General features: G+C 42.7%; 3 protein-coding genes across 3 annotated transcripts; 1 reads left to right on the top strand and 2 right to left on the bottom strand.

The window, feature by feature from the left end:
* Window positions 1–9,532: 9,532 nt before the first annotated feature.
* LOC117361893 (disintegrin and metalloproteinase domain-containing protein 18-like) lies at window positions 9,533–57,547 on the bottom strand. The gene is made up of 8 exons (XM_033947456.1): window positions 57,378–57,547; window positions 54,174–54,247; window positions 43,104–43,165; window positions 42,869–42,947; window positions 32,826–32,902; window positions 24,421–24,583; window positions 17,043–17,105; window positions 9,533–9,786 (listed from the first exon to the last, which is right to left on the bottom strand). The coding sequence occupies exons 1-8, from the start codon at window positions 57,511–57,513 to the stop codon at window positions 9,610–9,612; spliced, it is 831 nt and encodes a 276-aa protein (XP_033803347.1). The 5' UTR covers window positions 57,514–57,547; the 3' UTR covers window positions 9,533–9,609.
* An 8,766-nt stretch (window positions 57,548–66,313) lies between these two features.
* ADAM9 (ADAM metallopeptidase domain 9) lies at window positions 66,314–221,930 on the bottom strand. Its single transcript, XM_033948056.1, has 22 exons — window positions 221,630–221,930; window positions 210,371–210,468; window positions 206,875–206,939; window positions 205,682–205,760; window positions 191,659–191,735; window positions 188,120–188,309; window positions 183,580–183,645; window positions 182,483–182,554; window positions 180,363–180,532; window positions 164,734–164,815; window positions 150,802–150,935; window positions 141,724–141,895; window positions 141,426–141,518; window positions 140,678–140,873; window positions 130,028–130,133; window positions 125,888–126,071; window positions 123,907–123,987; window positions 107,830–107,935; window positions 97,362–97,500; window positions 92,054–92,138; window positions 81,737–81,804; window positions 66,314–67,752 (listed from the first exon to the last, which is right to left on the bottom strand). Exons 1-22 carry the CDS (start codon window positions 221,706–221,708, stop codon window positions 67,677–67,679), a joined length of 2,418 nt encoding a protein of 805 aa, XP_033803947.1. The 5' UTR covers window positions 221,709–221,930; the 3' UTR covers window positions 66,314–67,676.
* Window positions 221,931–236,614: 14,684 nt separating this feature from the next.
* On the top strand, window positions 236,615–255,369 carry TM2D2 (TM2 domain containing 2). The gene is made up of 4 exons (XM_033947622.1): window positions 236,615–237,070; window positions 238,627–238,714; window positions 248,405–248,520; window positions 254,889–255,369. Exons 1-4 carry the CDS (start codon window positions 236,808–236,810, stop codon window positions 255,100–255,102), a joined length of 681 nt encoding a protein of 226 aa, XP_033803513.1. The 5' UTR covers window positions 236,615–236,807; the 3' UTR covers window positions 255,103–255,369.
* The last annotated feature ends 9,932 nt before the right edge of the window (window positions 255,370–265,301 follow it).

The raw sequence follows: 265,301 nt of genomic DNA on the forward strand, positions 1-265,301 counted from the left end.
GTAGTGTTGCTAGTAGTGTTTCCGTGCTGTGGTGAGATCTAAATCCTGATTGAGAGGAATGAAGTATATTATGGTCAACTAGGTAGTTGGTGAGGTATTGAGCCACAAGTCCTTCAATCAGTTTGACATATAATGGGATCGAAGCGATAGGTCTATAGTTGGTAGGAGCGTCTATAGGGCCTTTTTGATCTTTCAGTAGGGGTGTGATTATGATCTCTCCAAGATCTTGTGGGAATTGACCTTCTATGAGTGTGCTTTGAATCCATTGCATGAGGTTGGTTTTGAATTTAAGGGAGGCATTTGTAAGCAGATACGATGGGCAGTAGTTCAAGTCGCATGAGGTGTGGCTGTATTTTTTGTATAGTCGGTTCAGATCAGGCCATTGTAGGGTTGGGAATGTGGTCCATGTTCTGTCTGCAGATATGGCTTCTTCCGTTGCGGGGGTTATTATCTCGTAGAGTTTGGTAGTTGAGTTGTTGAAGGTAGTTCTGATTGTAGTGATCTTGTGTTTGAAATGGTCTGCTAGTTGAGAAGCTGTTGGTGGTTTATTGCCTTGAGTGGCAAGGAATGGGTTTGTGTCCGTAAGTTTTTTTACTAAGTTGAAGAGTGTTTTTGTGTCAGAGGTGTTTGTGCCAATTAGTTTAGAGTAGTATGTTTTGCCCTTTTCCTTAAGTTTGATGTTATATAGTTTGATTTGGGTTCTCCAAGCGGATTTGGTTTGATCATTTTTCTTTTTTCTCCAAGATCTTTCAAGTTGTCTGCAATGCCTTTTTTGTAGGAGGAGTTCGGAGTCGAACCACTTGTCTGAGGATCTGCAGGTTCTATGTTTGGTTTTTTTCAGGGGCTAACTCGTTCAAGGTTGTTTCACTTAGGGTGCGCCAGTGATTTACGAAGTCAGTTGGGTCGATGGGGCGATTACAGGGTCCACTTTATCCCAGAATGTGGCAGGTTCAATTTTCTGTCTAGATTTGAAGGTTGTTTTTTGTGGCTTGGGTTTTGTGTTATTTTGAGGCCAGTTGATGGTGAAAGTGTATTTGTGGTGGTCTGACCAAAGAGAGGGATCAAAGACTATACCAAAATATAAATAAATACCAATATCGGTAGAAATACAAATTATAAAAAAATTGGTATTATAAATGATGTTCTCTCCGTAGATGACCCTGGGGGTGATACCAAAGGTAAGAAGAAAAAATATATTTACCCTAATAAAAAATAACGAATAATGAAAAATACAATCAACAAAATAAATCAAAAGAAACAGTCAGTACGGGCCCTGTACCCTCGTTTCAACCAATCTTCAGTCATTCTTCTAATTTTTTTGCTCCCTCCTGAAGAGGAAATTGAAACAGGACCTGTCGAGTGAGCAGAATGAATGAGACAAACGAGTGAGATATCCGAGTGAGCGGAATGTGTGAGCAAAACAGAGCGAAAAGCTGAATGGACATTTTTTGAACAGCTCTTTTGATCTAGACTCAAGTACTACGGCAAACGCACTGATAATTTTACTTTTCAACGAGCACTTTTCATGTGAGCGGGATTGACATAGTAGAGGCATTATAGAGCCCTCATTGGTGAATATTGAACTTTGAACCTCGAACCTCGAACTTTGAATTTCATCTCGTCTTGAATTTGCCGAGCTAAGTACTTTTTACTGCTTTTCACTGGTTTCTACTTTGTATCACATTTTTTAGTTTTTCCATTGACAGGCACATTGGATTTTCGGTATACAGACTGAGGACATTTCTTAGCTTCACATACTTGTTTTTTGATGTTTTGACGATTTTGAGTCACTTCTTATATTGTGATTATTTTATATTTTTTTTCACATTTTGTGTTTTTGTAAGTAAGGTTTCAGGGAGACATTCTTTGAAATGATTTTCTCTTCTGATGTCTACACCTGGGGATGATAGTGTTTCTATTTAAATAATTACTTTCTATTTATTTATACGTTTTATATTTCAAAAGAACAAATATGATGTACGGGGCAGAGTTTATTTAGATTCATTTCTAAGTGTTTGTCACTGCATAAACACTGCCCGGGGCCATTGGTTGAAACGAGGGTACAGGGCCCGTACTGACTGTTTCTTTTGATTTATTTTGTTGATTGTATTTTTCATTATTCGTTATTTTTTATTAGGGTAAATATATTTTTTCTTCTTACCTTTGGTATCACCCCCAGGGTCATCTACGGAGAGAACATCATTTATAATACCAATTTTTTTACAAAGAGAGGGATGCCAGGTACCATTGGTGATATGAATTTTTGAGGTGTGGATGTTATGAGACGTGAATGCTGCTATATCAAGTTGGTGGCCTTTTTCGTGCGTGGGTTCAGGATTGAGGATCTGGTAGGATAGGGCGTCGAGGTATGAGAGTATATCGTCTACTTGTTTGGATGTGTGGTCCTCGAGGTGGAGATTGATGTCTCCTAGGAGCAAATTGTATGTGGAGGTCGTTTCATCTCGGCTTCCATTTTTTCATCGGTAGCTTCGGTTTGCCCAGGTGGACGATAGTACAGGCCCAATTTTATCTTGGGCCCTTTCCTTCCTGGTATTTTAACCCATAGCGATTCCAATTTGTTGGTTGTCGCTGCTGTGTCTACTCTGGTCGAGTGTATGCTTTCTTTTATGTATGGGGCTATTCCTCCTCCTTTCTGACATGACCTGTCCTCGCGACAGTTTGTACCCCAGCAGTGCTATGTCCCATTTATTTTCTTCATTCCACCATGTTTCTGTGCATATGCATGCATCAAAGTCATTATTGCAGATATTTATGCAAGTATGTTCTATTACACAGTACAGCTTCCTCCAATTGCAAGCTTATATAGAATACTAGTATTTAAGTGGGTAAGTGCACACACAGTGCTGCTCTATAAATGACACATGCAATTTAGTTAGTATGTAAATGTAAAGAGGGTGCTCACAGGGAAGTAGCATGGGTAGGACCAATATTTACACGTGTGACTTATTGTTTTCACACTAAAATGCCACATTAAAGTGTGTGCATTTATGCCTACTATTGACATGGTGCAAGTGGGAGCTAATATGGCATTTTGGTGTCCAGATGCCATTATAGAATTAGCACTCATGACACTGCAACTAGATATCCAGGCATCCAGTTATAGAACTGTCTTCTATAGGTTTTACCCTACCGCATGCTCCACGCTCTTCCAAAGTGGGTTAAGCCTTGGGCCCCACTGCTCTCTACATACAGTTGCAACAGAATCATTCATTCCTTGGATACAGACATTGTGAGTCAGCACTCATTTAGTCCTTGTAATGACTCTGAAGCTCCCCATGCCAAAAAGCTGAAAGAAAAGGAGATAGGGCTGCCACAGGGACTGAATGCCTATGCTCATGAATTCATTAAAGTAATGAGGTATAGCAAAGAGGCACATCACAGTGCAAGTTCAGGAGAGGGGGTGCAATAACAGGATAATAGCAATGAGGATTACAAGGGTTGTGCCAGGCAACAAATTTTGATGCCAATAAGGGCAGCAGAAAGCATGCCTTGTGCTAGTATTATCAACAAAATGTTCAAAGTTTCATGGAATGAAAAGCAGTATTACTTGAAGGCAAATGTGATTACCATTGATTCTAGGCCAAGTCTTTGATATGATGGTTAGAGGAGAAAGCACAGTTACTTACTGTAACAGTTGTTATCCAGGGACAGCAGGCAGATATTCCCACACATGGGTGACGTCACCGACGGAGCCCCGCAGCGGACAGCCTCGAAAGCAAACTTGCTTGAAGATCTCGAACTTTCGAGCACTGCACCGCGCCTGCGCGCGTGCCTTCCCGCCCGAACTAGGGGGCGCATCTCCTGAGAGGATCCTCAGTTCAGATACCTAGCCAAGAAGCCAACCAGGGGAGGTGGGAGGGTTGTGGGAATATCTGTCTGCTGTCCCTGGATAACAACTGTTACGGTAAGTAACTGTGCTTTATCCCAGGACAAGCAGGCAGCATATTCCCACACATGGGTGACCTCCAAGCTAAATAGAAAGGGATGGAGGGAAGTTGGCATATTACGAAAAAAGATTTTGCAAAACAGATTGGCCAAAATGGCCATCCCTCCTGGATAAGGTATCCAGACAATAATGAGAGGTGAAAGTATGAACCGAGGACCAAGTGGCAGCCTTGCAGATTTCCTCAATAGGAGTTGATCGGAGGAAAGCTACAGACGCCGCCATAGCTCTAACTTTGTGGCCCGTCACTCGACCTTGCAAGGAAAGACCAGCCTGAGCATAGCAGAATGAAATGCAAGCAGCCATCCAGTTGGAGATTGTGCGTTTTGATATAGGACGTCCCAACCTGTTCAGATCAAAAGATATGAAAAGTTGAGGAGATGTTCTGTGAAGTTGAGTGCGTTGAAGGTAGAAAGCCAAAGCACGTTTACAGTCCAATGTATGAAGAGCCGCCTCTCCTGGATGAGAATGAGGCTTTGGAAAAAATACAGGCAGAACAATAGACTGATTGATATGAAATTCTGAAACAACTTTAGGTAAGAATTTAGGATGAGTACGTAGAACAACCTTGTCATGGTGAAAAACTGTGAAAGGTGGATCAGCCACTAGCGCTTGTAACTCACTGACACGTCGAGCAGAAGTGAGGGCGATCAGGAAAACAGTTTTCCAAGTGAGATACTTGAGATGAGCTTTGTCAAGTGGTTCAAAAGGAGATTTCATAAGTTGAGCTAAAACAACATTGAGGTCCCAAACCACAGGAGGTGGTTTAATAGGAGGATGGAGATTGAGAAGTCCTTTCATAAAACGAGAAATCATAGGATGTGCAGAAAGGGATTTTCCATCCAAAGGCTGATGAAAAGCAGCTATAGCACTAAGGTGGACTCGGATAGATGTAGTCTGAAGTCCAGATTGTGATAAATGAAGTAAATAGTCCAGAATTGATGTCAAGGAAGCAGATCTGGGAAGTAAATTACGTGTAGAACACCAAGCAGAGAATCTTGTCCACTTTTGACCATAACATTGTCTAGTTGATGGTTTTCTGGAAGCAAGTAAAATATCTTGAACAGACGGAGAAAATTGAGAAAAGTCTGTTATATAGAAAGGTACCAAGCTGTCAAATGTAGAGACTGTAGATTGGGATGAAGCAAAGATCCTTGATTCTGCGTGAGTAGAGAAGGAAATATTGGAAGAAGTAGAGGCTCCCTGGTGCTGAGTTGAAGTAGAAGGGAGAACCAAGGTTGCCTGGGCCACCGAGGAGCTATCAGAATCATGGTGGCCCGGTCTGATTTCAACTTGACTAGAGTCTTGAGAATCAGAGGAAACGGAGGAAAAGCATAAAGGAATTGATTCCTCCAGTCCAGTAGAAACGCATCCGCTTCGAGACGCTGAGGAGTATAGATGCGGGAGCAAAATTGAGGCAGTTTGAAGTTGAGAGGTGACGCAAACAGATCTATCTGTGGAGTCCCCCAACGAGCAAAAATTTGGCGAAGAGTAGGAGAATTGATTGTCCATTCGTGAGGTTGTAGAAGACGACTCAATTTGTCCGCCAAACAATTTTGTTGACCCTGAATATAAACCGCTCTGAGGAAGATGTTGTGAAGAATCGCCCAATGCCACAATTTCAGAGCTTCTTGACAGAGGGAGTGAGATCCCGTCCCTCCCTGTTTGTTGACATAATACATGGCTACTTGGTTGTCGGTACGTACTAGAATCACCATGTCGTGAAGTAGATGCTGAAAAGCTTTGAGAGCATAGAATATCGCTCTGAGTTCCAACAGATTTATAGGACACCGCCGGTCCGCTTGGGTCCAGAGCCCTTGAGTGCAAAGACCGTCCACATGAGCTCCCCATGCATACATTGATGAGTCGGTTGTGAGGACCTTCTGATGAGGAAGAGGATAAAACAGTAAACCTCTTGAAAGATTCAAAGAGAGCATCCACCAGCGGAGAGACTTCTTTAATGAAGGCGTGATGGAAATTAGTCGAGTTGGTGGATCCACTGATTGTTGCCATTGAGATGCCAGTGTCCATTGAGGAATGCGAAGGTGAAGTCTGGCAAAAGGAACCACATGAACTGTAGAAGCCATGTGACCAAGCAGAACCATCATTTTCCTTGCTGGAACAGAGGAAAGTTGGCAGAATTGTTGAGACAATTGAAGGAGTGCATCCTGACGTGGTTGTGGAAGATATGCTCTCAGATTGATAGTGTCCAGAGTAGCTCCTATGAACTGGAGGGACTGAGAAGGAGTCAGCTGAGATTTGGGAAAATTGATGTGAAATCCCAAACTTTGCAGAAAAAGAATAGTCTGTTGGGTCGCTGCAATAACCTCTGAAAAAGAGGGAGCCTTGATGAGCCAGTCGTCTAGGTATGGAAATACTTGAAGACCCTGGTTGCGAAGAGCTGCAGCTACAACCACTAGGCATTTGGTGAAAACTCTGGGGGAAGAAGCCAGTCCGAAGGGGAGAACTCTGTACTGAAGATGAAGATTTCCTACCTGGAATCTGAGATACTTGCGAAAGTCTGGATGAATAGGGATATGAGTATAGGCCTCTTTGAGATCGAGAGAGCACATCCAATCCCCTTGATCCATCAAGGAATATAGAGTTGGCAGAGTGAGCATTCGAAATTTCTCTTTGACTAGATATTTGTTGAGAGCTCTGAGATCCAAAATCGGTCGCAAATCCCCCGTCTTTTTGGGAACTAGAAAATAACGGGAATAAAATCCCAAGTTCCTTTGTGGAAGAGGAACTTCCTCCACTGCTCGCAGAAGGGGAAAATGCGACTGATTTGAAAGACACTCTCTTGGATGGCGATCTGGAGGTGCCTGAAGGAGTCGAAGAGAGTATCCCTCTCGTATGATGGTAAGTACCCAGAGGTCTGAAGTAATGAGTTCCCATTGGTGATAAAAAGTGGACAGGCGACCTCCTATGGGGAGAGGAGAATTTGGAAACAGAGAAATTTGAATGCTCAGGTCGAGATTGTCAAAAAGACTGAGCAGGCTTGGTGGCAGCAGGAGTCTGAGATTTTTGTTGCCTTTGTTGTGGAGGAGGCCGGCGAGCAGGAGGTCTAGAAAAAGCAGGAGTTGTTTTCTGCGGATAGCGACGTGGAGTTTGTTTGAAACCTCTAGTTGGTACAGGTTTAGGTTTTGGACGAATGAGGGAAGCAAAAGAGCGCTCATGTTCTGAAAGACGCTTTGTAGCTGCCTCAATAGAGTCATCGAATAATTCATTTCCTTGACAAGGAAGATTAGCCAATCTATCTTGAAGGTTAGGATCCATGTCCACTATCCGTAACCATGCTAATCTACGCATGGCTACTGCAAATGCCGACACTCTAGACGAGAGTTCAAAGGCATCATAGGAAGCTTGTAGCATGAAAAGTCTCAACTGAGAAAGAGTCTTAAGGATATTTTTAAATTCTGATAGGCGATTGGTAGAGATGTCCGGGTAAAATGAAGATAAAATCTTTAAAAAATGGTTGAAGTAGGACGTAAATATGTAATTATAATTAAGAACTCTATTTGCCATCATAGAGTTCTGGTATAAACGACGTCCAAACTTATCCATGGTACGGCCTTCCCTACCAGGAGGAACCGAAGCATAGATTTTGGAGGGATGTGCTTTCTTCAATGATGATTCTACAACTAGAGATTGATGAGAAAGTTGAGACTTTTCATACCCTTTACAGGGGACCGTTCTATAACGAGATTCTAATTTGGATGGGATAGCAGTGATAGAATAAGGAGTTTCCATATTGCGAGTGAAGGTCTGCTGTAGAACAGGAGTCATAGGTAATCTGAGTGACTCTTTTGGAGGATGGGGAAGCTCCATATCCGCTAAGTACTCAGGAGTATATTTTGAGTCTGAATGAAGGTCTATCTTGAGAGCTTGGCCCATGTCAAAGATAAATTTGGCAAAAGAAACTGATTTTGGATCAGATGTTTCCTCAGGAGAACCACTGCGTGATTTATGTTGAACTGAATAGGATGGAGAAGCCTCTCTAGAATATGGTGAAAGGTCTGATTCCAAACGCAGAGTGACCGAAGAAGCTGCACTGTGAGTTGGAGTAAGAGAATGCTTTCTTTTCAAACTCCTGGAAGGAGAAGTAGCAGGTGTACGAGTTACAGAATGAGTCGAGGTATGTGTAGGACTGTCTCGACGGACTGGCTTCGACGGTGTTCTGGATCGAGAAGGGCTTCGAGTCGAGGCTCGTCGAGATCCATGCTTCGACTTTGACTTCGAAGAACAAGGTAAAGAAGCCTCGGTATCCAAATTCGAAGACTCCCTCCGAAGCTTAGAAGGAACAGGTCTTGAATGCTTCGATCGATGCTTCGGAGGAGGTGAGCCCGGAGAAGACTCTGATGAAGAAATGTTCTTCGGTGTCCGGGATCAGCCTCGGGAGACTGGAAGCTCTGGTTGAGTGACAGGCTGATCAGTCCGAGGCAAGGTCGAGGACGGGACCAATTGAGCTACTAAGGAGGAAATCTGAGTTGTGAGTATAGATTTCAACATGTCCTCTAGCATCGGCACCGAGACAGAAAATTCTGACCTCGTAGGTGCAGCACTACGCTCCGAAGAGGGCGACCTCGAAGGTGAGTATTCCCTTATCTTGGAGGTACGCTTCGAAGGTGGACGTGCCGAGGACTCTGGTGGCTTCTTGGATACGGCACCTGAAAGGGAACTCGGAGACTTACCCCCCGTAGAAGACTTCGTGGATGGCGTCGTCTTCGAGGCAACCGAGGCAGAATAGGTCGAGGCCTTCGAGACCGAAACTCCAGCCGGAGTCTGGGTCGAGGCCTTCGAGACCACAGGTGTCGAGGTCGTCGGAGTCGAAGCCTTCGAGACCGGAGCAGCCGCTACGGTCGAGGCCGGATCCGAAGATTGCTCCATGCCAAAAAGTTGAAAAAATTGAGCACAACGTCGTCGAAAGGCCTGTGGAGTAAGGGTGAAGCAGCGATGACAATCTTCTGGAGAATGAGAAGAACCCAGGCACTGTAAACAACGGCAGTGGGGATCGGTGACAGAAATCACCCGATTACACTGTCGACAACGTTTAAACCCGGTAAGAGGCCGGGACATGGAAAAAATAAAGTCCGTGTCGAACGAAGGAGCCTAGGCCTAGGCCCAAAGTTCGACGGCCGAACAAAAAAAGAAAAACAATATATATATATATTTTTTTTTTAATTTTTATGAAAAGAAAAAGAAAGGAATAAAAAAACAAGCACAGCGACCGACTTTAAGAAAGAAACAGCCGCGGTGATGAGAAGGCAATTGCTGCAGAGAAAGAGAACGTGTCTTCTTGTCTCCGCGGAATTAAATGAACTGAGGATCCTCTCAGGAGATGCGCCCCCTAGTTCGGTCGGGAAGGCACGCGCGCAGGCGCGGTGCAGTGCTCGAAAGTTCGAGATCTTCAAGCAAGTTTGCTTTCGAGGCTGTCCGCTGCGGGGCTCCGTCGGTGACGTCACCCATGTGTGGGAATATGCTGCCTGCTTGTCCTGGGATAATAATTCTCTTTTATTGACTTCCTGTACAGCAATCCATTAGAACTTAGTAGAAAGACATGCCCTGCAATATTTCCCATCCAGGTACCCCCTATCGGAGCATCCCCAAATTGGCAATAACCTCTCAGTACCAAAACCAAAATATTAAGTCAAGTCATTTAAAATCAAACTTGTGGCTCTATATGGCAACGAGCAAAGGTATGGATCCCAGACTTGAAGAAAAGTTCTTTTACATTGAGCAGACAAACAAGCTTCTTGTGCTTCAAAGAGCAGCAATCGATGAAGTTGGTTTCGCCAGTGCCAGAATCCTGGTGGAGAATCCTGCAACCAAAACTGCATTATACATTTGTGTCCTACCATACAAGTTTTCTGAAATAACAAACTTCTACCCTCCCATACACTCCAAAAGAAGCAGCCTTACCAAACAAAACCCCCAGGAGAGAAGATGACATCAGGTTGCTCCACAAGCCTCCCAAATAGCACAAAATTTTATCCCAAAAAGATTTAATCAAGGAGCAATGCCAGAGTGCATGGGAGGCAGAATTGGCACATTTATTGCAGGTAGAAGAAGCAGTCAATCCTGAGTGGAATGCCTGCACTTGAGTAAAGTATGCTCTGTGTAGGATTCTATAAGCACATTCTCTCCAAAATGAACTGGTTATACATAGTGTGACCATATGGCTCCAGAAAAAGGACGGATTGAGACATCCGGGTTTTACTTCCATTGAAAGCAACCAAGATGTCTCAATCTGTTCTCCTTACTTCCATTGCTTTCAATGGAAGTAAAACCCGGATGTCTCAATCCGTCCCCTTTTTTCTGGAGCCATATGGTCACACTAGTTATACAGGAGGGTATACGCAAAATGGCTTGACAAATATTGTCTTATAATGGCACTCCTAAATCAGAACTCCACTTTGTTACCAGATCTGCATAGGATTTAAAGGGCAAAAATGACCCAAATAATCTTATGTAGGTGGAAAACAGACAACAGAATCCCAGCATCTCCTGTAAATAGTTAATGCAATTTCTTTGCAATCTCAGTAAATAAACCATCAGTTCGCAAGGTGGCCAGTCAGTAGGCTAATTGAAGGTAACCATAGAAATCTCCCGGCCCCACCACCAGATTATTAGTAAGCTCTTGATGGGTCAAAAGAGAGCCTTCCCCATCTAGGACCTGAGCCAAGGAGTACATGCCTTGAGTGCCCCAACTCCGAAAAACTGCAGAGGTGGTGCCCAGGGGAAAGGCAATAAATCAGTGGCTGTTGGATTATAATGAAGATTCTTCAACAGCCGGCGCCATCCCAATCTCAAGGGGTTAAGCAATGAGCTGACATGGGCTAATACAGGTAGTTTAGAATGGAGGGCATGGAGCAAACAGATCAACTGTAAGGGCTGAAAAAGACAGAGAAGCAAGAACCAAGAGAAAGCCTAGCGAGAGGGGGAGGGTTTTTAACCTGCATTTATAAGTCTACTTGTTCTAAAAATAGCATTTATTGTTGTTAAGTACATATTTTCCAGCATCTTTCTCTGCCATATTTAGTACAATGGCCCTTAATTGATAAGGAAGGTGTGACACTCTTACCAGAATGCTAGATGTAATCAGTCTGTCTGACATCTATTTATTCAATTTTCTATACCATTCTCCCAAGGGCGCTCAAAACGGTTTACATTAATTTATTCAGGTACTCAAGATTTTTCCCTATCTGTCCCGGCTCATAATCTAACTAATGTACCTGGGGCAATGGGGGGATTAAGTGGCTTGCCCAGGGTCACAAGGAGCAGTGTGGGTTTGAACCCACAACCCCAAGGAAAAGCGGGAGGGGAGATATAATAGAGACGTTTAAATACCTATGTAATGTAAATGCACATGCGTCAAGTCTCTTTAATTTGAAAGGAAGCTCTGGAATGAGAGGGCATAGGATGAAGTTAAGAGGTGATAGGCTCCAGAGTAATCTAAGTAATCTAATATTACGTAGAAATGAATAAAAGCAGTAAAATGCTGGCTAATTACCTTAAGAGAAAAAGAGTTAAAGTACAGATCCCGACGATAAAAACCTCTACTGGACAACTTCTTTCTTCTCATTCTTCTATTTCGGCGGCTTTTCATTCTTTCTACTCTCAACTCTATTCCTCAGATACCCCTGATCAATCGGATATTATTAATCAATTTTTGACTTCTTTGAACTCTACTAAACTTACCGTATCGGATTGTGAATCTCTACAAAGATCATTTGACGTTTCTGAAATAGTGCTATCTATAAAACATCTCTCTTCTGGGAAATCACCTGGCCTAGATGGGCTTACGGTAGAGTTCTACAAAACCTTCCAACAAAAACTATCCCCTATACTCACGTCTCTATTTAATTCTCTTAATCCCCAGAGGATCTCCAACAGTCACTTTTTAGATGCTGTTATCACAGTTATCCCTAAACCCAACAAAGACCCCCAGCAAATCCCCAATTATAGACCTATATCACTTTTAAATGTTGACTACAAAATCTTTGCTACAATCCTCTCTTCTAGGCTGCAACATCATATTAGTAAAATTATTTCCCCACATCAGGTTGGTTTTATGCCAGGCAGACTCATTACTGATAATTCTCGCCTGTTTTTTCATTTAAATTCCATCGCTAACTCTTCTCATGAACCTTGTATAGCTCTTTCTTTAGATGCTGAAAAAGCATTTGATAGAGTAGAGTGGTCTCACTTATTTCAAACAATGCAATGGTTTGGTTTTCCTCCTAAATTCTTAGAATATGTTAAAATCCTTTATTCTAATCCTAGAGCCTCTGTTATTACAAACAACATACTGTCGCCTTTTTTTACCCTACAGCGAGGTACTCGTCAAGGATGTCCCCTCTCTCCATATCTTTTCAATTTGGCCCTCGAACCCCTTCTTTTAGCCATTAACTCTCATAAAGATATCTCCGGTATCCTGCTTAATAAAACAGAATATAAACTTTCAGCATATGCTGATGATGTCTTACTATATCTCACCCAACCAGACAAATCCCTACCTGCTCTCTTTAATCTAATTCAGGTCTTCTCTTCATTTTCTGGTTACAAAATCAATAAGCAGAAGACGGAAGTACTACCTCTTAACAAGTATTCACGTCCTGAATTGATCCAATCATTTGACCTTCTTTGGTCTCCATCACATATAAAATATTTGGGAATTAACCTCTATACATCCCTTCCTGCTACTATTAAACATAATAGTGATAATCTCATAGCTATTCTTAAATCATTAATACAATCTTGGCATCCCCTTCACCTTTCCTGGTGGGGTAGGATAGAGACAATCAAGATGGTAGTAGCACCTAAAGTTAACTTCGTACTCAGCATGATCCCCCACATATTCTCGCCTCACTTTTACAAACTGATTGATAAACACATAAATACCTTTATATGGAATAACAAACCGCCTAAAATAGCTCTTAAAAAACTTAAAGCTCCAAAGACCAAAGCAGGGGTTTTTCTTCCAGATTTTCTAACTTATCATAAGGCATTTATAGTACAACAGACCACCCACTGGTTTTCCACCTCGAATGCTTACGTCCCCCTATGGCTCCAACTTGAACGTGCTCTCTACCCGGCATATCTGACGTTGGCCCCGCTATTAACTTCTGATGCTTTACTTTCATCTGTAAACCCCATCATATCCCAATCTGTTACCTGTCTCCTTGAATTCGATGAGCTATTAGAAATACCCGTCAGAACTTCAGCATATATCTCCATTTGGTATAACTCGTCTTTTCTAATAAATAAAAAACCAATAATCTGGCCTCAATGGTCCAGACTTGGGATACAATACTTGATAGACATCTGTACCCCCTCTCTACAACTTTTGACCTTCTCGGAGTTGCAAGCCAAATTCGCCCTTCCGGCCTCATCGTTCTATCAATGGCTTCAACTCACCTCCATGATAAAAAAATCTAAAGTCTTACAGCTGAAAATCTTAAGAACCCCTACTATACTTACGCTGTTTCCCAAACTCCTAGTAATAGGCCATGTTGCTTCACATCTCTATAAAATACTTCTGAACTCCCGAACTGATGTTCATATCCCCGTACAAAACTCTTGGGAATTAGATTTAAATTGCCATTTACAAGATAAACAATGGGAAGTTTTTTGGTCTAAAACTATCCGAACTATTCCATCTGCTAACTCTATGCAATCCATGTTCTTTCTACATCACAAAGCCACTTGGACGCCTCAAAAACTACACGTCTCAGGTCTGCTGCCTGCTAACAAATGCTGGAACTGTAAATTGCATCCAGGTACTTTACTGCATATGCTTGTGGAATGCCCCTGCTTACAAAACTTCTGGACGGATGTCTGGTCAATTATTCAAAAAATTTTTAATTTTACTTTCAATTTTTCTCCTACAGTGGTCATATTGAAATCTGAGACTCCTTTGCTCGACTTAACTGCACCACATTATGCCTTATTTAACACGCTTCTCATTGTTGCTCTGCGACTCATATTATCTAACTGGAAATCGTTTGATTCCTTAAACGTGCACTTTTGGTACCAATCTGTCCTACTACAACACAAGCGTGAAATGCTGATCTCTGCTGCTATTCCCCTGAACGCTAAAGTCCATATTAAATGGGCTAAGTTCACCGAATACCTGAATTCTCTCTAATGCCTTACCGCTCATAAGTTAATGCCTAACGTCTTTTATATCTTATATCTCTCTTTCCAACTTCTTCCTCTCTCTCTTTCTGGCCTCTGGGGGACTCTCTCTTCTCTTTCTCACCCCTTGTTGCTTTCTTACTTACCTTTCGCCCTCCGTCATCACCCTTCTTTTTCTTTCTTTTCCCTCTTCTCTCCTGACTTTTTTTTTCTTTCCTTGAATATCTTCCCGCTACTTATCACAACACCATAGAATATTTTTACCTCTGATTATATGTATCTAACGATTTTCTGTTGTGCTTGAATAATTGTTTTTACTCATTTATTGTTCCACGATTATGGTATTGATATTGATTGTTTGTTTCTCTCCTTTTTTTGTATTTTGATAAAATTTTCAATAAATTTTCAAGAGAAAAAAAAAAAAAAAAGGAAATACTTTTTTACAGAAAGGGTGGTAGATGCATGGAACAGTCTCCCAGAAGAGGTGGTGGAGATGGAGACTATGTCTGAATTCAAAAGGGCCTGGGATAGGCATGTGAGATCTCTCACAGAGAGAAAGAGATAATGGTTACTGCAGATGGGTAGATTAGATGGGTCATTTGGCCTTTATCTGCCATCATGTTTCTATGTTCCATTCAAGTACTTGTAGTTAACATATCTTCTTGATAAATCCAGGCTGACTGGATACTTAAGACATGTATATTCTGGGCAGTGGCTTTTAGGGTCTATCTGCATTAACATTCCAGAGTCAGAATGTTTAGTATAATATCCCAGAGACCTTTGCTGACCCTCTGGTTAGGCCCATTTCATACACTGACAAGAGGCATTCAGTAATGTAAGGTGAAACTAGCAAATAAAATACATGGAAAATAAAGTTAATAGAGGAAAGCATAAAACATACGCAGCTAATACAAGCAGAAAATAAACTTATATATTATGTTATGTTAAAAATGCATACAATACACACCAAAAGACATGTGAAAAGAAAATCAAAAGATAGCTTCTTTGCGGAAAACAAAGAACTGATGGTCTGTGAGCTAGCAGAAGGTGGGAAGGCACATGCACAGTATGAACAGTAGTGCTGCCCAATTTGCGACTCGAATCGATTCACCGATTCTCTTTGGATGAATAGATTCGAATAGATTTGCTTTTACAAATAAACAAACTCACCGATTCGTCGGCCCCCCTTGCTAGAGACCTGTTCCGGCTTTCCCTTTGCCGCTGGAGTCCTTCCATATAATGTAACTTCCGGTTTTGTGAAACCAGAAGTTACATCAGAAGCAAGGACTTCGGCAAAGGGAGCACCGAGCAAACCTCTGCATGCAGATCAGCGGTAGCAAGGTGATTTTTAATTGATTGGCTGGCTCTCTCCTTCCCGGCCGGAAGTATTTCTCCTCTCCTCCCTGGCCAAAGCAGTGGTAGTGAATGAGATTCACTACCCTGCCACTACTCTGGGCATCTTCTCTCCATTCGGCTACCCAAGCGAAAACAGGAAGTTTTCACTGAGGGCGGGCCACAGTGGAGAGAAGATGCAAGGAGTGGTGGCAAGAGAACTCTGTGGATCGCTAAATCACTATCGCCACCGGCAACATGTTTTTAACATCAAAATAAAGGTAGATGGGGAGAGGGAAGATGGACTTGGGGGAATTGGTGGACTGGAAAGGGAGAGATGGGGAGAAGATTGATAGGAGAGATGAACTTGGTGAAGGAGGGGAGATTGACTTGGGGGATGGGGAGAAATGGACTTGGGGGAGTTGGTGGACTGAAGAGGGAGAGATGGGGAGAAGATGGATGGGATAAAAGAACTTGGTGGAGGGGGAAGATGGACTTTGGAGGAAATAATGTAAAGGGGAGATGGGGGAGGGAGAGGGGAGATGGGGGAGGGATGGAAGAAATAATGGATCTAAAAACAGAGGAGAGGGAGTGAGATGGTAGACAATGGGATTTAGGGAGGGAAGGAACAGAAAGGGAGAGAAGATGGACACAAGGGATGGTGTCGAGGGAGGGGGATAGAGATACTGGATAGGAGGGTAGTTGGAAAAAGAAAGGGAGAGCTGGTGGACCCTGGAGTGGTAGGGAAAGAGGGAAAGATGCTGGATGAAAGGGTAGTTGAGAAAAGGAGAGATGGTGGATCTGGGAATGGTGGGGTCCATCGCTGCAGCTACAGGAATAGAGACAAAAAAAAAAAAAGGAAAGATGCAAGACCTCTGGGGGAGGGAAGGGAAATGGAAAGATGGTTACCACGGAGAAAGAAGAAAACGACAAATGGGCAAGAGACCCTGGCAAGCGAGTTATCAGAAGATGTTTGTTGCAGAACCTGGGACCAATATGATTTGAATAATGACCAATAACAAAAGGTAGAAAAAATAATTTTATTTTCTCTTTTGTGATTACAATATGTCAGATTTGAAATGTGTATTCTGCCAGAGCTGGTATTAGACCACGTACATGAGCTAGTATTTAACAGAGAGGAAAAGTCTTTTTTGTTTACACCACAGCGCCAGTGTGGATAGGAGAGGGCAAAGCGGGTGAAGAGGCTATAAAATAAACCCATCAGGATGTTTGAAAAAAGAACACCCAATTAGGCAGGAAAATCGAAATGAAATATTTTGTCCTGAATCGGGCAGCACTAATGGACAGTCTTTTGATTTCTTAAAGTGACAGTTCACTTTACAGTCTGTACTGGGTTTCATGGATGACGCCACCCACATGTGAGAACATGCTGCCTGCTTGCCCTGGGATAAATTTTATCCCTTGAATGTAACACACTTGTTGAAACCTTGTTAATTCTACAAGTTACACCAAGTAAATATTTGGGGTTAGGGTAAATAATGTATTTTTCCTTTTCATGCTACACCTTGCTTGACTTTATTTCCCTTCACAAGCCTTACCCCAGGCTTACTATCTTGAATGCTCACGCCCATGCTGTTACACATACCAACTCTTTTGTCGCAACTACATATAGTTCCACATATCGACGTTCCTGAATGGGTTTTCTTGCCTGGAAAAGAAAGTCTACATTTAAAATGATGATCAGTTTTTACATATCACATTTAGCTTGTAGTTCAAGCAACAAAACTATGGTTTTCACATTCTGCTAATTAAAATACACAAATAGTGGCACAACCACATGAAGAAAAAAAAGTCACTGGCCCTTGCCTTCCATTGAACTGGTGCTATAACTAGGTCTATGCATGCAGGCTCCAGAGGTGGCAGAAGACATTGTAGGAGGACTTGGAGCAGCAGCTCAGATAAAAGTAGGACTCAGGGATAATGTCCCTCTCTATGGCTGTTTAAATGGTTCACCTACAGCCATACAATGTTTCATAAGCAGTGCTTTATACTTTCAATAAGAATGAAAAATAACAAAGTATTTAAGGATAAGAGACCAAATTCTTGACTGCAGAAGTCTCCATACCACTTGCTCGGTACTTAGTGGAAGACCTTTTTTGCAGCAATAACAGCCATTGCCAACTGTGGTTAATACAGTGGGTGACTACTTTAATTTTTTCTGATATATAATTTATTTTTTTCTCATATCACTCTCTGGCACACAGAAGAACCAGTGTGCATGCAGACTGATTGGGAGATGTATAATATCTGCTCTGCAAGGCAAAGGCACTGGACATTGAAGGGAACAAGATTAGATAAACAGGTCCTTCAGATAGGCCTCTAGAACAGTGGTTCCCAATCCTGTCCTGGAGGACAACCAGCCAGCCAAGTTTTCGGGATAGCCTTAATAAATATGCACGAGAGAAATCTGCATATAATGGAGGTGACAGGCATGCAAATCTGCCCTATGCATATTCATTAGGGCTATCTACCTGAATACCTGACTGGTTGGTGGTTCTCCAGAACAGGGTTGGGAACCACTGCTCTAGAGAATGCTAATAAACAGGCACTTTAATCTTGTCTGTTATTTGAAGCATGTCTCTTTGAATCTTTCTCTAATAACTCTATATAATTGCTAGAATAAATAATTACTGTACTCTTATCTACGGCTAAACAGCAACTTTGCTAAGGGGCCCCTCCTCTCTGCCTCCTACTGTTCATGTCAATTCTGTTTCTGAGCTTCCTTTCATTCCTTTTTTCATCTTTGATAAGACCAGGTCAGGGAGCGTACAGGGTGACTCACATGACCTGAAGGGATATGCATAGCCATCAGCCCCTGCCCATAAATCATAACCCTCCAATTAAAAGTTTTGTTAGTAACATTAGAAATGGCACAATCCAAAGCTTGGCTAAGCACATGAAAGAGCAGAACAAAGGAAGATTTATGGTTTCACCTTAGCTACATGAAAGGTATTTGAGCAGTACATAGACTAAACTGCGTGAGACAATCGCGCACGGACAATGCTGAGCAGACAATCACGTGCAAGATGTCAGCATGCTGGATTGACACACTTCGTCCAGGCTTCGTCCAAGGCAAGACAAATCATGGGCTGCATACGAAGGGGTTTCGTCAGTCGTAAGGCGGAAGTCATTATGCCATTGTATAGATCCATGGTGAGGCCCCACCTGGAATACTGTGTGCAATTCTGGAGGCCGCATTATCGCAAGGATGTGCTGAGACTGGAGTCGGTGCAAAGAATGGCCACCCGGATGGTCTCGGGACTCAAGGATCTACCATACGAAAAACGGCTTGACAAATTACAGCTATACTCGCTCGAGGAGCGCAGAGAGAGGGGGGACATGATCGAGACGTTCAAGTATCTTACGGGCCGCATCGAGGCAGAGGAAGATATCTTCTTTTTCAAGGGTCCCACGACAACAAGAGGGCATCCGTTGAAAATCAGGGGCGGGAAACTACGAGGTGACACCAGGAAATTCTTTTTCACTGAAAGAGTGGTTGATCGCTGGAATAGTCTTCCACTACAGGTGATTGAGGCCAGCAGCGTGCCTGATTTTAAGGCCAAATGGGATCGGCACATGGGATCTATTCACAGGGCAAAGGTAGGGGAGGGACATTAAGGTGGGCAGACTAGATGGGCCGTGGGCCCTTATCTGCCGTCTATTTCTATGTTTCTATTTTAAAGCACTCTAAGAGTGTGTGTGGGGGAACCACCCCACTTTACTTAGAACTGTTGGCGCTCCCATTAGAGGGGAGGGTGTTGGGGGGAACCCCCCATTATAGAGGAAACAGCCTTTTCCCCTCTTTTTTAGGGAAAAATTACAACAGGAGTGCCAACAGTTCTAAGTAAAGTAGGGGTTCCCCCCCAGCGCCCCTCGGAGTGCTTTAAAATAGTGTTTCAATCCAGCACACTGACATCCTGTGCGCGATTGTCTTGCGTGGTTTTGACTCGTCACCATTTGAGCTAATGAATATGCATTTTCCTACAGAAAACTATAAAAACTGAGCTCCTAATCCCAGAAAAAGGGGGTCTTACACTCTCTGACACACATTTCTGTTTTGGGAGGGCAATGCCTCCCCAGGAGAATGCCTCAAAAAATACTTCTGACAGACAAATCTGTCTTTGTCTGTCTCTTATGTCTGATATTGTGAGCTTATTGGGCCCGATTCCGTTTAGGACGCCGGTCTCAGTGGATGCCTACGAAGTGACTAAGAACTGCATACCAGTGTCCTATGCAGAATCGCGTCTGCCCTAATGAATAGACACCTAGCCCCCCGATTCTCTAACCAGCACTCTGAAACTGCAAGCTCAGCTGATTGGGGGGAGGGAATACCCCTGAAATGATCAGCTGAGGATCCCCACCCCCAAAATCGTCATGAGGGATGCCCACTCCCTCCTGCCTAATACTGCCCAACACCCCATCACTGGCGATTGGCAGGAGGGATGCCCACTCCAACCTGGGATGCACCGGTGAGGGGCCTAAGACCCTGATTGGCCCAGATGCCTAAGGTGTCAGTAGTTGGGGGTTTAGGAGGACTGGTAGCAGGAGGGACTGGGCATCCCTCCTGCCAATTGCCAATAGGGGAGTGTCAGGAGTTTAAGGGTCAGCAGCAAGAGGAAGTGGGCATCCCTCCTGTAACCCATGTACTGACTAAATGTATCTTTATGGTAACCCACCTGTATCCCATACACTGACAAAATGCACCTTTTGCATTTTGCAAGTATTGTAACCCACTTGCATCCTATGTACTGACAAAATATACCTTTACTGTAACCCACTTGTATCCCATGTACTGACAAAATGAATCTTTAATGTAAACCACTTGCATCCCATGTACTGACTAAACGTATCTTTATTGTAAACCGTTTCTATCCCATGTACTGTCAAATGTATCTTTATTGTAAACCGCTTCAAACTTCACGGTATAGCGGTATATAAGAAATAAATTATTATTATTATTATTATTACTCGCCAGTGGGAGGGTATCAGGGGATTGAAGGCTGTCAGCAGAAGGGAGTGGGCATCCCTCTTTCCAATCGCTGATCCGGGGTGTCGGGTGGTGTTAGGCAGGAGAGAGTGGGCATCCTTTCAGGTATGGGGGTCCTTTACCATAGCCGGCTCAGTTGATTGTGACAGGGGTATTCCCCCCCCCAATCAGTTGAGCTGGCAAGACTCTCTGAAGCTGCAGCTTCAGGGAATCCTGCCAGGCTCAGCTGTTCGTGGATTCCCATGCCGCGATCAGGTCAGCCAGCCACATCTACTTTTAAGATTTGAAATGTAGGCTAGAATTTTGCAGGGGGCGCTAGTGAGCCACGCAGCTAATGGTGGCATAGAACCTCAGCTACCCAGAATAAAAGAAAGAAATGACAGAGAAGAGAATTGCAGTGAATTATATCTGTTGTGAAGGTGAAAATACCTGAGAAGATCATAGCTTAGCAGATCCCTAAGCTATTATATCAGATGTGAGGAAGAAAGACATTGGTGGAAGCTGCTGTGACTCAATGGGTAAAAGCCCTGTTCCCATCTTCCAAAAATAAAAGCCCAGAGAGTTATTTAGCAGATCGCATTAAGGACATCCAAACTGTGCCTAAGTTTCGTCCATCAAACTTAGGTCTATCTGAAGCCCAAACTAAGCTCAAAAGTAGACCTGGCTTTCAATTGCCTACAATGTAGGCATGATGTAGACATCCTAGGTCACTCAGCGTTATGTAAATTAATCAAAGGACGTCTATATTGAAGCCTTTCCCAAACCACTTTTTCTGTTAGGCACAAGTTTCCCGTTGGACGTCCACTAAATTATGGATCCACCTACAAGTTTCAAGTTTATTAGCATTTTTTGAATCGCCTATCAAAATATCTAGGCGATGTACACTCTAAAAGCCACAGATAGTGGTTTCACATATATTTTTGACAGGCTAACGTCTACATCCTTTCGACACCTAAGTGGCAACTAACGCTTGTTAAGGCTCTTAAATGGCTCATTATCCACTTAGTTTGGACGTTTCAAGTTTCAAGTTTATTAAAATTTTTGATTAATCGCTTTGTCTTTTTTCAAAGCGATGAACATACATATATATAAATAGAATTAGTTAAAATTACAATATTAAAAACAAAAATTAAAACATTAATTATACATGACCGTAAAAATAAATGTAAAAGAGACAAAAAACATGACACGACATGAGTATAGGGAAAAAAGGGATAAGAACTACAAAATATAATTAAAAGAAGGTTGGGTAAAAACATAAAGTAGGAATTTATTTTCTTTAAATATTGAATCATTGTGTTCCAGATTATAAGTTATTAATCAAAAGCATCTTTGAAAAGTAACGTTTTTAAATTAATCTTGAATTTATCAATATCATGATCTTTTCTTAGGTAGATTGGCAAGGAGTTCCACATTTGTGGAGCAGTAACAGAAAAGATAAATTGTCTTCTAGTATTTATAATTTTAAGAGATGGAATTGTCAGTAAATGTTGTTCGTTAGATCGCAATACTCTATTTGTGGAATAGGGAATCAGTGTTTTATAGATAAAAGCAGGAGTTTTAAAAAACATTGCTTTAAAAGTCAGTAGACATATTTTATATGATATTCTATGGGTTACTGGAAGCCAGTGGGCGTTCTTAAGAAGCGGCGTTACGTGATCAAATTTTTTTTTTTTTGTTATTAATTTTATGGCAGTATTTTGTATTATTTGTAACCGTCTTATTTCATTTTGTGCAATTCCCTTAAAAAGTGCATTGCAATAATCCATTTTGGAAATTATTAATGAATGTATAAGAATATTTAATGATTTAGGACAAAGATATTGTGACAAGGAGCGAATTTGGTGGAGTCTATAGAATGAAGATTTGACAATACTGCCTATATGCTCATGAAAGGTTAATTTACTGTCAAATATAACTCCTAGGATTTTAATACTATTGACTACTTGTAAAGGAATATTTTTTATTGTGATGGGTGCACTGATTTTAGGAGTCTATGTCCCGCTCAGCGTTATGCATTGTGACAGTGCCAGGGGTAAGCCTAGCATTGGCAACCGGGCTCCCGCCCCAGGCACAAATATTAGCACTCTTTGGAGGACCACTCTGGAATAAGCACAGCAGAGAAAAATGAAAGGAAAAAAAAAAATCCTTCAACCAATAATTGGTCTGTATGTGTTGTCAACTGGCCTTAATTTATCCTGCTGTGAAAGTTTCACTTGGGCTCTGAGCACGTTCTACCTGTCAGCTCCACCCCTTTCCTTAACCCTTGCTGGGTCAGATTGCCTGACCAGAGGTTTAACCGGAGAATTAACAGATGGTTTATAAAAGGAATTATAGAGGCTTGGAACAGGTATTCTGTTCTTCTCTGCCATCCCTTCTCTGTTCTGCCCTGCCTGTCTGATCTTAACACTCTGTTCTGACCTGCCTGTGGGATCTTAGCACTGGGAACAGAGTTAATGGGCAGCTTCCTTGGCTAAGGAAAAGGCACATTTGCTTTAGTGGTAGGGTTTAAAGCAGATTTTGAACCAGTGACAGAAGCTTCCCTGTCACAGCGTGATTTAGGCGCCCTTTATAGAATCAGGGCCTAATTGATTAGCAAGGTGTTAGCATGTGGGCCCATAGGGCCAGATTCTCCAAAAGGCGCCTATGTCAGCAGCTACTTACAAAAGTGGCACTGATTGCGTATCAATCACACAACAGTGCTGTTTAGAGAATCAGGGCTATGTGAAAGTTGGGCGCCGGAAATGTAGGCCAAGGTTTTAAAAGGCCTTCATTTCCAGTGCCTACCTTTCAGAAGAATCGCGTTTACAGAGGCACCTAAGGCCACTTCCAGTGTCAACCATGCCTACCTTGGCTGTAGGCGCTGCAAGCTGCCCCTCAGTTGGCACAATGGTGCTGTTTTTGGATGTGTCTACGAGGGCCTCCATTATTGTAACGGTGTTTTAATTGTTTTTTAATTTGCTAAGTCAATGATTGTGCCAACAACCAAATAAAACAATTAACTTAGGCGGCAGTAGAGCACCTAACACTACCTAACTTATGGCACCGTTTAGAGAATTTGGGTCTTACTGCCTATAAAGTAGGTGTTGGTAAGGGCTCACATGATAAGTATAATTTCATTGAAACAAAATTAATATACTATATCTTCCACCCATATACAGCTGTCTAAACTCTTCTACCCCTAACTTATACTATAGGTGGGAAAAATAGCCTCAGAATAGAATGACTACATTGTTATATATTTGCATAGCAGTTCATTCATATTTTCAATCAAAGGCTATACCACTTCCCCCCTCATTTTATTTTAACTTTTTTAAAAATATTTTTTATCTTTTTAACTTTTTAATTTTTAACTTATCCACTTTCTTCTTCTTTCTAAAATATTTATTGAGGTGTTTTAGAAAGAAGAAATGAAGAAAGTGGATAAGTTAAAAATTAAAAAGATAAAAAATATTTTTTTAAAAAGTTAAAATGAAATGAGGGGGGAGGTGGTATAGCCTATGATTGAAAATATGAATGAACTGCTATGCAAATATATAACAATGTAGTCATTCTATTCTGAGGCTATTTTTCCCACCTATAGTATAAATTAGGGGTAGAAGAGCTTAGACAGCTGTATATGGGTAGAAGATATAGTATATTAATTTTGTTTCAATGAAATTATACTTATAGTGTAAAATACACTGAAAATATATTAATTTTTAGTAACTTTGTTTAATGGCCATGTGCCCATGGAGAGATCAGCACATGGCCATTAATTAGGAAAATGGGAAAGTCGGCCATTTTATGGTTGCAGCACAGGAAAGCTACATGTAAGTGGCATGCTAAGGCCATTTTTGTCATGGCTTTAGTAAAAGAACCCCATAACATGCAATATATTTTTTTAAAAGGTATATTTCTATACATTTAAAATAAAATAAAATGCTAACAGCCTTGTAACTTTCTTATGAAGAAGATTTACAAAAACAATACTTACTTGTGTAAATTCTATTTGTTGATTGACTCCTTCAGTATCATTTTCTGCCAAAACTGAAAAGTCCTTATATACATCATCCATTTTATACATGAGATGTTCAAATCCCGGAGAAGATTCCAGTGGCTCAATTATGTAGCTGTCATTCATTAACTCCACTAATCCTCTACCAAAATAGATGACATAACAGTAAGGGATGCTAATTACAAAAATTAATTAAAAAAAAAAGATCACTGCTCAGTAAGATTTCAGATGTACCAGATTAGCTGACCGAGAAGTAACAGGCAACTATTTATCTGATATTTGCTTTTGACTCCATGGTTGAGGTAGCATTCTTAAACAGGACTAAAGGCAAGCAGGGTTTCAAAGTAATATTATACAATTTTAAATAAACTGTTAATGTAGCTCCTACCTACACAACCAGTAGCTTATATGATGGTGTACAATCCAGGCCATACATATAACTTTCAATGGAGCTGCTTTAATTGAACCAAAAAATATGAAGTTAGAGCAGAGCATTATGAACTACTTAACCATACTAAGAGCTGGATGCACTGCATTGTCCAGTCGTTGCTAAACAGTTTGGCTGGTTTAGCAATGACCTAATTTTCCGACCCAATGCTCCAAATGTCTCACCGCGTGGTTTTCCATGCATTCGTTCATTCTCTGACTCTGCCATGCAAATGACCTCATTAGTATTAAAATGAGGTGATTAAAATTAGAATGAGCCATCCAATCAATGGGTTAACATCACAAAGGCATGCATTAAATTTAGTGACAACTAATAAAGACCTCAAAAAACCAATAGGTCTAAAGGGGCCTTAAGCGTCTGAGTCAATCAAGGCCTTAGGCCCCCTGCCGGGTGCATCCTGGGATACACTGGGAGGGACATTAGGCCCCTCCTTGTGCATCCCAGGATGTACCAGGAAGGGGAAGGCCCACCATTTTGGAGAGATGGGCCTGCATGCAGAAGGGACTGGGCATCCCTCCTGCTGTCTTTTTCTTCTTTATGGAACAATGGAATGTTTTGTCATCAATTATATTAGATAAAATAGTCCCACTTCAAAGAAGGAATAAAAAAATGGGTAATCAATACAACAGTGTTAAGTAGTTCTCAACAGAATTATTAGCCTTAAAAAGAGAGTGCAGAGGGCTGACTGAGCCTGCCAGCGATTTCTTCCAGTCAGGCACCCCTGCAGCCACCACCCGGCACTTGCCGACTCGGAGAGGAGGTCCTCTCTCCCTTTAAAAGAACTGGTGAGCCGCGGAGAAGAAGAGGGCTGACTGAGCCTGCCAGCGATTTCTTCCAGTCAGGCACCCCTGCAGCCACCACCCGGCACTTGCCGACTCGGAGAGGAGGTCCTCTCTCCCTTTAAAAGAACTGGTGAGCCGCGGAGAAGAAGAGGGCTGACTGAGCCTGCCAGCGATTTCTTCCAGTCAGGCACCCCTGCAGCCACCACCCGGCACTTGCCGACTCGGAGAGGAGGTCCTCTCTCCCTTTAAAAGAACTGGTGAGCCGCGGAGAAGAAGAGGGCTGACTGAGCCTGCCAGCGATTTCTTCCAGTCAGGCACCCCTGCAGCCACCACCCGGCACTTGCCGACTCGGAGAGGAGGTCCTCTCTCCCTTTAAAAGAACTGGTGAGCCGCGGAGAAGAAGAGGGCTGACTGAGCCTGCCAGCGATTTCTTCCAGTCAGGCACCCCTGCAGCCACCACCCGGCACTTGCCGACTCGGAGAGGAGGTCCTCTCTCCCTTTAAAAGAACTGGTGAGCCGCGGAAAAGAAGAGGGCTGACTGAGCCTGCCAGCGATTTCTTCCAGTTAGGCACCCCTGCAGCCACCACCCGGCACTTGCCGACTCGGAGAGGAGGTCCTCTCTCCCTTTAAAAGAACTGGTGAGCCGCGGAGAAGAAGAGGGCTGACTGAGCCTGCCAGCGATTTCTTCCAGTCAGGCACCCCTGCAGCCACCACCCGGCACTTGCCGACTCGGAGAGGAGGTCCTCTCTCCCTTTAAAAGAACTGGTGAGCCGCGGAGAAGAAGAGGGCTGACTGAGCCTGCCAGCGATTTCTTCCAGTCAGGCACCCCTGCAGCCACCACCCGGCACTTGCCGACTCGGAGAGGAGGTCCTCTCTCCCTTTAAAAGAACTGGTGAGCCGCGGAACGCGGCCCGCGGATGCGTGCCTAAGGCCGCGTGTTCGAAGGGGCGTGGTCAAAGGGGCAGGTTCTGCCCCTTTGAAGCCCCTTCGAAGCCACGAGGAGCGAGGAGTAAATAAAGGGAATTACCATGGGAAAACGGAAAGCTAAGATCATATCTTCTTCCCTGAATGTGATTGGACCGATGGATCGTCATTTTTCCGTTTCAACTGTGACTCCTACTGAAGGTAGGCTTGAAATTCGATCCCAATCTGCTTCTATCTCTTCTGGCGAACCCACGCCTCCACCTCAGCCTCTTACACAATTAAGGGAGAAGGTAGACTCTGTATCCATATTAGGGTCAGATTCAGCCTCTCCATTACCTTTAGAACTGGATTCTAAAAATGTATTTGAGGGTGAACAATCCTTTACGGTATCTCCTGTCTCAATGCCTATTGGTCCTATTTCTAGGCCCGAGATAGGTAATAAACAGATTACGTTGCAAGATGTCTGGACTGTAGTAAATAGAATTGAGAACTCTTTACAGGGCACTGTAGTTCAACTTTGTCAGTTTTCCTCAGAAATTACAAAGAAAGTAGCTGAACATGATTCTCAATTGGCAAATATGGGGAAGAAATTGGATAAAGTAGAAACATCTGTTGTTGCAATGCAATCATGTGTTGTATCTCATGTCAAGGATAATACTATATTACATCTTCAGTTGGAAAAAATGGAAAATGGTATGAGATCTAGAAACCTTAGGTTTTTGAATTTTCCTATTTCCCATTATCTCTCTCCTTTGGAATTACTAAAAATGTATTTTAAAGATATACTTTCCTATACAGGTTTAGAAAAATTCACTCCAGATAATCTTTATTATTTACCTACTGGTATTAAAAAGATATCAGAAGAAGGGGGGGAAGATCAATTAGTATCACCTGATAGTTTAAACATTTCCCAATTTCTTGAATCATCAAAAGATTATATAGCCAAAAGAGCAACATTACTAGTCACTTTTATGACTGAAATTGAGAAACAAGATATACTTAAATTGTATTTTCTGAACAAAAATGCTCTGTTCTGTGGTCAACAGATAAATATCTTTCCAGATGTCTCTAGACAGACACAATATAGGAGGAAGCAATTCCTGCAACTCAAGGATAAAACCTTGGGTGTAGGTGCATCATTCTTTCTTAAGTTCCCCTGTAAATGTTTAGTGACTTTTCAGAATACTAAATATATATTTTTAGATCCAGCTCATTTAGAGAATTTTCTTATAGATAAACCTAAATTAGATATACTACCGGTTACTAATGCAGAAGCTGAGAAGGAATGAATATATAGAGATTTATTGCCTGGTGTTATAGTTTATTGATTGATGTTTAGTTTCTTATATTACTTTCTGGAGGATAAAAACTGTGACAGGATTTGTCAACCCTCAATAATGTGGGCTTGTTTATGTTTATATTTTAATTTGAATTATTTTCTTCATATCTTGTATTTTTTTTTCTTGAGTTTGTTATGATGTAACAATAAAATTTATAAATAATAAAAAAAAAAAGAGAGTGCAGAAAATTAGAAAAAAGATGGAGAAAACATCAAACTGATGACTTAAAATCTTTATGGAGAAAAAAGATTTCCTTCTACAAAAAGCTACTAGCTGATTCAAGAAAGGATTATAATTCTAAACTTATTGGGATAGATGCTAGTGACACAAAAAATTTATTTGAACTAGTAAAGGAATTAACTAACACTACTAATATAATTAATATTCTCATGGATAAACCACCATCAGTTCAACAACTAGCACACTACCGTATTTTCACGCATATAACGCGCGCGTTATACGCGTTTTTACCTACCGCGCATACCCCTCGCGCGTTATACAAAATTTTTTTTACATAGTTCCCACCCCGCCCGACGCCCGACCCCGAACGACCGCTCGCACGCGCTCCCACCCGCACCCGCATCCACGATCGGAGCAAGAGGGAGCCCAAGCCCTCTTGCCCGGCCGACTCCCCAACTCCCCGACAATATCGGGCCAGGAGGGAGCCCAAACCCTCCTGGCCACGGCGACCCCCTACCCCCACCCCGCACTACATTACGGGCAGGAGGGATCCCAGGCCCTCCTGCCCTCGACGCAAACCCCCCTCCCTCCAACGACCGCCCCCCCCAAGAACCTCCGACCGCCTCCCCAGCCGACCCGCGACCCCCCTGGCCGACCCCCACGACACCCCCACCCCCCTTCCCCGTACCTTTGGTAGTTGGCCGGACAGACGGGAGCCAAACCCGCCTGTCCGGCAGGCAGCCAACGACGGAATGAGGCCGGATTGGCCCATCCGTCCCAAAGCTCCGCCTACTGGTGGGGCCTAAGGCGCGTGGACCAATCAGAATAGGCCCTGGAGCCTTAGGTCCCACCTGGGGGCGCGGTCTGAGGCACATGGGCCCAACCCGACCATGTGGGTGACGAGGTGACGAGGTGACTGGGTGACGAGGAAGCTGGATGTTGGTGAGTCCCTGGACATCGTCTACCTGGATTTCAGCAAAGCATTTGATAGCGTGCCACACCGCAGGTTGCTGAACAAGATGAGTTCTTTAGGTTTGGGGGACACTTTAACCAAATGGGTTGGGAACTGGCTTGGAGGTAGGCTTCAGAGGGTGATGGTGAATGGCACTCCCTCCGAGATGTCGGAGGTGATAAGTGGAGTGCCACAGGGCTCCGTCCTGGGCCCGATCTTGTTCAACATCTATATAAGAGACCTGACAGAAGGGCTTCGAGGTAAAATAACATTGTTTGCCGATGATGCCAAACTGTGCAATGTAGTGAGCAAAAGCACAACAGACAAAAAAGCAATGACTGACGATATGGTGCATGACTTACTTCTGCTGGAGCACTGGTCTAGGTCCTGGCAACTCAGTTTCAATGCCAAAAAATGCAAAGTCATGCACCTGGGAAGCCAGAATCCATGCAAGATCTACACCCTAAATGGCGAGATCCTGACAAGAACTGTAGCAGAAAGAGACTTAGGAGTGATTGTCAGGGAAGACATGAAGTTGGCAAACCAAGTGGAGCAAGCTTCATCCAAAGCAAGGCAAATCATAGGTTGCATACGCAGGAGTTTCGTCAGCCGTAAACCTGAAGTCATTATGCCACTGTATAGATCCATGGTGAGACCGCACCTGGAGTACTGTGTGCAATTCTGGAGGCCGCATTACCGCAAGGATGTGCTGAGACTGGAGTCGGTCCAGAGGATGGCCACCAGGATGGTCTCGGGACTCAGGGAGCTCCCGTACGAGGAGCGGTTGGGGAATTTGCAGCTCTACTCACTCGATGAGCGTCGAGAGAGGGGAGATATGATCGAGACATTCAAATATCTCACGGGCCGCATCAAGGTGGAAGAAGACATCTTCTTCTTCAAGGGTCCCGCGGCAACAAGAGGGCATTCGTGGAAAATCAGGGGCAGAAAACTGCACAGTGACACTAGGAAGTTCTTCTTCACTGAAAGGGTGGTTGATCGCTGGAATAGTCTTCCACTTCAGGTTATTGAGGCCACCAGTGTGGCGGATTTTAAGGCCAGATGGGATAGATATGTGGGATCTATCCACAAAGATAGATAGCGAGGATCACTGGGGTGGGCAGACTTGATGGGCCGTAGCCCTTATCTGCCGTCTATTTCTATGTTTCTATGTTTCTATGTGCCTCAGGCGGGACCTAAGGCTCCAGGGCCTATTCTGATTGGCCTACGCGCCTTAGGCCCAACCAGTAGGCGGAGCTTTGGGACGGATGGGCCAATCCGGCCTCATTCCGTCGTTGGCTGCCTGCCGGACAGGCGGGTTTGGCTCCCGTCTGTCCCAACTACACAAAGGTACGGGGAAGGCGGGTGGGGGTGTCGTGGGGGTCGGCCAGGGGGGGTCGCGGGTCAGCTGGGGGGGCGGTCGGAGGTTCTTGGGGGGGGTGGTCGTTGGAGGGAGGGGGGTTTGCGTCGAGGGCAGGAGGGCCTGGGATCCCTCCTGCCCGTAATGTAGTGCGGGGTGGGGGTAGGGGGTCGCCGTGGCCAGGAGGGTTTGGGCTCCCTTCTGGCCCGATATTGTCGGGAAGTCGGCGGTCCTTCAGGGTGGGGGTGCGAGTGGTCCTGCCGGGGGGGGGCAGGGCAGGGCGGGCGAAAGGAGAGTCGGGACAGCGCACGGAGAGGCGGGGCAGTGCACGGAAAGTCAGGGCGGGTGAACGGAGAGGCGGGACAGCGCACGGAGAGTCGGGGAGGGCGAAAGGAGAGTCGGGGTGGCCAGAGGAGAGTCGGGGCGGGCGAAAGGACAGTCGGGCAGCATGCGCGGTATACCCGTGAGCGCGGTATACAAAAGTTTTTGTACATAAAATCGTGGTTTCTGCACGCTATACCCGTGTGCGCGTTTTACACGGGTGCGCGTTATCTGCGTGAAAATACGGTACTTTAAAATTAAGGTTCAAGATATTAAAAATCAATTTCTACCACAATGTAACTCCACACAAGTGTTCTATAATAAAGATCTAAAAGTTATCAGAGGAGACCTTTACTGGACTAAATTTGACAAAATTAAGTGGGATGACTATCAAATTTTATGATAAATATATTAATTCTTATTGTTATTTAGAGATATGGCCAGTTCTTCGCCTAAAAGCTGGATTCTGATAAATATATTAATTTTTATTGTTATTTAGAGATATGGCCAGGAGAAGCCAGTCCTTCGCCTAAAAGCTGGATTCTGTAACCGGTGTCTGTCAAAAAGAACACCGGTTACAGAATCCCCCCCCCCCTCCCCAGCAACGATCGCGGCAGGAGAGATGGCTCATCTCCCCTGCTGCGATCCACCCCCCACCCCTGATCGTATTGGGCAGGAGATAGCCCAAGCCCTCCTGCCCGAAGAACCCCCACCCTCCCCTAAACAATCAGGTCAGGAGGGAGCCCAATCCCTGCCACCCCGGCAAAACCCCCTACCCCCCGACACCCACTAAGATACAGGCAGGAGGGATCCCCCAGGCCCTCCTGCTCTTGATGCAACCCCCCCCGCTCAGCCACTCCTGAAGCCCGAGACCCCCCCACCTGCCAACCCCCCACCCCGACACCCCCTCATACCTTAACAACGTTGGCCGGACAGACAGGTCCCAAGCCGCCATCCTCGGGGGAGATGCTCTGCCGCAATCCTCACCCCGAAGTGCCGCAGTTCAGAGAGGTAGGCGATCACAATCACGGCAGGAGAGATGAGCCATCTCTCCTGCCGTGACCGTTGTGGTAGGGGGTAGGCAGGTTGCTGAGACCGCTGAGCTGATCGTGGCAGCCGTGATCAGCTTAGCGGTCCCTTTTTCGGCACTTATACCTATTTTGACTTGGTCTAAGTCAAAACGTATAAGTGTCGACTAGGCAACCTGCCTAAACCTTTGGTTATACTTGCTGTACGGCTATGTCTAGGTCGGCCCACCTCCCGTCCTTTCCCCACCTCTAAAAACGCCTCCTTTCGTTCTATGCGTTTAGAGGCAGAGGAAAGGCCTAAACTGGGTTTTAGATACATCTAAAACCAGCTTTGGTTATGGGTATTTGGATAATCAGGCTTTTTGATCATCCCAAGTACCCATTTAGGTTACTTTTTAGACGTTTTTTTGTTTTGATTATGAACCCCTAAGAGTTTAGTGAAATTTTGAGTAAAAATTTATGCAATTAGCTCTAGTGAATTTTCAAAGAAGCCAATTTATGAGTATAACTCTCAAAGTTAGAAACATAAATCCTTTGAATATCTCATCCCACATATGCAGGAGTTTATATTTATCATTATAAGGCATGGGAAACTTTGTAAGAAAGTGGAAGTCAACATAAAGCTCTCTTTCAGTTGTTTTTTTCAATTCAATCTATTATTTAAAATAATTCTATCTACAACTTTATGTTGTATATAGATAATTCATTTTAAGCATATGGCTCACCAAAAAGAGAAATATTACTAGTTTCGGAACAAGCACTGATTTCTTAGACAAAATTGCAAGCCCAAACCTATCTTTGTATTTGGTATCATTTTAAAGCCGACAACAAAAAATCAACCTTCTACATGTTGCAGAAATAGTGGTATAAAGCTGTAAGATGTATTGTTTGAGTGACTTTACAAAGTTTACATTAAATATTTACTGAAAGTAGGGAATCTGGGCAAGCAAAAAGAATGAAAAAAACACTTGCCGATTAGTCCTACTTGAGTACACTAAATGTAGCTAGGAAACTAAATTGCAAAATGACTGAACATAAATTAATATAAATACCTAATTCCAGAACATGTTCTGAGTGTCACAACTGAACTGGGTATATCTATAATATATCCTTGATAATAGCAATCATTCTGAAAAATAAAGGAGGAGAAATAAAGAGAAATTAGGTTTTACCTGATAGTGTTTTCTTTTCTTTAGTTGTGCCAGACCACTCCAAAAACCTGTGGGTCTTGTGTCCATCAACCAGCAGAGAAGATGGAGAATACAAACTTGTGAGCTCTGCCCTGCAGCTTATAAAGGCAATGTGCAACTGTACCAATTCAATATTTTGTTAGCAAAGCAGTAGAATTTCCCTTAAAGCTCTAAAAAATAGTTTAACATTTCATCTTTCTTAATTCCTTAACAACTAATATACTCGTAACAAGGAAAAATATAAACTCAAATAGGACAAGCCTCAATTCAAAACAGAAAAGAACTGGTACCAATAATTCTCTTCATAGCTGAAAAGAAACAAAGATGAGAAGTGGACTTAGATTAAAGGAAAGAAAAATAGCAGGTAAGACCTAATTTCTCCTTTAGCTTCAGCACCAGACTAGTCCAAAAACTTATCAGACTTATCAAAACAGTTCTAAAGTTGGGAGGGATTGAGACACCCCTGTTGGGAGAACAGAAGCCTGAAATGAAACATTTTTTTTTTAAATTCCATAATCTTCTACATCAAACACTCACTTAACAGCGGCACACATTCATGCTCTGCTCCTGCAAAGATGGATGTTAGTCCCATAACTTCCATCTTTTAATGACACCTCACTTGCAGTGTTAAACAGAAACTCTTTTGATTTAAAGTAGGTAAACCGACCCCAAGAAAATTTTAAAGTGGCTAAGGTTTATTTTATCTCTGGACAGGCACTAAACATCAGTTGGGAGATTTTTTAAACTGGATTAATGTCTGTCATCCTAACATCAATTTTACTTTGGTCAAACATGTGACAGAAATTACCTTTTTGGGCATCTTTATTAGGAAGACGAAGGACACCTTTTTACCTCAGTATTCAAGAAAAGTACAGAAAGAAACAAATTTTTAGGTTTTGGAAGCTGCCATCTGATGGCTTTAAGAAAAAGCCAACCTTTTTCTCAGTTTGCAAGGTATAGAAGAATTTGTTCGGATGTTCATGCATTTATAATCCAATCTAAAGATCTGAAGCTTCTATTACTACTACTACTTATCACTTATATAGTGCTGAAATACATACACAGTGCTGTATATTCTGACATTTATAGACAGTCCCTGCTCAGAAGAGCTTACACTCTAACTTGGACAGACAGACATGACATAGAGGGTAGGGGATGCAGAACCCAAGGTGAGACAAGTTAGGAGTCAAAAGCACTCTCAAAGAGGTGAGCTTTTAAACGGGCCTTGAACACTGCCAGAGACAGAGCCCGCTGTACGGATTTGGGCAGCTTGTTCCAAGCATATGGTGTAGCAAGGCAGAAGGGATAAGAACATAACAATTGCCGCTGCTGGGTCAGACCAGTGGTCCATTGTGCCCAGCAGTCCACTCACGCGGCGACCCTCTGGTCAAAGACCAGCGCCCTGAGACTAGCCCTACCTGCTTATGCTCTGGTTCAGCAGGAACTTGTCCAACTTTGTCTTAAATCTCTGGAGGGTGTTTTCCCCTATGACAGACTCCGGAAGAGCGTTCCAGTTTTCTTCCACTCTCTGGGTGAAGAACTTCCTTACGTTTGTATGGAATCTGTCCCCTTTCAATTTTAGAAAGTACCCTCTCGTTCTCCCTACCTTGGAGAGGGTGAACAACCTGTCCTTATCTACTAAAGTCTATTCCCTTCAGTACCTTGAATGTTTCGATCATGTCTCCTCTCAATCTCCTCTGTTCAAGGGATGGAGTCTGGAGTTGGCAGTTGAAGAGAAGGGCACAGATAGGAAGGACTTACCAGCTGAGTGGAGCTTCATGGGGTGGGGGGGAGGGGAAATCATAGGGGGATTTAAGTGAAGAGAGATAGTGAGGGGCAGCTGTGTGAGAGCATTTGTAGATCAGTGAGAAGAGTTTGAATTGTATTAGGAAACGGTTGGGAAGCCAATGAAGTGACTTTAGGAGAGAAGTAACGTGAGTAAAGCTGCTGTTTGAAACAAAACCAAATAAAGAATAAGAATGGATTCCTACATGTGTGTTAAGATATAGTGCTGGAATAGAAAAGGTTAAACAAACATTGGAATGTTGTACAATTACAGAGGATTTTTGCAAGTAAAGCTTTTAGAGTAGGATATAGCCATTTACCCAACCTTAAATTTTGCCCTTCAGACTTCAAATAGCAAGGCACAGTTCTGTGAAAGTAAGCATTCCTAATGTGGAAGGTATAAAACATGTGAATACACATTGAATTGAGTGAGCAATTTATATAACCAACTAGTCTTTAAGCCCGTTACATTAACAGGTGTTAGAATAGATGTGTCTGTCTGTTTTTCTTTCTTTCTCTCTCTCCTTGGCCGCTGTCTGTCTTTCTGTCTCTCTCTCTCCTCGGCTGTCCACCACCACCACCCCTTGCCTGCTCCCCCTGTCCAGCAGTAGCGCTTTCTTTCTGTCTCTCTCCTTGGCCACTGTCTGTCTGTCTCTTTCTTTCTGTCTCTCTTTTTCTCATTGGCCCCTGTGTCTGTCTGTCTTTCTTTCATTCTGTCTCTCTCCTTGGCCACTGTCTGTCTTTCTTTCATTCTGTCTCTCTCCTTGGCCGCTGTCTGTCTGTCTTTCTGTCTCTCTCCCTCCTTGGCCGCTTTCTGTCTGTCTGTCTTTCTTTCTTTCTGTCTGTCTCTCTGGCCCCCCCTGTCTGTTTGTCATTCTTTCTGTCTGTGTCTCTCCCTGGCCCCTTGTTTGTCTTTCTCTCTCCCTGGCCCCCTGCCTGCCTGTCTCTCTCTGTTGCCCCATGCCTGCCTGTCTCTCCATGGCCCCCTTCTGTCTCCCCCCTCCAGAACAAACCAAGATTGCTTCCTGCCCCCAGCACACCTCTCCCCCCAAAGCAGCCCCCTTTCCCTCTCCCCCTACACTTCCCAGTGCAGCAGTAGTAGCTGGACGCCTCACAGCACCCGCACCCTGTCCGTCTCGTCCAGGCTGAAGGACACCCTCCTGCCGTTGCTCTCGGCGGTCAACCCTCCTGCCGTTTTTCTCGCCACCACCTATCTCCACCACCACACTGCAGGAAACAAACCGTCAGTCAAAGCGCCGCATGTGCCGCAAATGGAACACGGCCACGGAGGCACAAATTACGGAGGCAGGGATCATGCTGTTATAAGTGCGCATGCGTGCTTAGGGGCTCATAATCGAAAGAGAAAAACGTCCAAAAACCGGCCTAAGTCGGCACTTGGACGAACATTGTCAAAATACGAAAGAAAAAAAATTTGGACGTATTTTTTGAAAATGTGTCCTAAGCTATTTTTTGACTTTAGACAACTTGAGACTAGGATGAAAACGGACTTAGACGTTCCTTTTGATTATATCCCTCTTAGGGTTTTATTATATAGGATGACTGACCAGACATACAAACTTAAACATGTGACTAATTTTGTAGTTTACATTATTCTTTGTCCTTGCTTGAAGTTATAAGTGGGACAGACTTCATGCTCCTTCAAGACATATTTAGGAGAACAATGGAGTAGTATAGTACATAATAAAATTGAAGAACTAGTTATTCAACATTGTACAAAAGAAAAGTATGTATTCCTCTGCAATGGGGTGGTGATCGGAGAACAAGAATGGATTTACCATCTGGATTCAGAGGGATTGATCACCAAGACTGAGGGTTGTGATTTCTTTTGAGGTTTTTTTGTTTCTGATATGTTATTTTTAAAACAAAGAGACAAAATTGTGGCGGCGTGCTATCAGCTTGTCAGCTACACTCCACCGTACCTTGCTATTCCTTAGCTCTTACCTTTTGGAAGAAGAATGTTTTTCTCTTCCTCTTCATTGATGCCTCACACCAAACGCAAGGGATTTCTCCGGACTGATCCCCCCTTGCCCGGTCAAGTTTCGATGGAGCGTTTTCTCACCAGCTCTCCGGCCAGTTTTGAAGGGAGTAAGAGCCCAGCAGTGACTCTGTTGGAGGGAGCCTCTGGAGCTATGGGATTCGAGTTCTCACTCTCCCTTCTGGCTATCCGTTTGCCACCTAAGCCGACGCTAGAGGATGTCGAGAACGTGGGCCCAGCGGTCCTTCTCAGTCCAGCGGCCTCACACAGTAGGGAGCTCGACACCGCTCTGAGCGCTGAGTTATCAACAAGTCCCGGAGCGGAGGACACCCGCTCGACTAAGGTGACATTGGACAGCATTTGGCGGGTACTCCAGAAGCTTGAAGATGCGTCTACAAAATCTGCCGATGGTATCAGTAAAATAGTGAGTAAATTGGATGACCTTTCTACCTCGGTAAATAATATGCAAATTGAAACTTCAGGCAAATTTGACCAAATTAATAAAGAAATTGCCGCAGTTCAACAATCGACTGGAAGTTTGATTAAAGATAGACTTTTCTTTTTAAAGAAGATTGGAAAAATGGAAAATCATAGTAGGAGACTTAATCTTAGAGTTATAAATTTTCCTAAGTCTTTGTCTATTACTCCACTTGATATGTTTAAAAAGTATCTTATTGAGAATTTGAAATTTCCTCTTGAATTTGAAATTTCCTCCTATAAACAAAGTATTCTATCTTCCAAGAAAAGTTGAATCTTCTTTACTGGACAAACGAAATGATGGACCTCATTCTATGGATTTAAATAATCTAACTGATATATTGGAAACCACTCAAGAAAATATTGAATATCGTGGTACATTAATATTGTCCTTAGTATTCAAACAAGATCTAAATGCTATAATGAGAACCTTCTTCCGACACTCTCAGGACCTGTTTTGGGGCCAGAGAATCTGGATTTTTCCTGATGTGACAAAATCTACACAAGATTGAAGGAAGTTTTTTCTTGCTATGCAAGAGGAAGTAAAGAGTCTGGGGGCAACTTTTTTGCTTAGCTATCCTTGCAAATGTTTGATAAGATACACCGGAATTAAATATATCTTTTATACGCCTGAACATCTTTGTAGCTTTCTGGATACTAAGAAAATGCTGTAAAGGGTAGCAGTAATTAATGACTGGAAGTTTAATGTAAGTTAAGCCATTTCTTTTATTATATTGGTTATTGTTTCCTATTAATGAGCTCTCCCTATCTCTAAAATTTTGTCTCTCTCTGTACAATTGAGGTCTTCTTAAGAGTTGAAAAATTTCTTTTGAATGTTTTCAATTTAAAAATTTAAATACTGGAAGGATTTTCCTTGATTATTATGTTAATATTGGAACTTATTGTGTGTTATTATTGAATACTCTGATTTGCTGTAACAAGTGGATACTTGTGATATTGTTTGAAAAAGGATAAATAAATTAAAAAAAAATATTTTTAACAGCACTTATTTGATATAATAAATATAGCCTGCATCATTGTATGTGTCTGCAGTTTTCCTTGTTTTGCAAGAAAGTATACAATAAGAAACCCCAATCTCAAAAATCCCACCCCCACCCACCTCCACACCCCTATCCCTTGCCCTCACAACAAAATCAAACATTCCAAGAGAGAAGTAGCAACAATAAAGGCCAACAAAAAGGAATGCAGGAAAACCTGGTGCATACACAAGAAAGGGAAAACAGCAGCACAAAAACAAGAAAGAGCAAGTATCCCAACCCACTGAATGGAGGAGGTCAGACCCAGACCAAAGTGAAATCAAACCATTCAGGGCCCTGGACTCTGATGAGCCCCAAAAGACAATACAGAGGACCTCCCCCCTCCCCCCCCCAAAGTCCTCACCCCCCAAATAAAAAACACCCAGAAGCGCAAACCAAAATAAACAGATAGACAAACAGGAAGTAAAATTTAAGAAAGAAAAAGAGAGAGAAAAAAAAAAGGAAGGGGCCAAGCAGAGGAAAGGCCACCCTGGGGCTGCCAACCCCACCCCGCTCAAGGCAGACTATACCGGCAAGGTATTAAGAATCAAACTACAGGTTCTATGCGACAAAGAATAGATGTAAAGTCCCCAGATCCATAGAAAAAAAACTTAGATTGGCGCAGAGAATGATGCATCCGACCCCTTCTGGAACCCTTTTTAAAAACTGGCATTACATAGAAACATGAAGGTAAATAAAGGCTAAATGGTCCATCTATTTTCCTCTCCCTAAGAGATCCCACATTCCTGTCCCAAGCTTTCTTGAACTCAGATAGTCTGTCTTCACCACCTCTCGGATACTATTCCAAGTATCTACCGCCTTTCTGTAAAAAAAATATTTCCTTAGATTACATCTGAGCCTATCATCTCTTAACTTCATCCTATGCCCTCTTATTCCAGAGCTTCCTTTCAAATGAGAGATTTGCCTCATGCACATTTATGCCACATAGGTAGGTCTCTCATATCTCCCCTCTCCTGTCTTTCCTCCAAAGTATACATTCTGACATCTTTAAGTCTGTCCCCATACATCTTATGATGAAAACCACCAACCATTTTAGTAGCCTTCCTCTGATCCGACTCATCCTGTTTATATCTTTTTGAAGGTGCAGTCTCCAGAATTGCACACAATATTCTAAACAAGGTCTCACCAGAGGCACCAATATCTGCTTTTTCCTACTGGCCATACCTCTCCCTATTCACCTCAGCATCCTTCTAGTTTTTGCCATCACCTTTTCAACCTTTAGATTAGAGAATGACATGGGGAAAAAAATTTATCACCGTTCCCACCCTGTCTTTTCCCCGTCCCTACGAGCTCAGTCCACGTCCCTGCCCCATCCCCGCAAGCTCATTCCCCGTCCCCATCCCGCAAGCTCGGTCTCCGTCCCTGCCCTGCAAACTGTCAGATCCCATCCACAAAAGCCTCGAATAGTTATGATTTTATACTGAACTTATTTTATTAAAGTATAAAAAGCGAGAATATTCTGTACAATTGTCATTTTATAAACACAAATAATACAGAGTAAGGATCAACAAAACCCCTGTCTCCTCTCCCTTTCACAAATATCCCTTCCACTATTGTGAAAACAAACCAAATTACTACAGAATGCTACATAGAAAAATCGAGCTAACAGAATACTTCAGTCACACATGGCAGGAATAGTGTTAGGGGAGTGCAACTAGGGCAACTGCCCCCTGCTCAGAGAGAGAGCCTTAAGCCAGCTGGAAGCTAAAGAAGCAAAGCCTGGGCTTTGCAGTCTCCAGTTATGTCTAACACCAGCTCTAGTAGGATACATATTTCAAATCTGAAATATTCTAATCACAAAATATAAAATAAATTTATTTTTTTATACCTTTTGTTGTCTGGTAATTTTATTTTCCATTGGTCTCAGGCTTTGGTTTAGGTTCCTTCTGTCTTCATCGTGGCATGGCTGGCTCCTGAAGGTAAAATAGGTGCAAGAGGAGCTGGGGAGGAGATGCCGAGTTTGACACGGGTGCAATTTTTTTACCACAGGAGCAAGACTTTTCACCGCTCCCATGAGGTGGTAAAAGGTCTTGTCCCCATTCCCGCGGGGCAGTGAAAGGTCTTGTCCCCATTCCCGCGGGGCAGTGAAAGGTCTTGTCTCCATTACCACGGGGAAGTGAAAGGTCTTGTTTCCATTCTTGCAGATTTACTGCGGTGACCACGGTTTACCACCATAAACAGTCCCCGTCATTCTCTACTTTAGATCATCACATGCTATAATACACTCAAGTATCACTCCTCTTCTGTGCATAAAAGTTTTTCACCCTAAACTGTACTGTTCCCTTAGGTTTTTGCATCCATCTCCAAATCCTCAACTTCCCCCTCCTCCTGAAGAGGAAAGGAGAGGCTGGAGTCAGAAGGAGTGTCCCCTCCATCCAAGGGTATTACCCTATGCCACTTAGCTGCCTGTGCATCTACCTGAGGCTGATCTATAACTACTTGAGCAGCAGCAGCTCCCCCACCACTTGCCCCTTGCTGTGCAAGTTGAGAGCTCTGCAACAGAAAGGCTTTGTGCAAGAGAACAACGAATTCAGGTGAAAACGGCATGGCCTTCCCTCCTGCCTCACTGCCGACAGCCCGCCCAGCATAGACACTGCCCCCACTAACGAGGAAAGCCCGATGTCATTCGAGCTTCCCCCAACCTCCGACGCGTTCTGTGCTGCACTTGGCAACGCTGAGATCAAGGGTGAGCGGGGCCACGCGTCTTTTGCGTGGGAAATGTCTGTGTCCTCCAGCACCATATTGGCTTCCTCCCCTGCAAAGTCTGCACAGCCGGCCGAACAAAAACCCGATGGTGTTCTGTGCTTCCCACAGCGTGAACACCTGACTGCTTCTGCCGCCATAATTCACAACCCAGACACAATCTGACCGCAGCGAACGGCTAAACAAGAAAGCCCAAAATAATACAATCAACGCTAGCAGCCCCGAAGAAATTCAACACTCTGCTTACCCGACCGTACTCAAAACTTCTGGTAGCACTGGTAGTTGCAGTCTGTATATTGAAAGTATATCACCGCTACCCAAAAGCTAATCTCTGGTGTTTTGTTTTGGGTTTTTTTCAATGGGAAAGAAGAAAAAACCAGAGATTCAGTTACACCTCAAGTTCTCTGAGGGGAAGGTGGGGCAGGGACCTGGAGGGGGGGGCCAGGTGTAACCCCCAAAGTCAGCATCACTCAGCCAGACACCCCTATCTCACTGAACATCAGCCTCAACAGAAGAAACACAGGGCAAAACACAGCAAAAAGCCACGGCTTGAGGCACCCAGAAGTTTGTGGATGTTGCCGTGATGACATAAAGCATGTGTGTGACATCATCACGTTGACATCCGCGCATGTGCAGAGGCCCTCCAGATGGGGCCTGGGATGCCAGTAGGGGTGCCAGCAGGGAAGAGGGCCGGAGAGAAGGAGAGGCACTGGCACCAACTGATTGCCTACAGCAGTGTTTCTCAGCTACAAGCTAAGTACCCCCTAAGTCTAACAAATATCAACTGAGTACCCCAACCACAGACCTCCCTAGGCCCACCCAAGCTCTGTCCCAGGTCCCATACCCTTTACTAATTGTAATGCAATTTTTTCCATTCATTTTTCATATACACACAATATACACAGCAGATATCAATTCTCAAAACTGACGCATTTCAATCACTATATTGAAAATAAAATCATTTTACCTACCAGCGATCCTCTGCAGACTGATGCAATTAGCTTTAAACGTGAGACCGGGAGGCCAGGGGGAAAGCCAGAGGACGCTAGAGAGAAGGCGGAAACATGCAGGCCTTTGGTGAATCAAGCAGCGCTGGTGCTGTACTGCGTAGGGAAGTCAGCTGGCAGGCGCCTCTCTTCCTCCTCGGTGTGCCGCAGCACACTTGGAATCTCAGGAGGCACACTAGTGTGCTGCGGTACACAGTTTGAGATACACTGCGTTACATCCAAGAGGGGCACCTGTAATCAGTTTCTATATCTCGACCTGCTGGTAGATGTGTACTATCCCACTAGTCTCTGGATTCATCTGCTGCTTTTGCTAAGGAATATATGCACAATGTATGTCTCTACCTGTAACCTATTCTGAGCTCAGTGGGGAGGACTGGATATAAAATGAACCAAAAAAATAAATATATGTCAGTGGATTTCCATACTAGTAACTGTCTCAAAGGGTCCCCACTGCGAGGATCATAGGTCCTGGAAACTGCTTTAAACTTTCAAATTAATTTATAAATTAAATCATTTGCAAGTTTTTATTTCATCAGGAAGTAAAAATCTACCCTAAATTTAACTCACTCAGTTTGATCAGAAACATTTCTATATGCAACTCATTTTATGTGTTATCATCTCCACTGGACTAAGATTAGAGCAATAGTTCACTTCCTACCTAGCACAGAAGTTTTGGGCGCTGTAACCCTTCTTGTATCAGAAAGTAAATTAGTTCACACAGTATCTGCACTAAACCCAAAGTAAACCATTAAACTAAGGAGGGCACAGTTTTCTACCTAAGCTCCCTAACAAAATTAATTTCATGTTTAGTTCAGCAATTATTTTAATTCTCTGCTTGGAATGATACAAAAAAACTGAGAACTCTATATTAAAACTTACTGTAATAAGTGGTTTACTAGACTGTCGCTCTCCTTCTTGTGAGTATGTGCTAACTGTGAAGCCACGTGGTAATAACTCTCTGGAAAAAAAAAAAAAAAAACACCACCTAAATTAACACTAAACGTAGCTAAACAACTGAGATATATGCTATTTTTTTCTAGATAACTATAAAGTGTATTTTAATTGTAGTGGTATCAAAATTATGGAATATACTATAGGAATTTCAGATACTTACTGCTTCTCAAGGTGAACAATGCGATCTTTCCCATCTATCCTAATGGCATATAACATTGAGCCCTAAACCATCCAGACAGAGAAAGGGAATCAGTGTAGTGCTTGGTATTTTAAAACTATAGTATTGTAGCATAGTTATCTAATGTATTCAGAGCTGGTATATTTTAAATAAACTCACTTATAATTTTTTAAAATAATAGTGAAAAATTGTCAGGTTCTTAAGACATTAAACATTTAGGGGTTCTTTTACTTAAGCTGTGGTAAGAACTAATGCATGTTTACTTCAGGTTAAAAAGGCACTAGTGTAGGACACGCTCAGGTATCCAAAAGTAATTTTGAAATTGGCAAACACTTCCCACACATTAAAAAATACTTTTTATTTTTTAGTACAGAGGCATATTTGGAGGCAGAGACTAGGCATGCGCTGCGCTGATCAGATAGCACAGGTAAATTGCCACATGCTGACCAATTAGTGCGGGGTTAGTGTGGGAACCTTTACCGTCTATAAAATAGGTAATGGCAAGGGCTCCCACACTAATTGGGAAATTAGCGCATGGCTATTAATTCAGAAAATAAAAAATGTGGCCATTTTACAGCTGTGTTCAAAGTGGCTTCAGTGCATGGGAAACCCAAGCGCTAATATTAGCACAGGCCACTCTTTAGTGCAGTTTATTAAAAAGGTTCCTTTGTATTAAGATATATATATATATATATATATATATATATATATATATATATATATATATATATATATACACATATATATATATACATACATACATACATACATACACACACATACTACACTAAACTAAACTAAACCTTAGGTTTGTATACCACATCATCTCTACATTCGCAAAGCTCGACACGGTTAACAGGAGTTAGGGTAGAAAGGAACTCCAGAGGAGGGAAGGATGAAGAGGAAATTTAAAGGACTAGAATAATCAGAGAGAGAGGAAGAGTTAATTTTTTGAGAATAACCAGGTTTTCAGATGTTTATGGAAGAGTTGGAGGGAGCTCAGATTCCTAAGAGGGGAGGTAAGGTTGTTCCAGAGCTCAGTGATTCTAAAAGGGAGGGAGGAACCTAGTTTTCCTACAAGGGAGATGCCTTTTATAATAATAATAATAATAATAATTTTATTCTTATATACCGCCATACCCATCGAGTTCTAGGCGGTTCACAACAATTACATTAGGATCCGCATTGACATGCCGATTTACAAACAATGTATTGGATTTACAACACCTTCCGCCTAACATGGCTGAAGAAGCGGAAGTGGGAAGGAGAGAAGGAGGAAAGCGGTCAATGGAGGGGGGGGGGGCAGGGCCGAATGGGCCGATTTTCCACAATTTATTGGATTTGCAACAACTTTAGCCGAACTTGGCTGATGAAGAAGGGGGCGGAAGCCAGTGATCAATAAAGGGGGGGAAATGGGTCGAACGTGTGGCCGGGTGATTCCGGAGAGGGGGCGTTATGGGGCTTGTTTGTTGAATAGATAAGTTTTGAGTGTTTTTCTGAAGTCGAGGTAAGTGGGAGCCTCGAGAATCATTTGGGCGATCCATGGGTTCATCTTGGCTGCTTGGAAGGCGAAGGTTTTGTCTAGGAATCTTTTAAGATGACAGAGCTTTAGCGAGGGATAGGCGAACAGTTGAATTCTGCGGGATTTCTTGATGGTGCAGTAAAGGTTAAAGAGGGGATTGATGTATCTTGGCGAGAGGCCATTTACCGATTTGTAACAGAAGCATGCGAATTTGAAGAGCATTCTGGATTCAAAAGGCAGCCAGTGAAGTTGGTGGTAGAAAGGGGTGATATGTTCCCATTTCTTTAGGCCATAGATGAGGCGAACGGCAGTGTTCTGGATCACTTTTAGTCTTCTGGTAGTTTTCTTCATGGAGTTCAGGTAAATAATATTACAATAGTCTAGAATGCTGAGAATGGAAGATTGCACTAGAAGGCGGAACGAGGAGTCATTGAAGTATTTTTTTATGGTGCGGAGTTTCCAGAGTACCGCGAAGCATTTCCTGACGCTGAGGTCGGTGTGAGTTTCTAAGGATAAATGTCTGTCCAGCGTAACACCCAGGATTTTTACTGTGTTTTCAAGGGGGAAAGGCCTTCCTTTCAGTAGGATTGTGGTGTCCTTAATTTTGTCGTTGGGGGAGGCCAGAAAAAATTTTGTTTTGTCGGAATTTAGTTTCAGCCTGAAAGCTAGCATCCAGAGCTCAATCTGGTTGAGTATGTTTGTAATGTATTCGAGTGTTTCTGGTGAGAGACTGGTAAGAGGGATAACTAATGTGATATCATCTGCATAGATGAAAAATTTGAGCTTGAGGGTGTGTAGAAGGTTACCTAGGGAGGCTAGGTAGATATTGAACAGGGTGGGGGATAGAGGGGAGCCCTGCGGGACACCGCAGGCGTTTTCCCAGCTGTATGAGAAAGCGTTGTTCTGGTGTACTTTGTAGGATCTATTTTTTAGGAACCCCTGAAACCAATTGAGGACCTGATCAGAGATACCAATGTGTGACAGACATTCAAGGAGAATGGTGTGGTCGACCAGGTCGAAGGCACTGCTTAGGTCTAGTTGTATAATCATTGCACTAGAACCCTGACTAAAGAGCGTGTGGAGATGGTCAAGAAGGGTGGCTAAGATGGTTTCGGTGCTGTGTTCCGTGCGAAAGCCAGATTGATAGTCGCTTAGGATGTTGAATTTTTCTAGGTATGTGGAGAGTTCTGCCTTTACTACCCCTTCTGCTATTTTGGTGAATAGGGGGATGCTTGCGATCGGTCTGTAGTTGGATGGGGAGGTTGGTGATTCTTTTGCATTTTTTAAAATGGGGATAATCATGATATGACCTTGCTCTGGTGGGAAGCTTCCTGTGGATAATAGGGAGTTAACCCATGTCATCATGTTTGCTTTGAAGTGGCTCGGGGCTGCTTTCATGATGTTTGGTGGGCATGTGTCCAATTTGCAGAAGGAGTGGTTGTATTTATTATAATAGGTATTAAAGGCTTTCCAGTCAATTGTTGAGAATTGTTTCCAGCTAAGGTTTGTTCTGGATCCTGGGTCTGGTTTAGTTATACCCGGGTCTGAGTTAGGTGTATTAAAGTCTGGGAGGATTGGGAACTGTTCTAGGGAATTGGTCCTGGTAAGTAAAGTTGATCTTAATCTTTGGATCTTGTTGTTGAAGAAGTCTGCAAGGGAGTTGGCAGTGAGAGTGGATTCTTCATAGATATTCGTGAGGGTATTGATGTTGTAAAGGTCGTTGACCAATTTAAATAGGTTACTGCTGTTGGTCTTAATGTTACCTATTTTGTGAGAGTAAAAATTTTTTCTTTTTTCGTTTATGAGGTTCTTGTACTTTTTTAGTTTATGTCTCCAGGTTAGTCTGTGTTCTTGGGTTCCTGATTTTTGCCAAGCTCTTTCTGCTTTTCTGAGCTCTTTCTTTACTAGCAGCAGTTCTGAGTCAAACCAGCCTTCGTGATTTGTAGTTCTTGTTCTGCGAATCTTGATGGGGGCAATTTCGTTTAGTATGTTAGTGCTGTCCTCAATCCAGGAGGTCATGAGGTTCTCCGTTACTTCGGTTTGCTTGGTGTTTGTTTCGAAGCGGGACCAGAATTCCACTGGGTCAATCTTTCCTCTGGTAGTGTGTGTTTTGATGGTTCTAGTTTTGCTGTTTTTGGGGGGTTTAAGTTGGCATCCTATTGAGAAGGTGCATAGATGGTGATCTGACCAGAGAGAGTCTGACCAACTGTCTTGTTTCCAGTAAAATGTGGGGATGGCCTGTTCCTTGGAAGAGAAAGTTACTAGGTCTAGTTGGTGACCTTTTTGGTGGGTTTTGATAGGGGGTTGTTTGGCAAAGCCTAGTTGGGTGAGCAGAAACCAAAAGTCTGCGATTTCTGGTTGGTCCGTTTGCTCAAGATGGATGTTAATGTCCCCGCATAGCAGATTGTAAGGGCTTGTTAAAGAGTTAGTTAGTAGGGATTCCGCGAAGTCCTCTTTGGTTAGGGACCATTTTTTTGGAGGAATGTAAAATAGCGTGATGGTAAGCGAGGCGGGTAATGATTTTGAGGTTAGGGAGATGGTTAGAATTTCTGCGTTTGGTGAGGAGGTTGTGTTGAGAGTGGTACAGTTTAGATGGTCTTGGTAGATTATAGCTAGTCCTCCTCCTTTTCCCCATGTTCTTGCTAGTGAGAGAATCTTGAATCCTGAGGGTAGACAATCTTTAATGATGATATCTTTCTCTGATTGCAGCCAGGTTTCCGTGAGAAGGAAAAAGTCGGGGTTAGTTTCAGTCAGCCAATCTCTGATTAGTATCGCTTTGTTTCGCATTGATCTGATATTTAGGTAGGCGCCATATAGGAGCTGGTGGTTGGCATGGTCGATTGGTGGGACGTGGGAGTAAGTGAGTTTTCTTAGTGATCTTGGTTTGTTGGGGCGAGACTTGGTCGGTTTGTGGGGGTGAGTGTGGGTTGGGGGAGGGTGGGAGATTGGGTGGTCTTGTGTGGTATGGTGCATGTAGATAGGGGGTTTAGGTTTAATCGATCGGTGTAGGGTGATGTGTATGGGGATGGGAGCTGTGTTAGAGTGGTCTGCATTGCAGTATCTAGTGGTGAGCAGGTAGAGTAAGAGTAGTGCTGTGCATTGGTGTGAGCTTGGACGTGCCATGGTGTGGAGCTGGGGCTGCAGTGGTTGTGTCTTGGGAGCTTGTCTGGGGGGTGTTGTGGGCTATATATCGGTGGGTCGTGGCACCGTGACTGTTTGGAGCAGTGTTTCTCTTGGCTTTTGCTCGGTTGGTCTGGCTTAATGCCAAGAAGTATGAGATAGTTAGGTGGGGGCAGACTTTGCAGGCCAGGAGTAGAATGTTACAATCAAATAGAGCAGTATAATGTCTTACCTTACAATAAGTTATCTATATAGTATCGGACAGTAGAAAGAGGTAAATTACAGAAAAGTACAGTAACCTACAGTAGGAAGTGGTAAATTACAGTCAAATAGAGCAGTATAATGTCTTATCTTACAATAAATTGTCTATTTAGTATCAGACCGTAGAAAGTGGTAAATTCTAGAAAAGTACAGTAACCTACAGTAGGAAGTGGTAAGTTACCGAATAATAAAGTATCATACAGTGAAGTCTTGGGTCGTCACTGTGGGTGGCTGGGTTGTGGTTTGTCTTGGGTGGCTCTGGGTTCTTGTGTCGGAGCCCCCCTGTGCGGGTGCCTCTCGCAGGTGCTTCGCACAGGCGCACGTCAAAGGCGAATGGCTGCACGCCGTTGGTGCTTCAATTTTTAAGGCGTCGGGGCTCCTGTAGCGTCGGGAGGGGGGCGGAGCAGTGCTCCCACGCTCCTCTCCAGCTGGATCGCATGAGGCTGGCTGCCCTCTCAACACCGAGCGGCGGCTGGAACAAAAAGGCCGCGCTCCGGTGGTGCTTCAATTTTTAAGGCATCGGGGCTCCTGTAGCGTCGGGAGGGGGGCAGAGCAGTGCTCCCACGCTCCTCTCCTGCTGGATCGCACGAGGCTGGCTGCCCTCTCAACACCGAGCGGCGGCTGGAACAAAGAGGCCGCGCTCCGGTGGTGCTTCAATTTTTAAGGCGTCGGGGCTCCTGTAGCGTCGGGAGGGGGGCGGAGCAGTGCTCCCACGCTCCTCTCCTGCTGGATCGCACGAGGCTGGCTGCCCTCTCAACACCGAGCGGCGGCTGGAACAAAAAGAGAGGGAAAGGAGAGTTTCAGTTTTTGGGTGGATCTGGTGGAATTGGGGTTAGAGGAATTCCAAGAAAGAGGAATAAAGGGGGGGGGAGGATGCCGTGTAGGATCTTGAAAGTAAGGCAGGCACATTTGAAGTGGACTCTGGAGATTATCGGAAGCCAGTGGAGCTTGGACAAAAGCGTTGAGACGTGTTCGAATTAGCTTTTTGCGAAGATAAGCTTAGCAGCGGCATTCTGAATCCATTGGAATCTTTGAAGGTTTTTCTTTGTTAGGCTTAGGTAGATAGAGTTGCAATAGTCCAGTCTGGAAAGGATGGTGGATTGGACAAGGACGGCAAAGTGTTTTTGATGGAAACAGGTTCTCACTTTCTTCAGCATGTGAAGGCTGAAGAAACATTTTTTTATTAGGGAGTTGAGGTGATCATTGAAGGAAAGTGTAGAGTAAATGATGACTCCCAGGATTTTACTTGAGCATTCAAGATGCAGAGTGGGGCCAGAGGACAGAGGGATGGAGGTGGGCAGTTGGTCCAATTTTGGGCCGAGCCAGAGAAGTTTTGTTTTGGATTCGTTCAGTTTCTTCTGCAGTGTAGGCCCAGGATTGAAGGTTCGATATACATGAGGATATGTTCGTAGAGAGGTTGGTGAGGTTCCGGTCAGTCTCAAGGAGGACAAAGATGTCATCTGCGTAAGTGTAAAGTGTTTCAAGGGGGGAGAGGTGGAGGAGTTTAAGGGAGGACATATAAATGTTGAAAAGAATAGGGAAGAGAGGTGAGCCTTGTGGGACTCCACAGATCGGGTTCCAGGGGGAGGAAGAAGTGCCCTTCATGTTGGAGCGTAAGAACTTCGAGAACCAGTCAAGGACTGTGGAGTTAATGCCTATCTCGGTGAGTTGGTAAAGTAGGATATCATGATGGACGACATCAAAAGCTGCAGAGAGGTCGAATTGAAGGAGGACGGTGAACTTGTTGCGAGAATGAAGATGCTGAACTTTTGTGATTAAGGAGGTCAGAAGGGATTCGGTGCTAAAGTTGGGACGGTATTGGTAGGGTAGCAGAATGGTGAATTTTTCAAGGTAGGAAGATAGTTGAGTGGATATGATGGATTCTAGCATCTTGGTAAGGAGAGGAATGTTTGCTATTGGATGGTAGCTGGATGGTGTAGAGGGGTCTAGATCAGGTTTTTTCAGTAGTGGGGTTAAGGAGCTATGGCCCATTTCTGGGGAGAATAGACCCGAATGGAGGGCGGAGTTTATGAGAATGGTAAGAAATGAGATGGCCTGAGGGGGAGTGTTCTCATAAAGGTAGGTGGGGAATGGATCCAAGGTACAATTGCAGGATTTCAATTTGAGGCAGAGATTATGGACCAGGGATTCAGAAACAAGTTCGAAGGAAGGCCAGGATCTGTCAGCTGGGATAGTTTAGGAGTCTGTAAGGATAGGGTTGGGGTCGATTGGAATCGGAGATTTGTAGGCGATTGTAGGAGGGAAGGAGCGCCTCAAGGTGGAGACCTTGTCGCTGAAGAACTTTGCCAGAGAATCGGCTGAGGGGGAGGAGGGAAGGTTGGAGGCAGAGTGGGCAGACTTGATGCGCTGTAGCCCTTTTCTGCCATCATCATTGGAGGTTAAGGAACGCCAGATGTTAAATAATGTGCTACTCTGGTTGTTGGATTTGGAGATTTTGTCACCGTAGAAGTTTTTCCTTGCTTTTTTTAGAACAGTATTGTAGAATTTAATATTGACCCTCCAGGAGTGTCTGTCTGTAGGGGATTTAGATTTTTTTCCATTTTTGTTCCAGAGCTCGGCATTTCTGTTTCAGTTCTCTGTGGAATGAGAGGTACCAAGGGAATAGGAGATGGTTTCAGTGGAGAGAGGGGCGAGGGAAAGGAAGGTGGACTCGGAGAGGGTGACCCAGTTTTGCCAGTTTGTTTCTGGTTCTGCAGGTTTAGGGATGGGGGAGAATTTGTCAAGAAAATTGGTCCAGAACAGATTGTTCAAGATTTTTTTGCAGAAGGTAATAGAATTTGAGGTGCGGGATGGGGGCCCAAAATGTGACATGAAGATTGGGAGACAGAAAGCCCCTAGGAAGTGATCGGACCAGGGAACGATTTCCCAGCGAATGTCAGTGGTTGAGGTTTTGTGAGTAGTGAGATCCAGAAAACTGATGAGGTCTAGTGTGTGGCCTTTTTCGTGGGTAGGGGAGAGAGTGGGAGGGGGAAAGCCTAAAGAGGAAAGGAAGCTATTAAATTCGGATTTGTCCTTGCTGGTGACATCGTCAAGGTGGAGATTGATGTCTCTGATGATCAGTAATCTTTGAAATTTGAGGAAGGTGTTTGTTATGGTTTCAAAGACGAGTTCGGAGGAATTGTTCCAAGGGGTAGGTGGCCAGTATAGGAGCAGGATATCCAGTGGATGAAGGTGGTATTCATTGTTAACTGAGGCTAGCATGTATTCTAATGAGGAGAGGCTGCCCTTTTCAAGGAGCTGGACATCGAAGAATGATTTGAAAAGGAGAGCCAGGCCGCCTCCTTTTCGGTTAGTTCTGGGAGAGAAGTGGCCTTGGTAGCCGTGGGAGCAAAGTTCGTTTTGAGTAAATTGGTCATCTTTTGTGATCCAAGATTCTGTGATGAATAGGAATCTGGGGTCTGAATCCTCGAGTAGGTCCTTCAAGATTTGAATCTTATTACAAGCGGATCTGGCATTGCAATAAAGTGTCGAGACTGGGGTGAGAGAATCAGAGGCAGGGTCGGAGAAAGTGGAAGTGGGGACAGGCTTTAGGGAGGCATGGTTGGCTTTACGAGGGTTTTTATAGCATGGGTGGTGTTTGGGGCGTATCAGCGTGGGAATTCTGAGGCCAGGGCAGGTACTGCGGGCATTTGCAGGGTCGAGGAGGTTGGGGGAAGGGGGTGTCAGGCAGGGGGAGAGTTTGAGAGAAGAGCAGAGTAGGAGAAGAAGGAGCCAAGAAGGTGGCTTCATGATGAGAGTTGGGGGACCTATGGGCTAGACGGGCCTGTTTGGGGCGTGTGAGAGGTTAAGGATAGAGGAGTGGCTGGATAATGACGTACTAGGTATCAGCACAGACGATATTAGAAAAAAAATAGTAGAGCGTTTCTAAATTTGGAAAAATTCTGAAATTGATCTAGTGGAAGGGGAGTGAAGATATTTCGGCTATTGATTCAGTGCTCAAATTAGCATAGACTGTTAGATACAATAGGCATTTAAGAATCGACAACAGTTAAGAATTTAAGAATCGACAACAGTTATCAAATATTAAGAAAAACAGCAAGCATTTAACAGACTATAAGCATCAACAAGTATTTAGCACAATTTTTGTTTGCTTTTGCCTATTATATATATATATATTTTTTTTTTTTGAGAGCTAGTAATTATACTTTACAGTTGAGTGAATTTTTTTTGAGAGCTAGTAATTATACTTTACAGTTGAACGAATTCACGATAATACTTAACAATTGGAAAAGTTTTCCCTGCTGGCTCAAGGGATGGGCGGAGCAGTGTTCCTACGCTCTTCTCCTCTCTGGATGCCTCTGTGTTCCCAGCAGCCCGTAGGTATCGGTGTGGGGGCTGAGAAATGGCTGTGTGCCTCAGGAATCACATACATACACACATATACACACTCATACATACATACACACACAAACACTTTTATTTAAGATTTAAATGATTTTTTGTACTCTTTTCCATGATTACTGGTTAGGGCTTTCAACAAGTTTTACAGAATATGGTGCTATCAAAACTGGATTACTGCGATGGCTTGTACCCTGGGTACAGGTGCTGCAGGTTGTCCAAAATTCTGCTGCTTATATACTTATGGGAGTATCATGTTTTGATCCCATTACCCCTATCTTGAAGAAATTGCATTGGCTTCTAGTGCAATTTCGTGTTCATTATAAGATTCTGAAATTGGCTCAACAGGATGTTTATGGTAAACTCCCCAGTTATTTTAGTGAAATTTTACAGATTTATAAGCCAGAGCATATATTGAGATCTGAGAAACATATGCTGTTGGATGCTAGTTAGAATAAAGGGTAATGTGCATTATGTGAATACAGAAAAACTCTCTGTCCTGCTAATCCAATTTTATGGAATGGTATTCTTGGAAACTTGCGTTTCTGTGAGAATGTGCTTTGTTTCAGGAAATCTTTATGTCCAGGCATTTTACTGAAGTAAGGGTTGATTGAATCTAGGAAGACCTGTGTATTAAATCAATCTTAAAGATGTTCTGTTAATTTTATTGATGTAACTGATGGTTTTTGAATTTTGTATTCTGTATTTTTCGCTCCATTAAGACACACTTTTTTCCTACTCAAAAGTGGGTAGAAATCTCAGTGTGTCTTATGTAGCAAAGGTACAAAAAAATTTACCCCCCCCCCCGGATACCATTTAAAAACACCCCTCCCGCCGCTGCACCTTTTTAAAACACCCCGCCTGCTGCACCGCCGCACGCCCACTGTACCTTTGTAAAACACCCCACACCCTGCATGCCCACCGACGCACCTTTTTAAAACTCCAACCCTGCCGGCCCGCCCCTCCGTGGTACCTTGTTACAAATAACCTGGTGGTCCAGCGTGATCCCTTCCTCGCTAGCTGTCTCCTCCTATTTCCCAGCCAGTGGCGTAGAGGTCAGAAGCAAAGCTTTCCGCGCTCCCACGTGGGCCTGCGCTGCTTTCTGAATGGCTGCAATCAGTTCTTGCGGGATTCAAGAGAACTGATCGCAGCCATTCAGAAAGCAGCGCGGGCCCAAGCGTGAGCACAGAAAGCTTCGCTCCTGATCTTCATGCTGCTGGCTGGGAAATAAGAAGAGACAGCTAGCGAGAGAGGAAAGGATTTTAAAAGGTACCATGGATGGGGAGAAGTTTAAAATACCAAAACAGCTGTCTATGTAGGGATTTTAAAAGGTACCGGGGGTGGGGGGCTGTTTAAAATACCAAGATAGCCATCTAGGGAGGGAGGGAGGGATTTTTAAAGGTATGGGGGGGAGGGTTATGATTTAAAAAGGTACTGGGGGTACATAGGGGGTATGGGGGCCTGCCTGCCTGCCTGTCACTAGGCCACTAGGCCAGCCTGCCTGTCACTATACCTGCCTGCCCTCTACCCTGTCCCTGCCTACCACTAGCCCACCAGAGGGGAGACAGGGTACAGAGCCTGGCAGGGAGGAGGGACAAGGTGCAGAGCCTGACAAGGAATATGGTGTTGGGTACAGAGCCTGGCAGAGAGAATTTGGTTCAGAATGTTTTTTTTATTGTAAGATGCCAAGTTTTTAGGTGGATAATAAATGTTTTAAATGAATGAATGAACGAATTTTGAAAAATACTATTTTTAAAATTATGCATATAAATTCCAACCAAATGACATACCTTATCTTCATTTACTTTTGAAATTATCTTCTTTGGAATTATAATTACATACGAATTCAGAGATGATCTAAAATCTAATGAAAAGCACCTTGTGAGCTATATTGAATAACAATATTAATTAACAATACATAAAATACCACAAATACTTCTCACTCTGAGAAAACATACTCAAGAACATCACTCACAATCAAGCAGAGTTCATCAGCACTGGTACACAAGTAATTTAGGATTGGGTTGAGCTTAATTTCTCTCTACAATCACTTAAGCCACTCTTAACCTAAAAGCTGGAAAATCGATTTACAATTGTGAAAACAATACCTGACAGAAGAAGCTACCACAGTTTCATCCCACTCAACAAGAGTGAGCTCAAAATTGGCATAATATCTGCAGACGATGCAGCAACAACAGTAATTAATAGTGAAAAAAAAGTGTGGTCAATGTGTAACAGGTGTTATCCAGGGTCTCAGATTGCTATTTGAAATCCATCTTGGAACTTTCTCAAGAAAATGCAGCTATATTGGTAAACTTTATGCAACCAAAAGGTCCTGAATAAGCTTTTCATCATTAGAAAGTGCAAGAAAAATCCTTTCTTTTATGCCAGTTTTATTTTACATCTCCCAAGCTATCCATAACACAGATAATGGCAAAAATTACAAATTCTGAACAATTGTCATCAGCAACATCTTTGCATTAGTGCTGCCCGATTAACAATTCAAATCGGTTCACCAATTCATTTCGGATGAATTGATCTGAATCGATTTAAAACAAACAAAAAAATTTGGCTTCCCGATTCGGACCCTCCCCCCTCGCCCCCTAAAGCAGGAGCAGCAGCGCTGTTCTTGCTGGCTGGCCGCTGCTGCACCTGCTTTAGAGGGCGAGGAGGGAGGGTCAGTAGGGAAGTGCTGCTGTCCGGCTTCCCCCATGGCGTCCGGTTTCCCTCCCCCCCTGGTGTCCGGTTTCCTACCCTGGCCTCCTCACACCGTTTACCCTATAGGTGCAGCCTGCAGAGAAGATCGCGGTTATAGCGTCTTTGCAAACTGCTTTGAGCTGTTTTCTCTGCTGCGGTCCCGCCCCTCCTCTGACGTCAGAGGCAGGATTGCGGCGGAGGAAACAGCTCAAAGCAGTTTGCAAAGACGCCATAACTACGATCTTCTCTGCAGGCTGCACCTATAATGTAAACGGTGCGGGGAGGCCAGGGGGAACACAGAGGCCTTACTGGGGGGGGGGTACACAGTCCTTCAGAGTGGGGGGTGGGACAGGCCTTCAGGGGGACAGGCCTTGGGGGGGTGCAGGCCTTCAAGGGGAGGTGCAGGTCTTTAAGGGGGGGAACAGGCCTTCAAGGGGGGGTGCAGACCTTCAACAGGGGAACAGGCCTTTAAGGGGGGGCAGGCCTTCATAGGGGGGACAGGTCAGGGATGGAGGCACAGGCCTTCAGGGGGGACAGGCCTTTAAGGGGGGGGAACAAGCCTTCAAGGAAGCGAGGACAGACCTTCAAGGGGGGGAAAGGCCTTCAAAGGGGAGACAGGCCAGGGATGGTGGCATAGGCCTTTAGGTGGGACAGACAGGCCTTCAGGGGGGAGAGGCCTTTAAGGGGAAGTGCGGGTCTTCGGGGGGACAGACCTTCAGAGGAGGGGGGCCCTAGTGTAGAAGTACACGGAGGGAGGGAGGGAAGGGGGTTTCAAAGAGATGGGCATATGCCGAACTTTGGGGGGGGGAAGAAATAATGGGTCTAAAAATAGAGGCGAGGGAGAGAGATGATGGACAATGGGATTTAGGGAGGGAAGGAACAGAAAGGGAGAGAAGTTGGACACAAGGGTTGGTGTACTGTGGAGGGGGGATAGAGATACTGGATAGGAGGGTAGTTGGGAAAAGAAAGGGAGAGATGGTGGACCCTGGGGTGGTGGGGAAGGAGGGAGAGATGCTGGATGAAAGGGTAGTTAAGAAAAGGTGGATCTGGGAAGGGAGATGAAAAAAAGGAAAGATGCCAGACCTCCGGGGAGGGAAGGGAAATGAAAGGGGAGGACAGAGATGGCAGATGGATGGTTAGCACAGAGAAAGAAGAAAGAAGGAGACCCTGGCAAGCAAGTTATCAGAAGACAACCAGAGCCTGAGACCAACGAGATTTGAATAATGACCAGACAAGAAAAGGTAGAAAAACTAATTTTATTTTCTGTTTTGTGATTACAATATGTTAGATTTGAAATGTGTATCCTGCCAGAGCTGGTGTTAGACCGCAAACGTGAGATAGGATTTAACAGAGAGAGGAAAAGTCTTTTTTGTTTGTTTATTTTGTTTACACTACAGCGCCAGTGTGGTTAGGAGAAGGCAAAGAGGGTGAAGAGGCTATAAAATAAACCCACCAGGATGTTGAAAAAACACCCAATTGGGCAGGAAAATCGAATCGAATCGAAAAACTAATTTAATAGTCTGAATTGATTCAAAAATTTTTTTCCTGAATCGGGCAGCACTATTTTGCATACAGGTTTATTTTAACAAACATCATGAACAACTTCATCAATTCAAGAGTTATGTAAAGTTCAGCTTTAAAAGCTGTGTAAAGTTAAAAAATATTTTTCTTTCTCTCTCTTGTTCAGATGGTACTGATGACCAGTTGCAGTCAGATTCAGAACATCAACAGTCATGAGCATATGGATAACAGGTGCCCACTACCCAGCACTCATCTTTGTGGCTTGGCCAAGAAAATGATCATTCAGGACTTAAATCTGAACACTTTTGAATAACTCTCACTGACTTTAAAACTTATCATTAACAACTGGAAAGATAATTCACATTTATCATTACACATGTGGTGGAACTGGATTTTGATGTACAAAAAAATATGAGGACAACTTTTCTTATAACTCTCCAAATTACTCAAAAAATGGAAGTTTCCAAACTGTTTTCTTTCATAACTCAGGAACAAATTTATTTTATTAAAATTTTTGTGTGTGTGCCTTATTACATACAAGCATGTATACATTTCTTGTTCTTTTTATGCTCATGTTTATAAATATTTTGAATTGTAACAATTTAACATTTCAATAAATATTTGGGGGAAAAAATTACCACTCTCAGTTGGGAGATTTGCAAATCCCTTCTTTTAGACTGGACCGTGCCTTGTTTACCTAAAGCAGTGATCCTGAACTGACAAGAAATTACCACCACTTAGCCTCCAAGCAGAAATATACCATCATAGTCACTCACTCTTTGCAGCACTAGCGAATGTCTTCCCTGGGAATATAAAATCACAGAGCCCCCAGTTGAAGAAGAGAGTGTAAGAGCAGACTCCACTGGTCACCACCAGGAAGAGGAGGAGGAAGAAACGACCAAGATGTCCCATCCTCTTCTTCTCCTTCCCAGAGAAGTACACTACTATGACGCCCGCAGAATTGAACTAACTGAAATTCCCACCGCCGCCCGCTAGGCGCCAGAAGTCTTCAGCGCACAGACACGCCCGGCGGTTAAGCACGCTCTCGGGTTCCTGCTGCACGAGCTCACGTCCAAAGGCTGAACGTAAGATCCAGCGATACTGCAAACGCCAATGAACGGTCGTCCAAAATTTTTAATGCATCATTAACAAATCTACAAAAGATTGTTTCTGTTCTACCATTAGCTCTAAATCCTGCTTGTTTAGGGTGTAGACCATTGCGAGTTGGCCGAGAACAGCTTGTTCCGATATCTTAAGACAGACATTTGAAATAGGTCGATGATTTTCCGTATTTGACATCTCAGATTTACCAGATTTAAGAATGGCTGGGATGTGTGTGTTTCCAAAGTGTTGGTAACACCCCTTGTTCCAAAACACTGTAAAATAAAAGAAAAAAGACAATGTTTGTCTATACTGAGCCAAAGTTTTGGTATTGGGTCATGCAATTTGCAAAAACTGGTACTGTTAATGTTGCTTAATATCTTAGATAATTGAATAAGAGAACAAGGTTCAAATTTACTAAGTTTTGATTGTAATTGTAGGATCTGAGACTCCCTAAGAGAATCAGTATCATTATTCTATGAAAGAGACAATCTCAACGCTGTAATTTTTGGCTCAAAGAAATGCGCTAAAGTAGCAGTTGTAGGCATGGGACTAGATTGGCCATTGTCTTATTAAACTAAAGAATGATAACGTTTAAATAGTTGCTTTGGTTTATTCTCACAAGTAGTCATAGCCTTATTAAAATATTCACATTTGGCCTTTTTTAGTTGTTTTAATTTTATTATTAATTCTAATGTTTCCTGACTGTCATTATACTGTGAAAAAGGGCAACAAATTTTCACATAACTAGTGCCCTCTAAGTGGGGTGACTCAAGGTTCCCCACTCTCTTCTTCATTATTTAATATATTCATGCAATCTTTAGGCACTATTCTGGATCAAGCCAGGATTCAACATTGCATACAGTAATATTGCCAGTATCTTCTTCCTGAGTGAAGTTTGAGGAGGGTTACATTCATCAGTGCATCAAGAAATAATGTATTTACAACAAACATGGTATACATCCATTTATATAGTTGCCACACTCAATGTGATAATGATGGTAGGTCAGTCATGAATGGCACAGAGGTCAAAGTGATTAGTGTAACAATTTGACAAAGTACCATCAGTTTTTGTGGTCAATGTAAAGGAGATAGATCTTATCACAGGAGAAATATCTAGGGTTAGCAAGCCTGTGGCAAGTTCTAGGGTATTTAATACTGGACCATGCAAGGCAAAGCAGCCAAGGAAGAAAGGAATTACTTCCTTTCAAACCTATTCATAAGAACATAAGCAGTGCCTCCGCCGGGTCAGACCATAGGTCCATCCTGCAGTCCGCTCCCGCGGCGGCCCAAACAGGTCACGACCTGTCTGAATCACCAGAAGGGGCCCCCTTGCCACCTTGGTTTCCTATTGAGTCCTATCTTCCCATCGAAGTCCTAAGATGCTACTAGTCCACAGAGAAAGCCTCAGGGATCATTTACAAAATTAGAAAGCACTCTGTAAGTGGAGTAAGGAGAATGCCCCAGTATACAAGTCAGCAGACGATTTCTTTCAAGACAGCCAGCACTAGAGAGCTTCAGCCACACCTGGTAGGCCAGTTAAACAGGTATTTTATTTATTTTTAATATATCTATGTACCACTTATAACCTAAGTGGTTTACATTCAGGTACTCAAGCATTTTTCCCTGTCTGTCCTGGTGGGCTCACAATCTATCTAACGTACCTGAGGCAATGGACTAAGTGACAAGGAGCAGCATGGGATTTGAACCCACAACCTCAGGGTGCTGAGGCTGTATCTCTAACCACTGTGTCACACACACCCTGAGAGGAGCTGCTCAGAACACTTGGTGAAGGGGAAAGCAGGCAGGAGGCCAGTCCCAATGCCCAGAGCAAGCCAGATCTGGAGGCTTGGTGAATCTAAGGGCTACTTGGATCCTGGTATAAGCTGTCCTGAGGAAACCCCAGAAGACTATATTTCCACCTGTTCAGGGGTGGATAATGGAGCTTATGAGGGAACCCATGAAATTTGAGAGTAATTATGGGAGCCTATGCTTAACTTGACTCTGTATATCTAACATTACTTTACAAATGTAAATCCATAATTTGTTTGCCGTTGCTTTATGTACATCAACCTTGTTACCCGTTCTGAGCTTGTTGGGGAGGATGGGATATAAAACTAACCAAATAAATGAATAAAATGTGATTTGGAATCCAAGAGAGAGCAGTGATTTTGAGCTGATAATGTGGGTAATATGCTGACTAAAAGCTAGAGCTGTGTTTTAGAGAATATAGCTGGCTGAAGAGTTATAATGTACATGTCAGAGTAGGATGCCAGAGTTCACAGTGTAGTGAGCTGATAATTACAAAACTCAAGCCATTGCTAGCTCAGGGCTGAGCACCTTTTAGGTGGGGGATGGGATTAAACTGTTTTCCTAAAGCTATAGTCCTACAGTCAAGCTGCAAGTGAGGATAGTTGGACTGTGGCTATACCTTGTGGTGTTTGGACTGTGCTAAAAGTCACTGTGGATTATTTGGATAACTTCAGTAGTCAAACAAAGAAAGGCAAGGGTGGTGTCTTTCCAAACGGTCCTAGATCTCTTATTAATTGTTTGCAATTGATTCAAAATTCAGCTCTAAGATTGGTTGCAGACCTCAATCATATTTTCTCTTGGCCATTTCTTATCCAAGCTGCAGAGTCCTAACCTTTTTGGCCTTTCCTCACATGAGAAGAGCACCATCCTTTTTATTATTTTGGTCGTTTTTCTTTGAACTTTTTCTAATTCTGCTACAACAATACAAACTTGTTTAAAACACAGGAGATAGGCAAATTCAAAGTTACTATTCTAATAGTAGGTCGCCTTGGTCCATGGACCACACCACCTGTCATCCTCTTGAAAAAAGCCCTAGTGAAGAGGCAGGTCTTCAAAGACAATCTACTATAAATCAATGTATGACTGCTTTGAACAAATATATCCAGGTAGAGAATTTGATAGATGAGGAGCAATACAGTAAAATGCAATGACAAGTTGATTCAAGATATGAACAATGAAGAGGGAACTGCAAGGCACTGTTGGAAAAAGAGCAAAAGTGGAAAGATCAGGAAGATCATGGTCTGATTCAAGTGGAAATCTAAAACAAACTTTGAAATGTTCAGATGGAATTGCTATGTACGATGAGCAGGAGAAAGGCTTGAAGTTCACTAATAACATCTGGCTGATGTATTAGCTACCAAGAATAACGTTATCCAAGGAGCAAGTCTGTTAGAAGGTATGGACATAGGTTTGAAGGTAATGAGGTATAAATTGTTTAAAATAATGTTTAAGTTTAAATCATGTGTTTGAACATGTAGATGAAAATATGTAGTGAGATGGACTTTCTATCCCTATTCAAGTGATAGGCTGCAATGGCACTCAAATGAATCTGGACAGGGGTAGTCTGTAATCTGAAGTTGGGAGATCCAAGTTACTGTAAGAATATAGGAGCAGGTAATACAGCCAAATGTCAGCCAAATGTCCCATTATATGACTCCCTGACAGACATTTAGTTGCCAAAAGCACCTCCTTAATGGTAAAAGATATAGGAAGAGCAGAAACCAGACATGAAAGCTCCCAGAGTGACTTGAGATTGGGATTAAGGGTGGAGATGAATCATGGAGACAAATCCTGCTGAGAGATGAGGCTGGAATGGGGATGGAGATGAAAGTCTTGTGTGGTTAATGTCTCAGCCAGGAAAACCAGATTTGGTTAACTACCTGGTTACACAGACAAACAGATGGACAAAAGAAATTTAGGCAGTGTCGTAAAAATTCAACCATGTTTTTCAGCAGAACCCTTCTATTCCCCATGCCCCCTAAAAAAACAGAGAAAAATACTTTAAAAAAATCATCTTTATTTGATTATTATATGGGATTTTTATTTTACAAATAATTTTTTAAAAAAAGAAAAACAAGCTGTTTTGTAAACTATTTTAACAAAGTGGTATTTGTGATTTCTGCGATCCTGTGCATCATGAACAGAAGAAAAAAAAAAAAAAAAGATTAATCTACAATTTTCACAATAAAGTGCAAATTGTCAAATTAGAACAATGCTAAACTCCAAAGTAAAAAAAAAGGATAATATGCAAAATCATATTTAGAGGTGATATGTGATTTTTCTAATGTAAAATCAGTAGTCTTTATTTATGTTTTGTAAAAGTTAGCACATAATTCTTTGACATGCTAGGTAAAAATGTATGCAAGTAAGCTAGAATAAAAAGGCACGTTCTTTTATAATTTCTAATATTTTTTAAACTGTACTTATTCACAGATTTAAATAAAATGAACAGGCCTTTTCCTGTACAAATTCACAATTTGTTACCTTATCTTTATTCTTACAATGAATAGAAAGCTGCAGCTGGCCTAATTAGAAAATCTAAAACCCATGACAGTGAAGGAGGCAAGAAGCTTAGCTTATAAAGTAGGAATTCCAACAATACATCATTCAGTAGAAATAATGCCAGTGAATTTCTTCTTTAAAGCAGTAATTATTTCAGGTACATTTATGACATGACTATAGATGAATTATATAAGTACATATACAGATACAAAAAAGTAAAACATGAGTAACAGACACACAAACAGCTATGCAAATGCTGAAGAGATGAATATTAGGAAGGTTTCTTATCTTAGTCCCAAAGGCCCAGATTTTATAAATGGTGCCGTGATCGACAACCACCCACAAAAATGGTGCCGATTGCATGTCAAAGATAACGCCATTTATAGATCACAGCTATGTCACAGATAGGCACTGGAAATGTAAGCCAGAATTTTCAAGGTGCGTATCTGTGACAAGAATCGCAACTACGTAAGTGCCTACCAACACCTAAGGATACTTCTGACATTAATCATGCATATTTTACCCTTAGGCGCCGGTAGGTGCCTCCATAGTCGTAGTTCCAAATGCTGTTTATGGAGGCGCTGTATTTTTTAAATGACATTTTAATTGCTTTTACACGATGCAATCAATTATCACATTGATTAAAGACAATTAAACCAATTAAGTTAGGCAGCGGTAGGGCAGCTACCACCACCTAACTTTTGGTGGGTGTTGTAAAATCTGGCCCAAAGTGCTTGGGTTATTTGCTGCTGTCAGCATCCACCAGAAGCCAAAGGACGTTTTCTTCACAGTCAGTTTATGGCCCATTTGTTTTTAAATTTTGTGATTCAGCCAGATGGATACCTTCACTCGATCAACCAATAGCCCATATTAATCTGAGCATGAACATTCATCTTTAAAGGATTCTTATGACACTGCAGCACTGGCCTATGAATTAAACAGAAATCAGAACTTTGTAAAATCCCTTTTTGTCTTTTTTTTCACATGGATTCCATATTTTTTCTGACAGAACAAAAAAAGTGGAAAATCACTAAACTATGTGTATAGCCCTCAATGTCGACTGCCCCAACTCTGTTGGTTAGGCTGAAAACTTTTCAGCGGCCCCTCGTATTTAAGTCCTGAATTTCTATTCTGCTTGTCCAACAACAATAGCTCAAGGTAGCTTACAATTAACAAAGAAATTGTACAATAAAATAAGTTATTTTTAAAACAGCCAAATTCTTAACATACAGTAAACTATGTAATTAGTTTGTTGCCATTAGTCAAGTGGTAGAGACTTTCACATCGCTAAAGCAGTTCCATCTAAACTTCATTATTTTGGAAGATTTCAATCTAAAATTTATTAACCGTAGGGAGTGTAGCTCTATATAGATCACTGAATGCTTTGGTATGGAACATACCAAGTTACCCAACACTGAATCCATTTGACAAAGCTGCAGTAGTGATTCCCCTGCACCAAAGTCCATTCAATTCCTATGAGCTTCAGTGTATGTGCCATGGTAAAATTGCTATCACGGCTTTGTAAAAGGGGCCCTAGGATAGAACATAGCAAGTTACCCAAGCAGGAGCATAGCCAAAACTTGAAATTTGGGGAGACGCAGAGATGAGGTGGGGGGTAGAAGCATTTTCTCTCAGTCACCCCCCTCCAGTTGAATCATACTTTTGCTGGCAAGGATGTGTAAGCATCCTACCAGCCCCAGATTCTTTCCTAAAGCCCCTGCATCATAGGCAGGGGCTTTAGGAAAGAATCTTTGGCTGGTAGGGCAGCGAGAAAGCCAGAAGAGTGCATAAGCTGAGAATGCTTGGAAGTGCCATCAGTGGCTGGAGAATCCTGCTGTCTTCTTGCTGCTCAGGCAGCACAGGTAGGGGCTCCAGCAAAGAATTTCTTCAGTTGGCGGGGCTCGAGAATCCCTGCCAGCCAGGCATTGGATGTTGCCATTTTGGAGGGGACCTATGCCCAGGCTTCTGAGGTATCCCCTATGGCTATACCCTGCACCTGAGTATTCAGTTAATTCAGAGCCAAACCATGAACATTGTTATAATGATCCCTTCTGTTTTCTGTACACAAGTCACTTCACTTCTATCTGTCAAAGGGCTTTCTTCTTTTTGGCTCCTTGCCTGTGGAACTCTTCCCATTCACCTTCATGCTGAATTCTATTACCCTAAATTTAAAAATGGACTCAAAACTCATCTTTTTATTCAGGTCTTTTCAAGTTAGATTGCCTCTTGGGACTTAGCAGCAGACAGGATTCTAGTAACTTGATTCCTTTCCTTTTTAAGATTTCTAGCTCCTTTCACTTTTTCCTCTCTAGTTTAATGTTGTAAACTACTTCAATTGTTCTCCATTTGAAAGGCAGTATACTAAGAGCCAAATAAACATAATACCTCAAACTTTAAATTGAATCCTAGCTTTAATAGGTAACCGATGAAGAGTGTGCATAAGAAAGCCAGTATCAAAAACTATACAAAAACCCAAGGGGCTCATTTTCAAAAAAGATAGATATCCAAAAGATAGCATAAACTGGCACTTGGATGTCTTGCTAGAATGTTGAGGGATGGCCTGCCTAGGAGACTTAAATAAAGTCTCTAAGGATATCTCGACAAACATAAGCTGGAGGCTGGATCAATACATAAGTCCTTTGGAGCAGCATTCTGTTGGAATTACGTCCCGCCTAGGAACCCAGTTTCAGCATATAAACAAATGCCTTCTTTAGGGGACACAAAACAATAATCATTCATCAAAACATAGTACTGAATAAAATTTCTTGCAAAACAAAACACTTAATAAAACCAAACCTTAAACATATGCATAAACATTCAAAAGAATATATATATATATATATATCATAAGAACAGCCATATGAACCAAAAAACCCTTATTTTTGAAATAAATTACTAGGGTGTATTGACATCTTACTTGCCTTTCCTTTGCTGTTTTTGTATATTCCAAGGCAAGATTTCTTCTTTTCTCTTTTTGCACTGCCTTATTTAGAAGTTAAGATGTCATTTCAACCTTGGAATAATGTCCTTAGTTTCACTGAGGAACATTTACAGAAACTATTTTATGTGAACCGGAGACAATTACAACACCTTCTATAGAAGGCCAAAGGATAGAACTTATCCAGCTTAAAAAGAATGTTCTGCACGCGCACATACATAAGGCACATTGTTTGTCTGCCTTTATTATAGTCACATGAATTTTCTGTTAATGTATGGCACTTTATTTTCTATTTACTCGTATTTACATAACTTCTTTTAGCACATTGATTTTATGCATGTCCTCTACACGCTCTACTCCCTTGGTTCCTTGAAGTTGTGTTTTATGGCTCACAATCAGTTCCCATTTACACCGCCTTTGTAGCTCACTGTCAGAATTATTTGACATTCCCTATTACTTAGATCTCTTATGGTTTTTATTATGCTTTATGCACCTTGTCTTCTTTTTATTCATCATTCTTTATAATTTTCTTATTTTTTATGATTTTATTTATATTACACATAGTTTTAGCTGATTTCTGTCTTACGTTTTTATCATGTTTTATTTTATAAGAACATAAGAAGTTGCCTCTGCTGGGTCAGACCCGAGGTTCATCGTGCCCAGCAGTCCGCACCCGCGGCGGCCCATCAGGCCCATGATCTGTAATGTGATCCTTCTCTAATCCCTTTTATATGTATGATTATTAATATATGATTTGTTTTTTGGTTCATATGGCTGTTCTTATGATATATTGTCTATATGATATATATATATTCTTTTGTATGTTTATGCATATGTTGTTTAAGGTTTTATTGAGTATTTGTTTTGCGAGGCATTTTATTCAGTACTTTGTTTTGAATGATTTTTGTTTGTGTTCCCTGAAGAAGGCATTTGCTTATATGCCAAAACTGGGTTCCTAGTCGGGACGTAGATCTAACAGGACACCACTCCAAAGGACTTATTCACCGTGGGCCTCATCTGGGGCAGCCTCCTTGGAGCAGCTGGGGCACGGGCAGTGTGTCTGGGAGGGAATGCATGGATGGGAGAACATCTCAGGGGAGGAGACATAGGCATCCTGGGACTGTCGGCCAAGTCTCTTCCCTGAAGAAGCCCTTTCTGGAAACGTCAATCGCTCCTCCTAAACTTACTTGCTCCACTTCATCATGCTTCTATTCCTTTCTCTCCTCTCTTCTACCTTCCAAAGTATTTAGATCAATGCTGTCTTGTTAAAATGTTTATTTTATTTTTATTTTTCCTCTAACTCTACTTTTCACTTCTCTATTACCCTCCAGGTACTTTAGTTAGATTGTGAGCCTTCGGGACAGTAAGGGAATTTTTCAAGTACCTTTCTTATTTCTAATCTTAATGTATATTTTCTGTAAACCGCTTAGAACCTAACGGATGTAGCGGTATATAAGAAATAAATTACATTACATTACATTACTTATGTATTGATCCAGCCTCCAGCTTATGTTTGTTGAGATATCCTTAGAAACTTTATTTGTGACTGTTTGTATTGTCACTTATTGTTGAAATAAATTACCAGGGTGTACCGACATCTTACTTGTGTTTCCTTTTGCTGTTTTTGTATATTCCAAGGCAAGGTTCCTTCTTTTCTCTTTTTGCCCTGCCTAAGAGACTACCATGGCAGGAACTACCATTTTTGATTTTCATGCACTATATATAATGCAACCATTTTTATAGCCATTTTTAACTATTATAAGTACTGTACAGAATAAAAGATGCTAAGTGTTCAGAGATTCTAGTTTCATTGAATACAATACAAATCTCTTTTCTTAGGTCCATTGTTGTGTTTTGCTTCCAGTGCTGCTTAAATAATAAGCACCAGCTTTCTAATTTATTTCTTAGGGGTCCTTTTATGAAGATGCGGTAGGGGATTAACGCGCGGAATACCGCACATTAAACCACCTGCTGTGCTAGTCGCTAACGCCTCCATTGATGAGGCATTAGTTTTTTGGCTTGCCGCAGGGGTTAGCACGTGATGAAATGTCCGACGCGCTAACCCCCGTAGCGCGCCTTGATAAAAGGAGCCCTTACTATTTAACTGCTATGGACTTTCACAAGCCCTATAATAACAGCATTTAAACAGATGTGTCATTTCTGCATGAGAGAAAGAGACAGGGAGAGATACTCCCGATGATTCTTGCATTCACAACACAAGGTTTAACACAGGGAACAGTGGTGGGGGTGTAAAACACAAACAGCCATGTTTCACAAGTCAGTACATTCTAAGCCCAGGACTTTCAGCTGTGGTCTTTGGCCTGGTTGGAGTTTGAAAGTTGCACATCTTAATTTTCCACTCTCTAAATTTCAGGCTTAAGGCACTGCATTCCTTTGGCAGAGGTATTTCATTATTTTAATGTTTTTCAAACACACCTTGCTGTTGCTTTTTCTTTCATCCCAAAGCTGCAGTAAAAGAAATTTGATCGTCACCGAGCATGTCAGGGAACATGAGCACTGAGGAGATAAATGGATGGGTCTGCTTAGCTCTGAGATTGAGATTATGGTCCAGATTCTGAAAGCATGGCAGTTCGACAATGTCTTTTTATCATGACTTTCCTTTAAAACAATGGAGTTCTTTTCCAACATTTTGTGTTTTATTTGTACTCCACTTTGATGGGTTTCCTTAAGTGGATAATTAAATAAAGTGAACCTTGGAAGACTATACTGGAGGAGGTGGTGCCTGTCGTGAAGGGATAAGATTCCCTGGAGGCTGTTTTGGATGTGGAAAAGGTGGCCTACAAAACAAGAGAAACAGTTTTATGACAGACTTCAGCAAAGTAAAACACAGTAGCCTGAACTCACACAGTAAGAATACTTGGATGGTTAAACTAACGCTGCAGTAGTATCTTATACTGAAGTTGGATTTTACATGAAAAATTAAATTCATCTCTCAAGTGAAACTGTTCTTAAACACTTTGCAATTCACAAGCAAAAATAACATTCCCTTTGCACACCAAAAACCAGGGACAGGCTAAATTTATGCAAATGACCATAACAAATTTATACTTTTAGATTCCTTTTCTGTCAACTAGGATAATAAAGTAGGCTTATTTGTAAAATAAAGTCTCTGAGAACAGGCTATACGTCCTCACTCCTGGTGATGCCATCTGACAGAGCCCCAAGCCAACAAACAGTGGAGATGTTTAAAGAAGACAAGTGAGCTGATATGTTTCATGACTATACTTTATTCACTCAATGACTCTTTAAATGACTCGGCATGTACATGTTTTGGCCCAACTGGCCTGCATCAGGAGGAGTCTATAAACCATGGAGATAGAAATATAATTAATAAAAACATACATACATAGTCATATGAACACAAACAAAACAACAAATATGATTTTAAAACATTGTTAAAAAAACTTGAAAAAAAATCAAATGAATCAATTTTAATGAACAAAACATTTATATCTTATTAAAAAGGGGTTAAAAATCAATGAATGAACCCAATGAATAAAAACATTGAATGAAGCATATGTAACAAAAAGCTACATCTTAAAAAACATATAATGAAAAGCATCATCAAAACGTACTGGGAAGAGAAAGTACATATAGAAGCTATACGCGAACAATCAAATTATGCAAAGTTCAAAATAAAGAAACAAATATGCAATGACCATGTTATAGCCACAAAGGCCTATTTACGTGTCACATAAAAGTACAAAAGTGAAGACAAAAATAATCTATTTGACCACTCCAATCATATACAATGATAAACATTCAAATATCATTGTGCAAATCTGTGACCATCACATTATATCTGGATAGTAAGACCCGTGGATATAGTTTGTAAAGCTATAGGAAGCAAGTAAGAAAGAATACACTCAGTCAGTCATATGTAGAAACCCATACCATAGCATACTCAAGACCCTTAAGGAAATGCTTGTACTATCAGCTTTGTCAGACTCCTGCAGTGACGTGAGAGGTCCATCTGGGCACATTCCTTGTGGACATTGCACTGTATATCAACATAGCTTGACCATCACAAGCTATAAACATCCTGTGATAGGGGGTTGACATTGAATTGAGAAACTACAGTGATTGCAAGTACCATCATCTATGCCATAATATGTACTTGCAAAAATTTGTATACTGGTAAGACAAAAAGAATAGTTAAAACAGGATAATTGAATATAGGAGTTGCATCAGCAGAAATATCCAGTCTGCCCCTATTGTTCCACATTGGTATGAAAAGGACCATACTATTGATGATCTGCGGTTTTTTGTTTTGAAGGTGATCAAAATGAGGTGAAGAGGTGGTGACTGATGAAATTCTAACTCAAAGAAGAACAGCAGTTCATACACAAGTTCAACATAGAAATATCTAATGGTCTAAATATGGAACTGAACTTAAGACCATTTAGATGGTGATTATGATTCCATATAACTGGGTTTTAGACTGATCATAAAGCTGATTTGGAATGATTTCATTGTAAAAGATGTATGGTCATTAATACACTAAAGGAATGTCAAATGGCCTTATATAAAAATATATGATGTCTTCACAATACATACCTATATGTGTCCATAATAGTATATGTGCTTAGTGTCACATTACCTTGGCTCATATATAGATGGTGGCAGCGTACCTTTAACTTTCACATGGTCCTCCATTTATTTAAGTATCATGGAGTTTAATGATCTTGCACATGTTTGTGAAACACCCAACTAATAAAACCCGTAGACAAACAATATTAAGTACAAACTAGTCTTTAAGCCCGTTACATTAATAGATGCTAGAATAGATGTGTAGCATTTATTTCTTTCTCTCTACCTCCCGCTGTCTTTCTTTGTTTCTCTCTCCCTTTCCCCTATCTTTCTTTCTTTGTTTCTTTCTCTCCCTGCCCCCTCTATCTTTCTCTCCCTGCCCTCTTTCTTTCTGTCTCTCTCCCTGCCCCGTCTTTCTTTCTTTCTGTCTCCCTGCCCCCTGTCTGTCTGTAAGTCTTTCTTTCTTTCTTCAGTGGCAGTGCTGTAAACAGGCTGGGCCCCGACAGGGCCTTTCCTCTACTGCATCCGAAGTGATGCAGCAGAGGAAAGGCCCTGCCAGGGCTTGCCGCGAACAGCCCATTTACAGCACTGCCACTGCTGCTTTGGGTAAGGAATGGGGAGTTGGCAGGTCAGGGCTGCTGCCATTGCCCTGAAACACTTCCCTGCTCAGCAGTTCCACTGAGCTGAGACGCCCTTCCCTGCTCGGCGGATCCTGCTGCTACTGTGTTGAGATGCTTCCCTTGCTCGGCGGTTCTATTCTACTGTGCATATGGAGGCACAGAGTTTCAAGTACACATGCGTGGCTAGGGTTTTATTAGCACCGCGCAAGCACTGAAAACCGCCCCCGCACACGCACCGCTGCTACCATATCTTTGCTTACTCTGCCACAGAGCTACGGATCATGGAGGCAGGGATCATGGAGGTAGGAGTGCACATGCACGCTTAGGGTTTTATTATTATTGATGATTATATATTAGATGTCATCCTTATAATGTTTGGTTCTGTTCAGTCTTCTGGTTTTCATCTTTTAAATGTATTTCATTGACATATTTTATGATATTGTGTTTTATTTTCATATCATTTGTCCATTGGTTATGAGCCTTTCTTAGGTGTTTGTAGTACAGGATACATGTTATCCATATTAAATGCATTTGAAGTGCCCATTTCATGTGGAATGTCTGTTGTGCACCATTTACACACAATCAGATGCACTGTATGTCTGGTTATCAGTTTGACTCCTGATGTTTTTTTGTTTGTTTTTTCAAGGCCCTCATGTATGTGATTTGTCACTGTGTTTCGATATAGCATTTACATATCTTTGGAGACATTAAAAACAGTTTGGGGCGCACTATGTTGAAAAGCATTTTTTGTGGTCACTCATGCTCTCTGTACATCATGTATTTTAGATGTGATTCGCTTCTATTGTCTCCTCCACTTTGTTGCCGTCACATTAACGTATAAAGACATTGCGTCCAGAAGAGCCATGTTTTTAAAGAAATTCTCTCATGACTGCAGCTGATTCAAGTTTCCAGTCACTCTACTGGAGGTTAGTAAAGCTTTGTTTGTGACTTTTTAAAGTTGTTTAATGCTGTTTTATGTTGTTTTCTCATCTACTATTCATTGCGGTAGTGAAATTACACCATGCAACATTTATGCCTCACAAACAACGCGTTTGCTTCAACAGGTTGAATTGTGTACAACTTTCTTGCGCTGTTTAAACAAATATATATTTACACCATGCAGCATTTATACCTCACACACAACACACTTATTTTAATAGGTTGACTTGTGTATGTCTTTATTGCACTGTTTAAATATAACAGTATGTTTATATATCCACATATTATACTATGCCCCTTATCTTATTATAGGTGCAATTTTTATTTGCATTCATAGGTGTTCTGCTCATGCTATACGGCTTTTTTGTATTATACAAAAAAAAAAAAAAAGGTCATAAATCTACATGAACTTAATCAGCCTTTTCTTTTAGCACTTGTAAACTTTAATTTTATATTGTAGCTTTTAATATATGATTAAACGGGTGTTTTAATCTCATTTTAACAGGTCATGTTACAGGCAGGGGGTGTAAAATGTGCTTTGTAGAGCAATTTCAGTTTTTGAGGTACATTCACGAGGCATGTTGCAGTACATGACGTCAGCCCATACGTGGTCCTCTTGCTTATTTTGCTGACTGACTGCCCATTATTTTAGATTATAACTGCTCGTCGCATGGTTTCCTTTACATTTTATTTTTTGAAAGGCATTTATGAAGCTTCATTTTTTTATTAATACTCGGTGAGCTACAATTTTATTGTAAGTTCCTATGGGAAGTCCCAACTAGGATCCTGGTTTTGGCAGAACACTGCCTTCATCAGGGGACATATCAAACTGGTAACAGGATATTACAGTGGTTACCGATAGACCAAATAGCCAACTACTGGCCCATTGCCTCTATTCCACTCTATGTCAAAATAATAGAAGGACTAGTTGCCAAATTCCTCTCCAATTACCTAGAAAACCAAAACATACTCCATCCCACGCAATCCGGCTTCAGAAACAACTTCAGCACAGAAACACTCCTTGGACACAGCCAGACAACATCTCAGCACAGGAAAAAAATGATGCTCATACAACTAGACCTGGTGGACCATAACATACTATTAAAAATCCTAGATACAATAGGTATCACAGATAAAGTATAATCATGGTTTGAAGGATTCCTTAAATCAAGAACCTACAGAGTAAAATCAGACAAAGAAAAATCTGAACCTTGGTCAAACCCCTGCGGAGTTCCCCAAGGATCCCCTCTACCCCTGACTCTCTTCAATCTCTATACAGCCTCCCTCAGCTCACACCTGGACAAACAAGGCATAACCTCCTACAGCTATGCAGATGACATTACCATTCTCATACCCTTCGATCAACCAAAACTCTACATGACAAACACAATACACCAAACACTAATATCAGTAGCAACCTGGATGAAAGATCACAAACTGAAATTGAACTCAGATAAAACTAAATTCATCCTCCTAGAAAACAACAAAATACCAACCATAACCAACATTGAAATCAACGCAATCAACTACCCCTTACAAGCTACCCTAAAATTACTAGGAATAACAATCGACAGATGCTGCACCATGCAACTGCAAATCAATAAAGCAATACAAAAATCATTCTCAGCTATGAGAAACTTAAGACAAGTTCGGAAATTCTTCGAGAAAACACAATTCCAGCTCATAGTTCAGTCCCTAATACTAGGCCTACTGTAACATCGGCTATCTCCCCTGCCCCACAACTATAACAAAACAAATACAAACTATCCAAAACACAGCGCTAAGACTCATCTACTCACTGAAGAAACATGACCACATTACAGAAGCATATCTCAAATCGCATTGTCTTCCAATCCCAGCATGAATACAATTTAAATTCTACTGTCTACTATTTAAGACTTTATACGGAGACAGTCCAAACTACCTGAATAACCGCCTCATCCACAACGCATCAACCAGATATAGGAAAAACTCGTATCCCATTCTCATACCCCCCCCCCCCAATTAAGGAGGTCAAACGGAAAAAACTATATGATGGCCTCCTAGCCACTCAAGCAGCCAAACTAAACAACCAAATCGCCAATCTACTGATGGCATCCCTAGATTACAAAACTTTTAGAAAAGAAATAAAGACCATACTCTTCAAAAAATCCCTGAAAAAAGAAATAACACAGCAAGTTTCAAACACCACCTCTCACTAAAGCCAACTAACCCAAACAAATAACCATACTCTTCAAAAAATCCCTGAAAAAAGAAATAACACAGCAAGTTTCAAACACCACCTCTCACTAAAGCCAACTAACCCAAACAAATAACCATACTCATTTCCTACTCTCTTTGAAAATGACCAAATTTCTTTTTTTTTTTTTTTTAAGTTCTTGTTGTAATACTTCCTTGATAATTCTTTTGTAATCCACCTTGAACTGCAAAGTAATGGCGGAATAGAAATCCCTAATGTAATGTAATATCTCTATTTCAGGTAGTCTTGAATAGACTTTTTGGAATATACTGAAAGAAGTACTGACAGCCAAACTTCAAGGAACTCGGTGAGAACCGAAACCAGGATCCTAGTTGGGATTTCCCATAGAACTTACAATAAAATCTCTTGTGTTGTATTGTGACATTGGCTTTACTTCTCTTTTGTTTAGCATTTACAGTATAGATATAACATACAGACTTAGTGGACATAGGGTGGTTTAAATTGCAGCATTTTCCATATAGATATAGCATAATAGAGGCAAAATAGCTTTTGCTTTGTAGGTGTGCATCATTGAAGTATAGTAATTTTTGATCCGGTGGGTATCACAGATATGTTTTACTGGGAATGAGGTTGGATTTAAGAATATAGTACAATTTGATTTTGTTTGGAGTGATTTGAAGTTTGGTAGTAGATGGGGAAAGTTCAGTAAGGAACTATTAGACCAATTGGCACCATACCAAACATACAAAAAGAAAGAAAGAGTACTAAATGAATGGTTTGATTCAGAACTATTAGCCTGCAAACAGGAACTAAGAAAACTGGAGAGAATCTGGAAAAAAATAAACAAAGAAAAAGACAAGACAAACTGGAAACAAAAAATGAAAATATACAAAACTCTGATCAAAGCAAAACGCACAAAACACTATGCACAGAAAATAGGTACATCAAAAATAAATAGTAAAGATCTGTTCAAACTAGTAAAAACGATAACAGACATCTCAAATCCTGAAAAAAGACAACGAAAGCCCCTCATCTGCTCAAACCCTAGCCAATTTCTTTTTTTTTTTTTTTTAATTCTTTATTTATTTGATTATTCATTACAATACCTTAGTAACAAACATTCATGAATGAATACAAAAAAAAAAAGTGCAAATGCAAATTCCATATAAGGAACTACAAAATAACATTAGGAAATCAGTCAACCATATCCTAGTCCACATTATCGCTGGTCGCCAGTGTTTAAACTAAAACATCAAATCAAATCTATCTGTCTACTTTCCAGGAACAGGCAAATGGCTTTTATAAATATTTTACATCATCCTCCAAAAGTAAAATCAGTATTAGAAATTAAACTTTCAACAAAGGTTTCTCTTTAATAAAATCTTCCAACTGGACTGGATCAAAAAACATATATCACTTTCATACGAAATCAGGCATTTGCATGGAAATTTCAAAAAGAAAGTAGCTCCAACTGCCAAAACCTTAGGCTTTAGCTGAAGGAACTGTTTCCTTTTAAACTGAGTTTGTCTAGAGACATCTGGGAAAATTATCACCCGTTGACCACAAAACATCTCTTGTTTTTTCAGGAAATATAATTTTAAAACATCTTGTTTTTCAAGCTCTGTCTTAAAGGTCACGAGAAGAGTTGCTCATTTATCAATTATGTCTTTAGATGATTCCAAAAACTGTGATACATTCAAACTATCAGGTAACACTATTCTATCCATTCCACCTTCATCAACCTTTTCCTTGGAGTCTCTTGAGATGTAATATAAATTATCAACCTCAAAGGTCTCCACTTTAGCATAATGTAATATCTCCTTCAAATACATTCTCAAGAGCTCCATCGGGGAAAGGTAATGTGTGATTGGAAAATTTAACAAGCAAAGATTTTTAACTCTGATAGAATTTTCCATTTTTTCTAATTTAGCATGTATCATCATATTATCCTTTATATTGGAAACAGCACTGGCTTGTAGAGTACCTACTGCCTGTTCTAACTTTTCAACCTTCACATCTGTTTCTCCAATTTTAATATCTTGTTCTTTAATTTTCACAGTTACATCAGATGAAAATTGACACAAGTTCAAAACGGTTTTCTGTAATGATGACTCTATTCTATACTAGCCAATTTCTTTAAAAATAAAATCACAGACCTAAGAACAACAATACCCACACCCAAAACCAACACAGACTTCTACTTCGGACCCCATGATCAAGAACCCAGAGCAAACATGCTCTGGGACCACTTCAAGATTCCAAACTGGCATCAATTCCTAACCCTATTCAACAAATACACAAAGTCAAACTGCCTACTGGACGAATGTCCATCTAAAATCATGGAAGTTGCTCCACCAGACTTTAAAAAGGAACTATTCTCTTGGCTCACAACTACTTTTACAAATGGCATACTAAACGAGGACATGGGTCACATACTGATCACACCTATCCCCAAAGATCAGACAAATTCAATAGCCCTGACATCCAATTACAGACCCATTGCAAGCATCCCCCTATTCACTAAGCTTCAGGAAGGATTGGTCAACCTGGAACTAGTGAACTATCTAGACAAATTCAACATCCTTAATGAACATCAATCAGGATTCAGAAAAGGATACAGCACAGAAACAGTTATAGCTTCCATCCTAAACCACCTATTCAGCAAAGGTAAAAGTGCCCTGATTTTGCAATTTGACCTTAGCAGTGTGTTCGATCTAGTAGACCACGAAACTATGCTACTATGCCTAGATGCAATGGGTCTCTCAGGAAAGGTAAAGAAATGGTTCCAGGAATTCCTAATCAACAGATCATGCCGAGTAGTCAGCAAAGGGAAGTACTCTAAACCATGGAAAAACCCCTCAGGGGTTCCCCAAGGCTCCCCACTATCACCCACATTATTCAATATCTACATCTCATCCTTAGGCCATCTATTAAAAAAGTTAAGCGTAAACCACTATATATATACATATGCAGATGACATATCCATCCTGATCCCCTTAAATGACATAACAAACGAAACAACAACCAACCTTTCTTACATAATGACCGAAATTGAAAAATGGACAACCAACTTCAAACTGAAACTAAACACAGAAAAAACAAAAATCTTCTTGGCAAGCCCCAGGGACAAAATTACCAGAACATCATTAAAATTAAACGGCCACGACTAACAAATCTCCAAAACCATAAAAATATTGGGTATCATACTGGACACACACCTAACCATGGTAGACCACAAACTTAGTGATGAAGAAATGCTTTTGTACACTCTGGAAACTAAGGGCCATCAAAAAAATACTTCGATACCGTGTTCTTTAGGCTACTGGTGCAGTCTCTGATCCTATCAACGCTAGACTACTGTAACATTGTTTACCTAGGTATCCCAAAAAAAAACAGTACAAAAATTAAAAATAGTGCAAAACACAGCAGTTTGTCTGATCTTCGGATTAAGGAAAAACGACCACATCAGCCCTTACTACAAAAAGTTGCACTGACTGCCAATAGAGGCGTGCATTTTGTTCAAATTTGCCTGCATTTGTTTCAAGCAGGTCTGGGGTCTAGCACCTTCCTACCTACTACCACACTTCATATTTCACAACCCCTTAAGACCAACCAGAAACCGAAACATATTCACTTACCCAAAAATCACAGGCTGCAAATACAAATCCTTTCTGGACAGGACTTTCAAGTTCCAAGCAGGCAGACAGCAGTCCTGGCTGGACAACTACATAAGCAGAGCCAGTTTAACCTACGGCGCATTCTGAAAGTCAATTATAACCATTCTATTTGAGAAATTCATCTCCTAAACAGAAGCCTCTCTCTTCTTCGATGTAATTTCGCTGTTCCTTTACCTATTTCTCATGTAACCCTCTCTTCTTACACCCTGTATTTCGCTGATTGTCTAGCCTTCTTAGAATGTGAACCACCTAGAAGTCTTTCGACTATGGTGGTATAGAAGAATAAAGTTTATTATTATTATTATGCTTGCAGTGAGTTTTTTCAAGTTCTTTTTAACAATGTTTTAAAATCATATTTGTATTTTTGCTTGTGTTAATATGAATATGTATGAACATTTTTTGTTAATTATATTTTTATCTCCATGGTTTACAGACTCCTGATGCAGGCTGGTTGGGCCGAAACATGTACATGTCGAGTCATTTAAAGAGTCAGAGTGAATAAAGTATAGTTGTAAAAGATATCAGCTCACCTTTCTGTTTTGGACATCTCCACTGTTTGTTGGCTTGCCGCTGACTCGTGGGGGTGATTTTTCTGTTCTGTACGATCTGACAGAGCCCAGCATGGTAATTACAAAGCTTTCCAGCTGTACTACTGCATGCATGCAGGACTTCAAACTGGCATCATTGCTACAACTCTTCTAAAGCATGATAAAGAAGTTAGAATGAAAGAGAAACAATTCCTACTGGGAATAGGCAGGGGCAATAGAGATTTCTACCCCCCTTTCCTTGGAAAATTGTTACAAGCATCTTTACTTTCTTTATTACAAGCAGGATATAATATCTTCACAAAAGGCAATAAAATTGTTTTTTTGTGAGCAACAAGCCTTCTGCAACTTCTATGCACCCTCTCTTTTTTTTGGAAACAAAACCTGAAAGGAAAAATGAAGAGCTCAAAAAGGCATTAGAATGAGATTCTAAATCTCAAAGAGATCCTTCAAAAGGTACTGACCAATTCTACTGTTACATCAGAATCCCTTTCCCAGCAATGAAATGCGAATGTGCAGATTGCAGCCCATGTGGCAGGTTTGCAGATCTCTATGAAGGCTGACCTTAGGGATAATTAATGATGCCTATCTGTAACATTATGACATTTGATATGCCCTTCCAGGATCAAGCCTGTCTGGACATAACTATAGAAATACAGGGACTCATTTTCAAAGCACTTAGACACACAAAGTACCATAATCTACTAGCTATTTGGACAATTGTGCCTGATGTCAGCAGCCCCGGGTTTGCAGCAATAAAATAAAAAGATGGATGGATTTTCTAAGGCGTTTAGTCCACTCCAAATAATAGACTAAGGCTCTTTTACAATCCAATATATTCACGGCACATTCACCTACCATTATAGGTATGTGCCATGGAGAAAAAATTAGAAAGGCAACTGAACTCGCACAATATCATCATAACACTGAGCAACAGATTGGTTAAAGTGGCAGTTCAACACTATCTTGGGATGGGTGCATATAATCACCTTATTGCTGAAAACATCCAACATTCCTACACTAGGTTCCCTCCTCTAAAGGAAATGAAATGGTCTCAGCCACAAAACTGACAAAGAACTAAGTGCTTTAGGAGAGACTGTCTCTTTTCACAGGGGGAGGGGGGATGAGGGAAAGTGATAGAACCCTTCCTGTATAGACAGACCTGCTAATAACAGTGATTAAAGACTTACAGACACCTAATCAATGTAGTAATAACATGAAATTCTGAAGGTCTGGCAAGCTGGCAAGGCCTGCGTTAGAACTTCCTTTGCTTGCTGGATTCCACCAGAGGACATAATTTGAGGTTGAGGGGTGATAGATTCAAGAGCGATGTTAGGAAATTCTACTTTACGGAGAGGGTGGTGGATGCCTGGAATGCGCTCCCGAGAGAGGTGGTGGAGAAGAAAACGGTGACGGAGTTCAAAGAAGCATGGGATGAACACAGAGGATCTAGAATCAGAAAATAATATTAAATATTGAACTAAGGCCAGTACTTGGCAGACTTGCACAGTCTGTATATGGCCGTTTGGGGGAGGATGGGCTGGAGAGGGCTTCAATGGCTGGGAGGGTGTAGATGGGCTGGAGGTTTTGACGGAGATTTCGTCAGTTGGAACCCAAGCACAGTACCGGGTAGAGCTTTGGATTCTTGCCCAGAAATAGCTAAGAAGAAAAAATTTAAATTGAATCAGGTTGGGCAGACTGGATGGACCATTCGGGTCTTTATCTGCCGTCATCTACTATGTTACGAGATTTCAATGTTGAACAATGTTGTCTTTTTGTGGATTATACCAAGTTTTGTAATAGGGTAGAAACCCTAAAGGGTGCAGATAACATGAGGCAGGATCTAGTGAAACTTGAAGAATGGTCCAGTAATTGGCAACTAAAATTTAATGCTAAAAAATACAGGGTCATGCACTTGACCTACAAAAATCCAGGAGAACAGTATAGTATAGGAGACAAAGTATCTCTGTGTACGAAAGAAGAGAGGTTCTTGAGGGTGATTGAATCTTATGATCTCAGGGTGGCAATACAGGTAGAAAAAGCAATGATCAAAGCCAGGAAGATACTTGGGTGTATACGGAGAGGAATGGCCAGTAGGATAAGGGAGGTGATAGTGTCATTATATAAGTCTCTGGTGAGGCCTGATTTGGAATACTGTATGCAATTCTGGAGACTGCACCATCAAAAATATATAAATAGGATGGACTCGGTCCCGAGGGCTACTACAAAAATGGTTAGTGGTGTTTGTCATAAAGCTTATGGGGAAAGACTTAGAGACCTTAGATTATGGTTATGTAAAAAAAAAAAAAAAAAAAAAAAGAGCAATTCAGGCAATTCTTAAAACATGTCTGTGCATGAGTTCCACTGTTGAGTTTTGATAACAGAGAGGGATGCTGTGTGATACTGTTTTTATGTTTGTCTGTTGAAGAATTATGTATGTTTAGTTGTAACCCACTTAGGTGTTAGCTGGGAAAGACATTTTTAAAATAGTCTGGAAGAAAGAGGGAGAGAGGGGACATGAGAGACATTTAAATATCTCTGTGGCATTAATGTTCAGAAGGTGAGTCTTTTTCAAATGAAGGAAAACTCTGGAAGGAGAGGGCATAGGATGAAGTTAAGCGGTGATAGGCTAAAGAGTAATCTAAGGAAATACTTCTTTACAGAAAGGGTAGTAGATGTGTGCAATAATCTCTTGGTTGAGGTGGTAGAGACAAAGACTATGTCTGAATTCAAGAAAGCATGGGACAGGCATTTGGGATCTCTTAGGGAGATGAGGAGATAATGGATGCTGCAGATAGGCAGACTGGATGGGCCATTTGGCCTTTATCTGCTGTCATGTTTCTATGTTTAAATGCTTTAAGGAAGCTTCTTCTGACAATGCATTTAATATGGATGTCTGAGTGGCTGGCATTGACTCCAATATCTCAGCACTGATATCATGTTTCTAGAAAGGGCTAAATTCTCTAAGATTGGCTTGATGCCTGTCTACATCAGTGTTGATGTAGTTAGTGCCTAGTCAAGAAACCAGTGAATGATACTCTTGAATGTCTCCTTAATTCTGTGGTCTATTTCCTCCATAAACTGTGTTCATGCCAGCTGTGATGGACTGCAGTAGGTGAGGAGTTATCTTTATGGGACACTTGAGGCTGACTGTTAGCTGAACCATGGGGCAAAGGTGGCTTTAGAAGCTCTGGAAGATGAATGGCCATCCTGTGGGAATGCTTCAAGGGAGTGGGACAGCTCATTTAATTCTTCTCCTAGCAATATTCCCCAACAAAGATTATTGTTGATGCTATTTCTTATCATGGCATGTTCTCCTTCAGTGCCAGAACTATCCCACTGGAATCCTTTGATGTATGAGGATGCAAATTCTATAAGGATCAGTCTCAAAGACCTCCAACAATGACCAGCTCTGAAAAGGACTAATGTCTTCTCAATGCTATTACATCCTCAGTGTTTGGTGCAGCTCTGCAGTCTTTTTGGATCAATGCCTCCAATGCTAGAACACCTGGGCCAGTCTCGGGGGAGCTAAACAACTTTGTCCCTTTGGCATAATTTTTGACAAGTAACACAAAGAGATCTTGTGGTCAAGCTCGACATCACAGACGTTATCTCAGCAAAACCAAACTACTCAGTACATGATGTGGCTGCACAAAAAAAATAATTTTAAATGATCAAAAATTCTATTTAAAGAAACTAAGAGGGTTGAAAAGAAGAGGAAATGTGACAAATTGACAACACAACAAAGAAAAATCTCACAAAATAGCTCTGAACACTCTTCAGAAAACAGAACCTAGAGTGGCCCTTCATGTTAAGCTGCACACATGCACATTAGGGTGCTCTCAAAAACTCTAAACTCCAAGAAGTTTGATTACATGCTCCATCCTGGGATATCACATATCTATGAGGGCAAAAATATCATTATTGTCCTCAGAAAAACCTCACTTGTGTCCTTCTGGAGGAGCAACCTAGTGGTTAGTGCAGCAGCCTGAGAATCTAGAGAGATGGGTTTGATTTCCACTGCAGCTCCTTGTGTGTCTGAGCAAATCACTTAACTTTTCATTGCCTCAAATACAAAATAAGTATCTGTATATAATATGTAAACTGCTTTGATTGTAACCACAGAAAGGTGGCATATCAAGTGTCCCCCCCCACCTCGAGACAGAACTAGGATAATCTAATCATAGCTCTTTCCCATCTTGCTAACAGGTCCCAAGTGGAACAAATATCCATGTGGCTCATTTACACACCTGGAAGGTATCTGCGAAGACTGTTGAACTGTGTACGTTGGCACTGGGTACCGGTTTGGCTGTACAGTCTGTTTAAAAAAAAGGAAGGAAACACACGCATGCATTAGGAAACCCATATACTTCCTACATAAGAACAGATTAAGACCAGTTCAAGTAATGGGAACTTTTCTCTATTAATCTACAACATACAGTCTTATTTGGTGAGTGCAGAAAAGAGGTAGTACTCGACACACTGTATATTTAATAGGGCTGCATTTTGGGCTTAATATTCCCCCAAGTGATAATTACACATGAAAGAGGACACAAAATAAAAGAAAAAAAAATAATATTCATTAGGTACAAATCATTAAAATTTTACCATGTTATCCAGTAATAATCCTCTATAATAAAACCCTAAGCGCACATGCACACTTAGGGTTTTGTGATCCCTGCCACTGTGCCGAATTCGATTTCTGGCATGTGGGGCAGCTTGCAACGGCGATTTCAGCGGTGGTTTGACTCCTGCACTGCCAGGATGCCTCTTCCCACTCCCTGACCAGCAAACGCAGCAGCCGCAGGGCATTTGCTAGTCCGGCCAACTTCAATAATGCAAAGTGGGCCGCCTAGCAAAAGCCCCAAGGCTGCCTGGGCTAGCAGACGCTGGACAGGGGAAGCAAGGAAAGGAGAAGGCCTACTGCTGGACAGGGGGATCAGGTAAGAGGCGCTGCTGGACAGGGGGGGGGGAGATAAAAGGAAGTGAGAAGGCCTACTTCTGGACAGGGGGAGCAGGGAAGAGGTGCTGCTGGACAGGGGGGAGGTAAAAGGAAGGGAAAAGGTCTACTGCTGGACAGGGGGAGCAGGGAAGAGGTGCTGCTGGACGGGGGAGGGTAAAAGAAAAGGAGAAGGCCTACTGCTGGACAGGGGGAGCAGGGAAAGAGGTATTGCTGTACAGAGGGAGCAGGGAAGAGATGCTGCTGGACAGGGGGAGGTAAAACGAAGGGAGAAGGGCTGCTGCTGGACAGGGGGAGCAGGGAAGGGGTGTTACTGGACAGGGGGAGCAGGCAAGGGGTGGTGGTGGACAGCCGATGAAAGAGAGAGGCAAAAAGAAACAGACAGACAGAAAGCGGCCAAGGAGAGAGAGAAAAACAGACACACACAAACATCTATTCTAGCACCTGTTAATGTAACGGGTTTAAAGACTAGTGTCCATATATTTTTACAAGCAGATTGTTTACACAGATCTGTATAAACTGCAAATTTCAATAAATATGGAATAATATTTAAAACATTTAGGATTCAATTATAGGCAGGAAATGTTTCCAGAAAATAACACTTATTCTGAAGGCCAATGGCAGAAGCAGATACCAGATTTAGAAATTCAGTTACTGCTTTGCCAGAAGTACACCGAGTAGGGTAAAGTCCACAATCACTGCATCCATATTCATAAACACATTCCACTGGTTATCAACAGTTGAGCGAGGTGTTAAACTGATAACTCACTGTCACAGGCATCACCACAGACCCAGTGCAGCATGAGGCTTTATTGCAAGGAGTTGAACAGCATCACAGGCTTTATCCTATCTCAAGAAGACATTGAATGCTTGAGTATTTGGAAAGTCATTGGTAGATGACAACACCAAAGTGTATGTGTTTAGGTATTAGCGAAGTACAGTGGTGCCTCGCATAAAGAACGCCTCGCACAGCGAACGCTGCACACAACGAACTTCATGTCATGATTCATACAACGAACTTCGTTTCACACAACGAAGTCGCCCGAGCTTCCACGATCGCTGCCGATGTATTGCATCCTTCCGCGCAGGCACTGCAGGCAGTCGTTAGTCACTGCGCTTAACGCGTTTCACATAATGAACTTTTCGCATAACAAACTTGCTCCTGGAACGAATTAAGTTCGTTGTGTGAGGCACCACTGTATGTTAAATTTCCCTTTATTTTCCACAATTAAGTGCAGATTGTAAGATTCCAGCAGGGTTTTCTAGTAAACCTGGTCCATACTAAAAAACACACACACACAGAGGGGAAATTTCGATAGGATCTATAAGTCTGAGATTGGATGATTTGGGCATGACGTTCACAAACCCAGCAGAAAAAATTTCCATTTTCAAAACTGAAAATGACCTATGTATAGGTTTTGGTCCTTAGGACGTCTATCTTTTTTGGCCATTTTCAAAAATAAAAACATCCACATGAAAAACACACAAAATCAAGTTTTATAGACATACCCAACTACCTTTTCTGATCGCAGCAAAGGAATTCCCATCAGCTGAGCTGGTTTCAGGGATTTCTGCCTGCTCTGCTGATGGGGATTCAACTGCCAGATTCAGCTAAGCCATGGAGTCCGAAACCTCTCCCCCATACATCCCCCAACATTCCCGGAGCCCCCACCCCCCTCCCGCATCATTTCTGGCCCCGTTCATCCCCGGACTCTCCCTGACATCCCTCAACATTTCTGGACTACCTCTCCCATACCCCCAGACCCCCCCCCCCAATACCTTCCAAAGACAAATCGGCAGGAAGGAAGCCCATTCCCTCCTGCCTACAGAGCCATGGTGCTGAAAATAATGGGCCTTTCCCCTCTCAATGCATCTTAGGATACAGGGGGAGGGGCCTAAGGCAATTTTGAGCCAATCAGGGCCTTAGTGCCCTCTCAGTGCATCCCAAGATGCACACGGCCCTGTAGGCAAGAGGGAATGGGCTTCCCTCCTGCCGATTTGTCTTTGGAAGGTATGGAGGGTCTGGGTATGTGGAAACCCCGTTTCCACCCCGTCTCCGCGAGCTTGGTCCTCGCAAACCATCTGATCCCATCCGCACAAGCCTCAGTTATGATTTTATACTGAATGTATTTTATTAAAGTATAAAAAGAAACAATATTCTGTACAATTGTCATTTTATAAATACAAATAATACAGAGCAAGAATCAACAAAACCCCTGTCTCCCCTCCCCTTCACATATATCCCCTCTACTATCAAGAAAACTGAATAAGCCAAATTATTACAGAATGCTACACAGAAATATCATGCTAACAGAATACCGCATAGCAGGAATAGGGTTAGGGGAGTGCAACTAGGGCAACTGCCCCCCTGGTCAGAGAGAGCCCTAAGCCACTGCCTGGACTTTGCAGTCCCCAGTTATGTCTAATACCAGCTATAGCAGGATATATATTTCAAATCTGATATATTCTAATCACAAAATAGAAATAAAATTATTTGTTTCTACCTTTTGTTGTGTCTGGTTTCTGCTTTCATCTTCTTTTCACTCTCTTCCTTCCAGCGTCTGCCCTCTCTTTCTCTTCAATCCAGCATCTGCCCCTTCCATCTACTGTCTGACCTCTCCCCCTTCCATATTGTATTTGTCTTCTTTCTATGCCCTCTCCCCTTTCCATCCAGCCTGTGCCCCCTCTGTCCTTTTTACATGATTCATTCCAGCTTCACTGCTCTCTTCATTTTTATCTCTCCTACACCAGATCTAGCATCTTTGTCCCTCTAAATTTCTCTGCTGACCCCCCTTCCCATCTCATTCCTGTCTCTCCCCTTCCACTCCTCTAATCTTCCTTCCAACTGTTTCCTTCCTTTTATTCTTCTCCCTTCCCTCCTCCCCCTGTCCAGCAGTAACTCTCTTCCCTTCACTTTCCCTCCTCCCCTCCCAGCAGCATGTCTCCTTCTCCCTCCCTCCAAGTCCAGTAGCAGCTGTCCCTTTTTTCCTCTTGCCCAACAGTTTCCCAGACTCCTTTCCCTCCCAGCAGCATCTCTCCTTATCCCTCTCCAGGACCAGTAGCAGCTGTCCCTTTTTCCCCTTACCCAGCAGCTTCCCAGACTCCTTTCCCTCCTCCCCTCCCAGCAGCAACTCTCCTTATCCCTCTCCAGGTCCAGTAGCAGTTGTCCCTTTTTCCCCTTGCCCAGCAGCTTCCCAGACTCTTTTCCATCCTCCCCTCCCAGCAGCATCTCTCTTTATCCTCTCCAGGTCCAGTAGCAGCTGTCCCTTTTTCCCCTTGCCCAGCATCTTCCCAAACTCCTTTCCCTCCTTCCCTCCCAGCAGCATCTCTCCTTTTCCCTCTCCAGGTCCAGTAGCAGCTGTCCCTTTTTCCCCTTACCCAGCAGCTTCCCAGACTCCTTTCCTTCCTCCCCTCCCAGCAGCATCTCTCCTTATCCCTCTCCAGGTCCAGTAGCAGCTGTCCCTTTTTCCCCTTGCCGAGCAGCTTCCCAGACTCCTTTCCCTCCTCCCCTCCCAGCAGCATCTCTCCTTATCCCTCTCCAGGTCCAGTAGCATCTGTCCCTTTTTTCCCTTGCCCAGCAGCTTCCCAGAGTCCTTTCCCTCCTCCCCTCCCAGCAGCATCTCTCCTTATCCCTCTCCAGGTCCAGTAGTAGCTGTCCCCCTTTTTTTTTTTTTTTTTTTTACCATGCCCAGCAGCTTCCCAGCCTCAAACAGTGGCTTTTTCCCCTCCCAGCGGCTCTCCTTACTTGCCAACGCAGCGATTCAGGAAGGCAGCCTCGGGTCCTTTGTTGGGTCGCACCGCCTCTGAGGAAAGCGGAAGTTGCATCATCAGAGGCGGCCGCGACTCAGCAAAAGCGCCAAGGCTGCCTTCCTGAATCGCTGCGCTGGTAAGTAAGGAGAGCTGCCGGGAGGAGAAAAAGCACACTGTCTGAGGCTCCCCATTATCTCTCCGGCCCTGCGCGGAGTAAGCTCATTGATCTTGCCGGTCCTGTGCGGACCGGCAGGAAATTGAAGATGTTGATCTCGCCGGTCCTGCGCGGACTGGCAGGAATTTTCTGCGGATCGGCAGTTGAAAAACTGTGATATAGAGCATCCACAATGTAATCTAGTTCTTCTAGCAAAAATTGGGGCTATTCGTCTGCCTCCTCAGAGGACTTCTGGCACAGCTGTGTGCCATGAAGGATACAGTCACTGTCTCTTTCAGTTTTAATGCAGAAACTTCAAACAGCTGTTTGAGGACCAAGTCTATCCTGTGGTCCTGCATGTCTTTAAGGACCACCCCTCTCTTTCAATGGGCAGGGAGGTGCACCTGGTGACCTGCACCACCAAAGAATCTACCTTAGGCTGTACCAAAAAGCCTGAAAGTTTGGAGCCAGTGGATAAATGCTTTAAAAACAGAACTTCTTTGGATCCACAAAGAGCACTGCACCTAAACTCATCCCTTTCTTTTCTGGGATGCCACTGCAAAAGATCAAGCACGTAGCTTAAGTATACTTCTAGACACAAACCTCTCACTCTCCTGCCATATCTCCCAGGTAGTCTCCTCTTTGTTCTACTACATCTGGCAGCTCCAGAAAATAAGGCACTACTTCTCCGAACCCGACTTCACCCAACATCTCTATGCCTTCGTCCAATCCTGCAATGCATTATTCAATGGTCTGACAGCAAAATATCTTCAGCGCCTACAACACGTACAAAACACAGCAATTAGACTCCTAAAGAACCTCCATGCTCGCAACCCTGGCTCACAAGCACTATCATTAGCCCACTAGATACCATCACCAAGCGTCTTTAAGAGCCTAATAATAGCATACAAGTCCTTCCATTTATACATCATGGTGCCCAGCTAGATAAGGGCAAGCTTCCTCCATACATCCCAAACAGACCACTCCGCTCTCAGGAGGAAACACATCTTCAAATATCCCCCTGGCTGTGCCCTCCAACTCCAGAATGCCAGATGCCTTTGCTATTCCCATTTCCTACCAAGATAATGGAATCAACTACCTTCTCACATCAGATTCCTAGATGGACTTCTGAGCTTTAGGAAAGCAATAACGACTTACCTCTTCCCATAAATCTCATTATCTAGTGTCCTTTTAGTACATCTCTCAGTATTATTTTTTTAGTCATTGTGATGAACTAACAGATCTACTCTATGTATGTTAACTTAGATAATAAACTGGTTGTTAACCTAAGATGACCAAGCAGTATGCTAAACTTGACTCTCTATGTATACCAACCTAAGATGATCAAATTATACACGTGTCTGACTTTACATTATATATGTTAACCTGTAACCCGTTCTGAGCTTGTTTGGGAGTATGGGATATAAAACAAACAAAATAAATAAATATAATCTGGTCATAGTCCTGGACACTCTAAGGGGACTTTCCAGGGAATCCCACTGCTCCATAAGCATCGCAGTGATGACCAGATGGGAGGGAAAACAGTCTGACTAGGGTTTAGTACTGCTCATGATCCTTGGTACCCCATAAAGGCATCAAACATTAGCAGGACAAATTCAGGGGTGAACTCCAGCTGAGGGAACTTAGACTGTTCTAGCATGGCAACTTCTCTAGCATGGCAACTTCTCACTCCCATGGCCCTATACTGTCTGAGGGTGTAGAGGGGAATTTTCCAGGTAAACATCCTCCTGGTTCTCAGAGGTCTTCAGGTGGTCAGAGGGAGCTGCACTCTCAGTATCCTCGCGTGCCCCGTGGCATGCGGCACATGGATGCTCCCCAGGTGCCCTTCGAGCACAATTATGGCATGATATTATAGTCAAATGTTCTCTATCCACTGTCTAGTAATAGTGACACCAAATCATTATAACTCTAATATGGTTTCTGTGTTATACTCTTCTGTTTAATGGAAAAAAGCTTCTGTAGCAAAAGCATCATCCAGTGTATGTGATGACTCACAGTGCCCCTAATGTAATCATCGGCAAAAACCACCTACCTCCCTGTTTATCTAAAAATGTATTAATTTACTTAAACTTTTTTTGTTTTTTTTATATATCCTTTATGTCTATTATTCCAAAATGCTATTCGTTATATCTGTCTTCTCATATATGAGTTCATTCACTTCTGTGCTTTACTAGATTTGGTTGCACTCAAATACGAGAAAAACTGTCAGAATACAGATAATCCCAAAAATATTGTACTTATCTTAAATGCTGCATTTTCTTTAGCAGTCCAACCCGTAGTTTCAATTGTCTTTATTCTATTATCTCCTGTGATTTTTTCCACAATTATTATTTTATTTATTTATAAGATTTCAAAATATAATCCAAGCATAACATCTTGTACAGAAAGTGTGATCAAGACATCATAATATTAAATTTACTTTCAATCCTGAAAAAATAACTCATAACTTGTAACAAGAAAAAAAAGTCAACTTAGCTAAATCACACCCCATTCCTCAAACTAGAATCCAAAACTTAAAGAAAAGAGTAGTTTAAATCAATATATTCAAAGAAAAGAAAATCACATAGCTGCTGCTGAAAAGAGAGCTAATTATTACTTAGGTGCAGTTGTTTCTTCGTTCTCAAGACACTTAAGGGAGAGGAAACTAATCAAATGAGACAGGTCTACAAAGATGTATTTTAGAGCGATATCTAATAACACATTTGCAGGGGTATCTAAGAAAGAAAAGACCCCCTGAGTCACCCCAGGTTTCAACATTATAAATTCTCATCTTCTTTTCTGAGTCTCACTCGAGACATTAGGAAATATCTGAATATGGAACCCCAGGAAGTCCTTAGATCTATTTTGGAAGAAAAGTTTAAGGATCCAATCCTTGTCTGAAGCTAAAGCTACAGTCAATAAGAGAGTGGCTGGATTAGCCACTTCTCTATCTGATTGTTCCAATAAAGCGGAGACATCCATTGGACCTTCCTGCAGGTTTTCGTCATCTTCTTTCTTTTGAGGATCTTGAGATTTGGTAGGAAGGTAGTAAACCCTTGTGAGAGGAGGCAGAGAATTTTCGGGTACTTTAAGAATTTCCACAAAATAGCGCTTTATCATATCTCCAGGGGAAATTGATGAGATCTTGGGAAAATTAATTAACCGTAGATTGTTAACCCGACTATTATTCTCAAGAGCTTCCAATTTTCTCCTCATAATTAAATTATCTTTAACAAGTAGATCTTGATTATGTTTGATGGTTGTTAACTCATTTTTCTGAGTATCAGATTTTAACAGTCATATCCTGTTTTAAAGAGTTAATCTCTTCTTTCAGTTTTTTCATTTCTTTGTACAAATATATTATCTGGGGATTAAGGGAATTTCCCAAATTCGCCACCAAGTCCCAAAGGGCGTCTAATGCCTTCAGGGGGTTTAACAGCAGAAAAAGGAATTGCTTGTGCAATTAGACACTTTTCTTCCAATTGGTTTACCTCCTTGAAGCCTTGTTCCTCCATAGCTTGAGTTGTCCTGGCCGCGGGTTCGTTCAGGAGGAGTAAATCACTCCGAGAAGTTCCAACCGGCTAACCCTCCGATACACTGGCCTCTCGAGATGAGAATACTTACTCTTTGGGTGTACTCATCTCACGGTGAGCTAGCTCCCAAAAGCAACAGCTGTAGAGGTGGCGTCCTTACATCGGGGCTCAAGGTAACATCCAGCCTAAGGGTATTCACCACGGCACTACTCTCTGCCGGCATCCCCAGCGGGTGACTCCCCGACGATACTTGCTCTCGTTGGAGACATCTGAGGAAGTCATCTATAGTAACCAAAGGGGTTTCTGGGTGCCGGGAGGCAACACTGACGCTTCTCCCCCTTCTTTTCGTCATAACCACAAAAGGCAAAGGAGACAATCAGAGACGTCTACACTGCAGTCAGGTAGTGGCAGCCATCATGGATCCCATTTTTTCATAATTATAATGATGTCAGCCACTTCTCTTTCACCTTTTATTTCATTTTTAAATAAACAGGGAGGGAGGTGGTTTTTGCCGATGATTACATTAGGAGCACTGTAAGTCATCAGACAACCAGACAGACACCGGATGGTACCTTTGCTCCAGATCTGAGGCTTTTTTCCACTATTAAATGGAAGAATATAAACCAGAAACCATATTAGATTTATAATGATTTGGTGTTGCTATTACTAGACAGTGGATAGAGAGAGTGTTTTTCGTTATCTTAAATATTTACAGCACTGTTCATGAATCTAGATAAATTTGCATATTGCATCATAGTCAAATGACCAGAGGAGTCCATCTTCCTTGTTTTTAAAACAATACAAGAAGTTTCTGAGGCAAACAGAGGCTTTTAAAATTGGCCCAATGAATCCAAGATGGCCACTGCAGCTGCACATGGGTGCCAAAAACAGCCCCAAACAACTAAATCAAAGAACAAAAGATTCGGGAAAGGATTTTTAGAGGTGGACAACCTGTTATCTTGCCTCAGAAACCTCAAAAAGAAGTTTTAGAGCCCCATAAAGATTAATGGGAAGTACTCATTATGTTGCACATGCTGTGCCCTTCTTAGCTCCACAGCAGGCTGGAAATGGTGGAGACTTCACTGCCTCACACAAGTTAAAAAAAAAAAAAAAAAAATTAAGTGCCAAAAAATCAAAAGGCCACTGCTTGTTTCTTCTGGCTGTAACTCAGACTGGGTTAGAGCCTGAAACCCTGGAATCCCACAGTCCTTATCTTCTTCATGAGGCACCAGATAAAGCCCTCCGAACCAACACTGGCACCAAACAGCCTGCACTCAAGCCCCAAACTTCTTTAGCATATAAGTGGCAAGCAATGCTTCAAGGGGAACGGTCCCCAAGCTACAACAGAGTTACAGCAGGCTAGCCAAGTAGGTGCCCTGCAAAAAGCAGACTACACTTGCATATGTTTGTGTCTTCACCAAGGCAGAGCTGACCCAGGATTGCTGAGTACCTCTAAAGCACCAAAAGCCTCAAAGTGTTCAGAATAAAAACCGAAAATAACAAATCCAAAGTGCACAGTAGAGCACAAGACACTTTCAATTCACATGTAGAGGTTTGAACTGAGGAAGGCAGAGCTGGAGCACAGGAAGAGTCAAAAATGTAGATAAGGACTTCTACACCAAAACTTGCAAGTAAAGAAATACAAATACATTGGTCAAGATTCATATGCCTTTTGTACTAGAAACAGGTTAGGTTCCAGCAGTGCATGCTGCACCTCAAAACCGCAGAAAGTGAACATTGGAATCTACTGGAAAAACAGGGTTAGGTTCCTGCAAGGGACAGCACTTGAAGTAACTATAATTCATTCTCTGGATGCTTGGGGGCGAGGTGAAAGCAAAATCAAAAAAGCAGGGAGGTTTTAAGCACCGCAGATAAGCAAAATTATGCATTGCAAACACACAAATAATAAGAACAGACTATATTTATCTGTAGACCCTGCTGGCTTTCTATAAAACTATCCACACTAGAGTATTGCTTAAAAAAAACAAAAGTCCCTTCAACTCAATCAATGCTACCCTTTTTCTGCCTCTTCCCGCACATATGCCTGTCTCTCTCGCTTTTCAGTAGAATCGTTTATCATGGAAAGGATTTTCAAATTTAGAACATCTTAAAAAAATGTTATTTTTATCTCTTATACAAACAATTTAAAAGGGCATGAAAAAATCCCTACCACATCTCTTGAAGTTCTGCTGGTCGTATTCATGTGTGCAGTGGGTGACAGGCTAGCTGGGCGTGGCTGGTTCTGTCTGTCCTGTCTGAAATAAAATTGTGTCACTTGAATTTTCTTATATTATGGTCTAGCATGAATAGCTCAATAAATCATCAAAAAGAACCAGAGAAACTGGTGTGATCACATGCTGCCACACTAGACAAAAATATCACTGTGTTCCATTTTTCATCTACCTGCATGACCCATTCATCACACTCTCTCTCTCTCTTTGGTGCACAACAGCTAGAACAGGAATCACCTGGACCTAAGATCTGCTATTAACTGCCACTGGGAAAAATGGCCTATTGTGAACTATTCAGGCTGAACTACCAGAATGATACTATAATCTACCAGCTTTCCACTTGCTATCTCCAAACACATATACACTGATCCTCTATATCTATAAACTTGCATGAAAAGTTGTGCGCACAAGTTGAAGAAAAACATCAGCTGTGTTTAACTTAATACCATATTAGCTGCTGATTGGCATTAATAACCCATTATTGGCTCTAGTTGGTCTCGTTGTCTTTTTTTGTCGAAGATCTTAGAAAAACTAGTATTAGAACAGAAGTGGGATTTTATTGATACGAGGTATTTTAGATATCAGTTTGGATTTCTGTTTAAGCATAATACTGAAACTTTATTAATTTCTGTTTTGGATAATATTCGTCCTGGGTTTGACATTGGCATAGACTGATAGCAAAGATAGAAATTTCAGCTGTGTTCAATACAGTGAATCATAATCTATTGTTGTTGTGATTGAAAGCTTTGGTGATTTCAGGTTCAGATCGATGGTTTGAATCATTTTTGAATGAAAGGCAATTTCAAGTCAGATTGAATTCTGATGCTTCTGCATGGACAGGTACTATTCTTGGAATACCCCAAAGTTTATAGTTTTCTGCACTACTGTTTATATTTATCCTGCCCCACTGTGAAAAGTACTTGCCTATTTAGGAGTTACCGGTAATTACAGATTATACTCTGACAAGAAGCATTACAGCATTATATTTTTGATGATATTCAGGGGGGGGTTCCCTCCAAATAAAGAACAAATTATTGACACTGCAGTTTCTTAGGGTATGTCTTAATACTATTAAATCCTGGTTAAGTGCCAATAAATTTTGTCTAAATACTAGTAAAACTCAAATTCATTTTTTTGTAAGCAAAGTTTAATTCAGATTTCCCATGTACATGTAAACTTTTGATGGTCATGACATTCCTATTTTTAGTGAGATGAAATACTTGGGAGTTATTTTAAATAGAAACATAGAAAATGACGGCAGAAAAGGGCCATAGCCCATCAAGTCTGCCCACTCCAACAACCCTCCCCAATCTACACTCTATCAATTGTCCCCAAGCTGCCCTCCTCTATGCAACCCTCGTAGGGATCCGACGTGGGCATCCCATTTATTCTTAAAATCTTGTATGCTGCTGGCTACGATCACCTGCTCCGGGAGCTCGTTCCAATGGTCCACCACTCTTTCAGTGAAGAAGTACTTCCTGGTATCCCCATGAAACTTCCCCCCCTGATTTTCAGCGGATGTCCCCTTGTGGACGAGGGTCCTTTTAGAAGGAAAACGTCGTCTTCCACCTCTATGCGACCAGTGATGTACTTAAATCATATCTCCCCTCTCCCTACGTTCTTCGAGAGAGTATAGCCGCAACTTGTGCAGCCTGTCTTCATACGATACTGTTCTCACAATGAAGCCCTACCAAAAGAATGTAGGATATTTTTTTTAACTAAAGTTTTTATAGATATTTACGTGATTTCTTGGCTTCTGAGAATTTTCACGTAGTGGTACAAGCATGTGTGTTCTGTTTGACTACTACAGTGCTTTGTTTTGAGGCCTATCGAAAAAATCTCTTTGTGCTTTGCAGATAAAAAGTTGCACTGCTGCATACTGTGCTATCAGGTTGTCCTTGTTTTGTACAATTTCACCCACATTAAAACAATACATTTCTCAATGGGTAGCCAATGTAATTATTTTTAAAATTTTGATGCTGGTTTTTAAGGTTTTAAAAGATAAATCTCCTGATTGTTTTGCAAATCTGTTTAAGATTTCTGCTCTTTCATGGGCACTGAAGTCATAGCGTCAGAATTTATTGAAGTGCCATGTTTTTGTCATGTGAGGTTGGACGATTATTATTTAGAGATGCCATCGACTCATGTTCAAGTCCTAGCAACTTGATGAATTATAGATCTAAAAGGAGATTGGTTTTGTGCTAGTCTGGTAAGGTCTTGCAGTGTCATCCCCACGGTTGTTTTCAACATGTCCATCTATCTGATTGCAGGTTACCCATTTTGCCTGGCTCCTTCGATCTTCCCAAACAAGATGTCCTTCTCCAATGATCTTTCTCTTCTGACAGTGTGATCAAAATCAGACAGTCTTAACTTCATCATTTGGGTTTTGAGTCACATAGCCAGTTTGATCTCATCCAGAATCGATTTGTAAGTTATTCTGGCAGTCCATACATTCTTAAAATCCTTCACCAGCAACAAATTTCAAATTGTCAATCTTCTTTCTGTCTTGTTTCCATAATGTCCAGTTTTTGCATCCATAATTGACCACTGAGAAAATGAGTGCATGGACAAGTCTGATCTTCGTTTGGAAAGTGGTATTTACTTGCCTTTGAATACTTTGCCGAAAACCTTCATTGAAGAATGACCCAGTGCTATTCTGCACTGTATTTCTTCCCTGCTAGTTGCTTCTTTGTTTACTAAAGAACCCAGGAGATAGAATAGAAATTGTAAAAGATTTCAATCTCCTTCAAGATCAAAATCTTCATCATTTTCCATGTACATGATCTTTGTCTTGTTTATATTCAATTCTAATCCCATGTTATAACTTTCGGCTTTGTCTTTTCTCAGTAGATAAAGCATGTCTTCTTTGCTGCTGGTGATGAGTGTTGTATCATCTGCATAGCGCAGGTTGTTTATATTTCATCCACCAACTTTGAAACCAATGCTCTCTTCTTCCAAATTTGCTTTTCTAAAAATGGCTTTGCTGTAAAGGTTGAATAAGTAAGGTGACAAGATGCATCCTTGCCCAATGCCACGTTTTACTGGAAACCAAACAGTGTTGCTATATTCTGTTCTCACTGCAATTTCTTAATTTTGTAAGTATCTTTATCAGCTGAGTTATGTATTTGGGTATACTCATTTGTGCTAAGAGTTCCCCATAGTTTATAATGATCCACACAGTCAAAAGTTTTACTGTAGTCAATGAAGCAAAAGTATAAGGGCTTTTGGTATTCTTTGTTTTCCAATATCCATCTAACATTGGCAATACTATTTCTCATTCCTCAACCTTTTCTGAAACCAGCCTGAACTTTGGGTAGTTCTTGCTCAATGTATAGCTGTTGTATTATTTTCAGCAATATTTTGCTGGTGTGTACTTTTTATAGTCCTTGGCATCGCCTTTCTTCGGTATAGGTATGAACAGTGATCTTCTCCAATCAGTTGGCCATGTTTTTTCCTTCCAAATCTGTTGACACAGTCAAGTGAGGGCCATAGCAGCACCTTCTGAGCCTTTGATTAATTCAGTTGGCATACCGTCAATACCAGGTGATTTGGTTTTTGATAAAGCTTTAATTGCTTTTAAAATATCTGGTTCTTCTTCGGCATCAGTTTCCTGTTCAATTTCCTCAATGTTATCCTCATTGTCTTTTTTGTATAGATATTCATTATATTCTTTCCATCTCTTTTTAATGATTTCTGGATAATTCAATATCATTCCATTGGTGTCTTAGCATCCCCAATCGAGACTGGAATTTCTGCTGCAATCTTTTAATCTCCTGATACACTAATCTGATTTATCCATTTTCATGTTCCGATTCAAATTTTCTGACAAATATCCTTTAGATATCGTTTTGTCTTGCTGAACTTGACGCTGAAACACTCAGTTCATTTGTGATACTTCTTCTCTATCACCGGAAAGTTTTGCTTGTCTTCTTTGTTCTGCTACTTTTCTGGTTTCTTCTAAGATACAAGGCAATTTTCTTGGTTTTCTCTCTCTTTTGGAGTGTTTTTCTTTTAGCTTTAACACTAATTATGATTTTGATGTCATTCCATAACACTTCAGGTTCTCTATCTCTGGTATCAAGACAGACAAATCTGTTTTCTAATTTTATTCAAAAGTCTGATGGAATATTTTCAATGTGATATTTTGGAAGGTCTCTAAGATCTTCTTTTTTGGGAAGCTATACTTTGGTCTTGCATGTCAAAAGCTCATAGAAGTACACCTGAAGATGCAGTGGTAGGAAAACAATGAATAGGAGAAAGAAATGAAGCTGGTGATAACTTAGTATAGTTTTGAAAAACGAACCAACTGTCAATCATGAATATGCATTTCCAACACCACAAACATCACCAGTACATGTGGACCTCTCCAAATGGCATGTATCGAAATCAAATTGACTACATCTGCATAGGACAGTTTTGACTGCAAAAACTAAACCAGGAGCCGACTGTGGAAGCGACTATGAGCTTTTGACATGCAAGACCAAAGTATAGCTTCCCAAAGAAGAAGATCTTAGAGACCTTCCAAAATATCACATTGAAAATATTCCATCAGACTTTTGAATAAAACTAGAAAACAGATTTGTCTGTCTTGATACCAGAGATAGAGAACCTGAAGTGTTATAGAATGACATCAAAATCATAATTAGTGATGAAGCTAAAAGAAAAACACTCCAAAAGAGAGAGAAAACCAAAATCCAGGGCATGTAACTGCAAGGAAAGTGTGGACCTCAGAGGGGTATGGGTGGTTTCCCGGGTGTGTCTAACACTTATGCATACAGGTTATAGAATACTAGTATTCATGCCCCTGTCTATTTTTAGGTGCTAACATTTACACTAGTCATTGAGGTAACATAAGTGCTCATGCCTAAAGTTAGGTGAATAAATGCAGACTTATGCAAATATTCAAAATGAGAATTACATATGCAATTGAATTTATAAAATCCACACTTAGCATGCATCATCCCAGTGATTGTTGCTGTTGGCCAAGTCTCACCGCATTTGGGTAGATAGGACCAAAGTTTCAGCCATCATGCTATGGCTTTCTTCAGGGTATATTGAAGATGGCCACAGCATGATGGCTGAAACGTCAGTTCTACTTACCAGATGCAGCGACACCCAGACAACAGCAACAATCATGACACCAGCTACAGAAGCCTAAGAAAACCATCATCCCAGTGTCTAACTTTAGGCAGTTCATAGAGAATTATCCATTAAATGTGAATGAAAATTATGTAGAATATATCATACTCGAAAGACTGTGATTTTTTCTTTCTGCAAAATCGCCTCTTCAGTTCATTTCTCTTGAAAAACATAAAGGCAAGCACAAGAAGAGGAATGATAAGGAAGAAGAAGACCAGGAGTCCATCTCTCAGTGAGGTATCCTTGTCTAAGGGAATAAACACAATGAATGTTAGTCAAAAGTGGCCAGCTTGATGGCTCCATGACAGCTTTTGCTTCTAGTGCCAGTACTGGGGGTGTGTGTGTGGGGAGGGGGTACATGAAATAAAATACTTATTACTCAGCTCAGAAGGACATAATTGGCGAGGTGATGAAGGCATTCCCAAATCCAAATTTCCAAGTATGCGGAATGAACTTTTCAAGTCCTTTCATTAGTTTTCATAAAACTCTGTTTGGAAGCCTCTGTAAGCTCAGAAAATTTCTGTACATGAAAGCGTTCACATACAGCTGTCTTTCCCTCTGAGGATACTATTAGAGACAGTCAATTCTGCAGTTTAAATGCTTTGCATATTCTAGACAGAAAATCACCAACCCAATTTTAACCTCAAAAATATTGTATCTGAAATTAATTTTAGTAATCTGAGGATGGTTAATCTTAGACAAGCATCATCTTCTGACTAAACTATTCACCTATATGAAATTAAAGAACTACACTATAAAATGAAAACTTTCATATAACAAAATGTTGGTTACACCAGCCTTTTTATTCAGTGAAAACTTCTAAATGATTCTATTGAAAACTGACTTTGCAGACTGATACAATGTGCCACATTGGGTCAAAACATAGTTCATCATGCTCAACATTAGCCATTCCAAGACACAAGTATCCAGCAGGATCCCAAGAAAATACAACCCACTAATTGATATATTCAACCAACATTACTTTTTTTTCTATTCCCTATGAAGAATGCAAAAAGAGAAGTTCAAGAAATTACACTGTTTCTGATCCACCTGGACTGTTCGATGGTCATGTCTGGCCCATGTATATTAAACATAAGAAGATAATGGAAGATCTCAGTGTTGATGTGGTGCAATTAGATTGAACAAAATCTAGAAGAAGAACTGCTTAATACAGTATATGGAGACATCCAGAATAAGCTTGATGAACTGCTGAAAATAAAGATTTAAGTGCCAGACTTCAGCTTCTCTTCTACAAAAAGATGTGGAGAGGGGGTAATTTTGTTTTGTTTTCCTTTGATTGTGGATAATTGTCGGGAGGGGGATATTTTATGTTTTCTTAAGTTTAATGGCAGTTGATGGGGGTGTGGGAGGGAGGGGTATTTGATCTGAATTTATCTCTGATAGACTATTAAGTGATGTTAAAGTATAAAATGATTGTATCTTATGTTACACTTATTGTAAGTTTTAAAATGAATAAAGATAAAAAAAAAAAAAATCGATCCCAAAAAAAAATAGATTCATTCCTCGCTGTTTATACCCAGAGATAAGGAGTGACTTTCCCAACACTTTATATATAGCCTAAAATGATTTGATGACTTTCAAGGACCTTATCTAAATCATTTTTAAATTCATCTACTCCAACTGCCTTGACCACATTTTCCAAAAACAAATTCCACAACTTAATTTTGCAGAATTCAGAAATACTTTCTCCAATTTGTTTTAAATGTGTTACCTATTGATTTCATGGAGTGCCCACTCATCTTATTACCATTTGAAATAGCAATCTTTCTCTATTTACCACCTGTGATTCCCCTCTTGAGTTCCCATCTGGCCATCTCTTGCATGGAAGTTTTCCAGGCCTTCAAATCTGGCGAACATTTATTCATACACACACACACAAAACCTTTTTCTTTGCTAACAACAGAGCAATACAAATATTTATTTTATGAATATTGCTACTTGTAAGTCGCCTAGTAATAGGCGGTTGAGAAATTTGTTAAATAAATAATAAATAAATATAAATTTGCAATACTCAGGAGAGAGACCCTGTTCTTCCAAATCCCTATCATGTCTCACCACCAACACTTCATAAGACTATTGAATAGAAACCTGCAAAACCCAGGATACTAGTACCAGTACCCCATTCTAGTATGCTCAAAGCAAAAGGCACCCAAGGAGCATATTTACCAGTGTGCCTTTCATACATTTATATTTCACACATTCCTCTGAGTTCCACAGCTCTGCCCTGACCCCTGGTCATGTAGGTACAGTATCAAATTTTAAACTGTAGTTCCTGTAGATGGACATTTCTAGAAACTTTGGCTGCATTGTGAAAATAATCTTGCATAAGTAAAGAGTTAAACTCCTCTCCCATATCTATGACCCAGTGGGATGCCGTCTTCTAGATAATATTCTGTTCTTTCCTCTTGAACCATCCTATACCAGATTGAGATGGAGTTTAAAGAAATAGAGAGATGCAAAATGAACAGGTGTATTCCTCAGGATCTCGGTTCTGTTTTCCCTGAAAAAAGTGTCTTAATTAAAGTGAAAAAATGCAAAATGGGTATTTCTCAATCTTTAACTCATCAAATGTTGGGAAATTTTCCTGACCTGTGGCTATGCAATGACCCAGACATTTATCTTATCCCCATTGTTCAACATGTCTCCTAGTATGGCACACTCATGGCCTGAGGTCTGGATTATTTCTAACTGAAGAGAACGTCCAATTCTCACTGCCCTCACCTATAGTGACTCTTCACCATCTCTATGCTTTGCGTATCAGGGTGAGCCATATATCATCACCTTCCTTTCCATGTATGCAGAGACAGACATGCCAAACAATCAGAGGTGTGTCCAAGCATTAATTAATTTCTCTGGTGCAAACTTGGTATGTTTTGAATACAACTCATGCATCCATCTCATCAGAGTGACAACATTATACAGTATGAGATCTGAGAGCCTTCAATAATAATCTCATAATTGGGTAAAACTGCTAATTTGACCACTATTTCTGAGAAAAGACTTATATTGGGGGCATATATATTGCACAAAGCTACCTTATGACCCTGCAGTTCTCCCGCAAATACCACAAAACATCCTTGGGGATCCTGAATGAGTTTGTGATTATTAAAGGCCACGCTCCCTTATGAATCAGTATCACTAGTTCCCGCTGTCTTGAATTATAGAAAGAATATGCCAATTCACCTACCCAGTCTTTGAGGAGTTTTTGTGCTCTCCCACACATGTCTCTAGTATGAATGCTATATCTACTTGTTTCATTTTAAGTCAGTCAGCAACTTTGTTCTTTTTATTGGGGAATTCAGACCTGTCACATTCAGCATTAAGAACTTTAAATTAGCCAGTTCCCTTACTTTGTATGCTGGAAAAAAAAAGTGACATTTGAGCAATAGGATAGGAGGAGCGTACTACAAGGGGAAGACAAAATGGAGCAAGACGAAGGAAAGGAACAAAAGGAGGACAATAGGAACGTACCACAAGGGGATGACAAGAGAGACAATAGTCAGGAGTCAGCAGGACAGGAAGGGGACAGAAAGAAAAATAAAACTCAAGGGAAAATAACAAGGAAGAAAAAATGCCAAGACTTAAACTGCATGTACACTAATGCAAGAAGCCTAAAGAACAAAATGGGGAAACTAGAAGTCATGGCAAAAGATGAGAACCTAGACATCATCGCAATCAAGGAAACATGGTGGAGCAAGGAAAACAAATGGGACATAGTACTGCCAGGGTACAATCTCTACCAAAGAGACAGGACATATCAGAAAGGAGGAGGAGTAGCACTTTACATAAAGGACACTATTCACTCGACCGGAGTGGACGCAGCAGCGACAAATGACCAACTGGAATCACTATGGGTTAAAATACCAGGAAGAAAGGGGGCTGAGATAAAGATGGGACTGTACTACCACCCACTTGGGCAAACTGAAGCAAAGGATACAGAACTGGGAGCCGAGTTGAGGCGGAAATGTAAAAACGCAAACACCGTAGTTATGGGGGATTTCAACTATCTCGGGATAGACTGGAGTCTTGGAGTTTCAAAATGTACAAAGGAAACAGAGTTCCTGGAGGCTGTACAGGACTGCTTCATGGAACAGCTTGTCAAGGAACCAAGAGGGACTGTTATTCTGGATTTAATCCTCAACGGGCTGAAGGGATCGGCCAAGGAAGTGGAAATAGTGGGACCATTAGGAAACAGTGATCACAACATGATCCAGTTCAAAGTGGAAATAGGAATGCCAAAGGGGAAGAGAACCATTGCAACAACGTTTAACTTCAAGATAGGGAACTATGATGCCATGAGACAAATGGTGAAGAAGAATCTCAGGAACAGCTCCAGGAAAGCACAGACGGTGGAGCAAGCCTGGTCCTTATTCAAGGACACGGTAAATGAGGCGCAAATCCTGTATATACCCAGATTTAGAAAAGGGTGCAAAAAGAATCAAGCAAAAGACCCGGCGTGGATAACCAATGAAGTTAAGAATGTGATAGGAAACAAGAAAAAATCATTCCGAAAGTGGAAAAAGGATAAAACCGAGGAAAATTGGAAAGAGCACAGGAAGCATCAAAAAGAATGTCACCGCGTGGTAAGAAAAGCAAAAAAAGAATATGAAGAGAGACTTGCCAGGGAGGCATGAAATTTTAAACCATTCTTTCGATATGTGAAAAGAAAACAGCCAGCGAGGGATGAGGTGGGACCTCTGGATGAGGGAGACAGGAAGGGAGTGGTGAAGGAGGAAGAAGAGGTGGCAGACAGACTAAACACGTTCTTCTCGTCTGTCTTCACAAAAGAGGACACATCCAACATGCCAGAACTGGAAAAAAAATCTTCAAGGGGGATCAAGAGGGAAAATTATCATGCATGGAGGTAAGCCTCGAAGACGTACTCAAACAGATAGATAGATTAAAAGCTGACAAATCCCCGGGCCCAGACAGAATCCACCCGAGAATATGAAAGAGCTACTGCAGCAGATTTGCAACCTATCCTTGAAAACAGGAGTAATCCCGGAGGACTGGAGGATAGCAAATGTTACACCTATCTTCAAAAAAGGATCGAGAGGCGACTCAGGGAACTACAGACTGGTGAGTTTGACCTCAGATCCAGGGAAGATGGTCGAATCATTGATCAATGACAGTATCAATGAGCATATAAACAAAAATAATCTGATGAGAACAAGCCAGCATGGTTTCTGTAAAGGAAGATCATGCCAAACGAACCTACTGCTCTTCTTTGAGGGGATAAGCGATCAATTGGACAAAGGTAACCCGGTAGACATTGTATATATGGACTTCCAAAAAGCCTTTGACAAGGTACCCCATGAGCGCCTACTAAGGAAAGTGGAACCACGGGGTGGAAGGGGACGTGCACAGATGGATCAGAAATTGGCTGGCAGATAGGAAACAGAGGGTAGGAGTAAAGGGACACTACTCTGACTGGAAAGGAGTCACGAGTGGCATCCCGCAGGGGTCAGTGCTGGGACCGCTGCTGTTCAATATATTCATCAGTGACCTTGAATCAGGGACGAAATGCGAAGTTATAAAATTCGCGGACGACACAAAACTCTCCAGTAGGATTAGAACTGTTGAAGAATGTAAAGAACCACAAAGGGACATGAACAAACTGAGTAAATGGGCAAACAAATGGCAGATAAGCTTCAATGTAGAGAAATGTAAAGTCTTGCACATAGGGAAAGTAAACCCGATGTACAACTACATGATGGGGGGGATGGTACTGGGGGAAGGTAACCTAGAAAAGGACTTTGTGGTTTTGGTGGATAAAACAATGAAGCCGGCGGCACAATGCGCAGCGGCTTCAAAGGTGAACAGAATGTTGGGCATTATCAAAAAAGTTATCGCGATCAGAACAAAGGAAGTTATCCTGCCACTGTATCAGGCGATGGTGCGCCGGCATCTGGAGTACTGCGTCCAATATTGGTCGCCGTACCTTAAGAAGGATATGGCGATACTCGAGAGGGTCCAGAGAAGAGCAACAAGGATGATAAAAGGCATGGAAAACCTTTCATATGCTGGAAGGCTAGAGAAACTGGGGCTCTTCTCCCTGGAAAAGCGGAGTCTTAGAGGGGACATGATAGAGACTTATAAGATCATGAAAGACATAGAGAAGATGGAGAGGGACAGATTCTTTAGACTAGCGGGGACAACAAAAACAAGAGGGCATTCAGAAAAATTGAAAGGAGACAGATTCAGAACGAATGCTAGGAAGTTCTTCTTCACGCAGAGGGTGGTGGACACCTGGAATGCGCTTCCAGAAGAGGTGATAGGACAGAGTACAATATTGGGTTTCAAAAAGGGATTGGATGATTTCCTGAAGGAGAAGGAGATTGAAGGGTATAGATAGAGGGTTACTATACAGGATATTAAATGATTAGGGAACAAAAGATTTAGGTAAAGGATCACTTACAGGTCATGGACATGGGGGGGCCGCCGCGGGAGCGGACTGCTGGGTACGATGGACCCCTGGTGTGACCCGGCAGAGGCAATGCTTATGTGCTTATAATACGTTGGTCACCCTGTCAGGCCTCCCAGCTGGACCCCAGGAAGTGATAATACTGTCTGGGCCATTGGGGCTTACCCCCTTCCCCATCCCTCCCCCTCCTTCTCATACTCTCTTCATCCATACTCCACACCCTACATGGCCAAAGTGAAAATAATGATGGATCAGGGATCTAAACTGTGCGACATAGTGGAAGACTTGAAGACCTATATGCAGGGACTATCTTGAGCTTCTAGTGGCAGCAGACTTGAGAATCAGCAAGAATGCATCTTGGGTCTGAGTCAGACTGGCATATTTCATTTTGCTGTTTCAAAGGCCTCAGGAACAATCCTACAATACCAGTTGCAGTGTGATTCTGTGTGATCCTGTGCTGATTGAATCACATAGGCGCAGCATATTGCTAAATTTATATAACTAATAGTCTTTAAGCGTGTGCTAGAATAGATGTGTATGTGTCTTTTTTTTCTTTGTCTCTCTCTTCTTGGACGTTGTCTGTCTGCCTATTTTCCTTTCTGTCTGTCTCTCTGGCCCCCTGTCTGTCTGTCAGTCCCCTTTCCCTCTCCCCCCCTGTTGTGTTATGCCTGCCTGCTCCATGATCCCCTTCTGTTCCCCCACCTCCCAGAGCAAAGCATGATTGCTGTCTGCCCCACAGCACACCCCTCCCCCCTTTCCCTCTCCCCCTGACGTGGCGTGCCATGCCTGCCTGCTCTATGGCCCCCTTATATTCCCCCCTCCCAGAGCAAAGCATTATTGCTTTCTGGCCCACAGCACACCCCTCCCCCCAAAGTAGCCCCCTTTCCCTCTCTCCCTGGCCCCCTACCTGCCTGTATTGCTCCCTCTTCTGGCCCAACCGCATGAACCGCCGCTGCTGCTCCTCTTCAAAGCAGCCTGCTGAGGATCACTGGCCAGCTGTAGCGAACCTCACAGGCCGCTTTCCACCTCGGTAGCACATTCCCTCTAAACAGAAGGGCTTAGTGGGCTTAGTGAATCTAGCCCTAAGTGTCTTGTGTACATAAATTATAGAACAGCACTCCAGTACTTACACGAGTGCTAGTATTCTATAACATATAGAGCCATGCAAATGTTTTGCATCACCTCCGAGTAATACATTGTTCCGTCTTCCTTGCTGGATCACAGCAATATTTCTGATGCCTACTGCTGCATATTATATACTGACGTGTTCAGAATTTTATGCTTTATCACCCTGCACATTTTAAATTGATTTAGGACTTCTGATTTAAGACTTGTAGCACATAAACTCCAGAATGTTGAAAAATGTTGCTATTTTGTAAATGGATTACATTAGCTATTTCAATATGTACTAAGTTTATCTGTATTTTAATTGTTACCCCCTTCAAGAGGAGGTAGCCCTGAAAAGGGCTGGTTGTTTTCTGCTATTCTAATAACATAATGGCCAGCCTTTGTTCTTGATAACAAGCTTGCAGCGTTGAGGCATGGAGTGAATCAATTTTCGAAATTCATCTGGCTGTACAACATGGTGTCAAGCATTAATCAGTGCTTCATTCAACTTGACCTTTCTTTTGGGGTGTTTTCTGAACACCTTGACAGCAAGATTATTCCACAAATTCTCAATTGGATTGAGATCTGGTGACTGCCCTGGCCATTCCAGTCGCTGATTATGGCTCAATGTCATCCACTTTGTCATCATCTTTGCCTGATGACAGGGTGCATTGTCATCCTGGAAGTGGAAGTCACCCTGGAAGAGACTCCTTGCAGACAGAACTATTACGTTTTGCAAAGCGGAGAGATACTTGGCACCGTTTCATCATGCTATCAATCACCTGAAAGCATCCAATGCCATTGGCTGACATACAGCACCAGACCATGATTTTTGTTGGATGCTTTACAGTCAAGTCCAGGCACTGTGGTTTGAAAGCCTCATTCTTAAATTGTCTTACAAACGTGTTGCACTGGTCTCCTAACACACAGAAAGTACTCTCATCGCTGAAGAGAACATTTTCCTACACCTCTGGAGTCCATATGCTGTACTTTGTGGTCCATTCAACCCGTTGCTTTCTTTGCATCGCCGTTACCAACTGCTTCTTTCTTGCTCTACAGCCATATAGGCCAAACTTCAGGCACCACTGACGTACTGTTGAGGCACATACGTTCACTGAACACATTTTCTGCCACTTGGCTGACAATTCTGGTGATGTGAGTTTGCGATCTGCCACTGAGATCCGGCGAACAACCCTTTCCTCTCGCACAGTGGATTTGCGTGGTCTTCCACTTTGAGTCCTGTCAGTCACATTTCCTGTATCTTTTTTCTTACTGAGCAAGCGTATGTATGACTGTACTTTGATTGCACTTCATCCTGGCTACAATTTGCCGGCTTGAATAGCCTTCTTCATTAAGTATAACCACTGTCACACATTCTTCTTTTGAAAGATTTCTAACTTTTCCCATGTTGCGATTATGCTGTCACTGGAGTAGCAGACAGTTATGAAAACTGATTTTCCCTCTTTGCCATATATGCGCATGAATGCTGCGCTGTGATTGGTTCCTCAAAACAAACGTCATTGGTTGAAAACGGAGTGATCTGATTGGACAGTTTCAATCCGGTTTTAACACAAAATATCAACATGTTTGACATTCCGCAGTTTATGCGTTACAAGTCTTAAATCTGAAGTCCTAAATAAATTTAAAATGTGCAGGGTGATAGAGCATAAAATTCAGAACACATCAGTATATAATATGCAACTGTACGCGTCAGAAATATTGCTGTGATCCAGTAAGAAAGACAGAACAATGTATTACTTGGAGGCGATGCAAAACTTTTGCACGGCTCTGTATGTGCACAAATGACACCTAACTTTTAAGTGACCTCTTAGAATTAGAAGGGGGTTTATCCTCTGAAACGGAACCCCGAACTCAAAGAGTGTGCAGATTTATTGAAATACAGCATCTGATATACTATCTAAGATAAGCACTACACTTTTGCTTTGAAATTTTCCAGCTGCTTTTTGATGACTTCGGTCACAATTACACAACTATTAATGGCATAAGCTCTTGACAATGAACACTGATTTATCGCATTTAATATAGGTCTGTAATGGTGGAAGAATTTTGAATTTCATTCACTTTAAATTATGCGTTTTTAGGCACCATTTTTGATTAGTAGTGCTTCTACACAGTTAATTCACATTTTTTTGAGAGATCCTAGGATGTTTCACAAGCGAATACAGTACTCTGTTGGGTTTACTAAGTGCCAGCTCCAGTTTAGGGGTTGTCCCCATCTGTGAATTGTGAATACTGACGACTCTCACGTCACACAATAATTTTATTACCAATTTTTCAACCATTTCATTTCCTACTTGTGTCATGAAAAAAATACAATAGTTTATATTTTATTTATAGAATTAGGGAGTGCATGATTTACAAAAATATTCACTGAATGTAAAATCAGTAAGGTAACTGAAGGTAAAATCAAAGGTAGGATGAAGCATGGGACCCTCAAACAAAAGAATATTATGCTGCTCCTGGGGAGGGGAGAGAGAAGGGGAATGCTAGGCTGGGGGAAGGGGTTTGCGAGAAGGGAAGAGAGGAACAACTGATAGATTGCAGGGGGCAACGACACTCTAGCACTAACTCTGAACTTTTCCCATTACAATGTGCCTCAGCTACTCCGAGTCTTCACCATCAAAGCATATTTCTGGAATGTGTATCTGTTATATCACCTTCAGTAAAGATCAAAGCAAAACATTCATTTAAGTTTTCTACTAGGACTTTCTTTCCTGGGTGCCCCCCCCCCTTAGTCATATAATGGGATTATCAATATCTCAAAGATAGAAGAACAGACCTTCTGTATCCTCAAACTTCATATGCATCACCATCTTTACAGAACACTACACCACTATAGGCATATTTTCAGACAGAACCATTCAAACAAAAAGTAGAATATAGTGTCTTATGGTGTACCAGAGTGTTTTCCAGGATTTTCCTGCAGCTTTACTGCGACAGGAATGTCAAGTGGAAGATATCAAGAGTCCTATCCCACCCCTGAAATCCCTATTTAGTACTTGCCATTGTATGTGGGTCCACTGTCAGTGCTGCCTCCATAACCTTTGCTTTCACAATTAGGAGGGGCCCAGCTGCTGTCACAGTGACAGTTTTTGTTACTGTTGCAAACCTGTAAGTTTAGAAGAAAATATGTCTATATTTATGCACAACATGCCGCCAATCTAATCTATGGACCACAAGATGGATTTTCCCTAGGATAGGATAGCAGGAAACTCTGCAATCGTTTACAGAAATGCTCTATAATAGTATTGACATTTATAGCCATTCAAACAGAATTTATGAAATATGTTAGTTTAATTAAATGTGCACATATACAAAAGTGCTGGGTAGACAGCAGTACTGTAGTAGAGAGAATAGGCCCTGTAAATTATAGGGTGAAAGATGAAAAGAAGCACCTGCAGACTTATCATATTAATCTCCTTAAGCCTTGGAAGGATAGGGAAATGTTAGCCTTGGTTGCTCAGCGGTGCCAAGAGGACGATTTAGGCCCACAGATAGCTGATCTGGGTCGGGAAGAGAAGGTTAACATAGGTACAGAGCTCATCCCTCCCTGTTTGTTGATGTAGTACATTGCAACTTGATTGTTTGTGCAAATGAGTAGTACTTGAGGAAAGAGAAGATGTTGAAAAGCCTTGAGGGCATAAAATATCGCTTGGAGTTCCAGGAAATTGATGTGGTGTTTCTTTTCCTGGGCAGTCCAAAACCCCTGAGTTTGGAATTCGTTCAAGTGAGCTCCCCAGGCATAAGGGGATGCATCTGTGGTGATCACGAAATGATGAGGAGGTAGATGGAACAGTAGACCTCTGGATAGATTTGAAGATGTCAACCACCAAAGAAGCGACTGTCGAAGAGACGAGGTCACAGATATGTGTTGAGAGCAAGGATCCGTCGCTTGTGACCACTGGGTCGCTAGGGTCCATTGAGGAGTACGCAGGTGGAGACGTGCGAAGGGGGTGACATGTACTGTCGAAGCCATGTGCCCCAAGAGCACCATCAGGTGATTCGCAGAGATGGTAACCTGTTGAAGCACCTGCCGACAGAGATGAAGGATGGTCTGAAGGCAGTTGGATGGAAGAAACGCCCTCATCAGAACAGTGTCCAGAATGGCTCCAATGAATTGAAGTCGCTGGGTTGGAATGAGGTGCGACTTGGGTAGATTGATTTCGAAACCCAACAGTTGAAGGAAGTGAATGGTCTGGTTGGTGGCAAGCAGAACCGCCTGAGAAGAATGAGCCTTGATCAGCCAGTCGTCCAAGTAAGGGAAGACTTGAAAATTGTGAGAGCGGAGATAGGCCGCTACCACAATCAGACACTTGGTGAATATCCTGGCCAGACCGAAGGGTAGTACCTTGTACTGATAATGATTTTGATTGATGAGAAAGCGCAGATATTGCCTGGACGTCGGATGGATAGGAATATGTGTGTAAGCCTCTTTTAGATCGAGGGAGCATAGCCAGTCGCCCTGAGAGAGAAGAGGGTAGAGGGTGGCAAGAGAGAGCATTTTGAACTTCTCCACCTTGTTACACTGATTCGTCTCCTTCAGATCCTCAGACACTATCACCCAAAGGTCTGTTTCCCCCTTCCATGCAAATAAGCACAGTTATTTACCGTAACAGGTGTTATCCAGGGACAGCAGGCAGATATTCTTGATGGGTGACGGCACCGACGGAGCCCCGCTACGGACAATTTTAGAGTGATTGCACTCTAAGAACTTAGAAAGTTCTAGTTAGGCCGCACCGCGCGTGCGCCTTCCCGCCCGACGAAGGCGCGCGGTCCCCAGTTAGTATAAGCCAGCTAAGAAGCCAACCCAGGGAGGTGGGAGGAACGCAAGAATATCTGCCTGCTGTCCCTGGATAACACCTGTTACGGTAAGTAACTGTGCTTTATCCCAGGACAAGCAGGCAGCATATTCTTAACGCATGGGTGACCTCCAAGCTAACAAAAAGAGGGATGGAGGGAAGGTTGGCCATTAGGAAAATAAATTTTGTAAAACAGATTGGCCGAAGTGTCCATCCCATCTGGAGAATGCATCCAGACAATAGTGAGATGTAAATGTATGAACTGAGGACCAAGTAGCAGCTTTGCAGATTTCCTCAATAGGAGTGGAACAGAGGAAAGCTACAGATGCTGCCATCGCTCGGACTCTATGGGCCGTGACAGAACCTTCCAGTGTCAGTCCGGTCTGAGCATAACAGAAAGAAATGCACGCTGCCAGCCAATTAGACAACGTACGTTTAGAAACAGGATGTCCTAATTTATTTGGATCAAAGGACAGAAAGAGTTGAGGGAATGATCTGTGGGGCTTAGTACGGTCTAAATAGTAAGCTAAAGCCCGTTTACAGTCCAAAGTATGCAAAGCCTGTTCTCCAGAATGAGAGTGAGGCTACAGCCGTTTTTCCCTTCATGCCCCCTTCACCGGGTTTTAAAAAGTGTCAGCGGTGTGCACACCCTATTTCCTTATCCGACCCGCACAAGTGGTGCCTTCAGTGTTTGGGTCCGGACCATAGGGCAGAAACGTGCACCCGCTGTAGTTCTCTTCAAAAGAGAACTTTGAAGAATCGCCAAAATTCAACAGCGGATTCTTTTCGGTGCCGCTATGGAAGTTCCACCGGCATCGGCTCCAGCGACTTCCTCCAAATCGACACCGGTAGTTTCGACACCGTAAGATGTATCTTCGGTGTCGCACCTTGCAGGTAAGCCGGCTAAGAAGCCATCCCCTACTGTTCTTGGCCCGCCAGTCGAACATGCAGTGAGCCAAGTCCTGCAGACTGCGCGCCGGCCCCGCAAACGCTCCACTCCCATAGAAGTCACTGCCTCTTCATCGGCATCGACTTCGCCTGAGCGCCGAGCTGCACCGCAGGTACCGAGCAAGAAAAAAGCGGTACCGGTGCCATCGGGACCGTCCCTGGATGAGCGTATAGCCTCCATCCTCCAGGTCCAGCTTCAGGAGCAATTACAACACCTGCTCCCGGCTCTGCTGACTCCGAACCTTCCGGTGTCGGTACCTACTGAGCCTACGGTACCGATCGTCGACCAGCCTATTTTGTCGGTATCGACGTTATCGGCACCGCTTAAATCTGCCTCTTCCATGTCGATGCCTGTTTTATCGGCAGAGCCAAAGTCTCTTCGACGTACTGCTCACTCGGCCTCTGATCCGGTACTGCTCTCTGACACCCGTACCGTTTTACAGTCACCAGGTACGGTGTCGATGCGTTCAGGCAAATCGGTACGCAAAACCAGGCATACCGAATCCTCTACTCCTCAATCTCAGGGCCGTCTTCCATCGGTACGTGACCCTGATTTATGGGATGATTCCGACGATCCCCTCGGTACCGAGGAGGATTTTTCATCGGATGAGGCTGACCCATCGATGCAGGATCCTGCTAGTAAGCCAGAGCACTTCTCCTTCACCAAATTTCTTAGGGAAATGTCAGACACCCTTTCTTTTCCCTTGGAGTCTGATTCGAAGAAGTCAAAAGCATTCCTGGATGCTTTGGACTTTGACCAACCTCCCAAAGAATTTTTAAAGTTACCCCTTCATGATATATTAAGGGAGACTTTTTACAAAAACTTGGAAACTCCTCTTACCGTTCCAGGAACTCCAAGGAAATTGGAATCACTTTATAAAGTCATTCCTATTCCAGGGTTTGACAAACCTTAGCTTCCACACGAATCTTTGCTGGTGGAGTCAACCTTAAAAAAATCGGCAGGCTCTAGTGTGTATGCTTCTGTCCCTCCTGGTAGAGAGGGTAAAGTTATGGACAAATTTGGTAAACGGCTTTACCAGAATGCTATGTTGGCCAACCGTTCAGGTAACTATGCATTCCATTTTTCCTTTTACCTGAAACATCTTATTCAACAGATGGCCACTTTTCAAAAATACATTACTGACCGCAAGCTTTCTGCTTTTCAGCAATGCACTGCCAGTCTCTTGCAGCTCAGGAAGTTTATGGTCCGTTCCATCTATGACACTTTTGAACTGACATCCCGAGCTACTGCTATGTCTGTAGCGATGAGACGATTGGCATGGCTTCACGTCTCAGACCTTGATGTGAACCACCAGGACCGCCTTGCCAATGCTCCCTGCCTAGGTGATGAGCTGTTTGGAGAATTTCTGGATACCACCACTCAGAAGCTTTCTACTCATGAGACGAGGTGGGATACTTTATTGAAAAACAAAAAGAAACCCCCTCCTCCTCGTCCTTTTAGACAGCAGACGTCGTATCGGAGGCGTTTTTCTGCTCGACCGATTCAGCCTCATCCTCCTCAGCCTCGGAGACAACGGCAGCAACAACAACAGGCTCGCCAACAACAGCCGCCTGCCATAAAGCCCGTTGTTCAGCCTAAACCGACTCAGCCCTTTTGACTCGCTTCTCCAGGGCATTGCCAGTCTTCCTCCCTCATGTCCTCCTCCACAGCCTATAGGAGGTCGACTAAACATTTTTCTGACTCGATGGGAGATAATCACCACCGACCAGTGGGTACTCTCTATCATAGCCCACGGCTACTCCCTCAATTTTCAGACTCCTCCGCCGTTAGGCCTGCCAAAAGAGTCTGCTTCCAACAAGTCTCAGTCCCTCCTTCTAGCTCAAGAGGTTCAATCCCTCCTTCTTCTCAATGCCATCGAAGAAGTTCCTCAAGATGAGCGAGGTCAGGGTTTTTACTCCAGGTACTTTCTAGTTCCCAAAAAGACCAGAGACTGGTCTTAGTTCAATATTTAATCTTATTTTCTGATTCTAGATCCTTTGTGTTCATCCCACGCTTCTTTGAACTCAGTCACAGTTTTACTCTCCACCACCTCTCTCGGGAGCGCATTCCAGGCATCCACTGTAAAGTAGAATTTCCTGACATTGCCTTTGAATCTACCACCCTCAACCTCAAATTATGTCCTCTGGTTTTACCATTTTCCTTTCTCTGAAAAAGATTTTGTTCTACGTTAATACCCTTCAAGTATTTGAACGTCTGAATCATATCTCTCCTGTCTCTCCTTTCCTCTAGGGTATACATATTCAGGGCTTCCAGTCTCTCCTCATACGTCTTCTGGCGCAAGCTTCCTATCATTTTCGTCACCCTCCTCTGGACCGCCTCAAGTCTTCTTACGTTCTTCGCCAGATACGGTCTCCAAAACTGAACACAATACTCCAAGTGGGGCCTTACCAATGACCTGTACAGGGGCATCAACACCTTCTTCCTTCTACTGACTACGCCTCTCTTTATACAGCCCAGCATCCTTCTGGCAGCAGCCACTGCCTTGTCACACTGTTTTTTCACCTTTAGATCTTCGGACACTATCACCCCAAGGTCCCTCTCCCCGTTCATGCATATCAGCTTCTCTCCTCCCATCATATACGGTTCCTTCCTATTATTAATCCCCAAATGCATTACTCTGCATTTCTTTGCATTGAATTTTAGTTGCCAGGCATTAGACCATTCCTCTAACTTTTGCAGATCCTTTTTCATATTTTCCACTCCCTCTTCGGTGTCTACTCTGTTACAAATCTTGGTATCATCTGCAAAAAGGCACACTTTTCCTTCTAACCCTTCAGCAATGTCACTCACAAACATATTGAACAGGATTGGCCCCAGCACCGATCCCTGAGGGACTCCACTACTCACCTTTCCTTCCTTCGAGCAACTTCCATTAACCACCACCCTCTGGCGTCTGTCCGACAGCCAGTTTCTGACCCAGTTCACCACTTTGGGTCCTAACTTCAGCCCTTCAAGTTTGTTCAACAGCCTCCTATGAGGAAGGCTTTGCTGAAATCCAAGTAAATTACATCTAGCATATGTCCTCGATCCAGCTCTCTGGTCACCCAATCAAAAAATTCAATCAGGTTCGTTTGGCACGATTTACCTTTTGTAAAGCCATGTTGCCTCGGATCCTGTAACCCATTAGATTCAAGGAAGTACACTATCCTTTCTTTCAGCAAAACTTCCATTATTTTTCCAACAACTGAAGTGAGGCTCACCGGCCTGTAGTTTCCTGCTTCATCCCTGTGACCACTTTTATGAATAGGGATCACATCCACTCTCCTCCAATCCCCAGGAATCACTCCCATCTCCAGAGATTTGTTGAACAAGTCTTTAATAGGACTCGCCAGAACCTCTCTGAGCTCCCTTAGTATCCTGGGATGGATCCCGTCTGGTCCCATCACTTTGTCCACCTTCAGTTTTTCAAGTTGCTCATAAACACCCTCCTCCGTGAACGGCACAGAATCTACTCCATTTTCTCGTGTAACTTTGCTACACAATCTCGGTCCTTCCCCAGGATTTTCTTCTGTGAACACAGAACAGCAATATTTGTTTAGCACATTCGCTTTCTTCTCATCACTTTCCACATATTGGTTCCCAGCATCTTTTAGCCTAGCAATTCCATTTTTCATCTTCCTCCTTTCACTAATATATCTGAAAAAATTTTTGTCTCCCTTTTTTACATTTTTAGCCATTTGTTCTTCCGCTAGTGCTTTTGCCAAACGTATCTCTCTCTTGGCTTCTTTCAGTTTCACCCTGTAGTCCTTTCTGCTCTCCTCTTCTTGGGTTTTTTTATATTTCACGAACGCCAACTCTTTCACCTTTATTTTCTCAGCCACTAGGTTGGAGAACCATATCGGCTTCCTTTTTCTCTTGTTTTTACTGATTTTCTTCACAAAAAGGTCCGTAGCCATTTTTATCGCTTCTTTTAGCTTAGACCACTGTCTTTCCACTTCTCTTATGTCCTCCTATCCTAACAGCTCTTTCTTCAGGTACTCTCCCATTGCATTAAAGTCCGTACGTTTGAAATCTAGAACTTTAAGTATTGTGCGGCCGCTCTCCACTTTAGCCGTTATATCAAACCAAACCGTTTGATGATCGCTACTTCCCAGGTGAGCACCCACTCGAATATTAGAGATACTCTCTCCATTTGTGAGGACCAGATCCAATATCGCTTTTTCTCTTGTGGGTTCCATCACCATTTGTCTGAGCAGAGCCTCTTGAAAGGCATCCACAATCTCCCTACTTCTTTCCGATTCTGCAGACGGAACATTTTAGTCCGCATCCGGCAGGTTGAAATCTCCCAACAGCAGAACCTCCTCTTTCCTTCCAAACTTTTGGATATCCACAAACAGATCCTTATCAATTTGCTGCGATTGAGTCGGAGGTCTGTAGACTACACCCACATAGATAAAAGTTCCATCTTCTCTTTTCAGAGCAATCCATATCGCTTCTTCCTCTCCCCAGGTCCCTTGCATTTCGGTCGCTTGGATATTGATCTTTACATAGAGAGCTACTCCTCCACCTTTTTGACCATCTCTGTCCTTCTTAAAAAGATTATTTCCCGGTATGTTTGCATCCCATCCATGTGATTCACTGAACCATGTCTCTGTGATAGCGACAATATCTAGATCTGCCTCTAACATCAGGGCTTGCAGATCATGAACTTTGTTGCTTAGACTGCGAGCATTTGTGGTCATCGCTTTCCAGCTATTTTTCAGTGATAATCTCCTTTTTCGTATGGATTTTTGTTTCGTTTCACTTTCCGTTGCAATACTAAGAAATGAGTTGCTGATATTGCTTATGTTGCAGTCTTTACTACTATCACATCTTTTCTTTTGCCGGGGGTGGTCTCTATAATTGTCCTTCGTACATACACCACCCCCACCTTCTAGTTTAAATGCCTAGAAAAATATTGTCTAAATTTCTCTGCAAGGTTTCTTTTTCCTGCTGTAGTAATGGTAAATTAATAAGGGCTGTAGTAATGGTAAATTAATAAGGGCTTCAGCTTGAACCCATTGATATTCCCTCCAAGCAGTAGAATGAGTCTATCCTTGTGTGATTTAAATCATGGTATGCTTTTGGCTTCTTTGTGGATGTAAGTGCGTCCTGGCATCCGCTTCCAATATAACCGTTTCATCCACATTAAAAATTTGCTCTGCCAGGTAACCCTCCACCTTGATTATTTCTTCTAAACTCAGTGTTCTCCCCAGCGCTTTTCAGCCGGGCGCTCCGCCTAGCAAATTTAGATGCCCGCCCAGCTGTCATCTGCCGAATCCTGCTGCCGCCACTGCTTAACGCGCAGCCTGAAGAGCCGCTGAAAGACTCCCCCTGACTTAAAACAAAACCCAGCAAGCAACTCGAACCCGGCTTCCCTCCGAAACCGGAAGTTAGAAACATAGAAGATGAAACATAGAAAGTTACGTCGGGGGGGTAGGGAAAAGAAGCCGGCACGGACCATTAGAGCCCCAGAGCATGCGGGAGATAGGCCAGCCACGGAGGGAAGCTTACTTGCTCTTGCTTACTTCAGGCATTTCTCGCTGCCGGGTCCTGCCTACTTTCTGTTTCCGCGAAGGCAGGACCCGGCAACGAGAAAGGCCCGAAGTAAGCAAGAGCAGCAAGTTGTAAGCTTCCCTCTGTCGCTGACCTTTGGAAGATAGGGATTCCCAATTGTGAAGATGGTCGTTGCCTGGGATTACGGTGATGCTATTTTATTCTTATATTCATATATATATATATATATATATATATATATATATATATATATATAATAAAGGGTTATTGTTTATGCTTTTATATTGTCTGTGTGCTTTTCTGAGTGTCACTGATCATCCCATCTGACAGAAATAAGTGGCGGAACAGAGGGGGAGGGAGAGATAGAAGAAAAGGAAAGGAGATGCCAGAGATTCAGGGAAGGGAAGATACCAGACTGTGGGGTGCAAAGGAAAGAAAGATGCCAGAGCATAGGGGACGGGGTGGTGACAGAGAAAAAAATGGAGAGGTGGCAGAGCAGAAATCAATCATGTACAAAGGAGAAGAGAAGGGGCACAGGATAGACCAGCGATGGCGAACCTATGGCACGCGTGCCAGCTGTGGCACGCGAAGGCCTTGCAGCTGGCACGCGGGAATGTCCGCAATTAAGATATGCGGCGCGGCAGGAGGCGAGTGTGCCGATGTCTGCTTTGCAGCTCACCTGGCAACAGGGCCGGACTGGCCATTGGGAGGACCGGGCATTGTCCCGGTGGGCCGCGGCCCATCCTCCTGTGCTGGCTGCAGTCCTGTGAGTGGATGTTTAGCCTGCCTGTCTTCTCCTTAGTATCCTATGAGCCAGGCTGTGTGTGAGGGGGAAGTGGGGGGAGAAAGAGAAGCTTCATACTGAGTCTGTCACAGGAACTCAGTGAGGCTGTAGTGTGACTCCACATGTGACATCTGTAATCAGGAACAGTTCCTAGTGCTCCCATGCTAGAGAGGTGAGGATATGGGGGGATGTTAATGTGTCTAATAATGTGCTCCTCTGTAAAAACCTCTGTATCTTCCATGGGGGACATGCTAAATTCGAGGAAATAAAAAAGCTGCTTATGATGATTGCATAGAGAATTTCAGTAAGCTGAGAGGAGGGCTGGGCTCTCTGTGAACAACCAACACACTAATCCTCTGCGCTGTACCTTATGGAAAATTCAATATAGCAAAAAACAGTAAAGTGTATATGTAGCCCTTCACAGTGCTTTTGTAAACATCATAATAAAATAACAAAGGCTCCAATAATGAAAAATAAAAGTCCTTTTCCCATACACTCAGGTCACCTCTTAATTAGTTGTTACTGTGATGAATCCAATGTTGTATAGTCATTAATGCGATTAATCCAGTTTGCAGGTCATTTTATTTGGGGAATCGCAGTCACTTCTCCAATACATCAAGACTACAAATAAAACATCTCTTCTTAGTCCTCTGCTGTCACATAAACCTCCAGCTCACTAAGGTTGGACATTGCTGAGCTGCCTCTTGTTATCCGGATTTTTCATTGTCAAAAGCGCGGAACCCGTGGTTTGGTTTTATTGATAAGCGCTTGTCATTTTTGTTTCAAAGGTGAGAGTCTGTCATTGCTTTTATAGAACATTAAAGTTTGAACATATCGCACGATTATCTTTCCTGTGCATCTTCCTTTAAATTACATTGTGCTTCTGCATTTTAGCCCTGCCCCTGGACTTCAATGGGCGGGGCCTGCGTGAGGTCATGTGGTTGGGCTGCTCAACCTAAAATGCCCGGGCCTATTTTTTGTCCCAGTCCGGCCCTGCCTGGCAATGTGTTCCTCGCGGCTGCCTGAACCGCCGCGGGGCTGTGAGAAGCAAAGTCTCACTCCCCGCCTCCGCCTCTGAACCCGCCCAGGTACTCGCCTACAGCATCGAGCGTTCTTCTGTCACGCCCTCCCACCCTGGCGGGAGACTTGAGGAGAACAGGAGACACAATCTGCATTCTACATCATTTATTATTAGGTAAACTTCTACTTTGCCCTACCTGTGCTGCCTAAGTTTAATTGGCCCAATAATACTAATGTTAATTATAAACTTACCTGGGCTCCTTTTTAAAAACCTATTAAATTATCTGGCTATTTGTCTAGGTGTCCAGGTTAGGATTGCACAAGTCCGGTTTTCACCCGGACAGTATATTTTTTGATCAAAACGGATGTCTACAATTAGTAAAATTCCCCAATCACATATTTTTTTATGGGGACGGATTTGTATACAGCACTTCATTAGATTTTTTTTATTATACAAATTTTATCTTTTTGTAGACTTGAAGTCTTGAACAAAGAAAATGAGTACAGCAAAAAAAGCAAAAACAGATAGTGGAAGACCATTCCAAGAGGCCTGGACAGAGACATATGAAGTGATTGAACGCAGTGGGAAAGCATTGTGTATTATATGTAATGAAAGTGTTGTGTCTCGCACATCAAGTGTCAAACGTCACTTTGAGACCAACCATAACAGTGTTGCTGAACTTGGTTTAGCTCAAAGAAAAGAGTTCCTTGTAGGAAAATTAAAGAAATATCACTCCCAGTCTCTTAGTTTTAGCAACTATCTTTCAAAAACTAATCATCTTACAGTTGTCAGCTTTCAAATTTCACTGTGTATGGCAAAACATGGTAAGCCCCTCTCTGATGGAGATTTTATCAAAAAGGCAATTTTGGCTGGGAGTAATTCACTCTTCCATGATTTCCAAAACAAGGATAAAATTGTGCAGCGCATCTCAGATGCCGCTAAGCAGAAATACTGCAAAAGATAGGGTTCTGCGAATGGCTGCTGATGTTAGTCGACAGTTTACTTGCGACTTACAAAAAGCACCCTTCTACTCCATGGGCTTGGATGAAAGTACAGATATTACTAACCATGCAAGACTAGCGCTCATTTTGCGTTATGCTACTGGTGACATCATGAGAGAAGAGCTGGTAAAACTGCTGTCTTTGCCTGGAAGAACACAAGGGATAGATATCCACAATGCTGTGATGGAGGCTTTTTCATCACTAGACATAAGTCCAGAAAAAGTGGTTTCAGTTACTAGCGATGGAACACCTAGCATGGTGGGGACAACATCAGGATTCATTCATTTCTTTGCTAAGGAAGCAAAACATCCACTGATTCAATTTCACTGCATAATACATCAAGAGGCTCTCTGCGCCAAAGAAAGCAGCAAAAAACTTGACGATGTCCTCAAAGATGTAACAAAAATGGTGAACTTCATCATGGCGCGTGCTCTTAATTTTCGACAATTTCAAGCCCTTCTTGATGAGGTTCAGGCACAATATAACACTTTACTGATGTACAATAATGTCCGGTGGCTGAGCAGAGGACGAGTATTAGAGAGATTTGTGGCCTGCTTGGAAGAAGTTAGGCTATTTATGAACAAAAAGGGGGAAGACTATCCTCAACTCACCAACATGGCCTGGCTTACCAACCTCATGTTCTTTACAGATTTTACTAACCACTTTAATGTACTAAACAAAAAATTACAAGGCATGGGAAAAACAGCAGAAAGCATGTTTAGTGACATCAAAGCTTTTGAGAGAAAATTGCATGTTTTTGAAAAAGACCTTGAGAGTGGACAGCTAAAATATTTTCCCAACCTAAAAATACATTTGGATAATTCTACAACATTTGTGGACAGTCATAAAAAACACCAGGAAATCCACAAAGCATATTCCACCATTGTAGCTGAAGCAAAGGAGAATTTTAGTAAAAGATTTTCTCAGTTCCGTAAGATGGAGACAACCCTTTCATTTATAACTTCCCCAGTAAAGTCCACATTTGAAGATCTTGATCTTTCCTGCTTACAGTGGTTGGATATTCAAAATTTGGAAATGGAGCTACTGGAATTTCAAGAAAGCTCTATCTGGAAAAGTAAATTCAATGACCTGCGTGCGGCTCTTGAACGTATTGAGTGTGAAAGGGTGACAAATGAAAATCACTGCTAGCAGTTCTGAAAATGAAATCCTAAAAGCGTGGAATTCTCTGCCAGACAATTTTAAGTCCATGAAAGCACTTGGGATTGCTCTTCTTACTTTGTTTGGGTCATCCTATGCTTGTGAGCAGCTGTTTTCGGCTTTGAATCATATAAAATCTGATGCTAGAAACAGATTAACGGATGACATGAGTGCTGCATGTGTTGCTCTGAAATTAACGCACTATGAGCCAAGGATTGACAAGTTATCAGCATGCATGCAACAACAAAAATCACATTAATTTTTTTCAGAGCATGCCCAATGCATATGTTTACATGAAGCAGTGTTTTCAGTTTGCAGTTAAGACACTTTCTAAGTTATTTAAATATTATTTAAAGATGTTATTTAAAAAAGGGACTTTACATGGCCCTGTTGTATTCCAATCTGGAATTTCCAATAAAAACGGTTGGTTTAATTGAAAGCTCTTTTGTTTTCTTTACATCATATTATTAGAAATGTAATGATTTAACTATTTTCTAATTTGATTGTAAATTTTACAAAAAAACATGTATAGACTTTTTGGGAATACACACCGAGTCTTGACACAGTTAACAGTTTTAAGAAGTTTATTTTTTTTTTTACTCAGGATACATTTGACATGTTATGTGAATAATACATTTAAAATATATTGTGTAACTGAATCAAATTCTTCCTAAATTCATTAAATTGAATGAAATCATTAAAACATTATAAATTGCCAATAAATTGAAATGAAAACCAAAGGATTGTGAATCAAATTGATTCTCTAACAATACAAAGATTCCAACCTTTAAAAATGATGTTACATAGTTCAGGCAACTTTATAAAGAGTTTTTAGATACTAAAATCTTGTTATTAAGGTTTAATTGACGTGCTGGCACTTTGAGGAAATTCTTTGGTTTTGTGCGGCAGTTTGGGCACTCGGGCTCAAAAAGGTTAGCCATCACTGGGATAGACAGTTTATTGAAGGAGCATAAAAAGAGGGAAGAAGGAGAGGGCAGACAGTGGATGGAAGGGGCTGATGCTGCATGGAAGACAGAGCGGACAGAAGAGTGAAGACAAGATGATTAAAGCAGAAACAACAAAAGGTAAAAATAAAAATTTTTGTTGCTTTACGTAGAATCAAGTAGTATTGTATCTATTGATTAAAGTTTATAAATAGGAAATGGAAATAAGGCAGTTTTGGGGGGACTAAACCCCTTTCCTCAGGTCAGAACAGGATACCATAACAGCAGGGGTGCTCAAATGGTCGAGCGCGATCGACCAGTAGATCGCAAAGGCAATGTGAGTCGATCGCATTGCCTTGGCAATCTTTTACTTCCTGCCTTCCTGAGCCAGGCCAGGCGTGTACAAGCGCCGGACCCACAAGACTTCACCTCCGACGTCAATTCTGACGTCAGAGAGGAAGTTCTGGGCCAAATCGCTGCCTGGCTGGCCTGAAACTTCCTCTCTGACGTTAGAATTGACATCAGAGGTGAAGTCTTGTGAGTCCGGCGCTTGTACATTCCTGGCCTGGCTCGTGGAAGCAGGGAGAAATCGGCATGGTGGCTTAGTGGGTAGGGAAAGAATCGGGGAAGTGGAGAAATTGGCATGATGGCTTGGGGGGGCAGGGGGAGAGAGACAGAAAGAAAAGGGGAGGGGCAGAAAGAAAAAATATTGGATTTATAGTCAGAAGAAGGAAGTGCAAACAGAGACTCATTAAATCACCAGACAAAAAGGCAGGAAAAATGATTTTATTTTCAGTTTAGTGGTCAAAATGTGTCTGTTTTGAGAATTTATATCTACTGTCTATATTTTGCACTATGGCCCCCTTATACTAAACCGCAATAGCGGTTTTTAGCGCAGGGAGCCTATGAGCATCGAGAGCAGTGCAGGGCATTCAGTGCATCTCCCTGCTCTAAAAACCGCTATTGCGATTTAGTAAAAAGGGAAGGGGTATATTTGTCTATTTTTGTATAGTTGTTCCTGAGGTGACATTGCATAGAATCGTCTGCCTTGACTTCTTTGAAAACCCGCGGAATATAAATGATAATTAACATTTTCTCTGCGTACAGTGTGCTTTGTGTTTTTTTAAAAATTTTATTGTTGGTAGATCATTTTGACTTGGTCATTTTAAAAGTAGCTCGCAAGCCCAAAAAGTGTGGGCCCCCCTGTTGTAGAGCCATTTCTTGTATGACTGGGCTATATTTATCTTTTTTTTTTTAGTTGTTTAAATTCATGCAGAAATAAATGGCTAGATTGAACCTAATGACTTCATTTCCCTTTTTTAACCGCTATACCATTTGAAAGAGGGCAAATACTTCTTAAATTTAGTAAAAATATTCTGGCACAAGTGTCGAACCTTAAAAAAGGAAGTCATATTGAGCATTGGAAAATAATAATAATAATTAACTAATAAAAATAGTACACATTTAGGGCTCCTTTTACTAAGTTACGATAGTGGTTTTAGCGTGCGCTTAGCGCGCGGAGGAATTGCCACGCGCGCTAGATGCTAATGCCAGCATTGAGCTGGCGTTAGTTTTCCCACGTAGTGCAGGGTTTGCGTGCGCTAAAAATGCTAGCGCACCTTAGTAAAAGAGGGGATTAATTTTCCCCACCACCAAATTTCCCCATCCCGCCCCACCCGGCTACTTTTTCATGCAACCCGGCTGGAAAAAATTTCTGGGGAGAACACTGTAAACTATCAACAAACTTTTTAGCTCCTTCCTCATCTGCACTCGCTTCTTCTCCAGTCACCCGAACATTATGCAACTGGAATCTATTTTTAAACCTCTTAAACCAACCAGTACTTGCTACAAATTCTTGGCTGTAGTCTTCTCCAGCACGTTCCTTTAAAGTCCCAAACAGACTTCTAGCCTTTGACTGTACTGTAAAGAGACTTAAGGGCGTCCGCTTTTGAATCTGATCTTCCATCCAAATGTTTAACAATTTCTCCATTTTATGGATGAGCCCAGTACATTGCTTCATAATCATTGTTGACCGTAAAGGTGCAGAACCTTTCACAGCTTCACAAATTCTATTTTTGTCCTTTTAATAGTCGACACAGTAGAGTGTGATAACTTTATATCACATGCGATCGCATTCACTTTCTTTCCTCTTTCATACTGTTTTATTATCATCATTTTGGTGTCTAGATCTATGACCTTTCTTTCCTTTTTGGAAGACTGAGGAGTGGACAGAGATAATTTCCTCTTCGTTGTCATTTTTACTGCATGAAATCGCCAAAACAACAAGGCACAAACTCACGTGGGGCAACACCCCTGTCTATGTTATCACGCTGTGTAGCGAGACTTCGGAGAGCAGAAATTGCGTCGTAAAGTCAAACAGTTGTAACTTGGATAGGTCGTAAGTCGACGACTTCCCGTAAATAAATACACAGCTAATAGTGTGTAAGCACCAAGGCTCCTTGGGTTCTGTCTGAATGACCCTGTTGATGTTTTTTGGGCAGAGACTAAACATATTTGACCACATGATAATGGCAGAGTGGCGCAGCGGAAGCATGCTGAACCCATAACCCACAGGTTGGTGGATCAAAACCATCCTCTACTACCAAATATTAGTAATTTTATTATCCTAGCATTACAATAAGAGTTCATCAACAGAAAGCAGTGACACTTCCTGCTGTTACATGTCAGCTAAACCACAAATCTTACCAAGCATACAAAGTGAAAAACAGAGCCAGCTTCTAATCTAAGTAATCTTAATGAAAATAGTGACCAGACAGCAGCCCATGCTTTTGTACTTTTGATCAACATTTCCATTTGCAAATTAAATAACTAAACTTAAATCTAACAAAGCCAAATCTCCAAACTGGTGTTGCGTGAAGGCAAGGGTTTTTTGCTGGTTCTACATACCCCATGTCCATTGCATTTTTTCTGTATGTCACAGTCATAGTTCAACACAGAAGCATTCAAACACTTGAAGTCCTTGCAGACCTATGAAAATAGAAAAAAAAATAGCTGTGAAATTAATCTTAAAATAATAAATAATATATTAGGCTATTATGTTTTTACTAGTATTTTAGCCCGTTACATTAACGGGTGCTAGAATATATGTCTGTGTGTCTTTATTTCTGTCTCTCTCTCCCTCCCGCTGTCTGTCTCTCTCCCTGGCCCCCTTTGTCTGTCTGTCTTTCTGTGTCTCTCCCTGCCCCTGTGTCTTTCTTCTTTTCTTTCTATCTATCTGTCTCTCTCCCTCCCTCCTATGCAGCAGCATTTCTCTCCCACCACTTCCCTGTGCAGCAGCCACAGCAGCATTCCCTCCCCTTCCATTTCCCTCCCCCCACACCACTTCCCTGTGCAGCAGCAGCGTTTCCCCTACCCCCCTTTCCCTTCCCACGGTCTGGCCGGCTCCCTTAGTCCCTTACCGCTCCCCCCCTTCCCGCAGTCCTGACAAACCTTCCGATTCCAGCAGCGTCTATAGCATTCTACACACTGCTACTTCGGGGCCTTCTACTGCCCAGCAAATCAGGGCAGTAGAAGGCCCCGAAGCAGCGTGTGTAGAGTGCTGCAGATGCTGCTTGAATTGGAAGGTTTCAGGACCCACAGCCCTTGCCGGACCCGAAGCAAGCTTTGGAGGTTTTTGGTTTTTTTTACGCGGGCCCAGCCGGAGCAGGAGAAGAAGCCTGGGAGGCAGGAATTAAAGTCCGTTCCGGCCCCCGCTGACGTCGCCCTGGCCAGTTCACATCCTTCAGACTGCAAGAGCCGCTGTGGCCAATAGGCTCTGCGCCGCCGCGTGCATGCGCACTCCTACCTGCGGGTCCCTACAACGCACGGAAAACGGGAGCACGCAGGTGAGAATGCGCCTGCGTGCTTATGGCTTTATTATATTAGATATGCACAGCACTGTTGTACAGGACCATCTAGAGTTTGCCTGAGGCCTTATGATTACAACTTTATGGGGAGGTGGGTACCTATGTGAGGACTTCTATCCTGTTGTCCATTGAAAATATCAGCTATAGGTTGTAATGGGTAACCCAGGAGCTGCCCACCACATGAGAGGCAACTGCTACAGATTTCTTAAATGGGTTGCAGAGTTACCTTGGGATACCAGGATTCCTTCTGTATTACTCCCACTTTGAGGGGAAAATCCCCTGCTCTGGACCCAGCAAGAGGAGAAGGGAAAGCTCAAAGGATACTTCAGTATTTGGTTTTACTATTGTGGAACAAGGGCTTGCTGGATCAACAAAAAAAGGGATGCCTAGCAACACAGAAGCCACAGAGGTTAGAGAATTCTTGACTCTCACGTCACTAGGAGGAAGCAACTTTCCTGAAAGGGGTGGAATCCTTGAACTAGTTAAAATCCAGGGTCACACACTGGGAGTTGGTCTGAGACTGAGGTTCAGGCAGATAAGAAAGAGGGAAACTTCAGTCCCTCTTTCCTGCTTTTGGAAGGGAAAGAGTAAGAAGAACCCTTTGGGAAGCATACTGGAGGACAGCTTCCCAGGGGGTGCCACACTCGACTGGTAGAGTCCTTCCCCCCATTTCCCCCACCTCCCCAAAACTTTTTCTTTAGAGTTGCCTCAGCTGTAAGCCTTTCCACCAACTACCAGCAAGGCATACAGCTTTGAGAGCAAGTGAGGTCTGTTCAATTGTAAAATAAAGTTATATTGGAAAAAAAAAAATCATCCTGAGGCAGTGCCGGTCTGAAGGGAAGCCTTCAATTGTCTTTAATGATGTTCCCTATATACATAACTGACAGCCTGCTTGATCGTGGAAAAAAAGGAAAACAAATCTCTCCCCTCATATGACATAACCAAACTGCAAAGTTTTATCTGTGGGATGCAAGGCTTCAAATCACAGTCACTCCATCACCCCAGTTTTTGATGTTTCTCACCTTCCCGCTCTCACACTTTGTTCCTTCATTCACCATACCAGGATCTGGAACATCAGAGCCAAGCTGGAAATCCACACCCCAACAAAAGGTGCTACCAATGGGGGTCTTGATAGTTGCAGGTTTGATGCCAAAGATAGGCATAGTTTCCACATTCTCACACTGGAGCTTCCCACACTTTGCATTCCTACAAAACAGTAGCAATCTTGAAATAGGTGTACCTTCTGATCACACACTAACAGAAAAACTGTCACACAATTATATAAACTCTTTTCTACATTTGGAAAAGGTACTGAAACTGCAACTGCAGGCAGTTGGATCCGGGAGAAATGCCAGCAGTGGGAAGTAGGCAGAAGGGTAATGTACTAAATTGTTAATTGTCCTAATTGTTAATGTTTTTTAATTGCGACTAATATTAACTCGTTAATTACAATTAATGTGCAGCCCTAATATATATAAAAATAAATACACACACATAAGTTGATTCTCTAATCATGCATCCCGATTTTATGTATCTGGAAGTCAATCAGGATGCACATTTTCTAAAATAAACACTCAGGCAAAGGACATCTACATTGTAGGCAAGAGATGCATAGGGACACTTAAGCATGTCCAAAACTGTGCATGGGCTCACCTGGAAGTGGCCTTGGGCATGTTTAAGCATCCCTATACATCTCTATAAACCCTCGACAGGTGCCTGAAATGTAGGCCTGCAAAATGCTGGCCTACATTTCACAACTGTAGATGCCTGCAGCTGACTGAGCTGAACGCGGCAGGATAATTTCCCCATGATTAGTTGAGCCAGCTGGACTACCCAAAACTGCAGCTTTGGGGAGTCCTGTCAGCTCTGCTGATCATGGGGAAATTCCCCTGTCACGATCAGGTGAGCCGACTGTGGCAGAAGACCCCGCCCTGATATCGTCAAGGGGGATGCCCACTCCCTCCTGCTGCTGGGAGCCTTCAAACCCCTAAGCCCCCCCAAAACTCCCGACACCTTCTACACCCCCCCCCCAACACTCCCGAACCCTCAACACCCCCCCCCCCCACCAATACCAGTAGAAGACAACTGGCGAAAGGGATGCCCAGTCTCTTCTGCCAGCAGGCCTGCCTCTTCAAAATGGTGGGCCTTCCCCTTCCTGGTACATCCTGATTGGCCCAGATATCTAAGGCCCCTCCCAAAGGGACCAAAGTTGCAAGCTATGGTAAGACTTGTGATTTGCTTTTATATTTTGTTTGTAATGTTGTTTTTACTTTATTTTTTGTTGTGTATGTATTTTTGTTCCTCACCTAGACTTGTGGCTAAGCGGATTATAAATTATTTTAAATAAATAAATAAAGTTATTACAGAAGAAGGGAATAAAGTGCACTTATCTAATCAAGTCGTAACTCCTTGTCTGGAAATGTGCAATGCTTTGTTCGGTACTGTCAAAAAGGTTTTTTTGTTTTATTCTTCAACAAATATATATAATCTACAATGCTACTGTGCAGTCCCAACTAGGATCCTGGTTTTGCCTAAAAAAGGCTTCCTCAGGCATGATGAACAACAACGCACAAAAAGGGAGCATGTGATGTGTGTAAAAGAACCAATGAGATCTTCGATGTCTGTTTGACGGTTGCTGAAAGTAGGGCGATAGCGTCTTCACTGTGCACACCATGAGAATATAATAATAATTTTTTAAATAATAATTTATTTCTTATATACCGCTATACCATGAAGTTCAAAGCGGTTTACAATAAAGATACATTTGATAGTACATGGGATAGAAACGGTTTACAATAAAGATTCATTTTGTCAGTACATGGGATACAAGTGGTTTACATTAAAGATTCATTTTGTCAGTACATGGGATGCAAGTGGGTTACAATACAAGTGGTTTACTATCAAGGTGCATTTTGTCAGTGTAAGTGATACAGGTGGGTTACCATAAAGATACATTTAGTCAGTACATGGGTTACAATAAAGATACGTTTTGTCAGTACATGAGATTCAAGGTGGAAAGTATAATTATTTTCGGGCCTTGGAATTAGGGGGTGAGGTGGAAGGGTCATGGCGAGGAAGAGTTGGGTATGGGAATTTAGAATTTGTTAAACAGTCGAGTTTTCAGGGATTTTCTAAAGTCTGCGTATGTAGTGGCCTCAAGTATGGGCTTACCAAGCCATGTGTTCAGCCTAGCTGCCTGAAATAACATTCTATTTAGAAACTTTTTGTATTGGTAAGATTTCAAGGAGGGGTAATTAAATAGGTTTGTTCTGCGAATGCTCTTGTTGGACTCGTTGGGGGAGAACTGGGAAATTAGGTAAGCTGGAAGAATCCCAAAGACAGCTTTGTAGCAAAAACAAGCAAACTTGAAGAGGACTCTGGATTCTGCGGGTAACCAGTGAAGTTTCTGATAAGGGGAAATGTGTCCCATTTTTTTAAACTGTGGATTAGTCGGATCGCGGTGTTCTGAATTAATCTCAGCTTGTTGAGGTTCTTTTTATAAGCTCCTAGGTATATGATGTTACAGTAATCTAGGGTGCTTAAGATGGATGATTGTACTAGTAAACGGAAGGACTTTTCATCAAATAATTTTTTAATAGTGCGAAGTTTCCAGAGGACCGAAATACATTTTTTAAACAGTAAATATGTAAGATGATTGTATTGAATTTAAATTACATACTACTTTTTGATGGGAGTTAGATTAAGTCACGTTATTGTTTTTTAGTTCACCCCTGAGGAAGGTGAAATTTGGATCCTAGTTGGAAATGCATGGTAGCACCATAGATTATACAGTATACGTTTATTGAAGAGGAAAACAAAAAAAAACTTTTTGAGAGTATCAAACAAAGTATTGCACATTTCCAGAGAAGGAGTTACAACTTAATAAGTGCACTTTATTCCCTTCTTCTGTAATATCAAAATAAGTGCAATGATAAGAGAATGGTGCTGTCATGTTTTTGAATAAGAAACTGCACAAAGAGCTATAGTGTAACCATTTTCTGAGTACTTTGCACTATTTAGTGTGCTTATATGTATGAAAGTATGTGAATTTATATTGGTGGAATTCAATTATTTAAAAGTATATATTATTCTGGGATTCATTTATTAAATAGGACTCTCCGAAGCCATAGCCATAGCTGACTGGGGATTCCCATGCCATGATCAGCTCAGCCAGCTGCGGCATCTACTTTTACAACTGAAATGTAGGCCAGCATTTTGCTTGCCTGTATTTCAGGTGTCTGTCGTGGTTCCATGGAGATGTGTAGGGACACTTCAACATGACTAAGGCCACTTAAAGCCAAACCACACCCATGCCCAGTCTTGGGCATGTTTAAATGTCCCTACGCATCTCTGCAGACCTGCGACAGGCAATCTTCCTCACTTGAGTTTTTCTTTTTGGAAAACGTGCATCCTGATTGGTTGCCAGGCAGTGGTAGGACACACGGTTTAAGAATCAGGCCCTAACTGTGTAATTGAAATCAATATCAACATCAAACTTTGCTAGCTCTGATGTGCATCCCAATGCCTTACTTAATACTGTTAAAAAATCCTAGTTTATTTTTTAATCTGTCTTTTGTGTTCAAATATGTATGTATTTAGCCAGGGATAGCTCTAGAACAGTGGTTGCCAACCCTGTCTTTGAGGACCACCAGGCCAATTGGGTTTTCAGGTTAGCCCTAATGAATATGCATGAGAGAAATTTGCATATAATGGAAGTGACAGGCATGCAAATCCGCTCCATGCATATTCATTAGGGCTATCCTGAAAACCCAATTGGCCTGGTGGTCCTCCAGGAGAGGGTTGGGAACCACTGATCTAAAATATCTTAACTCTCAAAACAAAGCAGATCTTTTGTTTTTGAATTTCTCAGCAAACACAATGTAAACATGATTATTGCAGGTGTACGATCTTGTGTCTGAGTAAGAGGAACTGATGTTTTAGCCATCATGCTGGAAGCAGCATAAAATGAAATTTGCTTTTGTTGATGCCTCTAAAACAGGGATACCCCAAAGAAAACCACAGTATGATGGTTGAAACATTGGTTCCACCTACTCAGATGTAGCAAGATTGTACAACTGCAACAATCATATCGTCAGTCAAGGAAACCTAGGAGAACCATGTAAACATGCAGAGTTATTCCTGATCATAAGGTCCTGACTAACCTGATGTCACACACCCTGTATCCTCTGTCCTGGAAGCCACAATTGCCAAATCTGTCACCTTTAGAATTCACTTCTCTGAAGCAAACATCTTGAGCTGCTTTTGCCTCTGCAAAGAGAAGATATAAAAATAGATGTTCAAGGTCTGTTTTAACACACAAAATATCATGAATCTGCCTACATGAGCTACAGCCAAAGAATATCAGTTTCTTATTCTTGATTGCTTTCCTTCCTGCTAGTCTATAGGGGACAGGCAGGACCAAACAATGGGAGAGATGCCAAGGATGAACCTGACCAAAGAGTGAGACTTAAAACCTGGAAGAATGAAATTTTTCAGATGGTGTGTCTGGAGTATAAACCTAAAAATGTATAAGTGTAATAGCGAATGTTGCACTCCTGTAACAGATGTTCTCAGTAGACAGCAGGATACAACAGCCATACATATGGGTGACATCACAGCTGTCAAATAGCTCAGATTGACCTTTACAAAGGTTTCTGAGCATGCATAGTAGGTTCCTGCCTGAATATCTCCATTTGAACATTCCATTCCTTTCAGTTAATACTTGCATGTATAGAGCTCTAGCCAAAGAAAAGTTAATTTCAACCAAGGGATGGGTAGGGTGGGATTATGTGGCTGTTGTGTGCAACATTTGCTTTCTCCATGGACAATAATAGACAACAGCCTCACATATAGAGATTCCAAAGCTAAGGGTTGCTGAATCCTGACTAGGAGCAATCTGATACACAAGGAGGAGATGGCAGGTTGAAGTTCATTAAAAGACTTCTTGGTAATACTTGATAAAGAAATAGTATGGAACTGATTAACAACATAATGACAGCAAAATATGTGAAGGGAGCTCCAGGTGGCTACCTCACAAATATCTATTAAAGGTACAGGATGGAAATATGTAAGGGAAACTGTAGTAGGTCTCATGGGTAAGTATTCGAGGGTCAGGAGAAACATAACAAGAAGCGTAACAAAATAATATATAGACTGCTAACAAATCAGAAAGAATTTAGTGGGATCCCTTAGAGGGTTAAGCCAAGGGAACCTGTTACCAGGAGTGGGATCCCTAGGATAGTAGATTTGGGGGTGGGTCAGTAGAGTGGGCAGACCTGATGGGCTATGGCCCTTATCTGCCATCATCTTCTATGTTTCTATGTCTCAGTTTGTTAGAAGCCATTAACAGGAACAACTGAGATGAATTGGTTGATATGTGTTCCTGAGGCAAATTTGGAGGTGTTTCAGTGTCCAATACAATTAGGGTTACAGTCTCTGAAGTCATATGTGGCGACAGAAATAAAGTTGGCAAGATGACTGGATGATTGATATGAAAAGGAGAAACTACCATACACAGGAACTCAGGATGTGTATGAAAAAGAACATTGCAAGATAGAATTGTAGATAGGGATGGTAATGTATGAGAGCTCGCAGTGTAACTATGCATGTGGCTAAAGTAATTGCCAAGGACAACAAAGTTTTTCCCTCAGAGCGGCTCCAGCTGCCGAGTAGCACACCTGGAAGAAAAGCGGGTCCACTTCTGAAGGTAACATTGGCGAGTGGACTCCTTCCGAGAAGCCTCCAGAACATCCAGCACAGGCTGGGAGAACTGGAACGAGGGCATTAAGTCTCGAAGAACCAAGCTGTTAAGTACAGAGACTGGAGGTTTGGATGAAGCAGAGAACCCTCTGTGTAAGCAGAGAAGAAAAAACAGGCAGAGGAAGAGGCTCCCTGGAACTGAGTTGCAACAGAAGGGAGAACCAAGGCTGTAGGGGCCACCGAGGAGCTATCAGAATCATGGTGACATGCGAATACTTGAGCTTGACAAGAGTCTTCAGAATCAGAGGGAACGGAGGGAACGCATACAGGAACTTGTTCGTCCAATCATAGTAACATAGTAGATGATGGCAGATAAAGACCCGAATGGTCCATCCAGTCTGCCCAACCTGATTCAATTAAATTTTAAATTTTTTCTTCTTAGCTATTTCTGGGCAAGAATCCAAAGCTTTACCCGGTACTGTGCTTGGGTTCCAACTGCCGAAATCTCTGTTAAGACTTACTCCAGCCCATCTACAACCTCCCAGCCATTGAAGCCCTCCCCAGCCCATCCTCTACCAAAAGGCCATATACAGATACAGACCGTCTGCCCAGTACTGGCCTTAGTTCAATATTTAATATTATTTTCTGATTCTAAATCCTCTGTGTTCATCCCACGCTTCTTTAAACTCATTCACAGTTTTACTCTCCACCACCTCTCTCAGGATCGCATTTCAGGCATCCACTACCCTCTCCATAAAGTAGAATTTCCTAACATTGCCCCTGAATCTACCACCCCTCAACCTCAAATTATGTCCTCTGGTTTTACCATTTTCCTTTCTCTGGAAAATATTTTGTTCTACGTTAATACCCTTCAAGTATTTGAACGTCTGAATCATATCTCCCTTGTCTCTCCTTTCCTCTAGGGTATACATATTCAGGGTTTCCAGTCTCTCCTCATACGTCTTCTGGCGCAAGCCTCCTATCATTTTCGTCGCCCTCCTCTGGACAGCCTCAAGTCTTCTTACATCCTTCGCCAGATACGGTCTCCAAAACTGAACACAATACTCCAAGTGGGGCCTTATCAATGACCTGTACAGGGGCATCAACACCTTCTTCCTTCTACTGACTACGACTCTCTTTATACAGCCCAGCATCCTTCTGGCAGCAGCCACTGCCTTGTCACACTGTTTTTTCACCTTTAGATCTTCGGACACTATCACTCCAAGGTCCCTCTCCCCGTCCGTGCATATCAGCTTCTCTCCTCCCAGCATATACGGTTCCTTCCTATTATTAATCCCCAAATGCATTACTCTACATTTCTTTGCATTGAATTTTAGTTGCCAGGCATTAGACCAATCCTCTAAATTTTTGCAGATCCTTTTTCATATTTTTCCACTCCCTCTTCGGTGTCTACTCTGTTACAAATCTTAGTATCATCTGCAAAAAGGCACACTTTTCCTTCTAATCCTTCAGCAATGTCACTCACAAACATATTGAACAGGATTGGCCCCAGCACCGAACCCTGAGTGACTCCACTACTCACCTTTCCTTCCTTCGAGCGACTTCCATTAACCACCACCCTCTGGCGTCTGTCCAACAGCCAGTTTCTGACCCAGTTCACCACTTTGGGTCCTAACTTCAGCCCTTCAAGTTTGTTCAACAGCCTCCTATGTGGAACTGTATCAAAGGCTTTGCTGAAATCCAAATAAATTACATCTAGCTTATGTCCTCGATCCAGCTCTCTGGTCACCCAATCAAAAAATTCAATCAGGTTCGTTTGGCACGATTTACCTTTTGTAAAGCCATGTTGCCTCGGATCCTGTAACCCATTAGATTCAAGGAAGTACACTATCCTTTCTTTCAGCAACACTTCCATTATTTTTCCAACAACTGAAGTGAGGCTCACCGGCCTGTAGTTTCCTGCTTCATCCCTGAGACCACTTTTATGAATAGGGACCACATCCGCTCTACTCCAATACCCAGGAATCACTCCCGTCTCCAGAGATTTGTTGAACAAGTCTTTAATAGGACTCACCAGAACCTCTCTGAGCTCCCTCAGTATCCTGGGATGGATCCCGTCTGGTCCCATCGCTTTGTCCACCTTCAGTTTTTCAAATTGCTCATAAACACCCTCCTCCGTGAATGGCGCAGAATCTACTCCATTTTCTCATGTAATTTTGCCAGACAATCTCGGTCCTTCTCCAGGATTTTCTTCTGTGAACACAGAACAGAAGTATTTGTTTAGCACATTTGCTTTCTCCTCATCACTCTCCACGTATTGGTTCCCAGCATCTTTAGCCAGCAATTCCATTTTTTCATCTTCCTCCTTTCACTAATATATCTGAAAAAATTTTTGTCTCCCTTTTTTACATTTTTAGCCATTTGTTCTTCCGTTAGTGCTTTTGCCAAACATATCTCTCTCTTGGCTTCTTTCAGTTTCAGCCTGTAGTCCTTTCTGCTCTCCTCTTCTTGGGTTTTTTTATATTTCACGAACGCCAACTCTTTCACCTTTATTTTCTCAGCCACTAGGTTGGAGAACCATATCGGCTTCCTTTTTCTCTTGTTTTTACTGATTTTCTTCACAAAAAGGTCCGTAGCCATTTTTATCGCTTCTTTCAGCTTAGACCACTGTCTTTCCACTTCTCTTATGTCCTCTCATCCTAACAGCTCTTTCTTCAGGTACTCTCCCATTGCATTAAAGTCTGTACGTTTGAAATCTAGGACTTTAAGTATTGTGCAGCCGCTCTCCACTTTAGCCGTTATATCAAACCAAACAGTTTGATGATCGCTACTTCCCAAGTGAGCACCTCCTCGAACATTAGAGATACTCTCTCCATTTGTGAGGACCAGATCCAATATCGATTTTTCCCTTGTGGGTTCCGTCACCATTTGTCTGAGCAGAGCCTCTTGAAAGGCATCCACAATCTCCCTATTTCTTTCCAATTCCGCAGACGGAACATTCCAATCCGCATCCGGCAGGTTGAAATCTCCCAACAGCAGAACCTCCTCTTTCCTTCCAAACTTTTGGATATCCATAATCAGATCCTTATCAATTTGCTGCGATTGAGTCGGAGGTCTGTAGACTACACCCATGTAGATAGAAGTTCCATCTTCTCTTTTCAGAGCGATTCATATCGCTTCTTCCTCTCCCCAGGTCCCTTGCATTTCGGTCGCTTGGATATTGATCTTTACATAGAGCGCTACTCTCCTCCACCTTTTTGACCATCTCCCTTTTTCGTATGGATTTTTGTTTCGTTTCACTTTCCATTGCAATACTAAGAAATGAGTTGCTGATATTGTTTATGTTACAGTCTTTACTACTATCACATCTTTTCTTTTGCCGGGGGTGGTCTCTATAATTGTCCTTCGTACATACACCACCCCCACCTTCTAGTTTAAATGCCTAGAAAAATATTGTCTAAATTTCTCTGCAAGGTTTCTCTTTCCTGTTGTAGTAATATGTAGCCCATCAATGCAATATAGCTTCTTGTCCTTCCATATATTTCCCCATCCTCCTGTGTACCTGAAGCCTTCTTGATGACACCAGGCTTTGAGCCATCTATTAAAGTCCTCTGTGTTTTTCACTCTTTGCTCTCCCTTTCCATATGCAGGCAGTATTTCAGAAAAAGCTAAAGTCTTTACAAAGGTTTCACGCCCTCATCAAGCTCTCGAAAAGCTTTCTGTGCTGGAAATGTGGAGTTGTTGGCCAGGTCATTTGTTCCCAGATGGATAACAACATCAGTGTTAAAATCCTTAGTTTCTTCCTTAATTATAGTCTGTATTTGCCTGGAACTCCTGCTAGCTGAGGATCCTGGAAGATATTTCACTATTTTGGTCTCCCTCGCCTTGTGTTCCAAGGTTAATGCCTCTGATGATGGAATTCCCCCAACAGTAATAGTTTTCTGTTTTTGGCCTTTTTATTTGTGCTTAGGGTTCGCTTGTTCTCTTGAGTTACCTTCATTGGTTCCAGTCCCACCTCCCTTCTGTTTTCTTGAGTATCGCAGTGCACTAGTAGAGCGAAGGAATTCTGTAGAGGTAATATTTGTGAAGGTGGATGTTTCTGTGTTACATGTAGCAGTCTTCCTGAGCCTACTGTGACCCATTTATTCCTGAGCTGTTTTGTTCTTTGAGGTAGAGGTGGTAAGTTGGTATGATTTTGTGGAGTGATGGAAGCTGCTTTAATTGTATTCAATTACTGTTTAAGTTTGCAGAGCTCCTCCTTAATACTAGCAAGTTGAAGACAGATGGGGCAAGCCTTAAGCCTCCAAATAGTATGTCTTGGAATTAAAGCACCACAGTGATTGCATAGAATAAAGGTCATCTTGATTGGTTGTGAAGTGACTTGATTTGAGTAGTCCTGATTATTTGGATCTCTATATATGAAAAGTGGTCCCTGGGGTTGGTGGGACTATAAGTCATTACCCTTATTCCTATGAAGGGAAAGGGAAAGAGGAAATAGATTTAACAGAAGAAAGAGAAGGATTTATATTTTTGTACTTTTTTGTTGGTTTTTTTTAAAGTAAGAAACAGGGAGGAGAAGAGCAATTAAGCAGATATAATGCTGTAAAACAGTGAAAAGAGCAGAATATGAAATGCTGAGTAACTTAGCTTTTAGAAATTCACAGGGCAGCCTTGTTCACAGCACTGTCCCAAAGATAATGCAGTTAACCTTAAAAGTAAATCAGAGCCCCTCCCTTCTCCACCTAATCAGCATACACAATGGCTAAAAACTAGTAAATTTTTATCAAGTTTTTATCAATCAAGAAGGAAGGCATCCGCCTCGATCCTGAGAGGAGTGTAAACCCTGGAGCAGAAGTGGGGCAACTTGTGATTGAGGGGGAACGCGAACAGATTGATGTCCGGAGTCCCCCAACAAGCAAACACCTGATGCAGGGTCACGGAGTGGAGGGACCACTCGTGAGGCTGCAGAAGATGACTCAACTTGTCTGCCAGACAGTTCCGCTGGCCCTGAATGTAGACCGCCCGAATGAATATGTTGCAGTGGATGGCCCAATCCCAGAGCTGCATTGCCTCTTGGCACAGGGACCCGGACCCCGTGCCCCCCTGTTTGTTGATATAATACATGGCGACCTGGTTGTCCGTGCAAACTAGCACCACCCGGTCACGAAGAAGGTGACAAAAGGCTTTCAGAGCGAGGAAAATCGCCCAAAGCTCCAGAAGATTGATGTGACAAAGGCGGTCGGCACGGGACAAAGACCCTGGGTGCGCAGACTGTCCAGATGAGCCCTCCAAGCATAGGTCGATGAGTCCGTCGTGAGGACCTTTTGCGGAGGAGGAGCATGGAACAGAAAACCTCTGGAGAGATTGGAAGAGAGCATCCACCAACGGAGAGACCTCCTCAACAAAGGAGTCACGACAATGCATCGGGAGAGAGAATCCCAATCCTGATTCCATTGGGACGCCAGAGTCCATTGAGGAACATGGAGGTGAAGTCTGGCAAAAGGAGTCATGTGAACCAAGGAGGCCATGTGACCTAGGAGAACCATCATGAGCCGAGCTGGCGCCGAGTGTAGATGGGTCACCCTTTGGCACAAACGGATTAGGGCCTCCTGACGAGGGAGAGGCAAGAAGGAGTGGAGACGAACTGTGTCCAGGACCGCTCCGATGAACTTGAGAGACTGGGTCGAGCATAGGTGAGACTTGGGAAAGTTCACCTCGAAGCCGAGACTCTAAAGGAGCAAGATGATTGGACTCGTCGCTTGCAGGACTTTGTTACGAGAAGACGCTTTGATTAACCAGTCGTCGAGGTAGGGAAACACCTGCAGGCCGTGGAGGGGCAGGGCCACAGCCACCACGACCAGACATATTGTGAAAACCCTCGGAGAGGCCGCCAGGCCGAAGGGAAGAACACGATACTGGAGATGGAGATTCCCCACCCGGAATCTCAAATACCGGCGAAAGGCCGGGTGTATCGGAATGTGTGTGTACGCCTCCTTGAGGTCCAGTGAGCACAGCCAGTCCCCCTCGTCCAAGAGAGGATACAACGTGGGAAGGGTGAGCATTCTGAATCGTTCCCGGACCAGAAACTTGTTCAGAGCACGGAGGTCCAGGATCGGACGCAGATCCCCTGTCTTCTTGGGTACCAGAAAGTACCGGGAATAAAATCCGGAGTTCCACTGCTCCAGAGGAACCTCCTCAACCGCCCCAAGGCGAAAAAGAGCCTGAGCTTCCTGTAGGAGGAGGGGAAGCTGAGACTGAGCAGAAGGAAACTCTCTTGGAGGCAAGTCCGGGGGTACGCGACTGAAGTGGAGGGAGTACCCCTCCCGGATGATAGACAGGACCCAACTGTCGGAGGTAAGATTCTCCCACTGGGTTTAGAAATGATGGAGACGACCCCCAATGGGGAGGGGGGAAGGCTCCAGGAGGAAAGGAGCCCGAAGGCTCGGACTGGAATTGTCAAAAGGACAGCCTGGTCTTCGTCGGGGCCAGCGGCTGAGTCTTAGCTTGACGTTGCTGCTGCTGCAGGGCCATTTCGAAGGAGGCCTAGAGAAAGCAGGAGTGGATTTTTGTGGATACCTCCGGAGATGAATTTTATATGGGCAAGCCGGAGGGGCCTTAGGTTTAAGTTTCATTAGAGATACAAAGGACCACTTGTGGTCTGAGAGGCGCTTCGTGGCCACCTCGATGGAATCATCGAAGAGCTCATGACCCACACACGGGAGATTGGCAAGGCGATCCTGTAGATTCGGATCCATATCCACAATCTGGAGCCAAGTGAGGCGACGCATGGCGATCGCAAAGGCTGTAACTCTCGAGGACAATTCAAAGGCGTCGTAAGAGGCCTGAAACATATACAGGCGGAGTTGGGAGAGGTCTCCTCGAGGAGACGAAACTCCTGACGCCGAGGCTCTGGTACGACCTCCTGGAACGAGCGGAGGGCATTTATACAGAACCGGAGGTAGGACATGAAGATGAAATTGCCATCATCGAATTTTGATAAAGGTGGTGACCAAATTTGTCCATTGTACAGCCCTCCCTGCCCAGAGGGACAGCAGTGTAAACCTTCGAGGGGTTAGACTTCTTCAAGGAAGACTCAACCACCAAGGATTGGTGGGAAAGCTGAGCACTTTCAAACCCTTTAAGCGGGATAGTCCGGTAACAGGACTCCAACTTGGAGGGAATAGCCGTGACAGCATACGGCGTCTCCAGGTTCCGGAGAAACGTCTGCCGGAGATCCTGATGCAATGGAAGGCGAAGCGCCCCGCGAGGCGATTTGTCAACTCCCATTTCCGACAGGTATTCCTGGGTAAAGCAGGAGTCGGCCTGAAGATCCAAGTTCAAAGCTCTGCCCATGTCAGAGATGAACCGAGAAAAGGAGGAGGTCCGAGAAGAAGATTCATCCTCCGGGGGAGACTCCGATCGAGACCGGGGTGCAGCCGAGAAAGCGGGAGAAACTTCCCTGGAATAGTAAGCCGGAGCCTCAGAGTCCCGTGAACGGGAGACCGAAGAGGTTGAACTAAGCTGTGTAGGGGGTGTCGAGGAACGGCCCCGCGCCATATGGACTGGGGAAGGCCCCGGGGACCGAGGAAATCACTGAGAAAGCCTCAGAGAAAACGGTGTATAGGAAAAATCCCCAACTGGTTTCGAAGCAGTCCCTGTAGAAGTTAGCAAGCGCCTCGATGGGGAACAAACACTAGAGTCCAACTCGAGGACAAGCGTGTGTCTAGACGGTTTCGAGGTCGGAGACCTGCCCCGCCAGGGCTGGTAAGCACAGGGCCGTTTAGAAGAGGCAAGCCTCGCCGCAGTAGCAGGGGAAAAAGTGGCCCCCAGCTTGGACCCCTGAAAAGTCACCGGTGACTCAGGAGAGGAAGACCTGCTCAAGGGCAGCCAACGAGTCTTACGGTTGAGGCCACGAGAGACAAGGGGACGCTCAGGCTGGTCAGACCGCAACTGGGTCGAGACCGCGGTCAAAGGCATCAAAGTCGGGACTAGTTGGCTTACCACCGAGGAAAATTGTGTGGTAATAACAACCTTAAGCATGTCCTCGAACATAGGCACCAAGACCAAAGGTAGGTGGGTCGGAGGTGCAGCAGTGCGCTCCTTTGGGGGCGACCTCGAGGAAGAGTATTCCCTACGTGAGGAGGCACGCTTAGATTGATGTCTCGAAGATGCCGATGAGGCGGCGCTAACATGAGACTCCGAGGTAGGCTTCTTCGCTGGCATACCTGAGGAGGAAAGAGGAGACTTACCCGAAGCAGGAGTAGCAGGAGGGGCCAAGGCTGGAGCCTTCAAGGCCAAGTTACCCAAGGGCGTCGAGGCCAAGCTCGAGGCCAGTCCCGCAGGATCCATGGGGCCTAAGAGTTGGAGAATCTTGGCCACCCGTCTATGAAGAGCCCGCGGTTGTAAAGTCGCACAACGGGGACACGACTCAGTGCGGTGCTCTGCACCCAGGCACTCCACACACTAACGATGAGGATCGGTGATGGAGATAACCCGGTTGCACTTAGTGCAGTGTTTAAATCCGGAAAGAGGCAGGGACATAAGAAAAAGGAGAGGCCAGGCAGCCAAAGTAAGACCGGGAACCCGGTCAAAAATATACGAACTGAAAAAAAATGAAAATAACGAAAATGAAAGACGTGAGCACAGCGACTCAAGAGAAATAAACCAAATAAGCCGCAGTGCAAGAGGGACAATGAGATCGCACGAAGCAAAGGAGCAGTGCTTCTGGCTCCGCGGAAAACAGAGAACTGAGGACACGCTGAGGAGACGCATGCCCTAGGCAGGGCGGGAGGGGCACACGCGCGGGCCAATCGCAAGCCTGAAGGTCTTCGAGCAAGTCTGCTTGCGAAAACGTCTGCTAGGGGGCTCCATTGGTGACGTCACCCACATGTAGAGAATATGCTGCCTGCTTGTCCTGGGATAATATAATCCTCTTTTCATTCAGCCCAGTTATCTTGACATATACAAACCTCATTCAGATTTCAGACATGGATTCTCTCCCTCCCTGGGGCTATGAATATTACTTTGTATCCCAAGTCTTCTGCACCCAAATTCCATTTTTAAAAATAATTATGGTTTCAATTATCCCTCTTTCTTCTCTCTGTCCAAACTCCAGCCTCACAAAAAATAGTCCACAAAGGCACCACTCTTACTTGAGCCAAAGATAGCCTGGCACTGTGCATCGTAGGTCTGGCATATGCCATTGTAGCAATAGGCCTTGTTGTTCTGACACGGGTGCCCATCCTGGATGAAGACATCAGGCTGGCAGAAGGGAGATGATCCATTGCAGTATTCTGGGAGATCGCATTCACTAATGCTCATCCTGCATATGGAGCCTCCAGGAAGGAACTGTGGGAAAAGAAAGATGACTTACAAGAACAGCGAGTTTCGGCAAAGTACAGCTAGAGGCTGGGAGATGAAAATGTGGCAGCAGCTTAATGACCATTACATTTAACTTTCCAGACAGCACTGTCCTGCTTACTGATTTATGTAGATTTTATATGTTTCTTTTTCTAGCAATACTATGTGGAAAAGAGATTTTGTTCAGTAAGCTTTTGCTTCATTGCCCTAGAACACGGGTAGGCAATTCCGGTCCTCAAGAGCCGGAGCCAGGTCAGGTTTTCAGGATCTCCACCATGAATATGTATGAGATGGATTTGCATGCACTGCCTCCTTGAGATGCAAATCTATCTCATGCATATTTATTGTGGATATCCTGAAAACTTGATCTGGCTCCTGCTCTCGAGGACCGGAATTACCTACCCCTGCTCTAGAACACAGGATGCCATCTCACCACACATATTCTGTTACACAGAGTGCTTCACTGCATTCATTTGTTGCACAACGCCACAATAAATGCCGAAACAAGTACACAGCAGATACACACATGCAAGGGCCTACCTGACAGTTTTTACAGCAGGCCCCAAATGCACATCCAGCCCTTGAGCGGAGTTTACATGTTCCTGGTTCACAGCATGGGTCATTTTCACATTCCTGTAAACATGCAACATTTTAAGATTAATCCATCAGAACGTATGAGATTAACAATGCAAACATCAAAATGAAGTCTTGCTTTATACAAGGATCTAGGAGTGATTCTGAGTTGGGAATCTGAAAAGATGGGGGGGGGGAGAAGGAGCCAATCATTTTTATCCTAGTCTTTAATCCAGCTTAGGTACAACTACTGCTAGATACCAACCTTTTCTGACCCACAGTCACATTCCTCCCCGGCATCCACTAGCTTGTTGCCACAATAAGGGGCACTATAGGCTTCATCAGGCCTGGGGATGTTCAGCAAGCAGTTTCCACCCTTGTTCAAGACCAGTTTCTCAAAGTCATCAGCACTGCAGCTGCTGAAGTTCTTGGAACCTCTATAGCACATAAAAACAGGAGAGACAAAGCACAAGTCTGCTAACAATTTATTTTTTAAAGGCAATTCTTCTTGATTAAATCTTTGGTCTTTATAAAGACTATTGAAATAATTATTAATCCTCAATAATGGGGGGGGCGTGGCTTGGACACGCATGAAGAAAGTCGTGTAATTGGAGAGCTCCGTTAAAAAGACCTTGAAAGATTAAATAAATTGTATGAAAACGGAAGATATTTTAAAATTTCACTGGTCCTATGAATAATAAAGAAGAAAAAAGGATGGCAACTGGTAAACAGAATAAAAACGACTTCGCTATATCAGGAAGTAGCAAAAGGGCAAAACCGGAGCAGGAGAGCAGGTTTAAAACTGACAGACACAGAAGTTATGAAAGAAGTTAAAAGAAATTAAAGAAATGCTTTCTATTATTACTAAAAAAAGTTACCGATTTAACAGAAGAGGTTTCAAATATAAATAAGAAGATGGATGTGCTTGAACTTAAAATCTAACAACTTAGAAGAAAGAATGCTGACAGTTGAAGAGGAAATCTATTATAGCCAAGCAGACAGGAAAAAAATTGAAATACTTATTAAAGACCTGGAAGATTATTCGAATCGTGAACGAAGAAGTAACATCCGTCTGATTGGCTTGCCGGAAGGAGCAGAAATAGGAAATCCTGTCACCTTCATTGAAAAATTACTTACCCAAGCTACTTCCATTTGCAAACGAAATTTCCCATAGAAATAGAAAGAGCACATAGAGTGCCGCTTAAAAAGAGCAGTAAACCAAGCAAGGACCAAGACCTTTTATATTTAAGCTATTGCGACACCAGCAGGCCATAGAAATATTACAACTGGCTAAGAAAAATAAAGGTTTGAAGTATCAGGATGCTTTTATACATCTAGTACCGGATTTCGCAAAAAATACAGCTGTTAAAAGAAAGAAGTTATTGGATTTAAGACCAAAGCTGAGAGAATTAGGAGCGAAGTTTGGATTGGTATACCCTGCTACTATGAAAGTGACTAATTGGAAACAAAACTTTATCTTTCAATGATCCAGAGAAATTAGAAAAATTTATTCAAAACCAGGAAGTACCAATGTCTTCTTAAATTGATTATCATATTTTTAGTTCATATACTATAGATAAATGAATATAATTAATTAATTATAACTAAGTTTGATAAAAAGGTATTATAAATTGATTTGAAAAACGATATAGAATGCAGTATATTCAATTCAAATATTCTACACTAACGATATTCAAAAATGGAACTCAAATGAAACCAAAATTCTAGGAAAAAAAAAAACAAAAAACTTTTATTAAAGGAATAAGTGAATGTTTTAAATATGAACCAAGTTTATTAAGGGAATATATGAATGTATTAAGGGAAAAATATAATATAATATTGAAGAATGATATTATAAGGAAAGATGTTCAGAAACACTCAATATTAATTAATAAATTATAAATAAATGATATATACTTTTAGAAAAAAGGAAAATACTTGGAAGATTACTTTATAATTTCATTGATATAATCTAATACAATATAAAGTAAAAATCTTCCTCCGTGGGGGAGTGCACGGTGAGGGTGCATGTCGAACATATATAAAACTGAATACAGAGGAGAGAATAAAGACTCAAATCCCCAGAGGTCAATGCGAAGGAACTGCGTGTGATGGATATAAAGCAGACACCGGAAAAAAAAAAAGAAAGACTTTTGTATAAATGTTGAACTTATGGACAGGTCTTGTTGTTGCATTGTATGGATTATATATAGAGAAGAACTACATATATTGGGAAAAGAAGAAAAGAAGAGGAAACGAAAGATCAAAACGTAAAAGGAAAACTACAATCAAGAACAAAGATGGACTGAGACATACTTGAAGGAAATGAGTTTATATTGAAATTGTTCTCTCTTCTGGATTCAACTAACATAAATGTAAAAGAAATATATATGTTGATTCGGGATGTGCTTTTGCGGTGGATTCCTCCGTAGGAGGGGAGTTCTTTGATCATAAATCGTCAATTATATATCAATGAATTCCCATATTATTTAAAATAAAACGAATAAGGGGATATTTATTGATATATATTAGTATAGGAAATAACATCAAAAAATAAAAAAATAAAATTCTAATTTGAAGTGAGTTACTTTTATTACAATAATAACAATTTAGGTAAATTAACAATATAATATGCTTTGAATATTATATATATATTTATATACATGAAACATGGCTAAATTTATATTATATTTCATTTTAAATAACCAATGTCTTAATTTATAGATTACAATAAGAACAGGTCTTTATGGAGTGCTTTATTATCGACTTAAGATGCGTGCTACCAAGTATACACAATTTTTAATTAAAAGGGAGGGTGGGGTGGGGGGTGGGAATAGGGAAAGGGGGAAAAATAATATACATTTTAATAATAAAGAATTAATAATTAGAACTAGAATGTTTGGAGAAAAGTGCAGATATCTGATCAAAATTTTATTATTAAGAAGATATTTAATTTTACTTAAATTACTAAATGACAATTAAAATTTTTTCCATTAACGTCAATGGTCTGAATCACCCAGTTAAAAGAAAAAAAATGTTAGGTTTCCTTCACAAGCAAAATGCGGATGTTTACTTCATGCAAGAGACACATCTTACAGGGAATGAATCTAATAAACTAATTGGGGGATGGGTATCTAAATGTTTTTTTGCTCCTGCATTAGGGAAAAAGGCAGGAGTAGCCATACTTATTAATAAGAAATGTACTGCTGATTTTAAACTTATAAAAATTGATCCATTAGGAAGATGGGTACATATCAAAATGATAATGGGAAATACAACCCTGGACTTATTTAATTTATATGCTCCTAATTCAAATCAAATGGAGTTTTTTAAAAAAATTCAACAGATATTACTACCATTGGCTACTTCAAATTTGATAGTAGCTGGAGATTTCAATGCTGTTATGGATCCTATTATGGATAAGAAACCTAGTAAAATTATAAAATCATTAGGGCTAGAAAATTTGATACAATCTTGTGATTTGGTAGATATATGGCGTATTCTTCATTTTAATGATCAGGAATATTCTTTTTGTTCTCAGGTCCATAAATCCTTTTCAAGAATTGATTATATATTTGTTTCTAGTAAATTAGCACAAAAAGTTATGAAAGCAGTTATCGATCCTATTATAATTTCTGATCATGCTGGTGTGTGGATTGATCTAAAAATGATATAAAAACAAATTTTATATCAATTTGGAAATTTGATAATGCCTTACTTGCTGATGAAAATTTTGTAACAGACCTAAAAGTAAGATGAAGAGTTTTTTCAAATTAATAGCACAGACAATATGAATATTGAAATTATATGGGATGCTTGTAAAGCGACAATGAGAGGAAACATTATTTCATATTCGGCTTTTTTGAAAAAACAGCTTAAAAAACAATTTATGGAATTAGAGGAAGAAATTAAATCATTAGAAAAAAAATTAATTATTAAATGGGAAAATGTAGTATTACAAAAACTATTAAAAGTTAAAAACTAAATATAATGAACTCTCTTCACAATTTGTTAGGAAAGAAATGTTCTGTCAGCAATTTAGATATTATGGAAACTCAAATAAAGCTGGAAAAATGCTAGCAAATTTTCTTAAAGCAAAAAAAAGAAAAGCTAAAATTATTGCAATAAAAGATACAAAAGGTAATACACACACCAGCACTAAAGATATTGTAAAACAATTTCTTGAATTTTTATAAGGAGTCTATATACTTCAGATTCTTAGTGAAAATAAAGAACAAGATGGCTTAGAGTTTTTAAATTCAATTATTGGACCAAATATTCCAGAACATATAAGAGGAAGTTTAGAAGAACATATATCATTAAAAGAAATAGAACTAGCATTGAAATCTCTTAGAGTTGGATCCGCTCCAGGTGGAGATGGATATACTGTTGAATTTTATAAAACATTTCAAAATATTATATTGCCTTATTTATTAAATTTATATCAATATCAGATACATAATGAAAATATATCAGGTACTATGGCATGATTCTGTAATTATTGTCTTACCAAAACCAAACAGGGATCCTACATTGGTTTCAAACTACAGGCCCATATCATTGTTGAATGTAGATGAAAAATTGCTTGCTAAAGTATTAGCATTAAGATTGGCAAAAGCTCTTCCTTTTATTATAGATGTACACCAAACAGGATTCGTTGCTAAAAGACATTCCTCACATAATACCAGACTGGCACTTCATTCTTTAAACTTAGCGAAAACTATGAATGAACCAGCTTTCTTAATATCGTTAGATGCAGAGAAAGCATTTGATAGAGTGGAGTGGAAATTTATGTATCAAGCTTTAAAATGGTTTGGAATAGGTCCCTTTTTTATTAAAATGATTCAAACATTGTATAGCTCTCCTGGTGCAAGATTAAATATAAATAATAACATTTCAGAAAGATTTAACTTGTTAAGGGGGGTTAGACAAGGTTGTCCTTTATCTCCCTTACTTTTTGATATTGTTCTTGAACCCTTATTAATTGCAATAAATCAAACTAAGGGAATAAAGGGGATCACATTATCAAATTGGGAATATAAATTATCTGCATATGCAGATGATATTCTTTTATATTTGAAAAAACCGGAAGATACCATTCCATGTTTATTAAATTTATTAGATACATTTGGTAAATTTTCTGGATACAAAATAAATTGGGAAAAATCTGAAGTTCTTCCAATCAATGTCCATTGTACCAAAGGATTATTTGATTCATATTCATTTCAATGGAAAGAGGAAGGATTAAAATATTTGGGAATTGTTATTAAAAATACAATTGATGATACAGTAACAGAAAATGAAAAAATTTTATTAAAAAAAATAACAGAAATGTGCGAGCAATGGAATCCTTTACATCTTTCATGGTGGGGAAGAGTTCAAACAATAAAAATGATGATCTTACCTGTGGTTTGTTATCAAATGAGTATGATTCCGATATTTTTCCAGGGGTCATTTTATAAAAAATTAAATAGTATACTTACAAAATTTGTTTGGTTTGGGAAAAGGCCAAGAATCGCTTTAGCAACATTACAAAAAACGATTCGAGAGGGAGGGGTAAATTTTCCAAATTTTTATAGGTACAGTGGTGCCTCACACAACGAACTTAATTCGTTCCAGGAGCAAGTTTGTTATGCGAAAAGTTCGTTATGTGAAACGCGTTTTCCCATAACAATACATGTTAAAAAAAATAATTCGTTCTGTAGCATAAAATATGCTAAGATGACATAAAAAAAGATAAATTTTTGGTTATTATTTTTATTTAGATACATCTAAAAACATAATTGTTTTTTAAAACAACACACATTTTTTAAATTTAAAGACAGACTAAGTAGAGTCTAATTTTACAGTGAGAGGGCAGAGTCTCAGCGGCAAAAACTGGGACTTAACTGTTCATTTTTTTTTTTTTTTCTACCGTGTTTCCACGATGATAAGGCAGGGCCATCAAATAAGACAGCCCCCCCTTTTTAGAAAAAAATGTAAAATAAGGCACCCCCCCGCAAATAAGTCACCCACCGATACCTGCGCTTACCCGAATCGGGTGGTACGGTGGGTGACTCCGTGTGGTCCCTGGCACCCCCGACACGATCGGGGCAAGAGGGAGCTCAAGCCCTCTTGCCCCCCCGACTCCCCGACACGATCGGGGCAAGAGGGAGCTCAAGCCCTCTTGCCCCCCCGACTCCCCGACACGATCGGGGCAAGAGGGAGCTCAAGCCCTCTTGCCCCCCCGACTCCCCGACACGATCGGGGCAAAAGGGAGCCCAAGCCCTCTTGCCCCGCCGATTCCCCAACTCCCCGACAATATCGGGCCAGGAGGGAGCCCAAGTCCTCCTGGCCACGGCGACCCCCTAACCCCACCCTGCACTACATTACGGGCAGGAGGGATCCCAGGCCCTCCTGCCCTCGACGCAAACCCCCCCTCCCCCCAACGACCGCCCCCCCCAAGAACCTCCGACCGCCCCCCCAGCCGACCCGCGACCCCCCTGGCCGACCCCCACGACACCCCCAACCCCCTTCCCCGTACCTTTCTGTAGTTGGCCGGACAGACGGGAGCCAAACCCGCCTGTCCGGCAGGCAGCCATCGACGGAATGAGGCCGGATTGGCCCATCCGTCCCAAAGCTCCGCCTACTGGTGGGGCCTAAGGCGCCTGGGCCAATCAGAATAGGCCCGGGAGCCTTAGGTCCCTCCTGGGGGCAGGGCCTGAGGCACATGGTCGGGTTGGGCCCATGTGCCTCAGGCCCCGCCCCCAGGAGGGACCTAAGGCTCCCGGGCCTATTCTGATTGGCCCAGGCGCCTTAGGCCCCACCAGTAGGCGGAGCTTTGGGACGGATGGGCCAATCCGGCCTCATTCCGTCGTTGGCTGCCTGCCGGACAGGCGGGTTTGGCTCCCGTCTGTCCGGCCAACTACAGAAAGGTACGGGGAAGGGGGTTGGGGGTGTCGTGGGGGTCGGCCAGGGGGGTCGCGGGTCGGCTGGGGGGGCGGTCGGAGGTTCTTGGGGGGGGGGCGGTCGTTGGGGGGAGGGGGGTTTGCGTCGAGGGCAGGAGGGCCTGGGATCCCTCCTGCCCGTAATGTAGTGCAGGGTGGGGTTAGGGGGTCGCCGTGGCCAGGAGGACTTGGGCTCCCTCCTGGCCCGATATTGTGTGGGGAGTTGGGGAATCGGCGGGGCAAGAGGGCTTGGGCTCCTTTTTGCCCCGATCGTGTCGGGGAGTCGGGGGGGGCAAGAGGGAACCAGGCGGAGAGAGGGCAGTTAAGCGCAGTGCCTGCGCGGAAGGATGCAGCTCGGGCGACTTCGTTGTGTGAAACGAAGTTCGTTGTACGGATCAAGACATAAAGTTCGTTGTGCGCAGCGTTCGCTGTGCGAGGCGTCCGTTATGCGAGGCACCACTGTATCATCAAGCCTATATTTTAAGACAGGGTATGTATTGGATCCTCCCAGATCTCATGGAGAATGTACCAGACTGGTTATATTTAGAATGGCGGCTCCTGTTTCCATTATATCCGGAACATCTTATAAGTATAACAATGCCCAAGAGATATAAAGATCACAAAATTTTGTTAGATACATGGAAAACATTAAGATTTATTAGTAATATTACAACAGATCCAATAACTAAATCGTTAAATCAATCCATTTGGGTGAACTCCAGGATCAAAATTGGTGGATTCAAAATAATATGGAAGCAATGGATAATTGCAGGTATACGGTCTTTAAATGATGTTATAGTAAATGGATCCATGCTTAGTTTTTCACAATTGCAACAGAAATTTGGATTGAACATAACACAATATTTTAAATGGATGCAATTGAAGCAGGCCATCCAGGAAGGGTTCCCTGAATGGAAGAATCTTAATACTCAATATAGTTTGCAAATCCTTTGCTTTCAGGCAGATTTTTTGGGACACCAAGCCGCAAAATGGTATAAATTATTATATGGATTTTTAAATAAAAAAAAAGAACAGGACTTAGGGACATTTGGAGTATTGAGATAGGACAGACAATTTCTGCAACTCAATGGCAAAAATTTTGGTCCTGGAGAATACATACTACAATGTCAGCATCTATGAGTCAAACATGGTTGTTTTTATTACATAGAGTTTTATGGACCCCTACTCGGTTACAAAAAGTAGATAGTTCTAAATCTAATAGATGCTGGCATTGTAAGATAGAAATTGGGACATTAGATCATTTAATCTATTTTTGTCCCTGTATAAATGCTTTTTGGAAAACAATTTGGCCCCAAATTAATATATTATTAGAAAATCATGTTGGACTTACATATGACACAATTTTATTTGGAACAGCAATGAGAACACAGAGTCCAATATCAGCAAACAATAATAAACTTTTATTGATATTAACAGGGGTCGCCATACAACAAATTACTCAAAACTGGAAAGATCATACAAAATTAAATTTCACTTTTTGGTGGAATTCTATTTGCCATATATATAAGATGGAAAAAGCAATAGCGTTACAAAATGGTTATATTAAAAAATTTAATAAAATCTGGGGACCATTGGCTCTTTTTTCTAAAGATCAGATATCATAGCACAAGGATAGAACATATAATAGGGGTTAGGGTGGGTACAATATTATAAGAACAGATGATTTATAATTTATTGCAAAGGGGGTCTTTATATATGTTTGTATTAAAATATATATTGTTGGATATTCAAGTGTATATTGAAAATTATATGTATTATATATTTATCACTTGATGTAAGAAATTTAAAATGAATAAAGAACTTTAAAAAAAAAATCCTCAATAATGACTTACAAAATTGGTTCATACCCCAAAGTATAGCTTTGGACACCATACAGTATAATTAATTCAGAAATAACCACCATACAGGCAGATTAATACTCACTACACTGCAATTCATTTAAAGTACTAAACATTTTTGAAAACTATATGAATCACAAGGAAATCTCCATGGTCATAACAGGATAGGTGTAGGAAGGCCTCTGGAAAACTTCCCTCAACCCTACTGCTCTTTTAACTTCCATATTTATCACAGACCATATACTTCTCTATGGTCAGCCCAGTATATGAGTGATGGAGGGTGGAGGAGAGCAATGCCAGATGGGCTATTATTAGAACAATATGGTATTTTTTTGTTGTTGTTGTTTAGTAATTTTATCCATCCACAGAATTTTAAAGTCATGTAGACCAAATCCTTTTTACATAAGTTAAGCTCATCATGCTGGTGTCCAAGTCAAAATACAAGGTATGACCATAAATCCTAGTACCCGTCTAAAACCTTCATAAATAATGCCCTTAACTTCTGAAATTTTTGTCTCGCTAGGTTCAGAGAAATAAACAAGGGAAGGGTAGACTCACGAGGCTCCTGAGTTCATGATACAGGTTGCAACGCTGCACTGACAGTGTCTGTCATCATCGTGATTCATCCCCAGATTGTGGCCCAGTTCGTGTGCAACGATAGATGCAAAGCTCTGAATATTATGATGTGGAAACTAAATACAAATACCAAGCTTAGAGTTAGACCCACTTAAAAGCAAAACACAGAAAAGCTGTCCAGAAGGATTTATTTTTTATTTGTTCTACATTAACCCTTTCAGGACCAAGGGACATATTTGTCCCATAACTTTAAAATCCTATAAATTTTGATTGGGATAGTCTACAGTTCTAAATTTGATATGTACGGATTCCATATGATACTGCCTTTATGTAAACAAACTGGTTCCGACATTCATTCATTAGCGTCGTTGCCAGATTGACGAGAAGATTCACTTGCCACACTGTCCATAAGCCAGAAGTTTGATTTTTTTTTTTTAAAATAATGATATTTCACAAAAAAAATCAATTTTTTGGCATCTGCAAGTCCTTTTTACCATACAAATGTTGTCAAAACCACAAAAATTGGCCTACGATCCTTATGGTCCTGAAAGGGTTAAGTAAGCTTTCTTCTTTCCTCCTGTGGCCTTCTTTCCTTTCTCTAGCTTCCATAGTTTCTACCAAGCCATCCCATGCCCATTTCAGGATAAAAAACCAAGAGGGAGGAAAGACATGGAAGAGAAAGAGAAGGGAGCTCTGCTGGCTGAAACAAAGTTTAATTCATGTAAAAACACAAAAGAATAAAGAACACACTAGGAAGAGGACAAGGAAAAGAAAAAGGAGAGACTAGGTTCTTACCTTGTTAATCTTCTTTCTTGTAAATGTGACTGGTAGTCTTGACCATCAAGTTAAACCCCCATTAGTTGTGAGGGTTGTAAAGAGCCCAGTTTGTTTTCATGCTCCACCTCCCATCACTCTGGGATTAGCTCCACCCACTCAGTCGGTACCAAAGCTTCTAGTAAGTTCTAGAGTGCAAACATAAGAGAGGGGTGTGGGGAAATTCCCAGAACAGACGTAAGTCTGTTCTGCTCAAACATTAAAGAACATTAAAGAACAGTGCTAGTTAACCACAACTAAATTAAACAAACAAGGCAGTAATTAAAAGAAACCATCTACCTGTGTGCCATTTGCACCAATTGTTTTGTAGTTCTTACAAGTGAATTATTTTTCAGTTCTGATTCTACTGGGTAGGCGAAAGAAACAAGACATCTGACTAAGCAGGCAATGTCTGAAGCAGGTTAATATGTATATATTAGACCTGGCGGGCATCAAGATTACCAGTCATATTTACAAGAAAGAAACTTAGCAAGATAAGAACCTAATCTTTCCTTCTTGTGCAACAGGACCGGTAGTCTTCAACATCAGGACATATCAGTGCAGTCCCTGGTTCCTAGGGTAGGACAGATAAGCCTGCTGCCAGTACTGAGGACCCCAAAAAGGTATCCATTCCAGCTTCTACATCAACCCTGTAAAACTTAGTGAACGTGTGGAGATTAGACCAAGTGGCTGTGTGCAAATCTCTAAAAGTGAGACTGCTCTAGACTCAGACTCTGTCCAAGATAACACAACGGTGCAAGTGGCATGCATCTTCACTGCCACTCGAGACTACTTTCCGCTTCCGATATAGGCGGAAGCAATAAACATCCTGATCTACCAGGATATGGTTGCCCTAGATACAGGTCTCCCTTGACGTGTCACATATGTAAGCACCTGGTCACCTCCAAGTAAAGAATCAAAATCTGGCACACATCCTAGTTCACATGAAAACTGGACATGACCTTTGGTAGGAAGGAAGGTTTGAATTGAGACACTAGCTTCTAAAATGTGAAGAAAGCGTTCCCTGCAGGACAGCATATGCAGCTCCGACACCCTTCTCTCCAACATCAGTTACCAAGAAAACTGTCTGAACCCACAGATCCATCAGGGACACCTCTTCCAAAGGCTCATATGGGGCCCTCACAAGTGACCGCAGGACCAGATTAAGGTCCCAAGATGGAAAAGGTTGTCACACTGGAGGGCAAAGATGTAAGGATCCTTTCAAAAATCTAGAAACATCCAGATAGAACGCCAACAAACACTTGCTGACCTGTGCTCTGAAGCAGGAAATTCCGGCTATCTGTATCTTGAGAAAACCAACCGCCAATCTTTCATTCAGACCGTCCTGCAAGAAGTCGAGCACCACTAAAACTGGTGCAGTCACTAGGTCAGAGGGTTGTTGCTCACACCATAAGAACATAAGAATAGCCTTACTGGGTTAGATCAATGGTCCATCAAGTCCAGTAGCCCATTCTCACGATGGGAAATCCAGGTCACTAGTACCTGGCCAAAACCCAAGGTGTAGCAATATTCCATGCTATCAATACAGGGCAAGGAGTGGCTTCCCCCATGTCTTTCTCAATAACAGATTATGGACTTTCCCTCCAGGAACTTGTCCAAACCTTTCTTAAAACTAGTTACGCTATCCGCTCTTACCACATCCTCTGACAACGCGTTCCAGAGCTTAACTATTCTCTGAATGAAAAAAAAAACAACCTCCTATTGGTTTTAAAAGTATTTCCCTACATCTTCATGAAGTATCCCCTAGTCTTTGTAATTTTTGACAGAGTGAAAAATCAATCCACTTGTACCCGTTCTACTCCACTCAGGATTTTGTAGACTTCAATCATATCTCCCCTCAGCAGTCTCTTTTCCAAGCTGAAGAGCCCTAACCATTTTAGTCTTTACCCGGATCTCCCCTGGAACCGGCATAACATTGACCATCCTCCGATCTTCAGGTACTACAGACGATTTTAGTGAAAGGTTACAGACCACTAACAGCAGGTCAGCAATTTCATGTTTGAGTTCTTTTAGTACCCTGGGATGTATACCATCCAGTCCCGACGATTTATCACTTTTTAACTTGTCGATTTGGTTCAGTACATCTTCCAGATTCACCGAGATCTTTCAGTTCCTCTGCATCATCACCCTTGAAAACCATTTCTGGTTCAGGTAGATCTCTTACATCTTCTGCAGTAAAGACCAAAGCAAAGAATTCATTCAGTCTTTCCGTTATGGCCTTATCCTTCCTGAGTGTCCCTTTCGCTCCTTGATCATCCAATGGTCCCACAGATTCCCTCACAGGTTTCCTGTTTCTGATGTACCTAAAAAAATTGCTATGAGTTTTTACCTTCTTTGCAAGTTTCTCTTCACATTATTTCACCAGTCCCTGAAACACTTCTAGGCTTTTGCCTAGGCCGCCAATGTAGACTGCTTCTTAGAGTAGGGCAGTGACTTCAAGTAAATAGCCTTTAAGCCCTAAGGCTTCGTGCTCAAGAGCCATGCCGTAAAACCAAAGCGCTCTGGATCCACCAGGATGATTAGACCCTGTGAGAGAAGATTCCGATGACAAGGAAGCCAGAGAGTCTCATCCCTCTGCAGATGTACTAAGTCTGTGTATCACGGCAACTTCGGCCAATCTGAAGCCACCAAGACCACTCGATTGGGTGCATTATGACCTCTCAAAGCATATTGGCTATCATTGGCCACAGGGGAACACATACAGGAGCTCCTCCATAGATGAGGCTTGGACTAAAGCATCCAGCCCGGCACTTCCAGACCCATACCTTCAGATGAAGAAATAAACCACCTTTTTGCTGGGCTCTGAGGTTGAACGTCAGATGCCCCCAGCACCTGACTATGCTATCAAAGGCCCTCCAAGAGAGAGACCATTCCCCGGGATCCAAGGTCTGCTGACTTAGGAAGTCCACTTACACATTCTCCACCCAGGCTACTTGAGTCACTGAGATTGCTAAAAAGATGGGCTCCTGCCCACCAAAAGAGTAGGTGAGGTTCCAAGCTCAGCAGTGCACTCCAGGTACTTCCTTGCCTGTCTACATAAGCTACTGTGATCGCGTTGTCTGAGAAGACTCAGACTGCCCTTCATTCTAGGGTGCTGCCCAGGGCTTGCAGAGCTAACTCTATTGCTCTCAGCTCCAAGCAGTTGATAGACCATTTCCTCTGAGATAGAAACCACCACCTTTGCAGTGGACATCCCTCACCATGTGCTACCCCAGCCAAATAGACTAGATTGGCATCTGACATCAGGATTATCCACTGGGAGATGTGTAGCAGCATTCTTCTGTCCAAGCACTGTGGCTCCAGCCACCAGTCCAGACTTTTCCATGCCTTGCCTGACCAGGGCAGTGGGAGGCCAATGACATCCTCTTGCAGATACCACCTTGAGAGGAGCAACTCCTGAAGTGGGCGCAAGTACAATCTTGCCCAGGGAACCACATCTATTGTGGCCACCATGGATCCTAGCAGTTGAAGATACTGCCAAGCTATGGAGGCTGGGAGGCCATGAATCTCCCGAATTTGCCTCACGAGCTTCATTGTGCATGCTTCCATGAGGAAGACCCTGTTTTGTGCCATCTCAAAATGGATTTCCAGGTATTCCAGGGACTGAGTCAGGATCATTTGACTCTTCCTGAAGCTGACTATCCAGCCCAACGTCTGTAGGAGCTGGACCACTTGCTCTACTGCTCTTTCCCTCATCTAAGGGTGCTCTTATGAGCCAATCGTTCATGTAAAGAAGCACCTGAATTCCTGCCTTGTGGAGGTGCACTGCCACAACAACCATCACCTTGGAAAAGGTTCATGGTGCTATTGTGAGGCAAAAGGGAAAAGCAGAGAATTGGAAATTCTTGTCTAGAATAAGGAATTTCAAGAAATTTCTGTAAGCTGGAAAGATGAGAATATGCACATATACCTCTATTATATCCATAGAGGCAAGGTATTCCCCCCCCAGCGCAACCAAGGCAATGACCGACTGCACCGTTTCCATGCAGATGCAGGGAAACTTGAGGGCTGCATTGACTAACTCTAGCAACACCCCAAACCACGGTCAATTGGAGAATAGATTTAAAAATTCTCTTATCATCCTCTGCATCCAAACAAACACTATCTTTACCAGTGAATAAACTTTTCCAAGAATTGCAACTATATAAGGTCACCCCTGCACCGGGTCATGACTAAACTCAATCTATAGTCTCTGAGACAGCTTTGAAAAACATAAAGGCCCTGATTCTATAAATGGTACTATCACCTAGGTGCCATTCAACACTATTGTCAATCAACTGCTAGATGCCATTTACAAAATTGAACCTAGTGACACCTAAGTTAGAGAATGACATGGTGGCAGTTACCCGCGGCTAGCCGTGCTTAGCCGCAGGTAACACGCCGAAACGGGGAAGAAAAAATAGTGGCCTCTGCGGGACGGGGACAAGGCCATTCACTGCCCCCTGGAGCGGTGAATGGACTTGTCTCCGCAGTGAGGCAATCAAGGATCGCGCGATCCCCACCCGCTCGATCGCAGCGTTCCGCCATCTCCCTCCCTCCACCTTACCTTAGAAGTAGAGCACTATTCCTCAACCGCCGGTTGAATTTCTGCCGGTCCACGTGAAAAAAAAAAAGCCTCTCCTTTTCCCCTACTCTCAGTTGCTAAAGCCGACAGGAAGTCTTTCCGACGTTAATTCTGGCATCAGAGAGGGCGTTCTGGGCCAGCCAATCACTGCCTGGCTGGCCCAGAACGTCCTCTCCGACTTCAGAATTGAGTCGGAAAGAAGACTTCCGGCTTTAGCAGCTGGCAGCATGGCGGTAAGAGAAGGGAGAAAAGGAGGGAGGCTTTTTTTTTTATTTTTTTTTGAGCGGCAGGGGAGAAGCAGGCTGCTTTGGCTAGGGAGGGAGAAAAGTAGACAGCAGCAGGCTTCGGGGTGGGGGTGGACAAAGTGTGGAAGGCAGTGTGAGAGGGACATGGGAAGGAGGCACTTGGGGGCACTAAAGACATGGGAAGGAGGCACTGGGGGCACTAAAGACATGGGAAGGAGGCCACTGGGGGCACTAAAGACATGGAAAGGAGGCACTGGGGGCACTAAAGACATGGAAAGGAGGCACTGGGGGCACTAAAGACATGGGAAGGAGGCACTGGGGGGCACTAAAGACATGGGAAGGAGGCACTGGGGGGCACTAAAGACATGGGAAGAAGGCACTGGGGGCACTAAAGACATGGAAAGGAGGCACTGGGGGCACTAAAGACATGGAAAGGAGGCACTGGGGGCACTAAAGACATGGGAAGGAGGCACTGGGGGCACTAAAGACATGGGAAGGAGGCACTAAAGACAGGAAGGGGCACTAAAGACATGGGAAGGAAGGAGGCACTAGGGCACTAAAGACATGGGAAGGAGGCACTGGGGGCACTAAAGACATGGGAAGGAGGCACTGGGGGCACTAAAGACAGGAAGGGGCACTAAGGACATGGGAAGGAGGCACTGGGGGCACTAAAGACATAGGAAGGAAGGAGGCACTAGGGCACTAAAGATATGGGAAGGAAGGAGGCACTGGGGCACTAAGGACATGGGAAGGAGGCACTGGGGGCACTAAGGACATGGGAAGGAAGGAGGCACTGGGGGCACTAAAGACATGGGAAGGAGGCACTAAAGACATGGGAAGGAGGCACTAAAGACATGGGAAGGAGGTACTAAAGACATGGGAAGGAGGCACTAAAGACATGGGAAGGAGGCACTGGGGGCACTAAAGACATAGGAAGGAAGGAGGCACTAGGGCACTAAAGATATGGGAAGGAAGGAGGCACTGGGGGCACTAAGGACATGGGAAGGAGGCACTGGGGGCACTAAGGACATGGGAAGGAAGGAGGCACTGGGGGCACTAAAGACATGGGAAGGAGGCACTAAAGACATGGGAAGGAGGCACTAAAGACATGGGAAGGAGGCACTAAAGACATGGGAAGGAGGCACTAAAGACATGGGAAGGAGGCACTAAAGACATGGGAAGGAGGCACCGGGGGCACTAAAGACATGGGAAGGAGGCACCGGGGGCACTAAAGACATGGGAAGGAGGCACCAGGGGCACTAAAGACATAGAAAGGAAAGAGGGAGGGAATATAAAGGGACAATTCTTGGGCCTGAGTGCAGAAAGAAAGAAATGAAAGAATGGATAAACAGACAGAAGGAAACGCAACCAGAGACTCATGAAATCAATCACCAGACAGCAAAGGTAGGAAAAATGATTTTATTTTCAATTTAGTGATCAAAATGTGTCAGTTTTGAGAATTTATATCTGCTGTCTATATTTTGCACTAGATTTGTCTATTTTTCTATAGTTACTGAGGTGACCGAGCTTGCGGAGATGGGGCAGAAACAGGGTTTTAAAATTTTAGTCCTAGTAGTTTGCCGGTCCACAAAATAATTCTTTTATTTCTGCCGGTCCACGGGTGTAAAAAGGTCGAAAAACACTGATGTAGAGTATGCCGGCTTTCTTTTTTTGCCCAGCCGCACGCGCGGCTGCTCGAGTTGATCAATCTTCTCCTCTCTTGCAACTTCCTGTTTCCAGTTGCGTCAGAGGAGAATATTTAACAAATGAGCAGCCGCACGTGCGGCTGGGCAAAAAAGAAAGCCAGCATACTCTACATCTAAGGTGAGATGGAGGAAGGGAGATGGCGGAACACTGTAATCGGTCGGGTGTCTGCTGTTTTTGTATCACTGCCTGCCTGCGCTCACGTTCCAGATCCTCCTGCATTTTTAGTGTGCACAACTGATCTGATTCGAGCTATAGGTGAACATGGGGGACATGTCATTGCAAGGGAGGACAAGTCAATTGATTTATTTTATGTTCTGTTTTTACTACAGGGCAGAGGCACTGAAACAGATTCTCAGTGCAGTAGTAGTAGTGGCAGGACTCTCTTCTGTCTTCATGGTGTTTTGCAGTACTGAGGCTTATATGGATGCTGCGGGGACGGTGACGGGGCGGTGAATGGGATGGCAGTGGCGGTGACGGGGCAGTGAAGGGAACGGCGGTGACGGGGCGGTGCAGAGGATGGTGGGCCGGGGACAGATTTTTTCCCCGTGTCATTCTCTAACCTAAGTGTTCTTAGGCATTGGTAAGCTTTCGATCTTTGCCTTGTCTTTGGCCTAAATGAACGCACCTAAGGTAGGCACCTACTGATGTCTAAGTCAATCCATGCACAAACTCTGCCCCAAATCTGACCTGATTCTGCCTTTAACAATGACTACTTTTCGGTATGCACCTCAGTGTAGATGCCTACCTCAAAGTGGTTGGTGCCTACCAGCAAATTAATTTTTAAATCTTTTGTTTTTATGACGCTTTCAATTATCAACTCTAAGTCAATTAAAAAAATTAAATTAGGTGCCTAAATAGGCATGCCAATCTAGACACCTAACTGCAGGTATTTTTTTTTTTTTTTTATAGAATCAGGGCCGTGGAGGGGCATAATCGAAAGGGATGTCTAAATCTATTTACCTCTATCCCGTAAGACGTCCAAAATAAAAAACAGCCTAAGACACATTTTCGAAAGATACATCCAAATTTTTTTCATTTCGAAAATCGTCTAGTTATACGTCCTGCTAGGAGTCAATGCCGCTAGCCATTTCCTGTATCCCAATTGTTGGTTTCAAAGCTGATGATTTGGGCGTCTCGAGGATGGACTTGTCATGGGCCTGCTCGGTGATTTGGGACAGCTCCTGGACGACTCCGTCGATGTAGATCTCGTCCTCTCGGATGCTTCTCAGGCGTATCACCTCCTCCCTGAGGCTCCTTAGTTCCTGCATGAGATCTCCATCCAGCTGCGCGGCCTCCTCTGTCTGTGTAGAGACTGTAGTGTAGCGCTGGGGGATGGTCTCGGTCTGCACAGAGACCTCTGTCCACCGTCCTGGGTCCTCCTCCTTCTGCACGCAGTCCGTGGTCGCTTCCTGGATCCCCAGAGCGACTGGAATACTGGTCTTGATTGTAGACTTCGCGCTTCTTGTCCTCCCTGCCATTGCTAAGTTGTAATTGAGGTCTGCCTGTCAGTAAGGTAGAGAATTAGGAAAATTAGAAAAATCTGTCTATGAGCAGGTGTGAGATTTTGAAAGATATGGGTGTCTGAGAGACTGAGAGTTTGAGATGTCTGAGAAGGTTGCTGTCTGTGAGTTAGTATGAGAGCCTGTACGATTAGGGTGAAGGGATAGTGTGTTTGAGAGGTCCGCTTGTTGCCCTAAGGTATCGTTGTCTTGTGTAGTTTGGCTCTTCTTAAGGCTCTTCTTAAGGCGCTCTCGCTAAGGCGAGAGCCTTTGCTGCTCGCCTTCGCTGCGCGCCAAGCGGCTGCGCGCCGTTGGCTCGTCCCCTTTTATGGGGGGAGTTTGGCTGGTGACGTCAGGGGTGGGCGGAGTTAGCTCTCACCTCTTCCCCTGCTAGCACCGCCTTCTCTGCTCCTCTCTCTGCTTCTTCCTGCTAGCACACTCTCCGCTCACTATTCTGCCATGTGCTCAGGACTCTTCTACCATGTGCTCAGGACTAGGCACAGCTCCTACAGTCTCCCTTCGGCTGGCCTTGCACTGAGGAGACCCAGTGGACATAATTTACTTAAACTTCCAGAAAGCGTTCAACAAGGTTCCGCACGCAAGGCTCATGAAGAAACTACTAAGTCATGGAATTGATGGAGACGTGCTCAGATGGATTGGCAAATGGCTTGCAAATAGAATGCAGAGGGTAAGCATAAATAGGAAATTCTCAGACTGGGAGATGGTGACTAGTGGCGTGCCTCAGGGCTCGGTTCTTTGGCCCATCTTTGGCCCAATATCTTTATAAATGACCTGGAAGAGGAAACAACAAGTAATATAATCAAGTTTGCAGATGACACAAAACTATGTCGGGCAGTTGGCTCACTAAAGGACTGCGAGGGTCTTCAGAAGGATCTGAACCAGCTGGAGAAATGGGCGGACAAATGGCAGATGAAGTTTAACATAGAAAAGTACAAAGTGATGAACCTGGGCAGGAAAAACAAGGAACATGAATATAAAATGTTAGGCGTAACATTAGGCAAAAGCGAACAAGAAAGGGACTTTGGGGTTCTGATAGACAGGAACCTGAAGCCGTCGGCTCAATGCACAGTGGCGGCAAAGAAAGCAAACAGGATGCTGGGCATGATAAAGAAGGGCATCACGAATAGATCGGCGGATGCCATAATGCCGCTTTATAGAGCAATGGTCAGACCACACTTGGAGTATTGTGTCCAACACTGGTCTCCATACCTTAAGAAAGATATAACCCTGCTGGAGAGGGTGCAGAGGCGAGCCACAAAACTAATAAAAGGTATGGAAAATTTGAGTTACAAGGAACGCCTAGAAAAATTGGGACTGTTCATCCTCGAAAAGAGGAGGCTGTGAGGGGATATGATAGAGACTTTTAAAATATTAAAAGGATTCAACAAAATAGACCAAGAAACATCATTATTCACTTTCTCAAATGTGACACGGACAAAAGGTAACATAGTAGATGACGGCAGATAAAGACCCATCCAGTCTGCCCAACCTGATTCAATTTAAATTTTTTTTTTTTTTTTTTTTTTTTTTAATTTTTCTTCTTAGCTATTTCTGGGCAAGAATCCAAAGCTTTACCCGGTACTGTGCTTGGGTTCCAATTGCTGAAATCTCTGTTAAGACTTACTCCAGCCCATCTACACCCTCCCAGCCATTGAAGCCCTCCTCTGCCCATCCTCCACCAAACGGCCATACACAGACACAGATTGTGCAAGTCTGCCCAGTAACTGGCTTAGTTCAATATTTAATATTATTTTCTGATTCTAAATCTTCTGTGTTCATCCCACGCTTCTTTGAACTCAGTCACAGTTTTATTCTCCACCACCTCTCTCGGGAGCGCATTCCAGGCATCCACCACCCTCTCCGTAAAGTAAAATTTCCTAACATTGCCCCTGAATCTACCACCCCTCAACCTCAAATTATGTCCTCTGGTTTTACCATTTTCCTTTCTCTGAAAAAGATTTTGTTCTACGTTAATACCCTTCAAGTATTTGAACATCTGAATCATATCTCCCCTGTCTCTCCTTTCCTCTAGGGTATACATATTCAGGGCTTTCAGTCTCTCCTCATACGTCTTCTGGCGCAAGCGTCCTATCATTTTCGTCGCCCTCCTCTGGACCGCCTCAAGTCTTCTTACGTCTTTCGCCAGATACGGTCTCCAAAACTGAACACAATACTCCAAGTGGGGCCTCACCAATGACCTGTACAGGGGCATCAACACCGTCTTCCTTCTACTGACTACGCCTCTCTTTATACAGCCCAGCATCCTTCTGGCAGCAGCCACTGCCTTGTCACACTGTTTTTTTGCCTTTAGACCTTCGGACACTATCACCCCAAGGTCCCTCTCCCCGTCCGTGCATATCAGCTTCTCTCCTCCCAGCATATACGGTTCCTTCCTATTATTAATCCCCAAATGCATTACTCTGCATTTCTTTGCATTGAATTTTAGTTGCCAGGCATTAGACCAATCCTCTAAATTTTGCAGATCCTTTTTCATATTTTCCACTCCCTCTTCGGTGTCTACTCTGTTACAAATCTTGGTATCATCTGCAAAAAGGCACACTTTTCCTTCTAATCCTTCAGCAATGTCACTCACATACATATTGAACAGGATTGGCCCCAGCACCGAACCCTGAGGGGCTCCACTAGTCACCTTTCCTTCCTTCGAGCGACTTCCATTAACCACCACCCTCTGGCGTCTGTCTGACAGCCAGTTTCTGACCCAGTTCACCACTTTGGGTCCTAACTTCAGCCCTTCAAGTTTGTTCAACAGCCTCCTATGAGGAACTGTATCAAAGGCTTTGCTGAAATCCAAGTAAATTACATCTAGCATATGTCCTCGATCCAGCTCTCTGGTCACCCAATCAAAAAATTCAATCAGGTTCGTTTTGCACGATTTACCTTTTGTAAAGCCATGTTGCCTCGGATCCTGTAACCCATTAGATTCAAGGAAGTACACTATCCTTTCTTTCAGCAACACTTCCATTATTTTTCCAACAACTGAAATGAGGCTGACCGGCCTGTAGTTTCCTGCTTCATCCCTGTGACCACTTTTATGAATAGGGACCACATCCGCTCTCCTCCAATCCCCAGGAATCACTCCCGTCTCCAGAGATTTGTTGAACAAGTCTTTAATAGGACTCGCCAGAACCTCTCTGAGCTCCCTTAGTATCCTGGGATGGATCCCGTCTGGTCCCATTGCTTTGTCCACCTTCAGTTTTTCAAGTTGCTCATAAACACCCTCCTCCGTGAACGGCGCAGAATCTACTCCATTTTCTCGTGTAACTTTGCCAGACAATCTCGGTCCTTCTCCAGGATTTTCTTCTGTGAACACAGAACAGAAGTATTTGTTTAGCACATTTGCTTTCTCCTCATCACTCTCCACATATTTGTTCCCAGCATCTTTTAGCCTAGCAATTCCATTTTTTATCTTCCTCCTTTCACTAATATATCTGAAAAAATTTTTATCTCCCTTTTTTACATTTTTAGCCATTTGTTCTTCCGCCTGTGCCTTCACCAAACGTATCTCTCTCTTGGCTTCTTTCAGTTTCACCCTGTAGTCCTTTCTGCTCTCCTCTTCTTGGGTTTTTTTATATTTCATGAACGCCAACTCTTTCGCCTTTATTTTCTCAGCCACTAGGTTGGAGAACCATATAGGCTTCCTTTTTCTCTTGTTTTTATTGATTTTCTTCACATAAAGGTCCGTAGCCATTTTTATCACTCCTTTCAGCTTAGACCACTGTCTTTCCACTTCTCTTATGTCCTCCCATCCTAACAGTTCTTTCTTCAGGTACTTTCCCATTGCATTAAAGTCCATACGTTTGAAATCTAGGACTTTAAGTATCGTGCGGCCGCTCTCCACTTTAGCCGTTATATCAAACCAAACTGTTTGATGATCGCTACTACCCAGGTGAGCACCCACTCGAACATTAGAGATACTCTCTCCATTTGTGAGGACCAGATCCAATATCGCTTTTTCCCTTGTGGGTTCCGTCACCATTTGTCTGAGCAGAGCCTCTTGAAAGGCATCCACAATCTCCCTACTTCTTTCCGATTCCGCAGACGGAACATTCCAGTCCGCATCCGGCAGGTTGAAATCTCCCAACAGCAGAACCTCCTCTTTCCTTCCAAACTTTTGGATATCCATAATCAGATCCTTATCAATTTGCTGCGATTGAGTCTGAGGTCTGTAGACTACACCCACATAGATAAAAGTTCCATCTTCTCTTTTCAGAGCAATCCATATCGCTTCTTCCTCTCCCCAGGTCCCTTGCATTTCGGTCGCTTGGATATTGATCTTTACATAGAGAGCTACTCCTCCATGATCTGCAAGCCCTGATAAAAGGTCATGGACTGAAACTTAGGGGCAGCAGGCTCAGAACAAATGTCAGGAAATTCTGTTTCGCACAGCGAGTGGTGGACGCTTGGAATGCTCTCCCGGAGGAGATTGTAACGGAGACTACCATTCTACGATTCAAGCGCAAGTTGGATTCACACTTTCTTGCAAATCACATTGAGTGATAAGGGTAATCAAGGTCTCCATCAGGGAGCACCTAGCTTGGCCTCCGTGTGTGCGGGTCGACGGACTAGATGGACCTAGGGTCTGATCTGGTGAAGGCGTTTCTTATGTTCTTATGACATCCTCCTACAGCAGCAGCGACAGAAGTGACAATGCAACAGCTTGGGTTTGAACATCTTCCATATCCTCCTTACAGCCCAGATCTGGCACCTAGCAATTATCACATCTTTGGTCCACTGAAGGAAATGCTGCGACATTGCAGATTCACATCTGATGATGAAATAAAGGAAGCAGTGCTTACCTGGCTTTGTGAGCAGCTGAAAAACAACTTCTCTGCAGGAATGCAGAAGCTAGTTAAATGATAAAACAAATGCATCGTCTTTCATGGGGACTATATGTGTTCAATTGCTCACAGTTACTTCTATTAAAGGTGTTAAATGTATTTTGCCTTTACTTTTTGATTTACCCGCATACATACTGGCTATACCTTTTCAACAGTAAATATTACTGTCTGCAAAAACTTCCTACCGAATTAATGCCTCCTGCATGGCTTCTGGAGCACACAGTTCCTACAAATGCCATGCCAGCAGTGCCACCAAAACTTTGCTTCCTGTAAAAGAGAGAGAGAGAGAGAGAGAAAGAGAGAGTGAAAAAAACCAATATCAATAGTTCTGGTTCTACAACCACACAATACAAAAAATACTTGGAAAGATACTGTGTACATATATCTCAGTAGCTTAATTTACTGTGCCTTAGCAGGCACAATTTCAACCTTTCATTTTTGTATTTTATTTGCAGGTATAGAAAGCAACAATCATTTTGGAAAATGGTACCCTGTTTGTCTTTGGGAACAAGAGTGTTACTCAGCTGATTATTTTAAAATGCGTGTCATCCATTACTAGAGAGGCTACATCCATCTGTCTATCTTTGCATTTGCACAAGAAAAACCTATGCATGCCAAAAAAGGCAGGTAAGTCAGGCCACAAGAAAAGGCACACTAAGGAACTCTGAATGCATACAGTTGTACTTTCTTCAGTTTGTTAGCAAGAACTCAATCTCTCACCAGTAGCATGGTCCATGTTACTGTACATCTTGAATTAAAATAAACAAGGCTTTGACTCATATCACTAGCTCTTCTGGCTTGCTCATTGTAAACTTTTGTAAACTGCATATAACTGAAAGCTGATGTGCTATATAAATAAAACTTTAAGTTATGTTATGTTATTGTCCATTCCTGCTACATGTGCTGCTGATAGAGCCTGTAGATGGACTTCTGCCTAGCAAAACAACATCTGGACCTCTAGTCTTAATGGAGCACTCTTGGTGCCCACATGCCTGTTGACGAATGCCACAGCTGTGGCATTGTCTGAGAAAGCCCTGACCCCTTAGCCAGTCTGTTGGTGGACCATTCCTCTGAGAGGGCAACCATCGGCTCTGAACTGGATAAGCCTCAAATTGACCCCCTCCCCCCAATCTGTAAAGACTAGCATCTGTCATCAGGATCACCCAAGAGAGTATGTGGAGAGGCAAGCCTTTGGATGACTTCAGATGGAGGCACCAATGCAAACTCTGATGCACCTCTGCTGTCCAAGTCAGCTGCATCTGAAAAGAATCCTACAGTGGAGACCAGCGGGTCAATAACGCATCCTAAAGAAGGCATAGATGAGCTCTCACCCAAGCAACAACCTCTGATGTCGCTACCATTGACCTCAGCACTTGGAGATAATGCCAAGTCATAGGCGCTGGCAGTACCAAGATCACTGTTTCAGTTTGCATACCTATGGAAAACAGACAAGGCTCTCTGCCATGTTGAAACAAATCTCCAAGTATTCTAGGGATTGTTTGAGTTCTAGGTGAGTCTTCTAGAAACTGATGATCCAACCCAGGTCCTGAAGCACCTGGACCACTGTTTTATTGCCATCGGATTTGGACAGAACTCTGATAAGCCAATCATCCAAATATGATCCCTGGATTCCTGCCTTGCACAGGGGTGCTGCTACAACAACTATTACCTTGGTAAAAGTGGAAGGCACCATTGCCAAACTGAATGGGAGCGCTGAGAACTGGAAATGTCTGTCCAGAACATGGAAGCTCAAGAAATTCTTGTAATCTGGGAAGATGTAAGGAAACCTCCATCAAATCCAAAGAGGCAAGAAATTCCCCCCAGTGCCACAGAGGCTATGACCGAATGGTCTCCACTCAAAATCGAGGAGCCTCCAGTGCTGCATTTACCAACTTTAGATCCAGGATAGATCTTCAGTCATCTGAGTCTTTCTTGGGTACAATGAAATATATAGAGTATCTGCCCAAACCCAATTCCTCAGTTGGTACAGATTCTACAGCTTGAATGTCCATGAGCTATTTCACTGTTGCTCAGATCCATGCTGCTTTCTCTAGCCATATGCTAGAGAGTCCACAAATAAGTCCAGCAGAGAACAAAAGACTTTGAGCTTGTATCCCTCTCAAATTATGTCAAGCACCCAATAGCTGAGCAAATCCTCACCCAAGTCTCTCAGTAAGCCGACAACCTCTCTCTGATCCTAGGGGGTTCAGTTACTGACCTGGCATAATTGAGACCTTATGGAAGCTGCTGCGGGGAGTAAACCCGAAGATTGAGCTCACCTGGAATCTCCAGATCTCTGTCAAAAAGCCCTGAAATGAACTCTGCAACTCTGAAATTAATTCTGTTAAGCTCATGAAAATAACCATGAACTGACCTCCCTCCACCCCCCCAAAGGGTATGTGGTCTATTGTCCGGGAAAAACTTAGGGCAACAATCTGTCACAATGGACATCACGTCGTTCAGCCTCATGCCAAAAAACATTTAAATTATGAAAAGCAGCCTGCTTAACTGATGAGGCTCTTTTGAACCTGGGCATGGCAGCCTATTAAAAATGGACAGCTATGTGGTAGGATGGACAAGCATGAAAAATAAAATAGCCATCATATTTTCCTCTCATTGCTCTGGATTTACTAGTCAGGGTTTGTTTTTAAGATAAGGACCTAGCCAAGGGCAAAGGAGGAGGGTTTAAATGGCTAGATAAAATTACAATTGGAGAAGCCAGAACACAAACCAGATAAAACAAACAGGGGATAATATATTGACCTAAATATGTGTTTTGTGCTGAGGTCATTGGAAACAGGAGTAGGCCTTCTCTCATGTCACTAGAATTAATATATAAGCTCTGTTGAAGACCAGAGAAGATACACACAGGCTGTAGCTTAGTTTTATGAAGTCCCATTGTTTCAATGTGTGTCCAGTCTCCAGAGACCTGCAGGAGAGATAAGGGTTGGCTTTTGACCTGATTGCTATAGAGATGGACTTTTCTTCTTACTACGGAGATTACATTCCAGGGAGGGGGTGGGTTCCCTCTCCATTTTTGCAGGGTAAAGTTAGAAATGCTAACTGGATATACAAAATGATGAATTAAATTTTAGTAAACTAATAACGTAGGGACTTTCATATTTAAGGGTTAGATTGAAATATAATTACCTCTAACAATTGTACTGGAGGAGTCGTATAGGAAAAAGTAGGGTCTGTGGGAGTGGATTGGCCACTCCCCTTTTCTTTCACTGAGACATGGGATTTTCATTGCATGCTCTTAAATGACTCAGTAATATGGAAGCAGTAGTTTAACTCTTAAAGAGAAATGATTTAAAGCTGTGTGAATGGATAATTTTTCCTCTGTAAGTATATTATTGTAAAAGTTGTAAGTATATTATTGTTAAAGTATTATATTGTAATACTTTTTCCTGGTTTCTTCTGTACCTTTTCTTTATTAGATAAGCTAGTATTAAAATGTAACTTTTAAGAATCTGTGTGTGAAGGGGACGGACACTCCCCCAATATGCATACAAGCGCCTTATATGGTATCAAGTATTCATGACCAATTAGATGCAGGCAGTAAAATGTCATCATGTATTAGGTATATTTAAGTGAACCTAGCAGAACAGAATTTTGAGGGCGTTATGTCAGGGAAATTACATTTACACTCTCTGACTTGTAATGTTCCTCCATTGTACAAATGAATGCCTTGAAACAGGACTGTCTGTTGAATTTTAATAAAACAAGATTTTATCTGGAACATTACAATTATCATCATTTCAGTGCAGCTATGGGCAGGGTAGAACCAAAACTCTGCTCATTAACATGGCCTTAGAAGCAGAATTTCCTGCCCAATGCCTGATCCATAGCATTCTATAGGCGGGAGACAGAATAAGCATACACCTTGGAGGACATAGCCAGAGACTTCGGAGCTCTGGGAAAGAAGCTGAAGCAGACAGGAGCACAGGTAGTATTCTCTTCAATTCTTCCTGTTAGGGGCAGAGGAAGGGACAGGGACGAACGTATCCTGAAGACGAATGAGTGGCTACAACGATGGTGCCGGGAGATGAACTTCGGATTCCTGAATCACGGAGAGACACTACAGGGACTACAGGGACCAAAGGGACTCCACTTGACCAACAGAGGTAAGAACGTCTTCGGACACCGACTAGCCCACCTACTTCGAAAGGCTTTAAACTAGGTAAGTCGGGGGTGGGTACCCACTTTTACACCAGAGCAGTAAGTAACAATCCTGATGTGGCGAACCAAAACTCCGCTTCTAAGTCTAAGGTAAGTACCCTTACTGCAAAAGAATTGCTAGGAGTCACTTTAACTCAAATGGGTGGCTCTCTGCATGAGCTTAGTAAACAAAAAGAGTGGAGAGCTATGTATGTTAACGCACACAGCCTAGGGAATAAATTTCTGGAACTGGAAACAGAAATAGTTAATGCAGACCTAGACGTAGTAGCAATTTCAGAGACATGGTTCACAGACTCTCATGGGTGGGATATAACTATACCAGGATACAACCTGCTTCGCCAAGACAGAGAGGGTAAGTTAGGAGGAGGGGTAGCACTTTACATCAAAGAAAACATCAAGACAACCAGAATCACAGATATCAAGTATACTGGGGAATCCATCTGGGTAAACCTGGCCAGTGGCGGAGAAAAATGCCTGTATCTTGGTGTGGTGTTCAGACCTCCAAGACAATCGGAGCACAAGGACATTGAATTAATTGAAGACATTGAGAATATCACCTTACTGGGAGACGTTGGTCTGTTAGGAGACTTTAACATGCCTGATGTAGATTGGAACACACTCTCAGCGACTACTTGTGATAGCAGGATATTAACGTCCATGAAGGGAGTACGGCTCAAACAATTGGTATTAGAACCCACTAGGGCCCAGGCCATCCTGGACCTGGTACTTACGAACGGGGAAAGCGTCTCAGAGATCTCGGTGGGAGAACCGCTAGCCACCAGTGACCATAACATGGTATGGTTCAACCTTAGGAAAGGCTTCCCTAGATCACAAACAAAAACAAGGGTACTCAATTTCCGGGGCACTGACTTCACACGCATGGAAGACTTCGTCCATCAGACGCTTCAAGTTCAAGAAGTAACGGATAATGTGGAGGTTATGTGGTCAACCTTGAAATCGACCCTTCATGAGGCAACTATCTGCTATATAAAATCAGTAACTAAACAACAAAGAAAAAAGAAACCCCAATGGTTCACTGACGAGGTCTCGTACCTCGTCAAGGATAAGAAAAGAGCGTTTCTCTTGTAAAACGCACGGGGGAAAAAGAAGCAAACATCGAATACAGGACAAAGTCTGCAGCGGTCAAAACAGCAGTCAGGGAGGCCAAACTTCAAATGGAAGAAACTCTAGCGAAGAACATTAAAAAAGGGGACAAATCCTTCTTCGGGTACATTAGCGACAGGAAAAAGAACACAGACGGGATAGTACGCCTTAGAACGCCAGACGGGAATTATGTGGAAACAGATTCTGAAAAAGCCAAACTACTGAACGATTACTTCTGCTCAGTCTTTACCTGCGAGGCACCAGGGCACAGGCCACGGCTGGAAGCAAAAGAAAGCAAGGAAGACCCATTTCTGAATTTTGAGTTCACACCAGCTGATGTTTACAGAGAACTTTCAAGACTCAAGGTGAACAAAGCCATGGGACCGGACAATTTGCACCCAAGAGTGCTCAGAGAGCTGTGCGATGTTCTGGCGGAACCGTTAGCCATGCTCTTCAATCTCTCCCTAAGTACGGGGAGAGTCCCCCTGGACTGGAAAACAGCCAACGTCGTTCCTCTGCACAAAAAGGGTTGCAGAGCAGAGGCTGCAAATTATAGACCAGTGAGTCTCACATCAATAGTGTGTAAACTCATGGAAACTCTACTTAAAGGTAAATTAGACACGATAATGGATGAAGGGAATCTAAGGGATCCCTGTCAACATGGATTCACCAGAGGCAGGTCATGCCAATCCAATCTTATAAGCTTCTTCGATTGGGTGACAGGAAAGCTAGACTTGGGAGAGTCTCTGGACATAGTGTACTTGGATTTCAGTAAAGCTTTCGACAGTGTCCCACACCGTAGACTATTAAACAAGATTAAATCTATGGGTTTGGGTGAGAAACTAACTGCATGGGTCAGTGATTGGCTGAGTGGAAGACTTCAGAGGGTGGTGGTCAACGGCACCCTCTCTGAGACATCGGAGGTGACTAGCGGAGTGCCGCAGGGCTCAGTCCTGGGACCATCCCTTTTCAACATATTCATAGGGGACTTGACCCGGGGGCTTCAGGGTAAAGTAGCACTGTTCGCCGACGATGCCAAACTGTGTAACACAGTAAGTGAAAGCAACCTCCAGGATAGTATGACACAAGATCTGATCACGTTGGAAAACTGGTCCTCGACATGGCAGCTAGGCTTCAACGCTAAAAAATGTAAGGTCATGCATCTCGGCAGCGGAAATCCATGCAGAACATACTCCTTGAATGGAGAAACGCTAGCTAGGACTTCAGAGGAACGGGACTTGGGGGTAATCATCAGTGCAGACATAAAGGCTGCCAAACAAGTAGAGAAGGCCTCATCAAAGGCAAGGCAAATGATGGGATGTATCAATAGAAGCTTAGTCAGCCGTAAACCTGAAGTCATAATGCCACTCTACAGAACCATGGTGAGATCCCATCTGGAATACTGTGTGCAATTCTGGAGGCCACATTACCGGAAAGATGTGCTTCGAGCTGAGTCGGTTCAGCGGATGGCCACTAGGATGGTCGCGGGCTCAAAGGTCTCTCATACGAAGAAAGACTGGGCAAACTGCAGCTCTATACCCTAGAGGAGCGCAGGGAAAGGGGTGACATGATTGAGACATTTAAGTACGTCACGGGTCGTGTCGAGGTGGAAAACGATATATTCTTTCCCAAGGGACCCTCGGTCACAAGAGGGCACCCGCTCAAACTCAGAGGAGGGAAATTTAGTGGTGACACCAGGAAGTATTTCTTCACAGAAAGGGTGGTAGATCACTGGAACAGACTTCCGGTGCAGGTGATAAAGGCCACCAGCGTGCTCGACTTTAAGACTAAATGGGACATCCACGTGGGATCCCTACGAGGGTCGAGTTAAGGAACTAGGTCATTAGCATTCAGACTTAATGGGGTGGGTCAATAGAGTGGGCAGACTTGATGGGCTTTAGCCCTTTTCTGCCGTCATCTTTCTATGTTTCTTCTATGTTTCTACCTTGCTCATGACTCTGAGCATGTCATATAGAGTATTGCGATATAAACCATCCCTGAAATTAGCACCTGGGGATAAGTGTCGCCTCCGCTGGTGGGTCCAGACACAAAGTGTCATTGCAGGCTCCATCAACAAAGGAAGTCACAGCTGCTGTGTTCAGAGCCAAGGCCTCAAACTGTCTCTTGAGGACTAAATCCACCCTGAAGTCTTACACATCCTTTAAAATTACTCCACATTCACTAGGCAGAGAAGGAAAAATTATGTTCTTACCTGTTAATTTTCTTTCCCTTAGACGCAGCAGATGAATCCAGAGACCAATGGGGATAGCCCACATCTACCAGCAGGCGGAGATAGAGAAACTGATTAACAGGTGGTCTTATTGGCTGGCACTCCTCCTGTCTCATCAGTATAGCTCCTTGCCCAAGCACACGTAACCAGCAATAGGCATAGCATGTAAAAAACTTCTTTCCCATAACAATCTGCCATAATAACAAACTGCGAAAGTCGCAAAAGAAAAAAAGCCGAGAGACAATATCCAGAAAGGGTGGGGCTCTGGATTCATCTGCTGCGTCTAAGGGAAAGAAAATTAACAGGTAAGAACATAATTTTTCCTTCCCTAGCAACAGCAGCAGATGAATCCAGAGACCAATGGGATGTAGCAAAGCAATCCTCAATCTGGGTGGGAAGCAAACGCCGCCTCCGCAACCACCGAAGCACAAAACGCCCCTACCGCAGGCGCCCCCACATCCAAGCAGAAATGCGGAGAGAAAGCACGCTCGGTAGACCAATTAGCCGCGAGACAAATCTCCTCCAAGGAAAAAACCTCAGGGCCGAGCCCAAGAAGTAGCCATCACTCCAGCGGCATGGTCATGAAGTTCTTTCGCCAACCGCATCCCTGCCAGCAAGCAAGCATAAAGAATGTCCTCCTGGACCCATTGAGCGATGGAGGCTTCGGGCGCCGCCATACGTTTGAGGCGTCCCTGGAATAATACCAAAAAAAAAGGAGAAATAGACAACTAAAAGTCATCAGAAAACCGAGCCCGCGGAGAACGCTACGTACTTATCAAAAAATGCAGTGAAGAAAAAACACTGCTCCCAAGGTCACCTCCCAGGAAGAAGGAAGGAAAAATGAGTGTGACAGAAAAGAAAGGATGACACCCCCACAGAAGGAAATAGTGGTACCATCCGAACTGACACCCTATATTTCGGAAATCAGAAATAGGAATCCCCGCTGAAAAAGGCCTGCAACCTAGAAAACTGCAGAGCTGAAACCATGGCCACCAGAAACAACATGAGCAACGGCACAGCCCCTCGGAGTGCCAAAAGACAAGGATGAAATGAAGCCTTCGGAAAACTGAGAAGAAGTACATGAAGATTGTACTCCAAACCGGGCTTCCAAAGAGGTGCATGAATACACTGCACTCTGTGTAGGAACTGAACAACATGAAGCTGAGAATTAAGCGACGAGCAATATACCGAGCCCATGTAACAAGCCAAGAATGGCACCAGAAGCCAAAGGGAATTGAACGCTAAGCCCTCGGCAATACACTCGTGCCCAAAAAGGAATTCTGGAGTGGTTCCGATGCTAAGAAGCACCCAAGAAAGGAAAAACCTCCCAACGGAAGCAGAAGCCACAGGAGAAGACGTCCGTAGCACCTGGAAAAAAGAAGAAACAACCTGCTTCTCATAACTTTTACACGTCAGCCAAGACCTTTCTTAAAAGCTAGGTCGTAATACTAAAGAAGTACAAATATCCAAGGAGATCGGACCCCAGGCGAGCAAAGCCAGAGATACCCGGAAACTTCTTAATCCGGCTGTCGAAAAACACATCAAAACCGTATAGGAAGGACGGCGTCGCCAATCCAGAGATTCTATAAATACAGTGCCCAGAAAGTGAGCTCGAGATGGCAGATCCAAGCTGACATCAGCCAGCGGAAAACACTGAAAAGGAGAAGGCAGAGGCGAAAAAGGAGCCACGCAGCAACCCCCTCTAACGCACACTTCCTGGGCCCGCCGAAGAAGCTAGGAAGCCAAGAAATGAGAGACGAGCCATGAGGTCTAGTCCTAGGAGATCTCACGTCCATAAAAAGAGTTAGAACGCCCTAGCCACAAATCTCAATATCCAGGATGCAGAAGATGACACCACCACCAACCTGCACACTGTCCCAAGCGCCCACAGCGCTGTACACTGTAACATACAAGAAATGTGCCATGCTTAGATTCCGCGAAGATAAAGTCTGTCCAAACTCACATCCTGATCCAGAAAAGGATCTACCAACAGAAGATGAAGATGCACTGCACCTGCCAACCGAGTACAACACCTACTGCCCAAGCTGTAGAGAAAAACTCCCATCCTAATACTGACCAAAAGGATCCTCAGCGGCATTCCAGAAGAATAATCAGAAGCTCCAGAAAGATAGCCTGACCCTGCTCAAGAGTAGAAGAATGAACAAGTACTGAGTCGCCTCTGAAGAACAGACTCCTGGAGCTGAGGAAGGAAGCCATCGAGCCCCCCCAACCCGACAGCCCGGAACGGTCAGTGGACCTGAGCAAGTCCAGCAAAGACCGAGGCATGTCTCTAAAAGAGAAATCGCACTGAGCCATCAAATCACCCAGAGCGATGCAGGAGGAGCATACCAAATAATTGTAGCCCTGAGATACTGGGAACCACTGAAACCAAAATGTGACAGCTGTAGCAGCAGAAGGGGATAGCAAGCCGAAGTTCCCAGTGAGTCAGCAATATGGATCCTAGAAACTGTACATAATCCCATACTCTTGGACATGAAAAGAGAAGAATAAATCCACTCTGAGACCGAGACCCAACGTCCAAGTCTCCGGAAAGAAGCACCTGGCTCTCCTATATGAACAAAAACATCATCCCGATGTACCTAGAAAGAGTACAGAAGAAAAGAGCGCTGCAAATTCGAAAATGCACGAGCAAGGAACTGAGGAAAAGAAACCACCCTTTTCATGTCAGCCAAATGGCCCGACTGGAAGTCGTCCGAATCAAGCAGGCAGTCAAGAAGAAATTAGATGAATCGCCTGGCAGCGCCAAAACAGTACCACCGCTCACAGCTTCTAAAACTCTTGTGACTCCAAGGGTAGGCGAAATGGCATGTGCCCAAAACCGAAAGCGCCACTCCAAGGGAGGCAGGCAAACCTAGTGCCGATTCCAAGTCCATAGAGAAAATGTAGATACCCTCCCAGGTTGCCAGCAGAAATGTGTAACCCTGAGAACTAATGCAGCAGAATGGGATCCAGCCTGCCCAATGCCCCCGTCTTGGCCATCATACATTAAGTGGTACCCCAAGAACTACAAGAACCGTCCTGAGGACCAGTAACACTTCCAAGAGAAACACCAAACAGAGAGACGCCATGAACGAACTGGAAATCTGAGGAGGATGCAAAGGTGCAAGCATCCTGAAAAATGTGCACAACTCCCTGACCTGACAGCATAGCGACTACTCCCTCACGTGAAAGCCTGACGAGGCCATGGAAGAAGTCAAGATCCCCTCAGAATGAAACGCAAGAGGACAGTAAACGGCAGTACGATCACTGCATGAACTGGAAGAAGAAATAAATCCTCCTAGGAAAAAATTCAAGGTTTGTAATGTAACCCATGAAAACAGCACTAACTCCATGCAACGGGAGCGAAAGACGTATGGCCTATAAAGGGAATACGTACGAGATGCAATCAAGATGCTGCATCTACCGCCCTTAGGAAAACAACAGCAACTTAACAGGTATCCGACAAAAGCGTTGTGACCTGCCCATATGACAGCTCCCTGTCCCTGAGAAAGCCGAAAGAGCTGACAGCGGGTGTGCAGTTCAATGTGGCCCAGGGAAGGCAAACGATGGGACACCCCGGACGTAGACCCTGGAACGCTACACAGAAAAAGATAGTTATGCCCGATGGAAATTGGAAATAGCCAATATGTCCCTAAAACCGCTTCAAAGGGCAGGAAGCAGTTCAATAGCGCTACCAGACACAGTCAGCGTAGCATCAATGGTATCAATAGTAAGAAAACCACCAAACTTACATAGTGTCACCCAGGGAGACCTCTAGAGAGATGAAGAGAAAAAAATCTGGGAACTCTCCTGCGACTGAACCCAGCACCGTGAGACACGGCTTCTACCAACCCAGTACGGAGGGAAGCCGAAACTGGGTGGAGAAGTATAGAGCCAAACCGCATGCTAATGGGCCTGCAGAGATTCCCATAGGAGATAACGCAAGCGCGGCAAATTAATCAACTCGGGAGACTCCCACACACTGGGCCCCAATATCTCATGAACGCAGGATAAAACTGCAAGCAACTGCCGTCGCAACCAACCTGGAAGGCAGAGAAGCGACGGCTGAACCCATATAAGCCAGCTACCAGAGAAACTACTGAAAGCTGCGGCACCCTCCCCCCAGTGCAGGAGCGCTAGTCTTTTGCTCAGAAAAGACCGCGGCTCTCAGCCGGAGAATCAAACACAGCCACGGCAAGCGGGAAACTTAAGCCACGCTGTGACGTGCTCCGCCGAGCCAGAGAACAAACCTTTACCTGTGTCGCCGGCCCCATGCAACTGGGAGGGAAAAACAGGGAGACCGAGGAAGGCGCAGAGAGAAAGAAACCGCCGAAACAGACCACAAGAACGCCGCAGCGCGTCTGCCAGCGTCGGAGCACCATTGCGATGCACCAGCCCACGGAAAGGCACGGGCTCTACAACAGAATCTACCCTGTAGCACCCCGACCACAGCCGCGGCACATGCCGATCGACGGGCAGCCTCAGCGAAACACGCTGAAAATGCGAGGACACCCCCCTCCCCCGCCCACACCGGAAACCACCATGCGTCTCCTGCGCGCGGGAAGGCAGCAGCTTTTTCACCCGAGCCCAAACTACAACGCGGGGGCTCAGTCCACTCAAACATATGCAAAAAAAAGAAAATTAGCTGCAAAATACGAACCGCTCACCAAAGCGTAGCGGCTGAGAATAAAGTAAACAACCGGCGAACCACGCAACAGCCACCGTGTCCCCCGAAGCACCAAACACAACACCAACAACCAGAAAATATAACATGCAATTGCAAAGCAAAAAAGGCATACTCACAACCCAGCTTACAGGGCTGTCAGACACCGGCAGGAACAGGTTGAGCACCACTGAGAGTACCCAATCGTGGAAAGCAACTGCAGGCTCTTTTTTTTTTTTTTTTTTTTTTTTTTAGTCAGGGAAAGAAGAAAAATAGAGACCCAGATAGACCCTCTATCATAGGAGGGAGGGTGAGGCAGGGACAAGGGGAGGCCCAAGTGTAACCTCTAAAGCTGGCACCGTTCAGCCGGACACCCCTGTCTCACTGAAGAGAAAGATCTCAACAGGAGAAATAGATTTAATTGTAAGCTCACTGAAGAGAAAATCTCAACAGGAGAAATTGAATTTCCAGCCACAGCCAGAATCCAGGAGCTATTGGAATAGCGACTTTCCCCTGCTGGGAGATAGAGCATACTGATGAGACAGGAGGAGTGCTAGCCAATAAAGCCACCTGTTAATCAGTTTTTCTATCTCCGCCTGCTGGTAGATGTGGGCTATCCCCATTGGTTTCTGGATTCATCTGCTGCTGTTGCTAGGGAAGTACGTTTGGTTACTTGTGCCACCAATGAATCCACTTCAGGTGGGACAAACAGCTGCTGAAAATCAGGAGCCATCGGGTACCACCTTGTCACAGTCTTGGCCACCCGAAGGGGACCTATGGAGTCTTTCAATACTCCATTAACAAAATTTGTAATTCTCAAGATGCGAAGGAAAAAAACTGTGGTCCGAGCCATAGAGCTGCTCATAACAGAAAGCTGAGCAGCAGAGGTCTTTGGGGATTCAAATTTTAATTTTCACAAGGACTCTGAAATTATCTCCAGCATAGCAGCTGGCTTAAAAAGGTGGCATACCGTTGGGCCCTCTCCTTGGCCCAAGGCTGGCACAGACTCCTCTGACTGGTGACCCACGGCTAAGGCCCTGGATCCTCCAAAACAGAAGACTCACTGTGAGGGAATAAAGGCATGGACCTTCAGTCATCCCAGTCCTTTTCCAACTGGACCTCTGGTTCCTATGGATGAAACTTCTGCAGGGTAACCACAGTCTGCGAGGGTAAACCCTCCTTTGAATACACAGATGTTTCCAGACAGTACATGTCAGCCCTGATGATGCCAGCCCTGATGAGCCAGATAGGCTTCAAACATTAGACTCACAAAGTCACGATTAGAGCCCTGAACAGAATACGCAGAGGACCCCGTAGGCACTCCCTTTGTATTCGCGTGGGCTCTGAGGCATCTGTGCATGAGCACTTTGCTGAAGACACTAAGTCACAATCTGAGGACCCAAAAAAATTAGCCACCTGCGACTCTCTCACCCTAGAGGGATCAGAGGGGGTTAAGCCCAGTGCTCCCCCCCTTCATGTGCCCCACAGCAAGCAGAAACAGACACTCTTCAGCCTGGCATAAATCTGAAGTAAAACAGTCCAAGGAGTCCATCTATAATGATGTTAATCAAAATCAAGGTGTTTTGAGGCAGACAGAGGCTTTTAAACTCAAAATGAGAAATCCAAGATGGCACCAAAGAAATGGGCCAGGGAGGGTAAATAACAGTACAAAAAAATTCAGAGAAGGCATTTTTGGAGGTAAGGGACCTAAATCCTAGCCCCAGAAACCTCAAAATATGAAATACAGGACCCCCCATAGACAGCAATGGACTGTACTTACAGCAGCTGGGAAATACAGAAGACTTCTTCCTCAGACATCCAAAATGCTTGTTTCTTTGGGCTGCCAGTCAAGCCCTAAGAGATCCCACAGCTCTTCAAGTGTCTTCTGAGGAGAGGTGAGAAGAATGCAGCCGGCACCCAATAAAGTTCTCAGGACCAGCCTGTGCTCAAGCTCCGACAATAACCAGGAGCAAGCCTTGCTAGTGTGGTAACAGTCCCTGAGCCTTCCAAAAGCGTTCGTGCAGACCGACTAGGGAGGCAAGAGACTCTTGTTTCTTCTAGGCAAAAGCTGTCTCAGTAACACTGGGGACCTCTGGAGCACTGAGAAACCTCAAAACCCAAAAACAATAACCAGAATCAGAGCAGATCAGAAAGACATCTTCCAACTCGCGTGTAGGAGAAACTGAGGAGCTACAACACTGCTCTGTGATACAGGAAGTGGAACCAAGAATAAGATGTAGATGATAACTTCTACATAACTTGCAGCTAGAGGTGAATAACCACTGGTTCAAGACTCATATGCCTTTTGCACTAGAAACAAAGGTTACTAACTACATACCCTCATCAATTCTTAATTTGGCTAAACGGCTTCTAATAGACAAGGCCTAACATCCAGCTTTGTTCAATCCTTTAAGGACTCTAAACACCATAAAATTAAGGTCTATCTAATTATTGTCAATATTTTTTTTAAATGCTCTTTCTGTATATTTCTAAGACAAAACATACAGTAATACAATAGTGTACATAGGGCTAAGATTTACTAACCTCACGGATCCGATCCAATTCCTGGACGATCCGATCCGTGAGGTATCCGGGCGCCCAATTCACAACGCATCCTCATGCAAATGGGGACGATCTGAGTCACGCCCCCAACCGACTGCACAGATCTCTGGAGAGTGATCCTGACACATGCACAAACCATCTTCTTTGCCTGTAGATGGTCTGCACATGCTCTCTGCGCAAGGAAGCACATGGTTTTTTAATGTTGTTGCCTGTGGTTAATGTTGTTGCCTTTAAAAGAAGACCATTGCCGGTAGCGCTCACTCTCCCCATTCCCCTTTGCTGTAGTGCAACTCCGCTTTTAACCCACGGGTTAATACTGCGGGTTAAAAGCACGGGCTCACAAAAGGGGCTTCTGAGCAGTCAGTGGGGATTTCGATCGCCGGAGGGAATCCTGACTTTGCACTGGGCTAACAGAGCAGGGCGACAGAGAACTGGGGAAGCAGAGGCAGCTGAGAGCAGGGCGTTTTTGATTGGATTTTTCAGGGCGGCAGAGAGCAGGACAGCCGGCAAGGACATGAGCAACTGGTCCTCAGCAGTCGCTCACGTTTGGATCGGCCAGCCCAGTCCTTTTGTTTAGTGAATCACTGCCAAATGCATTTCCCCTTATTTGCATGTGCGGATCGGATTGGGTATGGACAGGATCAGCCAGAAGGTTAGTGAATCAGGTCGGGGTTGCAAAGTGGTCGGGACACGATCAGTGGGCTTAGTGAATCTGGACCATAGTGTATAGTAAAACGTACTTCATCTTACAAGGTTTTTCTGATATGGTCAAAGTGAGTGTCAAATTTACAGAAATTTTTCACCATCAAAGATCTGTATGTCTAGACCCAATATCTGTCTGTCACTCCATCCTGGCACCTCCGCTCCCCCTGGCTGTCCTGTATATGCCATTTGAAAGAAATATACAAAATAGGAAGGTCTCTTTTCTAGGTTCATCTACAACTGTAAGCCCTTTTGGGCAGGGAAACACCTACTGTACCTGCATGCAATTCACTATAGGCACAGATGTATAAAGGTGAGGAATCAAATCTAAAATCCAATTTCAAGAGAAAGCGATATTGCAAAGCACTTACAGGATAAGCTGTGCACTGTCATGCCTGCGGCGGACCACCAAGTCCCCCTCTCTCCACTGCACAAATTTCCCCAGTACATCTCCAATGCTTCCATCTATGGGGATCTTGTTACCATTTGTCCATATCTCCAACCCAACCAACACAATACGAATATTCAATATAATGTACATCTGAAATAAGAACACTTAGTTAAGACAGGGAATGCATAGAATGAGTCAGCCAAACTAAAGCTCTGCCTTAACGGTCCAATGTTAATGGATCTATTTTTCAAAATGGGTTAAATATTTAAATAAGATGGCAAAATGCAAAAATTACCTAGTCCATTGTTTAAGCAGATACATTCTTAACATAAATTGGGCTAATGTAATTTTTTTAGATATGCCTCTAGAGATGCATTTACATTAAAAATCATGCTCTAGTACGTATATAAATACTATGTGTTATCCTAGCTGCTAAAATGCATTAAAATTGCTCATTAACCTATTAAATTAATGTGCTTTGATAAATATCCCTTAGAACAAACTGCCTGACTAGATAAGTCAAGTTCTTTCTCTGGCAGTATGCAAATCCAAACTCAAAGCTCACTTCTTTGAAGCTGCTATCAATTCCAAACTCCAACCCACCTGCAAATCCATCTGTCTCATCATTCCCTCCGTAATACCCCTACCTGCTAAGCATCAATATCTGTCTTATCATTCTCACTGTTAATTCTCTCACCTAAGCATTATGTATAGATAGGGGCTCCCCAACCAGTCAAGTTTTCAGGATATCCACAATAAATATTTATGACAGAGATTTATATGCAGTGGAAGTAATGCATGCAAATCTTCACAGTAGATATCCTGAAAACCCGACTGAGGAGCCTCCAGAACAGGTTTGTGAATCACTGCCTTAGAAAGAAAAGAAATATGTACTTCTAGATAATAGGAAAGAAATGTTTTTTTATCTTTACATGCCCTCCTTGAATTTAAATACTCTTTTGAGGCTTAGGTAACTGTTCCTTAAAACTGCAAAATATGAAATAGTTACTATTTATAAAAATCTGTCTGCTCTTCAGTTGTCTATGCTATAGTCACGTTTTAAGATTTCACAATTGCATAAAGCTTTGAAGAACATTTGCCTTCAGCTGTTTGTGTTGGATAATTTATATATCAGTGACACAAGGTTCCACAAAAAACTCCACCAAAAGGAAGACCCACAAATATAGTACAGACAAAGAAACCAGTGGGACTGGACAAGAAGCTTTCCACAAGAAACCAGAGGGTTAAAAGTTCAAGAGTGTTTATTTCAATCCAAAATACACAGTAATAGGGACCCGACACAGTATTGTGTTTCAACATTAACAATGTCTGCATCAGGGATCTCTGTTTACTGAATGTCGCTAAAAAAAAAAAAAAAAAAGACATCACTCTCTTAAAAGAAGACAAAACATGAATCTTACATTTCTAACTCCTTGAAGCAACTACTGCAGTGCAAACCAGGCTAGGGAACAGCAAGCTGGTTCAACAGCTTCACCTCTCTGCCCTCCAGCTTGTTGTTCTCTAGCCTGGTTTGCACTACAGTAGTTGCTTCAAAGGAGTTAGAAATGTAAGATTCATGTTTTGCCTTCTTTTAAGAGAGTGACGTCTTTTTCCAGCGACATTCAGTAAATAGTGACCCCTGATGCATACCTATTGTTATGTCGAAACACAGTACTGTGTCAGGTCCTTATTACTGTGTATTTTGGACTAAAATAAACAAACTCTTGAACTTTTAACCCTATGGCTCCTTGTGGAAAGCTTATTGTCCAGTCCCAATGGTTTCTTCGTCTTTACTATATCAATGACACACCTGCATTTGGTTCTGATGAAGGATAACACAACATCATCCCCAAGATCACTTAGATTCATTATCATGCAAGATAAAGGAGTTCTCAAGATCTTTAATACCACAGAAAGGCGGTATATCAAGAATCAAATGTATCTCCTCAGATCACACATCAGAATTAAAGGGAGATCGTATGAATTATTAAAAAATAAAAAAAATCTACCTATTGCTGCTTTATATTTATACATGCTGCAAAGTCTATGACTATCTGCTTTGTATTTGCAAAGTTTCAGAACACACAGAACAGGGCTTACACTATCCAGGTAGTTCGCAAGTTGTACCATCTGGTCCCTCACCGCAGTCTGGTTTTGGCCGAATAGATCATACTATAAGAAGAGGGATATTGGAGGTAGGGTGGGGTGAGAAATAAAAATTATAGTTAGCTAGGCAAAACATTTGTGAAATCTCTCTTTCATGAGCAAGAACCACCTATGTTGTACTAAGAATCAGACTTCTCAAAAGCAACATTGCTTACAGTATTTTATTTTAAACATTTATTGATTTATTTAAGAATTTATATCCCGCTTAAGACCTAAGTGGTTCACAAAGTACATACACAATTTAGAAACACCTATTCCAAATAAACTGAAACACAGAAATACAAATTCATAATTGAAAAGAAACAACAAAGGTGAATCAAGTCGACTGAACACTTGAACTTGTTTTTCGTAGCCTGAGTTATCTCTTTGCCTCTGCGATGGGGAAAAAGAGAAAAGGCAGCAAACATAAACCTCCCTCCAACCCTACTCAAAGACCCTTGAAGATTTCAGTGCTACAGTGGCTTCCACACCCCTGCAGTCTGCAACTTTGTATGCGGAGTTCTCCGCAAGCAGAAGTGGCGATATAACTTTGTTAAACCCCTCTTCATCGAACAATACCGCCATAGCCTACAGGGATGAGTGCCATTGCAGTCCGAAGCGCAGATTCAGTGAGAAGTGAGCTGTTTATTGACACTTTGGAGGGGTGCTCGATGGCAGTTTCAAACCTCAAGCCTGTCCTTTTGGAACAAGGTATTGCTCAACAGAGTTATCAAACTGTAAGTCTGTCAGCAACCAACAAGAAAGCGGCTCGTTTTTTCAGCCAATGTTACAAGCCAGGAAGTGCTAGCTTGGATGTCCTAAGTTGTGGCCACGGGAAGGACTTCTGTATGTGTTCCCTCCATGGCTCATAATAGGCAGAGTTCTGTGGAGAATAATTTCGCACCAGGGGCTAGTGTACATGAATATGTATGCAAAAGAAAGGCATCAAATTTAACCCAAGAAAAAAGTAAGACATCCGTACCTGGAAAACATTGTGAGAATAGTGTGGTATCTTTTTCACATTGAGAAAAAAAAATCCCAGGCAAACTTACCCTGTCTTTGTCTACAACCAAAAACAGCTCCACATATCTGGTCTGAGGCAGGATAGCTCTTTTTCTCTGAAACAGGAAACAATATATGAAAATTATCCTCAAATTGAATTAATTTACAGATTGAAAGACAAAAAAAAAAAAAATCAGTGACTTAAAAGTATTTAAGAACATAAGAATTGCCATACTGGAACAGACTGAAGGTGCATCAAGCCCAGTACCCTTTTTCCAATAGCGGCCAAGCCAGGTCCCACTCTCCCTTAGGTATCTGTACTAGAGGTCTGCACGGGAACAGGAATCCCCCAGGCTCACAGGACTCCCACGGGGATGGAACTGGGATTCCCGAGGCCTGGAAAGATAATTAGTAGAAGATAGACAAAAGCAAAAACTGGGAACAAGATGATGGAAAACCAAAATGTCCCACCAGCTACAGCAAGGGAAATGTTCATTTTGAGGGGGGCTAAACTCAAAGTGGGAGGCCCAGCCCTATCTCATGGTTATGCCACCAATTGTGTTTAGTACAAAATGAAGTACAGTAAAACCTTGGTTTGTGAGCATAATTCGTTCCAGAAGCATGCTTGTAATCTAAAGCACTCGTATATCAAAGCAAATTTTCCCATAGGAACTAACGGAAACTCAGACAATTTGTTTCACAACCCAAAAACTTTAATACAAAATACCATACGTACCTGTATTGCAAGACCTCATTCGTTTAGAACAGTTACTACGCTCCCGTAGCGTCAGAGAGAGAACAACCATCGGCTCAGTTGTGATGACGTGGCACGTGTGTATACTGTATGTACTTGTATTGCAAGACATTGCTTGTATATCAAGTTAAAATTTAATCAAATATTTTGCTTGTCTTGCAAAGCACTTGCAATCCAAGGTTTTACTGTACTTGCTGAGTTTATTTTGAGTTTCCAGTACAGTTTTGGCACATTTTTCTTATGCAACCATTGTCCTGAAAAGAGCCTCTCTCAATTCTGCTTTAAATGAATTTGATGCTGTATTGTTTGATTCTCTATTCATTGCTGCATTAAAAACCATTTGTGGATCTTGAAAGGACCTCTCACAAGCTACCTATACCTGGAACCAGATTTGTTTGCTCTAAAGATATAAGCTTTATAGTGCCAAAAAATTCAACTCATTTCTTTTAACAAAAAATGGACAACCCTTCAGTCACATGACCTAATCTCTATTCTAATTCTTTCCAGTGATTTATGCATTTCTTATTTCTGTTCACTGTTATTTATTTTGTATTTTATTGTTGGTTTAAATAAATTAAGACTTTAAAAAAAAAAAAATCAAAACTGTCAGAAGCAATTGCTGCTTTTTATGGAGACAGGCAATTTTTATGGGGAGATGGAGGGGATTCCTTGCAGGGACGGGCAGGGATTCCTTGCGGGGACACTGGTGGGGACGGGTGGGATTTCTGTCCCCGCACAACTCTCTACTCTGCACCTCTCGTTTCTCACTCTCTCATTCTCTCACTCCCTCCTCCCCAAACCCATAGCCAAGGCTTTTTTCTCCATCCCAACCCACAATTTCTCCCAAGGGCCTTCCTGGGCACAGTCCAATTGGGGGGGGGGTGGAATCTAGGGGAGCAGGAGCATGGCCCTCTCATGGCAGCTCAACCCTAAAATACCCCCGCCCCCTCCACTCACCATATTTAAGGTAGCCCACCCAGCCCCCCGAGGTACCTAGTGGTCCACCAGGGGGCTTTGTGGTAGGAGTGCATCCCTCCCTCTCCTGCCCCGCCACCACGGCTGCCCTCGAAAAAGGCTGCCGCAACATTTCCCAGGTGCTTGTGGCATTTCCAGTAATACTATGAGAGGTCGCGGTAGCCATTCCAGAAAGCAGCCACAAGGAAGCTGGAGCGAAAGGGCCACACTCCACCCTGCTGGACCACCAAGCAGCTCAGTAGAGTGAGAGAGAAGATCCTCAAGTACCAAGAAATGCAGTCCAAGACCATGAAAATGTGGCAGAAAGATAGAAATATTTCCCATCATTTTGGGTGCATAGAGACTTGAGCAAAAAGAATCTCTAAGCACACCTGGATAAATTGCCTATACCTGTTACATCCTATGAACTCCAGAAAGCAGCTCTCTTTGACACAATGCGCATACTGTGGAAAGCTCTGCCCGTGAATTTGAGAGTCTGAGGTTACTCTATAAACCTTGGGCTTAGGAGCGAAATACATTGTCATGGTATGCACAAAAATAACCCATTTAAAGAAACTTACCCCAAGGCAAGAGCTGAGATCAAGATGACATGACCGTGTGGAAAACTAGAGACTGTCTGGCCCCATACAGCGATGGCGGGCAGAAGGAATGTGTGCATACATGGTTACTTGGTTCTGAAAGCTTCTAGAAAGAGAACACTGGAAATGTCTCTGAGTCAGGCCTCAATCAGTGTCATCGCCCATCAGTGATTCTTCATCCTGTTTTGTCTTCAGAAAATGCTCATGAAAGTAACTTTCTGCATCACTCCTTATATAAGGCTGTCATGTTTAGTGTCTGTCCTTATATAAGGCTGTCATGTTTAGTGTGTTCCTCATTGTGAACCATTTGGACTAGTATGATGTTTTATATATTTTGTGATTTATTTGTGAGCCACTTTGTACATCAATGGGATTAAGCAGATTAATAAATGCATGAGATTAGATTAGATCTTGTAAGGTGGATACTTGGTCCTCTATGGTAGATCCAGCCTCTCTGCTTTCTTGCCAAACAAATTATTTACTACACAGCACTAGCCATTTTCTAATGTTCATCCTTACTATATCCAATGGCCAAGACTCTAGATCAGGGGTCTCCACAGCCTTTTTTATGTACAACGTCGCAGTGTAAATACAAGAAAGTGTCGAGGACCAACCAAAAGATTTCAAGCTTTCACATACTACTAAACTGTTCGACAACCTCCTAACCATTCGAGCTGCAACACTCGACCCCCAACTCTACAACCTATTGACCTCGACCACAGACTACAATAAACCTTCAAAAAGAAATAAAAACCCTTCTATTCAAAAAACACATAAAACCGAACTAACACAATCAGAACTGTCCCAAGCATCACCTGCAACTACTCCATATGTACTTCTGATGTCATGACAATTCAGACATAATTTATGCTATGTTATGTTTGGAATAAAAGAAAATTTTCACTGCCTGTTTCTATTCTGACCATTTATTCCGTTTCATAGTCATTACAAAAAATATTTTTTTACATGGGGGGGGGGATGTCAAAAAATGATGGGCCCCGGGTGCCACATACCCTAGGTACGCCACTGAACATACTTAAAACGCACGGGGCTCTGAGGCCCCTTCCCCTTTTGAATCTAATAAAGAGTAGATTTGAGACAATTTTTGAGAGAAGAGCATTCATCGCTGTTTCTTCTAAAGAATCACATAGGAGAGGTATTTTGGTGGGATTAAATTTCATTCTCTCTTATTCCTGTATATATTTCCATAAATATTGGGGTTCCCCAGGGGTCTGTGCTAGGACTGCTGCTTTTTAACATATCTGTGCATGCTCTAGCAATAGGAATAACTAATGAGATCATTAAATTTGCTGATGACACAACAGTTGTTCAAAGTTGATAAATCGTAAAAGGATTGTGAAAAATTGCAAGAGGACCTTCTGAGACTGGGAGAGTGGACGTCAAAATGGCAGATGACGTTTAATGTGAACAAGTACAAAGTGATGCATGTGGGAAAGAGAAAGCCGAACTATAGTTTGGTGATGCAGAGTTCCATATTAGGAGTCATTGCCCAGGAAAAGGATCTAAGTGTCATCATTGAGGAGAAGTTGAAACTCTTAGATCAATGTGCAGTAGCAGCTAAGAAAGAAAATAGAATGTTAGGAATTATCAGGAAAGGAATGGAAAACAAAAGATGAAAATGTTACAATGCCCTTGTATCGCACTTTGAATACTGTGTGCAATTCTGGTCACCATATCTCAAAAAAGATATAGCAGAATTAGAAAAGATACAGGAGGTGCCGAAAATGATAAAAGAGATGAGATGACTTCCCTATGAGGAAAGGCTAAAGTGGTTAGGGCTTTTCAGCTTGGCAAAGAGACAGCTCAAGGGTGATATAATAGAGGTCTATAAAATACTGAATGGAGTGGAAAAGGTATGTGAATTGCTTGTTTACTCTATCCAAAAATACTAAGGCTAGGGGGGCATGCAATGAATCTACTAAGTATTAGATTTAAAACATGCTGGAGAAAATATTTCTTCACACAACGTGTAATTAAACTCTGGAATTCATGCTGGAGAATGTGGTGAGATCAGTTAGCATAGCAGGGTTTAAAAAGGGTTTGGATAATTTCCTAAAAGTCCATAGGCCATTATTGAGATGGCTTGGGGAAATCCACTGCTTATTCCTAGGATAGTAGCATAAAATGTTTTACTACTCGGGATCTAGCTAGGGAACTTGGAACCTGTGTTGGCCACTGTTGGAAATATGATACTGGGCTTGATAGACCTTCAGTCTGTCCCAGTATGGCAATTCTTATATTCTAATGTACATAAATACTTGCCCTTAGGAGCTGAGTCATGCTGGGAGGATGTAATACTTCTGCATTCTGCCTCTCAGGATCATTGCTATTTACGCCACACAATGCAGGCTCTTTCTTCAAATTTTCCATGCGATAAATAAGATGCTGGAAATCAGAAGTTGACTCCAGGGGTTCAATTCCATAGGTTGTATTCTCTATATGTAGTAGCCCCCTAAAAATCAGAATATTCACATCATCACAGAACTGTAATGAAATGTCTAGACACTGGGCTATATTATTCTACTGAACTTTTCACCTCAGCGTGCAAGAGCAATAAAGTAAATATATTTTATAATACTTGCTAGATCAGGATTTACCAAACAGTGTCAAGATCCTAAACAAAGTACATAAGCATATCATTTTGACGTCTCTCAGCAGGATAACCAGGAACCCTACAACCAAGACCATATGGTCAGGGCCAATAATAGATTGGTAAGCTCTATTCTAGATTATTCTTACCATTTTCTTTACAATTTTAATGAATATTATGCAATCCTCTGGTCATTCCATCTTAAAAAAGAAAGCAGAACTTGAAAAGGTCCTGTTACTTCATTTTTCAAAAATTCTTTTTTATGGTGAAAATACTGAAGCTCACTTATTGAGGGAAATTCTATAAACAGCGCCCCAATGGCTGTTTGAAATGACAAGCAACATCTAATTTAAAGCACCTACCAAAGTGTAAATAAAAGGTTTTGAAAACTAATGACAGAGAGGCTACACACTGTGCCTTATAATTGGTCCTGAAGCAGCGGACATACTAACGGTCCACAAAACGCTGGCCGCGCCAGCTCCGGTTCTGGTTCCAGAAGTTGATACGGCACAGACAAAATATAAGAGTGAAAAACAGAATACTGAAGATAAGTAATTTTCTGTTGGCTCTTTTCAAACCTTTGAAGTGGTCTATATTTAAACACCCGTTACAGAGTTTTAGTCAGAATTTATTTTAAAAAAAAGATAAAAAGAAGTAAAAGACAAATAGTAAAAATATATTAAGCAGGTTTTTGGCCAATGATTGAATTATAGAGTATCTGTGTGGAGCGTATCTACGCTGACAGTGAGAGTCGATGAAATGACATATCGTAGTATTCCTAGACTGAGACCTATTCCTGCAGAAAAAATATGATTAAAAGTATGATTGACAACAATTGTTAGAAGTAAACTGATTATAGACTCCTTCATGTGAGTGGATTATATGCTATATTTTTTTGTATACTGTAAATAAAAGAAGCCAGAATCATGCCTCCGGAGGCACCTACCAATGCCTAATACCACTATAGGTGTGGCTAATGCCAGAAGTAACACCACTAAAGAATTGGCTAGCACGCCTAATCCCTGGGATAAGAAGTCTGATAAAGTGAAAGAGGCCTTTAAATAATGGACATCAGTATGAGCCCTTGATGAATCAACGTAAACCTCTGGCTCAGGCGATATCTCAAAGGTGACCAGCACCAGACACGTAGTCTAAATGAGAAATGAGAATTGCCCTAAAGTGCCTTCATAGTTGCAATTCATGACAAAGATGGGCACCAGAAATGTAGGCCTTGAAAACCCTGGCCTATCTTTTTGGTGCCTATCTTTTGGTACAATTCTCTACATATTGTTGTGCGATTGACACATGATTCAAAATTGGCACCGTTTAGACAATCCAGGTCTTGTTGGCTTTAACTGGACAGGTGGCTTAAACTGAACAAACAAACAAAAATGAAAGATAATGTAACTGCAGAGTCAGGTGGCTGCCTTAACCCTTCCCAAAATGCTAGCAAATAGGACTAGGGCTGGAACCAACTCCCACGCCAGCACGCATCAGACATGTCTCTCTCTCTCCCCAATAGTAGACCACACCAAGTGCTGAACACAATTTTACTTTTCCTATTGATGAAAGGACAGTTGCTTGAACAGTGATAATGCTGTAGAACAGTCTAACTATAAACAAAATATCTCCTTTCTGCTCATTTCCAGTTAACATCTCTTCAGATGTTATTTTTCCACATTCCTTTTTTGAAGAGTCAAATGATAGGAGATGCCCCAAAAGACAAATTTTGGCACCAGCCCAGATCTTAAATCTGTCATTCACACTGAGCCCCCTCCCCCAAGGAAATCCAATAAATAGCTTTTATTATGCTGTGCTTCCAGAAGCAGACAGAACCAATGACCTGGGTTTCTAACTGCTCTCCTGGAACCTGCAAATCTGCACACTGTCTGAACTCCCTATCATCACAGGTACAGATAGCTCAACTCCTCAACTCTACAAATAACCATAGGCAGCTCTAATTACTAGAGCTGCAAATGACAAATGGCTACAGACCACTCTCCTCCCCCAAGAACTAAAACTGAATTAGTTATTGAAAAAACACAGGCACTCATAATATGGTGCCTAAATTTCCATATGGCTACACTCCCCCCCTCCCCCTGTACACAAATGATTTCTTCACTATAAGGGAATCATTTATGGGTTTCCTCATCCTAACTCCAACCTCTAGTCAAAAATGTAATATAGCATTTCGATACAATTTGATCAAATATAAGAACATAAGAATAGCCTTACTGGGTCAGACAAATGGTCCATCTATTCCAGTAGCCCATCCTCATGGTGGTCATTCCAGGTCACTAATACCTGGCAAAACCCCCAAAATAATCAACATCCCATGCTACCCACCTCAGAAGCCCATCCTCATCAATAGTTACTAGTCTAACAAACGTAGTGATCAATACCTCATACTTTGAGAAGAGAGCAAAAGAGATTATAGTGCGTTCTCACTATTTGCAGCAGTATGTTTCCCGAAAATCTTCATGACCACAAATTCGTGAACAAAACAATGCATCTATGGGAAAATAGATGTTACCCTTCAGCCATACATGTGGTTCTTCAAAACCACGGAAAGTGAATAATGGATCCTATAGGAAAAAACAGGGTTAGGATCCTTAATGCATGTTTTTTCTTTTTGGAGTTGGATACTTGGTGGCCATTTTCAGAAGCAAAAGCAGAGACAGATTTTTAAATGCACATGTCCGCAAATATGCGAACACAGTGGCATGAATGGTGAATAGCTGTCACAATTTGCACACCTGTGGATAAGTGAAATCAGGCATATTGGATGCACAAATAGTGAGAACACACTGTATTCCCTTTAAGATCTGCCCAGTACTTAAAGAAGTGTCCCGCAAATTTTCTCAAGCTGCTGCAGCACACTAAACGTAGTAGCCATGGCTTGAAGCATCCGAACATGCATGGATGTCACTGTGATGATGTGATGCATATGCGTGACGTCTTCACATTGATGTCCGCACATGCATGAAGGCCCTCCAGATGGGCCCCTGAGACGCCAGTGAGGGGTGCCAGCAGGAAGAGGACTAGAGAGAAGGAGAGGAACTGGCACCAGCTGATTGCCTACAGGACACGCCTCTCGCATAAAGAGCAACTACTGTGCAGCAAGAAGCTGGGCTTAATACCACTGGTGTAATCCAGCAAGATATTTCTTTATGATTTTTAGGGGTGGGGGAAATTGGAGAGACTCCATTACCTGAGTCCAAAACAGGTGCTGACTGCTACTTGTGAATCTGAGACACCTTCCACGTATCCTCGATAGTGGCAATGATCCTGCAAATAAAGAAAACACATCATTGTCCTTCAATAAAGTGCTTCTCATAATAACCAAACAAAATTGCCCTTCCATGAAGAAATCTATGCATACACTGTACTTTTATTAACCACACACACACACACACATATATATATATATATATATACTTATACTAAGGAAAAAGAAACCCAGGAGTAGAGGATTAATCAAATATAAATAAAACTTGAAACTTGAGTAACCTAGTGGTTAGGGTTACAGCCTCAACACCTTGAGGTTGCAGGTTGAAGCCCAGAGTTGCTCCTTGTGGCCCTGGGTAAGTCACGTAACACTCCATTACCCCAGGTACGTTAGATTGTAAGCCCACCAGGATGGATAGGGAGACCCTATTTGAATATCTGAATGTAAACCGCTTAGGCTATTAAATAAATAAAAACCATAAATCAAAGTTTACAATAAAAGGAGGATCCAGAAGAAAACCAAAACCCCTGGTGTTGTATGAAAGGAAGCTTACTCCAGATTTATCAAAAACAGAGCACACTATATTATTCAAGCATGCCTAAGATTAAGACATAACACTGACAAACCATTACTTCTGTTGTCCTAAAACCCAGAAATACAAGCACTACGAGTGCTTAAGCATCCCTGCTGATGAGCACTCTTATCTAATGCATCCAAAAGGAGATTAGTTGATTTGAATTTAGCACCTCACTTGTTTCAAAACATTAGCTCCTATGCTTAAACCAACAATTTCAGGGCTCATACAATAGAAGTTGAAAAAATAGCTAAGATATAAATTCTGCTAACCTAGTGCAGCCCATTACCTTTATGTTTCTTGGATTTTGTTTAGTTCTTTTAGTATTTATACACTGCTTATAGCCTAAGCAGTTTACATTCAGGTACTCAAATATTTCTCCCCATCTGTCTTGATGGGCTCACAATAGAGAGTTGCGCGGGGACAGAAATCCCACCCGTCCCCGCCAAAATCCCACCCATCCCTGTGAGGAATCCCTCCATCCCCACCCATCCCCATGAGGAATCCCTCCGTCCCCACGAGGAATCCCCTCCGTCCCCCACAAGGAATCCCCTCCATCCCCACCCGCCCCTAGAAACTTCAGAAATAGTTATTTCATTTAATTATGCTACTGAATTAAAGGCTCTGGTACAGACCCATTTACAAATAAGCAAAGATACTTTATTAATTTGGAAATATTAATTGGGAAGAATACATACTTTGTTAAAGGGTTTCTACCAGAGCCTCTAAGCTGTCAGCTGAGGACTTCCTTTGCAGTTGGCCGGGGGTCCCTTTTGCCAAGCAGCAGTAGGTCCCTGAGTCACAGATGCTGGCACCTCAGTGGCTCATGGATGTTGCCAGCGACTGCTGTGCTTGGTGGAGGGGAGTTCTGGCCGTCTCTAGAGGAGGTCCTCTGCTGGCGGTGCTTGGGGATCCTCACCAGTCACAGCAAGGGTCAGCAAGTACTTCACAACACTGTAGAAATAAAACCACAAATGCATTTCCTTTTCTTTTGGACACAATACAAAGACATCTACTATATACATTTCCCAAAGCTAACATAATTTAGTCAATAAATTCTGTTTTTATCTTTGTTATCTGGAGACTTATTTTTCCATAAAGTTGGGCCTAGTTTCTTTTTTCCGCTTTCCCATCTTCTATAAATTCTTCTGTTGTTGTCCATTGGTTCCTCCTACCATGGTCCAGCATTGATCCCTTTCTCATCTTTCGCCCCTGCCCACCAGCCCCATGCCCAACATTTCTCCTTCTATCACCCCTCTCCAGCACCATGCCACATCTCTCCCTCCATTCCCTTCACCATGTCCAACATTCCTCCCTCTTGCATCCATTTCAATCTGTCCCACTGTTCCCTTTCCACCACAATATTTCTCCCTCTCATCTGTACCTCACTCCCTCCCTATGACCAAAAATTCAACTTTCTTCCATTCCCGTGTACACAACCATCTTTCCTTCTCACTGACACACCCATGCCCAATTCTCCCTTTCTATTCCCTACCCCACCTCAGCATCTCTTTCCCTCCCTTCCTCTATCCTCTCTCCAAAGTTTATGCCTTGTGTCCAAAAACGCACTCCCTCCCCCACCTCAGCATCTCTTTCCCTCCCTTCCTCCATCCTCTCTCCCAAGTTCATGCCTTGTGTAAAAAAACGCACTCCCTTCCCCCTTTTGTGTTCCGCATTTGCCTCCCATGTTCAACCTCCTTCTGTCCCTCATTTGCCTCCCACGTTCGACCCTTTCTGTGTCCTGCATTTGCCTCCCATGTTCGTGTCCAGCCCTCATCTGCCAGCAACTTTCTCATCCAAATGAAGCTCTGGGACGTAGCTGGAGCCGCGAGGCTCATCTTCTATTTCCTGCTTGCCCTGCAGCAGCACACATAGCCAACCGAAGTCTGCCCTGATGTCAGAGGGAGGGAGGGCTTTGCTTAAGCCCTCCCTCAGACGTCAGCGCTGACATCGGGGAAAACTTCCGGTCGGCTATGTGTGCTGCTGCTGGGCAGGTAGGAAAAGAAGACGAGCCTCACGGCTCGAGTTGCATAGAACCCCGCGGGATCCCAAAGACCACAAGGGGCGTCCCCATGGGATCCCCACGACCCGAGGGAGCATCCCCATGGGATCCCCGCGACCTGAAGGGGGAACCCATGGGTCCCATGGGATTCCCGTCGTCCCTGTTCCCAAGCAGCTCTCCAGCTCACAATCTAGCTAACGCACCTGGGGTAATGGAGTGTTAAGTGACTTGCCTAGCATCACAAGGAGCAGCGCTGGACTTGAAGCTGCAACCATAGGGTGCTGAGGCTGCAGCCCTAACCACTAGGCCGCTCCTCCATGCCACTTTAGATTTTTTGTTTTAATGAAACTTGCTGTGTTGATTGGCACCGATTTATAATCTTGATACAGCAGAAATAAGCAAATTTCACCTGAAAGGCAATACCTGCCTAGTAATGCCTGCGCAGAATACAAACTGATACTTTGGTTTGCATCTCTCTGCTATTGCTCTAAAGCTTTAAACAGAGGAAAAAGAGATTTTCACATTTCTAGTCATTTTATATACTGTTTTTATTTTTATATATAATATTTTATTGTAAACCGTTTAGATAGACGGTATATCAAGAAACCAATAAATTTCAAACTTGACAATTATTCATCAAGTGATTTATGGTGCAGCAACCTGGTTTCTTGATTCAAATGCTGAAGAAATATGTGTGAAAATTGATCCTTGTGATTGCAGTCAACAATGAGATTATCCATTAGATCAGCAAATGAGATACACTATATGAAAACATGGTTTAAAGCTTTTGGTGGCTTTTGGTCCACATTTATGGAATGCTTTACCAGGTTCTTTAAGATTATGCAATAATTTGAAATATTTTTAAATGCTACTAAAAGCTCACTTGTATTTTAAAACATTTTATTAGAATGGATGATAAATTTGTCCTTTCTGATTTAAAGGATAGTGGGTCTGCTAACAGTTTTGTAATGTTTGTGATGTATTGAAAAGTTCTCAGCCAACCAACTTCCTAAAGTCTGAGCATTATTTTGACACTGTAGTTGAAGAGTGTTATTTTATTTTGCAAAGTGCCAATTTGTAGAATCATAATGCTATGTTTTGAACATTATTTCAGATTATTGATTGAACCATGTCAACGAAAACTGTGAATTTTTCAAGTGTGGAACTCTAAGCAGTCATGAAGTTCCCATTCCAGCAGAAGAAACCTCCAAAGGAAATCCATTAATGTATGATGCAAACATTGAGTGATAAATGCCCATCATACTAAACAGTGAAGAAGTGGTGTGCAAACTTTCAGCAAGGAGATTTTGAGAACGAAGATGCAGCAAGGTCTGGGAGGACTCAAACAGTGTCAACTTCTGAAACTGTTGTCCAGGCCCATAGCATGATTTTGGCATATCAGCAAATATCAGCTAAAACAATTGCTGAGACACTACAGATATCTAGGGAACATGTCGGGTGCATAATCCACGAACAACTGGATATGCAGAAGCTGTCAGCCAAGTGGGTGCCCAAATTGTTTGAATTCTGATGAGAAAAGACATTGAGTGGACACTTTCAAGTTGATTTTGCAGCATTTTCAGCAAGCTGGCGACAACTTTTTGGAACGACTAGTTACTGTTCATGAAACATGGTTACACTATTATGTTCCTGAGAGAAAACAACAGTCCATGCAATGGCAGCACTCAGGTTCTCCAAGGCCAAGGAAACTCAAGATCCAAAAGTCAGCAGGAAAGGTCATGGCCAATGTGTTTTGGGATCAGAAAGGTGTTGTAATGACTATCTTCCAAGGGGCCAAACAATTAATGCAGAATACTACTGCAACTTGCTGTGCCGATTAAAGGAGGAATTGAAAGAAAATAAAGGAGAGGGAAGCTGTGGAAAGTTGTTAAAACAACGTACCTGCTCACAAGGCTGGCAAAACGATGGATGTTTTGATGCAGTTGGGGTTTCAGTGCATAAACCATCCATCCTACTTACCAGATCTTGCTCCATCTGACTATTTTCTGTTTCCAAACCTAAAAAGAGTTTGATAGGGCAACAATTTGAGTGATTTAGAGGTGATTGCAGCAGTGGAGCAGTATCTATAATAATAAAACCCTAGAGCGCGCATGTGCTCTTGAAACTTCGTGATTCCTGGCGCCGTGAGGTGTGCCTCCGTGCCGAATTCGATTTTCGAACACGAAGGCAGGCCAGAACATGGAGCAACTCCCCCCTTGCCATCACTCACCGCCAGAGTGCCGCCTCACTGCTGCCATCACGGAATGAGATGATTCAGCGTGGCCTTTACAGTGTGGCTGCAATGAAATGACCCGCAGTGAAACGGCCGTGCTAAATCCGGCTGACAGTGACAGACCTCTCTCTAGGTTTCTTGCGCTGCTTCACCAGTTCAAAGAGCTTCTCCAGTCCCTCCACCAGCCCCTCCTCACTGGTGGCAAAGCAGCCTTGCACGTGCCATTCATACCCTCTTTGCTTCCTTAGTTCCAGCTCCTCCACCAGTTCCTGGGGTCGTCTGGCTCCGGGCAGGTCCTGTTTGTTGGCCAGGATCACAAAGGGAACACCCTTCATTTCAACATCTTCTAGGATGGCTTCCAGTTCTTCTTTGGCTTCAGAGAACCTTTGATGGCCAGGATCACAAAGGGAAAACCCTTCATTTCAACATCTTCTAGAATGGCTTCCAGTTCTTCTTTAGCTTCAGAGAACCTTTGAGAATCTGAACTGTCCACCACAAACACCAGTCCATCCGTGTTTATGAAATAGTGTTTCCACAGGATTCTGATCATTTCTTGACCACCCACATCCCAGACTGTGAATGTCGGTGTGGGCTTCAGGCAGATGTCGGTGGAGATAAGGGTTGCTGCTGGACATGGGAAGAGGTGCTGATGGATGTGGGGGAGGCCTACTGCTAGACAAGGGGAGTAGAAAAGAGGTGCTGCTGGACAGGGGGGGCAGGAAAAGGAAGGGAGGCCTACTGCTGGATAGGGGGAACAGAAAAGAGGTACTGCTGGACAACGGAAGATGTGCTTATGGACAGGGGAGGGGGCAAAAAAAAGGAAGGGAGACCTACTGCTGGACAGGGGGAGTGGAAAAGAGGTGCTGCTGGACAGGGAGGGCAGAAAAAGAAAGGGAGGCCTACTGCTGGACAGGAGAAGAGGTGCTTATGGACAGGGGAGGGGGCAAAAAAAAAGGAAGGGAGGCCTACTGCTGGACAGAGAGAGTAGAAAAGAGGTGCTGATGGACAGGGGCGGAAGAAAAAGGAAGGGAGGCCTACTGCTGGACAGGGGGAACAGAAAAGATGTACTGCTGGACAGGGGAAGAGGTGCTGATGGAAGGGGGGGGCAAAAAAAGGAAGGGAGGCCTAATGCTGGACAGGGGGAGTAGAAAAGAGGTGCTGATGGACAGGGGGGGCAGAAAAAGTAAGGGAGGTCTACTGCTGGACAAGGGGAGCAGGAAAGAGGTGCTGCTGGACAGGGGGGGAGTTAAAACAAAGGGAGAAGGGCTACTGCTGGATAAGGGGAGCAGTGAAGGAGTGGTGGTGGACACAGGGGGAAAAAAAGGGAGAATGGACAGGGGGAGCAGGCAAGGGGTGATGGTGGACAGCCAAGGAAAAAGAAAGACAGAAAGAAATACAGAAATGGCTAAGGAGAGAGAGAAAGAAATAAATACAGACACACACATTTTCTAGCACCCGTTAATGTAACGGGCTTAAAGACTAGTTATGTATATTATGTATGTAAATCATGTTAAAAAATAACCAGCAAATATTCAGAATAGAGCTGCTAACAGTGGAAGGTAACAGGCAGAAAGGCAAGTAACTAACATGGAGAAAAAGACCTCAGTGTTTCAAGGAAACAACTAAGAAATTATATGTTCAGTTACAAACTGCCATACAAAACACATCCCTGGTCCAAAAACTCCATGGAAGAGATTCATAAAGATACAGTTTAAAATACACCAATTAAACTGCAAAAAAACAGCAAAAAACTGTAAAAACTTGCACTTATCTTGCATTCATCTCCCACAAGCAGTGGAATGAAATATCCGTTGCTCCAATATGGAACCAAACACACTTTTCAAAGAATGAGCTTAGTATTCCCGACAGGCCCTGTTTCGCCAAGTGGCTGCATCAGGGGAATATCTTTAGAAAGAGAGCAACAGCTTCAAAAGTTTTCCCGTGGAAGAAGGGTGGGGTGGGCATTTGGAGGGGATATAGCTGGATGAGGGGGAGAAACTTAGGTGGTGTTGAAGAGACGGGTCTTCAGAGACTTTCTGAAGTCAGTGTATGATGTGGCCTCGAGTATTGGTTTTGCTATCCATGTGTTCAGTTTGGCTGCTTGGAATGAAAGCATTCTGTCTAGGTACTTCATGTAGTGACATGATTTCAGGGATGGGTAAGTGAAGAGGTTAGTTCTGCGGGAGATCTTTTGTGGGCAGTTGGTGAGGATTTGGGAAGCTAGGTAAGTTGGAAGCATTCAAAGATTGCTTTGAAACTGATGCAGGCGAACTTGAAAAGTATTCTGGATTCTACTGGCAGCCAGTGAAGAATTTGGAGATATGGGGAGATATATTCCCATTTTTTTAGCCCGAAGACGAGGCGGACTGCTGTGTTCTGGATTAGTCTTAGCTTGTGGAGTGACTTTTTGTAAGCTCCCAAAAATATGATGTTGCAGTAGTCCAGAGTACTCAGGATGGAGGCTTGTACTAGTAGACGAAAGGATGACTCGTCAAAGAATTTTTTGATAGTGCGAAGTTTCCAAAGAGTAGAGATGCATTTTTTGAACATTAGATCAGTGTGTTTTTCTAGTGTTAGATGTCTGTCAAGGGTAATCCCTAGTATTTTAATAGATTGGGCAATTTCGTAATTTTTGCCGTTCACTTGGATCATGTTGTCTTTAATCTGCTCGTTGGGAGAGGCTAGGAAGAATTTGGTTTTTTCTGTGTTCAGTTTGAGTTTGAAGGCCTTCATCCAAAGTTCTATTTGGTTTAGGATATTGGCTAGGTGAATGATGAAATTTGGTGAGATATCGGATAGTGGGAGAACGACGGTGATGTCGTCAGCGTAAATGTGGAAGGTGAGATTTAAGCTCTGTAATAGGTGACCCAGTGAGATGAGGTAGATGTTGAAGAGGGTCGGTGATAGCGGGGAGCCTTGGGGAAGTCCGCAGTTGTTGTTCCAGCTGAAGGAGAGTTTGTCTTCTTTGAGTACTTGATAGGATCTGAATTCAAAGAATCCTCGGAACCAGGTAAGGGTGTTTCCTGAGATGCCTATTGATTCCAGACAGTTCAGCATGATGGGGTGGTCAACTAGGTCAAAGGCACTACTTAGATCCAGTTGGAGGATCAAAGCGTTGGAGCCTTGACTCAGGAGAGAGTGTAGAGAGTTTAGGAGGGAGGCCATTACAGTTTTGGTGCTGAAGCCGGGTCTGAAACCAGATTGGTTGGGATGAAGTAAGTTGAATTTGTCTAGGTAATTGTTTAGGTTAGTATTTACTAGGCCTTCCATTAATTTAACAGCCAGAGGGATGTTTGCAACAGGTCTGTAGTTGGAGATGATGTTGGATGCTTCTTTTTTGTTCTTTTTTATAGGGGTAATAATAATTTGGCCCAGGTCTTCTGGGAATTTCCCAGCGGATAATTGTAGATTAATCCAGCTTAGAAGTTTGGTTTTGAAGGTAATGGGGGCAGATTTCATCACGTATGGGGGGCAGGGGTCTAGTTTGCAGTAAGATTTCGCATATTTGTTGTAGTACTTGGTAAATGTTTGCCAGTCAGTTTCCTTGAAGTAGGGCCAGCTCATGTCGGCTTTGGAGGAAGGGACATGGTCCTGGAGGATGGAGTAGTTCCAGTGGGAGTCTTGTGAGCTTGTAAGGGCGAGTCTTGAATTAGATATTTTTGAGTTGAAAAAAGTGGCCAGGGCGTCTGCTGTGATCGTTGAGTCTTCTGCTAGGTTTGTGTAGGGGTGGGTGTCGAACAGGTCGTTGACTAGTTTGAATAGTTTGTTGCTGTTTAAGGAGGTGTTGCCTATAATGTTGGCGTAGAAGGTTTTTTTCTTTTTAGAGATGGTGTTTTTGTAGTTAGCTAGCTTTTGGCGCCAGGCGTCTTTGGATTCTGGAGTTCCTAACTTTATCCACTTCCTTTCTAATCTTCTAAGTTCTCTCTTTATCCCAAGGAGCTCTGGGTCAAACCAGCCCGATAGGTTTCTAGGTCTGAACCTTCTTTTCTTCATTGGGGCCATTACGTTTAGGATTTGGATGCTGGTGGAGATCCAGGAGTTCATGAAGAGGTTAGGGTCCTCATCGTGGTTGTGGGTAATGTCATAGTGAGACCAGAATTCTACGGGGTTGAGTTTGCCTCTACTTGTTTTAAATAATGTGGGATTGTGTTTAGCTTTCGTTGTGGTTGATGTCTGTTGCCATTCCAACTCGAAGTTGCATATTTTGTGGTCAGACCAAAGTGAGTCTGACCAGGTTGCTGATGTCCATCAGATCGTAGGGTTTGCTGAATGAGATTTAGACAGGGATACAATGTCCAGTTGGTGGCCTTTTGTGTGGGTTGATATTGGAGGGGAGTGAGGGAAGCTTAGGGAGGTTAGAAAGGACCAGCATTCGATGGATTCCGGTAGATCTGGATTCTCTAAATGTAGGTTGAGGTCGCCGCATAAGAGGTTGTAAGGGCCCGAAAGTGAATTGGTTAACATGAACTCCTGAAATTCTTCTTTGGCTGCTGTCCATTTTCTGGGTGGGATGTATGTTAGAGTAATAGTGAGGGAATCGGATAGCAGTTCTGATTGAAGCTTTAGAGCGAGGATTTCCAAGGTGGGGGAGGATTTCGAGCTGAGCATGGAGCAATTTAAGTTGTCTTTGAAGATTACAGCCAGACCCCCACCCCTTCCTCTTTCTCTTGCTAAGGAAAGAATTTTGAAGTTAGGGGGGAGGCATTCTTGGATGATAATGTCTTCATCTGAGAGTAGCCAAGTCTCTGTTAGTAGGACGAAGTCAGGGTTGGTGTCGGTGAGCCAGTCGTGGATTAACTGGGATTTGTTTCTCATAGATCTTATGTTTAGGTAGGAACCTCTGAGGTTGGAGTAGATTAGAGGAGTAGAGGGGGGGAGGAGGGAGGGAGCAATGTTTTTTAGTACTCTGGTTTTTTTGATATAGGGTCTGGAAGGTCTGTGGAATGTAGTTAAGATCGGGATCTCTGAAGGTGAAGGGTCTTGGGTATCGAAGGTAGTCTTGTTGGGGGTTGGAGGGGGTTTGGGTTTAAAGGTGCGGATAGAGTAGGGGAGGGAAAGAGGGAAAAGGAAGGTGGGGGTGGTCGCCTTGCTTCTTGAGCTAAGTAAGTGTAAGATAATAAGGAGTAGCCACAAGCTGTTATAAAGGGGCATCATGGTGATGTGGTGAAGTTGAGGCGAGGGCGTTACTGGAGGATTAAACAAACAAAGTCCTGTCACGTTTGGCCGGTTTTAGGTAGATAATTGAGTGTTGGTTATGAGTCCGATTATTTGTTTTAGAAATAAATACAAGATACAAATAAATACAAGATATGCAGTATCAGATTAACAGTGAGAAGATCAGATATGATGATGTTACCTGACTTGGAGGTCGACAGGAGTTCTGGTGATCTGGACTTTGGGGTCCTGGCGTTCCACGAAGGCGCTCACTAAGGCGCAGGCGCCTTTGTCGTGCGCCTTCGTCGGCGCGCCGAATGGCAGCGCGCCGTTGGCGCTGAGCCTTTTAAATGTGTGTCCTCTGTGTCCCGGCTGGATCGGGGGTGCGGAGTAGGGCTCCCACGCTGGACCCGATCTGGCTGGCTGGAAGGTGCAGGCGCTGGGCCTTTTAAATGTGTGTCCTCTGTGTCCCGGCTGGATCGGGGGGGGCGGAGCAGGGCTCCCACGCTGGACCCGATCTGGCTGGCTGGAAGGTGCAGGCGCTGGGCCTTTTAAATGTGTGTCCTCTGTGTCCCGGCTGGATCGGGGGGGGGGGGGGGGGTTGGAGCAGGGCTCCCACGCTGGACCCGATCTGGCTAGCTGGAAGGTGCAGGCGCTGGGCCTTTTAAATGTGTGTCCTCTGTGTCCCGGCTGGATCGGGGGGGGGGGGGGGCGGAGCAGGGCTCCCACGCTGGACTCGATCTAGCTAGCTGGAAGGTGCAGGCGCTGGGCCTTTTAAATGTGTGTCCTCTGTGTCCCGGCTGGATCGGGGGGGGGGGGGGGGCGGAGCAGGGCTCCCACGCTGGACCCGATCTGGCTGGCTGGAAGGTGCAGGCGCTGGGCCTTTTAAATGTGTGTCCTCTCATCTGCTGCTTTTATAATAGCATTAGCAATCTTGGGCTCAAGACCGTATTCCTGATTCACTTCAGCAGCTGCTCGCTTCAAGATGCCAAAAGCTCGTATAATCTGGACCGGCATCCTTTCTGTCACGCCTCCAATCTTAAAGTTCATCATAGACCTAACAGTCTGGGCACCATAGTACTTGTCATTTGGCACTTTGAGTTCCCCAAAGGTGTCATATTCGACTCTGTAGGCATTGGAGCTGGCCATTCTCAAAGACTGCACCGGACGAGCAGGGGCTGCGACTGCTGCTGCAGAGGACGAAAGACAACTCCGGCGGCCGCTGAGCCGCAAGAGAGAACGCAAAGATTAAGCAAAGCCTTTCTGGGAGTTATGTTCTAGAGCGCAAGGGCTGCTCCCGAGAAGACTCACTGAGGAGCATTATTTCCTTTGGAGAGGATGTGATTAGGGATACTCTTTGAAAGAACCTTGGAGGTACATAGAAGAAAATCCTGTTCAAGTATTCTGGCCCATTTCCTTTATAGGCTTTGAAGATCAGAGGTAGATTTTTAAATATAGCCCTGTGTTTTACCAAGGGTAATCTGTGAGGTTCATGCAGAAATGCTGTGATATAATCACATCACTTACAACCTGCAGCATTCTATATCAACTGGAGAAAATCCTCTGTAGTCACACCAGTGCAGACTATACAACAATAATCCAGCTTTGGTATGAACCACTGTGACAAGACTTGCCTTCTTGACATATGGAGAGAAACAACACTATTTTTTCAAATTACGGAGATAGTTCATGAGAGCTGCTTGGGTTTGGGGGATCAGTGTAAGTGTTGAGACTAGCTGTATCCTGATGTTTCTGTCCTTCAATTTAAGGGATTCTGATGTCAAGTATGTAACCACATGTTTTCGGGACCCAGAGAAACTGTTTTATTTGGGTGAGAGACAATTTGTTATTTATATCCCATTCTCAAGTTACTGTTGAACATATTGTCAGTTTATTCAGAGTTGTAGATAAGTGTGGCTCAATAGGCATGATTAGATTCATGTCACTGGCATAGATGTATAATAGAGAATAACAAGGGGAAAAAATTTGTCCCGGTCCCCATCCCATCCTCGCAAGCTCAGGCCCTGTCCCCACAAACCATCTGATCCCATCCACATAACCCTCAAATAGTTTTATACTGAACTTATTTTATTAAAGTATAAAAAGAAACAATATTCTGTACATTTGTAATTTTATAAATCAAAGTTTTGGCTACTGAACTAGAGGAAGAGATCTTCAGCTGGCTGGGCTTCGTTTATAAATGTTTATCAACACAACTAATATACTGCTTTCCTCATCTTCTCGTCATTCTATTCCTTCCATCCACCATCTGCCTTCTCTCTGCCTCTTTCATATGGCATCTACTCTGTTACTGTGCCTCTCTCTTCCATCTCTCCCTCCACCCACCCCCCATCCCCCCCATTGGTCTAGCACCCATATTCTTCCCTCAACTCCCCCCCATAGTCTGGCATCTCTGTCTTCTTCCCTTCCATCTTTCCTTCCCTCCCCCAGGTGGTTTTTAACATCTCTCTCCTCCTTTCCTCCCCTCAGATCTGGTATCTATCTCCCCAATCCAGCACGTGTCCTTTTTCCTTTATCACCTCCTTCCATCCAGTATGTGCTTCCCTCTCTCTGTCCTCCCCACTTCTCTTCAGCGTCTGTTCCAGTCACTCCCCTCCCCACTTTCCTTCAGTGTCTTCTCCCCTTTCTCTTCTTCACATTTCCCTTCAGCATCTGTTCCTCTCTCTCCATTTCCCTTCAGCGCCCTTCGCGCGGTCCAGCAGCCTCCCTCCTGATTGCTGCGGTCCAGGCATATTCCTCCCTCCCTTCCACTCACCTCTGCTGGAGGTGTTCATTGTCTCTGAACACCTGAGCCTTTTTCTCAAGTCACGTGCGGCTGCCCAAAACTTCTCCTCTGACGCAACTTCCTGTTTCCGGTTGCATCAGAGGAGAAGTTTCAGGCAGCTGCGCATGACTTGTTTAAAGGCTCATGCCACTCGGAGACAATGGAAATTGCCAGCGAAGGTGAGGGGAAGGGAGGGAGATGCCCGGACCATGGCAATCGGGAGGGAGGGGGATGCTGGACCGCGCGTTCCTTCACTTAACTGCGGGGACAAGGCCATTCTCCGCTCCATGGGGCAGTGAATGGCCTTGTCTCTGTACCCACAGCGACCAGTTTTTTTTCTTCCCCGTTTCGGCAGGTTATCCACAGCCACCTGCAGCTTGCTACGGATAACAGTCACCGTGTTTTTCTCTAAAGTATAACTCAGTATCTACTGACCAAATCAGCCTGGCTAGTGATTTGAAGTAAATATTAAAACCCCACAACTCAGTGCCAAGATATCGGCAAGGTGTTGCTGAATAGTATGGACGGTTGCTTATCTGAAAAAATCTGAACCAGGAAAATACTGTGCCACTGACATCCGTTTCTGCTGCCGTTCTAGCATGATGTGGTCTAGTATCATAAATTGCTGAGCAATCCAGCAGTACTATCATAAAGGTAAATCCCATGTCATGGTTTTTGTGAACAGCTAAGCATGGATGATGATGATTGGCTCCATTCTATAACTAGGTATGAATCCAGACTGACTAAGATCTAATTAGTTTTCTTCTTCTAGGCAATCATTGAGTTGAATGCAGACTGTTCTATAAGCTTTACCAGGGATGTTAGATACTGGCAGATAATTTGAGTTTGTCCTGGTCAAAGTTGTTCATCTTCCGCTGAGGGTGCACCACTGCCCTTTTTAATGTTGTTGGTATTTGCATAATAGTAAAGGTTAGTGTTGCATATCCTACAAAGCTATTCTCCATGGTGGACAGAGGTGACTGGTGGTCAGTTAACATATAACATTACATTACAGTCATTGTTTATATATCACAAATACCTTTGCAAAGTACATTGTGGTTTACAAATATTAAAAAAACAGACACATATTCCAGAATTACAATCAAAATAAATAAAATACCTAAATTAAAAGGAATTCATTTAAACATATACAATGATGTTGGTGATCCTTCTGATTTCTAGGGAATTTTAAAATATTTTTATCTTGACTTACTGGAAATACAAATCTAGAAGAAAATAAAAACAGTTGCAGCACACCTGAATTTTAGGATATTCCGAGAGCAAGGCTCCATCTTTGCCATATGTATAAACTACGAAATCTTTGGCTAAAAAATCTCTGAAAGAAAAAAAAAAAATTAAAATGATTTTTCCATGATATGTAAGTTTAATACAGCACACTGCAAAAAATAGTCCATTGCTTCTTCGGATTAGATAACAGCAGAAGAAAGTTATAACACACTGTATTTTTCACTCCATAAGATGCACTTTTTCCCCCCAAAAAGTGGGTGGAAATAAAGGTGTGTCTTATGAAGCGAATATACCAACAACCCCCCCCCCCCCCCCAGTGGTACCTTTAAATTTTGGAGGTCGGTGGACGGCTGCCTGCTGCTTGTTGGGGCCTGCGGTGCACAAGCCCGCTAATGCCTCGAGGCAACCATTCAGAAGTGGTGCGCGCCCACGTAGCAGTGCGCTTTTGCGCTGCTGGCCCCAACATGCCGGTAATCAGCAGGCAGCCGCCCTGCGAAACACCAGCAACCGGCACAATTAAAGAAATGTCTCGGGCCCAGGCATTAGCATGCCCCGACAAGCAGCAGACGTCCACCAACCTCCAAAATTTAAAGGTACCGCCGGGTGGGGGGGGGGAATTGGGATGGAATTTAAAGGTGCTGGGGATATGTAAAAGTGATGATTGATTGATTGGGGGGCCTGGGATGGAATTTAAAGGTGCTGAGGGGGTATGTAAAAGTGATGATTGATTGGGGGAGGGCTGGGACAGAATTTAAAGGTGTCAGATATATATTAGTATACAATTTGGTTCAGAATGGGTTTTTTTTTTTCTTGTTTTCCTTCTCTAAATCTGGGGTGCGTCTTATGGTGAGGTAACTGGCCACTAGGGAGCTTCACAATTTTATTCTTCTACTACAGTGGTCGGAGACAGGTACTGACAGTTTGGGAGGAAATTAAAAAATAAAACAAAAAAAACACCTTCCTTCTTTTTTAATTCATGACTCCCCTCTCCCAATTGTATAAGTAATTTTGAAAACACATTGCAGTGAGGAATTTCCAGTGATTTTACCCTTTACTGAAAGCGCTGAACATGCTTGAATAAGACAACAATATGCACCTCTGGTATGATTTCAAAGTCTCACCAGCAGTCCATAGCACATAAAGCATACCATATCCTACCAAACAGTTTTAAAAAGTGTAAGAGGTAGACAAAAATCACTCACTTGTTCTTTTCAAGATGAATAATATGCTCCTTTCCTTCTGCTCGAACAATATAAGATACATGGTCCTGAGGAAACAGGGAGATTAAAGATTAGGTATACTGTAAAAAAGAAAAATCACAATTAAAACAGGCAAATACAGAAATTAAAGGTGGCTCTAAGACACAGTTCTCACTGATTGTAAACATGAAGGACTACTTCCCTGCAGCAAGTAGAAGAACTCATGTTTGACTGTACACAACAGAAACTCACTGGTTCCTGTGTACAGTAATTAGGTTAGTTCAATGGTCCCATCAAGCTCAGTAGACTCTCAACAGGAATGTCCTTTCTGTGTTGCTCAGTCAGAACTGGAAGGCGATGACACCTACGGATATTCTCAAAAATCTGCGTTAAAAAAACAGACAGGCTGCTGTCATAGCCGTTATAGTACCAATTTTTAAAAAAGCAAATCATTCTCCAAAAAAAGCTCATACAAATGAAGTTGGCAGAGAATAACAAAAATTTGCTACGTTTTCATGTGCCCATCGCTAGACATTGGGCATCTCTCCCGCTGCTGCTGGGGGTGTCAGTTGGCGGTAGGAAACACAGCATCTCTCTCCCATTGCTGGTGGTGTGTGTCAGCTGGTGGCAGGAGGGACAGCATCTCTCTCGCTGCCAAAGGAGCGATAATGCACAGTGGAAACGCCATAAGATGCTATTTTAACAGTGCCGTCACTGTACCGGCATCCCTGGACCAGTCGCTGATTTCTGTCGCCAAAAGCCAATGCCGCTCTTAGAGAATGGCTTGGCAATGTTTAAGAATCCACCGGACTGCTAATTTCAATGTTGAACAGTCCCATTTGCATGGCAATATTGGAGACTGCTAGAAAGCTTGCTAAAGACCGAGATAAGCCGTTTTGATAATCTGCCGCTAAAATGCATGCCGGCTAAACTGTTGGAAACCAGTTTAGCGACAGCGTTAGTTTTGAGAATCTGGCTCCCAGCGACTTGCCCATAGTCACAAGGATTTAATCTCACAACCTCTGGGTGAAGAGGCAGAAGTTCTACCAGTGAGCCATACCTTCCCCTAAAAACACAAGGGAACAAAAAATCTTTTTCAGAATCATCTGACAACACAGCACATTTTTCTAAATCAGTTTTTCACGCTGATTTCAGATCCGTTATTAGTTTTTTACAGTCACGTAAGCTTTTAAAGTTATGACTAATGTTAGTTTATAGCATTTTAGCATATAGGGTTTTAAGAATTGCAGCATCAACTTACAGAAATGTTGCAATATCTTTGTTCCAAAGTCAAATAAGCACACAGCACAGCATAATTATACTGGACTGTGTCACTTAGCAACCAATATTTCTTCAAAAATGTTTATAATGTGATTTATTTTTGTGAGTTGTGTCTGAATTGTCAAGGCAAAACATCCAACAGTAGTGAGCCATCATATTCTCATTCCAGAAACTTTGCTAGCGGCGCTCCATTAACTGAATATCCTGGTGAAAATGTTCTCCTTGCTCATCACTCACCATACCAAGATTTTCCGGACAAAGCCAAGATGCGAGTGCAAAGAGTGTATTTTCAATGATAGCCAAGTTTATAATATGAGTCAAGAAGATTCTGAACTCCTTCCTTGTATGAAGGAAACTTATGGTTGAAGTTTTCCACTAACCACTTGAATGCCTCCCAAGCTTCAAGCTCAGCTACTGAAAGTGATTGCTTAAAATCTTCGTCCTGCATAATGGACTTGAACTGTGGGCCTATAAATATCCCTTCCTTCAGTTTTGCAGTGCTGATTTTTGGAAATTTCTTAACAAGATATTGAAAACCTGGCAAGTTTGCTTTATACATGGCCTTTACCAGGTGCTTCATCAACCCCAGCTTGATACGATGAGGTAGAAGAAATATTTTATGAGGATCCACCAATGACATAAATTTCACACTGCTTGTCCCTGGGTTATAGGTATCCCTCACGCATCATGACCTTCTCATACATCATCATCACATTCCTCATCATGTTCCACAGAAGCAAGTCCATCTTGTGGAGGTACAGGGACAGGCAGTGAGTCATCATGAGGAACAGACCTAAAAGCAGAATCCAGAGTAGGATATATTATTTTGTGCTTAGTTTTAGCTGAGAATCCACTTGTGTTCATAAGGCAAAAGTAGCACTCTTTAATATAGTCTCGCGGTTCCCTCAATATCATTGGGATTGCAAATGACATTGCTGCCTTTCGTCAACCGAGCCAGTCATTGGAACAACTGGTACAGATAATATGTGGAGCCCAAGACTTATCCTGGTCATCCAGCGGATAGGCAAAATACAATTTGTATACCTTTTTCAGATCTACGGTAATTGGCGACATTGTCCTTTCGTCGTGAATGAACCACAGATGTAACACAAGCTATCTGGATGATTAGTACAATGTCTTGGCATGGTAGAGACTGATATTAATCATAGTAAATAACACACAGACAATACAACTGCATACATACATGAGTTTTGTCGCTGTCCCTGCCCCTACCCCATTCCTGTAAGCTCTGCCTTAACAGCACAACCCTTTAACACTTATGAGTTTAAAGTGGTTGAGGCTTGTACAGATGAGGACAGAGTTTGCAGGAATTAGGCAGGGATGGGAAAATGAGTTCCCACGGGGACATGGAAAAATCAGTCCTCGTGTCAATCTCTAGCCATCTAGCGGACATATCTCTCTCTCCCTTCCCACCCCCCAGCTCATGCATCAGATTCTCTCTCTCTCCCTCCCTTCCAACCCCCCCAGCCCGTGCTGCAAATTTATTTTTTTTCTCTCTCTCTCCCTTCCTTCCCACCCCTTTAGCCTGTGCTACAGATTCTCTCTCTCTCCCCTTCTCTTACCACTCACCCCCAGCTTATGCATCAGATTCTCTCTCTCCCTCCTTTTCAACGCCCCCCCCAGCCCGTGTACTATTTCTTCAGGTTGCCGGCAGTGGTTTCTACATGCTGCCGGCCACTGATCCAGAAGCCTTCCCTCTGACACAAAATGCAAACACATCAGAGGGAAGGCTCCGGTTCAGCCACTGGCAGCACTATTGGCGGCTTGTAGCTACTGGGTGACTGGGACAGGCCCACCCATGGCTATGCACCTGATCCACACTAATCCCTCACACTACCCCTCCAAAAATTGTGCCCTACCTCAGTAAAACTCACTCCCCTCTCCCCCCCCAAAAAAAAAACCTGCATGCCCACTTACCCCCATCCTCTCAGTCATACCCTCCTCTAATTCAAACACACAGACAATACAACTGCATACATACGTGGAGGGCCTGGAAATAATTCCCTAAGCCTTGCTCAGCATGCTTTTCCACTTATTAAAAAGTTCCTTTTCAACAGATGTATAGGAAGGAGAAAACTCCCCAGAATAATTTATTATTGTGACCTAAAACTTTGTCATCACGCAGTGTGATTTCCCACCCATGTTAAGCCCCCCAATACTAGTTAATGGCACTCTCAGGCAGGTTAGAGGTCAGTACCCATCTTGAAAAGGACTCAGGAGCTTCACGCCTGTCTCTCGTTAACTGGCGAGGAACCGTAATTTCATAAGATGAAAGTCCTGCAGTCTGTTGGGAACCTGAAAGAATAAAAAGATTAAATAGATAAGAAAAAAAAAAAAATCAAATAAATTAATAAAAACAGTCAGTGTACTGTGCGTTATAATTCAAAATGTAATTGTAGTATTCTGGGGAATATGTCGTCTTTTCTGAAAAACTGCTCAAGAAAATCAAAGTGTGGGCTGGCAAAACTTCCTCTTTTAAATCTATATTACACTTTCAGAGAAATAATTAGCCCCCCTTTTACAAAACCATGATAGCAGTTTTTCGCGCAGGCCTGGCATGCTGAATGCTCTGAACTGTTCCTGACACTCAGAGTTCCTATGAATGTCTGGAGCAGCGCAGAGCATTCAGCGCAACGGCCTCACTAAAACACACTACTGTACTGTGGTTTTGTAAAAAAAAAAAAAAAAAAGGGTGGGGGGTGCGGGGTAAATGATTTCAAACAGAGAATGAAAATGCAAGAAGTGTACATCAGACTTGATCATCTGCAATAATATTATATGAAAAAAAAAACTACAGCTGGCACAATCCAAATGTTGGACAGATATATTACATAACTGGCTCTAGTTTCAATGTACAAACTCGCATCTGGAAAAACAATTATTTAACCCATCAGTAACTTAGCCATTCTAATGGCAAAAAGAAATGTGTTCAGAGTTTTGACTTTCTCAGGGGAGGATTCTTGGGAAATGAATCCAGTTACACTAATGTAGTAACGGTTTACTGGTTTTCTGAAATCTAGCAGATCTCTCACAGAAGATGCTAAGTACCATACAGAGAGAAACAAATGGTTTACCAAGTTCACCCTTCAGTCTGACTATGGTCGATCCGGGTCACTCAATTTACCAAGTATGTCCCCCTCTGGTAGGTTTCAGGTGGACCATAAACTAGTGCTGCTGACCACTCCCAGAAGAAGTGATGATCCCCAAATCTACCCAGCTATACTCTATGTATGTGCTATGGGGTGAGAGGCTGATAAGCATGGATGGGGAGAGGGAACTTAGGGTGATAGTATCTGAGGATCTGAAGGCGTTGAAGCAGTGTGACAAAGCGGTGGCTGTAGTCAGAAGGATGCTAGGCTGTATAGAGAGAGGCGTAACCAGCAGAAGAAAGGAGGTGTTAATGCCCCTGTACAGGTCATTGGTGAGGCCCTACTTGAAGTATTTTGTTCAGTTTTGGAGGGTGTATCTTGCTAAGGACATAAAAAGACTTGAAGCGGTCTAGAGGAAGGTGATGAAAATGGTATAGGGTTTGTGCCAGAAGATGCACGAGAAAGGATTGGAAGACCTGAATATGTATACTTTTGAGGAGATGAGGGACAGGGGAGATATGATACAGACATTTAAATATTTGAAAGGAATATAGAAACAAATCTTTTCCAGATAAGAGAGAATGCAAAACCAGATGACATGAATTGAGGTTGCAGGGTGGCAGACTTAGGAGTAACGTTAAGAAATTCTTTTTCACAGAATAATGCCCTCCCAAGGGAGGTGGTACAGATGAAGACTGACAGAATTTTAAAAAACATGGAATAAACACAAATCTCTAATTAAAAAATGAATGTTATAAAATGAACTAAGGCTGGTACAGGGCAGACTTGCAAGGTCTGTGTCCCGTATATAAAAATTTATTTTAGGATGGGTTAGGGAGGGCTTTAATGGAAACTCCAGTAATTTGGAAGAAAGGACAGTGCTGGGCAGACTTTTATGGTCTGTATCCTGCAAAAGACAAGGCATGATGGTTTCTATAGGCTGGAGCAAACTTTGATGGCAAATCTAGTAGTTGGAACCTAAAGATAGACCATAGAAGTCTACCTGGTACTATGTCCCAGAAATACCACAGAAAAAAAAGACAATTTAACATTGAATGTATAATTTGTGTGGCTATTGGGCAGACTAGGTGAGCCATTCAGTTCTTTTTCTGCTGTCGTCATTTACATCGTTACTCTTTCTACTGGCCTTGATTATATTTTCTAAACTAAACTAAACCTTAAGTTTATATACCGCATCATCTCCACGGATGTGGAGCTCGGCACGGTTTACAAGAACTTAAAATATAGGAAGAGAAGGAAAAAAAAAAGGTTTACATGAACTTATATATAGAAGAGAAGAGTAAGGGGGGATAGAATTACATTTTAGTGAAAAGCCAGGTTTTCAGTTGCTTGAGGAATAATTGGAGGGAGCTCAGGTTCTGCAGCGGGGTAGTAAGGTCGTTCCAAAGACCTGTGATTCTGAAGAGAAGGGATTTTCCCAGTTTGCCTGCATAGCGAATACCGTGTAGAGAGGGGAAGGATAATTTATACTTTCTGGCAACAAATTCCACCACCGAATTGTATGCTAGCAACAACAATGCTTTCTTAAATTCATTTTGAAGCTGTTAGTAATTTGCTTTCTATTTTATTCCCTGGTCTTGCCACTACAAGTATTTGAAAGTAAATTTACTACACACCAGTTCAGATATAATAAAGATTCATTAAAAAAAATAAAAAAAATAAAAATTTTTGCCACTTCTCCAAGCTTAAGGTTGGACAAGTTCCTGGAGGAAAAGTCCACAGTCTGCTATTGAGACAGACATGGGGTAAGCCACTGCTTGCCCTGGGATCAGTAGCATAGAATGTTGCTAATTGGGGTTTTGCCAGATACTTGTGACTTGAATTGGCCACTGTGAAAAGAGCTTACATCAGAGGAAAGCCTTCCGGGTCAGCAGGAGAGGGGGGTTGTTCACAGTTACCTCCTCATTCATTCTGCCTTCAGCAGCTTGTTGGGGGCACGTGCAACAGGCAGCGGTTCACATACTGCACGTAGCTGACCCAGAAACCTCTCTCCAAGGCTTGTGGGTCAGCCATGTGAGGCGTGTGAATTGCTTCCTGCTGCATTTCCCCCGAACAAGCCACTGAAGGCAGAAGGAGCAGTGTGGTTCGAACAAGTAAAAGGAGAAAGGGAGAAAGGAGTGGGAGGGAGAGAGAAGGAGCATGTTAGGACATTGGAGGGATACAATTCTCAGACAACGTCTGGAAGGCAGGGAGGGGGAACAAAATTGACACAGAAGGGAGGAAGGAGGCACTAACTTGGGATAGGTGGGAGGGAATAGAAAGGGAGTATTGTTGGGCATTAGTGTGTGAGTGAGAAGGAAAGGAAGAAAGAGGAAAATTTGGTATAGAGAGAAAGAGGAGAGAGGTAGAGATGCATGGGGAGAGAAGGATGAGAGGAGAAATGTTGGATATGGTGGTAGAGAAGGGATAGATTGAAGGGGCTGACAGTGGGGGGAATATTGGGCATATTGATGGAGGGAGCGATGTGACATTGTGTTGGAGAGGGGTGATAGAAGGAGAAATGGGCAAGGGGCTGGTGGGCAGTGGTGAAAAATTCTGCACATGATCTTGTGGATGAGAGAGGGAGAAATGTTGGATGTGACAGATGGAGAGAGGGAGATTTGTTACCAATAGGGGTGAAGGAGAGAGGAAGAACAGTTGGACTCATTGGAGGAACAGAGAGATGTTAGTTGGGGAAGAGAATGAGGTCAGAAGGAGAGAAAGCATGAGAGAGAGTGAGAAAGCAAGAGAGTACGTGAGAGCGAGAGAAAGAGCGAGAGATGGATGGGGAGGGCAGAAAGGAGGGAAGGACAAATGTCACACTTTGGGGAAGTGGGAGAGGGCAGAGAGTAAAAAGTTGAACTTATGGAAAGAGATAGATTTGGTTGGGGAAGGGAATGAGGACTGGAAGAGTGCAGGAGACAGAGAAAGATGTTGGACTGGTGGAAAGGAGGGAGAAATGATGGGATGTGGCAATAGAGAGAGTGGGAGAGATGGACCCTGGATCTCTCTCTCTCCCTCCCTGCCTGCAAAGGGAGTGGGGAAAAAGAATGAGAGAAGGACAGTGAGAAAGAGAGGGAGACATGTTGCCTAAGGTCCCTCTCTCCATCTGTGCATATCAATCTCTCACCTCTCAGCACATATTCCACATATCTTGGGATCTTTGTGTGTATAGCCTGAGGTTTGTCATATTATTATCTCCTTGGAGGAGAAAACCTATAATGGCAGCAGGCCACAATCATTTCATAATTATTTATCTACAGATAAACAGACATATTTCTAATAGTAAAACTTAAATCAGTAAAAATATATATATATATATATATATATATATATATATATATATATATATATATATATATATATATATATATATATAAACTGTAAAACTAATCTGAAAAGTTATTTCTCAAAAAATGAAAGCTTCATCTGTTTGTAGTTAAGGTTATACCAGATGAATGAGTTTTTCTGTAGAAAATTAAGATTTAAATTGTCTTTCTAACTAGTGATTTAAATCTACTACTATTACTAATACTTATTTCTATAGTGCTACCATGCATATGCAGTGCTGTACATACAACATGGAAGAGACAGTCTCTGTTCAAAAGATCTTACAATCTAGTTATGAAAGGCAAACTTAAAAAGGTGCATGTATACACAGTGCTCAGGTGGAGAATTATTGAGCGAATGATAAGACAGATATGGGTGCTTAGCAAGTGAGCTGGAGTTCAGAACTGAAAGCAGCTTTGAAGAAATGGGCTTTGAGCATGGATTTAAATACTGCCAAAGATGGAGCTTGACGTACTGAGTCAGGCAGTTTGTTCCAAGCATATGGTGCAGCACAGTAAAAGGGATGGAGTCTGGAGCTGGCCATAGAGAAGGGTACAGATAAGAGAGACTTACCCGATGAGCAGAGTTCCTGGGGAGGAGTATAGGGAGAGTGAATACACTTGTAGGTCAGTAAGAAGAGTTTGAACTGTATGCGGAAATACATAGGAAGTCAAGAATACAGATAAGAGAGGACGATAGAAAGTGATTTGAGAAGAGGGGTTATGTGGGCATAGTGGCATTGGTGGATATGAGGCATACAGTAGAGTTCTGAACAGATTGAAGGGAAGAGAGATTGTTTAGCGGAAGGCTAGTGAGAAGCAGGTTGCAGTAGTCTAAGCAAGAGGTGATAAGGGTCTTAGCAGCTCGCTCAGAAAGGAAGAGAAAGAAACAACAGGTTTTGGCGGTCTGTTTGATTTGTGATGAGGACAGAGATGAGCAAGCCAACGAGACAGTGAGAATGAGGGCATTGTTTACAGAAATAGAGAATGAAAGGGGGGGGGAGGAGAGGTGCATTTAGGAGAAAACATAAGGAGCTCAGTCATGGCCATATTTAAATTTTAGATGGCTGTGAGACATCCAGGTAGCGACATCAGACAGGCAGGCTGAGACTCAGGCCTGAATGTCTTTAGATATTTTAGATACAGAGATAGATCTGTAAGTCGTCAGCACAGAGGTGATACTGAAAGCCATGGGAGGAGATTAGAGCACCAAGGGAAGAAGTGGACAGTAGATGGAAAAAATAAGTGGTCACAGGACATAGCCCTGAGGTATACCAACTGATAGTGGGATGGAAGTGGAGGAGGATCCACCAGAGCATACATTAAAAGTATGATGAAAAAGATGGGAAGAAAACCATGAGATAACAGAGCCCTGAAAGACAAGCGAGAACACAATAATTAGTGAGTAGGTTATCTACCTTTGGAAAGGAAATCTGCAATTGTATGTCCAGTTATTAAAAACTCAGCTTGACAATTATTGTCCTATATCTAATCTTTGCATTATTTAAAAATAGTTGAATATGTGGTATTTTGAACAGCTTGTGAAATTTGTTGAAGATACTTTAGTATTACATCCACATCAGACAGGGTTTCAAAATACCCATATTTCAGAGACCACTATAACAGCTTTGAACAGTGAACTGCATGCTTTACTAGATGCTGGAAATTTAATTATTTTGGTCTCCTTAGACCAGTGTATCACAAACTGTGTGCTGCAGCACACCAGTGTGCCTCCTGAGATTTCAGGTGTGCCGCATTACACTGGGGAAGAGGAGAGGTGCTGGTGCCAGCTGACTGTCTACAGGATGTGCCTCTCATGAAGAGAGGCATGTCCTGTAAGCAATCTCCCGATGCCAACCTCTTCTCTCTGCCTGCCCTTCTCTCCAGCGCAGGTCCTTCTCTTGGCGCAAGGCCTGTTTGAAGGGCCTTTGCACATGCGCTGACAACAGCGCACTGACGTCACACAATGCCAGCACACTTCTGGGTGTCTCAAGCCGAGGACACTAAGTTTAGTGTGCCCCGGCTCGAAAATGTTTGCAAAACACTTCCTTAGACCTTTCTGCGGCTTTTGATTTGGTTGACCATGAACTTCTTATCAAACAATTTCAGTCAATTGAATAACAGGTTTGGTATTAAAATGGTTTGAATCATTTTTGAAAGATAGAACATTTAAGGTTTTTCCTTCATCTACATTTATTTCATCATCATTTAAGTTGACCTGTGGAGTTCCTCCCACAAGTTATTTAAAATGAACTTTCATTTCCAAAATTGAAGTCTATGCTGAAAACTAATTTTTTAATTTGGCATTTAATTTGACGTCATTTATAGATGTTAGTGGACATGGGAAGACAGCATTCAGAAGACTACATCAAAAAGAGGTATTTTTTTTTCCTTATTTAATATTTAGTTTAGATCTTTCCTATTGATAATGGCATTCTTTTCTTGTTTTAACTGATTTTATTCTGTTTTGTAAGCTGCATTGATCTGTTGTAAATTGTCAAAAGCTGCTAATTGATCAAGGAGGATGAGGATAGAGTAGAGGCTTTTGGATATGGCCAGAGCAGATCACTGGGAACTTTACCAAGAGCAGTTTCTATAGAATGACAAGGGTGAAAGCTCAACTGAACTGGATCAAGGATAGCTTGAGATGAGAGAAAGTCAAGACAATAGCAGTGAACAGCACATTCAAGTAGCTTGGAAAGAAGAGGAGGAGGGAGATGGGTCGATAGTTGAAGGGCAGGTAGGGTCCAGCGAGGAGCAGTGTAACGGCAGTATTTTTTAAGGCTTTGGGCACAGTTGCGATGAAGAGTGATAGATTGAGGATATGGCAGACAGAGGGGATAACAGTAGGAGAGATAGTGATAAGTAGATGGGTGGGATGGGATCAGAGGGACAAGTGGCGAGTTTGAAGGAGGAAAGAAAAGGTGTAGTTTCCTCCACAGTGATTTCAGGAAAGGGAATGGGGATGGGGGACTTGTATACTGCCTTTTTGTGACTTTGGCATTTCAAAGTTTACATTCAAAGCGGTGGGCACTGTAGGATTAAGTGACTTGCCCATGGTCACAATGAGAAACATCGGAAGATAAGGTGGCAAGAGCTGAGGGGGTGGGGGTTTGATGAACAGGCTGGGGGAGGTGGCTCAGTTGAGAACTCAAGGTTAATTTTGTGTACCTTGTCATAGAAGTCTAGAGGGAAAGTGATGGAGGGGCTGGAGGTTGGAAGACCTTGAGAAAAAGAGTTCAGTGGCAAAGAGGTGGCAAAGGTTGGAGCTGAGAGTCACTCAGATGTATGTAGTAGTCTTGTTTGGCAAGTGAGTGAGCAGACTGGAAGGTCAGGAGAATTTTGAAGTGAATGAAGTTAGCATGAGTGGAATTTGAGCCAGAGACATTCAGCAGACCTAGCACAGAAGCATAAGTAGCGGATTTAAGAGTTTAGCCAGAGCTGGGGTTTGGACCTCCTTACAGGGCAGATGTGGTCCCTCTCCACAAAAGTGGAAGTAAGGAAGAAGTAGGGAATTAGATTTTAGCAAAGCCTTTGACAGTGTTCCACACAGACGTCTAATAAATAAACTGAGTGTCCTCAGGATGGGTCCTAAAATAATGGGCTTGGTCAAGAACTGGTTGAGTGGAAGGCGACAGAGAGTAGTGATCAATGGAGATCGCTCTGAGGAAAGGGATGTTACCAGTGGTGTGCCTCAAGGTTCTGTTCTTGGGCCAGTTCTTTTTAACATTTTTATAAATGATATTGCTGAAGGGTTGTCAGGTAAGATTTGCCTCTTTGCGGACGATACCAAAATCTGCAATAGAGTAGACACATCGGATGATGTGAATAACATGAAGAAAGACCTGGCAAAGCTTGAAGAATGGTCTGGAATTTGGCAGCTATAATTTAATGCTAAGAAATGCATGGTCATGCATTTGGGCTGCAAAAACCCGAGAAAACGGTACAGATTAGGGAGTCAAGAGCTTATTTGCACAACAAAAGAGCGGGACTTGGGTGGGATTATATGTGATGATCTTAAGGTAGCCAAACAGGTTAAAAAGGTGACAGCGAAAGCTAGAAGGATGCTAGGTTGCATAGGGAGAGGTATGGCTAATACAGGTGTGGGTTTTTAGGATTTCCCCAATGAATATGCATTGAAAGCAGTGCATGCACATAGATCTCATGCATATTCATTGGGGAAATCCTGAAAACCCGACTGGATTCCGGCCCTCGAGGACCGGAGTTGCCCACCCCTGGGCTAGTAGGAAAAAGGAGGTATTGATGCCCCTGTATAAGACTTTGGTGAGACCTCATTTAGAATATTGTGTACAATTCTGAAGGCTGCACCTTCATATATAAAAAGGATGGAGTTGGTCCAGAGGAAGGCTACTAAAATGGTGTGTGGTCTTCGTGATAAGGCGTATGGTGACAGACTTAAAGATCTCAATCTATATACTTTGGAGGAAAGGGGGGAGAGGGGAGATATGATAAGAGACGTTTAAATACCTATATAATGTAAATGTGTATGAGTCGAGTCTCTTTAATCTGAAAAGAAACTCTGCAATGAGAGTGCATAGGATGAAGTTAAGAGGTGATAGGCTCCAGAGTAATCTAAGGAAATACTTTTTTACAGAAAGGGTGGTAGATGCATGGCACAGTCTCCCAAAAGAAGTGGTGGAGACAGACTGTGTCTGAATTCAAAAGGGCCTGGGATAGGCACGTGGGATGTCTCGGAGAGAGAAAGAGATAATGGTTACTGTGGATGGGCAGACTAGATGGGCCATTTAGCCTTTATCTGCCATCATGTTTCTATGTTAGAAGCATAAGAGTCAGATGGGTTGTTAGCATGAATGTTAAAATCACCAAGAATGAGGGAGGTAGATAGATGTTCAAAAAAGAAGGAAAGCCAGGAGTTAAGGTCAGTGAGGAAGAAAGAGAGGGGCTTATTGGGGGGGGGGAAGGTTGTCAGAGAAGTAAATAGACAGATGGAGTAGACTTCAAAGGAAGAAAAGCAGTGAGACTGAGGCAGAACAAGGGGTTGAAATCTATAAGAGGGTGATAATAGTAGCGGCACCTCCACAATCAACCAGGTGATTTAAATCTGGTGGTCTTCATCATAAAGTGTATGGGAACAGACTTAAAGATCCCAATATGTATACTTTAGAAAGATGGCAGGGGAAGGGAGATAAATATATGACAGATATCTCTATGGCAGGGATGTCAAAGTCCCTCCTCGAGGGCCGCAATCCAGTCGGGTTTTCAGGATTTCCCCAATGAATATGCATGAGATCTATTTGCAAGCACTGCTTTCATTGTATGCTAATAGATCTCATGCATATTCATTGGGGAAATCCTGAAAACCCGACTGGATTGCGGCCCTCGAGGACCGACTTTGACATCTGTGCTCTATGGCAATAGGTAAATGCACAGAAGAATGTCTTTCAATTGAAAGGGAGCTCTGGAATGAGGAGACAGAATGAAAGTGAAAGGGATTAAACTCAGAAGTAACTTGAGAAAATACTTATTCACAGAAAGGATAATAAAAATATAAGAATTGCCATACTGGGATAGACTGAAGGTTTATCAAGCCCAGTATCCTGTTTCCAACAGTGGTCAAACCAGGTCCCAAGTACCTAGCTAGATCCCAAGTAGTAAAACAGATTTTATGCTGCTTATCCTAGGAATAAACAGTGGATTTCCTCAAGCCATCTCAATAATGGTCTATGGACTTCTCTTTTAGGAAATTATCCAAGCCTTTTTAAAACCCTGCTAAGTTGATTTCACCACATTCTCCAGCAATGAATTCCAGAGTTTAATTACACATTGTCTCCCAGTAAAGGTGGTGGAGACAAACTAACTGAATTCAAGAAAATTCAGTAACATAGATCTCTAGGGGAGATGAAGATGGCATGGATGAACAAACTGATTATGCCATTTGGTCTTCATCTACATTCATTTTTCTATTTTTAAACACACTAAAGAGCAAAGACACAAACAAAGTAATACTGCTTCAAGAGTAAACACATACAAACCATGAAATCAGAGGCCAGCTACAAATACATTAAAATAAACACACTAAAAAATTGAAACTGATTGTTTTGCCTAACAGGAAATGAAGGCAATAGTATACATCCCACATGCAGTTATGAATCCAATGTTTTCTGCTAAGGTGCAGCAGATCCAATCTTGTGATCATTTACTCAGGCCCTCATGACTCAGGCCAGATAGGGCTTAGAAATGCTTTGTGTGCATCCAAGTCATTTCCTGGAATGGATTCACTGAAATCTGAACACCTCAATTATCTTCATAAATGGAAAGTCCCTAATAAAAGAACTTCAATGCTCGGGCTATAATGGTTATGTTAGAGTGAGGGACACATTTATTAAAAAATCATGACACCGTTTCCTTATAAGACCAAGGTAGTTTACAATAAACACACATTCAACTACTTACACCACACTTCACCTAGGGATATGCAAACGTCTAGCATTCCACAGCAGGTGAAAACATTCTAGCAATCACTTGGAAAAGTTTTGTACCTCTACTTAAAGTTGTATGGTGGTTATTGTAATCCACTTGTAATCAACCATTATTATCATAGAGCGTACATCTTATGAAAACTAGGGCCATATAAACGTAAACATTTTCATCATAGACCAAAAAGAGGAAAAAAACAACAACAGAAATAAATCCTTAAATACACCATCCTTAAATACACCAGGAACAAATACTGTATATATATTTTTTTAAACCTAGTATTACTCGCTTTACATTCTCGGAACAGCCAACTAAATACCCATAAACAGGGACAACAAAACCACTTATTCTAAAATCCTGTACAATATTCCATCTCTATCCATTAGAGAAACTAAAAGAAAGCGAGAGAAAAAGAGAAACAAACGAGAAAAGGGGAGAGAAACAGGAAACGGGGGAAAAAATAGGAAGACAGGAATAGAAAAAGATAGAATTAGACAAAATAAAGGTGGGGGGGGGGGGGGGGCGTGTAATCCAAGAATGAGAGGCGCGAGAGAGACAGCATTGCCGTGCGCATCTTACCTAGAGCAGCCGGCAAGCAGAGAAGAGCGAGTAGGCCGCGGAGACCCCTGCCCGCAGCACTAACACCGACCAGACCCATCTCAACCACAGGGCGTTTACATCCTCCCGCTCGGGGGACAAAGGTGCAATGGGTGCTCAGCTCGTCATAGCACACGACCGAAAAATTGCCTCACTTAAGTCATTGGTTTCTTTAAAGGAACAAAACACAAGTCATTTCTGGTTGCAGTCAGACGCTCACTGTCAGTGACCAACACCCGGTTCCTAGCCTACAGCTCTTCCGGCGCGTGCGCACACTGTGACCACTCCGTAGAAGCGAGGAAAGGCCTCTCCGGTGGTCTGCGGCTGAATTAGCAGCAGCGTCTTGGAACCATCTCTCGACACTACTGTGAGGACGCGCGCCTTTTATTTTTATTTTATTTTTATTTTTTTTACAGATGTAGCTCAAGGCGAGTTATATCCAGTTAATTTCGTGTTGCTCATTCTGTTAGGACGCTGGAAAAAGCAGAGGCCGACATGATAAAAGGAATGGAACTCCTCTCATATGAAGAAAGCAAGGCGAAAGGAATTAGGGCTATATTTTCAGCTTGGAAAAGAGACTGTTAAAGGGATTAGGATTGAGGTTTACAAAATCTTGAGTGGTGTAGAACTGGTAAAAGTACATTGATATTATTCATCACAGTAACCTATTATATACTTACTCTTTGTTTTGTAATTCTCTTGGAAATGTCCAGACTATCAATTGTAACCTGCTATATACATGATTCTTTGTATTGTAACGCTCCTGGAAATATCCAGACTACTAATTTGTAATCCGCTTAGAACCGCAAGGCACAAGCGGAATAGAAATCACTAATGTATGTAATGTAATTTTACACTTTAAAAAAAATTACAAGAACTACAGGGTACTCAATAGGAGGAAAAAAATTTTTGCTTAATGAATAGTTAATTTCCAAGTTTATTAAAAAAATCTTACTATCGCACACCATTTTTAGTCCTTCTGGGCGGTTTACAATCTAAAATTCTAGAACTAGTTGCCAGAGGATGCGGTAACAGCAATTCACGGAAAGGATAATAAGAACATAAAAATTGCCATACTGAGACCTTCTGGACCAGGGATCTCAAAGTCCCTCCTTGAGGGCCGCAATCCAGTCGGGTTTTCAGGACTTCCCCAATGAATATGCATGAGATCTATGTGCATGCACTGCTTTCAATGCATATTCATTGGGGAAATCCTGAAAACCCCATTGGATTGCGGCCCTCAAGGAGGGACTTTGAGATCCCTGTGTCTGACGGTTTACAATCTAAAATTCTGGAAACTAGTTGCCAGAGGATGTTGTAACAGCAATTAGCATTTCCGGGTTTAAACAGTGTAGGGCAAGTTACTTTGTAAAAATAATAAAATAAATTGCAGTTACTAGTTGTTGCAAGGAAGAAGAAATATATTACAGTTAGTTGTCGTTTAACGAAAGTAATATATTATTTGTTATTTTTAAATACTTGGTTATAAACAGTTGTTTTGACATTACATACAGTTAATTCTAGCAATTGGACATCCATCCATTATCAAAGAAAATATCTAAACAGAAAGGACCTGATTCTATTAACAACACCTAAATCGGTAGGTGCCTAGGGTAACAGTGACTACCACATATCAATCAAATTTAGGTGCCATTTTTAGAATCACGCCTACCAGTGCCTAAATCAAGATAGGCACCGGGAGGCGTCTACAACTAAGGTGCCGGTATATTAGGCCAGGATTTTCCTAGTCCAATTTACCAATGACTAACATAGACATCTACCACTGCCCAAACTTACCATGCCCATTTTTCAGGTAGGCGCTACACCAATTTCTGTATGGAACCTAAATTAATCTTTTTTTTTTAATTGGCTTTTAATGGCATTTTTAATTATTACATCATTTAAGCTAATTTTAAAAATGTAGGTTCTGTGTAGAAATTGGCTATGCACAGCCGATCTAGGCACTGTTTATAGAATCGGGGCCAAAATGCTTTAGTCCTCAAATATAGGATCCATATAATTAGAGAGAGATTTAAATTAAGAAAAAAAGACTTGAAAATAGCATATGAGCAATGCAGAAATCAATTGAACATTACCTATATTCACAGACCTTGGTGTGGCAGCACCCAGCAGAGTCTTCTTTCTTCATCCATACCAGCATTGTAGATGGTGTGGAATGGAAACATTTTTAAATAAATAAAGCAAAAAACTTGTTCAATCAGCATGGTTGATCCTGGGGTTCCAGTTTTTGAAGTGTCCTTTAGAAATAGGTCCAATTACTGTCCTCGTATCAAAGCACTGTTTTTAAAGTATAGCACCTGCTAATGCTTTAATAAATGTTCAGCCTGTCATTCTACATCTTCTTGGAGTCATAATATATCTATCCATCCACCTAGATTAGCAGATCACCTGTTTAAAGTCTGGAGAGTTTGTATAGTTATTTCTAGAATATATCTATCCATCCACCTAGATTAGCAGATCACCTGTTTAAAGTCTGGAGAGTTTGTATAGTTATTTCTAGAAGGGGGGGTGGCAAGATAATGAAATACTGCAAATCTCCCTTCAATGGACCAGATCTTTCTCAGATTGCTGCAAGCTTACTATCATAGTCAATTGAAGACTTTTAAGATGAAATGGGAGCCTTCTGTTGATTGTCCATACTGTTGATACCAATTATAAACACAAGATTGTATGACTTTGGCTGATGAAAGATCATGTTTGGTTAGACAGTACCACAAGCCCTTTTTGGCTCTTTTAGGAACTAATACTACAGTTGTTCATCCTATACCAGTATCATGGTTACTTCTATTGCCACTGTATTCTTTTAATTGCAGTTTATATTGGCCCTGGATTAGTTACACTGTGGTTGTTTTGGGGGGGAGGGGTTTATGAGTTCTATGTGTTGAATATTTTTGTTTTTCGTTTTCAGCTATACAAAAATGTGTTTCAATAAAGATCAAATTAAAAAAAAATATTTGTATTTCATCTTTATTTCTTTTTTTTTTTTTTTTAAACTTATAAGCAAAGCACCTTTTATTTTATTTATTTAAAAATATACTATAATAAAAATCAAAATGGTTACAGATCAGAAAAAGGCAAGAAAAAGTATAGCATATAAAGCTTCTCAAATTTTCTACCCTTTTAAAAGTTTTGAAATAAAACAAACACCAATAAATAGATATAGACATATGAGGATTAAATCATATGTCATGACAATTATTTTTTTCTCTTAAAATTGTGCCAACATTGGAAATCTAATATATACGTTTGAAAGTATGTAATATGTATGTACTTCTTAATGTTGCCACCAGATGAGAGATGAGTACAGTGGTTTCTAAGAGGAGAGAAGCAAACATAACATTTGAAATCATTATTTTATTATAGCATGAACAATAAAGTACAAGTACAAACTTTTTAACTGTTAATATCCTTCAAAGTAGTCTCCCAGGTTGTCTTGTGTGTCATCCAGTTCATGAGGGACACAGTGTGAATGCACAGTAAAAGTAATTTCTGCAGTACCACCTGCATCATGCAGTAGAGGAGAAACCTCCAGAGCAGTTGCACAATGCCATAATCCTATATAACAATGCTATAGCTCACACAGCAGGCAGTTATTTATAGCATTGGGGATGCGAAACTATGAAGGATGTTAACAGTTAAATATACTCACTCTCAAGCTGATTGTGTGCTTGGTTTAGTGACACAGCTAACATTTATTACTTGTTTGTTAATAAATTCAGCAGCATCCCACCTATGCAGGAACAGGAAGTAGCTGCAGAATGAAGACTTCCAGGGCAGGCCGATGGCAGAAGGCTCACCTCATTGCCACCACTGGCTGCCTGAAGATTTAAAATTATGGTGGCCAGGGAGGAGGTAGGAGCTGGAGAGAGAAGTCATGCCACAGGATCACGCTGGGGGTGGAGAGGGGGCTGGGGGGTAAGTGAGGGGGCTGGGGGGTAAGTGGGAAGGCAGTGAAGGATAGATGCTGCATAGGCTGGGAGGAGTTAGGAAGGACAGATGCTGCATGGTAATGTAATGTAATGTAATTTATTTCTTATATACCGCTACATCCATTAGGTTCTAAGCGGTTTGAAGAAAATATACATTAAGATTATAAATGAGAAGTAAGAAGGTACTTAAAAAATTCCCTTACTGTCCCGAAGGCTCACAATCTAACTAAAGTACCTGGAAATTAATAAAGAAGAGAAAATAAAGATGGCTGAAAAAAGAAAAATTCTATGTGAATTTATAGGATGGAAATTAAACTGACAGTGAAGAACTGTATGAAAAATACATATGGAATTCAGTTAGAGAGGGTAGGTTACAATCTATTTATGGTATTTGTTTAATTGGAAGGTGTTAAGGTGGGTAATTTGGGGAAAGGTTATCTGAAGGTAGGTGAATCTTCTGGAGGTAAAGAGAAGAGGCTGAACATGGAAGTTGATAGATAAGTTACAAGTACGTAGGGAATGACCATTTGCAATGGTTTCACTCACAAACCTGCCTTCAGTCTTTCCTAATTCTCTTTAGCAAGTTGCATTCCCTCTTTATAACAAGACAATCCCAGCAGTGGCGTAGTGAGGGCGAGTGGTCCGTCCCCCCCCTCCCGCTGCGCACCCCCCCTTGCTTTCCCCGCACCTCTCCAATTTCCCCGGCACGAGCAGCATCACGAACTCGCTGCCCACGTTGTGTCGGCTCTCCCTCCAACGTCACTTCCTAGACGTGGGACCCAGAAGCGACATCAAAGAAGGCAGACGTGGACTGCAATTTTGCGATTCTGCTCGTGCCGGGGAAATCAAAGAGGTATGAGGGAAGGGATGGGGAACAGGCACACAGCAGGGAGGAGGGGTCTGGGGGGTTAGGAAGAAAGGGAAAGAGAGATGCTGCCAGTGGGAGAGGGAAGAGAAAAGGAGAATTGTTGGACATAGGTGCTTGGAGTGGGAGGGAAAGAGAGATGGTATACTTGGGGAAAGGAAGAAGGGAAAATTGTTGGATATGATAGAGATGGAGAGGAGGAAGGGAGAAATATTGGATGTTGTGGTGGAGCGGGAAGGTTGGGACAGATGGAAAGGGATGTAAGATGAATGAATGTTGAACATGGTGGTAGAGAGAAGGTAGGAAGAGATGCAGCATGGTGTTGGAGAGGATTGATAGAAAACCCTGGAAACACATTTAAGAGCACAGACAGAAGGGAGTGCAAACAGAGACTGGAAAAGATTATTAAAAAAATAAAATCCCCATACAACAAAGGCAGGGAATATGATTTTACTTTCAATTTATTGATTGTAATGAGTCAGTTTTGAGAATTTATATCTGCTGTCTATATTTTACACTGTTCAGGAAAAAATTTTCTTTCTATTTCTCTGGAGGTGTACTGCACATAGAGTCTGGCATCTTAGAGTTTTGTTTGTGTATATTAGTACTTTTAGTTTGTGATCCTGTATTTGCATAGAGGTTATCTAATAATAATAATAACTTTATTCTTCTATACCACCATAATCGTGCGACTTCTAGGCGGTTCACAACTGAAGAGAGCTGGACAATCAGTGAGTTACAATATGCAGATAGTCAGTGAAAATTACAGTATACAGAATCATAAAATGCAGCAAATTACAATATACAATTTGTTTAGAATTTCAGAAGGGCCCTTTTAGAAAAAGTGGTGAATTACATAATACAATTTGTTAAGAATTTCAGGGGGGACATATTAGGAAAAACTGAAAGGAAGTTAGTGTTTGGTGTAGTTAATGTTTAGGTGATACATCTGTCAAATAAGGCAGTTTTTATGACTTTTCTAAAGGCGAGGTAGGTCAGTCTAGCTCCGTTAATGTAGTTATCCAGCCAGTATTGTTGTTTGTTTGCTTGGTTCATGAAAGTTCTATCCAGAAAGGTTTTGTATTTACAGCCGGTAATGCTTGGATATGCAAATAAATTGCAATTTCTGGTTTGCCTCATGGGACTGTATAATATGAAGTGTGATAACAAGTATGTAGGAACTAGTCCTCAAACTAGCTTGAAGCTTATGCAAGAGAACTTGAATATTATTTGTGCCTCGACTGTGTTCTGCAAGTGTGACCAAGGCCAGGAGTTCTGGTAGGAATGAATGTTGAAAAGCATACATTGTGTTTTGTATAGTTTAAATTTTCTGGTTAACCATTATGTGTTGTTAATAAGATTATATTGTATGAATATATGAAAAATTAATGGATACAATGGTATTACAATTAGTACTATTATTATTATGGAGGCAGAGTCAGGGATGGAGCTTGGGCAGGGTCTGGGTTGAAGCTTTTTGGCCCCCCTCCCAAATAAAAAAGCGTTCCACTGCCTATGACAATATGTATAATTAGGAGGAAAAACGGGAGAGGTGAGATATTATAGAGACATTTAAATACCTATGTGGCATAAATACACACAAGGTGAGTCTCTTTCAATTTAAAGGAAACTCCAAAGTGAGAGGGCATAGAATGAGGTTATGAGGTGATAGGCTCAGGCGTACTCTAAGGAAATACTTTTTTACAGAAAGGGTGGTAGACAACTCTTTGTATAAAAACACTTTAATATGTACGCAAACTTGTAACCTGTTCTGAGCTTCCCTGGAAGGATGGCATATAAAACCAAATAAATAAATAATATGCAGGCGTGGTCTCCAGTAGAGGTGGTGGAGACAAAGACTGTGTCTGAATTCAAGAAAGCATGGAAGAGGCATGTGAGATCTCTTAGGGAGGGGAGGATATAGTGGATGTAATGAATGGGCAGACTGAAGAATTATTTTCAAAGAGGTTAAAGTCATTGCAGGAAAAGTGGATGGCGTGTATAGAGGTATCAGGGGACTATATAGAAAAATAAAACACTTATTTCCTACTGAGGTATATAAATTATTGTATGCCCCTCGTATAGCATTTAGAGACTGTATTTCTTTTGCAATTGTTTATTTATAACAAAAAAAAACCTCAGACCACCACAGCAGTACAATACAAGAACAGTTCTAAGGACAGCATCAGCATGATAGGAGGAAAAGAGAGGATACTATAGTAGTGGGGAAGGAGTGATAGGTGAATAGCTGACCTTTGGAAAAGGTTAAAAGGTAAGATAGCTGGCATCAGTTCTAGGGAAGGTGAACTAGGAAAAGTGTTCTCTTCCTGATTCAAATCTAACCTCACCAGTCACCACCCTTTGCTGCCCCCCCCAAAAAAAAAAATTCCAACAAAACAAAGTAAGCCTATGGGCAGGATTTTATATTATTTCACTATGTGCTTGGCAATGGAGAAAGTGCCTGCTCTCCATCCACTGTTTCAGATATGAGCTTGAGGTGCAGAGAATACTTATTGGGGTTCTGTCTTACTGTGGATAGAATCCAGACTTCATTCCCATGCAGAACTGATTAAATAATGCCATCAAATAATGTTAATTTTATTGAATGATTGAAACTGGTACAAAGGTTCTTTATTGCACAGAAAGCCCCTGAGACATTTTCTTTCAGTTTGTTTGTAGCCAGTTTAAAGCACTCCTCCCCTCTCCCACACCAATCTGACCTCCCTACCCCTTGTTTTTCACTCCATCCTCTCCCTCCCAGATTAAACAAACTGCATATGTTTATAGCTTGAGGCCAAATCTTATAACAGCCATGTGATTGTTCTTGTGAGACTTGGCCCCAGGCAGCAGGATCTGATGTGTTTAAGCACTTCTTCGGGTTTGGGGGCTGGTTTTCAGCAAATTTCTTGAAGATGTTAGGAGGCTCCATAGAAACACATTAAAGTAAATATAGTGTTGCCACACTATTCCTCCTCATGCTATCTATTAACTTTAAGGCTTTGGAGGGTGCAGGCCCTCAGCAGGTTTGCTTGAAGAGACTAACCCCCTCTTACAAACGCATAGTGTGGGGTTTAGCGTCGGAGCAGTTACCGCCACTGCCGGCACTAAAACCTGCGCTATGCGTTCGTAAAAGAGGGGGTAAATTTGAACTTACACCACTGAATGGCAGTAATTTTATATTTTTCTCAATTTATGCCAGGTAGAAGTGGTTCCCATTTAGATCCTATCCTTCATTTGAGCCTAAGAACCGATGAGTCCCCATTTTCAGTCTATTTTATATTTAATTCCTGAGAAAGCAGTAGTATTGAAGTTTTGTTTTTTAAGCCGCTCCTGCTCAGCTAGCTCCTCTGACCTCATTTATATTCCCTCAACAATTTGTAGGGCCAAGCATGTAAGGTGTGCCGCTAATTTTTTCAAGAAGTTGCACATGCTGAAAATCTTCAGGGAATTCTCTACTGTTTTGATTTGCAGCTGGAACTAAACTGAATTTTGGGTTTTTTGCTCTGCACATAAAAAAGAAAAGGCAAAGAATTAGATATTAAGTCACAGTCACACGAGTCAGAGTTGTTAGGAAAAGCATGGAATCCAAGTCCTGCAGATTAAAGAGTTGTAATGATTGTGCATTAATATATATACAGAAATTTACCAATGGCCCAAGCTATTACAACAATGAGATTTAAAGTATATAATGTACTCTGCTGGACTGTATTTTTCATCAACCTCCACACTGTGCAAACCTTCTCATATATATCAACTGATTTGTGTAGATTTTATTTTATGTTTTATACCACAAAAAGGGAGAGGCACCACTGATTGAAACCAGCCTACAAGTAAGACTGGCTTATAACATCAGCCTCTTGTTCACCTCCTGAGATACCACCAGTACTACAGTAAATAGTGCAACAGCTGAGTGTCATGGCCTCAACATAAGTTTGACAAATGAAATGATCTCCTTAAGAAAGCAGATTAGACCAGAGTTTATCTATGACATGTTTTGCATCTGTTAGCCTTTTCTTAATTACTTAACTCTGTGAACTAAATAAAATGTAGCCTCAAACTAGACAAACTATCCCCCCCCCCTTTTATCAAGTTGCACTAGAGGTTTATAGTGCAGGCCAGTGAAGTAAGTGCTCTGACACTCATAGGAATTCTATGAGCGTTGGAGCATTTACCACGCTGGCTCATGCTAAAAGCCTCTAGTGCAGCTTGATAAAAGGGGCCCTATATTTCATTAAAAAGTTAGGAACAAGCCAACTTCTGTGGCAGATGAGAGAAATGGACTGGCACATGCTTAACAAATCCAATAACCCATATCAGGAAATCAGATATGGTATGTGGCATGAATTTTCCTCTCTGCTCAAGGTTAGTGTGGGCTAACATCAAATTTGCTCTCTTATTCCCTGCCAAACGCAAGATAGTTTATAAGCGAGAGATCCATTACTTTGGTCTAGGAAATAGAGAGCTTTATGAATAATCATGACCTTAAGGAAACCCCTATACCTTCAGAGACCACATCCAGGGGAGACTTGTTGTGTGCTGAACTTTGATGGCACTGGACCCTGGGATTATCTACTTAAATTCTGCCCCTCTTCTCATCTTTTTGTACTCGTAACTATCTGTGAACCACATAGAACTTATAATTGTGGTATAAAAGTGAATTTTGATGTTGTTTATGTTATATTAACATTTGAAGTGTAGTTTTGATTTAACTTTATATAGTGTTTGGCCATGCCATTTTATGATTTTCTAGTTCTTCACAATGGAGATCTTTCTATATTGAGGAGGCATTGCTCCCAGCACCCTGTGTTGAGAGTTAGACCCTGCTAAGGATAACAGCTTTATTTTTGATACATGCTGTGGCATAGCTTGTTGGGGCAGACTATCTATGAAACTGTGCCTGGCCTAATGTTTGGATCTATCCATCCAAGTGGAGATGCTGGATGTGGAAAATGTTGCAGGACCACTTGCTTTGTGTTTGGTCCTGATTGGATGATATCTCGCTCCACTGATGATGTCAAGAGTTCTCATCTGTTGCCACAGCAGAGCTAGAAGAGGTTTATTCTTTTGTACTGGTTCAGTGTTCCATTCTTAAGGGCTGCTTGGGGACAGTGTTCTTAGCTGTCCAAAATTTGAGGTACATATAATAGCAGGATCTGTCCCCCTCTTTTGGATTATGCATACCTTATCATATTCGGATAAGGACCAATGGAAGGAATTTTATTAGGTTTGTTTTGACTTTGGGCTATTGTCATTATATTTCTTATAGGTTTTTATATACCTTTTTCCTTTATTTTATGTTTTTTTAAACTGTGGAGCATATACACTACTATAATGTAAATTGTTAGCTGATGGCATTTAGACTACAGAACATTTCTTTCAATAATATCAAGTTTTCTTGTTGCTTTATCATTAAAATTCCATGTATTAGGTAGTATTAGGTATGAGTCATGCAGCAGCATTTTGAATGGATTGAAAGGGAGAGAGACGGTTGAGCAGAAGACCTATGAGAAGTACATTGCAGTAGTCTAAGCGAGAGGTGATGAGAAGGTGGGTAAGGTTTTTGGTAGTATGTTTTGAGAGGAGAGAAAATGCTAAAGTGGCTAGGGCTCTTCAGCTTGGAGAAGAAATGTCTCAGAGCTCATACATTTATTTATTTATTCCATTTTTTAGCCCGTCTTCCCAAAGGAGCTCAGAATGGGTTACAAATCAGGTACATGTCTATAAAATACTGGCATGCCTGAAGATTCAATGCAGTGGCCAGGGAGGAGGTAGGTGGGGAGTTGGGAGCTGGAGAGAGAGGTCTGTGCATCCTGCTGAGGGAGGGGGGGCCTTAAATTGGTGCAGACTCTAGTGGTTTAGGGGTGCGGTTGGGTAAAGAAGGAGAGAATGGCAGATGCTGGAATGGGGAAGGGCAGGGGAGAGAAGAGAAGAGAGAGATTGGTCCTGGGATAGAGTACAGGAGACAGGCTAAAGAAGAGAAGCTGAGCGGGGGTGGAATATAGAGATAGGGATAGAAGAATGGCCTTGGAAGCAAGCAAACGATAGGTAGGGATCAAGCTGGGACAGAAAGGGTGATGAGATGCAGTGGAGGATAGATAAGGGCCAAAAGGGTACAGAGGATAGGAAGGGGGGCTAAGGAAATGGGTGAAAGGTGGGGAGGAGGCAGGGGGGATTGGGATGATGGGAGACATGGGCAGGGGATGGTGGAGGTGGGGTATGAGTGGGGGTGGGGGCAGGGGGTGGGCGGGGTCATGTGTCCTCTGTTTTGTCTTCAAAAATATGGTAACCCTAGTTGTATAATAGTATTCCTTGAGTCATAGGCAGAACGCTTTTTTGTTTTGGGGGGCACACAAGCTCCGCCCCAGACCCCACCCCATAATAGTACTAATTGTAATACCATTTTTTTCCCATTCATTTTTCATATATACACACAATATAATCTTATTAACACAATTAAACTACGCAATTACACAATTAAACTACGCAATTACACAATTAAACTACGCAAAGCACACTGTATGTTTCTCAACATTCATTCCTACCAGAACACCTGGCTTTAGTCACACATGCAGAACACAGATAACTCCTATACAAATACAGGACCACAAACTAAAAGTATTAATATATACAAACAAAACCCTGGTCTGGAATCTCTCCTTCCCATTCCAGGGGTCTGGCATCTCTCCCTTCTTTGGGTCATATCTCTTCCCTCCCAGTGTAACATTTCTCCCTCCCTCCTCTCCACCACTATCATGTCCAACAATTCTCCCTCTTTCTTCCTTTCCCATATACATCATCTATTTCCCTCTCGTGCCACATACCTATGTCCAACAATTCTCTGTTCCTTTTCCCTCCCCTACCGGCACCATTTCTTTCTCTCCCTTCCCACTACTCCACCTATGCAGCACCTCTCTTTTCCTCCTTTCCTTAACCCCCCAAGCCCATGCATTTGTCCTTCCCAACCCTCTCCCAGTACATGCAGTTTCTGTCCTCCCTGCCTTCCCAGCTCCCTACCCCCGCACCCAGCCTCTCCCTGCCAGGCTTTGTACCCAGCTCCCTTCCCCCCTCCCCCTGTCAGAATCTGCACCCAGCCCCCCTCCTTCTTCTCCATCAGACTCTGCACCCAGCCCTCTTTCCTCCCTCGCTCTGCACCCTGCTCCGTCCTCCTACCTCCTCTGGCAATCCTTGGTGGTCCAGAAGTGCAGCGAGCAGGAGCGAGCTTTCCGCGCTTGTGCCCAGTCGGTGGCAGCTGGTTTCTTCTGCTGCTGAGTGGCAAGCTTTGATACTCCTGCTCAGCGGCTTCTTGACTGCCTCCTGCAAATTCTCGCGAATTGTGAGAATTCATGGGAGGCAGTCAAGAAGCTGCTGAGAGCCGAGCAGGAGCACCAAAGCATGTGCCTGTTCATTGCCACTCTGCGGCAGAAGAAACCAGCCACCACCAACTGGATTTGCAGTGGGGCACAAGCACGGAAAGCTCACTCCTGCCCGCTGCTCCTCTGGACCACCAGGGATAAAAGTGGCTATTTTGGGGGAGGCCACGGCTCCTATGGCCTCCCCATTCCAATAGCTATGTCTTGAGATATTGTTCAAAGTACCTATAAAGGAGAGGACATGTTACTGGGATTCCTGGACCTCTCGGCAGCCTTTGACCTAGTCCAACACACACTACTAAAATCAAGATGCATGGCCTTGGGCCTCAAAAGAAATGTCATGGCTTGGATAGAATTCTTTCTTACAAAAAGACTAATGAGGATAGAATTGCAGGGGATACAAGCAACTAGAAAGAAACAGACATAGGGGTACCACAGGGATCAGCCATGTCACCCATGCTCTTCAACATCTTCATCCAACCACTGGGGAATTTAATCGGAAAAGGATTCGAATACTACACTATGCTGATGATGTCCAACTGATCATTCCACTAACAAAACAAAATGTGAAAACCAAAGAGAAGATCAAAACAGGCCTGGGAACAATCTTCAGATGGCTCCAAACAAATGGACTAATAGCCAACAAGGAGAAAACAGAACTATTGCTAATTAACAAATGGGGAGGAAATAGACCAAGATACCAACTAACATTGAATGGTAACACCATAAAATCTTACATGGATGGGGTGAGAAACCTAAGACTATGGCTCAACCCAAACCTAGACATGACAACACAGATCAAACACATTGTGAAAACTCATATGGCAAACTCTACTGGGTCAGAGGACTCAAACCCTACCTCACCCATCAAGCAATGTCCAACGTAATAATAACCCTGATACTCTCAATCTTTGACTACTGCAAAGTAATTCTACTGGGCATTCCAAAATACATGATTAAACAGTTTTAAATGGTACAAAACACAGCAGCAAGATTTCTGCTAGGAAAATCGAGGGAGATGAGTGCCACCCCCCACTACTGAAAGAACTACACTGGCTCCCGATTGAAAGCAGGGTGAAATTCAAGATCTTACTGCTGACACACAAAATCAATAATCTCTCTGAACCACAATATCTAGTGGCCACACTACATCAGCACACAACAACATACGCACTACACTCAAGCCAAAATCATCTGCTGGAAATTCCCTCCTTCAAAGACATCAAATACAAAAGTGTCACGAAAAGAAGGTTCTCATTGATGGCTCCAAAGTGGTGGAATGCCCTCCCAAAGGAACTAAAACTAGAAAAGGATACCAGAAATTTCAAGAAAGGGTTAAAAACCATCCTCTTCACAGAATACTTCAGCCAATAAAACAAGGTAGAGGAGACAGCTGGCTAGACCCCCCTCCCTAATTGTGTTAATCCTATCAGGAACACGATAGGATGAACACACTAAGGATATAAATCGACAAAGCACAGAAGTCCAGAAAACTAGAATCTGAGGAAGATAATATTTCAAAGATAAACATGCATGCAAAGATACTATGCATGCAAAGAAAAAAAAAAAAGTAATATGAAGATAGTACACAACCCTAATACATATGTATATATATTAGGCATACCATGACTCACACTGGCTCCCAATACAAACCAGAGTGATTTCAAATTCCACTGCTTACTATTCAAAGCTATAAACTGAGACAGCCCTACCTACTGGAACAATAGACTAACTCATTCCACCTCAACCAGACACAGGAGAACCCACACAATATTCACACACCCACCAACCAAAAATGTCACCCATGCTCTTCAACATTCCACTAACAAAATGTCAAACGAAAAAAAATATATGACGACCTACTGGCTACCAGAGCAGCAAAACTAGACCGTCAACTCACCAATCTGCTGACTTTGACCACAGACTTCAAAACCTTCAAAAAAGAAACAAAAACCCTACTCTTCAAAAAATACATACAACCAATATAACTCAACCAAACAAGCCCCGAACTCCTCCTGCAATACCATCTACCCATCAACAAACCAGGAAATGTTCAAACTATTCCCTAATCTCTCTCAATATCTTAGTAATATGTACTTCTTAATATCTTAATCAACTCATGTGTAATCCGCCTTGAACCGCAAGGTAAAGGCGGAATAGAAATCACTAATGTAATGTAATGTATATGTAATATGTGCATACATAAGCAGGTAGATTGATTATTATGGTTTAATTATGTAATTATGTTTTATTGTAAACCATCTCAGAAACTGTAACTCTGTATAGAACATCTTTACAGAAGCTCATGCATTGATGGTTTAATTGTCAGTGCAAAAATTTTCCCAGAATTGTAACACCTTGAGAGAGAGAGAGACTCATGTATTGTATCACCATTACAGAAGCTCATGTAAACCGCTCTGAATTGTCTTCCCAGCCATTAGCAGCTTCAATAAATAATAAATATTTTTTTAAGCCAAATTGAATGAAGAGCACAAGCAGTCAAGTTTTGCCCCCCTTGCAATATACTTCAGAGCCAGCAGTCTGCTTGAAACCCCTCCCCCTCCAAAAACCAAATAAACAATTAAAGGAAAGCCGGACTCTTTTTTTCATGGTTCGGTGACCTCTTGAGGGACACATTAAATCACCGGACCAATCTCCCACTAAATGGAGAGGTATTGTTTTGTTAAGAAACGAAGAACGCTGTTCATAAGCGGATTACCTTTAAAGTATAATAGGACCTTTAGTGATAGAGTTTGGAACATAAATAGAAATAAGCAGAGTGCAAACAATACAAATAAAATCTTGGAACTTTAACTGAGGCTGGGAGGGGGACGTAACAGCATACCCCCACTGCCTCTCGCTGATTGGCCTTTTGAGCCATCAATCGTTGCCTCCTTGTTTTCCGTTTGGTTGACGCTGGCATGGGCGTTCGGCGTAGATCCGCGTAAACGTTGGGCTTGAGGGGCGGCTGCAAGATGTACGGGCCGTTGTCTGTGAGTTACTTGTTACTATGTGGGCAGATGTTGCTCCTGGTCAACGTGCTATTGCTACACTGCGTCTCCCTCATCTACTCCCAAAACACTACGAGCCCGAGCCTGAGCTCCACCACCGGGGCCGCCACTGCCTTCCTCGCTGTCACTGGCACTGTACGTAGTAGTCCCGGATCTTCGGTCTCTGCCGGGGCCAACAGCACTGTCGAGTACGATCCGCTGTCTCCATTAGTGCTCTGCGCCTACCTGTAAGCGTCATTGTGCCTGATGTGTTTGCTTATTCTGTGAAGCGATTGATTTGATTGTAGCAGTCTTCCGGGTCTTGCCGCTGAGTAGTTGGGCCAGTCAGATAAGTGCTTAAAAAGGGGAGGGGAGGTATTACAGTCTGAATGCCTTTTTGTTGGAGTAGGGCAAAGAAAACAACCTTCACCCTAGGGCTGGTGTAAGACATGTAGAGGCCCAGGGCAGAAGCTGGGGAGAAGGGCTCCTGCCTGCAGCCTACACCTCCTTCAGTCTGAGCTAGAGTGACATTTCACACACACCCCTCCTCCCGTGGCAAAAATGCCCAGACTGATTTCCTTGCTTTTGCCATATCTTAATACTGGCCTGTTCTTCCCCCATTCCCTAGCTCGCTTATTCCCAAATCGTGGGGTTAGAGCGTGGGGTGACGCTGTCAGTATATGGTATTGTAGAAACAAGGCAGGACGTAGGTCCTGTTAGACTGGAAATTCATGCACAGTTCAGGTCTCCGAGTGCCTTCTGCATAGAAGACCCTGCACTGGCTATTGCTGCTGTTACCTTCATTCAGGGGAAGAGGAAGTGGATAAGGGAAATGGAGATCTATTTTGTTTACTTCATCATCTGGGGTCATGTGAAATTTTTTAAGGTGTTGAAAAAAAGATCACTTAGCATGAAAGCTGGCTAAAACTTTAGAGAACACTGCTAAGTGCTAAATGCTTGTTCTGATGTGTATGGTTTTATGTCTATATGTAACTTACCCCACCCCCCCCTTTACAAAAGCGTAGCGTGATTTTTAATGCCGGCCCAAGCGGTAACAGTTCCAATGTTTATAGAATTCCTATGAGAGTCTGAGCTGTTACCGCTGCGGCCAGCACTAAAAACTGCACTACCCTTTTGTAAAGGGTGTGTGTGTGTGTGTAATTTTTTATAAACAGTATAACTTATTTTAATGTTAATTTGATTATCAGCTCTCTATTACTGAGAGATATGATATTTTGTCTATCTTTATACATATTCACAATCACTTTTATACAGTAGCATATGGGCACATCTGTCAAGTGACCCTTCCATTTTTTCCTGTACAAATATATACAATCATTGTTTCTACATAAACTTGAACTTGCTTACATAGATCTGAAACCTGGAGTAGTAGTAACACAGCTGCTAGGATGCACCTTTAATGCACTTTTGTATTTAATTACATTTTTAAAACAATGAAAAAGAAGTCTTCCCCGCACAATGCAGTTCGACTGGTAAAAGAGCTGCAAGATTTGTATGCTGAAATTTTAATGGAATTGCATTTGGATATTGAAGTATTGTTAGAAAAAGGGAGTTTGCAGTGGAGAGGGTTTGGGAAATATGACTTGGAGTGATACTAAAAGCACAAAACTATAGAAACAATCTTATCTTGTCATGACCTCCAATCTTCTTTTGTATACATTCCTACCACTTGGTTCTTTTAGTTTAAAGTATTTTTAAAAAATATTCTTATTTGGACTTCACTTTAAATGAGGTTTTTCAGCATGTCTTCTAAATCTTTATAAATTCTCATTATCCTACGTAGGCCGGAGGAGTTCATAGAATGTGAAGAACCCGTTGACCATTTTGGGAATTCCAGTGTGCAGCAGTTCCTTGGTTATGGATGTAAAAAGGTAATAAAAAAAAAAATTCCTATTTGCAGCCAAAAAAAAGGCATGTTTAATTTACAAAGCTTGCTGAAATTTGGCTGGTTAGATAGACGAAAGACACCTCTTTAAGGAAATGTAACTTATGTTGCAATCAAGTCTACATAAGGATTACAGTGCTGTACTGGTTCAGATCAAAGGTTCATTGAGCCTAGTAGCCTGTCTGAGAGTAATCAATCTTAGTCCAGATACCTGATAAGATCCCCAAAAGTGTGTGTTTCTCAGGGGCCTTTAGGTGTGGAGGGGGCAATGCTAAACAATCATTTTGAATGGGTAAGATTGCCCTAGTTAAATTATGATTTCTTTATAATGTCACTGGGGTACTAATAGTTAAATATTAGTGGAAGTCAGAAAAATATTAGAGTTCAAATAAAAGAACTGTCTTCTCATTCAAATTGGTAACCAATAGTTAAATATTAGTGGAAGTCAGAAAAATATTAGAGTTAAATTATGGGCACAGGGCTAAACAAAACTGCCCTATTTTGATTCTTGAAGAAGAGCAGGTCATTAAACACTTGAAGAGAGGGAAGGTCTATGGGCTTCATAGGCTTAGGATTGGATTTTAAAAGGCAGTATTTTAAAGGGGCTCTAGATTTAGGATAACTCTTGTATAGCTGCGATTCTTAATGCGAAGAGACTCACAGAGATTGTTCAGGCTATTGCCCTATATCACCATTATCAAAAATCTTTAAGGTATAAGCAGCTAGGTTGGAGGGTGTAGTGCCTTGGGTAGTGTTATTCATGGTCAACATTCCTTTGACACTGAAATATCAAATGGAAAAAATAATCTGCCTATCATCAACATAAATGTAGTAAGATGGCTCTAATAAGTTAAGAAAAACATTAAAACAGGTAACAAGGGGGAGGAAGTGACGTCATCCTAGCGTATGGCTGCCTGAATTGTGAGCTCTATAGGGGCCGAGGGGAATAACGGAGTTTAAAGCTTCCAGCGCTGTGCTAGCTCAGTCGCAGAGTCGTTCCGCGGTTGCTGTGGCTAAGGCGACTCGTAAAAAACTGGACAAGTTTAAGTTTTTCGGAGATGGAGGAGAGAAACAGGCGAGTGAAGTGTCGGGGAGTAATGGAGAGCCGCTTAAGATGGCTGAGGGGCTTTCGCTGCAGGTGGAGTCGGCGGATGCTGGGACCGTGGCGCTTCAGTTGGAGCTTGGTGAGGAGGCGCAAAAATCTATTCAGATGTGGTTTCGGGAGCTCAAGGACGAGATGGTGGGGGTGAGAGTGGATGTGAAAGCAGCTTTGGCAGAGCTTCGTGCTGATATGGGAGAGCTGGGCACCCGAGTATTGGCTTCTGAAGAACACGTGGAGGCGTTGTCCACATTGGTGTCGGGGGTTAAGGAATCAGCGGATTGCCTCTCTACGGAGCTACAAGATTTACAGGCGCAAGTGGCAGATCTTGAAAATAGGTTGCGCCGCTGTAATCTGCGCTTTAAAGGAATCCGGGGTGGTGTACCGCGACTGCAAGAATGTGGTGCTGGAGTTTTGTCGCAGTCTCCTTAGTGTGGATGGAGCTGCGGTGCCTGATGAGATCCAGCTACAGAGGACTCACCGGAGCTTGGGTTCGGCGAAAGGTCCTGGTTTTAAGGATATCATAGCCTGTTTTGCTGATTATGCCCTAAAGGAGCGGGCTTTGCAAGCAACGAGGTGCCATCCCCATTTCCGTTGGAAAGAACTGGAGGTGGGAGTATATCAAGATCTGGCCTGGTCCACGTTGCAGAAACGCAAGGCATTTAAGGAAGTAACGCAGGCCTTGCGGGATGGCGGGCACAAATATCGCTGGCTTTTCCCCTTTGGAGTATGGCTTATAGTCAATGTGAGGTCTCAGCGAGTAAATACAGTGGTGGAAGCCTGGTCCGCCATGCGAGAGTTGGGCTGTGTGAACATTCCTGAGCCAGTGCCTTTGATGGAGCCAGCTAGTACAGAGTGGGGCATGGACTACTGTTTTGCGCTTGGGAAAGTGCACGGCTAAAATGGGGACCTGATGCCCTTGTAGTGCTTTACTACTGAACTTTTGGACTGTTTGGACCGGGAGTATCACTGGGCGGTGTGATGTCTCCGGTTTTACACTTTACTATTGTTTTGCAATTTTTGCTGTTTACTCCTAGCATACTTTGCTGTTTTTCGTGCTGTTGTTACTTATTGAGCTTTAGAGTTTAGGGAAGCAGATTGGACTAGTCACCTGGGGTAACTTTCACTTTCTACGGACTGGCTGGTCCTTCACAGAGGGGATCAGCTTCTTGCAGGAGGGGTGGGGGGGGGGGGACAGAGGAGGAGTGCAAGTAAACTTCTTACTATTGGATCTTGGAATGTAAATGGGATGAACAGTCCAGGTAAACGCAGTATTGTGTACCGTGAATTGATTCGCATGCAGTGGGATATTTGTATGCTTCAAGAGACCCACTTGCGGCCCAGAAATGTGGGCGTTTTACAATCTCCTTATTTTGAGCAAATATGGACGCATCAAAGTGGGACGACTACTAGAAAAGTGGGAGGCCCTGCAATTCTTATACGTAAGGGATTGGGTTTAGTGGTGCAGAAGGTATATCGGGATCCCATGGGGAGATGCCTGGTGTTATAGGGAACATTACAGGGCCGCTCCATTACTGTGCTTAATGTTTATGGTCTTAATGAGGGTCAAGCAGCTTTTTATGCCTCTCTTAAGGAGGACTTGGTGAACTTTGTGGTGGGATCAGTATATTTGGGGGGGATTTCAATCTCACTCCTGATGTGAAGATGGATTATTCTCAGGGAGGACACCAGACCTCTTCACGAGCCCCTCGTCGGGCCTTTCTTGCGTTAATGTCCTCCCTGGGTTTGATTGACTGTTGGCGAATGTTACATCCATCCCAGAGGTCATATACCCATTATTCGTCTGTTCACTGTTCCTATGCTAGGATTGATAGTCTTTGGACTCATCGTAATCAATGGGGGGGGGGATCAGGGGAGCTGAAATAGAAGCCATACATATTTCTGATCATGCTCCAATTTGGGTAGCATGTGCAGGCTTCTGGGACGTAGGGGACGCCCGTACTTTCTGGAGGCTTAATGAGTCCTTGTTAAAGAACACCAAGGTGGTGCGGGAGGTGGGAGCAGCTATCGATAGCTATTTGCAGTATAATGATAATGATACAGTTAGTGATTCCATTTTATGGGATGCTCTCAAAGTAGTAATTCGAAGGGTCTTTATTAAATGGGGTGCTCGCCTCAAGCGAGTACGAGAAAGCAGGGCTTTATTTCTTAGGGAAAGTTTCATTTCCCTGGGACGACAGCATCAACATTCTTCAGACCCTGGAGTGTTTAAACAGCTCCTGAAAGTGCGTCATGAGCTTTCTCTTCTGCAGATGGAGGAAATTGATTTCTATAGACAGCGATTGCGCCAAACTGTGTACGAATATAGTAATAAAGCTGGCTTGTGTCTGGCCCGATATATCAAGTTGCGGCAAGCACTAGCCACTATTACACGCATCAGGGATGCGGAGGGGATTACTCAGTGTACTGATGGGGCTATTAAAAAGGTTTTTCTCTCTTTTTACACCAAATTATATGGGAAGGTGGAGGGGGAGCATCTGGAATCTATCACTGCATTTTTGGATAAGGTGACTCTCCTGCAGCTAGAGGACTCCGACATGGAACATCTTAATGGGCCCATAACTTTGGGGGAAGTTGTAGGGGTCATTACCCAATTACAATTGGGTAAGTCACCGGGTTTAGATGGGTATACCAATAGTTTTTACAAACAGTATCGGGATGTTCTCGCCCCTGTACTGGTCCGAGTTATTAATGGGGTGCGGGTTGGTAATTTGCTACCTCCTTCTATGGGAGAGGCGGGTATTTCTATATTGCTTAAACCAGGGAGAGACCCCTCTGGGTGTAGTGCATATAGGCCCATTTCACTCTTAAATACTGATGCAAAAATTTTGGCCAAGGTTTTGGCCCTTCGGTTGGGGAAGTGCTTGCCCAAATTGATACATATGGACCATTCGGGTTTTATTCAGTGGCGACAAGTTAGTGATAATATAAGAAGAACTTTACATCTCCTATGGGCTGCACAGCAGACTCAGGATAAGGTGGCTCTTTTAGCTATTGATGCGGAAAATGCTTTCGATCAGGTGGGATGGGAATTTTTATGACAGGTTATGGAGCGGATGGGGTGTGGAGCTTTCTTTCTAAACTGGGTTCGGGCATTTTATCGATCCCCGAGGGCGACTATTAAGATTAATGGGAGCTATACAGACTTTTTTCCGATAGAACAGGGAACACACCAAGGCTGCCCTCTCTCCCCGCTCTTGTTTGCTTTGTCCATTGAGCCTTTGGCACTTTGAATTCGGGAGCATTTGGACTTGAGAGGGGTTTTGGTTGGAGATCAGGAACACCGTATCGCTTTGTTTTCTGACGATGTCCTACTGTATGTGTGGGATCCGGAAATGTCCCTCCCTATTTTGCTAGAAATCTTTGGGGAATATGGATCAGTGTCAGGCTTTACTGTCAATAAGGATAAATCGGAGTTGTTGGGCGTCACTTTGACTGCAGATGATATAAGAACATAAGAATTTGCCTGCGCTGGGTCAGACCAGAGGTCCATCCCGCCCAGCGGTCCGCTCCCTTGGCGGCCCTCCAGGCCCATCACCTGTGCAATGGTCCCTGACTATTCCTATATCCTACCTCAACTCCTATCTGTACCCCTCAATTCCCTTATCCTCTAGGAACCTATCCAAACCTTCTTTGAAGCCCTGTAACATGCTCTGGCCTATCACGGCCTCCGGAAGCGCGTTCCATGTGTCCACCACCCTCTGGGTGAAAAAGAGTTTATCGGAGAGATTCCCGTTTCGTTGGGCCTTGAAGGCGATTAAATATCTGGTATCTATATCTCCAATGACCTTTCTCAGCTGTATGCCTTGAATTATACTCCCATTGTTCAGGTTCGGGGAGATCTTCAGCGGTGGAATGGGTTGTGGCTGTCTTGGTGGGGGCGGATAGCAGCTATTAAAATGAATATTTTACCCCGTTTATTGTTTCTATTTCAAACGTTACCTATCCCGGTTCCTACCTTGGTGTTTAGAGAATTACATGCCTCATTTTTCAAGTTTATTTGGCAGGGGAAACCGCCGAGACTTTCTAGGCAGTGTCTGTAGTCGCCTCGACCCTGCGGGGGGCGAGCGCTTCCTAATTTGTTTTGGTATTATCGGGTGGCGCAGTTGAGATTTTTGCTGGATTGGGATATTGCTGAGGTGAAGAGTGTAGTGCAACTGGAGCAACAACTTGTGGGAACCCATGTTTTACGGTTTTGGCTTTGGTCTTCTTTATCAGAAAGAGTGCTTTTAGGGGGCTTGTGTAATCCTTTTCTGAGACATTTATTGCGTTTATGGTGTGAAACGAGGAGGAGATGGGGAGATGGGTTGGTGTCTTCCCTTTTGGGGGCGCTATGTGATGAACCTCTGTTTCCTGTGGGTAGGGAGAGCTCTGTCTTTTTGCGCTGGGGGCGTATAGGGCTTCAGACCTTTAGGGATGTTTTACATAAGGGGATCCTGGTATCTTTTGAGGTCTTTCAGACTTGTTGTGCCTTGCCCCAGGGAGATTTTTTGGCTTACTCCAGACCCGACATTTTATTCACTCTCAGGGATGGACTGGGGGATCTATTAGCTCTGCTGCTCCCTTGGAAAATTTGTGGATCAAACTTAGAAGTCTGCCTAAGCCCATATCAGTTCTTTACCAATATTTTAGGGGCTCTGTTTCCTTCTATCCTAAATATAAAGTTACATGGGAGCAGAATTTGGGATGTTCCTTTTCAGAGAGGGAATGGACTCAACTTTGCCTAGAAATGGGCAAGGGCTCCTCTTGTGTTCTTATCCAAGAAAACGCTTATAAGGTGTTTACTAGGTGGTATTATACACCAGCTAGGTTACATAAAATGTATCCTGGGACTTATGCACTGTGCTGGAGGTGTGGGGAGGCTTTGGGAACCTTTCTTCATATTTGGTAGGATTGTATTCCTTTGCAGATTTTTTGGAAACGGGTGATTGGATGTTTATCTCAACTGTTACAATTGGTGATCCCCTTAGTACCAAGGGAATGTTTATTGGGCTTAAACAATGTGTGTGATTATTCTTGGTAAACTAAACTCCGCCGTTGGGGTTTGGCAGCTGCTAAATGTTTAATTGCTAGTTATTGGAAGCGGACCGAGGCACCCACTATCCTAGAATGTCTCTGAAGTTTCACAATATGTGTACAATGGAGCTTTCAATAGCTAAGCGTCATGGGCATTATTCTTCTTCTGTTCGAATTTGGACTGTAATAAGGTGGACACTTTGGTTTAAGTTTACTGGGGGTGCAGGGGAATCGGGGGGATTGATTGTGTGGGGATGACTTCCTGAAGGAACAACAGGGGGTTGTCTATATGGGTTGTTTCAGTTTACTGAGGGGGGGTGGTGGGGGTGGGGTTTCATTGGAGGGGATATCCATTCTTAGTAAGGTACTTTGTTATTGATTTTTTTGTGACTTATGATTGAGATGTTCATATGTTTTGCTACGGACTGTGGAGTTTGATTGTGCGTTGATATCCACAGTTTTGCTTGTGTAATTTTCTAATTTCAAAATTCTAATATAATATTTCAAATTAAAACAGGTAACAAGGGGGTACCTTAGGGAATACTACATCCCGAATATCAGGATCTGGAGGTTTTCCCTTGCCTACCAATACAATAAGATCAGAATTCAAAAATGAGGGAATCCAGTTCCGAAGTGACACCTATGGAGATGAGTGTACCTAATAATGTTCACTTTACATTTCTGAAGCAGTCCTGGCTTTATTTACTATGGTCCTGATTTTCGTAGGGATGCCGAAAGTTAAGCAGTGATAGGCACCTAACTTAATTGGTGATAAATGATGCAGTAATTGACCATGTTATTTAAAAACGAATTATACAAAAAAACCCAAAAAACGACCTTCACCCTAAGGGCTGTATTTAGACTTTTCTGAGCACAAGCTCCAGCCCCCATAGCCTGAGAGCTAGGAAACATATCCAGTTCTAGTGTTCTTGGATCTCACAGAGGCTTACCTCCATCACTAAATTCTCCATCACTATATCGCTTCAGTCTGCCCGGAGCATTGTAGATTTCTGCATTTCCATGTTCTGCAATAGCATTTCTAGTTCGCAGCTCTACCCATTGTCCTTGCAACAGTTCCTGTATTTTTGTCAAAGTGATGATAGTTGTGGCTTTCTGCCAACAGGGGGGTCCAGGTCCACCCTTTCTGGGACAGCTAGTGTCTGAGCTCCATATCTTTGGGTGTACGAAGGTGTGGTGGAGATGGTAGTCTCTCTGCTGCAGGTGTTGGCAAGGTCATGAAAAGACACTTGGCTGGAGTTTCTGGGGCTTCTCTTCATTTCCAGACAGGGTTGTGTATTTTTTCTCAAGGCAAGTAGACAAAACCTTTGTCAGCCAATCAGAATTCTCCTGGATCGTCTGGCTCTCTTGGCCTGGTTTTATCTGCAGGTTCTTGGGCCAGAAAGATCATCAGTGTTCCACTGGGCAGAAGCATATCTTCTGTCTTTCTCGGCAGCCCTTGGGGCTGGAGTCAACAATGTTCAGGCAGACTACCTTGGCTGAAGGTTCCTGGACTCATGAGCATGGTCCCTCTCACAGTAGGCGTTCCGTCTGATCTTAAAAGAGCTGGGGTTAGCCCCAGAGGGTCTTGTTAGCTTCAGCAGAGATCTCGAAGGCCGGGCACTTTTTAGTCGACAAACAGCGATAGATAGATTATGAGATAGATAGATAGATTATGATCCTCCCTAGCGTATTGGAATCCTCCAGTGACTAACAGAAAGAAGATTATTGAAGGTATAAACCTAATCTTCCATTTTATCTCTTCAAAAGAACAAACATGCTAAATCTCCTATTTTTAAAATTTTATTTTAGATGATCAGAAATGTCTAGGCGCAGATTTTCAAATGGGAAGAAATGTTCAAGTCTAAAGGAATGTTTTTATTTAGACCTGCTTCAGTAACATCCAAGTTAGAAAACATTGCTCTAATTGAGCAACTGACCACTGGAGGAATTGAGGCATGATCCCTCTTTAATCCCCCACTAGTTCCCTTTCCCCTGAAATTGAAACTGTCAGCTATAGGTATTATGACCATTCTGAACAAAGCAAGTAGCCTAGTGCAGTGTTTCTCAACCTTTTCAAGCCAAGTACCCCCTAAGCCTAAAAAATACCAACACAGTACCCCTGCCGAAACTCCTCCCTTGACTCCATCCCATAATAATAATACTAATTGTAATGCAATTTCTTCCATCCATTTTTCAAATACACACAATATAATGTTATTAATATATAATAGTAACCACAAAATTAAAAAAATACAAAGCACACTGTACGCAGATAAAATGTTAATTATCATTTATATTCAGAGTTTTTTCCAAAGATGTCAAGGCAGATGACTTTAAAATATGCAATGTCACCTCAGTAACAACTATAGAAAAATAGACAAATATAGTGCAAAATATAGACAGCAGATATAAATTGTCAAGACTGACACATTTTGATCACTAAATTGAAAATAAAATCATTTTCCTATCTTTGTTGTCTGGTGATTTCATGAGTCTCTGATTGCCTTTCTTTTTTTCATAGAGAAGGCTGGTGGTATGAAATCGCTGCACGCACCTGGCCCTACCCGGAGTTGCAGTAGCAGCAGCGGGGAGGAGGGGGAGGGGAGGGAGGAACAGGCGGTCCGCTTACTGCAGGTTGAGAAACACTGGCCTAGTGGTTAGACCACTGGACAGTGTACTGAGGGAACCAGGTTCAAGTCCTGCTTCATGTTTTGTTTTGGTTTTAATCTGAATCTTCCAGAAACATCATTACCTACTGGTCCTAAATATATTAGACACCTGCAAGTCTGAAGATTATTGAAGTGGTGTATATTAAGGTACGGTAGGTATTTTTCAGATTCTGGAAGGATCATATTTACAAAAAAAAGTCCCTTAGTATCCCTTAGGACTCCTTTTATCAAAGTGCGCTACTGGGGTTAGCGTGTCGGACATTTCATCAAGCACTAACCCCCGCGGCAAGCCAAAAACCTAACGCCTCGTCAATGGAGGCGTTGGCAACTAGCGCAGCAGGTGGTTAACCGCCTACCGCACCTTGATAAAAGGAGCCCTTAGTTTAGTTCACTTAACTAATCCCTAGGCTACTTCTTTTGTCTTCAGGGATGTCTTTGGCTATAGTTTTGAAAATAATGCCAGATAGATGTTCATGTCCCTATTTTTTCAGTGTTTGAAAGTTGGATGTTTCACTTTGGAAAATGGCTCTTCATTTTGGACATTTTCAGTGCAAAATATCCATTTCACAGCATAATCAAACAGGAAATCTAGACGTTTTTTTCTGTTTGATTACGGCTGCAAGATGGATGTTTTTTCTGGACTTTTTTTTTTGGGGGGGGAGATGTTTTATTTAAAAAAGCCCCTCCTAAGGATTCTTTTCTTCAAATAGAAACACAGTATGGTGATGCTGGGTAGAGAAAGAAGGTTACTAGCTTTACTGAATAGTTTGATCTTTTTTTGCCTTTCTACTTGTAGCTCAAATTAGAGGTACATTTTGTATTAAACATCATATTGCAAATGTTTAATTAATATTTTATGCTCTTTTCACAGTTCGGAGGCCAAGCATATGCTGACGTTGACCACACTCAAGTTCAGTGTAGGGCACTGGATGACATTGACTGTGTACCACCTCGCTCATTTTTACGAGGGAAGAAAGCTTGTGTTAAGTAAGTGCCCAGCATTATCAAGTTAATACCGGGGAAATGGTAGTTATCACCAGCCTGAGAGATCTTCAGCTACCTGACACTCTTAGAGCCCTTAACTTCTGCTTTTCATCTAGAGTTACTGTTGTGCAGTTCCACATTTAGTACACACTAAGCTGTTATATGCATTGTTTTATCAAGATGTCCCATGTTATGCAGCAGAAACTAGTTACTAATAATGTTAATGTGCATGTTTCATATGTGTTACTAACTCTAGTGATTAGTTTCCACTGCCAGACTTCTCTTTACTTGTAAATTGCAGCTTTAGCAACGATCGCTATTACCGGCACGATTCACAAAATGGCTCACCGTGTGTTTTTCCTCTCGATTGCCCATTTTCCTATGTGGCCATGCAAATTAACTAAAGCCCCATGCAAAGTAGCCAAGCGATTGATGCACTAAAATTGCTTGGCTATGCTATGCAAATGCAAAAAAAACCCCAGGGGTTTTAGCTGTCGGAAAAAACCGACAGACCTGTTGGTAAAAATCGACAGGTCAGTCTGGATTTTTTTTTTTTTCTTTTTTTTTTTTTTCAGTGGCACAGATATTTTGCAAAATATCTGTACCATAAGAAAAAAAAAGAAAAAAAGCATCCCCCCCATGACAGCCCTCCCTCCCCAACAAACTCCAACGGTTGCGTCAGAGGTGGACTTTCTGGCAGCCGCACATGACTTCAAGGGCGCTGGTCTTTGACCAGAAGGCCACCGCGTGAGCGGACTGCTGGGCATGATGGACCACTGATCTGACCCAGCAGCGGCAATTCTTATGTTCTTATGTAAGAGAAAAAAGTAAGCCAGCCACTAGTAGAACCGCTGAGAAAGGACTCCAAAGAGAGACGTAGTGGCTGGTCAAAGGCTGTTGCAGCAACAGACATAGTGGAAATTCCCACCAAAACTGTCGACTCCCCGCACGATTCTACCTGCTGCCACCCAGAAACTAACTCTGCCACTGTCACAGATTCCCTTCTAGAACCAATAACTAAACATCCCAATTTACAGGCCCATGCCGAATTGACACTATGGTGGAGCACTATTTCAGACATTTGCAGTCTGAAATAATAAATTTTAAAAAACCAGCCTAGGTAAAGGGAGGGAGCTGCTGGACCACGGCAGGCAGGAGGGAGGGAGGGGGCTGCTGGGCCGGGCAAAGAGTGCTGAAGGGGGATGGAGAGGAACAGACACTGTACACTTTGGTGGTGAATACATGTGGAGATGGGGATGGAGCTCGTGTAACGGGACGGGAACGAGCTCACGGGGATGGGGCGGAGCCGGGGACAAATTTTTTTCCCCATGTCCTTCTCTAATTTCACTTATCTACCACCCTTTCTGTAAAGATTTTTTTGTTTGACAAAAGTCACTGGGAAATGGATGCACTAGAGTCCTTGGAGATCAGTGAGCTTGTGCTTGGTTCTGCTCTTGGTAATCTCAGCACTTTAAGTTCACAGCTTTGCCCTTTGGGGTGGCTACAGCACCTCTGACCTTCAATAAGGTGATGGTGATGGTGATGGTCACGGTCACGGCCCACCTGCACAGAATGAGCATTCAATCCATCTGTATCTGAATGATTGGCTTATCAGAGCCCAGTCTGAATCCAAGGAACACCAAGTGGTTCACCAAGTTGTCCAGATTCTGCAGAAGCTTGGCTGGGTGGTCAACTTTTGGAAGAGCCACCTAGTTCCGATGCAAGATTTGGAATATTTGGAGGTCTGCTTTGCCACAGGAGCAAACAAGGTATTTTTACTGGAAGCACGCAAGGAGAAACTTCAACAGATCCAAAACTTTTTGAGCATGCCCGTTCCAACAGCCTGGCAGTACCTGCAGATGCTGGGGGTCGATGGTTGCAACCATGGACATTGTACCCTTCCCCCTTTACATCCGCTCCAAGAGGCGTCCCTTTCCTGTTGGTGCCTGCAGAGGGATCTGCGGCTCCCTTGGACAGTGGAGGCTTGTAGCGGAGGCTGGTAGTTAAATCCGCTCTTTCCAGAGGAATTCCCCTCTATCTTAACATGGGTGATCTTGATGACTGATGCTAGCCTTTATGGCTGGGGAGCGCATTGTGAGGGATGTCCAGTCCAAGGATGCTGGTCCCCTTGCCAGCGGAAGTGGTTGATCAGTCGCTTGGAACTTCGGGCAATTCGTTTGGTTCTCCTGAAATTCAAAAGTGCCCTGCAGAACAAGGTAGTTTGAGTCTTCTTAGACAATGCAATGGTGGTAGTCTGTCAGTTGCCAAGGGGGCACAAAGAGGAGTGTACCCTTATGCCTGGAAGCCCAAATGCTCTTTTAATGGGTGCAAACTCATCTTCTAGTGTTCTCGGTGGCGCATGTAACAGGAGTGGACATTGTACAAGTGGACTTCCACAGCCGCAGACCCTAGATCCTGGGGAATGGTCGCTGGGAGAAGGAGGGGAGGGGATGGATTAGACAGGGAGTAGCTCTGTTTTCTTCAGCCTCACCCACTCCCCTCCAGCTCTATGTACACTCCTGGGTGGGGCTCAAGCAGTTAGCCAGAGCTCTTTTCTGCTGAATGAGATTGATTATCTGCAGGAGCCTATGCCTATACCCCTATGCCTATACCTAGTGGGTGGAAGAGCACTGGGGTCAGGGAAGGGGGAAAGTGCTGGCTTCATCCCTGGTGGGTAGAAGATGAACAGAGGGAATACCTTCCTTAGAGTTACCATATGAAACTTACTGCAAGAGCTGCATGCCCAGACTCAGGTCCTGATCTAGAGTTTACTGGTGCCATACTGGCCTCCACAATGGTCCCGGACAGCCTTCACTTATATAGTGAAGAGATGAGACTATCTAATGTTCAACCTGATGACATTGGCCTCTAACAAGAAGGTGGCTCAGTTCTTCAGCTGAAAACGCAGGCCATGACCAACAGCAGAACTTCTCTATGCCTTTCCTCCATAGCCCATGATAGGTTGTTTGCTATGCCAAATCAAGACACACTGAGGATAGGTGATTCTAGTGGCGCCAGATTGTCCAAGACACCTATGGTATGCAGACCTGGTACGTCTACAGCGAGGGCAGGGTCTCGAGCCTCCCTGTTATTCCCAACTATTTATGCAGGGCCCCATGGCCCTGCAGGATCCAGAATGCTTTGGTCTTACAGCATAGCTCTTGAGTGTGCAGCCCTAGTGCACAAAGGCTACTTGGATGATATAGTTGCTACCAATTTATTGAGCAAAAATAAGTTGACCATTGCAGTGTACACGAACACATGAAAGTGTTTCCAATCCTGGTGTGCTGAGAGGAGTGAAGACCCAAGCTCTGTGTCGGTCCCAGTTGTACTCGCTTTTCTCCAGGAGGGCCTGGAAAAGGGCCTAGCAGTCAGCTCTCTGAGAGTTCAGAAAGCCAAGCTTTCTTGCTTTGGCCCCATGGGGGCTCTCTTGCAGCTCATCCAGATGTGGTTAGATTTTTAAAGGGCGCATTATGGCTCTGCTCTCCACTGCAGCAGCTGTTTCCGACTTGGAATCTTAACCTGGTTCTCGGGGCACTTGTCAGTCCACCCTATGAGCCACTGGACCAAGCTTCTTTGATGGATCTCACCATTACCTCTGCCCATAGAGTGTCCAAACTGAAGATATCCGTTTCTTAGAATTATGAATTCAAGCGTGACTTTTGGCAAGAGAGGGGACTGCGCAAAGTGGTTTCTAGCTTCCACATCAACTTTGCAGTTCTTTTTTATGGAAGATAATTAAGATATAATTTTGCTCCTGTCCACAAGGTGGAGCAGAATACTTAACAATTGAGCAACACTTGTAGTTGGGAAATCTGCTTGTACAATGTAAGATGTGGATGATGGTCCAATGATCTTAATATCCTTTTTTTTTTTTCCTAATGGGGCTGTAATCTTTGCTTTTTTTTGCCTATCTTTTTTGGGTCCTCAGTTCAGGCCTCGAGGTAGTGAGAAGTAAAATAATGAAACAATAGCCAAGTGGTACAGAAAAGGTATATAATGCAGAAATAAGCTTATTACAATATAGAGCATAACTTGTTTACAAAGCAGCTTCTGTGCATGTATAAGGAAAATGTGTCTGGCTGAGGAGGTGTGTGTGAGAGAGCAGGGAGTGTATGTCCTGCCTGAATGAATGATGTATTTGTCTGGGTGGGTGTGTAGTTGAAAGGAGGAAGAGGAGGCAGGGTGATGAAGACTATCTTTTATAGATTTGAATTCCTTGCTCAGTATTTCCCAGTACCTTTGTTACAATTGGGTATTTGTTTGAAACAGTGGCCAAGGAGGTATGACCCTTTTGAAGAAATGGTTCTCAGAGTCAGGCTGTCTGGGTACCTTTGTTCTACTCAAACACCTTCTTTACCATATTTTTTTTTAAGTCAAAGACTTGAAGGGATACTACCAAGCACTAAGCAAAAGGTCTTTTGTTGGTCTTAAGTACTGGTCTTTAAGTTGCCCAGAAGGTAGGAGGCATCTAGTCTGCTTGTAGTGGCATTCACAAGGGTCAGGTTATTTAATAAACTGTAATATCCTATGAACCTTTGCTGGCCCTCTGGATATGCCAGCACAAATGCTAACAGTGGTCAGTCTAGGTCTTTTATTTTTTACTCATCGCCTTTTCATGAAAAGATTCACTCTTAGCAGTTTACAATACACTGAATAGTAATCGGGTATTCTTAAGTATTTTCCCTATCTGTTCATTTGAAAGTATAAAGAACTTAATTGTACATTTGTGCAAAAGTGTTAATTTGTTAATGGTTGTTCCAGTGCAATAGGGATGGTATGCTGAACCATAGAGTACTTGATCCATTCTCCCAAGCATAAAGATGTCAATTTCAGCTTTTTGCTCACCTCCTCCTTCTTCAGTTTTTCTTTCTGCAGGTGAGTATGAAAGGTGTCTTCTGATCTGCTCGGTTTATTTCTTATTTATTTTGCATAGTTTTACGATTTTTTTATTGCTCTAGTCATGCATTTTTTTTTTCTTCTTTTCTTTTCATGAAGTCAGAGTTCCCTTTTGTTAAAGGTCTACTCTACCTGCGTGAAGAACAGATTTTAAATCTGCAGCTGGCAGGTATATCTTTAGGAGACCTGTTTCAGATTCGTGGAGCTCAGGGTCTGCTCCCTTGGCATTTGCTCACCCCTTTGACTTGGTCAGGGATTGGAGCGCAGGCTGTTTGGGTACTAATAGCGTTCCTTCAGGATGTTCATGGTACCAGCTATATTTGTCTCCTCCCATTTTTTTCGTGAAGTCCTGAGGTCTGGGAGTTTGAGGGTTGTGCTGGGGAGGTCCGAATGGCAGCCTGAATATCCCAGCAAAGTGACTGAGTGATTGGAAGCAGAGGGCCTCTCCTAGAACAGCTACACCTGAGAGGAGCTGAAGCAGACAGCAGCAGCACCATTCCCCAGCACATGGTCTACGAGTGAAGCTATGACAGCCTGTGGGAAAAATCGGGGGGGGGGGGGGGGGGAGAGGGTGTCTTCAAAAGATGGTTTTGATTGTTTCTACAGTAGAGCCTTGGCTCCCTGAAAATCCTATTTTTAAAAAAATGTTTTTGGTTAGCCCTGAGGTGATTTTAAGCTTTTTTTTTTTTTTTTTTTTTTGTGCTAAAATTTGCTCATGGAAGCCATCTTGGATTTTTCTAATTATTTATATTTTTTTTCTAAGTTCTCAAACTTCTCCAAAACACCTTATTTTGCTTCCAAAGTGCCAGGGGATGAAGTCCTCTGACTCCAAGACCCTTATATCATTCCTTGTTTGCAAAGAATGGGCGGCTGAAAATCGCCTTTGTGCCATGTGCTGTGCCGAGTGAAATGTTTAGCACCCATGTGACCTCCAGGGCATGGCATATGACTAGTGAGCCTCTTTAGGGAGCAAATATTCCACTAGGAGCCCTGGAGCACTAATATTAAAGCTGTTGCTTTTATTTGATGTATTTTTCTGTTTAATAGGAATGTTTTATTCATTTATAACTTACAGTTCATTATTGACTGTTATAACGTTATATGAGCAGGTCAGAATCTTGGTTTTGGGGAGTTCCTGGTATCCCTCTTTCTCCTGATTTGTAATCTAGCGTTTTTGCATGCTTTGGGACAAACTGAAGGAGGGGGCAGAGACCAGGAAGAAAGGGGAGATGTTCAAAGAGCTGTGATTGACATCTTTCTGCAGTATACTCGCAAAAATGGATTGAGTACCCTATGGTTCAGCATACCATCCCTATCTACTGGAAAAAATATCAAGGTAAGAACCTAATCTCTGTTTATGGTGTAATATAATAATGGCTTGAAATGCTAGAATTTGAGGTTTTTGGTTTGTTTTGGGGGTTTTTTCCCATATATTTTGGTCTCTTATTTTTTAACTTCCTCTTCCCTTTAAGGTACACTGGGCATTACTTTATCACCACTCTCCTCTACTCCTTCTTTCTGGGCTGTTTCGGAGTGGATCGATTCTGCCTGGGTCATACTGGCACTGCTGTAGGGAAGCTGCTGACCCTTGGAGGTCTGGGAATATGGTGGTTTGTCGACCTTATCTTGCTCATCACAGGTGGATTGATGCCCAGTGACGGCAGCAACTGGTGTACTATTTACTGAAAGAAGAGCAGGAGCAGAATGTCATTGTGCATGTGTGAAATCTACAGCTACTTCCAGGAGCTAGTGGCCTAAATGTGATCATAGCCATTCGTTGTAAGAAACCCAACAAATAGGACACATTACACTTGAAATGCTCTTCAATGTTCTTCATTTGCTTCATGTCAAAGACATCCTCAGCGCCAGTATTTGTCAAATTGAACTGAGAAATTTGAATTGTATTTATTTTTTTGATAATAGCATTAAAGATTCAGTTATTTTGAAAGCTGATGTAATAAATTTGTAATTACTAACGCTGGAAGGTTAGCATTTGGTACACAGAAGTGATTTTGGGAAATGTTGTTGAGGAAAGTGCTTCTTTTTGTATCCTCTTTGGTACGGAAACACTATGGAATGATCAGCATTTTGAATGATCAGCATTTTGTAGGATCATTAAAAATAGAGCTTCTGTCTAGTGTGACAGAGATAATTTTTTTTTTTTGTTTTTTTTTTGGGGGGGTGGAATATGCTGGGATTTGAAAATCCTTGAGCTAATACTTAAGCATTCATGGGCCAGCTAGGATTGTAGCAGCAGTCCTAAGAAATGTGCATTTTCTAGCAGTAGTCTAGCAAGTTGACATAAAAGAATTAGGATTTGGGGGCTGTAGATTTAATTTTAATGGGTGAACTTGGTTGGGAATAGCTATGAAAATGATTGCATTTGTCTTAGTTATTTATTGTTTTTATTGTGTATGTTTATTGTGAACCAAAACCAAAAAAGAAACTGCAGAGATGATGTCCTGAAATCGGGAATTTTATTAAGAAGTCAACAAATGTTGTTTTCCAAATAATGGTTCTTTTTAAAAACACCGGGACCCGACAAGGTCTGTGTTTCGAAGAAACACTCCTTCCTCAGGGGTCCTAGCTGCAAATCGTACTAGGTGAAAGTAGAACCAAATGGAAATAGAAATCATAAAACAAGTAATTCTCAGCTGACAGTTTCATACTGACCAGCGTTTCCTTTGGAAGCAATATTTCACAAATTTTTGAGAATTATTTGTTTTATGGTTTCTATTTCCATTTGGTTCTACTTTCACCTAGTACGATTTGCAGCTAGGACCCCTGAGGAAGGAGCGTTTCTTCGAAACACGGACCTTGTCGGGTCCCGGTGTTTTTAAAAAGAACCATTATTTGGAAAACAACATTTGTTGACTTCTTAATAAAATTCCTGATTCCAGGCCATCATCTCTGCAGTTTCTTTTTTTGGTTTTGATACTTGATTTCCACTGCAGAACTGTTGGATTCGTTTTTTGTTATTGTGAACCGCTTAGGTTAAGGTGTTGCATACATTTTTGTTTAAATGTTTTTATTAATTTTCAATCAGCAGTAATAGCCAACAAAACAAACTGTAAAATCCTCAACAATAAAAACTAATTGATATTACCTCCCCCTCCCATACCCAAAACACAAATATTACATTTTTTAAATAAATAAGTAAAATATACTTACTGGTTCTCAGGGCCAGTGTTGGATGTGTTGGGGCCCAGAGCAGAAATTAAGGAGGGGGCCCCCAATTCCTCTCCTCTTTGCCCTCTCCCTGATTTCCCTATTCACCAGATGCCTTCCCAACCATCATATCTCCCTTCTTCCCTCCTTCCCAGCCCACCCCACCCCACCCCTGGATCTACCACATGCCCTCCCATTCCAGCATATCTCCATTCATTTAAAAATCAGCTGCTCCAGGTGCCTCCATGGGCTGGGATATCCTTCCCTTCTCCCACCTTGTTCCAAAGCCCCTCTCACCTTTTAAACTGCAAAGGGGTCACTGGTGCAGCAATGATTCTCTAGCACTGCTTGTGGCTTCCTCTGCTCTGTTCCTCTGCCAAGGGATGCCACTCTAATGCAACTTCTTTTTCCACGGACAGACAGTGGCAGAGGAACAGCGCTGAGGAAACCATGAGCAGTGCTAGAGACTCGCTGCTTTGTGGTGACCCCTTTTGCAATTTTAACAGGTGAGGGGGGGGGGGGTTGGGGAGAAGGGAAGGACATCCTGACCCCCTGGAGCTGTTTATTCCCCCGCAGAGGTTTCGTCAGCAGGAGACCTGAAGTTATGATGCCGTTGTACAGAGCCATGGTGAGGCCTCACTTGGAGTACTGTGTTCAGTTTTGGAGACCACACTACCGAAAGGACGTGCTGAGGATCGAGTCGGTTCAGCGAACGGCCACCAGGATGGTCTTGGGGCTCAAAGATCTCACGTATGAAGAAAGATTTAAAAAATTGCAGCTGTACTCACTTGAGGAAAAAAGAGAATGGGGAGATATGATTGAAACATATAAGTACATCACGGGACACATCGAGTCAGAAGATGATATCTTCTGGCTCATGGGACCCTCGACCACCAGAGGGCATCCGCTGAAAATCAGGGGAGGGAAGTTTCATGGCGACTCCAGGAAGTACTTCTTCACCGAAAGAGTAGTGGATCATTGGAACAGACTCCCACTCCAGGTGATAAAGGCCAGCAGCGTGACGGATTTTAAGAGAAAATGGGATACTCACGTGGGATCTTTAAGGGAGTAAATTCAGGGGAGGGGATACTTGGAATGGGCAGACTTAGTGGGCTATAGCTCTTTTCTGCTGCTTTTTTCTATGTTTCTAATGCCTACCCTGCTGGTTCTACTTATCTTCTAGTCCAGGGGTAGGCAATTCCGGTCCTCGAGAGCTGGAGCCAGGTCAGGTTTTCAGGATATCCACAATGAATGAGATAGATTTGCATGCACTGCCTCCTTGAGACGCAAATCTTTCTCATGCATATTTATTGTGGATATTCTGAAAATCTGACCTGGCTCCGGCTCTCGAGGACTGGAATTGCCTACTCCTGTTCTTCCATTCCCTCATCCTGTACACATAGAAAAAGTTATTGTTGCATGTGTTAGACCACAAATGTTTGCAAATGCTGATGTGTTTACTTCTTTGTTCTAGTCTGGCTCTGATGTGCCTCATACTTATAAAATGCTTTGGGTTACAGTTCTGTCTGTGAAGGCAGTAGAATCAGCTTTCCTTTTACCAATTGCCTTCTTTGTTCTTATTGTGTGAGAGGCAGTGGAGTCAGAAGCAGCCTGTCCATGGACAACATTCACAAAGTTTTTGGAAGGCTCTGTTTGTGAAACACCTCAGGGCACAGTAGAGCTATACGCCAAGTCAAATATAATCACCAAGATTGCCCATCTTTGAATTATACTACCAGGAAGTGAGACTAGTGGGGATGGTGTAGAGTGGTTCCAGTTGACATTACTATCTGAGTGCAGTTGGAAGTAGCACAGATAGAAGATTTCTGACTCACTGCTGTTGACCTAACCCCAGGAAGAGCGAGGAGATATGTTATAGAGAATGACACGGTGGTTGCTAGCCGCAATAACCCGCTGAAACGGTGACAATAAAAGATCACCGTGAGTACGGGGACAAGGCCATCACCGTCCCGTGGAGCAGTGAATGGTCTTGTTTCCGCAGTTAAAGGAGTGAGCACGCGCGGTGAACGAGCGTGCAGTCCACATCCCCTCTCTCCCTTCTCTTTGTGGTGATTTCTATAAGGCTATGCGTTGTATTGCAGCCAGAGCCTTGAAGTCACGTCATGTGTGGCTGCTGGAAAAGTCTCCTTTTTTTTCTTAAAAAACCTACGGCGACAAAGAGGACATCCGTTGTAACTCAGGGGTGGGAGATTTCATAATGACACCAGGAAGTACTTCTTCACTGAAAGGGTGGTTGATCATTGGAATAGTCTTCCACTGCAGGTAATTCAGGCCAGCAGCACGCTGGACTTTAAGAGAAAATGGGATAAGCATGTGGGATCACTTCAGGGAAGAATTTAGGGGGTGGGTCATAGTGGGCAGACTTGTTGGGCCGTGGCCCTTTTCTGCCGTCATCTTCTATGTTTCTAACTTCCTTTTTCCGGTTGCATTGGAGGAGACTTTTTCAGCAGCCAACGCGATGCGACTTCAAGGCTCCAGCTGCAATACAAAGCATAGCCTTATAGAAATCGCCACGAAGAGAAGGTAAGGGGAAGAGAGGGAGGGAGATGCACGGCTGGCTGATGGGAGGGAGCTGCTGAACCGCATGAAGGGTGCTGGGGGTGGGGGGATGGAGAGAAGACGCTGAAGCTGCCTGAAGGGAACTGGGGAAGAAAGAGAGGGGAGAAGAAGCTGGGAAATGGGGAAGAGAGTGGGGAGAAGACGCTGGGAAATGGGGAAGAGAGAGTGGGGAGAAGACGCTGAAGGGAATGGGGAAGAGAGAGTGGGGAGAATACGCTGGAAGGGAAGAAGACAGAGTTGCCAGACTATGGGGAAGCAGAGGGAAGAAGATGGGTACCAGACCAATTGGGGGGGGGGGGTGAAGGGAGAGGCACAGTTACAGAGCAAATGGAAGGCACAGAGAGAAGAAGGAATTGAATGAGAAGATGAGGGAAGCAGAAACCAGACAACAAAGGTAGAAAAAAAAAATTCTATTTATTTATTTATTTTGCTTTAGGATAAAGTAGTATATTAATTGTGTTTATAAAAATTTATAAACAAAGCCCTGCCAGCTGAACATCTCTTTCTCTAGTTAAGCAGCCAGAACTTTGATTTATAATAATAATTTAATAATTTATTTCTTATATACCGCTATACCGTGAAGTAAGGAAGGAACAAGCTAAATATTGCAGTACTGAGGCTTGTATGGATGCTATGGGGACGGGGCGGGGACAGTGGTTGCGGGGACGGGACAAATTTTTTTTCCCGTGGATTTTTTCTGTTGGATTTTGCAAATATTGCCCCATTGTAGCTGATATGGTGGTTTGATGGCAGTTTTGCAAAATGTTGACATTGAAGGAGGGGTTTTATATTATTAGCATGGGAATTTTACCTGAATCTACAGTTGGGTTTGATAACACTAGTTCCGAGATACACTGGGATGACAGGGCAAGCAGGCCAGCATTGCTTCTGGCTCACCTATAGAAATTTTTCTGCACCCCTCCTCCCGTGGACTGCAAATGGATATCATGGCTTTCTTATATGTTGCTACATGGTTTGAAACACTTCAGCATATTGAACCAGTGGGCTGCACATTTGAATGAAACATTAAATACTTTTCACTGGGAAGTCATATGGCCAGTGACTCATTTGATTTCTATTTGCTGTCATAGGGTGGAACTCATTGTACTGTAGCAGCCCTTTCATTTTATGTTCAACACGCTAGTGCTAAATCTGACTATGTTGGAGGGTGTGTGATGCTAAAGGTGACTACTTCCATAAGTGGTGGTCCTGCTTCTTGGGGATACGTTTTTGTTAGCAGGTGAGATCCAGAAACCTTATGGAATCCTGTTCTTACTACTCTGCTATTTCTATTAGTGTGTTGGAGGGATGAGGATCTCGTGGACCAGGATTGTGAGCTAGATGGACATTTACTGCATGCTGTCAGATATGAGGGGGTGCTGGAAAGTTCTCAGCCCAATCATCTTCTTACATTCTGAGCATTTTTTTTGCCATTGTAGCTGAAAAGAGTGTTTATTTTATTTTGCAAAGTGCCAATTGCAGAATCATAATGCTATGTTTTGACATTATTTCAGATCATTGATTGAACCATGTCGGTGAAAAGTGTGGAACTCCGAGCTGTCATGAAGTTCCAATTCCTGCAGAAGAAAACTCCAAAGGAAATCTATGAATGTATGAGGCAAACATTGAGTGACAAATGCCCATCATACTCCAGTGAAGAAATGGTGTGCAAACTTTCAACATGGAGATTGGGACCGAAGATGCAGCAAGGTCTGGAGGCCTCAAACGGTGTCAGCTCCAGAAATTGTTGACCATGTCCACGACTTGATTTTGGCAGATCAGCGAATACCGGATAAAACAGTTGCTGAGACACTACAGATATCCAGGGAATGTGTTAGGTGTATAGTCTGCGAGCAGCTGGGTATTCAGAAGATGTCAGCCAAGTGGGTGCCCAATTGTTTGAATGCTGATAAGAAATGATGTTGTGGACGCTTTTAAGTTAACATAAGAACATAAGTTGCCTCCACTGGGTCAGACCAGAGGTCCATCGTGCCCAGCGGTCCGCTCCTGCGGCGGCCCATCAGGTCTGTGACCTGAGAAGTGGTCCCTGACTATTCCTATAACCTATCTCTACTTCTATCTGTACCCCTCAATCCCCTTATCCTTTAGGAACCTATCTAAACCTTCCTTGAACCCCTTGTTTAGCATTTTCAGTGAGCTGGTGCAAGCTTTTTTTGGAATCACTAGTTACTATTGATATAACATGGTTACACCACAATGATTCTGAAACAGAACAACAGTCCATGAAGGCACTCGGGATCTCCAAGGAAAATGAAGACCCCAGAGTCGGCAGGAAAGGTCATGGCCAGTGTTTTGGGATCAGGAAGATGTTGTAGTAACTGACTATCTTCCAAAAGGTCAAACAGTTAAATGCAGAATTCTACTGCAATTTGCTGTGCTGATTTTAAAGGAAAACCAAACAAAAACTGCAGACAATGTACACGATGCAGGCAAAAATTTATTGTACCAAAATTAAAATGCAGTAATAAAAAACCTTTTTACCAACCAAGAGACCCAACACGGTCCGTGTTTCGGACAACACGCCTTCGTCAGGGGTCCATGGTAAATAAGGTATAAAATGTACCGCAAAAAATGAAGGTAACAACAAATGCCTGTGTATTACACCAAGAGTCGCTGCCAAAAACCAAATCACTCATTTTCTGCTTTTGGGTGATTTGGTTTTTGGCAGCGGCTCTTGGTGTAATACACAGGCATTTGTTGTTACCTTCTTTTTTTTGCGGTACATTGTATACCTTATTTACCATGGACCCCTGACGAAGGCGTGTTGTCCGAAACACAGACCGTGTTGGGTCTCTTGGTTGGTAAAAAGGTTTTTTATTACTGCATTTTAACTTTGATACAATAAATTCTTGCCTGCATCGTGTACATTGTCTGCAGTTTTTGTTTGGTTTTCCTATTTTGGTGGTTTTTCTGCAGATTCGGTTGGATTTCTTTTTTTGTTGCCCGATTTTAAAGGAGGCATTGAAAGAAAAAAGGGAAAGGGAAACAGCAGAAAGTTGTTCTCTTTTTGTAAGACGATGTACCTGCTCACAAGGTTGGCAAAACGATGGATGTTTTGATGCAGGTGGGGTTTCAGTGCATAGACCATTCACTCTACTAACCAGATCTTGCTCCATCCGACTATTCTGTTTCCAAACCTTAAAAGTTTGAAAGGGTGACAATTTTCAAGTGATTTGGAAGTGATTGCAACAGCAGAGCAGTATTTCAATAATCAGGCGTCAAAAGTATTTTTTGGAAGGGTTACAGAAATTTTAGACATGATGTGCCAAGTGTGTTGAACTTAGGGCTCCTTTTACTAAGGTGCGCTAGCGTTTTTAGCGCGCGCAACCCCTCAGGCTAAATGGAAAAAATAACGCCAGCTCTATGGTGGCATTAGCATCTAGCGCATGCGACATTGTAGCGTGCGCTAAAACCACTAGCGCACCTTAGTAAAAGGAGCCCTTAGGGGTGGATATGTGGAATAATTTGTAAGTTTCATGGCTCCATGTCATTCCCTTCTGATTTGGGCTGAAAACTTTTCAGCACCCCCTATACTCTTTCTACTTTTGGAAAACCACACCAATGTTGACCCATTAGGCTATATAAGTATAAAAATTTCTTAAATAAATTGAGATATTGTCTTATACACTGCATAAGAACATAAGAATTTGCCATACTGGGACATTCCAAAGGTCCACCAAGCCCAGTATCCTGTTTCCAACTGTGGCCAATCCAGGTTACAGGAACCTGGTAAGATCCCAAGGAGTAAAACAGATTGTATGCTGTTTATCCTAGGAATGATCACAGTCTGGTGTCAGAAGAGCAAAGTGCTTTCCCTTATAAGCTAAATAAGCTGAGGTGTAAATAATTGAAGAGACACAGCCCCTGAGGAAACCTAACGTAAAACGGCTGGGTAGCCGTCGGGCTTAAGTTAAGCGCTCTTCTTTAATATATCACACAGATACATCAGTTTGTTAAATTAGAGTCTGTGAATATTGACTCAAGCCTGTACAAGACCAATGATGAACACGTCACCCCCCCCCCCCTCCCCGTAAGGACACAAAAATAATTCAAGTAGTGTCTCAGGTGTTTGAGGTGTTGTGAAGAATTCATGTTGTCTCTGCACCAGTTCTCCGTTTGTTTGGATTATCCTAGGAATAAGCAATGGATTTCCCCAGGCCTTCTCAATAATGGCCTATGGACCTCTCTTTTTGGAAATTATGCAAACCTTTTTAAAATTCTGCTAAGCTAACTAATTTCACCACATTCTCTGAAAACAAATTTCAGAGTTTAATTACATTTTGAGTAAAGAAATATTTTCTCTGGTTTGTTTTAAATCTACCACCTAGTAACTTCATTGTAAGCCCCCTAGTACTAGTAATTTTGGAAAGAGTAAACAAGTGATTCACATTTATTTATTTATTTATTTAATCCGTTCATTTTCTATCCCATTGTCCCTAAAGAGCTCAGAATGGGTTATAGGTCTACCTTTTCCACCGCACTGAACGTTAGTGGCTTTATCGCATGGGACTTTTCATCACGCACTAACCCCCGCGTTAGCCGAAAAACTACCTGCTCAAGAGGAGGCGGTAGCGGCTAGCGCGGCCGGCAGTTTAGTGCGCGCTATTACGCACATTAAACCACTAACGCGGCTTCATAAAAGGAGCCCTTAATTTCAGTGTTCATTGGCCCTGGCAAAGGGAAGGAGCAAAAAGTATATGTGGCCAAATTGCTTTGGAATAAATTAATGGTGTTGGGGTTATTTTTTTTTTTTTTGTAAATTAATGATATATTTAAATGTCTTGGTGCAATTAAATAGGGAAAAAGGACAGGGCATAGTTTTGTAAGCAATAGTCAAAATACATTTGTCCTGCATGAAATAATATCCTTACAGAACTGGTTTTAACAATTGCATTTTGGGCTCCTTTTACTAAGTTGGCGTTAGTTTTTACGCAAAGTGCGGGGGGCAGCATGCGCTAATCTGCAGCGCGCTCTAAAAACGCTAGCGCACCTTAGTGAAAGGAGTCCTTTGTTTTGCTATATTTATGCTACTGGTGTATAGTTCAAGCACAGAACTTGCAGCCAAATTTTTCAGCCTCAGAAGCGGCTATATGCAGGTTGCAGTTTTTATGATAAGTGATATATAAACTGAAATGATTTTTTTCCCCTGGCTGGTGTAATTTAGTGCACAGCTTATTGTGGGTTCTGCGTGCAGTTTCTTCTGCTTATATGGCTACCCTATGCAGAGAGGAATTTAAATTCAGCAGCAATGAAGGTATTAGCTATTTAAAACAGGATGCAACGCCATACACAGACCAGAAGGTTGATAGCATGGTTCTCTAATGTTGGGACCTTTAGGGCAAAGTCAGAGAAGTAAAATGTTAGCATGTCCTACTTGCATTTTAATATGGGGTTTGTGCACTTTTTTCCCCCCTTGCCATTATAGGGGGGAAGGGAGATGAGGGTGAGATGATTGCATCATCAAAGTGTATAATATATGTTGCAAAGCTTGTCCCATCTGTTCTTTTTTTTAACTTTTAGTCTGATGTAGTTCCTGCTGGGATTGGCAGTTTGCAGCCAGGTAAATTATTAGAGTTGCTTGGCTTGTCTTTGGCTGAAGTAGCAGGATGTAGGGTGGCTTAGATCGGACAAGGCTTCTTTTCTGATACAGTGATGTCATTTGTTTTTTTAGGTGGGAACTAGACGAAAGCATGACTTGCTCATGAGCTTTCCTGTATTGCATTTTTTTTCTTTTCTTGATCATTTATTTGTCACTTGACAAAGGTGTGTTGCTTTAGTCACGAGGTACCTTCATGTTGAGCCGGAGGGGGGTTGCTGTTGTTTTTTTCATCATGGTTTCTTTTCACAGCAGCCTATTCCTGGCCTTAATACACAGTATCCATTCAGGCCCCGATGCTCAAAAGTCTGCCATGCACATAAGAATGGTTGTAGCCAGTCTTCCTTGAAGGGCAGCTCAGCCTCTGATGCTCAAAAGGGTTCTCGGGGGCTTTTACCGATCGGGGTAGCACCCACCGAAAACTCTCTGCAAATGCATTACAAGGACCTCATTAGTATTAAAATGAGCTCTCCTTGTGATGCGCAAAAGTGAACACCCACCTCTTACCGGGTCAAATTTT

The sequence above is a fragment of the Geotrypetes seraphini genome, chromosome 6 (assembly GCF_902459505.1).
Source record: "Geotrypetes seraphini chromosome 6, aGeoSer1.1, whole genome shotgun sequence".
Lineage (NCBI taxonomy): Eukaryota > Metazoa > Chordata > Amphibia > Gymnophiona > Dermophiidae > Geotrypetes > Geotrypetes seraphini.

Coding starts and splice junctions, on each gene's coding strand:
- LOC117361893 (XM_033947456.1), bottom strand. CDS start 57,513: ATGGGACATCTTGGTCGTTTCTTCCTCCTCCTCTTCCTGGTGGTGACC. Junction 32,903..42,868: donor CTAGTAAACCACTTATTACA/GTAAGTTTTAAT, acceptor TTTATTTTTCAG/AATGATTGCTATTATCAAGG. Junction 17,106..24,420: donor AACAAATAGAATTTACACAA/GTAAGTATTGTT, acceptor TTTCTTTTCCAG/GCAAGAAAACCCATTCAGGA.
- ADAM9 (XM_033948056.1), bottom strand. CDS start 221,708: ATGGGTCTGGTCGGTGTTAGTGCTGCGGGCAGGGGTCTCCGCGGCCTA. Junction 164,816..180,362: donor GACAGTGCACAGCTTATCCT/GTAAGTGCTTTG, acceptor TCTCTTTTACAG/GAAGCAAAGTTTTGGTGGCA. Junction 81,805..92,053: donor GCAGAACTTCAAGAGATGTG/GTAGGGATTTTT, acceptor TTTTTTAAACAG/ACTGTACAGCCAAACCGGTA.
- TM2D2 (XM_033947622.1), top strand. CDS start 236,808: ATGTACGGGCCGTTGTCTGTGAGTTACTTGTTACTATGTGGGCAGATG. Junction 238,715..248,404: donor TTGGTTATGGATGTAAAAAG/GTAATAAAAAAA, acceptor CTCTTTTCACAG/TTCGGAGGCCAAGCATATGC. Junction 248,521..254,888: donor GGGAAGAAAGCTTGTGTTAA/GTAAGTGCCCAG, acceptor CTTCCCTTTAAG/GTACACTGGGCATTACTTTA.